Source organism: Rhinolophus sinicus, chromosome 18, assembly GCF_057876585.1.
Source record: "Rhinolophus sinicus isolate RSI-liver-muscle chromosome 18, RSI-T2T, whole genome shotgun sequence".
In the NCBI taxonomy this organism is placed as follows: domain Eukaryota; kingdom Metazoa; phylum Chordata; class Mammalia; order Chiroptera; family Rhinolophidae; genus Rhinolophus; species Rhinolophus sinicus.
In genome coordinates this window covers 50,467,410-50,755,767 of record NC_142518.1, presented here as the reverse complement: position 1 = coordinate 50,755,767, position 288,358 = coordinate 50,467,410, and the positions used below count along the sequence as shown (strand labels likewise).

Here is a 288,358-nt window from a genome sequence, read left to right as displayed (position 1 = left end):
AGCAAAAGTACGGGACAAGATGGCTTCACTAGAAATTCTAACAAACCTTCAAACAGGATCTAATACCTGTCCTGCTCAAACTCTTCCTAAAAAACTGAGGAAGAGACACTACTCCCTAACTCATTTTATGAGGCTAATATTACCCTGATACCAAAACTTGGTAAGGATAACACAAAAAAAGAAAACTACAGACCAATATCTCTGATGAACACAGATGCAAAAATCCTAAACACAATATTAGCAAATCGAATGCAACAATACAGTAAAAAGATTATTCAGCATGACCAAGTGGGGTTTATCCCAGGGGCACAAGGATGGTTCAACATATGCAAATCCATCAATGTGATACATCACATAAACAAAATAAAGGACAAAAATCATATGATTATATCAATTGATTGCAGAAAAATTGTTGCAGAAAATCACTTGACAAGATACAACATTCATTTATGATTAAAACACTAACTATAATAGGTATAAAAGGAAAATCTCTTAACATAATAAAGGCCATATATGACAAACCCTCAGCTCATCTCTTAATTAATGTTAAAAAACTGAAGCCCTTTGCTCTACGTTCAGGAACACGACAGGGATGTCCCCTTTCAATTCTGCTTTTTAAAATAGTGTTGGAAGTCCTCGCCAGAGCAATCAGGCAACAGAAAGAAATAAAAAGCATCCAAATTGGGAATGAAGAAGTTAAATTGTCACTCTTTGCAGATGACATGATGCTATACATAGAAAACCCTAAATACTCCACTAAAAAGCTATCAGAAACAATCAATGAATACAGAAAAGTTACCTGCTACAAAATCAACATACAAAAGTCCATTGCATTCCTATACATTAACAATGGAATCTAGAAAAAGAAATTTAAAAAAACACACAATTCCTTTTGCTATTGCAGCAAAAAAATAAAACACCTAGGAATAAACTTAACCAAGGATGTGAAAGACCTATATGCTGGAAAATATAAGGCATTTTTTAAAAAATTGAAGACACAAAGAAATGGAAACACATTCCATGCTCATGTATTGGAAGAATCAACATAGTTAAAATGGCTGTATTACCCAAAGCAATATACAGATTTAAAGCAATCCCCCTCAAAATCCCAGTGGCATTTTTTAAAGATAGAGAACAAAAAATCATCAGATTTGTTTGGAATGACAAAAGACCTCTACTAGCAAAGCAATCCTAAGAAAAAAGAACAGTGCTGGAGGTATCATACTCCCTAACTTTAGCTTGTACTAATGGGCAACAGTAATCAAACCAGCATGGTATTGGCAGAAAAACTGACACATAGACCAATGGAATAGATGTGAGAACCCAGAAATAAACCCACATAAATATGGACAGATGATTTTTGAGAAAGAAGCCAAAAACATACAATGGAGGAAAGACAGCCTCTTCAATAAATGTTGCTGGCAGAATTGGAAAGCCACATGCAAAGAATGAGACTGGACTGCTACCTGTCACCATGTACCAAAATTAACTCAAAATGTTTCAAAGACTTAAACATAAAAGCTGAAACAATAAATTGCATAGAAGAAAACATAGGTACCCAACTTATGGACCTTGGGTTCAAAGAGCATTTTATGAATTTGACCTCAAAGGCAAGGGAAGTAAAAGCTAAAATAAATGAATGGGATTATATCAAAGTTAAAAGCTTCTGCAAAACAAAAGAAACCATCAACAAAATAAAGAGGCAAACTACTGAGTGAGAGAAGATTTTTCAAACAGTGCCTCCGATAAGGGGCTAATATCCAACATGTACAAGGAACTCATACAACTCAACCTAAAAAAACCAAACAACCCAACTGAAAAATGGGCAGAAGACATGAAAAGACATTTCTCGAAAGAGGACATACAAATGGCAAATAGACATAAGAAAAAATGCTCAGCATCACTAATCATCAGAGAAATGCAAATCAAAACCACAGTGAGCTATCACCTCACTCCAGTTTGAATATCTGTCAAGCAAGACAAATAGTAACAAGTGTTGGAGAGGCTTTGGAGAAAAAGGAACCCTCATACACTGTTGGTGGGAATGCAGATTGGTGCAGCTCTTATGGAAGGCAGTGTGGAGGTTCCTCAAAAAAATTACGAATATAATTACCATATGACCCAGCAATCCTTCTCCTGGGTATCTACCCAAAAAATCTGAAAACACATATCCATAAAGACACGTGTGCTCCAATGTTCAAGACAATGGAAACAACCAAAATGTCCTCAATAGATGAATGGATAAAGAAGTTATGGTGTATATACACAATGGAATACTATTCGGTGGTAAGAAAAGATGAAACAGGACCATTTGTAACAACATGGATGGATCTTGAGATTATAATTCTAAGCGAAATAAGTCAGACAGAAAAAGTAGGGAACCATGTGATTTCACTGATATGTGGTATATAAACCAAAAACAACAAAATAACAAGAGAAACAACTGAAAGAACAAAAACTCATAGACACAGACAATAGTTTAGGGGTTACCAGAGGTTAAAGGGGGAGTGGGGAGTGGGGCTCTAGAAGAGGTAAATGGGGTCTAATATATGGTGATAGAAAGAAAACTGACTCTGGGTGGTGAACACACAATGTGATTTATATATGATATAATACAGAATTGTACACCTGAAATCTATGTAACTTTACTAACAATTGTCACCCCAATATACTTTAATTTAAAAAAGAAACTAATTTCTGGAGGAGGAACCAATAATTTAAAAGCGGCATTGTTGATAATCAATCCTGATTAATTCTCTTCTGTCTAATTCTTTAAACCCATAGATTGCAAGATGTTGTAAACCTACAGAGAGTTTCTGTGATGAATGCAGGTTATGTGCTTCCTTAGAAATTGTCTGGCAATCAGATCAGACTCAATAGTCAGCAGCATGCCTTACTTTTGTACCGCTTAGAGACTTCCATTGTTCCCCTAAAATAAGACTGAGTCTTATATTACAGTTTGCTCCAAAGGACACATTAGAGCTTATGTTCAGGGGATGTCTTCCTGAAAATTCATGTTAGGGCTTATTTTCCCATGAGGTCTTATTTTCGGGGAAACACAGTAGGTGCTAATATCAGTGACTACTTTGTGTAGCTGATATGGGCTAGATGAGAGGGTTTCTCACTACAGAGACTCTGGGGGTTTTTTTACCCTAGTATTCTGGCCCTATAGCTCCTGGTTATAACCATTTCTCAAATCAGTTTCTTCATCATAAGTAATAGATTGTTTTTTACCTGAATCATAGAAATCTCCTACCCCCTACTTTAGATAATTAACCTAAAACTTGTGATTTATACTTGTTGACTGTAATCATTAAAGCCTAGTGTTCTTTCCAACCCATTCTGGGCCCAGCTCCTGGACAATTAACATCCCTTGAATCACCGGTTAAGTGGTCACAGGCTCCATAGAGCGGACGGATTTTCCATCACGTAGCCACTTTACATCAATAGCTTTGAGCTCTCCCTTTAAGCCAATGCTTTTAAATTTATTAATTAAAATCTATTTTTCCTCATTCAGAGGCCTTGGGGATATAGATGATACCCCAGCAAGATTACCAGTCCCAACAAAAGAAGCCAACACAGTCTTTGTCATGCAGGGCCTCAGCTCCTGCTCCCCGCACAAGAACACAGGATATGGTGAGGCCAAAACGGAACACCAATAGAGCCATGGATAGGGGGTTCATACCACTATATTCTCTGACGGCTTGGTTGAAGACACAGGAAGCAGGAGCCACACGATCTGCGACCTGCAGTCCGCTTCTCTGCCTGCCTGCCTGCCTGCCTGCCTGCCTGCCAACCAACCAACCAACCAACTAACCAACCCTTTGCTAACTGCAATTGCGCTTGCTAGCTCAGCCATGGCAGTTATATCAGTGACCAATGGCTAACTGGTCGCAGCTGATGGCCAACTAGTTACAGCTGATGGCCATCTACTACCTGAGCCAGCACCTTTCCACCTGAGGCTGAGAGCCTGGAAACTGCTCTCTGGGACTCTGTCCCCACAGTCTTCCAAGCGGATCTCGAGACCCTTTCCTCTCATCTAAGATCAGATAGGGCTAGAGTTCCGTGAATTCCCAAGAGGTAGGGACAGCTCTACGCCCCTGCCCAACAGGAAGGAGAGACAGAAGAAAAGACCTGCTGTCCCTCAACTTCCCATAGAGATTTTATGGGGATCATGTCTCTCAAGGAAAAACAAGGTAGGCAGTTAGAGATAGGCATCCGGTGTCTGCATTCCTACATGTCCAACATAACCCACAAAATGCGACCACCCTAAAGACCTCCCCTCACCACCCAAAACTTCCCATTTTCACTACAATTATCTACCCCTATGAGGAAACAAATCCATACAAAATACCCAACTAGATTAAACCAGTCACTCACACCTGTGCAGTAAAGGCCACAACGGTCTTCATTTCACCTGGGTCTCATTATACCGTCATTGTAATAAGATGCATATGCCTGCAAGTTCATTAATATCATTATAATAGACTGAATTCTGGGAAGGTACATGCGCAGTCTGGAGAGATGAGGTAATATGTAGCCTCTTGTCAATCACAGGTGTCAATCAAGTGGACCCATGCCCTGAAAGAAACAGCCCATTCTAAAGAAAAAACGATGCAATCTCCAAGTCCTTGCCAGTGAGTGCCTTTGAGCCTTTTGAGTCCAATCTTTTGCCCGACCTGCTCCAAACTCTATGCAGTGTACTTTATCTCCTAATAATGATGCCCTGGCCCTTGGCCCTTTGCCCTTTGGGCCTTTGAGCCCTTTGAACCCTTGGCACTTTGGCCTTTTGTGACTTTGGAATCACACTTCTGCTCAGGCCCACTCCAATCCCTTTGGAGTATACTTTCTCTTCTAATAATGGCCCTTGAGCCACTGCTTTCTGCTCAGGCCCACTTCTATTTTTTTGAAGAGTACTTTTTCTTCTAATAAACTACTCCTTCACTACTTTACCTCAATATTTTGTTCAGAGGCCAAGAACCTGGACACCACTCTGAGGAGGGCCCATCCTCCGGCAGCCAGAGTAGCTAAGATTCCCAGTTTTGCTCGAAGGCCTGGATTTGACCCCCAGTCTGGGAATCTAACCTCGACACCGCTGGGTTTGACCCCCAGTGTAGAAACCAAGCCTGGACATCACTCCAAGGACTTGCTCTCCAGTAACATAGTCATGGCTGCAGAAAGAATCAGTCAGCTCAGGAGCTGATCAGAATTAGAACCAGATCCAGGATTGGAGGCAGCATTGTGAAGAAGCCTGTTTGCACCAGTACAATCAGACCAAATGTACATGTTGCTTAGTTGTTTAGCCACTTGAGAGGATAAGGCTCATGGTGTCACAGTATATGTAGTTTAGAACATACAGATGATAAATAAGTTTCATGCACTCAGGAATTTATAGTCTTAGTTAAATCCAAAGGAAATGGTGGCTTGCAACAATTCTGTCAACTATGCATACCAGATTGGTTCAGGAAACAGAAATAAACCAAGTAAGTATGTATCCACAATAAACCTATATATTTTTTTTTCTGGCCCCAAAACACTAAGAAAAGCTCCATTATTGAAAACTCAAAGCACCTTGTAGAGAAGACACCAGTAATGATGTGTAAATCATTTGTAGAGAAAAAGGAGGACATATGCCGGGGGTGCCTACGAACTCAGAGACAGAAATTAATCACATAGGATGGTCTGAACACAAAAATTCCTAAATAAAAGCGGGTCTTGGACAGTAGTCACATCCTTAGCCTGTAGCTTCCTTAACAAAGGTCCGTCTTTACCTTAAGTGAGTCTGTCTATTGTCTTTTTTGCATCTGAGATAACATACCCTTGGGAATGTCAGAGTAATCCCTTTTTCCAGACCCCTCAAGGCACAACCCCCCATACCAGAGCAGGAAACTACAGAATCCCTCATTGTTATTTTTGTCCCTTGATTATCATCTCTATGTGCTGTAAAATGCTATTAACTATCCTGTGCACAACAAAGTATCTGTCTCTACAATTTACTTTTTATCCAATCCCAGAGATTTCCCCGTTTTGCTTTCTCTCACCCCCTTAATCTAATACCAATGAATTTCATGTAACCCTCTTCCTTTGGTTCTAGTATGTAAAAAAAATTGCAAAACCTCCATTTTGTGGAGCATTTTCTCAGTCCCTTGAGATTTTGCTTCCCAGCAATTGTTGTCAGTTTGGCTCAAACTCTTATAAGCTTTCTCTTAGGCTGGATGTTTTTTCGTCAATACTTCCATAACTTCCATTCACTTGGAAAAGATGAAAAAGCCTTAAAAATGAGAAACTAAGTACACTTCACATCTACTTAAGGGAAAATGTACAAACATTTATAACTACTCAAACAATTGATTCAAGTATTTCACAAGCACTTGTTGAGATAATATTGACAGCTATGGTAGCTTCCACTGTTTGAGAAAACCTCTGGTTACTTAAATTACATAGTTATTTTAAAAAGTCAAATACAACAATAATAGACCTAAAAACTGAGATGTTTAAATGTCTGGTATTAATACAGGAGAGTTAGCATGTCCCTAGGTAGACAGGGAGGTCCCTGGTGGAACAAACAAAGACAGCCATATCTTAAAACTTCAGGTTTTGAACTCACTCCTTTGCTCCAGGACATAATGTAACAAGGCCTTGAGGTTAATCATAAAATTCATTTTGGCCTGACAAATGAAGCAGATCTGATAGATAAAGAGTGGTTTACTTTGCTAATTCCTTTAGGATGGGCAAGTAGAACAAACCTGGTAGACGAATTTCATTAGAAGGCGCCAGTTCCCTTCTTCAAACAAGTTCCCTTCTCCAAACAGCTCCCCTTCCCCAAGCAGGCAAGGGAAAGTATAAAAGTAAGAGCTTTTGCCTCAGTCAGGGGGCACCCCTCATTAGGGACCCCCTCCCGCTCAGGAGCTGCAACCTCTTCTCCTGCCTCTAATAAACTATCCTCTTTTTAAAACTTTTTGCCTTTCCCTGGTCCGTGTTTCCATTCTTCAGCTTCACGAGACACGATCCCGACCCGCACTCAGAAACTGCTAGTGGATCCAACATCACCTACATCAGTATGGAGAGGAAAGCACATCTGTAGTGGCTATATGAGTATAAACCAATTCATATAGCTATATCTATATCTATCTATCTATACCTATATCTATATCTATAGCTATATATCTATCTATATGTATATAGATAGATATATATATAGATAGATATATCTTTAAGGTGGATAGTTTGCATTTTATTAGTTGTTGGTTAGGTATGAGTGAAAAGCTTTTTTTTTTTTTCTTGGATGAAGACCAATCAGCCAACACTTAACAAATATATCTGAGACCTTGAGAAATTTCTATTTTGTTAAGGCCATATTAAGAAAACGCACATATATTCAATTTATTCCTTTGTATTTTAACAATGGCAGTTGCCCTGTGTATCACAGAGCACTTGGTGTTCTTTGAAAAGCAAAGATTTGCAAATGCATTAGGGAACTTCTCAATCTGCTGCAAGTTGTTCAGAAAGGCACACAAAACATCCTCTTTCAGTCTTTGCAAAAATAGTCTATTTTTGTGAGCGATAACCAATAGCAGTGGTTGCTATTCAAATAAAATGATGGCCACTTTATTTGAATTGTGTAAAATGCAAACAACCAACTGACCAAATAAACAAAAACCCATAGTAAAATAAGTAAATGATCTAAAATTCTCAGAAGGAAATTTAGTTCTTGTGGTGTTGTCGTTCACAGGTGTTCCAGAATGAACAATTCTGCCAAGATAAATTATCTGTTAGGGTACTTTCAAGACACTGGTGGAAAAATAGGACCAAATTTGCCTGCGCAAAGTAGACATGACCCAAAGTAAGAGGGAGAGAGGATGGCAGAAGAGGAAAAAGGGGGTTAAATATATGGTGATGTTACGGATACCAGGACCGGAAAGAACCCAAGCGGCACTCAGAGAGTTAGGAAGGTCAGCTTTATTACGCCGGCAGGCTCAGCAGGATCTTTCCCAAAGACTGAGCCCCTAGCAAGGTTTTGAGCAGGTTTTTATGGGTTGGGGACTTCCTTGAGTTGGGGAAGGGGTAGGTGTCATCTGGTGATTGGCTCAGGGTGTGGCTTGGAGGGGGTTATGTGGAAGTGGGCTGGGGCTTAGGCTGGGGACTTCTCTCTCCACTCGGGCCACCATTTTAGGTCAGTTCTACATGGCAGGGAACCATTTTAGGTCAGTTTCTCCATCAGTGATAGAAGGAGAACTGACTCTGGGTGATGAGCACAGAATGTGATATATAGATGACGTACTATAGAATTGTATACTTGAAACCTATGTGATTTTACTAACCATTGTCACCCCAATAAATTTAATTAAAAAATAGCATACAGGCCTAGTAAAAATTCAAGAATACTTTTTTTTAGGCAATAATACATCTTTATTAGAAGTATCTTATCCAGAAAGTTCAGAAGCAATAGAAAAAACATAATAAATACATTCTGGGGTCAGAATATAAATATTATTTTATAGTATCTACCTTATTAATAGATTAAAAAGGAACCAGTATGTTACAATTATGCAAGTAATTCACTGAAAGCAAAACTCTGCTTCAGGTTAAGTTTCCAATCTCCACAAAATCCTGAAAACGTCATTTTACTTTTCTTATTGGGCTACAGTAAAAACCTAGATATGTCATCTGCCCTTTCTGCTATAGCATATTCTCTTATACTGCTAATAAAAGAATCTTGAAAACAGACGTAGACCATCTCCACTTGTACAAGGCTCATATCTGAATTATATGCATTGTTCTTCTGTGTTCCCATGCATATGTCTTATTAGCATCTATTATATGGTATTGTAATTAGACTGTGTGCTCCTATCACATAGGTTTGTCATGAAAATTAAATAAAATAAAATGCATGGAATTCATGGCATAAAGTAGGCATTCAGTAACTGGTATCTCTGATTATACTGATGAAGTAAGCTTTGGCCTATATGGATATTTTGAGTGGTCTGAAAAAAAGGCCCCTTATTGTCCAAAATAACTCCCCCATGGCCTTTTTTACTGATGTCTGGAATGCCACCATTAGATTTTTAAAATGTTTCCTTTGTCTTTTCTCTTTCAACCTTCCTTCCTTCCTTCCATCCTTCTGTCTCATGTACTGTCAAAATAGTTATTGTAGCAAATATTGATTGTTGCTTACCTATCACATGCCTATTACATGTCTTCCATTTTCCTTACTAGCAGAAGCCTTATTTTGTTCATAGTGGTAATGTGCCAGCTAAAAAACAACTCTATTTCCCAATTTCCTTGTAGTTGTGTTATATAATGAGGAATAGCCAGAAGACATCACTCTGATCAATGAGATGTATGAGGAAGTCCCTGGAGTAGACATCCCTTTCTGTTTTGAAAGGTGAAATCTTGCTAAGAGAAAGTCCTTCACCATTTTGCCCTTTCGCACTCCCCCTTTTTCCTACCAGGATCTCAGTTGTAAGGCCCAGAGGTACAGTAGTTATCTCACAATTGAGACAGGTTAGCTAGCATGTCCCCAGGTAGACAGGGAGGTCCCTGGTGGAATAAACAAAGGCAGCCATATCCTAAAACTCCAGGTTTTGAAATCACTTCTTCGCTCCAGGACAAAATGTAACAAAACCTTGAGGTTAATCGTAAAATTGCTTTTGGCCTGACAAATGGAACAGATCTGATAGATAAGAGTGGGTTATTTTGCTAATTCCTTCTGGATGGACAAGCAGAACAAACCTGGTAGACGAATTTCATTAGAAGGCACCAGCTCCCCTTCCCTAAAGAGGCAAGGGAAGGTATAAAAGTAAGAGCTTTTGCCTCAGTCACTGGGCACCCCCATTGGAGACCCCCTCCCGTTCAGGAGCTCTGACCCTTTGCTTTCAATAAACTCTCCTCTTTTTAAAACTCTCCTGGGTCTGTATTTCCATTCTTTGGTCTCACGAGACACGATCCCGGTACACACTCACTCAAAAGTCCCCTACATCATTTGGGGATTCACAGAGATATATTCTACTTCTCAAACACAATCAAGGATGTAAAAAGTTTAAAGGGTTATGCTGTTTCAATCTCTTGGTAATTCACAGTTAATTAAAGATAAAGTTCAACAAATTCACAATATAGTTTCCAATATTAAACTAAAAACAAGATTCTTCAGCCTACATTTTTTTTCTTCCTAGCTTCCCAGTTTAACAGGACTTTTCTCATTTCTCTTTTATTCATTAGTATAGGTATTACCTCATGCTGTTGCCTACAATGTGTCTCAGTTTACAGACTACCCACTGGCCTACAAGACAACAACAGCCTCACCTGGATTCGTTCATCTACCGGGGACCCTTAGATAGACCTCTGGACAAGCCCTAGCTGCCGGTCTCTCTCTGTGCCCCTCCTCAGCCTGAAGTAGCCAGAGCAGTCGTTGCCTCTATTCCCTAACAGCAGTTACGGTTTCATCTTCAGAGGGGGGATTGAGACAGGCTAGTAAGCATGTCACTAGATAGACAGGGAGGTCCCTGGTCGAAAAAACAAAGACAGCCATATCCTAAAACTCCAGGTTTTGAAATCACTCCTTCCCTCCAGGACATAATGTAACAAGGCCTTGAGGTTAATCATAAAATTCCTTTTGGCCTGACAAATGGAGCAGATCTGATAGATAAGAGCGGGTTATTTTGCTAATTCCTTCAGGATGGGCAAGGAGAACAAAGCCTGGTAGACGAATTTCATTAGAAGGCACCACTTCCCTTCTTCAAACAGTTCCCTTCTTCAAACAGCTCCCCTTCCCCAAACAGGCAAGGGAAGGTATCAAAGTAAGACCTTTTGCCTCAGTCACTGGGCACCCTATTCGAGACCCCCCTCCCACTCAGGAGCTCTGACCCTTTGCTTTCAATAAACTATCTTCTTTTTTAAACTCTTTGCCTCTCCTGGGTCCGTGTTTCCATTCTTTGATCTCACGAGACACGATCCCAGCACTCACTCATTCCAAAGTCCCCTACGTTATTTGGGGACTCACAGAGACATATTCCTACTTCAAAATCATGAGGTAATATGCATGACAGCAAAAGTCTATATTGATATGAATGGCAAAGGAGGCAATTAGAAAGAGTCTAGGTCTTTAATGGCATCACTGAGCTGCAGTACCAACCCTAGACTGCTTACTCCCAAAATTAATTCATTAAGCCCTTATAGTAAAATGTCTTTGCTGCTATTTGCAGCAGAATGCATTCTCAAGTGATATATCAATTGTTTTTTTGTTTTTTTTTAGGTGGAATATGATAGTACCAGTCATTTCTACTCTTTCCAGTCATTTGCAATACGAAAGATCCACAGAGACCTTTATAATAGGGAGGGTGAAGGGAGAATCTTACAACACTGTTTGGTCAGAACAGCTCTGGAAGAATGCTAGGAGACAGTATGAGGGTACTGAAAATTTACTAAAGGAAGAAGATGTTTCATTTCAGATAGAAGGCATAGAAGACATGCATAGGCCACCTAGCAATTGGTTCAGGGGCCAAGGCGTTAAGAGTTTCAGAAGTACTGAACATTTTTGTTAGCACATTTTACTATGATTCCTGGTTGGGTTTAATAATAGTTCTCATAGTATACTCAATGTAATAAAACCAGTGGAAGTTACAATTTATATAGTAGCCAGAGGGTTAGTTGTTACAAACACCTTCCTGGGATTTTTCTTACTATTGATCCCCCATAATGGACCAACAACTGCTTTGTCATTTATTATAGTAAATACTAAAAAGCTTTCTTTCAGGATGTATAGATATCATAAAGTCAACCATTAAGCACTTAAGTAATGTGGCACCAGTTTCACCACCCAGATAATAATGAGTTTTATAATGCACAGCCATTAGCCACTTAACCTAGCATGAAGCACAAAACATACTTCGAAATGGGTTAGACTATTAGAAGTAAGAGCCATAATTCATTCTTAAAATAAAAAAGCCTTTCTGTTTAATTGGAGATGACAACACTGGAAAGAGATATCCTTTGATCAAAATGATGGTGTGAGGTGAACCTCTGTAAATCTCCCCTGGAATTTACAACGAATCGAACAACTAAAACTCCACAAAGGACTCCCTGCACAGCAGACAGGCAAGACGAAGAGGCCCACTACTGAATTCACCTAAAGGTGGGTGAATCGCGTGAGCGGGGGAGGAGGGAATGGAGAAGTGCGGAGATGGAGCCCCGCGGGCTCAGGACGCAGACCTAGCTCAGTGCTCCAAGCTCTCTGCATCTTGGAACTACTGCAGCTGCGGGAGAGGGAAGAACTCGGACTGCTAGGGCTCCATTTATGGCCCACAGGGCTGAGGGGACAGCATATAACAAGGCTGAACCCAGCGCTCACGGCAGAGACCTCAGAGAAAAGACTGAGGGAGGAAGAAGGCTGAAAACAGTGGCTTAAGCACTCGCTGATGAGCAGAGAACAGAAGCCTTAGGCACTGAGACTAGCCGCCCCCTCCCTATCCTCCCAGAGCTCGCCCCGCCCCCACCTGCCCGGTGCTAGAAGCAGAACAGCAGCAGTGTCAAATCAAAAGGCTGTGTCTCCATTGTTTTTTGCCTTTTTGTTGTTGTGTGGTGGTGTTCTATGATGTTTCCCTCTGTTTCTTCTTTTATTACAGTATATATTTGAGTTCTGGATTTTTTTTTTAGTGGTTACCCTTAAGTTTGTGTAAAAGAAAAGGAACCCTCATACAGTGTTGGTGGGAATGCAGACTGGTGCAGCCCTTATGCAAGGCAGTGTGGAGGTTCCTCAAAAAATTACGAACAGAATTACCATATGACCCAGCAATCCCTCTCCTGGGTATCTACCCAAAAAATCTGAAAACATTTATACATAAAGACACATGTGCTCCAATGTTCATTGCAGCTTTGTTTACAGTGGCCGAGACATGGAAACAACCAAAATGTCCTTTGATAGATGAATGGATAAAGAAGTTCTCGTATATGTACACAATGGAATACTATTTAGCAGTAAGAAAAGATGAAATAGGAACATTTGTGACAACAAGGATGGATCTTGAGAGTGTAATGCTGAGCGAAAATGTTTGAAAAACTGAAAAATCCTCTGTAAATTTAAGAATGTCATTATTATTTTAATTAACTGTCATTAGTGTAACATGATTTTCATTAGTGATGCATCAATAAAGTGAAAATGTATATACATATGCTGTGTAAAGTTTGATTTTCATATATTTGTTCATAGATATGGGAAAACAAGAACATAAAAATTCCATCAAGTCTTTAGATTTTGAGACATAGAATGCCATACTGGAGTCAGACACACCCAATGTCACTACTTATTAACTACATGACTTTGAACAACTGAGTTAACCTATGAGCCTCCATTCTCTCTGCTGTAAAATGTGAATAATATTTTGTGTGCGGATTGAATAATTAATATAATGAATATACAACAGAAAATACAAGGGCTGGTACTTAAAAGTATCGATGAAATATTTGAGGCATGTAGGTGTTTTGTGTGGACCTGTGCCCATCCCACCCAAAAAAACGATATGTTGAAGTCCTAACTCCCAGTGTCTTAGCATTTATTAGTATCTTATTTGAAAATAGGGTCATTGCAGATGTGATTAGTTAAGATGAGGTCATACTGGAGTAGAGTGGGCCCCTAACCCAATGTGACTGATATCCTCATAAGAAGACAACCATGTGAAGAAACAGAGACACATAGGGAGAATGCTATGTGATGACAAAGGCAGAGATTGGAGTTATGCAGCTGGAAGCCAAAATATAACAAAGATAGCCAGCAAACCACCAGAAGTTAAGAAGAGGCAAGAAATGATTCCCCTTCAGATTTCAGAGGGAGCATGACCTTAATGACACCTTGATTTTGGACTTCTAGCCACCAGACCTGTAAGACAATAAATTTCTGTTATTATAAGCCATCCACATTGTGGTACTTCATTATAGCAGCCATAGGAAACTAATACAGGGGTTTCTTTTTTAAATGAATCATTTATCAATGTAATTTCTGTCCAATCACACACTTAGAAAATAAATACAGTGCCAACTACATATCAGTAACTGTGTTAGGTGTTAGGGATATATTGATGAACAATAAGAGGGGTAGTCCTATTTCTATGAAGTTTATAATCTTGTTCAATGGACGTAATCAAATAATCAAAATAACAGATAATATATATTCAGTGTGTATAGGTTACAGATTTAGTCCAAAACACAAGTGTGCTGGAGTAAAGTTTCTTCCTTCAAGTTGAGGGCTCCTGGTCACATTGAATTGGCAACAGTGACCTTTTGTTCACAGGAACATGCACACACACATACACAATGGAATACTATCCAGCCATTAAAAAAAAAGAATGAAATCTGACAATTTACAACAGCATGGATAGACCTTGAGGGCATTATGCTAATTGAAATAAGTGAGACAAAGACAAATACCATATGATCTCACTCATAAATCTAAAAAAATTCTTTAAAAAAAGCTCATAGATACAGAGAGAAGCTTTGTTGTTGCCAGAGGCAGGGTGTGGTGAGTGAAATGGGTGAAGGAGTCAAAAGGTGCAAACTTACAGTTATAAAATAAATAAGTCATGGGGATGTATTATATAGCATAGTAAATATAATTAATAATAATTTAAAAAATAATGTAAGCCTGATTTCTCTGCCTCTTGGAAGTATTTACCTTATTAATAAGCAACTAATTGTATGGTGGTGTGGGAAGGATTAAGGTCAGATAGATTTGGCTTTGAATCACTACCACTTACTGAGTGGTCTTAATGAAAAGGCTTTTAAACATTCTGAGGATAAACTTGTTCACATTTAATGTAGGAGTGATAATATCTGCCTACCTCTGTGTTTTTATGAGCATCAAATAAGATAAGGTATATTAATGTGTGAAACATTACACTGGAATTTCAATGTAACATGAAAGTTTTGGTGCCTGTTGACTAACTTTTCAATTAAATAGATACTGAGAATTTTCAGGGACACAAGAGATTATATAGTCCAACACCTCTATTTAACTGATAGGCAACTGAGGCACAGAGCAATTATATGATTTGTCTAAGGTTGCACAACTGGTTTATGGCAAAAATTGGGATTTGAATGCTTCTGACTGGCAGTCATGACCCTATTCAGTTTGCTGCATGGACTTACTGCTTTTGTCAGCTGAATATTGCTGCACAGAGAGTGTCTGGAAATGCTACGGCTATTATTGGCATTTCATAAAAGACTGTTTCATGTCGGGGAGAGAGAGAGAGAGAGAGAGAGAGAGAGAGAGAGAGAGAGAGAGAGAGAGAGAGAGAGAGAGAGAGAATCATTGTAGAAGTAATACCGTAGTGTGATCAAGTATTTTAAGAGGTCAAGGAGAATAGTAAAACTTTCAGTCTTGCCAAGCACATGTTCCCTCACAAATATTTGCCTTAAGTAATTAAATAACACATTTATAACCCAAATTCTAGACCTAAATTTAGTTTACTCCCAAGAGAATTAGTGGGAGTTGAATACAGATATGAGGTTTTTCTGTTTCTTGAACCTAGTATTTCCTTTGAAAATGTATTTTTATGTAATTTTTTTATTAGTTTCAGGTGTACAAAACAATGTAATAGACATTTACACCCCACACAATGTGATAACCGCCCTCCTCCAATTTACTATCCTTCTGACATTGTATATAGCTGTCACAATTCCATTGACTGTATTACATATGCTGTATTCCACATCCCATGACTATATATATGAAGATTTTGTAGGGTGTCAGATGGGCTAAAAATATTTTTTTTAGGTTTAAGTTTTCTTGTGTCCTTTGTGGACAAAAAACAAAGTCACTGCCATCTGGATATTTTTTCACTTTATCTGATATATGACAATATTGAGATGAGTCTTTAATATTAGAAAAGAGGCATCAGAATTTCCAGAGAATGTTTAAAGATACTGGTTGATGAAGTTCAGAGAAAACTATTATGCTATGGGTCTTGTCTACTTTGACCTGAAATGAAGTAGCTAAATAATTGTCATCATCCGTTGGGTCTAAGTACAGCTAAAGTGACATTTTCCTACTATTTGCTTTCCTGCTCTTTGTAAAAAAAGTTTCTAATTCTAGGGAGTTTTAATGTGTTTTCCTCTCAACAGATTGTAAACATTATGATGTTAGAGGGAACTTGTTTAGATTGTCCTTGAACAATCCCCCTTCCATGTTCCCTTCTTCCAAACATACAAGCACACAATGTCAGTACATTGCTTAGTACATTGAAATTATTTGATACAAAATAATTGAGTTTATTTCCGCAAGATATGTAATACAGAATACTCTGTTCTGAGAATAACAATTTCTAGATGGGTGGGTCAACAATGGCAGAATCAGACTGTCCAAAATACTTTAATGGGTTGGGCTAAAGCTGCTATTTAAGCAATCCGATCAGTACATCTTAGAAGAGTTGCTCTGAACTAGAGGAGAGTGGGACAACTGGGACTTCGTGATTTAAGGTCAGTCTAGTAGGGAAAATGATTACAAAATGAAAGTGAAAAGGAGGGCAAATGTGGAATTAAGAAGGAGGTATGTCTTAGGGAGTATCAATTTATGAACTGATTTCATATGTATGACTTCAGGTGGAGTTTTCCAGTACCCAAGATAGTTTTTTTCCTCTTCTAGGTGTATCTCTATCTCTGAATCACTTTCTGACGCTAGTAAAGAAAGTGTTAGGTCTAGATAAACAGTATGTAATAATTGATTCAATTTGCCAAACACAAGTTAAGGGTCTTGTTTGACAATTCTGCTGTGTGTGGGGTGTGTGTGTGTGTGTGTGTGTGTGTGTGTGTGTGTGTGTGAGAGAGAGAGAGAGAGAGAGAGAGAGAGACAGAGAGACAGAGAGACAGAGAGACAGAGAGAGACAGAGAGAGACAGAGAGAGAGAGACAGAGAGACAGAGAGAGACAGAGAGACAGATAGAGAGACAGAGAGAGAGACAGAGAGAAACAGAGACTCTATTCCTTTTTACCCTCTAAACAAGTCCAGTCATTAAATATGCTGATAAACCCACCCTTACTTGAGCATGGGATAATCAGTCTTTGTGAGGGTGGATGTATGTAGGAAAGGGAACCAAGGTGGATGGCCTGTGTCTTTGAGTGAAATACCTAGTGCGAAAAGGTGAATACTTTTTCAATAACTTAGACTTAGATTTGGCAAGGAATAAATCCATAAAGTGCATTTGACAGTCTTTGTTAAACCTGTGTCTTTTTTTTTTCTTTTTTCTTTTTTTTATGTGCCAGAGAAACCCTCTCCCAACCAGAGATTATAGTTATAATTTGACACATATGCACCATGGGAGGAAGGGAATATCCACCCCCCACACACACTCCCTCTGTATTGCTGCTTCTTTTAGCATAAGAGAGGCACTGTCTCTTTCAACACATGAGTTGTACTAGAACAATTGTTTCAATTTTTGTTCTCCTGGTAAATTTAGTTAGGTTCACAACTAATTCTGCCCTTGTTCTTTGTTCTCATACGTTTATCCCTGGCCATCTAAATATGGAGACATTTTTAACACCCACATGGTTCTAGTTGTAATGTTACATGTACAAAACTATAAAATTCAGAATCTTCTCTCATTTCTTTTAAAGCTAAGGTCCTGATGTTCCAATGTAATTTTAATTGGGACAGTGGTGTATTAGGTTAAAAATAGAAATATGGATCCAGAGGACTTTAAATTTTATGTCTAGGTTTATCACTGGAAGACCAGTACATTTTGATCAGTATTAGCAAATATAGTACTACATGACAATGCATATGAGAGGCATCTGCCACATTAAAAGATGAAGTGGGGTTTTTGTTTGGTTGGTTGGTTTGGTTTTAAGGGCAGAAATAGTGATAATCAAAATGGTTGGCCAGTGGCAAAATTATGGACCGATCAGGAGACTCTATGGTGTAGCACCAAAGGGACTAAGATTGGGAATCAGAGTTTGGGCTCTAATACTATGACCCTGGCTTATTGGCTTATGCAAATCTAGCTGCTTAACTTCAAATTCCTTATTGATAAAAGAAGATAGTGGGACTACATAATCACCATAGTCCCCTTCTGTGCTAATGTTAAATAATTATCTAGATCCAGTGAAGATTTTCTCTCTTCAGGTTACTGCACACTGAACGTACAGGATAAGGCTCCCTAAGAGCTCTGTTCTTAGGGCCCCATAACTCAAAAACAGGTCAAGTGAATAAAAGCTCCTTTTTTTCATTTGATATTTAAAGAGAACAAATTGCTTGTTACTAAACAATTTGCAATATATAAACCAAATATTTAAAAGGGGCCAGTCCTTAAACATGGCAAATCAGGTCATCATATGTGTAAAAGAGCAAAATACCCTAATACAGAAATCACTGTCCTCTATTTAAAGAGCAAAAGACCATGTCTAGTAAGAAAGAATAAGAAAAGTTGGAGAATTAAGCTTTTTAAAAGCCTCAATTTTAAAAAAAAAATCTTCATTCACTATTCCTAAGCTTTCATTCAATACAAATTTTAAAGCCATCACTGCAGTTCAAAACATCATCAAATTATATCTGTATTAGTCCACTAGCCTTTCTAGCTATTTTTTATTCCAGTTTTTCTCCTTTTCTCTCCAGCCTGCATAACACTACCCAACAAATCTTTCCAAAGCATGATTTGCATAATCCCATCCACCCCTCTTCAAAGAAATCCACTGATTAATCTGAATCAAATCGAAACACCTCAGCTTGATAAACAAGACCTTTCATTGATATGTTACCCTATGCCCCTTAACCTCATCACATTCCTCCCTAGCATAACTCTCCTATGGTCAGATTTGCTTCATTAATCCCCTGATTACATTTTGATTACTACTATCTCTGTGTTTTACTTAACAGTCTGTGCTCTATTTTTCAGATTTTTTTCAGCTAATCCATTGGCATCACATCCTTCAAACCTATCTTTTGATTCTTTACCTTAAAACCCACCACACCCTGATCATTTCAGTGATTTCTGTTAATTCATATTCTAATTCATACATTTGGTTGAATTTTCTTAAATAATTTTATTAGTTTTTTTTTTCCTTAAGTATTGCACATTCACTGAAGAAACTGTACAAAATGCAGATACACAAAGAGAACAAAATGTAAGACCAGCCAATGCCCTGGAAAAGAAGTTCTCAAACTACAGTGCACAGAAGAATCTCCTGCATTGCTTGCTAAAACGAGTTTTAAAACAATAAGTTTAAACAATAAGTTTATGATGGGGCCTGAGAATCTGATTTCCAGTGCCTGAGTGTCTCGATGCAAGCAATCTCAAGACCACACTTTGAGAAACAAATCTAGAGTAGGTCAGATGTTCCTATTATACTTCTTCAAAGAACCTATCACTATTTTAAAGTTCATGAGAGCCAGAGCTACATCTGTCTTATTCACCATTGTGTCCTACAGGGCTTTGCAGGTACTAAGCACTTAATAAATATTTCTTGAAGGGATGAATGGCTTTTATATTTTGTCGTGTCCCGTGCGACGAGGGTTGTGGGGAGCGAGGAGGGTGGCTCAGGGTTAAGAAAAGACAGTAGCCATGAATAGAGTTAAGCGGGACCAAGGGACCGGGAGCCTCAAAGACTGGGCTGGGGTGCCTAATCGGGCCTACCCATTAGCTTTTATTAGTCAGGTGGGGAAGTTAAGGAGATAAAGCTTGTCAATCTCAAGATCTGTGAATTCCATACACCATAATAGGAAACTGATTCAAACCAATCACCTTTGCCTGCAGGCAGCTGCACCATAAGTCTCAGGACATCTGTACTTCCCTGAGGGACAAAACCTTTATGCATATGAATAGATGGAGAGCACATCATTGAATCTCTTCCCTTGTAGGTTTTGGGAAGGAATGCAGCCACAGAGGCAGAGGCTTTCCTTAGCCGGGGTAAGGTGGGGGGCTGTGCCCACCTCTATGAACCCCGTGGGTTCTCCTGTTGGTCCCCACTAGACTGCGCCTGGCTTGAGTTGTCCCGCCGTGGGGAATCTTACTTGTCATTGGCTGACCAGCCATCTTTTGGGAGCTAAACAGGGATACATAATGTGCAAACACAAAGGTGAAGCAAAGTTCCTGAAAGGATCCGTCTCACAAACTCTCCTTTCTTTGGGGGCAGGTACAAGGAGACAGATGGGTAGGCTGCTGCATGGCCACAATATTTAGTTTTGTTATTTTATGGTTTTTTTTCGAATTACAACAGTAACTCATGTTCGTGGATATCAATGAAACAATACAGTTCAAAGTGATGGGGAAACTGACCTTAAAATGTTCCCCTGCCATGTGGAACTGAGCTAAAATGGTGGCCCGAGAGGAGACAGAAGTCCCCAGCCTAAGCCCCAGCCCACTTCTGCATAACCCCCTCCAAGCCACACCTTGAGCCAATCACCAGATGACACCTACCCCGTCCCCGACTCAAGGAAGTCCCCAACCCATAAAAACCTGCTGAAAACCTTGCTAGGGGCTCAGTCTTTTGGGAAGGATCCCTCTGAGCCCGCTGGCATAATAAAGCTGTGTTCTCCCTGATCTCCACGTGCTGCTTGAGTTTCTCGGTCCTTGCCGTTTTTCTGCAACAAAAGATATATAAAAGCAAAGCCTATCCTCTGCTTTACACTCTCCACTTTCCTCTCATGTTTCTGAAGTACTTAGTGAAAGTCTGGTTTGTATCCTAGCCCATATTACACTTACTATATGAATTTGTTGTATTATGGAATAATGGAAGTAATTATATCACCATAAATTGGAACTATTAACATTCTCATATATTTATTGGAATCTTAGAGTGTTAGAGTTAGTAGAAAATTCAAAGAACCTAAGTTTAACCCCCCTCATTTTATAGATGGAAAACTTGAGTTCCAGTGAGGAAAAAGGGTAACTTTGATACTTATGTGGAAGAAGACTCATCAGGATTTAGATTAGATATGGCAGACAGGAGCAGTGAAAGTAAAGAATAAAAAACAATTTTAAGGCTGTCATTCTAGAAGAACAGGTGAATGATGGTGACAATGGTGATAAAAGCCAGAGTGGTGTCTGGGGGATGAACTGAATTTATTTTTTGACAGGATAAGCCTCACGTGTCATGAATTCATTTAAAAAAAGATTAAGAATTTAACTGAAGTTAGTATTGTAAAGTGGAGAATAAGGGACTGGTCTGGGATTATAAATCAAACATTTTAGTTCTAGCTCTACCACTAACCATGTGTGTGGTCTTGGAAAACGATAGTTTCTCTGAGCCTCAAGTTTCCTCATCCACAGCATATGAATAAATCCATTCTGCTAATTGTAAAATGTTGTAAGCAGCATAGGAAATGTATGTAAAGGTACCTATGACATAATAGGTGCTCATAATTGAATTAAGAGCTCGTTGAATCTGAATATATGTGAAAGTCCTTTGTAAATAGTAAAAAACTCTGTAAATATAAATGATGATGGTGACAATTATTATTACTATTGAATATCCATATCATGCTATGCTATTAGCCATATGAAATGACCTGAAGAGACATAATTATGGCCTTTTGAGATATTTACAGTCAGTTTCCAACCTAAGCACATAGACAATTGCCAAAAAATGTCTACATTTAACACCTAGGAAGACCTTGGCAATTCCTACCAATGAGCGTGTGTGTGTGTGTGTGTGTGTGTGTGTGTGTGTGTGTATTAAAGTTTCCATTAAAGCTTGACGAATTCCAAATCACTCTTTCTCACTTACTTGTACTTGAGATAACCTCGTTTTCTTGGCCCTAGTTCCTTTGCAAATGTAAGGCTATTTTGTGCTACTTCATGAACTACTGTTATAAACCGATTTTATATGTCTGATAAGGTTAGACAGATGTTCTTGTGTCATGTTTTAATAAAGAATATTCAGTGCTTTTTATATCTAAACAAATGGAAATTTAATAAAATCAATTCTTATTGTTCCATATGACAACTTCCTTCTTCCTTCTTTTTTTATACTCCCAACACCACCTTGAAAAAATTGAGGACAATTGGACATTTGCAGAGGCATGGTCTCAGTTTCTCTTTTCTTCCCTACCTCTTTCCCTTCCTCCCTACTAGCAAACATACACCCACAATTACACCCTTCTACCACCAGCAGTGCCACATCTCACAACAATAAATGGTTTGTGCTGTTGTATGCTTTTTTGTGTTCATTTCAGCCAGAATTTCCTGAGTACATCCTATGTGAAAGCCTCTATGCTAGGCTTTATAAGCAATATACACACACAAAAAAGAAATTGAACTAGCATTTGTGAGCATCCATTTTGTGCTAGACACCCTGCTAAGGATTTTCCTAACAACAACTCTGTGATATAAGTACAATTAACTTCATTTTACTGATGAGTATACTAACACTCCATGGAAGATAAGAAATCCATCCAAGGTTCCTGTACCAAAGATTATCAATTGTAATTGGACAGACAAAGGTTATAAACGTAAAACAGTTTAGCAAAGTGAAATAATGATATGAGGTAGTATGTAATTCTGGTTTTAGGAATTGAGTCATCAGAGCCCCTATGAGATATAGGAATTTGAAAATGCTTCAGGGAGGAATTAAGACCAGAGTTGGGTGTTGAAGAGCAAGTAGAATTTGGGTAGTCAAAATGGTAAGACACTGTACTACAAAAAAGAAAAAAAATAGTTGTGGCAGTTGACATTGTGTGCTTAACAAGAAAACCAACATGACTAGAGCAGAAGCATCTTCCTAAAAGGGGACACACTTTAGAGTGCTTTAAAATTCTGCTGGAAATGGGGACGCCAGTCAATGCAGGTTTTAATCAGTGACTTTTGAATACAGGTCTGTTCGCTTAGCCTTGTAATCAGGATTCTACAGCAATTGCAGCATCATTCCACAGTTCATGCTCATTTATTTCTGATCCTTACCTCCCTTCTTTCTACTTTGTGCACTAGTTCAAGAAAACAAAGAACATTACATTCACATTTATGTATCATGTTTCCTTTTAAAAGTACCTACACCAGGTCTCAGTGCATAATTGACAACTTAGAATGCATCACACTCTACCTTTGTCATGTGCTTTGGTAACTAGGGTACATCATATACTCTATGAGGAAAAATGCCATCTTTTAAACAATTATTGTTAATAACAGTTGAGCACTGTGCATTTGTTGTCTATAACTAAGAAATTAAATTTTCTAGTGTTTACAACAATAGAGTCCAGCAAGCTCATCGTGAAGGGTAATGTCTTGCGTTATTTCTTAGAGGGGAGGCAACATGGTGTAGTAGAAGGAGCACTGGTACAGAATTCAGAGATTTGAAATCTATACCCCGATTTGTTATTAAAAATGTATATAACCTTGGAGAAGACTCTTTTTTTGTTTTTTTACTCAGAAGACAAGTTCCATGATCCCCCACCCCAGCTTTAATACTTATAATTTACTGAAACTTAGTTCTGAAGAATACTGTCAGTTCGTTGTGGTATGTTTGTCTATTTAAGAAGAAAAGAACTTTATATGGAACACCCATTAGTGTAGATTTCAATAATTTCTAGTACGGCTGCTCCTAATTTTTATTCATCGATGCATATAAAATTTTACCAAATGAGTCAACTAATTTAATGATTTGCCATTCTATTTAAATAGACAGAAGTAGGAATAGGACCCAGTGGTTTTTTTTCAACATTTATTTATAAATGTATTGCCATTAAACAGCCGAACTGTTGTAATGAATCTTTTTTGTCTTTATTATTTTGTTACTAGTTTCAGGTGTACAAAACACTGTAATAGTTAGACATTTACACTTTCACAAAGTGATAACCCCCTCCTCCAATCTGTTACCCTGTTGACATCATATACAGCTGTGTCAATTCCATTGACTCTATTCTTTATGGTCTACTGCATATCCTGTGACTATATATATATTAAATTATAGTTGACATTCAATATGATTCAGTTTCAGCTTCAGGTGTATAGCACAATGGTCAGGCATCTACACCATCCATGAAGTGGTCTCCCTAATAAGACAAGCGCCCATCTGACACCTTACAACATCTTTACATTATAGATTGTATCCCAAAAAACTGTCTTTCATATCCCCAAGGCAAAATTGTGATTACCAATTTGCACTTTCTAATCCTCTCACCTTCTCCCTCATCCCCACCCTCTCCCATCTAGCAACCCTCAGTTTTTCCTCTATATCTTTGAGACTATTTCTGTTTAGTTTGTTCATTTATTCAGTTCTTTTGATTACACATATAAGTGAGGTCATATGGTATTTGTCTTCTCCGTCTGACTTATTTCACTTATCATAATGTTCTCTAGGTCCATCCATGTTGTTGCAAATGGTAAGATTTCTTTCTTCTTTATGGCTGCGTAATACTCCATTATATAAATGTACCACAGTTTCTTAATCTAGTCATCTACTAATGGACCTTTCGGTTGTTTCCATGTCTTAGCTATTGTGAGTAGTGCTGCAATGAACATAGGGGTGCATACATTTTTTCAAATAAGTATTTTGGATTTCTCTGGATAAATATCTAAGAGTGGGATTGCTGAGTCATAAGGTAGTCCCATTTCCAGTTTTTTGAGATACCTCCATACTGATTTCCAGAGTGGCTACACCAATCTGCAATCCTAACAACAGTGCATGAGGGTGCCCTTTTCTCCACATCCTTGCCAGCATTTGTTTGTTGATTTATTGATTGCTATTCAGATTAGATTGAGGTGGTATCTCATTGTGGATTTTGTTTGCATTTCTCTAATGATGAGTGAGGTTGAGCATTTTTTCATATGTCTGTTGGCCATCTGTATGTCCTCTTTAGAGAAATGTCTATCCATGTTCTCCGCTCATTTTTTAGTTAGGTTGTTGGTTTTGTCTTTTGGTGTTGAGTTGAATGAGTGTTTCATAAATTTTGGATATTAACCCCTTATCAGATGTATCATTGACAAATATTTTCCCCTTTCAGTAGGATGCCTTTTTGTTTCATTGATGGTTTCCTTTGCTGTGAAAAAACTTTTTAGTTTGATGTAATCCCATATGATTACTTTTTCTTTTACTTCCTTTGCCCAAGGGGATATATCAGTAAAATATTACTCAGGGTAATGTCTGCAGATTTACTTCCTATATTTTCTTCTAGAAGTTTTATGGTTTGGAATCTTACATTTAAGTCTTCAATCCATTTTGAATTTATTCTCATAATGGCATAAAGAGGTGGTCCAGCTTCATTTTTTTAAATGTGTCAGTTCAATTTTCCCAGGATGATTTATTGACTAGACTATCTTTACCCCAATGTAAATTCTTGCTTCCATTGTCATAGATTAAATGACCACATAGGAATGGATTTATTTCTAGGCTCTCTTCTATGTGTCTGTTTTTATACCAGTACCATGCTGTTTTGATTACTGATGCCTTGTATGATTTGATGTCAGGTAGTGTGACACATCCCAATTTGTTCTTATTTCTCAACATTGCCATAGATATTAGGGATCTTTTATGCTTCCATAGAAATTTTAGGATTATATGTTCTATTTCTGTGAAAAATATCCTTGGTAGTTTGATAGGGATTGTGTTGAATCTATATATTGCCTTAGGTAGTATGGACATTTTAAGTATATTAATTCTTCCTATCCATGAGCATGGTATGTATTTCCACTTATTTGCATCTTCTTTGACTTCTCTCTTTAGTGTCTTATAATTTTATAAGTACAGGTCTTTTACTTCTTTGGTTAAATTTATTCCTAAGTATTGTATTGTTTCTTAAGCAATTGTAAATAGAATTGTTCTCTTAATTTCTCCTTCTAATAGTTTATTATTGGTGTATGCAACTGCAACTGATTTATGAATATTAATTTTGTATCCTGCTACTTTACTAAATTCATTTATCAGTCCTAATAGTTTTTTGGTGGCGTCTTTGTGATTCTCTATATATACTATCATGTCATCTGCATATAATGACAAATTTACTTCCTCATTTCCAATTTAGATCCCTTCATTTATTTTTCTTGTCTGATTGCTATGCCTAGAACTTCCAGAACTGTGTTAAATAAAAGTGGAGAAAGTGGGTAACTTTGTTTTGTTCCTGATCTTAAGGGGGAAGATTTTAGATTGTCCGCAATGAGTATGATATTAGCGGAGTGTGTATCATATATGGAATTTATTATGTTACGATATCATCCCTCTATTACCACTTTGATAAGAGTTTTTATCATAAATGCTGCAAGATTTTTAAAAATGCTTTTTCTGCATCTATTCATATGACCATATGATTTTTATTTTTCATTCTGTTAATGTGGTGTATCATGTTAATTGATTTGTGGATACTGAACAAACCTTGCATACCAGGAATGAATCCCACTTGATCATGGTGTATGTTCTTTTTAACGCATTGCAGAATCTGGTTGGCTAATATTTTGTTGAGGATTTTTACATATATGTTCATTAGGGACACAGGACTGTAGGTTTCCTTTTCTGTAACAACTTTCTCTGGTTTTGGGATCAGAGTAACAGTGGCCTCATAAAATGAGCTTGGAAGGCTTCCTTCCTTCTGGATATTTTGGAATACTTTGAGGAGAGTAGGTATGAATTATTTTTTTAAATTTATTGGGGTGACAATTGTTAGTGAAATTACATAGATTTCAGGTGTACAATTCTGTATTACACCATTTATAAATCCCATTGTGTGTTCATCACCCAGAGTCAGTTCTCCCACCATCACCATGTATTTGATCCCTCTTACACTCATCCACACACACCCCAACCCCTTACCCTCTGGTAACCAATAAATTATTGTTTATGTCTATGAGATTTTGTTTCTCATGTGTTTGTCTTGTTCTTTTGCCGTTTTTTGGTTTATATACCACATATCACTAAAATCATATGGTGCTCTGCTTTTTCTGTCTGACTTATTTCGCTTAGCTTTATATTCTCAAGATCCATCCATGTTGTCACAAATGTTCCTATATCATCTTTTCTAACAGGGGAAAAGTATTACATTGTGTATATATATACCACAACTTCTTTGTCCATTCATCTATCGAAGGGCATTTTGGTTGTTTCCATGTCCTGGCCACTGTAAACAAAGCTGCAATGAACATTGGAGCACATGAGTCTTTATGTATAAATGTTTTCAGATTTTTTGGGTAGAAACCGAGGGGAGGGATTGCTGGGTCATATGGTAGTTCTTTCATAATTTTTTGAGGAACATCCACACTGCCTCCCATAATGCCTGCACCAGTCTGCATTCCCACCAAGAGTGAGTGAGGGTTCCTTTTTCTCCACAGCCTCTCCAACACTTGTTACTATTTGTCTTGTTGATGATAGCCATTCTGACTGGGGTGAGCTGATATCTCATTGTGGCTTTTATTTGCATTTCTCTGATGATTAGTGATGTTGAGCATTTTTTCATATGTCTGTTTGCAATTTGTATCTCCTATTTGTAGAAATGACTCTTCAGGTCATCTGCCCATTGTTCAATTGGGTTGTTTGTTTTTTCATTGTTGAGTTTCATGAGTTCCTAGAATATTTTGGATATTAGCCCCTTATCGGAGACACTGTTTGCAAAAATCTTCTCCCATTCAGTAGGGGGCCTCATTATTTTGTCGATGGTTTCTTTTGCTGTACACAAGCTTTTAAGTTTCATAGTCCCATTCGTTTATTTTAGCTTTTAGTTCCATTGCCTTTGGAGTCAAATTCATAAAATGTTCTTTGAACCCAAGGTCCATAAGTTTAGTACCTATGTTTTCTTCTATGCAATTTATTGTTTCAGGTCTTATGCTTAAGTCTTTGATCCATTTTGAATTAATTTTGGTACGTGGTGACAGATAGCAGTCCAGTTCCATTCTTTTGCACATAACTATCCAATTCTCCCAACACCATTTATTGAAGAGGCTGTTTTTTCTCCATTGTGTGTTTTTTACTTGTTTGTCAAAAATTATCCATCCATATTTATGTGGTTTAATTTCTGGGTTCTCAATTCGATTCCATTGGTCTATGTGTCTGTTTTTCTGCCAATACCATGCTGTTTTGATTATTGTAGCTCTGTAGTACAAGCTAAAGTCAGGGAGTGTGATACCTCCATTATTTTTTATTTTTCTTTTTTCTTAAAATTGCTTTGGCTATTCGGGGTCTTTAGTGGTTCTAAACAAATCTGATGGTTTTTTGTTCTATTTCTTTTAAAAATGCCATTGGCATTTTGATGGGGATTGCATTAAATCTGTATATTGCTTTGGGTAATATGGCCATTTTAACTATGTTCATTTTTCCAATCCATGAGCACGGAATGCCTTTCTATTTCTTTGTGTCTTCTTCAATTTATTTTAAAAATGTCTTACAGTTTTCGGCATATAGGTCTTTCACATCCTTGGTTAAGTTTATTCCTAGGTATTTTATTCTTTTGGCTGCAATTGCAAAAGGAATTGTTTGTTGTATTTCTTTTTCTGATATTTCATTGTTAGTATATTGGAATGCAATGGACTTTTGTACGCTGATTTTGTAGCCAGCAACATTACTGTATCCGTTGATTGTTTCTAATAGCTTTTGAATGGAGTCTTTAGGGTTTTCTATATATAGCATCATGTCATCTGCAAAGAGTGACAATTTAACTTCTTCTTTCCCAATTTGGATGCCTTTTATTTCTTTCTCTTGCCTGATTGCACTGGCAAGGACTTCCAACACTATGTTGAAAAGCAGAGGTGACAAGGGACAGCCCTGTCATGTTCCTGAACGTCGAGCAAAGGGCTTCAGTTTTTCACCATTAATTATGAGATGAGCTGAGGGTTTGTCATGTATGGCCTGTATTATGTTAAGGTATTTTCCTTCTAAACGTATTTTATTAAGTGTTTTAATCATAAATGGATGTTGTGTCTTGTCAAATGGTTTTTCTGCATCAATTGATATAATCATATGATTTTTGTCCTTTATTTTGTTTATGTGATGTATCACATTGATGGATTTGCGTATGTTGAACCATCCTTGTGCCCCGGGGATGAACCCCACTTGGTCGTGATGAATAATCTTTTTAATGCATTGTTGTATTCGATTTCCTAGAATTTTATTTAGGATTTTTGCATCGGTATTCATCAGAGATATTGGTCTGTAGTTTTCTTTTTTTGTGCTGTCCTTACCAGGTTTTGGTATCAGGGTAATGTTGGCCTCATAAAATGAGTCAGGGAGTACTGTCTCTTCTTCAATTTTTTGGAAGAGTTTGAGCAGGATTGGTATTAGATCCCCTTGGAAGGTTTGGAAGAATTCACTAGTGAAGTCATCTCGTCCCGGAATTTTGCTTTTGGGAAGGTTTTGAATGACTGATTCAATTTTCTTACTGGTGATTGGTCTGTTTAGATTTTCCAGTTCTTCATTGTTCAGCCTAGGAAGGCTACATGTTTGTAAAAACTGCTCCATTTCTTCTAGGTTATTGAATTTGGTGGCACGTAGTCCTTCATAGTATTCTTGGATGATCATTTGTATTTCTGTGGCATCCGTGATAACTTCCCCTTTTTCATGTCTGATTTTGTTTATTAGTGTCTTCTCTCTTTATCTTAGTGAGTCTAGTCAAGGATTTGTCAATTTTGTTAATCTTTTCCAAGAACCAGCTCTTTGTCACATTATTTTTTTCTATTGTCTTTTTGTTCTGTATTTCATTTAGTTCTGCTCTGATTTTTGTTATTTCCTTTTTTCTGCTGACCTGGGGTTTCATGTATTCTTCTTTTTCTGGTTCTTTAAGACGTAACATGAGGTTATTTATTTGGGATTTTTCTCGTTTTTGAGACAGGTGTGTAATGATATACATTTCCCACTTAAAACTGCTTTCACTGCATCCCAAAAATTTTGATAGGATGCATTTTCATTGTCATTTGTTTCTATGTATCTTTTGATCTCTCCTCTAATTTCTTCTTTGACCCGGTCGTTCTTTAAAAATATGTTGTTTAATCTCCATACATTTGTGTTTTTTTCCTGCTTTCTTTTTATAGTTGGCATCCAATTCAAAGTCTTCTTATCAGAGTATTTGTTTGTTATGATTTCAATCTTCTTAAATTTGCTAGAGCTGATTTTATGTCCCAATATATGGTCTATCCTTGAGAATGTTCCACGTATACTAGAAAACAATGTATAGTCTGATGTTTTAGGATGAAGTGCTCTATAAATGTCAATTATGTCCATTTCATCTAATGTGTCATTTAGGGCTACTATTTCGTTATTTATTTTCTGTTTGGATGACCTATCCATAGCTGTCAATGTTTAAATCCCCTGGTATAATTGTGTTTTGGTCAATTTCTCCCTTTGATTTTGTTAGTAGTTGCTTGGTATATTTCGGTGCTCCCTGATTGGGGGCATAAATATTGATGACTGTTATGTCTTCTTGTTGTATATTCCCCTTCACCATTATGAAAAGTCCATCTTTGTCTCATATTATCTTTTTCACCCTGAAGTCTGCTTCATCTGATATCATTATGGCTACACCTGATTTTCTCTGGGTACCACTTGCTTGCAGTGTCAATTTCCACCCTTTCACTTTAAGTCTGTGCTTGTCCTAGTAGCAGAGATGTGTCTCTTGGAGACAGCATATGGTTGCGTTTAGTTTTTTGATCCAATCTGCTACTCTGTGCCTTTTTATTGGTGAGTTCAGTCCATTTACAAATTGGGGTGATTATTGATATGTGAGGATTTCCTGTCATTCTACCTTTAGTTTTCTGGTAAGGCTGTGTCTCCATTGTTTCTTTGCCTTTTTGTTGTTGTCTATTATTTCTGTGTGGTGGTATTCTATGATGTTTCCCTCTGTTTCTTCTTTCATTACAGTATATGTTTCATTTCTGGATTTTTTTGAGTGGTTACCCTTAACTTTATGTAAAAAATAGTTTGATATTTATAGTATTCCATTTTCTTCAGCATGCCTACTTTCTCCATTCCCATATTCCGGTTCAGGCCTTTACTCTCCCCCTTTTTGAGTTTTGGTTGCCACAAATTTTCCCTGTTGATGGTGGTCGAATAGCCTCTTTCAGTATTTCTTGTAGTGCAGGTCATGTATTAGAAAATTCCCTCAGCTTCTGTATGTCTGGAAAGGTCTTTATTTGTCCTTCATATCTAAAGGATATCTTTGCTGGATATATTATTCTTGGCTCATAATTTCTTTGAATAGTTTGAATATTTGGTTACACTCCCTCCTGGCTTGTAGAGTTTCTGCTGAAAAATCTGATGATAATCTAATGGGCTTTCCTTTGTAAGTTACCGTCTTCTTTTCCCTGCCTGCCTTGAGGATTCTTTCTTTGTCGTTGGTTTTAGACAGCTTCAATACAATGTTCCTTTGAGAAGGCCTGTTGGGATTGAGGTAACTAGGTGTTCTATTTGCTTCTTGGATTCGAGAGTCCAGTTCTGTCTATAAGTTTGGGAAGTTCTCATTGACAATTTGTTTGAATATATTCTCTGTTCCCTTCTCTCTTTCTTCTCCTTCTGGTATGCCCATTATTCTTATATTGCTCTTTCTGATGGAGTTGGAAAGTTCTTGTAGAGTTCTTATATTTCTTTTAAGTCTCAAGTCTCTTTCTTCTTCCATCTGTGTATTTTCCAGGTTTCTATCTTTGATGCCCCTGATTCTTTCCTCCATATGGTTAACTCTACTACCTAAGCTGGTTTTTTCGTTCTTGATTTCTTCTACTGAGTTCTTAATCTCCAGAAATTCTATTTCGTTCTTTTGTAAAATTTCAATCTCTTTCGTAACATGCTCATGCTGTTCTTTAATTGTGTTTCTGAGTTCATTAGATGATCTTTCTGTGTTTTCTTGCATCTAGTTGAGTTTTTCCGAACTGCCATCTTGAATTCTCTGTCATTTAAGTCACATATTTCTGTATCTTTAAGTTCCTTTTCTGGAGACTTTTCACTTTCTTTCTGAGCTATCTTGTTGCCTTGGTTATTCATGGCAATTACTGATTTACTATTTCTCTTCCTAGACATCTACAGGAGTGGCTTCTGCAACAGGTTGATAGGAGGAAGTCTTTCTTTTGTTTTCCAGTACTTGTTGGTAGAATGTTTTATTTTTTTCTCCGACTACAGCCTGTTTTGCCTCTCCGACATGGTATTGCTATGTTTTCTCTGCAGTATTCCAGCTCCTCACACAATGGGGGCATTTCCTGGGAGACGGGCTACTCCTCTGTTAATATTTCGTCTAGGTCACAGGGCTCAGTGCAGATGCAAAAATCCTAAAAATTATATGAAATCGAATACAACAATCCATTAAAAAGATTATTCATCACAACCAAGTGGGATTCATCCCTGGGGCACAAGGATGGTTCAACGTATGCAAATCCATCAATGTAATACACAACGTAAACAAAATAAAGGACAAAATTCATATGATTATATCAATTGATGCAGGAGAAGCATTTGACAAGATACAACATCCATTTATGATTAAAACACTAATAAAATAGGTATAAAAGGAAAACACCTTAAGATAATAAAGGCCATATATGACAAGCCCTCTGCTAATCTCATAATTAATGGTGAAAATCTAAAGCCCTTTGCTCGACGTTCAGGAACATGACAGGGCTGTCCCCTATCACCTCTGCTTTTCAACATAGTGTTGGAAGTCCTTGCCAGAGCAATCAGGCAAGAGAAAGAAATAAAAGGCATCCAAATTGAGAATGAAGGAGTTAAATTATCACTCTTTGCAGATGACATGATACTATATATAGAAAACCTTAAATACTCCACCAAAAAGCTATTAGAAACAATCAACAAGTACAGTAAAATGGCTGACTACAAAATCAACATAGAAAAGTCCATTGCTTTCCTATATACTAACTATGAAATCTCAGAGAAAGGAATACAAAAAACAATTCCATTTGCCATTGCAGCCAAAAGAATAAAATACCTAGGAATAAACTCAACCAAGGATGTGAAGGCCCTATATACTGAAAACTATAAGATATTTTTGAAAGAAATTGAAGAAGACACAAAGAAATGGAAAGACATTCTGTGCTCATGGATTAGAAGAAGCAACATAGTTAAAATGGCCATATTACCCAAAGCAATATACAGATTTAATGCAATCCCCATCAAAATCCCAAGGGCATTTTTTTAAAGAAATAACAAAAAATCATCAGATTTGTTTGGAACCACAAAAGACCCCGAATATCAAAGCAATCGTAAGAAAATAGAACCATACTGGAGGTATCACACTTCCTGACTGTTGCTTTTAATACAGAGCTCCAGTAATCAAAACAGCATGGTATTGGCAGAAAAACAGACACATAGACCAATGGAATAGAATTGGGAACCCAGAATTAAAACCACATAAATATGGACAGACAATTTTTGACAAAGAAGCTTTAAACATACAATGGAGGAAAGACAACCTCTTTAGTAAATTGTGCTGGGAGAATTGGATAGCCACGTGTAAAAGAATGAAACTGGACTGCTGTCTGTCACCATGTACAAAAATTAATTCAAAACTGATCAAAGACTTAAACATAAGACCTGACACAATAAACTGTATAGAAGAAAACATAGGTATTAAACTTATGGACCTTGGGTTCAAAGATAATTTTATGAATTTGACTCCAAAGGCAATGGAAGTAAAAGCTAAAATGAACAAATGGGAGTATGTGAAACTTAAAAGCTTCTGCACAGCAAAAGAAACTATCGACAAAATAAAGAGGCAACCAAATGAATGGGAGAAGATTTTTGAAAGCAGTTCCTCTGATAAGGGGCTAATATCCAAAATATACAAGGAACTCATGAAACTCAACAACAAAAAAACAAACAACCCATTGAAAAATGGGCAGAGGACCTGCAGAGACATTTCTCCAAAGAGGACATACAAATGGCAAATAGACATATGCGAAAATGCTCAACATCACTAATCATCAGAGAAATGCAAATAAAAACCACAATGAGATATCACCTCACCCCAGTCAGAATGGCTATCATCAACAAGACAAATAGTAACAAGTGTTGGAGAGGCTGTGGAGAAAAAAGAACCCTCATTCACTGTTGGTGGGAATGCAGATTGGTGCAGCCACTATGGAAGGCAGTGTGGAGGTTCCTCAAAAAATTAAAAATAGAATTACCATATGACCCAGCATCCCTCTCCTGGGTATCTACCCAAAAAATCTGAAAACATTTATACATAAAGACTCGTGTGCTCCAATGTTCATTGCAGCTTTGTTTACGGTGGCCAACACATGGAAACAACCAAAATGTCCTTTGATAGATTAATGGATAAAGAAGTTGTGGTATATATACAAAATGGAATAGTATTCGGCAGTAAGAAAAGATGATATAGGAACATCTGTGACAATATGGATGGGTATTGAGAGTATGATGCTAAGCGAAGTAAGTGAGACAGAAAAAGCATAGAACTATATGATTTCACTGATATAAGGTATGTAAACCAAAAACAGCAAAAGAACAAGACAAACAAATGAGAAACAAAAACTCTTAGAGACAGACAATAGTTTAGTGGTTACTAGAGGGTTAGGGAGATGGGGGGTGGGAGATGAGGGTAAGGGGGATCAAATATCTGGTGATGGAAGGAGAACTGACTCTGGGTGGTGAACACACTGTGTAATTTATAGATGATGTAATACAGAATTGTACACCTGAAATCTATGTAATTTCACTAACAATTGTCACCCCAATAAATTTTAAAAAAATGGGCAGAGGACCTGAAAGTCGTTTCTCCAAAGAAGACATACACAAGACCAATAGGCATATGAAGAGATGCTTAGTGTCACTGATCATCAGAGAAATGCAAATTAAATCCACAGTGACATATCAGTTCACTCGTGTCAGAATGGCTATCATCAACAGATCTACAAATAACAAATTTTGGGAAAGATGTGGAGAAAAGGGAACACTCGTGCACTGTTGGTGGTATTGCAAGTTCTTGCAGCCACTGTTGAAAACAGTCTGGAAGTTCCTCAAAAAATTAAATAGAGCTACCTTATGAAACAGCAATTCCACTTCTGGATATTTATATGAACAAATCCAAAACACTAATTCAAAAAGATATATGCACCCCTATGTTCATTGCTGTATTATTTACAATAGCCAAGACATGGGAGCAACCTAAATGCCCATAAATCGATGATTGGATAAAGAAGTGGTACATACAGAGGGTGCCAAAAAATGTACATACATTTTAAGAAACGAAAAAACTGTGTTAAAATTGAAATACTCAATATATACCAATAACAAAAGATGAAGACACAAGTCATGTGTATATATTTTTTGGCACCCCCAGTATATACAATAGAATATTACTTGGCCAGGGAAAGGATGAAATCCTACCATTTGCAACAACATGAATGGACCTGGAAGGTATTGTGCTAAGTGAGAGAAATCAGACAAAGAAAGAAAAATACCATGTGATCTCACTTTTATGTGGAATCTAAAGAACAAAATAAAGAAATAAACAAAACAGAAACAGACTCATAGATGCAGTGAACAAGCTGATGGTTGCCAGATGGGAGGGTATGTTGGGGGTAAAAGAAAAAAAAAAAGGTTCCTTCCTACCTTGACATCATGAAGTTCTTCTTGAACTGTCTTTGAAAAGCTTTATAATTTTGCCTTTCATAGGTAGACTTTTTTTGTGTCATGATGTGAGACAGAGTTTGGCTTATCTTTTTTCCCACATGGATAACCCATACCCCAGCACTATTTATTGGAAAGTAATTCACTAATTTATAATGTTACCTCTCTCATATGCAACATCCATGTGTTCAGAACCATTCCAGGTCTGTTCTCTGTTCTACTGGTTTATGTGGCTACCCAAGCATCAATAACATGCTATCTTAATTATTATAGCTTTAAAATAAGTCTTCATAACTGCTCGAGTAATTCCTCCCACCTTCTTATTTAAGAGTGTCTTGGCTGTTCTTGGCCATTTTTACTTACATGTAAATTTTAAATTTCAGAATCAGCTATTCAATTTCTTTTAAAAATTGGATTTTTCACACTGTAATTACATTTTATTTATAGTTTAATATAGGGATAATTGACATCTTTAAAATACTGAGTCTTCCAATCTTTAAACATGATATATCTCTTAATCTTTTTAGACATTCCTTAATGTCTCTAAATATAGTATAAGAAGTTTCTCCAATGGAAGAATTTTACATATATTAAGCTATATTTATTCCTAGATATATGGATATAGATAGTTTAATTTTATTTTAAATGTTTCATGATGGTATGTAAAAGAACTATGGATTTTTATATGCAGGTACATGTTATGCTCATTTATTAATTCTAATAATTAATCTGTCAATTCTTGACTTTCTATATAGATAATTGCATTATTCATGAAAAAAAATGACATTTTGTTTTTTTCCTTCCAACTCCTACTCCTTTATTAGTAGAATAATATGTAGTCTTGCTTTACTGTGCTAAGGCTTCCAGTAAAATGTTGAATAAAAATGAAGATAGCAATCATACTTGTCTTGTGTCCCAATATCAAAAGAGAAGTTCTCAATGTTTTATCATGAAACATGAAGTCTTATATAGATTTTGTGTGTTTTGTATTTTGGGGGCTAGATACCCTCTACTAAGAATTTTGTTTATATTTGTTCATGAAGGGATGTTGAATTTTATCAAATTGTTTAATCTATTGAACTAATTTCATGAGTTTTCTGTTTGATTTGCTAAAGTGATGAATTATGTTATTTGATTTCCAAATGTTAAATATATTTTGCTTTCCAAGAAAAGGTTCAGTGGTCATGGTATATTATCCTTATTACACATTGCTATATTGTGTCTATTAATATATTTTTTAAGATCCTTATATCTATGTTCATGAGTAATATTGCCTTTAATTATGTTTTCACATACATTACTAGATGGATTTTGGTATTATGGATATATTAGTCTCATAAAATGAGTTGGGATGTGCTCCCTCTTTTACCTATTCTCTTGAAGAGTTTGTGAACAATGCAATTATTTCTTTTTATGATATTTGGTGGAAATCACCATGTAAGCCACATAAACCTGGAGTTTTCCTTGTAGAAAAATATTGACAACTTATTTAGTTTTGGCAATGGCTATAATACTTTTTAGGTTTTCTATTCTTTCTGAGTCAATTTTGAAAGACTGTATCTTTAGGGGAATTTTTCCATTTCTTTTACATTTTCAAATTTATTCTCATAAAATTATTTATTATAGCCTCAGTTTTGTAGTATCCATAAAATACTGCTAACATTTTTTTTTATTCCTGCCTTGGTTGTTATTGTTATCATCATCATCATCATCATCATCAACATCATCATCATCATCTTTCCTGCTCTGTTCTCCCTCTACATATTCTCTCTCTCCCTTTCCTTTTTCCTCTCTCCCTCCCATTACCTTCTCACTTATCATACACTCTTTCTGTCTTAATAAGTATTGCCAGGGAACATAGCTTATATGATTTTAATTATTTTTTTTCACTTTGTCGATTTGTTTGCACTGTTATCGAAGGAAACTGTTTTACCAAAGGCTTTGCAACTTACGGCATGAATCACTATCTTCCCAAGCTCCAATATCATTTTTCATACCATCCAATTCCCAGCCCCTTAACTGAAGCTACAAATTGTGAAATTTTAGTATGGTAGCAACTCACTTCCCACAATAATTATCATGCAAATTTGGATATGTGTATATTTCTACATAAAGGATTCATGGCTGTGTCATATTAGCAAAAGTATCCCCAATCCCTCTAGTGGTTGAGAACCACTTTAAATTTTTAAAAAGGCAGCTAAACCTTGACAAAGCAGTATATTTTCTTTCCCATATAAACAGGGTCCAAACTGCTTCCAGAAGTCAATCAAGGTAAATATGTAGGTTCCCTAGATTTCTGGTAAAATGCTACAAAAAAATTTCAATATGTAATTAGAGAGACAAGTATAAATTTCATTATGCCCTCAAGAGAGATGTTTATAAATGGACTTCTTACTGGATGTATACAAATTTTTTTTTTAACAATTTGCTATTGCACAACTACTAAATTAGAATAATTTAGGCTCTGGTCTCTTACTTTATCCTGGCATCAATAACTTGGCTAAATGGAAAAAATATTTGGAGCCATATCAAGAATAGAGCTGTTGACATGTCAGAAATAGGACTACTCTGCAAAAGCCATCACTCATATTCATAGCTCTAGTTTTCCTTGATCTACCCAGGACCCCTGTCCCAACCCCATCTCTATCTATCTCACTGTTTTGCATTTCCTCTTTAAGTCTGTGACTGCTGTACTAGATGATGCATATTTTGAGGACAAAAAATCATGTTTTAGTAAATTCTATGTGGTTGACGAATAATAGGAACTAAGTAAATGCTTGTGGAATAAAATTGACTCTATTATTCTCCCTTACACTTACAGCTCAATTGGATCTAAACTTTTATCATACGTAAGAATTCCCTGGAGAGTTTGATAAAACACTGGTTACTAGGCCCTATTCTGAGAGTTTCTGAATCTGTATCTGCAGGTAGAGTCCCAAAATTTGCATTTCTTACAAGTTCTAAGGTGATAATGATACTGTTGGTCCTGGAAAAACATGCTTAGTTTAAAGTAGAAACAAAAAGGATATTAGTAATGCATCACATCTCAAAAACCACAGAGGTGCTCAGAAATCAGTTACATTTTGGGAAATTTGCTAGGTGAACAAGTTACATTAATTCATTTTCTATAAAATGATGTACCTTAATAAATAAAATGTAAAGTAGAAATTTAGTATTCTGCAGAGGTTATTTATAGAATCATTAGAGCAGAGGAGGATATGCGAATGATTCTGAGGGGTTTTCCACCAAAGGTTTGTGCCAGAGTATATTTTCCCTCTTGATTTTATTCTGACCTGGCCCACAGTATGGTGAGGGAAGTTTATTCAAATGGCATTTCTTTAAGTAACAAAAATACTAAGAACAAGACTGTCATAAATAATTGAAATCTATCAAGAACCTATAAATTTAACAGATTCATTTAAAACTTATTTCCTTCATCCTTTGAAGCAAGAGCCTTTAAAAAAGACACTTATTTTTAATTTTCTCATCAATTTTGGTGCACAACTTTGGTTGGAAATGACAGTAACCTGAAAAAATGCCTGAAAGTTGGACAGCAAAAAAGTAAAAGAGAACAGCTTCAATAATCTACAAACAAAACATTGAGCCTCTGATTAATGAAAATCAGCTCTAACAGATAAATTAACCTAATTTTAAGGAACTTGGAAGTTAGTTTTTTCAAACCATATTGCCCAGAGCTGTGTTCTGGGCTTATATAGGCAGGTTTCACATGTATCAGTAAGTGGTTGCCTTGGTTAAAATGAACTGAAAAATGCTTACTAAAATTGCATGTTAATGGGAAAAGTTTAAACAAGAAAAAAAGAAAGTTAAAAGCACTTTATTTGGTTTCGCAACCCTATACTGACCCAAAATGCACTGAGAAAATGTTTTATTTGGATTCTACCTTCTGAAGAATAGGAGAGCAGCAAATTCTTTGCCTTTCATTGGTGGTGCCCTAACCTAGAGCTTTCCTCCCATTCAGCTCCACCAAACCAAATCCTAAAATTCCAAATCCACTTCTACCATTAAGGCATTTTCTTGACTAATTCCTGTGTGACATGATACAAAAATTAGTATTGTTCATGTTGGGATGAACTTTAGGAGTCACTCAATATAGATAACCTTCATTCCTGATTGATGGTCATTATGCTTGAACATTCCCAGTTTGAGGCCTTTTGACTTTATAAAACAGTCCTATCATTTCTTTCTTTCTTTCCTTCTTTTTTCAATTACATTTGACCTTCACTATTATTTTATGTTAGTTTCAGGTATACAGCACAGTAGTTAGACATTTATATACTTTATGAAGTGATCGCCCCAATAAGCCCAGTACCTACCTGGGACCATACATAGTTATTACAATATTATTGACTATATTCCTTATGTTGTACGTTACATCCCTGTGACTATTTTGTAATAACCAGTTGTACTTCTTACTCCCTTTGCTTTTTTCACCCAGGCTTCCACCTCACCCCCCCTTCCATCTGTCAACCATTAGTTTTTTAATCTGTATCTATGAGTCGATTTCTGTTATGTTTGTTCATTTATATTTTTCTTTAGAGTCCTCATATAAGTGAAATCGTATGGTATATTTCTTTTTCTGTCTGACTTATTTCACTGATAATGCCTTATGACCCAGCAATTTCACTTCTGGGTCTTTATCCAAAGTAATCCATAACACCAATTCAAAAAGATACATGCATCCCTATATTCATTGCAGCATTATTTACAATAGCCAAGATATGGAAGCAACTTAAGTGCCCATTATTAGACAATTGGATAAAGAAGATGGGGTACATATATACTCAGCATTAAAAAGAATGAAATCTTGCCATTTGCAACAACATGGGTTGACCTAGAGGGTATTAAGCTCATATTGAATTTATACATTTTTAAAATAAAAATTACCCACCTTAGGTATTTACTGCCAATCCTAAAAGGATTTAGGACTTTATTGTTAATGTAATGGGATGTACTTGGAGGGCTTTAAGTTGGAGAAGTGATATGATTCAACTCTATAAAAAGTATTTTGAATGCTATGCAGATAAATTATTCAAAAAGGACAATGGTAGACAATAGGAAACCATGTAAGATGCTTTTGCAGTTGTTCAAGCTAGACATGATAATGATTGACTAATGTAGTAGTGATGGAGGAAGTAAGGACTGTTCAGATTTGGGACATATTTTGAAGGTACAGTCTACAGCACTTCCTGATGGCTTCGATATAGAGTGTGAGGGGAAAAGAAGAATGAGCAACTGGGTGAATTTAATTACCTCTTTTTGTACTGTGGTTTCATAAATGCCTTGAACTACAAATTTGTCAGTTGGACTACAAATTTTTCAAGGGGAGAGACCCTGCCCTTCTTTTTCTCTCAAATCACTTCAGTTCAAGATATGCAGTAGGTACTTAACAAATATGTTAATCTGTCATAGGTAGGTCATCTCTGAATTCTTCACTTTCACCCTTTTCATTCCTTCTTTGAAATGTCTCAACTTCAATCATTTCTCTTCATCCCTGCTCTTAATACAACTGGATTAGCACAACTGTCTAGTCTTTCTCATTCTAGCCTATCTGCAATCTGATTGCAACTACAAATTGATGACTGACTAACCTTTTTAAAAGTTTGCTTTCTGACATTCATTTAACAAGTACTTACTGATTTGTCCACTTTGTGTCCAGAATTCTTCTAGCTGCCGGGGATATAATGGCAAAACAGACAAAAAAAATATGCCAGCCTTCATGGAGCTAACATTTGCAATAACTAAAAATATATAGTGTTTCAGACAGTAATAAGTGCTATGAAGAAAAATAAAATAAGGAAGTGGGTATAGGGAGGTATAAGGACTGTTGAAAAGATCATAACTGATTTTTTGGTCAAGATGGAGCAGTATGTAAATGCTGTGCTTACCTTCTCTCAGGACCACATCAAAACTACAACTAAACTACAAAACAACCATCAAGGAGAATCACCTGAAATCTTGCTGAACTGAAGCCCTACAATTAAAAACATGCAGAAGAAGCCACCTCAAGACTGATAAGAGGTGTGGAAATGCAAAACAGGCTGGTCCCACACCCATGTGTGACCATTAAAAACTGGGAGGGGTATCTTGGCTGTGGAGGTGCCCCCAGAGGAGCGAGGGGTCCCAACCACCACCACCCCACAAGTTCAGGATACCAGTGCAGGGGAGAGAAGTCCCCATAATTATTTCTGGCTGTGAAAACAAGCAGAGATTGAGACTGAGTGAGAAGGAGGGCGGCTGGAATCCCAGGCACTCCTATTAAAGGAATCACACACAGACTTATCACTGAGGGAATCACTGGCTCTGAGCTCCAGAACTGGGGCAGCAGTTGGAGAGGTGACAAGGACATATGGTGGGGAACCCGAGTTGTCTGGCTTCAGGATAAGGGCTGAAGGGGCAACTTTCTCCTGTATGGGGGAGGTGGCCAAGGCCATTGTTTCTTTGTTGAGCCATCCTCCTTCCCAGCATGCAGACACAGGCAGCCGCCATATCTGTGTCTCCATCAAGCTGGCTAACACCACTCATAAGTCAAACCCTGGTGATTTGAGACCCCACCCTGCCCAACTTTTGGGCATACCCAAGCTGCTTCCAGTGGCTTTTTCATAAAAACTGCCTGCCTTTTCTTATGCTGCAGAAGAAAATCACTGCTGAGAAGTAGAGGCAAAGAAAAACAAGAAAATGCAACAGCTAACACATTACTAGAAGAACTATCTAGGAAAACAATTAGATATTGAAACTCAGCTTTGAATGTGCATGTGAATTGTCTGGGAACCTTGCTAAATGATGAGAGATTGGTGAAGCGCAGCTTGTAAGAATGTCTCAGGATTTTCCGAGATGCCTGGGCTCCTCAACTCACCTAACCTAAATACAAATAAATGAAAATAAAATGAACATAAAAAGCCATGCATCATCTTGCTTGAGTGACAAGCATCATCTTGCTTGAGTGTGTCCTGTACCTCTGGCTGAGCAGCCCTAATCCCAGTACTAGTGGCAGCCTGCCTTGGTTCATGGTTTGGCCTATTAAGGCACCTCCAACCATGGCACAGGCTATGGCCATCTGTGGATTTCTTTGTGGCTCCTGCCAGGTGACCCTGGGTGGGACACTGGCTGCTGCTGAAATTGACCTGCAGCAGGTCCCATCACAGGTGGCCCTGGGAATGGCATCTCCAGTGGCCAGCTTCAAAACGAACTGGAGCATCACCCAGCTACCTCCAATGATTACACATCCAAGGGGCAGACTGGGCAGGCACCACAGCACTGCCGAGGCAGATCCTGCTCTGTAGGGTCAGCCCCTGTACCACAACTCCTCCACTGTAGTAATGGTTAGCCCTCACAACCTATGAGCCCGAGACACACCTGCAGCACCCCACTCTGGTGACCAGGGATACTGCACCACTGAGCTCCACAGCACACCTACTACATAAGACCACTCTACTAAGACCAGGAAACATAGCAGCTATTCCTAATACATAGAAATAAACACAGGAAGGCAGCCAAAATGGGGAGATAAAGAAACATGTCCCAAATAAAATAACAGAACAAAGCTCCAGAAAAAGAACTAAACAAAATGGAGATGAGCAATCTAAGAGATGAAGAGTTCCATACACTGGTTACAAAGATGCTCAATGATTTCAGGGACAATTTCAGCAAAGAGGTAGAAAACATAAAAATGGAGATAGAAACCATTAAAAGGAACTGGTCAGAAATGAAGAATATAATATCAAAAATGAAGACTATGAAGCAGAGGATCGAATCAGTGACTTAGAAGATCAGGTAGCAGAAAACACCCAATCAGAACAGCAAAAAAAGAAAGAAACCCAAAAAACTGAGGAGAGTTTAAGGGGCCTCTGGGACAACCTGAAGTGTACCAACGTTTGCATTATAAGGGTACCAGAAGGAGAAGAGAGAGAGCAAGGAATTGAAAACCTACTTGAAGAAATAATGATGAAAACTTCCCTAACATGGTGAAGGAAATAGACATACAAGCTCAGGAAATACAGAGAGTCCCAAACAAGAAGAACCCAAAGAGGCCAACACCAAGACACATCATAATTAAAATGTCAAAGGTTAAAGACAAAGAAAGAATCTTAAAAGCAGAAAGAGAAAAACCATTAATTACCTATTAGTGAGTTCTAATAAGACTATCGGTTTCTCAACAGTAACTTTGCAGGCCAGATGGGCTTGACATGAAATATTGATGAAAAGCAAGGAACTACAGCCAAGATTACTCTACTTGGCAAAGCTATCATTTAGAATTGAAGGATAAATAAAGAGCTTCCCAGACAAGAAAAAGCAAAAGGAGTTCATCACCACCAAACCAGTATTACAAGGAATGTTAAAGGGACTTCTTTAAGACAGAAAAAAAAAAAAAAAAATCAAAGACATGAATAATAGAATGGCAATAATTACATTCCTATCAACAATTACTTTCAATGTAGATGGAATAAATTCTCCAATCAAAAGATAGGAGGGCTGAATGGATAAGAAAACAAGACCCTTACATACGCTGCTTACGAGAGACTCACTTCAGATCAAAAGAAACATACAGACTGAAAACAAAGGGATGGAAAAAGATATTTCAAGGAAATGTAAATAAACAAACAAAAAAAGCTGGGGTATCAATACTTATACCAGACAAAATAGACTTTAAAACAAAGAGTATAACAAGAGACAAAGAAGGACTTAGTAATTCCACTTCTGGGTATGTATCCAAACAAACCCAAAAAGCTACTTCAAGGAGACATGTTCATCCATATGTACACTGCAGCATTATTAACATAAGGCACGATATGAAGGCAACCAGTGTCCATGAATGGATGAATGGATGAAGAAGAGGTGGTACATATGTACAATGGAATATTACTCAGCCACAAAAAAGAACAAAATCTCACCATTTGTAACAGCATGGATAACCTAGAGGGTATTGTCCTGAATGTAGAGAGTCAGAGAGCAAAAGACAAATGTCATATGATTTCACTTATAAGTGGAATATAAAGAGCAAAATAACAAACAAACAAAACAGAGGCAAACTCATAGATACAGAGAACATTTTGATGGTTGCCGGGTGGGAGGGGGTAGGTGAAAAGGAGAAGGGATCAAAAAGTACAAATTGGTTGTTACACAGTAGTCATGGTGATGTAGCGTATAGCATAAGGAATACAGTCAATAACATTGTCATAACCATGTATGGTGTCAAATGGGTACTAGATCTATCGAGGTGATAGATGGGAGGGAGATCAGGGGCAGGGTTGAAAAGGTGAAAGGATTAAGAAATACAAATTGTTAGTTACAAAATAATCATGGGGATGTAAACTATAGGGAATATAATCAATAATATAATGACTATGCATAATGCCAGTCGGGTACTAGTCGGGGAGATCACTTCCTAAATTATATAAATGTCTAACCATTATGTTGTACACCTGAAGCTAATATAAGATAATATTGAATGGCAATTCTAATTGGAAACTTAAAAAGGGGGGAAAGATAAAGAATAAGAGGTTCAAAGTTTCAGATATAAAACAAATAAGTCTTGGGGATGTAATATACAAGCACAGAAAATATAGTCAATAATATTGTGATAGCATGGTACAGTGTCAGTTGGTTGCATGGTGATCACTTCTTTAGCATAGGGAATATAATCTATAATGTGGTAATAACTGTACAGTGCAAGGTGGTTGCTGTTGAATAGCTATGATGTACACCTGAAACTAATATGATATTGTATGTTAGCTATATGTCAATAAAAATCTTTTTAAAAAGGTTATAACTTGAAATAGGGTTACAGTGTAACCTTTTTAAAAATTTAAAGTGGTTACTTTTAAAGAGTTACATAACCTCTTTAAAATTGGCTTTAAAATTTAACTTTTAAAAGTTTTTTAAATCTAACAATTTTAAAGCGGTTACATCTGAACAGAGATTTAGATCAAGTAAGGGAGATAGTCATTCAAAGACAGAGGGAGCAACAGTGCAAAGGCACAGATGTGGTCATAAGCTTAATTTGTTTGAGAAATGGAGAGAAGGCCAATGTGATTGGAAAGTGAGTGAGTGGCAGCAGCTGAGGCCAAAAACATGGCAAAAGACAGATCACTTAGGACCTTGGGGCTGTGGTAAGAAGTTTGTATTTTATAGTATGTGTGAATGGAAGCCATTGGATAGTCTGGAGTTGGGCATGTTGTGACTTTTTGCTTTAAAAAAATCACTCAAGCTGCTCTGCTCATCGACAGAAGAGGGTTAAGGAGCTCTGCCCTACAGCCTTTTAATAAAATCAAAGTGGCTTTTAATAAAATCAAAGTTCTCAGCATACTTTAAAGGCTTTTTTATTATCAACCTATCCTATCTCTCACTAGTCCTGAACATATGCCCTCTATTTCGTCAGGCTGATTTAATCATGGACCTCCTTACATCATACATAGCTATAGTTTTTAACTTTTGCTTATTCCTTCCCCTTTAAGACAGTGCTTTTCATCCTCTCTTATCTACCAATCAAGACCATATCAAGTTTCAATTACAACATAGACTGCTTCCCCAATTATCATCTCACCTATGTTTCCAGCCATTAAATGATGTAGCTTGTCTGTAGTTCATAACTTTGCACATGATCATGTATTTTATTGTTGTGAATATTTAATGTATGTTAATCTTACTTTCTGAATGATGTTAATTCTAAATTGCGGAGGACCAATAAATTCCACATCTCTCATGGCATCTGCAAATTTGGGGAATGTATCAAGTGAGTGTTAACTGATGTAACATATGGTTTGAATTTTTTTATGTAATGTTGTAATGGTAATCACTCAAGTAACTTCTGGCAGAACAGAGATTGAGGTTAGGTGAACAGAACCCATAACTTTAATTTCTTGCCTCAGTAGTCAGAGTCAAAAGGTCACATAAAACAGTACACTCTCTTTTACTGACAAATTCCAAACGCTCCACGAACACATTTTTGACTTTAGTAACACTGAATATATAATTGTCAATTGAACACTGGCCACAAAAGACTGTATTTCCGTATGTGATCATTTGATTTTGGCAACTTGCAACAATTCTGCTGAAAGTGAATCTCAAGTTAGAAAACCAGGCAGCACCTGCTCAAATGGCTGGCATATAACTACCAATAATTACTAGAGTCACAGGGATGCTGGGCGTTCACAGCTATTCAGGAAGGGAGAGGTAAAGAGAGGCCTGGCTTTGGACTCAGCACACATATGCGGGAAGAAGCAGCCCCACTGCAGGCAGCTATCTCCCCTCCTCCCTCCCTACTCTTGGGTTCTGGGCTGAGGCCAGGGACTGTCCGAAGCTGATCTCGGGCTCCCATTGGCCGCTGTCTTTTGTGACGTCACGATCATGATGAGAATTGATGATCGGACACGCTGATTTCATTGTCTGAGAAGGCAGTGGAGACCCAGGAAAAATCTCGCTGAATCTGCCTGCCCCAACAGTGGCCTAATCTGGGATCCTTCCCGTGACCGCACCACGCCCGAGGTAAGCAACCAGACTGGGTGGGTGTGAAGGCCGAAGGAGGGCAAGCGAAGCACCTAGCTAATGCTCTGCCCAGTGCAGGGCTCGTAGGTTCAGAGGCCTAAAGAGGCTGCCAACAAACTGATGCGGCTTTGGGGGAGTCAACTGCCTCTACCCTCCCAGTGAAGCCTGGTGGCAGCGTGAGGTTAGAAACGAGCTGAAGATAGCGACGCAGTGGGTATTGCCAGAGAGCTAAGGACCTTGCTCCGAGAGGGGGCGACGTTTGGGACGCGCTTCTGGTTTGGAGTAGGAGGAAGTGGTGCCTCTGCCTCCGAAGAAAGGAGTGTGTGTGTCCGGGGGGTGGTGAATTCCACCGCTTCTAGATTTCACTGGACAGTAGATTTCTCACAGCCCTACTCAAACGCACTGACTGTGCTGCGCCTGCGCATTAGCAACTTGGAGGGGGTAGTTCTTGGCGAGGAGAATAGGCGTGGAGTATGCGCAGGCGCTTTTTCCGTTTCGCTGGAGTGGGTGGGGCTGAGCCCTGTCTGGGCAGAATGTGGAAAGGGTTGGGGGTTGGCCCTGCGATGTTTCAAGTGCTAGTTGAACAGGGATCTGCCACTTACTTTAAATCTGGCCTACTGAGCATAAACAGACCCAATATGGGCCTGATGAATTTAGGAGGGCACATTCTTAATCTACAGATACCAGGTTTGGAATAATGCAAAGAATTCAGAGAGGCATTTGTGGAATAGAAATTACTGAGATAAGAAACAATTTGGAGGGGAAAAAACCACTAATTAGTCAAGTGAATCCAACTTTTAATCTTCAAGGAACTCTGATTTGGGGTGCCACTCAGTGATTGTGGGAGAGATGCAGAGTGAGGTCCATTGTGGAGACTCGGAGTAAGACATTTTCCTTTTTTGCCCTTTCTTTCTTTTTGGAAAGGTCTGTTATAAAGCCTTTGTCTCTGATTCCGGTTTCGTGCTAAGTTCTTTCTTCTTCCTCTGTCTCTGCTAGAACCACCAAAGGCAAATCCTGCCCAACACCCCTCCATTGGAAGGGGCTCTATTACTCACCAACCCTGAGAAACAATCTGCCTGCTTGTTCTTGGTGGAGAAATTGTACAATAGTGTTATTAATTCTGCTCTACTGTCTGATCATGAAGTCCTATTTCACAGCAGAATATGGATTTTTCTCCATTTCTCATAGGTAGTTAAGAGGTTAAGTCCTGGTGAATTTTCCTTTGAAAGCCCTCTCCTACCATTCTTCTCTTATCCTACAATCTAAACTCTCATCATCACCCATCCAGTAACTCCAGAAGCCTTCTAGCAAGCCTTCACTTGTGCCCCAAATCCTTCATTCACCCTGCCACACTAATGGCCTATGAACACTTCTTTCATCAAGTCATTTTTTTCAGCAAAATATTCTTGGCTCCCTATTTTCAATTGTCCCAAGCCCAATTCATTTCATTGTACCACATGTACCTTGTTTTACTTTATTCTTCACTACAGAACTCTCCTTAATGTCCCATGAACAGTCTACCTCCAGAAATTTGCTCCTTGCACCACTACCATTCCCTTCACCTAGGATGCTATTTCTTTGGCCTATTCAAATTTTACCCACTTTGGAAGCTTAACTCAAGTTACACCTGTCCATAAGTGCCTTCCAAGTCTAACCCAACCTTTATTAACTTCACCTTTTCTAGAACTCCTACATTTGTTCTTTTATCTGTTACTTTCTTATAGACTGCTTTATATTCCTCTTATGTACTTTGGTGTGTGTGTATGTGTTGGACTAGACTCAACTGGATTTTAAACCCTTTCTTAAAAGTTAGGCCCATGCCATCCAATTTTTTATTCTCTGCCCACAGCACTTGGATGACTATTTGCAATATCTGCAGCCATATATGATCTTTGATTCCCAATTTCTTGGGAAATGAAGTACTATTGTTATAGAGAGAACGGTATATATGTGAAAATGTATTCATCATTGGTCAAGGGACCTTCCAGTGACTGAATAAACCTGAATATGAGTCAAAGAAAAGGAAATAAAGACATCTCTATATAATGGGTGGCCTCCAAATACGTTCTGTCCCCATAAACAAGACCAAAGGAACATTATGAAAGAAGTTGTTCTGTCTGTAATTTTTTCACATATTTTCTCCATATCTTCTCTTAAAATCTATTAATTATATATATATTTTTTAATATATCTTGCAATTGCTGCTTTACATTGACTACCACTGATGGTTTTCATTTGTATGTCTCTTGAATCATAGCTAATCATTCTCATGATTGCCATAATTGCTATTGTATAGCACATCAGTAGTCACTTTCCTACCCCTTGGGCTTCAAACTGCATTGTTTCACAGATCTGTTTTATTTGGAAGAAAGTGTGATCATGGTTTAACATAGAGGTGTTTTATGGATTTCACTTGGCTGCTTCACTTTGAGGCACCATCCCAATATTACATCAAGGTATGTGGTTTAGAAACATGGATGGAGAGTAATCCAAAAGGGTATTAGAATATGTAAATTTGAAAATCATTGTCATATATTATTATAAGTGAACTATGATTGTTATTTACTATAACTGAAAAATCCTTTCTCTTTGATTTTTTTCTCTTATTACCTACATTATGTGAATCCCTCCAAAGTGTTTTAGTTTGTAGCCAGCTTGCATAATAATTAATGAGAATTACTTAGACATTTATATGTAGACGAATAGACAAAATTATTCAAAGGTAGGACACTCTAGATAGACTATAATGCTTAGCAATGTGCTGCTTATTTTAGAGAGCTTAAAGTAAAATATGAAAAAAAATAAGAGTGTGACATTTGTGCTTCTAAGGTTTATTTTACAATTGCTATCTTAATGAGAGGATGGCATTGGACTTTCTCATTTAATTTGTAAGTTTGAGCTGGAATGGATTTTCTAATGACAATCCAGTCACCTCATTTTACATATGAGAAAACTGAAGCCAGATAAGTGAAGTACCTTGCCAGCATTAATAAATGCTAATATATATTAAGCATTTAATGCCAAGAATTGTGCTGACAACTTTATATATGTTATCACATTTAAACCAACATCCCTATGAGATAGTTTCTAATATTCCCATTTTACAAATGAGAAAACAGAGGCTCAAAGTAGTTGAGTTTCTTGGGGCCACAACAAAATGGTCACAGGATGCAAATACAGGTGGGTCTATCTGAAATTTAATCACAAGCTCTACTTGACCAAGGTGATATGCAATTAATTTTTTGGCAGAGCTTTAGTGAGGATCTAAATCTCTGGAGTCCCAGTACAATGTGTGTGTGTGTGTGTGTGTGTGTGTGTGTGTGTGTGTGTGTGTGTGTTATATCATAATGTCTTCCAGGAACACCACACTATTTCTACAAAATCAGTGATTTCTAAGCTTGACCAAATGGTGTATACTTACATTTCTTTTTAAGTATTTTATTAACACTCTGTCAGTCTTGGCTGAAAAAGATGGCATGAAATTGTATATAAAATATATTTTTAAAACATTTATTTACTTATGCTTTTAAAATTGTATTATACTTCCAGAGGTAATTATATTTTTGTGTAGTGTTAATCCCCAATAGGATAAAAATATTTGAATTGTTGATTTTGGTTTTATAGTGGAGCTAGTTAACTAAACATGAAATTGGGTGTGTCTTAATATACTTCCACTGAGTACACTATATCTAGGCATACTGATTTGGAAGTAAATGGTACAAATATTAGAGAGATATATTCTGCATAAGAAGGAAGCTTGAAAGGTTAATATATACAGAAGCTGTTTTTGACATTATGAGACCTTTCCAAGCTGCATAACATCTTAAGACAATAAACTGAAACCTGTCTGTACAAGCAAATGGAGTCATCTTTATGCCAACTAGTAGCAAAATTGTCTGAATTAACCAGAGATCTAGGTACATGTCAAATGAATAAATGAGATTATATTGTGTCATTTATTTAAATTTTTTTATTAACTAAAATTTATTGGGGTGACAATTGTTAGTAAAATTACATAGGTTTCAGGTGTACAATTCTGTAATACATCATCTATATATCACATTATTTTGTCATTTAAATGCTATACTTCAAGTCTTAAAGAAATCTACAACAGCAGTTGTCCTACCTTCTTGGTCTCTTATTTCTTTAGAACTAGACTTATGTCAAATTTGGTGGATCCTTAGAATCTTTAAATGTGTTGTCAGAGTGGCAAAATTTTTGGAAAACATTTCCTCAGCCTCACTTTCCTTGGAGTTGGGAGCAATTTATTTTAAGGTTCTTAAAACAGTCATGCAAACATGTGACTTATATGCCAAAGGCAAACACTTTTCTCATGTAGATAAGCATTTGTGCATAGTGCTTTCCCGAGGTCATATGAGTGGTAAGTGACAGAGGCAGGATTTTAAAGCAGGTGTCATTATAGAGTACTTTTAACTACTAGGTTATAGGTTGGAGAGCTAGAGTGAGAGGCCCATCTTTATTTGTTGTTTTTAAAAAGTGTGTGTGTGTGTGTGTGTGTGTGTGTGTGTGTGTGTGTGCTTAATTTCCTTCTAACTTCTCTCTTGCTGAGTCTCTAATGCCTATGACATTTTCTTTTTCTCTTTGTGGAGATGAAAAAATTGTAATGGCTTCAGTGGCAGAACGCATGTAGACAGACCCATATATTAATCTTTTCTACTGTTTAGTACCAGGCAATGGTGAATGCGTTTCTTGATTGTGTTTTGTGAAAAAATAAATTGTGAGATAAGTTTTCTACTTCACTAATGTATTGTTTTAATATATTTCTTTGCATATTATGCTTTCTTACTTGTTTAGTTTGGCCTACCATTGTGTGTTTTGTGGATGAAATAGCTATGCCATTTAGGAAAGTAATTATCTGAGAACCCATTCTCCAAAGAGTTTTGCTCGTTCATAGACCAAGCATGTGTTGTGTTGAAATCTCCTCAGCAGAGTAACAATTTGAAGAGATCCAGGGCATTGTAAAATGTAGGTGAAGAAATACTTTTTACATTAGTGGGAAGTATTACATTAGGTATAGAATGCTCTGCCTTGACTCATCCCCAATATTTTAAGACAACGTGAAGTTATTTTCAAATATGTATGTAAATTAATAAATTCATCCATCAGGCATTTTATTTAGAACCTATAAGCTCACTTAAAAGATGCTAAAGGTCCTTTGAGGTTTTTGTTTTTTTTTTTTCTTTTTCCCAGCTAGTAGTACTTAATGTAGAGAGAAACATTTTTTTTTTTTAACTTACCATTGATTGTGATGTGAAACCAATTTACTTTTTTGGTAGAATTTGATGCATCTGTATCTATTAAATCCTTGCTACTCAAAGTGTGTTCCATGGAACAGCAGCATGATCATCACCTGGGAACTTCTTAGAAATTATAGAATCTCTGGTCCCACCCAAGATCTACTGAATCAGAATCTGCATTTGAATAAGATTCCCAGGGGATTCATATACACGTTAAAGTCTGAGATGAACTGATATAAAGTGAAATATAATTTCATGTACAACTTAGAATTCTAAGAGCTGGTAATCATAGAAAGAACCTGAAAATTTCCATTTTCACATGTATAAATAAATATGTAATCAAAGTATTACTTGGTTAATATATATCAGCTTTGCTCCATTCTGGAGTCAACATTATACCTACATGACAAGTAAAATTGTTAAGAGTCTGAGTGAATTCACTTATTTTGATGATAGTAATGGTCTTACATTGGAATGATATTTATCCTAATTACATGACTTGTCAACAGACTGTTACAAAAGAGTATATATGTATTTGGGTCACTGTCACAAATATATTCAAGAGGAGCTGTGTTAGTTTTCTATTTGTTGCTTAAACAAATTACCACAAACATGGTGGCTTAATACAACTCATATTATCTTACATTTCTGGTGGTTAGAGGTCTGAAATAGATCTCACTGGGTTAAAATCAAGGTGTCAACAGAACTTTCCTTTATGGAGGTTCTAAGAAGTAATCTGTTTCCTTACTTTTTCCAGTTTCTAGAGGCTACACATTCCTTGGCTTGTGGCCCCCTTCCATCTTCAAAGCTAGCAATGGCTGATCAAGTCTTTCTCACACCATATCGTTCTGACACTCTTCTGTCTCCATCTTCCACATTTAAGGATCCTTATGATAACATTGGGCCCACTCAAATAATCTAGGATAATCTCTTTATTTCAAGATCAGCTGATTAGCAAATTTAATTCCTCCTGAAACCTTAATTTTCTTTGCCATGGAAAGTAATATATTCACAGGTTCCAGGAATTAGGATATAGATATTCCTGAGTGGGGAGGGGAGCACAGAAATTGATGGCTTTTTTGGCTGGTAAGGAAAGTCAGCCTATAATCTTGTTATTGGAATAAGCAATTAGTCAGTATTATGGGTTGAATTGTGCACTCCCCAAAATAAATGGATTTATTGGGGTCCTAAGCCCCAATATCTGAAAAGATAAACTTATTTTGAAATAGAGTCACTGTAGATGTAATTAGTTAAATTAAGATGAGGTCATACTGGAGTAAAATAGGCTCCTAATCCAATATGGCTGGTGTCTTTATAAAAGGGGATACATTTGGATACAGACACAAATATAGGGAGAATATCATGTGACCATAAAGATAGCCATTTACAAACCAAGGGAAAAGGCCTAAAACAAATCTTTCCCTCACAGTCTCAGAAGGAATCAACCCTGCCAACACCTTGATTTCAGACTTCTAGGCTTCAGAACTACCGTGTTTCACCGAAAATAAGACCTAGCCGGACCATCAGCTCTAATGCGTCTTTTGGAGCAAAAATTAACATAAGACCCAGTTTCATTTTAATATAAGACCGGGTATAATATTATATAATATAATATATTTATATTATACTATAATAAAATTAATGTAAGGCCCAGTCTTATTTCGATGCAATATAAGACCAGGTCTTATATAACATAATATAATATATAATATAATATAATACCTGGTCTTATATTAATTTTTATTCTAAAAGACGCATTAGAGGTGATGGTCTGGAATTTTCGGGGAAACATGGTATGAGAAAATGAGTCTTTGTTTAAGCCACCCAGTTTTTGGTACTTTGTTACAGCAGCCCTAGCAAATGAGTATAGTCAGGATTGTCCTTTAGTTGATATCTAAGTATCATCAAAATCACTTATTTAGTAAGTTTGTGTTCTATAATATGCTTCATGTTGGACAAAGTGAATTAGACATTAAAGGGCTTATGATATATATTAGACATTTTTCATAAAACAAGTTATGAATTACATTACTTCACATCCATGGCCCTCAGTTTGTTCAACTGTGAAATGAGGGAATAATCTTCAAAATATCTAAGGGCATTTCTAGATTAAAAATTCTTTGATTCTATTTGTTAATTAATTTTAAGAACTTATTAAATCCTTACGTTAATAAAAGATATTAAGTGCACATAAAGCCTTCAAAATTGTGTTCAGCTTTTCTTCAGGAAGCGGTATCAATAATGACCATCCCTGCTGCTCATTGCCCACTTTCTAACCTTCAACTTTAAAGACAAGTAATAAAGACATTATTGAGAAACACCTTTGTTCTTTTGACTCCCTTGACCCCTTTAAAATGGTTGAAGACTTAGGTTCAGAACACAGTACATTAATGGTGCTATGCATGTAATGGTGCTTAATAAATAAATTAAAATGAGTAAATTGTCAAAATATCTGTGGTAATACCTCTATATATTGGCAGCTTTTGAAAGCAGTGACTTGGAGAGGAGAGGGTTATTCTAGAAAAAGTTTTTCTCTGATTACTCACTACTGCAAAATATATTGGAGCAATACATGTTCTCACAATTCATAGGTGAATCTGTAGTTTCTAAGTAGCCTTGAGAATCCTTTTGCAAATGGTTGTCAGTTTAAATATTAGAAATAAATATTAGAAATAAAATAACAGTTACTGAACATGGTCATGATCAAACCCTGGATAGTGTATTTCATGTGTTCAGATCTGGTTTGATTAACACCAAGGAATATAATTTTGATGAAATACCCAGGATCATGTTAGTTGAGTAACAATCTCTCCCTATGTGTCTCATATCTACGTAAGAAATATGACTAGGCAGGAGAAATGCAGTGATAACAAAAACATCAGGGGTCAAGGTTAATCCCACTTTTCAAACATATATATGTCTATGATTTGGCAATAATGTGTTTTCTATCTTAACATCACAATCTCAACATAGGGCAGTGTCTCTCAAACTGAGTTCTGCATACCCCCGGGAGTCCAAGGACACGTTTTCAGAGGTCTGCAAGTTTTATGACAATTTTTAAATTTGAGGTTTTTATTTCATTGATAATTTTGAAAAGAAAAACCCACAACATTCATGCATTCACTCACACACAGAGCCTTTCCACCAGGTATAAAGACAAAAATTCTCTCTTTTAAAAAAAATTTTTATTGTAGTTGGCTAAAAGACATTTGATGTAATTAATTGAGTACCCTAAGGTGGCGTTCCTCAAACAGAGACCCGAAGATATAGTTTTGGCTGTATAGGAAAGATTTTGTTTTTCTTTTTGTTTTCTTCTTTCAAAGAAGAAATAAAATAATCTTCTTTCTTCTTTTTTACCTGTGGCTATCAGATTTGTGTTGTGATCCACGAGGCTTTTAAGTTATTAAGCTGTTTCTTAGTCTGTTCAAAGTATTTGTGGGGTTCAATTTATGCTTCCATTATTTCATGAATTAACTAAACGCGTGTATGTTGCTTTAACACTATATATGTGTGTATTTATATATTGTTACATATATACCACTAGATATTGTGCTTTAAGGAAACTTCCTCTAAACCCCAAAGAACAGGATGTATATAGTTTCCCCCCCAAAGTTTTTGCAGACTTTTGCAGTAAAATCAGGAATGGACTATATAAATAAATAGTCCACCTCTTTGCTTCTAGGTAAAACTACCCTTAAATCTTAACATATACTATGTAAATCTGATTCAGAAAGCACTAAAAGAATATGTAGTCTAAGTGAAGAAATATGGTATTAACCTTCTTAAAACAAATTTTAATTACCAATCAAAATTCTCTCTGGGAGTGGCATGAGAGAAAAGATACAATAGGGTAGGATGGAGTTATGTGCATGATGAAAAAAGGTTAAGAGAGAAACAAAAAGGATAAATTCACAGTATAGTGAAATCCAAGAGACATATAGATTATTTTGAAATAATAAATAATTTACTAACAATCACTTTTCCAGTGTGTGACTATGGGAAATTTTATAAAGCTTCCCTGAATAGTAAATTAAAATGCAACCTACATTTTAAAGGTGTCAACCTAGAATGTGAATTGCAAGATGTTAGTGGCCAATGCTTGTGGCAATGGAAATATTTTCATAAACTAGTGAAAGGTAGACGTGATTTACTTGCACAATTTGCTTGGGGTTAGAAATGTAAAAGGAAACAATGTAGTCAACAAATATGTATGGATCAAGGTACTATTTAGCTCATCAGGAGATACTATTTATCACTGCTCATTAGTTGTCATATATTCTGTATGAGTGTATGCATATGGGATTGTATGAAAGAAGAGCTAAGGAAATCAATTATCCAGTTGAGGTCCTATTTATATTTCCGTTGTTCACCTTATTATCTGCTTGAAATTGACTTTTTTAAATTAAAGTTTATTGGGGTGACAATTGTTAGTAAAGTTACATAGGTTTCAGGTGTACAATTCTGTTTATCACATTGTGTGTTCACCACCCAGAAACAGTTCTCTTTCCATCACCATATATTTGATCCCCTTTCCCCTAATCTACCACCTCCCTCCCCCCTTACCCTCTGGTAACCACTAAACTATTGTCTGTATCTATGAGTTTTTGTTTCTTCATTTGTTTGTCTTAGTCCTTTGTTGTTTTCAGTTTTATATCCCACATATCAGTGAAATCATATGGTTCTCGACTTTTTCTATTTGATTTATTTCACTTAGCATAATAATCTCAAGATCCATCCATGTATTGCGAATGGCACTATTTCATCATTTATGACAGAATAATATTCCATTGTGTATGTATACCACATCTTCTTTATCTAATCATCTATCAAAGGACACTTTATCCGTAAAGATATATGTGCTCCAATGTTCATTGCAGTTTTATTTACAGTGGCCAAGACATAAAATTGATTATTTTTAAAAATTTGTTCAACAGAAGTCTTGATGTCTGAGTGTATGATAAGGTATTTGTAGTTTAAAGGTATTTTATTTTAACTTATTACCACTTTGTGATAAAAGCAAGTGTCGTTAAAAGCTAATAAATGATAATTTTGAAACAATCAAGTAAGTCTAGCATATTTACTTGATAATGCTTTTCATGAACAAACATTAATCCTCTTTGAATTTAGACATTAAACATATAGCTATAGACACATTGTCCTTGTGGATGTATGTCTTTTGATATGCTTATATGGAGAATATATACATAAAATTGTCTTGCAATTTGTACCCATGTCACTATGAATATATATTTAGATTTTATGTAGCTGTAAAATATTAATTACATAGAATTTTTTCATTGTTATTTATTTACTTATGATTCTTTAAGATTTTTATTAAAATACAGCCAACATACAATGTTATATTAGTTTCAGGGATACACCATAGTTATTAAATATTCATATACCTAAAGAAGTGATCACCATAATAAGTCCAGCAACCGTCTGTCACTGTACCATGCTATCACAATATTATTGATGATATTTGCCCTAAATGACTTATTTGTTTTGTACCTGGAAATTTGGACCTCTTATTCCCCTTCATCTTTCCCCCCTTTTTAGATTTTTCAATTACAGCTGACATTCAATATTATTTTATTTTAATTTCAGGTGTACAGCATAGTGGCTAGACATTTATATAATTTAAGAAGTGATCCCTCTTACTAGTCTAGTACTAATCTGGCACTATACATAGTTATTACCATAACATTTACTATATTCCTTATGCTTTACTTTACATCCCCATGACTATTTTTTTAACTACCCACTTATAGTTTTTAATCCCTTTACCTTTTTGACCCTGTCCCTCAACCTCTCCCATCTATCACCCCAACAAATCTAGTGCCCATCTGACACCATACATACTTATTACAATATTATTGACTATATCCCTTATGCTGTGCCCTACATCCTCATGATTACTATGTAACAACCAATTTGTACTTCTTAATCCCTTCCTCTTTTTTACCCACCACCCCCAAAACCTCCTCCTATCTGGCAACCATCAATATGTTTTCTGTATCTATGAATTTGTTTCTGTTTTGTTTGTTTATTTTGTTCTTTAGATTCCACATATAACCGAAATCACATTGCATCTTTCTTTCTCTGTCTTACACTCCACTCAACAAAGTACCCTCTAGGTTCATCCATGCTACTGCAGATAAGAAGAACACATTCCCCTCCATGGTTCAGCAATATTCTATTGTATACATGTACCACCTCCTCTTTATCCATTCTTCCACTGACAGACACACAGGATGCCTCCACATCTTGGCCATTGTAAACAATGCTGCAATGAACGTACGGATGCAGACGTCCCCTCAAAGTAGCATTAGGGTTTCTTCAGAAAAATAACCTGAAGTGGGATTACTGGGTCCGTTTTTGTCTCTTGTGATAGCCTTTGTTTTAAAGTCTATTCTGTCTCATATAAGTATTGCTACCCCAGATTTTTTTGTTTTGTTTTGTTTTTTGTTTCAATTTTCATGAAACATGTTTTTTCATCCCTTTACTTTCCATCTATGTGTGTGTGTTTCAGTCTGAAGTCAGTCTCTTGTAGGGAGCATATGTAAGGGTTTTGTTTTCTTCTCCATTCAGTCCTCCTATGTCTTTTCAGTGGAGCCTTTAATTCATTTACATTGAAAGTAATTGTTGATAGAGATTAGCTATTGCCGTTTTATTATTCATACTTTTTAGCTTTTTTTTTCCATCTTAAAAAAGTCCTTCTAACATTCCTATAAAACTGCTGTGGTGGTGAAGAACTCCTTTACCTTTTTCTTGCCTGGGAAGCTCTTTATCTTTCCTTTGATTCTAATGATAGCTTCCTTAGGTAGAGTAATCTTGGCTGTAGGTCTTTGCTTTTCATCACGTTGAATATTTTGTGCCATTCCCTTCTGACCTGTGAAGTTTCTATTGAGACATCAGCTAAAAATCTTATGAAAGCTCCCTTATAAGTTACTAGTTAACTTTCTCTTGCTGCTTTTAGGATTCTCTCTTTGTCTTTAACCTTTGCTGTTCTTATTATAATGTGTCTTGGTGTGGGCCTGTTTGTGTTCATCTTGTTTGGGACTCTGCACTTCCTGGACTTGTATGTCTATTTCCTTTGCCAGGTTAGGGAAGTTTTCAGTCATAATTTTTTCAAGTAGGTTTTCAATCCCATGCTTTCTCTCTTCTCCTTCTGCTACCCGTATGATGCAAATGTTGTTATGCTTGATGTTGTCCCAGAGGTCCCAAATTATCCTCATTTTGGGTGATTCATTTTTTCTTTTTGTTGTCTTGATGGGGTTTTTTCTGCTATGTTGTCTTCCAAATCGCTGATTTGATCATCTGCTTTATCTAGTCAATAGTCTGTATTCTTTATTTCAGTTATTGTATTCTTCACTTATTTTCTAACTTTTTTTTTTGGGGGGGGGGTGAATACTGGGGAACAGTGTGTTTCTCCAGGACCCATCAGCTCTAAGTTGTTGTCCTTCAATCTATTTGTAGAGGGCGCAGCTCAGCTCCAAGTCCAGTCACCATTTTCAATCTTAGTCGCAGGGTGCACAGCCCACCATCCCATGTGGGAATTGAACCAGCAACCTTGTCGTTGAGAGCTCGCGCTCTAAGCAACTGAGCTGTCCAGCCACCCCCCCCCAGTATTCTTCACTTCTGATGGGTTCCTTTTTATGGTTTCTATGTCCTATTTTATGCTTGCTATCTCTTTGTTGAAGTTCTCACTAAGTTCCTTGAGCATCCTTATAACCATTGTTTTGAACTCTATCTGGTAGATTGCTTGCCCCCATTTTGTTTAGTTCTGTTTCTGGAATTTTCTCCTGTTTTTCATTTGGGACATATTTCTTTGTTTCCTCATTATGGCTGCCTCTCTGCTTGTTTCTATGTATTAAGTAAATCTTCTATGTCTCCCAGTCTTGGCTGGGTGTCCTTATATAGTCGGTGCCCTGTGGGGCCCTGGCACAGTCTCCATAGTCATCTGCTCTGGGTGCACCAGGAGTGTCCATTGTAAGGTTGTATGTTCTCTTCTGTTATATTTGAGCCTTGATTGCTATTGGCATATCAGTGGTTGGGATTGGCCTTCAGGTTGATTGGCTGTGGGGTTTGGCCATGTCCACAGCTTTTGGGCTGCTGTGTGGGGGCTTATCCCACTGAGTAGGATTCACTCCAGTGGGCTCTGGTGCCTGTTGAGACCACCCTTTGTGTGTGTCACTGTGGGGCTAATTGGGTGGTGCTGTGCTGTGGTCTGAAGCCAATCTCCAATATGTTGGTTCTGGGGCTTCTTAAGAGGCGTTCCGGTGCAGGCCCAGGTCACCCACTCCCTGTGATTGGCCATGGATTTCCCAGTAGGAGTTATTAGGTTGGTGCAAAAGTAATTGCGGTTTAAAAGGTTAAAAATAATTTCAAAAACTGCACTAACTTTTGCACCAACCTAATACAAAGCAATCCTTGGATGTTCACTGCCTTTGCTAACCCTGGAGGTGTGTGGGAGAGGCCACACTGTGAACTGAGGATGGCTACTACCAGTACCAGGCCTGAGGTAGTTCCACAAAAAGCCAGGACACCATGAGGCCTGCTGCTTCCTCCAGCTCCCTTAAGTTTCAATCATTGATAAAGCCTAGTGTGGTACACAAGTTGGGTGAGGCAGGACCTCAGGGAGTCACTAGATTGGGAAGAACTGTGGCTGTGACCAACAGTTTCATCTAAACCCTGGTTTGGTGTCAGTGCTGAGCCTGGAGCTACACAGCAAAAAGTCTCAGAGCACAATGAGGCCAGCTGCCGCCTGCCTAGGGCCTGAGGACTCTGATAGTTTTCTAAGAAAGAATGCAATGATGGCAGGGCTGGCTGCTCTCAGAGAAAGTACCTCAGATGTTGGGCAAGATGAGTGGGGTGGCATCCCAGAGAGTCAGCATGGTGGAGCAGCAGAGCTCACCAGGCCAATCAGATTCAGATTTAGCTGTGTGAGGGTGGTCTCAACACAGCAAAGATGGCACCTGCCTTCCAGCTGCATGGGAGGAGGCTCCTTCACAGGAAGCATGGTGTGGGGCCAGAGTCCCAGAGAGCAGTTTCCAGGCTCTCGGCCTCGCATGGGGAGGTGCTGGCTCGGGCAGTGAATGACCATCAACTGTGATTGGTTGGCCATCAGCTGTAACCGGTTAGCCAATTGGCTACTGATGTAACTTCTGGACTGCGTTGATTGGTTGGTTCGTTGGTTGGTTGGCAGGCAGAGAAGTGAATGGCAGACTGCGGATCGTGTGTCTCGCCCAGCCTCCAGTGAGACTATAGTGGTATGACTCCCCTACCTATGGCTCCGTGGGTGTTCCTTTTTGTCCTAGCCACATCCTGCATTCTTATGTGGGGAGCAAGAGCTGAGACCCCACAGGCTGCCCCACACGACAAATGGCGAAGCAAGCAGGGTCTCTCGCATGACAAATGGCAACTGTCCTTCAGCTCTCACCCGAAGTCACCATACCTCAGTCTGCCCCTGGAAGCCTCTGACACCCCCGGAGTTACTGTCCCTTCACCGGAGCCCAGGGTGAGTACCTACGAGTAAGAGAGTCTGTGTGCAGGCCATTTAAGAGAACATCTGGGTTTCCTGCCACCTTCCATCCCACCCAAACAGTCGGAATCCACACTGTTTTTCAGTCAGATGTTGTGGGGGCTTCTCTTTCTGGTGCCAGTGCTCTGGGCTGGGAGGCCAGTGTGGGGCTGGGGTCTCTCGCTCCTCTGTTGGGAAACTTCATGGTCAAGATATGCCTCCTGGTTCTAAACCACCAGACAGAGGTTTGGGGCCTGTTTTGCATCTCTGCCCCTCCTACCAGTTTCAATGTGGCTTCTTCTTTATATCTTTAGTTATAAAACTTCTATTCAGCCAGACTTCAGATGATTCTCCAGATTGATTGTTCTATAATTCAGTTGTAATTTTAATGTGCTTACAGACGGAAGCAGGCACAGTGCTTATCTACTCCACTATCTTGGGTCTCTGCTCAATTACATAGAATTTTAAGTGGTTTTTTTTTTTTTTTTTTTTTAATGAGGTCAGTGTACAATTTCTTTGTGCCCTAAGGAAGTCATATGATAGGTTTTTGTTAAAATTTCCTGTTTCGTATTTCCATTGACGTGATAGAGGCTTATTATATCTCTAAAATGGAAGATAAGAGATGTGTGCAATGCATTTCAGTAATTATAGCTCAATAAATAACCAATGAATATCCTTTCATAGTATTGGAATAGACACTATGTCTGTTACTTGAACTTTATATTTAGAAGATGATGAAATTTTTTTTTGCAATATTTGCAAAATCTAGTAAGTTAATTACAAAAGAAGGTAAATAGAGAGAACTGTTTTTTGTAAAGATGATAATTAACTGTAAATGAGTGACTAAAGTGACAGCTTCTGAAAACAGATTTATAATAGCAATTATTTTACACATGTTAAAATTTCATTAAGTTTAAAGTGTTTGTTGCTTCACAAATTTGGCTGGGAGCTTCTCAGTTATAATCTGAATCCAGCCCCCTACATGGAAAGCAGGAAGAGTCCAAAAAAAGAGGCAGACCATTTAAGATTGGTAGGTTGTAGGTTTTTACAAATAAGGGAATTTACTTATGAGGCTCATCTTGGGTGGCTATAAGATGATTCGATTTCTGCACCTGCCTGCCATAATCTAAAAGTTTATATAGAGGCCTTAACTGGTTGATTCATGTACCAACTCCAGATAGCCTCAATACCGCATTTATATCTCAAGACTGTATCCTGGGAGCAGCTTCTGGGAGCTTGAAGACAAGAGAAATATACATTTCAAAGATAGAAGAGGGAATGAAGATCTTCCAATCACCAGTGTCCAGCTGGAGGGGTCAACTGTCAGTCATGTCTTCTGATGACCTCCCCCAATATTTTATATCCCATGGCCAACTCTTATAATCTCACATGCACCCCTCTTTTGCAGTGGGTCCTGAGTAGTCAGCAAGGGGTTTTATTAGCATGAAGGTGGCTCATTTGGTGGATATCTGGCTACATTGGAGGCAGGTGCCATACCAACAAAATGGGCACAGGCAAAAGAAAATACAAGTTAAGAAAATAATTTCCAAAATCAGTGACAACTTTTTCCATTAAGAGCTCCGTTATCTGAACCATTGATTTACTAAGTTACTGAAGTTGGGGGTCAGATCACTCCAGGCATTCACTTGTGTTTTTATATTATTTAATAAAGACACATTAACAGACTCATAAGGTATGAACACTAAACATTCAATAATGTCCAAGGCCATTCTATTTTGGAGGACAGATTTTTTTCATTAGAAACATTTCAGTGATCAGTAAGGATAGGCTTTGTTGGCTATTATTCTAGGCTTGATGAGTGAATTTAGTAAGGACTTCTATTTATGCTGTAATGTCCCCCAGGCGAATGGAAGGAACAAAGACAGCAGCCAAAAGATCATACCAGTGGGAAAATAATATACCCACTGTGCCTTGAGGGGAGAGGAAGGTTGGCAGCTTTAGGAAATTGACCTGTTGTACATACCATACATGATGGCCAGGAGAGGCAGCACTGTCAGGCATAAGGAGATGGGCTAGGGGTGGGATCTGCCAGATCACAACCCTCATTTTCTCCCCTCTTTCATTGGTGCATTTTCCATTCCAGGTATAGTGCATTTTAATAAGTCCAGCTTGCAGCAGGACAGTGCAATCCCAGTAGAGATTGAATAGTTCCCATTCGCCCATGGGTTTGAAGTAACTCACCCACTTTGGTGGGATGTCCCGTTGTAAATTCCAGTATACAATTCCTTTCCCAGGTGTGATGGGGCTTGGTATTCTCAGCAGCATAGCATGTTGATCTATGGTGAGAGTTAGGGCAATGGTTGTTTCTAGCAATTTCCTTACCTTTATGGCACTGGGTATCTCAGCAGTTGCCCCAGTACTGGTTGATCATTCAAATGTGTTAAAGTCTGGGACAGTGCTTTAGTCCACCTGGCCAAGGTGGTTTTACTTGTTAGTAAATTAATCTGCTGCTTTAATATCCCATTTTCCCTTTTTACCAACCCTGTTGCTTGCAGGTTATACGGGAAATGGAACCTCCATTCAGTGTCATGTTCTTTTGCTTGCTCTTGTATATATCATGACTTTTGGAATGCAACACCTGATCATTATCTATTTGGCAAGAAAATATATACATGGTATTCAGCTTCTCTAATCCCTTAAGGGTGGTAACCTGGTTTGCATGTCAACAGGGAAAGTTTGAGTTAGGCTAAATGCAGTGCTCACACAAACCAGGGCTTATTTAGAGCCGTCACTCACAGAGAGGGTGTCAATATAATCAATTTGTTAGCCCCTCACCAGTTGGGAACTCTGGTAGATGGTCCCAGACTCCTGTTTGGCAGTTGCCTTGGATATTGTTTAGAACATAGAGGACATGCTCTTATTGCATTAACCAAACCGTATTTTAAGGGCAACCCAGCGTCCTTGGCAGTATGCCACACCTCCAGGTACTACACTGGCTACTATTTCTTCGTACCCAGTGTCATGTATGTAATGAAGGGTCATTTGCTAAGGCTGATATTTGAATTAGGGCATCAGCTTCCTGATTGCCAGGGGATGTCATTGCCTTATGAGCTAGAACATGTAAAACAGTAAGTTCAACCTCAGACTCTTGCAGGCGGACTCAAATGTCTTTCCACATATCCTGTCCCCACAGGGCTTATTCATGATCATCCATTCCTGGGCTTCCCATTGTCCAAGCCATAGGGTTAATCTCTTTAGACTAGTCTGACAGTGCGAAGGGTTAACGACCAGGGCTCATGAGTGATCACTAACTAAACAGTTCTGATTTCAGCCCACTGGCTGCTGCAGTTCACTCCTTCCTGAGAGGCTTCACCTGGAGAAGTGTGGCATACACTGCTAGTAACTGCTGCTTTATGGGGCTATATTGGATTTTTGTCCCCTTCCAGAGCTAGAACCAAAATCCTAGGGACATTCTTCCCTTCCTTTGTCTCTGCCATGGTGTTTGGTCCATACCTTTTGGAATCATAGCCACATTTTGAAAAATGGTTGCCCTAATTGGGAGAAGCTTAGAGCTTTAATCCTCTTCACTAGTATTTTTGCCTTCTCAAATATGGCTTGTTGCTCTGATCCCCAGTCTGTATGTGCCCCTCCCTCATGACATTGTGGGGCTGTGCAGTCAGCCTTGGGGAAAAACCGGAAAGATTCATTAGTGTCCCTCCCACGTGAAGGCAAATTGATCCTAGTTGTCAGAAACCTACACTTGTCAGATTCTTTCCATCAATCTCCCAGAAGATGAAGCACCTTTGTAGGAACACTTGCAAAAGCATCAGCGTAAAGCAGTAACTGTCTGCAAAAGACAAAAGACTTAAAAATGGCCATGGTTAAAGACTGACGAGAGCTCACATACACAAAAGAAAGTGATTTAATTGACAAGTAAATTTGGTTATTTTTATAATATACATTTTATAACATTATAACATTATACTAGGACATATCAGTTTTTAAGGAATTTTGTATAGCTATACCTTGAAGAAAATTTCACATCATTTCATATTTGACATTGTTTCCCATGAAATTTAACATATACAAGAAGTTACATAGTAATTGTAAAAACTTAGCTCTTTTAATAGAGAAGGCTAAGTTTTCTTAAGTAATCAAAGACCTAATGAAGACAAAACACAGAGTGATTGTTTTCTAGGTAGTTTTCATTTAAGGGAAAGAAAAACCCGTGTTTACAATTTTTATTAAGCACAGGCCAATAATCTAAGAAAATTTTGTGTTTTTAACAGAGAAAGCCAAATGTTGGTTTTGTACCAGTGTACTTTTCATATTAAAATTCTCCTATTTTTCTAACTCAAATCAGTTTCAACCTTAGTCAGCTTGACTACACATAAAATTCCTTTTTAAGAGTTCTTTTATGAACAAGACAAACAAATGAAAAAACGAAAACTCATAGACACAGAAAATAGTTTAGTGGTTACCAGAGGGTAAGGGGGGAGGGGGATGGTAGATGAGGGTAGGGGATCAACTATATGGTGATGGAAGGAGAACTGACTCTGGGTGGTGAACACACAATGTGATATACAGATGATGTATTACAGAATTGTACACCTGAAATCTATTTAAATTTACTAACAATTGTCACCTCAATAAACTTCAATTAGAAAAAGAAGAGTTGTTTGACAAACCTACTGCAATTTTCTATATCTAATTAGGTTTTGTCCTGTTTCCTTTCTTATTTTGGAACAATCATTTTAGGTTGGTGCAAAAGTAATTGCGGTTTAAAAGGTTAAAAATAATTGCAAAAACCACAATTAATTTTGCACCACTTTCTCTTTTTTTCCTTCAATAGAAATACATCTCCATTTCTCATATCTTCTACCAAAAACACACATCCTACTTTACATATATAGTCATTTTCTTTTATCCTTATTGTTTCTAGTACTGCTGTAAAAAAAAAAATAGTTATTTTATTAATCAGCATTGGTTACAGCAGTCTGTATTTTTTTTTACAATCGACATTCAATATTATTTTATATTACTTTCAGGTGTACAGCGTACATGTTAGCCATTTATTAAGTTATCACCCCAATTAGTTTAGTACCCCCGGCACTATATATGGTTGTTGCGACATTATTGACTATATTCTCTATGCTGTACTTTTTACCCCAGGGACTATTTTGTAACTACCAATTTGCATTCTTAATCCCCTCACCGTTTTCACTCAGAGGAGCTCCCTAACTGTGCTCCTCTCTGCAACCATCAGTGTTTTCCCTGCATCTATGAGTATTTTTCTGTTTTGTTTATTTTGTTCTATAGATTCCACATATAGGTGAGATCATATGGTATTTGTCTTTCCCTGTCTGACTTATTTCACGTAGCATAATACCCTTTAGGTCCATCCATGTTGTTGGAAATGGTAAGGTTTCATTATTTTTTATGGCTGAGTAATATTTCCTTGTATATATGTACCACTTCTTCTTTACACAGTCATCTATTGATGGGCACTTGGGTTGCTTCCATATCTTGACTATTATAAATACAGCTGCAATGAACATAGAGTTACATATGTCTTTTCAAATGAGTATTTTGAATTTCTTCAGATAAATAGCCAAAAGAGGAATTGCTGGGTCATAAGGTATTTTTAACTTGTGAGGAACCTTCAAACCATTTTCCATAGTGGCTGCACCAATTTCCAATCCCACCAACAGTGTACATTAGTTCCTTTTTCTCTGTATCCTTGCCAATAGTTGTTGTTTGTTGAGTTCTTGATGATAGCCATTCGAACAGGTGTGAGGTGATATCTCATTGTGGTTTTCATTTGCATTTCTCTGATGGTTAGTGATGTTGAGCATCCCTTCATATGTCTATTGGCTATCTGTGTGTCCTCTTTGGAGAAATGTCTGTTCAGGTCTTCTGCCCATTTTTTAATCGGATTGTTAGTTTTTTTGGTGTTCACTTGTATGAGTTCTCTAAATTTTGGATATTAACACCTTATCAGAACACCTACTATTAACACCTACTACTCTGCCCTGAAGCCAGCAGAGTAGTAGATAACCACATGTCCTCTAATCTCAGATCTTCTTTCAACTTTCTAACTTGAGTTTCATCCTCTTATTGGGCAGCAGTGACCAGCTGAACTACCCACAGTGAGGCCAGCCCACTGTGGCAACCATCTGTTTCCCTTCTTTGCCACAGTGTGCAATATGTACTGCCTCAAACAAGCACATTAAAGCAGCTGGAATTTTCAGAGTGACCCCATACTCACATGGTGGTCCAAAAGCATCTGATATATGAGCCATCCCTCCCCACATATAGGCCCAATGTGGGATTTCTCCCCAGGATGCCTTTTTCCTAAAGACCATGTCTTCTGTCTCCTGGCTGGCTCACCAGTTGGTGCTTCCCAGACCTGGTCCAGAGCTTTTCAGGTGTGGTCTGAAAATGTCTTTTGTACGTAGAGGTCAGGGAGAGACAGAAGAAAGAGGCAGACTACTCCAGATTGGCAAGAAGCAGGCTTAATATGCTCGTACAAGGGAATTTACTTAGGAGGCTTGTCTTGGGGGTTGTAAAATGGCTAGATTTCTGTACCTGCCTGCCAGAATCTTAAAAGTTTATATAGAGGCCTTAACTAGGTTCAGTCATGTGTTCATTCCAGATAGTCTCAATATCTCATAACTATACCCTTGAAGTAGCCTCTAGGATCAAGGAAGGCAAGCAAAATGCACAGTCCAAGTACAGGAAGAGTGGTTGAGAAGCCTCCAAATGCCTGGGTCCTGCTTGTGGGTCAACTGGTGGCCATGTCCTCTGATGACTTCCCCCAACAGTATCAGTTCATTATTGTATATTTAGTCAACATTTTGCTAAATAAAACAGTTTAATAACTTGGTTTTTAACAGCAACATTCACCTAGTTTATTATGATATCCTTTTATTTTTAATATTAAATTTACATTAAAAATTATGAAGAGGCATCCATCTACATGGACACCATGCCCATTGGTGTTGTGCTTGATTTTGGTATTCTCCATAATTTTAATATCTCAAATTCGTATCACATAGAAGGGGCTCATAGGATCAGTCTTCCTTTTGCCATGATGATATAATAATGTATATTTTCTTCATTTGAGGTTTATTAAAATGATATAGGAATGGCTTGGCATACATTAAAGTAATTATTTTTAGTATGAAAGACCAGTTGGTTATAAAAGTTTTAACTAATAACAAAAATAGCTTTTACGTAGCACATTATAGTTTACCAAGTATTTTAATGAATATAATCAAGCTTGTGAAGAAGAGTAAGACAAGTTTTATAGCCCCATTTCCTAGATGAAGAAACTGAGTCCCAAGAGGTAATTTATTTCTGCTGAGGTCACAAAACTAGCAAGTAGTGAAGCTTAATAGGAATGGAAGTGTCCTGACTTTCAATGTAGTGCTCCAACTTCACCACTCCAAAAGGCCACATGAACTTCTGTTTACAGCCATGATGAAGTAACAGTAACAGGATTTACCCTGTTATCTTAAATATCTAAAAAAAATTATATATATATATATATATATATATATATATATATATATATATATAAAATTGTTTTTAGATATTGTGTGTGTGTATATATATATATATATATATATATATATATATATATATATCAATCAGACATTTAACAAAAAGCAGCACAGGATCATAAATCCTGAGAGAAGGGAAACAAATAAGATTAGTCCTGTGAGTGTTCCAACAGATGGCCTGGAGAAAGTATCCAGAGCACAACCAAGGGAAAGGGAACTCAAACAACGTGGAAGTATCTCTGAGTTGAGGAGATAGAGTTTAGAGTTCAAGGAAGAAAAGATGACTAAAATATGAAGGACAGAGTACTGGAGAGGAGAGAGCTCATAGAGAGTAGGAAACATCATATTGAAACAGTTCTGGAGGTTTGTACAGGGACCTCTCAATTATTTGGCTGAATACTGATTAGATCTAGTGTGTGATGAAACCATTGAGGACAAGGAAAGAACCACTAGAAGTGATCACGCAAACAGTACTCAGAATTCACACAACACCAGGAATAGTTCATATGTCTAATAACCAAACCAGAAAACCTCATATTTCATGGAACATCTAGGAAGGTCCTCAGAAGGGTATTGCCTCAGTAATGGGAAAAGTTAGCCCTAAACTAAAAGCAATTCTGCATTTGCTTAACAAAGACAACCTCAAAAAAGATCAAATGATTTCCAAGTAACTTTAAATATACCTCAGAATGAAGCCTTCAGGTATTTGAAGAATACAAAAATATCCAGTACCCAAAAACAAACTTACAATATCAGCAATTAAATGAAAAATTACCAAGCATGCAAAGAAATAGGAAAATACAGCCCATTGTGTGCTGAAAATGCAATTATAAGACAGAATGAATAATAATAGAATATAGAGTTAGTAGAGAATAATGTTAAGCGAGCTATTATAACTGTATTCTTTAAGTTCAAGAAGATCGAGGAAAGCACAAGCACAGTAAGGTAAGAAATGGAAGATTCATTAAAAGATCCAAATTGAAGAGGTCAAGGAGGTGGAAGAGTTAAACACTGTGCTTGCTCCTCTCATGACCACATCAAAATTATAAATAAACTACAGAACACTCATCTTTGAGAATTGTCTGAAGTCTAGCTGAACTAAGTCCTCAAATTAAGGACATACAGAAGAAACCAACTCGAGACTGGTAAGAGGGACCGAGACATGGACCAGGCTGATCCCATACCTGCGTGTGACTGTTAAAACTTGGGAAGGATACCTTGCCTACAGAGGTCTTTTCCAGAGGCGCAAGGGATTCGAGCCCCAAACCAGGCTCCCCAACCAAGGGTTCCAGTGACAGAGAAAGAAGTCCCCATAACTTCTGCCTGTGGAAACCAGCGGGGAGAGTGGTTGGGTGAGACAGAGAGTGGCTAGAGTCCCTGCAGTTCCTCTTAAAGGGCCCACACATGGACATACTCACTGAAGGACTCTCTCACTCTTAACTTCAGTGTTGGGGCAGCAGCTCAAAAGGTGCGAAGGACATGCAAGGAGTAACTGAGTTGTCTGGCTGTGGGATGAGGGTTGGAGGTTCCTCCCAGAGAGAAGTGCTGGCAGAATCCTTTGATTCTCTGTTGAGCCCTATCCACCACCACCCCGACCTTATGCAGACTCAGGTGGTCACCATATTTGAGTCTCCATCAACCTGGCTAACACTGTTTGTCCACCCCACCCTGGTGATTCCCTGAGACCTTGCCCCACCCAACTTTCAGGCACATTCTAGCCACTTCCAATGGCTTTTCCATATCAGCGTCCTGTCTTGGTTCATCCTATAGACATCCTAAAATTCTCTCAAAGGTTAATAAAACCCAAACAAGCAGCATCTGGCTTCCATGTGTCCCATACATCTCGCTGAGCATCCCCAAGCCCACCACTAGCAACAACTGGCCTTGGTTCATGGCTTGGACTCTAGAGGTACTTCCAAGCCCAGTGTGGGTGGCATCCTACTTCAGATTGTTTGTGGCTCATGCCAGGTGGCCCATGGCAAAGCACAAGCTGTGGCTGAACTTAGCCTGTAGCAGGGCCCCTCCAAGGAAGCCCTGGGGTTGGCAGGTTGGTGAACAGCTTCAGGCTAAGTGGGACATTACCTGGCTGCCTCCAAAGACAACACACCTAAAGGGAAAACTGGCAGGAACCGGAGCCCTGCTAAATTGAATCATGCTCTGTATAGTCAGCCCCTGCATATAGCTCTTCTGCTGCCTTGGTTCACAGCTTAACCACTACAAGGCATGTCTAAGTGCAGGTGGCAGCTATCTGCAGATTTCTTTTTGGTTCATTCCAGGAAGCCCCAGGGGTTGGCATGCCCAATGGCTGGCTTCAGACCAAGCCAGAGCACCACCAAGCCACCTCCACAGAAAACACACCCAAAGGGCAGACTAGGCACACACCAGAGCCTTGCTAAGTTGAATCCTGCTTCATATGGTCAGCCCCTGCACAACAGCTCCTCCACTTAATCATGGCCAGTCCTCACAACAAATAAGCCTGAGGTTCAATTCCTCCCAATGATGTGCAAACAGCAACCCAGGGTTAAGAGGGCACACAGAACCCACACAAGGGACACAACTGCAGCACCCAGCTCAGGTGATCAGGTAGACTGTGCCACTGGACCCCACAGCACAACTTCTACATAAGGCCACTCTACTGAAACCAGGAGACATAGCAGCCCTACGTAATACATAGAAACAAACACAGGGAGTCAGCGAAAATGGGGAGACAAAAGAAGTATGTCCCAAATGAAAGAACAGAACAAAGCTCCAGAAAAAGAACTAAAGAAAATGAAAATAAGCAATCTACCAGAGGCAGAGTTCAATATACTGGTTATAAGGATGCTCAATGATCTCAGGGAGAAAATCAACAAAGATATAAGAAACATAAACATGGAGATAGAAAACAGAAAAGATTCAGTCAGGAATAAAGAATACAATAACTGAAATGAAGAATACATTAGAGGGAATCAAGAGTACGTTAGATGAAACAGAATATCAAATGGGTGATTTGGAAGATAAGGTAGCAGAAAATACCCAATCAGGACAGCAAAAAGAAAAAAGAATCCAAAAAAATGAGGAGAGTTTAAGGGGCCTCTGGGACAATATCCAGTGTAATAACATTTGCATCACAGAGGTACCAGAGGAAGAAGAGAGAGCGCAAGGAATTGAAAACCTATTTGAAGAAATAATGATGAAAACTTCCCTAACCTGGTGAAAGAAATAGATATATAAGCCCAGGGAGTGCAGAGAGTCCAAACAAGATGAACCCAAACAGGCCCACACTAAGACACATCAAAATTAAAATGCCAAAGGTTAAATACAAAGAATCCTAAAAGCATCAAGAGAGTAGCTAGTTACCCACAAGAGAGCTCCCATAAGACTATTAGATGATTTCTCAACAGAAACTTTGCAGGCCAAAAGGGATTGGCAGAAAATACTCAATGTGATGAAAAGCAGTGACCTACAATGAAGATTACTCTACCCAGCAAGGCTATTATTTAGAATCAAAGAACAGATAAAGAGCTTCTTAGAGAAGACGAAGCTAAAGGAGTTCATCACCACCAAACCAGTATTATAAGGAATGTTTGAGGGACTTTTTTTTTTTATTCAAATTTATTGGGGTGACAATAGTTAATAAAATTAACAAACAAAAAAAAAAGAGGAAAAAGGGAATTCTTTATGATAGAAAAAAAGAGCAAAATATGAATAAGAAAATGGCAATAACTACCTGTCTATCAACAATTACTTTAAATGTAAATGGATTACATGCTCCAATCAAGAGATAGGGTGGCTGAATGGATAAGAAAATAATACCCTTACATATGCTGCCCACAAGAGGCTCACTTCAGATCGAAAGACATACAGAGACTGAAAGTAAAGAGATGGAAAAAGATATTTTATAAAAATGGAAATTAAAACAATCTGGAGTAGCAGTACTTATAACAAACAAAATTTAGTTTAAAACAAAATCTATAACAAGAGACAAAGAAGAACCCAGTAATTCCACTTCTGGGTATTTTTCTGAAGAAAACCGAAATGCTACTTTGAGGGGCCATGTGCGTTCATATGTTCATTGCAGCATTGTTTACAACGGCCAAGACATGGAGATAGTCTGGGTGTTCATCAACGCATGAGTGGATAAAGAGGTGGTGATACATATATACTTGGAATATTGCTTGGCCATGGAAGGGAATGAGATCTTGCCATCTGTGGTGGCATGGATGGACCTGGAGTGTGTTGTGCTGAGTGGAGTAGTATCAGACAGAGAAAGACAGATGCAATGTGATTTCACTTCTATGTGGAATCTAAAGAACAAAATAAACAAACAAGTGAAACAAACTTACAGATAGAGAACATTTTGGTAGCTGTCAGGTGAGAAGGGCATTGAGGAGGTGGATGAAAAAAGTGAGGGTATTAAGAAGTACAAATGGGTAGTTATAAAATAGTCATATGAATGCAAAGTAAAGCATAAGGAATATAGTCAATGATATGGTAATAGCTATGTATAGTGCTAGGTGGGTACTAGACTAATAAGGAGGGCTCACTTCTTAAATTATATAAATGTCTAACCACTATGCTGTACACCTAAAATTAATATAAAACGGTATTGAAAGTCAACTGTAATTGAAAAATTAAAAAGGGGAGAAGGTGAAGGGAAGTGATACATCTAAATCTCCAGGTATAAAACAAGTAAATAATGGGGTGTAATGTACAGCATAGGAAATATTGTAAGAGAACAAACATTAGAATGACAAGAGTCATCTCGTTGAAAACAATGCAGCCTAGAAGACAATGGAGCTGCATTGTTTTCAACGAGATGACTCTTGTCATTCTAATGTTTGTTCTCTTACAATATTTCCTATGCTGTACATTACACCCCATTATTTACTTGTTTTATACCTGGAGATTTAGATGTATTATTTCCCTTCACCTTCTCCCCTTACACACAATGGGATTTATAGATGATGTAATACAGAATTGTACACCTGAAATCTATGTAATTTTACTAACAATTGTCACCCCAATAAATTTAATAAAATAAAATTAAAAAAAAAAGAAGACAATGGAGCATCTTTAAAGTACTGAGAGAAAAAAAAGTAATCTAGAATTCTATATCAAAATATCAATGCAAAATAAAGGCTTTCCTACTCATATAATGGAAGAAAAACACATTGCCAGCAGATATACAGTACCGAAAATGTTCAAGGAAGTCCTTCAGGAAGAAGGATAATTATACCAAATTGAAATTTGGGCTTACACAATGAAATTAAGAGTACTGAGAATACTAAATATGTAGAGAAATATGAATGATCCTTTAATTTTAAAAAAATCGCTTTCACAGATAGCTGTTTAATTTTTAAAATAACAGTTTATTGAGCATTTTATAACATACAATTTCTGACAATTACGTTCGTGATCTCATCTTAGAAAAAGTGCCACATACCTCACTCCTGAATATCACTATTGTCACCTTTGAAGTACTCCCCTTGGGAAGCTATGCACCAACTGCCAGCGCCTAGTCCACCCTTCAAAACAATTTTGGAACTCTTTTTCTGGAAAGGCCATCAGAGCTATCGTCGTATTACCCTTGATGTCCTGAATGTCATCAAAATATCTTCCTTTCAATATTTCCTTTATCTTCAGGTAAAGAAAGAAGTCATTGGGGGCCAGATCAGGTGAGTAGGGAAGGTGTTCTAATACAGTTATTTGTTTACTGGCTAAAAACTCCCTTACAGTCAGTGCCGTGTGAGCTAGTGCATTGTCGTGATGCAGGAGACATGAATTGTTGGTGAAAACTTCACGTTATCTAACTTTTTCACACAGCATTTTCAGCTCTTCCAAATAGTAAACTTGGTTAACCGTTTGTCCAGTTGGTACAAATTCATAATGAATAATCCCTCTGATATCACAAAAGGGATATCACGAACATTGTTGCAACAAGTTCGTGAATTTAATTGTCAGATCTCATATGTAAAAGCAAAGTGTATGATGACAATAGCACAAAGGCCAGTAGAGGAGAAATACCGTGTTTACCCAAAAATAAGACTGGGTCTTATATTATTTTTGCTCCAAAAGACGCATTAGGGCTTATGTTCAGGGGATGTCATCCTGAAAAATCATGCTAGGGCTTATTTTCTGGTTAGGTCTTATTTTTGGGGAAACTTGGTAAAAGTATACTATTTGTAAGATTCTTCTATTACATATAGTGTAGTATATATAATGTCATGGTAAATTTTCTTGAGAGTAAGTTAAAGATGCATACCAGGGTCAGTAAAACAACCATTAAATAAAATGACAAATGAGTGATTAGCTAACCAGGAAGATAAAATAAAATTATAAAAAATATTTAATATCAAAACAGGCAAAAACAGAAAAAGGGAACAAAGAACATATGAGACAAGTAGAAAACAAATAACAAGGTTGTAGATTTAAACACAACTATATTAATAATGATATTAATTGCAAAATGGTCTATGCATACCAATTAAAAAGCATATATTGTCACATTAGACTTTAACTCGTCTATATAATATCTACAAGTAACTCACTTTAAATATAAAGAAATAGATAAATTAGACATCTATAAATGAAAAATATATCATGAAACACTAATAAAAAGGAAGCTGACCATATTAATATGAGATAAAGATTAAAGAGAAAAAATATTATTAGGGATAAAGAAGGTCATTCATATTGCTAAGGTGATCAAGCATTAAGAAAATATAAAAATCCTAAATATGTATGTACCTAATAACAGAGCTCGAAAACATATGAAGCAAAATGCAGTAGAACAAAAATGAGAAACAGACAAATATATAATTATATTCAGAGATATTAACATCTTCTCTCAGTAACTGCTAGAACAAGTAACAAGAAAATCAATAGCTGTTTAAGTCTTGAGCAATACCCTCAACCAATTCGACCTCTTAACTAGTACACTCCCCCCAAAAAGAGTAGGATGCACATTATTCCTATATACATATGGAAAAATTGATCAATGTGGACCATATTTTGGATGCACATTATACCTATATACACATGGAAAAATTGATCAACGTGGACCATATTTTGGGCCATAAAACAAACTATCAAACGTTTAAAAATCTAAATCACGTGAGGGATGTTTATTGATCATAAAAGGGGTTAAAGTAAAAATCAATAAAAGAAAGTTATGTGTTAAGTAGAACCTTAACAACACACTTGTATGTAACCAATGGGTCAAAGGAGAACCCACAAGGGAAATTAGAAAGCACTTTGTAATCAGTGCAAATGAATTTACAGCACATCAAAATATGTGAAATGCAATTAAATCAGTGCTTAGAGGTTAATTTAGAGCATTAAACATTTATAGTAGAAAAATAGAAAGCTTGAAAATCTATTACTTGAGTTTCTCCATAATGAACTATAACTAGAAGAGCAAATTAAAACCAAAACAAGTAGAAAAAGGAAATAAAAAGATCAGAAATAAATGAAATAAAAACGGAAAAAAAATAGTGAGATGCAATGAAACGAAAAGCTGGATCTTTGACAAAAGACTGTACAGCAAAAAAAAGGTGACACAAATTACCAATATTAAGAATGAGGGAGAGAGTATCACTATAGAATGTACAGACATTAAACAATACATTTATGGACTATTAACAACTTTACTCCTATAAACTAAACAACTTAAACTGAAGGGACATATTCCTTGAAAGACAGGAATTACTAAAGCTTGTTTGAGAAGAAATACAATAACTGAACACATTGTATTTATTAATGAAATTTAATTTGTAATTAAAAACCTGTCTTTAAAGAAATCTCCAAGCTCAAATTGCTGCTCTAGTGAATTCTACAAAGCATTTAAGAAAGAAATAATATCAAATACATGCAAAGTTTTTCAGGAAATAGAAGTGGAGGTAAATCTTTGCAACTCTTTGAGCACTTGCCGTATCCCAGACGTTGTAGAAGATAGAAAATTTTAAAAAAATGAAAATTTGCTCACTGTTCCCCACAAGCTCATGGTATAGAAAGATGAAATTAAGGAAATTCTTCTCCCTCTGCTATACCCTTATTCCTGTCTAATTGGGCAGAGCAAATAAAATTATTTAGCATTCTACAGGCAATTGAGTATAAAATCTTTCCTCTGTAAAAATCATCAGTGGGGAACTTGGCCTGATGGCTTCCCTTTGTCTATTACTGGAACACAAAAATTGATAGAATGACTAGAATGATCTAGAGGTGAAATACATAAATTAATTCAATTCAAAAACCCCCAAACTATACAATAACTCTGTCTTTCTCTCAACGCCAGCTCCACTTCTTCTGTGTTGTTAAGAATAATTTAATATTTCATTGAATGCTTTTGTTTACCTCACTCACTATTAAAAAAGAGGTGTCACTGTTCAGTTTATTAAACAATTAGTGCCATAAATTGTATTTCACTATCACCTTATACCCACACACTCAGAGGGGCTGATTTTCATCAAACTTCCTATTTTACTACTTATCAGTTTATAGTGTGTGAAATGAAATAGTTGTTTTAACATATGACAGACCTTCACTACAGCAAAGGAAACAGTAGTTAATTCCTCACTTATATAGAATTTCTCCAGCAAACTCAGGAAAATAAGTGTCACAATATCTACAAGGTAAGGCCCAAACAGTAGAGTCATGGGTGAGCCCCTCAGGGTTTTCCTAAAAATATCTTGTCTTACATCAGATTAGAAGGAACAAATTAATAAAAAACAACAAACCCCAGCAAATGAGAAGAATGGGAGGGAATCTCTTAAGGCAAGCCCACTGACATCATGGCAAGTGACAGTTGACAACATGGAGAGTAAGAGACAAACTGTAATAAGCATATGCAAGAATCTAATGTATTTTAACGTGAAGAGACAAACATCCATACACAATTATTAGAACAGCATAGATCATGTTTATAATGAGAGCCCATTATAAATTGTCTCATAAAAGATAGTTTAATTACTTTTCATACTCTGTTTAAAAAGTCAGGAGAGGGCGTATTGTATTTCAGACATTTTTCCATCAAAAATAGTTAAGACTTATGAAAAATAAAGTTTCATTGCTTGAATAAATATACATTACCCAAAACATCTTAGAAATGGGAATATAGAGGTAACTGGAGAACCTTCAGATATGTTTTCACCAAATTATGCAGAATAACTAAATCTTATACAATTACACATGGAACATGCATTGGCAAGTTCAACAAAATTAAAATGCCAAGAGAAAATACCTGAAAATATTGTTACTAATATCTTCATTTACCTCAAAAATTTCTAAGCTATAATTTATTCAAAAGCATAATTATTCATATTTTTATTTATAAAAGCTCATGAGAAAGGCAAAAAGGGTTCCAGCTTTTGTTTTGCTTTTTTAAAATTCTCAAACAATAATAACAGCCCCAAAATATTGGTGTTTTGTCAAGATTAAATAAATATAGGTTTAATCTGACATGGAGTAAAGTTCCTTAGAGATTAGTATGATCTAAATTTTTAAAATTACAATGCTAGACTCTCAGTTCTGTACAAGATGGAGTAAGCTCAATACAGTGTATTTCTCCTACCGATTACAGCTAACATCTCAAGACAAAAATTTAAAAGTAACTACCTGAGAACTCTGAAGAGTAAACAAAAGCAGGCAGAATTTGGAGGTGACCATACATGGGTGAGTTTCTGTATTTTTTCTTTTTCTCTTGAGGCTTTGACCCAAGGATGGATCTCAGTCATGGAACTGTGAAAACTAGAAAATGAAAATTTTGGAGCTGAGAAATTTAATATCTGAAATTTTAACAAGTCATCATATAGACTCATTATCAGAATTGTGATGACAGTGTAATGAGTCAGTGAACTTTAAGATAAACCAATCTAAGCAACACAGAGAAAAAAAAAAAGATGAAAACACAAAAACAGAGCCTCAGAACCTGTGGGATGATATCGAATGGTCAAGTATTTGTGTAATTGAAGTCCCAAAAAGACAGGAAAAAGATTGATGTAAAAAATACATATTTGAGGAAATAATGGCTGAAAATATTCCAAATTTAATGAAAGATTAAAATGTACAGATTCAAGAAGATCAAGGAGCTTGAAACAAGTTCATGGAAGTCATACCTAGACGCATAATCAAACTGCTGAAAACCAAAGGAAAAAAATGTGTTGAAAACAGCTAGAGAAAAACAATATTTATAGGGGAAAAAGAATTTTTAAATGACCACAAATTTCTTATGAGAAATAATCTTTAAAGTGCTAAAACAAAAGAATTATCAACTCAGAATTCTACAGCCAGTGAAAATATATGTCAGCAATGATTATGAAATAAAGACATTCCCAGATAAAAGAAAACTAAGAGAATTTTTCACCAGCAGAATTGCTCTAAAAATATAAAATAAAGTTCTTCAAGCTGAATGGAAATGATAACAGAAGAAAACTTGGAACTTTAGGAATGAAGAAAGAGCAAAAACAAAAATGTAGATATCTTTGTAATTATGAAATACTATTTTTCATCTTATGTTTCTTAAATATATATGAATGTTGAGAGTAAAAATGATTAACATTGTCTGGTGAGATTGTCAATGTATATAGATGTTCTACATATGCCAACTATAACACAAAGGGGAGAGGGTAAAGGGACCTATATGGTTGTAATTGAAGTAAAATAACAACTATATGGAAAGAAAAAAATTGAAGATATATAGCAATCCCTAAAGTAACCACTTCAAAACATGCAAACAAATGTAGTCCAAAGCCAATGAATTAAAACATTCCAAAAATATTCAAATAATCCAAAAGAAGTTGGAGAAAGAAGAACAGAAGAACAAAAAGTCAGAAGGACAAACAGAAAACAACTAATAAAATGAATGGTATGCCTAAATCCAACCATGCTACATAGTAATTACATTAAAAGTAAGTGGTCTATATTCCCTAGCTCTATTTTACATCCCTGTGACTATTTTGTAACCACCAATTTGTACTTCTTAATCCCTTCACCTTGCCAGGTGGGTACTAGATTTATGAGGGGGATCACTTTGTAAATTATATAAATGTCTAACCACTATGCTGTACACCTGAAACTAATAAAATATTGAATGTCAACTGTAATTGAAAAATAATAATTTTAAAAAGGTTAGTGGTCTAAACACAGTAATTGAAAGACATGCCAATCTAGTAACCCGATCAAAAAAAAAAAAAAAAAAGAAAAGAAAAGAAATGAAGTCTGGGAGAGATATTTATTTTTTAACGGGACAATTTGTCAATGACTCAAAGTAATGGGTTTCCAGTGGCAGACTTTCAGACATCATCGACAGGCTGTCAGGAAAATGCTTTGTGGACAGTGGGCTTCCCACTGCTCTTCAAATGACATCTAAATAGGCAGGGGTCCCCATTTTCTTTGCTTTGAATTGTACAGCACTGTCGTTCACACTTGGTTTTATTTAGGTTTCCATTTCAGTTTTCTATGCTTTTAGTTTTCCTTGACTATATTCTGCCCTTGCACGTGTTTTCTCTGTCTGATTCATTCCCTAAATTTCTACATCCTCCCCCTTCACACACACACACACACACACACACACACACACACACACATACACACACAGTCACCCTCCTGGTCTTTTGAGAATCAGTGCATGCAGCCGCTCCTCTGGAAGCCTTCTCTGATGTCCCTAAGCTGAATAATTGCTTCTCCTCGTAGGTGATGTAGTAGAAAGTGCACACGGTGTCTATCATGAAGTAGATCCCAAGAAAATGTTAGTTCCCGTTTCCCTTTCCTCCATGTATGTCTCTAAAGCAGTATTGATCACAGTATATTATGTTTCTTATTTAGTTGTCTAGCTTAATCACCCAATTCTGAACTTGTGTGTTCGTTCATTCAACAGATATTTATTGCATGTCTACGGTGTGCATAAATCATTGTTCATGCTAGGTGCTGGGAAATAAGGTACTTATGCTTATCTCAGAAAAAGCAGAGAACTATATGATTTCAATGATATGGATTTTTTAAACCCAACTATATGATGTATATAGAAATCCACTTTATATATAAAGATATAAGTTAAAAGTAAAATGTCAGAAACTTTATATTATGTCAGAGTATTCAAAACAAAGTTGATTGAAGAGGAAAAATGGCGATGTGAGGTGAGCCTCTGTAAAGCTCCCCTGGAATTTACAACGAATCGAAAAACTAAAACTCCACAAAGAACTCCCTGCACAGCAGACAGGCAAGACGAAGAGGCCAACTACCGAAGTCACCTACAGGTGGGCAAATCACGCGAGTGGGGGAGAAGGAAAGGGAGAAGTGCTGAGACGGATCCGCGCGGGCAGAGGACGCAGACCTAGATCAGTGCTCCGAGCTCCGCTGCTTCCCAAAACTACCGCAGCTGCGGGAGAGGGAAGAACTCAAATTGCTAGGGCTCCGTTTATGGCCCACAGGGCTGAGGGGGCAGCATACAACACGGCTGAACCCAACACTCACGGCAGAGACCTCGGAGAAAAGACTGAGGGAAGAAGGCTGAAAACGGTGGTTTAAGCCCTCACTGCCGAGCAGAGAATGGAAGTCTTAGGCACTAAGACCAGCCGCCCCCTCCCTCCCCTCCCAGAGCTCGCCCCTCCGCACCTGCCCCATGCTAGAAGCGGAACAGTGGCAGTGTCGGATCAAAGGAATAGAATATTTGCTGTTCTGAGAACTGTGGACCGCAGACACAGATTCGCAGCCCAACTAGTTCCGGCAAAGGGGAGGGAGCTGTGAAAGCAGGACCGGCTGTGGTGGTGGTCGCCGCCATTGCTCTGGGCCACCTCTCACAACTCACCCCGACCCTGGCCCCACCTATCTGGGTGGATCCCTGCAGGAGTAAACAGAACTGCTGAAACATACAGGCTCTGAACCTGGAGCTGGAAGAGCTTTGGAACATAAAAAGTTCTCCGCATACCCACACGGACACTGCGCCCTGTGACCTAGACGAACTATTAACAGAGGAGAAGCCCGTCTCCCAGGGAATCCCCCAATTGTGTGAGAAGCTGGAATAGTACAGAGAAAACATAGCACGACCATGTGGGAGAAGAAAAATAAGCTGGAGTTGGAGGAAAAAAAAAACATTCTACCAACAAGTGCTGGAAAACAAAAGAAAGACCGCTTCATATCAACCTGTTGCAGAAGCCACTCCTGTAGATATCTAGGAAGAGAAATAGTAAATCAGTAATTGCCATGAATAACCAAGGCAACAAGATAGCTCAGAAAGAAAGTGAAAAATCTCCAGAAAAAGCACTTAAAGTTACAGAAATATGTTACTTAAATGACAGAGAATTCAAGATTGCAGTTCTGAAAAAACTCAACGAGATGCAAGAAAACACAGATAGGCCGTTAAATGAACTCAGAAACACAATCAAAGAACAGCATGAGCATTTTACGAAAGAGATTGAAATTTTAAAAAAGAACCAAATAGAATTTCTGGAGATTAAGAACTCAATAGAAGAAATTAAGAATGAAATAACCAGCTTAGGTAGTAGAGTTGACCGGATGGAGGAAAGAATCAGTGACATCGAAGATAGAAACCTGGAAATGACACAGATGGAAGAAGAAAGAGACTTGAGACTTAAAAGAAATGAAAGAACTCTACAAGAACTTTCTGACTCCATCAGAAAGAGCAATATAAGAATAATGGGCATACCAGAAAGAGAAGAAAGAGAGAAGGGAACAGAGAATATATTCAAACAAATCGTTGATGAGAACTTCCCAAACTTGTGGACAGAACTGGACCCTCGAATCCAAGAAGCAAATAGAACACTTAATTACCTCAATTCCAACAGGCCTTCTCCAAAGCACATTGTATTGAAGCTGTCTAAAATCAACGACAAAGAAAGAATCCTCAAAGCAGCCAGGTAAAAGAAGACGGTAACTTACAAAGGAAAGCCTATTAGATTATCATCAGATTTTTCAGCAGAAACTCTACAAGCCAGGAGGGAGTGGAACCAAATATTCAAACTATTGAAAGAAATTATGAGCCAAGAATAATATATCCAGCAAAGATATCCTTTAGATATGAAGGACGAATAAAGATCTTTCCAGACATACAGAAGCTGAGGGAATTTTCTAATACATGACCTGCACTACAAGAAATACTGAAGGAGGCTATTCGACCACCATCAACAGGGACAATTTGTGGCAACCAAAACATAAAAAAGGGGAGAGTAAAGGCCTGAACCGGAATACAGGAATGGATAAAGTATGCGTGCTGAAGAAAACGGAATACTCTAAATATCAAACTTTCTTTTACATAAACTTAAGGGTAACCACTCAAAAAAAAATCCAGAACTGAAATATATACTGTAATAAAAGAAGAAACAGAGGGAAACATGATAGAATACCACCACACAGAAATAATAGACAACAACAAAAAGGCAAAGAAACAATGGAGACACAGCCTTACCAGAAAACTAAAGATAGAATGACAGGATATCCTCACATATCAATAATAACCCTAAATGTAAATGGACTGAACTCACCAATAAAAAGTCACAGAGTAGCAGATTGGATCAAAAAATTAAACCCAACCCTATGTTGTCTACAAGAGACACATCTCAGCTACAAGGACAAGCATAGACTCAAAGTGAAAGGATGGAAATTAACATTCCAAGCAAATGGTACCCAGAGAAAATCAGGCATAGCCATAATGATATCAGATGAAACAGACTTCAAGGTGAAAAAGATAACAAGAGACAAAGATGCACATTTCATAATGGTGAACAAGAAGACATAACAGTCATCAATATTTATGCCCCCAATCAGGTAGCACCGAAATATACCAAGCAACTACTAACAGAACTAAAGGGAGAAATTGACCAAAACACAATTATACTAGAGGACTTAAATACATCATTGACAGCTATGGATAGATCATCCAAACAGAAAATAAATAGCGAAATAGCATCCCTAAATGACACATTAGATGAAATGGACATAATTGACATTTATAGAGCACTTTATTCTAAAACATCAGACTATGCATTCTTTTCTAGTGTACATGGAACATTCTCAAGGATAGACCATATATTGGGAGATAAAATCAGTCTCAGCAAATTTAAGAAGATTGAAATCATACCAAACATATTCTCTGATCACAAGGCTTTGAAATTGGGTATCAACTGCAAAAAGAAAGCAGGAAAAAACACAAATACATGGAGATTAAACAACATACTTTTAAAGAATGACTGGGTCATAGAAGAAGTTAGAGAAAGATAAAAAGATACATGGAAACAAATGACAATGAAAATACATCCTACCAAAATTTCTGGGATGCAGCGAAAGCAGTTTTAAGAGGGAAATTTATCTCATTCCAGGCCTATCTCAAGAAACAAGAAAACTCCCAAATAAATAGCCTCATGTTACACCTTATAGAAATAGAGAAAGAAGAACAAGTGAAACCCAAAGTCAGCAGAAGAAAGGAAATAACGAAAATTAGAGTAGAACTAAATGAAATAGAGAACAAAAAGACAATAGAAAAAGTTAATGTGACAAAGAGCTGGTTCTTTGAAAAGATTAAGAAAATTGACAAACCCTTGTAGACTTACTAAGATAAAAAGAGAGAAGACACTAATTAACAAAATCAGAAACGAAAAAGGGGAAGTTATCACGGACACCACAGAAATACAAAGGATCATCCAAGAATACTATGAAGGACTATATGCCACTAAATTCAACAACCTAGAAGAAATGGACTAGTTCTTAGAAACATATAGCCTTCCAAGGCTGAACCATGAAGAACTGGAAAATCTAAACAGACGGATCACCAGTAACGAAATTGAATCATCATCCAAAACCTTCCCAAAAGCAAAAGTCCTGGACCAGATGGCTTCACTAGTGAATTCTATCAAACCTTCAAAGAGGCTCTAATACCAATCCTGCTCAAACTCTTCCAAAAAATTGAAGAAGAGACAGTACTCCCTAACTCATTTTATGAGGCCAACATTACCCTGCTACCAAAACCTGGTAGGGACAGCACAAAAAAAGAATACTACAGACCAATATCTCTGATGAATACCGATGCAAAAATTCTAAATAAAATTCTAGCAAATCGAATAAAACAATGCATTAAAAAGATTATTCATCACGACCAAGTGGTGTTCATCCCCGGGGCAAGCCCTTTGCCAATTTTTCAATTGGGAAATTCATTGTTTGTTTGTTTGTTTGTATGTTTTGTTTGTTTGTGATTGAGTTGTAAGAATTCCTATATATTTTGGAAATTAACCCCTTATCAGATATATGGTTCCAAATATTTTCTCCCTTCCCGTAGGTTACTTTTTAATTTTGTTAATGGTTTGCTTTGCTGTGCAAGAAGATTTTTAGTTTGATATAGTTCCACTTGTCTCTTTTTTTTCTTAATTTTATTGGAGAATATTGGGGTACAGTGTGTTTCTCCAGGGCCCATCAGCTCCAAGTCATTGTCCTTTAATCTAGTTGCAGAGAGTGCAGCTCAGTTCCAAGTCCGGTGGCCGTTTTCAATCTTCAGTTGCAGGGATTGTAGCCCACCATCCCATGCAGGAATTGTACCAGTAACCTTGTTGTTGAGTGCTCTCTCTCTAACCAATTGAGCCATTCAGCCGTCCCTCCGGAAGCTCAGCAGCAGCTTGTTGTCTTCAATCTAGTTGTGGAGGGCGCAGCTCACTGGCCCATATGGGAATCGAACCGGCAACCCTGTTGTTCAGAGCGCATGCTCTAATCAACTGAGCCATCCAGCCACCCGCCACTTGTCTATTTTCGCTTTTGTTGTGTATACTTTTGGAGACATATCCAAGAAGTCATTGCCAAGACCAATGTCTGAAAGCTCTTTCCCTATGCTTTCTTCTAGAAGTTTTAGTTTCAGATCTTATATTTATGTCTTTAATCTATTTTGAGTTGATTTTTTGTGTGTGTGTATGGTGTGCATACCTGTTGGAATGGCTATTATTAAAAAGCAAAAAAATAAGTATCGTCAAGGTTCTGGAGAAATTGGAACCCCTGTACATTGTTGGTAGGAATGTGAAATGTCCATCAGCTTTGGAAAACAGTATGGAGATACCTCAAAAAATTAAAAATAGAACTACTATATGGTACAGCATTACTACCATTTGGGGGTATATAGCCAAAAGTATTGAAATTTGGTTCTTAAAGAGATATTTGCACTCCCATGTTTATTGCAGCACTATTCACAATAGCCACAAAATGGAGACAAATCAAGTGTCCATCGACAGATGTATAAAGAAAATGTAGTATATACATACAATGAAATATTATTCAACCTTTAAAAATAAGGAAATTCTGCTATTTGCAACCACATGAATGAATCTGGAGAACATTATTCTAAGTGAAGTAGGCAATTCATAAGACAAATACTGCATGATTCGACTTATGTGAGGGATATAAAATAGTCAAACTCACACTGACAGGAAATGCAATAACTGTTGCCAGGGGATGGAGAGTGAGGGAAACAGTTATTTGTTTTTCAATGGGTATACAGTTTCAGTTATGCTAGATGAATAAGTTCTAGAAACCTGCTGTACAACATGGTACCTACAGTTAACAATACAGTATTTTTCACTTCAAAATTTGTTAATAGGGTAGATGTCATGTTAAATGTTCTTACAATAATACAAACAAACAAACAATGGGACATGGGAAACTTTCAGAAGTGTTGATTAATTTGATTATGGTAATAGTATCATTGGTTTTTGTATAAGACCAAACCCATCAAATTATAGACATTCAATATGTGCAGCTCCTTGTATATCAATTATACCTCCACAAGGCTGTTTTTAAAAATGCAGCCTATCAAAATTTGTAGAATGTAGGCAAGGCCATTTGAAATACATTTATAGCCTTAATTGCTTATATTTAGAAAATAAGAAAGGTCAAAGATCAACAATCAAAGTTTCCATCTTAAGAAACTAGAAAAAGAATGGAAAATTTAATTCAAATGAAGCACAATGAAGGGAATAGTAAAGATAAAAACAGAAATCAATCAAAATGATTACAGAAAAACAATTAACCAAAGTCAATAAAACCAAAAACTAGTTATTTCAGAAGATCAATAAAAGTGATAAGCCCCTTGCCAAACCAACCAAGAAAAATAAAAGGGAAAAAACAAATTGCCAGCATCAATAAGGAAAAGGTACAACACAACAGACCCTAAAGACATTAAAAGAATAATAAGTAAATAGTATGAGACTACACTTTAAATTCAGCTACTTAGATAAAATGGACCAATTCTTTAAAAGACACAAACCACCAAAACTCACTCAAGAAGAAACAGATAATCTGAATAATATCAAAATGTAATTTGTAGTTTAACACTTTCCAACAAAGAAAAATCCCATGCTCAGATGGCTTCATTGGTGATTTCTAACAAAGATTTAATGAAAAAAATAACAATTCTATGTAATCTCCTCCAGAATATATAAGCAGAAAATGGATCATAAATCTAAATGTCAAATGCAAAACATGTAAAACTGCTCAAATAAAACAAAGGAAAAATTTCTATGACCATGTGCTGGACAAATTTTCTTAGATATGGCATTAAAAGCACAATCCATAAAAAAGTGATAAATTGGACTTTATCAAAATTAAAAACATCTTTGTGAAATACACTGTTAATAAAATAAAAAGCCACAAACAAGGAGAAAATATATGCAAATCATATTTCTGATAAAGAACTTGTATCCAGAATATGTAACGAGTTCTAAAAGCTCAATAATTCATAAACAAACAATGCAATTTTAAAAATTGCAAAATATTTGAACATTTCTACAAATAAGATATATAGATGGCAAATAATCATATGAAAAGATGCTCAACATCACTAGTTACTAGGGAAGTACACATTAAATCCACAATAATAATATGTAATTACACGTTAGAATGGCAAGTTTTTGTAAAAAGAAATCTGGTAAATGCTTGTGAAGAAATGAAAGAACTAAAACTTTCATAGAATATTAGTGAAAAATAAATTTGTACTTTTGAAAACAAGCTACTTTTGAAAACAGTTGAGCAGTTTCTTACAAAGTTAAACATACATTTATCATATGAACCAGTAATTCCACTCCTAGGCATTTAGTCAAGAGGCTTAATGCTTTGTAAACAAACACAAAATTAATGGCTTACACAAACTTCAAATTTTTAATGTTGGAAAGAATGTGTTGTATTTGAATTGGTGATGATTTTATGGACTCATCCCATTTTAAAAATCAGGTTTCCAAGAATGAGTACTTATGAGTAAAATTTCCTGGCACTTTCCAAATGATTTAATGAGTTAAGATATTATTAGGGCATTATTAGAGCTGATTTTAATTATGACATCCAGTACATAAGAACAACGTTAGGAAATTATCTGAAATAGTCCCATGTGAAAATATAGCCTTAGCTATCTGGAACTTCTAGGGAGGCAGTCATTCCTCAAAGCTGTATTTTTCAAGTACTTCTGAAGCAATAAATCTAAGTATTTTACTCATTGCTCTGCTTGTTTGAGTGCAATATACTGAACACAATTTAATCTTTTCTCAATGGCTCAATGTCCTCATTAAAACACCAAATCTTAAAGCTGAGAGCAACCTTCAAAATTCCATACCTGAATACGATAACAAAAGGTCTAGCTATACTTAAAAATACAAATATGTAGAAACTGTAACATGCTTTACAATTTAAGAAAAATGACCTTCACATATCCTAAATTATTTGTAACAACTCAGACTGGAAGATAAAACAAGTGATATAATCCAGTATTTTACACACTAGGAAATGGTTGCTCATAGAAATTAAGTGATTTACCTAATAGTCCACAGTGGAACTAAGAGTAGGACACAGGCTGTCTTATTTCCATGGGCTGGCACGTGCTCAGTGGATGGCAATGCAAACACTGTTAATCTAAGAAATTTTGGGATGAAGTTAATGATTTGTTACTTCAGTATTTAATCCCCTAATTCATTTACCCTCCCTACCCCAACCCAATGGACTGCAATTTCCATGAAAGCAGTAGACTGTCATTTTATCTTTCACATATATAAGAACCCAACTTTTATTTTTTTCGGATGTTATTTTTTTTATTAAAGTTTATTGGGGTGACAATTCTTAATAAAGTTACATAGATTTTAGGTGTACAATTCTGTATTACATCATCTATAAAATCCCATTGTGTGTTCACCACCCAGAGTCAGTTCTCCTTCCATCACCATATATTTGATCCCCTTTACCCTCATCTACCACCCCCTTCCCCCCATCCCTCTGGTAACCACTAAACTATTGTCTGTGTCTATGAGTTTTTGTTTCTCATTTGTTTGTCTTGTTCTTTTGTTGTTTTTGGTTTATATATCACATATCAGTGAAATCATATGGTTCTCTGCTTTTTCTGTCTCACTTATTTTGCTTAGCATTATATTCTCAAGATCCATCCACGTTGTCACAAATGGTCCTATTTCATCTTTTCTTAATGCCGAATAGTATTCCATTGTGTATATATACCACAACTTCTTTATCCATTCATCTATCGAAGGACATTTTGGTTGTTTCCATGTCCTGGCCACCGTAAATAAAGCTACAATGAACATTGGAGCACACGTGTCTTTATGGATAAATGTTTTCAGATTTTTTGGGTAGATACCCAGGAGAGGGATTGCTGGGTCATACGGTAATTCTATTCGTAATTTTTTGAGGAACCTCCACACTGCCTTCCTTAGGGGCTGCACCAGTCTGCATTCCCACCAACAGTGTATGAGGAGAACCCAACTTTTAAAATGAAGGTTTTTACAATTCTTTTCTTGATTTTTGAGCAAATGATAAAAAAACTTTAGCTGTGCAGTCATTCAATATCTTGCCACTTAATAGACCAAGATAACTAGGGTGGGTGGAGATAATGACAAATTATCTTGCTTTATCTAGTTGTGGTAAAGAATCAACTTCCTATAATTTGAAAGAAAAATAGTAGATCTCTTGAGCAAAGTGGCCTTCCTGCTGTTGCTACTGAATTTATGGGAGACACTATAAAGGTCACAGCATTGTCTACCGTTAAAGTTGTTGACTCCAGAAATCTGTTTAGTGCTCTTCAGCTGTATTTGGCTGTTGGTATCAGTGGAGAAGGACCTGCTGTGCTTCTTAAGGTTCATATCATACTTGGGTAAGTGTAACAGTTGTAGCTAGCCATTAGGAAAACATTCCTATATTATTAGAGCAGGTATCATCACACTTGGGGATGACCATGTCTTGCACTCTAGGCTTTTTGTGGTAGTTACAGCCCTGCAGAGAAGGATCAGGGCCACTACTGATTATGCATTAGTGAATTAAAGTTAACCGCCTCCTCAGAACTCATTCCAAAGAATCTTCTAAATCCACACCAGATGACATTCATCTTCTGGCTCCTCTCCTGACTATAGCTCAACTGCTATGCAAACGGAACCCCAAATTGCTCTGAAATCTAGCAGCCATAATAGTAAATATTGCTTTGATGACTATTGTCCTCTGGCCTGAACATCCTTGAAAATTCAGTCATTTTGCAGATAAGAAGTTTATATTTCTACACTGGTGTACTTGAATGAGATCCCGCTCAGAAAGTTAGTGGAGTTATTTGTTTCTGAATGTTCCAGGGAGAACCTATATTCTCATCTTTCTGGTGCCCTCTACCACATCTGGTTTTCTTTAATTGGATCTCTTAACATTACATAGAAAGATGTTTGTGTGAGTAAGAAAGAAAGTCAGATGCACAAATTGCAATGGATGACTATATGACTGTCTTTAATTTCTTTATGAGACTTTTATCATTTAAAATAGTCAGAGCAAAGGAAATTGTTTTTTATTTCCACGTTTATTTTTATTGTACTTAGTTGTTTTCATACTCATACTAGAATGATTTCTATTTGGTTTGGTTTATAACGTTTTTGTTGTTGTTGCTGTTTTCCTAATTATGAAGATACTTGCCTTGGGAAGGGTTTTCTTTCTGTCAACTTTTAACAATAACAATTTCAGTCTGACAGCTTTTAACAAGAACCTGAAGTTGCTTAATCTAATTATAAGAGTTCTTATTCAAAATTGCACTGCTAGAATTTATCTTTTTTGTTTGTTTGTTAAGTTTGACCTGCCTTTTATTTATGAGATTCACAGAGTTGTTTTCCCTTAATAGTAAACATCTTGCCTATTGACCGAAAGGGTAAAGTATATTTTTAAAATTTCTCTTGTCTAATTATGATGGTGTCAATTTAACTAAAAGGTACATAGCTTTTACATGGTTTATTTTTAGTAAAATGATACTGAATTTTGATTTATATACTATAGTTATTAAAAATTATTTTGGTTAGTATTGCCTAAAGCAAAGAAATTTTCACAATCACTAAACCTTCTTGTTTATTTTTAAACTTTAGAGATTCTGTTTTAATATATAAAAATAACCCCTTATTCCAAAAAGAGGAAAAATAGAAGCGCCTTTTTGTTCCAGAGCACAGCTTCTCGCTGTAAGACATATGCCAGATGCCTTGCTTGACAAAGAACAGTGAGTGCCCTTGTTGATAATTGACCACGTATGGCTAACCACCATCTCTGGCTTTACTAGTCATTAATATTTATTTCAGTTACAACACTTTTTTCCCCATACACTGACACTACCTAGATAAGGGCTTTCCATTTTTTGTCTTTAAAGTTAGTACTTTCTCTGAGCAAATTCAATATGTTTGCATTATGTATAATTTTTAGCGAGAACCTGTCTCTCTTTAGCACAGAAATTATTGCCCATTATAGGGGATTAATTAACTTAAAAAAATCTTGCATCTTCGAAACCCTGAAATTATTTTTTTAAATGAAAGTTTGCAAATTCTACACATACCCAATTTTTATTCCAATTTTCAGAGTATCTTCTTTTATTTTTAGATGAATCTACGTTCTGTATTTACTGTAGAACAACAAAGGATTTTACAGCGTTATTATGAAAATGGAATGACAAATCAAAGTAAAAATTGCTTTCAGCTCATATTACAGTGTGCACAGGAGACTAAACTGGACTTCAGTGTAGTCAGGGTAAGTATGAGGTCTTACACTCTTGAATTCACAGATTTTTTTTTTTAATTACAAGTGATAATTGCTTAATATGAGAAAAACTCTCAGGGTATGAGGTCACTAACTATAAACAGCTTCATTTCCCTGGTATAAAAATACTAACTTTTTAGTAAATAGAGTTAATTATTTAGTATGTATTTGTTTCTATGAATATTTTGAAAACACTAAAACTTTTGCATTGTAAACATATCTTTAAAAATCCTAGTCCTTTGAACTAATGAGTACCTTTAAGATTCCTTTTTGATCTTATGCTTTCTCTAAACCCAGAATTAATAAAGACATAAACTTACAAAATGATGTCAGTAAAACAGGCATATACTGAGGGACTGTTGTGTATTTAGTATATTTTCTTGTTGTATTTGAATTTTTTCATCAGGCATTTATTACTTTATTTTTGTCCTTTTAGGAAAATCTAGCCTTTCTTATGAATACCTCTTCTGCTTTCTAAGTAAAATGCATGTGTTTTAATAGGTTAACAAGTAAGGGACAAGAAATCACAAGGGAGGAAATTTTCCTTTATCACAACCATAATCATTCAGCTGTGAAAAATCAGAGATGCTACAGATTTGTGAAAGGCAATGAGAAGGTGATAGAGAGGAGGAAAGAGATAAATCTAACAGAACTAGTCACAGATTTTATTAAGTGCATACGTCCTTTCATGTTTGTCTGAACATGCTACAGATCCTCCTAAGGTCATGAAACCTTAGGGATTCAAAGATTAGCAACTTTCTCATCCTTGTCATTCATTAGGCTAATTTGGGAAACAGAAAGGATGTCTGTTTTTATGTTTATTTTTTCTGTTGGAGGAACTTTCAAAGACCCTAAAGCTAAAAATCTCTTGATAAGCAGAATTCTTTGGAAAATTTATTTCTTGAAGACTAAATGATATATTAACCTTCAAATACAGAATTATGCCACCAATGGGCGGGGAAGAGCATTATCCAGGATATCTGTTTCTTATTGGCTGAGAAATTTTGTATTCAGATTTGTGTAAAAACTAGAAATGCTTCCTATTGATAGCTCTAAATTCCCTGTTTGAAATGCCTTTAGCAAACTTCAGAGAAAACTGTTTAGTTGCCTTAGAAAAAGTAATATATCAATGTGTAATATTTCAAGTTGATAAGATTTCATTTTGTAAGTGGAAACTTGCCCCCCCACACACACACCATCCCGCGGTAAATTCTTTCTTTTTTATTTTACCTTTAGTTTAAAGTGAATTGCTTTCTCAGGCAGCTGCTTTGTGGACTGTGAACTTTCATATTTCAAATTTGTTATTACAATCTTCCCCTAATAATTGCTTGATTATACTTGAATATCGAGAGTGTTAAAATACAAAGGTTTATATTTATGCTCCAAGTGGTGTGAAATCTAAACCAATGAGAAGGAAAGAAATAAATTCCTAGAATGTAAGCTTACTTGTAAGCTTATATTATAAGTAAATGATAAGAAATTGTGTAAAACAGATTCATTCTATTACAGAAGAGTGTAAATTGTAAAGAAATTCAGTCTTCCTAATTTAAATTCCAACACAGTTTTGGTAGCTTTTGCAGACAGAGGAGAAGACAGTTGTTTGATTCATCATTCCACAACCTTCCCTGCCCTCGATATTTTGCTTGGTCTATATGTTCTACTTGAAAAAGACCTTTCTTTATTATTTTTAATATAGTATTTGTTGTGTTTTTCCTCAAAAGAACTTAAATCCCACTTTACTAAAATGTTGATCCCAATGTAAACAGAACTTAAAGGGTTAAAACATCCATGCAAAAATATATATAGTGGGGTAACAGAACAGGAAAACGAAGAAGGAGGTATAGAAAAGGGAAAAGAGGTCTGGAGAAATGAATAAGAGAGAACTGAAGAAAATTTTATGGACGCTAAGGATTGATGACCCAAAAGTCTCCCCCCTTTTTTCTACATAGTATTACTTTGTTAGTCCAAACCCCAAGTTATATCAATTTTGTTTGACCCATTTTTTTCTCTCTCACCAATGAGGTGTTTGAAAAAGGACTCTATATCCTATAAGCACTGGTAAATTTTGGATCCTGTAACTGACTTTTAGGAAAATTTAATTCAGTTGTTTGGAACCCTCAGGCAATGAATTTTCTTTATTTTCAAGATTTTAAGTGGAAAATGTTTCTTAAGTATACACTTTCATACTTTACTTCAATAGAGAATATTGAAAATGATTAAACCCTTACTTTGTGATTCAGAGTTTCATTATAGAAATAAGTTATTGTACTGTGCTCATGTAATTATGCTCACAACATCGTAAGGTTTTGGGGGTAAATTTCTCCTTTACTAAAGAACACCAGACTATTTATTGATTTCTCACATTGATTCTCTTATGTATTTTTTCTTCTTTTTAGTGAGCAATATTTAGTAAACATTCTTAGTTTTGATGCTAACAAGGTATGTCCAAAAGCAGTCTCTATCACCAATGCTCCTCCTACTTTGTTACTTCTAATTTGTTATAGATTAAGATACCAGACTTGGTAAAACTATGTATAAAACAAAAGAAAGTGTGTTTTAAGGTAAGGGAATGTCCTTTTAGTAAAGTACCTGGAGCATGTGACATCTATGTTGGCTGCCTTCTTGACAAGTGAGGTTAGATAGCTGAGTTTCATACGGAGTCTGACAACTAAGTTCACAAACTTATCCTAGAAAAAGTGCTACATACCTCATTGCTGAATATCACTATGGTCACCTTCAAAGTATTCCCCTTGGGAAGCTATGCACCGACACCAGCGTCTAGTCCACCCTGCAAAGCAATTTTGGAACTCTTTTCCTGGAATGGCCATCAGAGCTGTCACTGTATTACCCTTAATGTCCTGAATGTCATCAAAATGTCTTCCTTTCAATAGTTCCTTTATCTTCGGGTAAAGAAAGAAGTCATTGGGAGCTAGATCAGGTGAGTAGGAAGGGTGTTCCAATACACTTATGTGTTTACTGGCTAAAAAGTCCTCCACAGACAGTGCCATCTGAGCTGGTATATTGTTGTGATGTAAGAGCCATGAATTGTTGGTGAAAAGTTCAGGTCATTTTCGTCTAACTTTTTCACGCAGCCTTTTCAGCACTTCCAAATAGTAAACTTGGTTAACTGTTTGTCCAGTTGGTGCAAATTCATAATGAATAATCCCTCTGATATCAAAAAAAGTTAGCAACATTGTTTTGACTCTTGATTTCGATTGATGGAACATTTTTAGTAGTGGAGAATTGGCTGACTTCCATTGTGCACTTTGATGCTTTGTTTCAGGGTCGTATTGGTACACCCATGTTTCATCACCAATGATAACACAGCCCAAAACATCATCTTGCCTCTCCAAAAGGTCTTGGCAAACTTTGACTCTACTTTGCTTTTGTTCATCAGTGAGCTTCTTCGGGACTACTTTTGCACACACCTTTCTCATGCCAAGATTTTCAGTTAAGATTTTTCTAACTGTTTCTCTAGTGATGTTCAGTTGGTCTGCTATGCTTCTCACAGTAAACCGATGATTTTGATCCACGATTTGATGAATTTTTGCAATGTTTTCATCAGTTCTTCTTGTTACTGGCTGCCCTGACCTCTCTTCATCAGTGATGTGTTCTCTCCCCTCAGAAAAACGTTTAATCCATTTGTACACTGCCGTTTTCTTCATGGCATTATCCCCATAAACTTGGACTAACATATCCCTGATTTCATTTCCACTCTTGCCAAGTTTAACAAGAAATTTAATGTTTTTTCATTGCTCTAATTCAAGCTCAAACATTCTCGCAATGGCACACAAAAACACACAACAACAATAATGAATGCCACTCAGCAAGACCCACCGCACATCAACATGAACACAGCTGTGAGACACTGATATACCAAGGTTATGAAACCTTACCGAGATGTTTGTACAGTGCTGCCAATGTAAGCACATGGTGGCAAGTTCTTGAACTTAATTGTCAGACCTCGTATGCACACAATATTCTACTGCATTTTACTTTTTGATAGGTACGTAATATAAGTACATAGTAAGCTATATAAGTAAATATTTACATTATAAGAATAAACCATAAATTTACAATGCACTAAGATCATTCTTAAACTTCCTGTGTTAAGGTAGGTATTGTCATATTGTGATAAGAATATAGTAAGTTGTTTATTTTTCTTAGAAATATTGCCCAGAGCTGCTCTCCAGATGTAGTAGTTCTTGAGTTCAAATTTTACTAATTCATTTTGCTTTCCTATTTAAAGTTTTTAAGTGTAATGCCTATGTATTTTTGTAATAATTATGAACAAATGCATCATGATTTCTATGCATGTTTTTCATACTTGAAAAGCCATAGCACAGTAACTTACTTTGAATATTTGTACAAGTCACCTTTTTAAACTACACCAAAATTATATTTGTCCCAAAACATTTCTTTTTAGACATTTCTCTTGAGTATATATACTTTAAAACCTTTCAGTTTTTTTCCCCTGCCTTCTTCTCCTGAGACATTTATATTCATTTGTCCCTCTTATAATTGTCACTTCTACTGTTTAATAAAACTAAATCAGGGCAACTTTAAAATTCTCACAGACTCATGTGAAGCAAATGGAGTCATCTCAGTTAATAGAACTTTTTTTATTAGAGAAATGCTAGTTATAAAAGTAAAATGCCCAACAGAGATGACCATTTTAGCAGTTTCTCAACCATAGTGGAAAGAGACTATGCTTTAAGCGCAAGTAAAATTGATTTTAAATCATTGTGTCAGATATCCACAAGCTACTTAATATTTCTAAACCTCAGTATTTTTCACTTATACAATTAGAAAATTAACACCTAGCAAAGGAGCTAATATATATAAAAACACATAATGGGGATTCAATACATGATAGTTTTTATTTATAGTATTATAGCAACATTAAAGTTGTTCATAATACAAATAAGCATTGAAAATTGTATAATTTCTGTGGTCTTCAAAACTATATCATACAAAAGTTAACCAAATATACTCAAAACATGTTTGTGCAAAGCCAGTTCATTTAGTGTTTTCATTTATTTATTTTTTTAAATTCTTAATAGATTAATGTACTTTGCTACTTTGTAATATGGGATGCATTTTGAAATAGCTATAAAGTTTACTAATCACATTATGGAATGTAATATTTCTTATTGCATATTTTAAGAAGAATCATGATTCAGCATAATAATACTAAGATTATTATAATAAATTACTTACATAAAAGTACGTATTTTGTAATCAAGTCCTAACTGCCAGCCACTGGCATTATTTTTATTAATAACATATTTTCTGTTTATGAAAGTAATACATATTCACTGTATAAAATTTGGTAAGTAGAAAAAAGTTTTACAAAGAAAAGTAGTATAAATAAATGACAAACTGGGAAAAATATTTGCAACTTATGACAGTATTGCTACATTTAGTAGAAAATTGCTCTTATAAATCAATTTAAAAGACAAATATCTCAATATAAAAATGAGTAAAGGAAATGGATAAGCAATTCTATCAAAGTAATATAGTAACCATAGAAATTCAAATCAAAACAGCAATTATATGTCTTTTTAACTCCTGGGCTAGTAAAGACTACAAAAAGATAATGCAATGTTGGCAAGGGTGTGGGGAAACCAGAACTGTTATACATTGAGGGTACTTTGAAAATATCAAAAAGCACAGCAACTTGCTTTTTAGAATAGCATTCTAACAGACCAATACCACAAAGATTCACGTACAATGATGTGTATTGCAGTATGTTTTATAATAGTCAATATTTCTGAAAATAATATAAATATCTAGCAATACTAAATTAACCAAATTATGATATATTCATAGAACAGAAGTTGTTAAACCTGAAGATTGCAAGTATATATTTGTTTAACAATACTATAATAGCATTTTCCAATGTCATTAACTATCCTACCTTTATTATGCTTCCAGTTTTTCACTATTACAAATAAACATATGATGAATATCATTGCATATAAACTTTTTATACATCTATGATTATTTTTAAGGATAAATTCACAGAAGTGGATTTATTAGGTCAATGGATATAAATATTTTAAAGATTCTTGCTACAGATTAATCAGATAGGTTTTGGGGAGGAAAGGAACAACAATACAATTCTATTATCAAAGTTCCTACATATTTATTAAGTGCAAGTTCCTGATCATCTATAACCTTATACTTTAGTTATTTTTAATTTATTGTGTCTTTTAATTTGTATAAGCCTTGGTTCTATGACAAATGAGAATACAATTTATCACTTAGAAATTGTTTTATCTTGTTTTTTAATACCTTTTCCATAATATATATATTTTTATTTTTTCAGACGTGGGTTGGCAATAAGAGAAGAAAAATGAGCAGTAAAAATTCTGAATCAGGAGCAGCAACAACAGGAAATGTTTCTGGTACTTCTTTGGCAGCTCCAGACATTACTGTCAGAAATGTGGTTAATATTGCTCGACCCTCAAGCCAACAGTCTTCTTGGACATCTGCCAACAACGATGTCGTTGTAACTGGTATATACTGTCCAGCCAGTTCATCAAGTAGGCAAGGGACAACCAAACATACAAATACACAAATTACAGAAGCACATAAAATCCCTATTCAGAAAACGGCCAGTAAAAATAATACTGAGTTTCAGTTGCACATTCCTGTTCAAAGACAAGTAGCACACTGTAAAAACGCCTCTCTGCTCTTAGGTGAAAAAACAATTATTTTGTCAAGACAGACAAGTGTGCTAAATGCTGAAAACTCAGTTTATAATCACACAAAGAAAAACTATAGGAGCTCTCCAATGCAAGCCTCTGAGACGACGGTACCTCAAAAGACATCTGTGTGCCACCGACCTTGCAAAATTGAACCAGTTGGAATTCAAAGGCCCTATAAGCCTGAACACACGGGTCTAACATCACATAACTTATGTGGGCAAAAGCCACCTATTAGAGATCCTTATTGTAGAACACAAAACTTGGAAATCCGTGAAGTATTTTCATTGGCAGTTAGTAGTGATTACCCCCAGAGAATTCTGGAAGAAAATGCCCCACAGAAGCCTAGTTCAGCAGAAGGAACTTGTTTTTCCATTGCAATGGAAACTGGAGATGCTGATGATGAGTATGCCAGAGAGGAAGAGTTAGCATTGATGGGAGCACAGATTCCAAGGTACTCAAGATTTTATGAAAGTTGCAGTTCCCTTCAAGCTGAGAACCAAAGTACAGCTTTGCCAGGACCAGGAAGAAATATGCCAAATTCACAAATGGTGAATATTAGAGATTTGTCAGACAATGTACTGTATCAAAACAGAGACTACCATGTGACACCACGGACCTCATTACATGCAGCATCTACTACAATGTACAGTAATACAAATCCATCACGGAGTAATTTTTCTTCACATTTTGCATCATCAAACCAGTTGAGGTTATCACAAAACCAAAACAATTACCAGGTAATGTGTAAGTTTATTTTATAAAGGTTTTTAAAAACCATTGTTTGGTATAAAAAGCTGTGTTGGTATCCATCTAGACTTGAGACCTGGGTCACTTAACTCGTATTTTGAAGTCATTTGAGATTTCTTTTGCTTCAAAATGTGATTTGGGGTCAACTCTGAAGAATCTTGTGCTTTTTTTGGTCATTTTTTTAAATGGTGAGTTTTTCTTCATGGAATATAATCATTTTTATAATATGGCAGCTTTCTGTCATTTTATAACATGCAATTTAAAATTATTTCGTTCAGGAAATAATAACCTTAGGGGAAGCAAAGCATTTCCCATCACTAATATAGGACTAAATTCGGTAGGTTCTTCCCCTGGAACATAGATTATTCCTGTAATGATTTTTACTTGCAGTGTGGGGAAATGTCACCAGATAAGTGGTGCTTTCCCTGGGTACATAGCCAGGCAAGTCAATCATTTCTCTAGGTGATTATGGCTGAGAAGTCAGAGTCTGCGGTAACTCAGCTAACTGCTTTTTCTAAAAGTAACTGCTTTACTTAAACATTAAGTGAACCACTAATCAGTCTTTTTAAAAAATGTGTATAAGGAAGAGACATATTCAGATTAAAAATTAAAGCAATTTTAGACCCGTGGAAAAAAAATAGGTGTCATTTTTTTATTGTTTCACATATTCAGTTACTTAGATATACTTCAAATGTTCTCAACAGTGGGAGATAAGTGTACGAGTACTTTGGAACATCTTTTATGGTCATAGATCTTCTCTGAAAAATCTGCTTCAGAGAATTTGAATAGCAGGGAGTGGATGTTTGTCACTTTTCCTTGCTACTAGATAGACTCTTTAATTTGTTTAACCACAGTACATAAGTATCATCTGGGTTTAAGATGCATCTAGTCTATTCTTAATCAATACAAGGAATAAACTTATCTTACCTCCACCTATCTTATATCTATTTTATAACTTCCTGCTTAAAAATGAAAAGCAGCAGGGTGGCCATTTAGCTCAATTGGTTAGAGCATGGTACTAATAACACCAAGGTTGCCGGTTCGATCCCTGTATGGGCCACTGTGAGCTGCGCCCTCCTTAAAAAAAAAAAAAAAAAGAAAGAAAGAAAGAAAAAAAGAAAACAATAACAGAGTACTGGGAGTATCCCTCTGGCACCTAGCCCTAACAGACGAGGACTCCATCTTCATTAGTAGTCATTTCTTATTGAAAATCTACTCATTTTTCTGTGTTTGCTCTTTTCTAAAGTGTGCTTAAAGTAATATAGAATCATACCATTTAGCTGTACACCTAAAACTAATGAAAAATAAAATTGAATGTCAACTGTAACTGAAAAAATAAATAAATAATTTTTAAAATAGATCCTCCTCGACACCCCCTTTCATTTCCTGTTCTTTTGTACTGTTTTACCCCTTCAGTGTTGTTCTTAATGATAGTAATAGCAATAACATTTACCATTTGTTGAAGGTTTTCCACATACTAGGCACCATCAGTCACTTTACATACCTGATCTCATTTAATATTCATGGTGATTAGACATATAAACATTTAATCCATAGTTCAATAACTTGTCCAGGATCACACAGCTAGTACATGACAGAACCGGGACTGCAACTCGGAAATATTTCATCTGTTATTTTTTCTGCTTTACTATATAGCCTAACAATGTCAACTGTATTTGAATATTGGGAGGCCTGAGAGTACAGAGTTTAATTTTTATTTTTTTATAAGCCAATCACACCCTTCAGGATAATTTAACCTATAGATATATCTATTTAGAGTCTCTATTATTTTCCTGACAGAACTTTTAAAGGGACAAAATTTGTTTTATATAAAATAAAATTTTAAATTAGAAATATAATGTAGCAACTTCTTCTTGAATAGTAGTCTTTTTAAAGAAAGGCAGTTTGACAACAATTTAGAGAATGGGTTTAGAGCCTGATAGAGCTGGGTTCAAATCTAGCCTCTGCCACTTTCTACTTGTGTGATCTCGGGCAAGTGACATAACCTCTCTGTGTAACAGTTTCCTCATTTATATAATGTGGTTAATGATACCTACTTTTCAGGAATACTGACATGAAATGGCACAATCTGTGCAAGGCTCCTTGTATATTCCCACACATAAACTTTTTTATACTTACAACTTCATAGTTGGAAAGTTAATGAAACCCTGCTAGTCCGGGTCTCCTTTATATTCTATTTCAGGTAAAATATTACAGAGCCCATAATTATCACAGGGTAGTTGAGGAAAACATAGCTGTAGTGCTGGCTGAGAAAAGACTGGAGATCAGCTCTCAACCTCACCATAATCTACATATTAAAAGTCCATATATAACTATTATACCAGACCTTCACCAACTTGACCTGAGTTAATGAGACAGTATGGTAGACACTGTTTGCAGAGAAATCTCGAGGCATCATTTTGACCCTCCCTTCTTTTAATTCATTGAGATTTAGGTAAACCAAGGCATCCTGGGGAAGTATAGTCCATGAGGATTAGTGTCTTCATCTATTTGGGCTGCTCTAACAAAAATGCTGGATATCTTAAACAACAAACATTTATTTCTCACAGTTCTAGAGGCTTGGAAGCCAAAGATCAAGGTGCTTGTAAATTCCATGTCTGGCAATAGCCCACGTGCTAATGCATAAACAGCTGTCCTCTCACTGTGTCCTCATGGAAAAAGGAGCTAGGGAGCTCAATGAGGTCCCTTTTGTAATGGCACTAATCCCATTTGTGAGGGCTCCATCCTTAGGACCTAGCCATCTCCTGAAAGTACCACCTCCAAATACCATCACATTGAGGATTAGGTTTCAACTTGTGAACTTGGCTGAGACACAAACATTGAGTCAATGTTAGTTAATCTCCAAGATTTGAATGAAGCTCTGTTACCATCGCCGTATTACTATTACATCAAGACAGAAAAATAGAACCTATGGCTATGTTGGCAGGTTTCTAGCTATGAAACTATAAGCAAACAAGCAATTCTATTTAGTTTCTGAGTCTGGGACTATGTAACAGAGATATCTACCTCTTCTTTCTTTTATATCTGTTGTCTTTAAGCTATTGCTGGAGGATAGTCTAGTTCCAAGCTATCTAGTTGAATGAGTACAAACTGAAGAAATCCTAGAGGATGTTAAGAAGTTGAAATCAGCTCTGTTTTGGAGCCACTTGGGAATACCATATTAAGGGTTAGGTGGTAGTAAGGAATCTGTCAGGAGGTGGCTATACCGGCATAGTATAGCACAGTTCTATTGCAAAAACTCTCCAGGCTAACCTCATTCCTTAGGGTGCAGATTGCAACCACATAGCTCTCAAAAATGCCATTCACTCTTCATATTGTCTCTATGTCAGTCCACCTATTTATCATGAGTGCTGTGATGATTGAAGATTAATCATTGATGATCATATATTTGAAGATATAGAAGCATTTTGGAAGACAAGTGCTATGAATACGGGATTTTTTTGTTGCAGTTATTGTGGTTTAATTAACTGCATTCCATCTTTCATTGATTTCATAAAGATTTAGGAATAAATAAAAGTGAAGCACTTTTGAGTTTCCTTTAGAAGGTACTTTACAAGTACACTGTATCCCTATAAACGAAAGTGCTTTGGTAATGCCCTCCAATTTTCTCAAATATTTGTGGGGTTCAGTGCTTTTTTAAAAATAAACACGAACACTTAATAGTTATATAAACGTTAATCATCACAACATTCTAAACCAATTATATATGTAATACATGTATACTATATATACACATATATATATATATATATATATATATATATATATATTATCTACTATATATATATAGTAGATAATATATTGGGGTGACATTGGATAGTAAAATTATATAGGTTTCAAGTTTACATTTCTATAATACATCATCTATATATTGCATTGTGTGTTCACCACCCAGAGTCAGTTCTCCTTCCATCACCATATACTTGACCCCCTTTACCCTTTTCTACCACCCCCCACCCCCTTACTCTCTGGTAACCACTAAACTGTTGTCTGTGCCTATGAGTTTAAGTTTGTCTTGTTCATTTGTTGCTTTCAGTTTTATATCCCACGTATGAGTGAAATCATATGGTTCTCAACTTTTTCAATATGACTTATTTTGCTTAGCATGATAATCTCAGGATCCACTCATGTTGTCCAAAAGGGCAGTATTTCATCTTTTCTTATGGCTGAGTAGTATTCCATTATTTATATGTACCACATCTTCCTTATCCAATTATCTTTTGAAGGACACTTTGGTTGTTTTTATGTCTTGGCCACCATGAATAATGCTGCAGTGAACACAGGGGTACACATATTATTACACATAAATGTTTTCAGTTTTTTTGGGGTAGATACCCAGAAGAGGGATTGCTGGGTCTTATATTATTCTATTTTGAATTTTTTGAGAAACCTCCATACTGTTTTCCACACTGGCTGCACCAATTTACATTCCTACCATCAGTGTATGAGGGTTCCCTTTTCTCCACAGCCTCTCCAACACTTGTTATTAGTATTTGTTTTGTTGATGATAGCCATTCTAACAGGTGTGAGGTAATATCTCATTCCAGTTTTGATTTCCATTTCCCTAATAGCTAATGAAGTTGAGCACCTTTTCGTATATCTGTTGGCCATTTGTGTCTTCTTGGGAGAAGTGTCTGTTCATGTCCACTCCCCATTTTCTAATTTCATTGTCTTTTTGTTGTTGTTCAGTTCTATGAGTTATTCATCAGAGGTGTTGTTTGCAAATAATTCTGCCATTCAGTTGGTTGCCTCTTTGTTTTGTTGATGGTTTCTTTTGCTGTGCAGAAGCTTTTTAATTTGATATAGTTCCACTCATTTATTTTTGCTTTTACTTCCCTTGCCTTTCAAGTCAAATTCATAAAAGCCTCTCTGAACCCAAGGTCCATCAATTTAGAACCTATGCTTTCTTCTATGCAGTTTATTGTTTCAGGTCTTACATTTAGGTCTGTGATCCATTTTGAGTTCATTTTTGTATATGGTGAGAAATAGCAACCTACTTTCATTATTTTACATATGGCTTTCTAATTTTCCCAGCACCATTTATTGAGAAGACTTTCTTTTCTTCACTATATGTTTTTGGCTACTTTGTCAAAAATCATCTGCCCATATAGATGTGGGTTTGTTTCTGGATTCTTAATTCTATTCTATTCGTCTGTGTGTCTCTTTTTCTGCCAATACCATGTTTTTTTATTATTGTCACTTTGTAGTATAAATTAAAGTCACTGAGTATACCTTCAGCCTTCTTCCTTTTTCTTAGGATTGCTTTGGCTATTTGAGGTCTTTTGTAATTCCATACAAATCTTATATTTCTTGTACTATTTCTTTTAAAAATGCCATTGGTATTTTGATGGGGATTCCCTTACATCTGTATATTGCTTTGGGTAATATGGCCATTTTAGTAATGTTGATTCTTCCAATCCATGAGCACAGAATATATTTCCATTTCTTTGTGTCTTCTTCAATTTCTTTTAAGAACATCTTGTAGTTTTCAGTGTATGTGTCCTTTACATTTTTTGTTAAGCTTATTCATAGGTATTTTATTCTTTTAACTACAATTGCACAAGGAATTATTTTTTTCACTTATTTTTCTGTAATTTCATTCTTAGTATATAGGAGCAAAATGAATTTTTGTACATTGATTTTTGTCCTGCAACTATACTGTATTTATTTATTGTTTCTAATAGTTGGGTTTTTTTGAGTCTTTAGGGTTTTCTATATAAAGAATCACGTCATCTGCCAAAAGAAACAACATGACTTCTTCATTCCCAATTTCCAATCAGGCAAAAGAAATTTTATTTCTTTCACTTGTCTAATTGCTGTAGCTAGGATTTCTAATACTATATTGAATAACAGTGGTGGCTGGGGGCTTCCCTGTCCTCTTCCTGATCTTAGAGGAAAGTTTTCAGTTTTTCAGCACTAAATATGATATTAGCGGAGGGTTTGCCTTATGTTCAGGTACTTTCCTTCTATACCCATTTTATTAAGTGTTTTAATCATAATTGGATGTTATACCTTGTCAAATACTTTTTCTGCATCTATTGAAATGATCATATGATTTTTGTCTTTAATTCTGTTTATGTGGTGTATCACGTTGATTCATTTGCATATGTTGAACCATCTTTGTGCCCCTGGAATGAACTCCATTTGTTTGTTATGTATAATATTTTTAATGTATTGTTGTATTTGATTTGCTAGTATTTTGTTTAGGATTTTGCATCTGAATTCATCAGAAATAGGCCTGGTAATGATAGAAATTTTCCTCTTAATACTGCTGGCACATTATCCAAATAACTTTTCTTTTAATTACAGTTTATTGGGGTGACAATCTTAGTAAACTTACATAGATTTCAGGTATACAATTCTGTGTTACATCATCTATAAATCACATTATGTGTTCACCACCCAGACTCAGTTCTCCTTAGATCACCATATATTTGATCCCCTTTACACTCATCTACCACCCACCTCTCCCCTGACACTTTGATAACCACTAAATGATTGTCTGTGTCTATGAGTTTTTGTTTCTCATTTGATTCTCTTCTTCTTTTGTTGTTTTCAGTTTTATATACCACATATCAGTGAAATCATATGGTACTCTGCTTTTTCAGTCTGACTTATTTCGCTTAGCATTATAATCTCAAGGTCCAGCCATGTTGTCACAAATGGTCCTATTTCATCTTTTCTTACCACCATATAGTATTCTATTGCGTATGCATACCACAACTTCTTTGTCCATTCATCTATAGAACGACATCTTGTTTGTTGCCATGTCTTGGCCACTGTAAATAAAGCTGCAATGAACATTGGAGCACACTTGTCTTTATGTATGGATGTTCTCAGGTTTCTTGAGTAGACACCCAGGAGAGGGATTCCTGGGTAACATGGTAATTCTATTCGTAATTTTTTGAGGAACCTCCACAATGCCTTCCATAGCAGCTGCACCAGTCTGTGTTCCCACCAGCAGTGTATGAGGGTTCCTTTTTCTCCACAGCTTCTCCAGCACTTTTTAATATTTTTCTTGTTGATGATAGCCATTCTGACTGGGGTGAGGTGATATCTCATTGAGGTTTTTATTTGCATTTCTCTAATGATTAGTGATGTTGAGCATTTTTTCATCTGTCTATTGGCCATTTGTATGTCCTCTTTGGAGAAATGTCTTTTCAGGTCCTCTGCCCATTTTTCAATTGGGTTGTTTGCTTTTTTGTTATAGGGTTGTATGAGTTCCTTATATATATAGGATATTAGCCCCTTATCGGAGGCACGGTTTGCAAAAATCTTCTCCCATTAAGTTGGTTGCCTCTTTGTTTTGTCGATGGTTTCTTTCGGTGGGCAGAAGCTTTTAAGTTTGATACAGTCCCATTCATTTATTTTAGCTTTTACTTCCCTTGCCTTTGAAGTTAAACTCATAAAAAAGTCTTTGAACCTAAGATCTATAAGTTAGTACCTATGTTTTCTTCTATGCAGTTTATGGTTTCAATCTTATGCTAAAGTCTTTGATCCATTTTGAATTGATTTTGGTACATGGTGACAGATAGCAGTCCAATTTTATTCTTTTGCACGTGGCTTTCCAATTCTGCCAGCACCGTGTATTGAAGAGGCTGTCTTTTCTCCATTGTATGGTTTTTGCTTCTTTCTCAAAAATTATCTGTCCATATTTCTGTGATTTTGTTTTTGAGATCTCAATTCTATTCCATTGGTCTGTGTATCTGTTTTACTACCAATACCATGCTGTTTTGATTATTGTTGCCCTATAGTACAAGCTAAAATCAGGGAGTGTGACACCTCAAGCGTTGTTCTTTTTTCTTAAGATTGCTTTGGCTTTTTGTGGTCTTTTGTGGTTCCTAACAAATCTGATGATTTTTTGTTCTATTTCTTTAAGAACTGCCATTGGGATGGGGATTGAATTAAATGTGTATATTGCTTTGGGTAATATGGCCATTTTAACTATGTTGATTTTTCCAATCCATGAGCACAGAATGTCTTTCCATTTCTTTGTGTCTTCTTCAGTAATTTTAAAAAATGTCTTATAGTTTTCAGCATATTGGTCTTTCACATACTTGGTTATGTTTATTCCTAGTGTTTTATTCTTTTTGCTGCAATTGCAAAAGGAATTGTTTCTTTTATTTCTTTTTCTGAGATTTCATTGTTAGTATATAGCAATGCAATGGACTTTTGTATGTTGATATTGTAGCCGGCAACTTTACTGTATTCGTTGATCTTTTCTAATAGCTTTTTGGTGGAGTCTTTAGGGATTTCTATATATAGCATCATGTCATCTGCAAAGAGTGACAATTTAACTTCTTCATTCCCTATCTGGACACCATTTATTTATTTCTCTTGCCTGATTGCTCTGTCGAGGACTTCCAACACTATGTTGAAAAGCAGAGGTGATAGGGGACAGCCCTGTCATGTTCCTGAACATAGAGCAAAGGGCTTCAGTTTTTCACCGTTAATTATGAGATTAGCTGAGGGTTTGTCATATATGGCCTTTATTGTGTTAAGGTATTTGCCTTCTATATCTGGTTTACTAAGTGTATTAATCATAAATGGATGTTGTGAAATCACATGGTTCTCTGCTTTTTCTGTCTGACTTATTTCGCTCAGCATTACACTCTCAAGATCCATCCATGTTGTCACAAAACTGTTGGTGGGAATGCAGACTGGTGCAGCCGTTATGGAAGGCAGTGTGGAGGTTCCTCAAAAAATTACGAATAGAATTACCATATGACCCAGCAATCCCTCTCCTGGGTATCTACCCAAAAAATCTGAAAACATTTAGAGATAAAGACACGTGTGCTCCAATGTTCATTGCAGCTTTGTTTACGGTGGCCAAGACATGGAAACAACCAAAATGTCCTTCGATAGATGAATGGATTTTTTTGAGTTTTTACCGTTAAGTTTATGGAAAAGAAAGTTTCACATACACAATAGTTCTTTTTCTTCACCATGCATTTTATGTCCATTCCCCTTTGCAAATTCAGACCTTCCCCTTTCTCCCCTTTTATGTTGTCACAGTTTATCTCTATGCTGTGAGTTGATTTCTGATTGTAGTAGTAAGTTGTCTTTTCTTCTCTTTTTCCTTTTTTATGTGTTTATCTCTTGTACCCTTATGTTATGTTTAAGTGTATAGTGGCCTATTCTGTGTAGGGGTTGCCATTTCTTGCTTCTGTTTGTGTGTTACTAATATTCCTCATAGTTCTGTATCCTTTTGTCTTTTTGTTTCTGGTGAAATAACCTCCTTCAGCATTTCCGTAATGCCGGCCTTGTGGTGGAAAATTCCACCAGCTTCTGCATATCTAGAAAGGTCTTTATTCCTGTTTCATATAAAGGAGAACTTTGCAGGATATTTTATTCATGGCTGGTAATTTTTCTCTTTAATAGTTTGAATATTTGATTCCACTCCCTCCTGGATTATACAGTTTCTGCTGAAAATTCTGATGATACTCTAATAGCCTTTCTTTGTAGGTTACCGTGTCCTCTTCCCTGGCTGTCTTGAGAATTCTTTCTTTGTCATTAATTTTTAACAGCTTCATATAATGTGTCTTGGAGCAGGCCTGTTATGATTCAGGTCATTAGGTCTTCTGCTTATTTCTTGAATTCAAGGATCCAGGTCATTCATAGGTTCGGGAAGTTCTTGTAGACTATTTGTTGGAATACATTCTCCATGCTCTTCTCCCTCTCTTCTCCTGGTATACCTATTATTTTTATATGGCTCTTTCTGATGGAGTCAGATAGTTCTTGCAGAGTTCTTTCATTTCTCTTAACTCTCCAGTCTATCTCTTCTTCCACCTGCGTCGTTTCTAGATTTCTATCCTCGATTTCACTAATTCTATCCTCGAACTTGTCAACTCTAGTTCCTAACCGCACTTTTTCTTTTTTTTTTTTTTTAATTTTATTTTATGAAATTTATTGGGGTGACAATTGTTAGTAAAATTACATAGATTTCAGGTGTACAATTCTGTATTACATCATCTATAAATCCCATTGTGTGTTCATCACCCAGAGTCAGTTCTCCTTCCATCACCATATATTCGATCCCCCTTACCCTCATCTCCCACCCCCCACCCCCCGCCCCCCTTACCCTCTGGCAACCACTAAACTCACTTTTTCAATCTTTATATCTTTCATTGGGTTCTTCAGCTCCAGAATTTCAATTTGGTTCTTTTTCTAAAAAAAATTAATTGGGGTGACAATTGTTAGTGAAATTACGTAGATTTCAGGTGGACAATTCTGTATTACATCTTCTATAAATACCACTGTGTGTTCACCACCCAGAGTCAGTTCTCTTTCCATCACCATATATTTGATCCCCCTTACACTCATCTCCCACACCCCTCCCATTACCCTCTGGTAACCACTAAACTATTGTCTGTGTCTATGAGTTTTTGTTTCTCACTTGTTTTGTCTTCTTCTTTTGATGTTTCTAGTTTATATACCACATTATCAGTGAAATCATATGGTTGTCTGCTTTTTCTGTCTGACTTATTTCGCTTAGCATTATACTCTCAAGATCCATCCATGTTGTCACAAATATTCTTTATCATCTTTTCTTACCGCCGAATAGTATTTCATACCACAAATTCTTTATCCATTCATCTATCGAAGGACATTTTGGTTGTTTCCATGTCTTGGCCACCGTAAACAAAGCTGCAATGAACATTGGAGTACACGTGTATTTATGTATAAATGTTTTCAGATTTTTGGGTAGATACCCAGGAGAGGAAATGCTGGGACATGTGGTAATTCTATGTGTAATTTTTTGAAGAACCTCTGCACTGCCTTCCATAAATGCAGAACCAGTCTGCATTCCCACCAACAAAGTATGAGGGTTCCTTTTTCTGCATAGCTTCCCCAACACCTGTTACTATCTGTCTTGTTGATGATAGCCATTCTGACTAGGGTGAGGTGATATCTCATTGTGGTTTTTATTTGCATTTCTCTGATGATTAGTGATGTTGAGCATTTTTTCATATGTCTATTTGTCATTTGTATGTCCTCTTTGGAGAAATGTCTCTTCAGGTCGTCTGCCCATTTTTTAATTGGGTTGTTTCTTTTTTTGTGGTTGAGTTTCATGAGTTCCTTGTATATTTTTGATATTAGCTCCATATTGGAGGAACTGTTTGCAAAAATCTTCTCCCATTCAGTTAGTTGCCCCTTTATTTTGTCAATGGTGTCTTTTGCTGTGCAGAAGCTTTTAAGTTTGATATAACCCCATTCGTTTATCTTGGCTTTTACTTCCCTTGCCTTTGGAGGCAACTTCCTAAAATGCTCTTTGAACCCAAGGTCCATAAGTTTAGTACCGATGTTTTCTTCTATGCAGATTATTGTGTCAGGTCTTCTGCTTCAGTCTTTGATCCATTTTGAATTAATTTTGGTACATCATGACAGATAGCAGTCCACTTTCATTCTTTTGCACATGGTTATCCAATTCTCTCAGCACCATTTATTAACGAGGCTGTCTTTCCTCCATTGTATATTTTTAGCTTCTTTGTCAAAAATTATCTGTCCATATTTAAGTGGTTTTATTTCTGGGTTCTCAATTCTATTCCATTGGTCTCTGTGTCTGTTTTTCTGCCAATACCATGCTGTTTTCATTATTGTAGCCCTGTAGTACAAGCTAAAGTCAGGGAGTGTGATACCTCCATTATTGTTCTTTTTTCTTAAGATTGCTTTGGGTATTAGGGGTCGATTATGGTTCCAAACAACTCTGATGATTATTTTTCTATTTTTTTTTAAATGCCATTGGCATTTTGATGGGTATTGCATTAAATCTGTATATTGCTTTGGGTAATATGGCCATTTTAACTATGTTGATTCTTCCAATCCATGAGCACAGAATGTCTTTCCATTTCTTTGTGTCTTCTTCAATTTCTTTAAAAAAATGTCTTAGAGTTTTCAGCATATGGGTCCTTCACATCCTTGGTTAAGTTTATTCCTAGGTATTTTATTCTTTTTGCTGCAATTGCAAAAGGAATTTTTTTATTTCGTTTCCTGAGATCTCACTGTTAGTATATAGGAATGCAATAGACTTTTCTACGTTGATTTTGTAGCCAGCAACATTACTGTAGTTGATGATTGTTTCCAATAGCTTTTTGGTGGAGTCTTTAGGGTTTTCTATATATAGCCTCATGTCATCTGCAAAGAGTGACAATTTAAATTCTTCATTGCCAATTTGGATGCCTTTTGTTTCTTTCTCTTGCCTGATTGCTCTGGCAAGGACTTCCAACACTATACTGAAAAGCAGAGGTGATAGGGGACAGCCCTGTCGTTTTCCTGAATGTAGAGCAAAGGGCTTCAGTTTTTCACCATTAATTATGAGATTAGCTGAGGGATTGTCATATATGACCTTTATTATATTAAGGTATTTTCCTTCTATACCTATTTTATTAAGTGTTTTAATCATAAATGGATGTTGTATCTTGTCAAATGCTTTTTCTGCATCAATTGATATAATCATATGATTTTTGTCCTTTATTTTGTGTATCTGATGTATCACATTGATGGATATGCGGATGTTGAACCATCCTTGTGCCCTGGTGGTGAACCCCACTTGGTCGTCAATAATAATCTTTTTAATGCATTGTTGTATTTGATTTGCTAGAATTTTGTTTAGGATTTTTGCATCTGTATTCATCAGAGATATTGGTCTGTAGTTTTCTTTTTGTGTTGTCCTTACCAGGTTTTGGTGTCAGGGTAATGTTGGCCTCATAAAATGGGTTAGGGACATCTGTCTCTTCTTCAACTTTTTGGAAGAGTTTGAGCAGGATTAGTATTAGATCCTCTTTGAAGGTTTGGTAGAATTCACTAGTGAGGCCATCTGGTCCTGGACTTTTGCTTTTCGGAAGGTTTTGGATAACTGATTCAATTTTGTTACTGGTGATTGGTCTGTTAAGATTTTCCTGTTCTTTATGGTTCAACCTTGGAAGGCTATATGTTTCTAAGAACTTGTCCATTTCTTCTAGGTTATTGAATTTGGTGGCATATAGTCCTTCATAGTATTCTTGGAGGATCCTTTGTATTTCTGTGGTGTCCGTGATAACTTCCCCGTTTTCATTTCTGATTTTGTTTATTAGTATCTTCTCTCTTTTTATCTTAGTGATCCCAGACATGGATTTGTCAATTTTGTTAATCTTTTCAAACAACCAGCTCTTTATCACATTATTTTTCTCTCTTTTCTTTTTGTTCTCTATTTCATTTAGTTCTACTCTGAGTTTTGTTATTTCCTTTCTTCTGCTGAGCTTAGGTTCCATTTGTTCTTCTTTTTCTAGTTCCTTATGGTGTAACATGAGGTTATTTATTTGGGATTTTTCTTGTTTCTTGAGATAGGCCTGTAGTGAGATAAATTTCCCGCTTAAAACTGCTTTTGCTGCATCCAAAAAATGTTGGTAGGATGTGTTTTCATTGTCATTTGTTTCTATGTGTCTTTTGATCTCTCCTCAAATTTCTTCTTTGACCTCGTCGTTCTTTAAAAGTATGTTGTTTACAGATAATAACTTAGTGATTACCACAGGGTAAGGGGGTTGGGGGTGGGAGATGATAGTAAGGGGGATCAAATATATGGTGATGGAAAGAGAACTGATTCTGGGTAGTGAACACACAATGGGATTTGTAGATGATGTAATACAGAATTGTACACCTGAAATCTATGTAATTTTACTAATAATTGTCACCCCAATAAATTTAAAAAATAAATTTAAAAAAAAAGAGACACCAAAAAAAAAAGTATCTTGTTTAATCTCCATGTATTTTTTTTTTCCTGCTTTCTTTTTGCAGTTGATATCCAATCTCAAAGCCTCCTGATGAGAGAATATGATTGGTATGATTTCAATCTTCTTAAATTTGCTGAGGCTGATTTCATCTCCCAATATATGGTCTATCCTTGAGAATGTTCCATGTACACTAGATAAGAATGTATCATCTGATGTTTTAGGATGAAGTGTTCTATATATGTAAATGATGTCCATTTCATCTAATGTGTCACTTACGGCTGCTATTTCGTTATTTATTTTCTGTGTGGATGATCTATCCATAGCTGTCAATGATGTAATTAAGTTCCCTAGTATAATTGTGTTTTGATCAATTTCTCCCTTCAGTTCGGTTAGTAGTTGCTTGGTATATTTTGGTGTTCCCTGCTTAGGGGCATAAATATTGATGACTGTTATGTCTTCTTGTTGTATAGACCCCTTTACCATTATGAAATGTCCATCTTTGTCTCTTGTTATCTTTTGCACCCTGAAGTCTGTTTCATCTGATATCATATGGCTATCTGATTTTCTCTGGGTACCATTTACTTGGAGTGTCAGTTTCCACCCTTTCACTTTGAGTCTATGCTTGTCCTTGTAGCTGAGATGTGTCTCTTCGAGACAGCATATGGTTGGATTTAGTGTTTTGATCTAATCTGCTACTCTGTGACTTTTAATTGGTGAGGTCAGTCCATTTACATTTAGGGTGATTATTGATATGTGAGGATTTCCTGTCATTCTATCTTTAGTTTTCTCGTAAGGCTGTGTCTCCATTGTTTCTTTGCAATTTTATTGTTGACTATTATTTCTGTGTGGTGGTATTCTATAATGTTTCCCTCTGTATCTTCTTGTATTACAGTATGTATTTCAGTTCTGGATTTTTTTTGAGTGGTTACCCTTAAGTTTATGTAAAAGAAAGTTTGATATTTAGAGTATTCCATTTTCTTCAGCACGCTTACTTTCTCCATTCCCATATTCCAGTTCAGACCTTTACTCTCCCCCTTTTTATGTTTTTGTTGCCACAAATTGTGCCTGTTGATGGTGGTCGCACAGCAGCCATTCGTATTTCTTCTAGTGTAGGCCGTGTATTAGAAAATTCCCTCAGCTTCTGTATGTCTGGAAAGGTCTTTATTCCTCCTTCATATCTAAAGCATATATTTGCTGGATATATTATTCTTGGCTCCTAATTTCTGTCTTTCAATAGTTTGAATATTTGGTTCCACTCCCTCCTGGCATGTAGAGATTCTGCTGAACAGTCTGATGATAATCTAATGGACTTTGTAGGTTACCATCTTCTTTTCCCTGGCTGCCTTGAGGATTCTTTCTTTGTTGTTGATTTTAGACAGCTTCAATGCAATGTGCCTTGGAGAAGGCCTGCTGGGATTGAGGTAATTAAGTGTTCTATTTGCTTCTTGGATTCGAGGTTCCAGTTCTGTCCACAAGTTTGGGAAGTTCTCGTCAACAATTTGTTTGAATATATTCTCTGTTCCCTTCTCTCTTCTCCTTCTGGTATGCCCATTATTCTTACATTCCTTTGTCTGACGAAGTCAGAAAGTTCATGTAGAGTTCTTTCATTTCTTTGAAGTCTCAAGTCTCTTTCTTCTTCCATCTGTGTAATTTCCAGGTTTCTATCTTTGATGTCACTGATTCTTTCCTCCATCTGGTCAACTCTACTACCTATGCTTGTTATTTCATTGTTTGCTTCTTGTATTGAGTTTTTAATCTCCGGAAATTCTATTTGGTTCTTTTTTAAAATTTCAATATCTTTCCTAAAATGTTCATGTTTTTCTTTGATTGTGTTTCTTAGTTCATTAAACTGCCTTTCTGTTTTTTCTTGCATCTCGTTGAGTTTTTTCAGAACTGCAATCTTGAATTCTCTGTCATTTAAGTCACATATTTCCATATCTTTAAGTTCCTTTTCTGGAGACTTCATTTTCTTTCCGAGCTGTCTTATTGCCTTGGTTACTCATGGCAATTACTGATTTATTATTTGTCTTCCTAGACATCTACAAGAGTGGCTTCTGCAACAGGTTGATATGAAGCAGTCTTTCTTTTGTTTTCCAGTACTTTTTGTTAGAATGTTTTATTTTTTCTCCAACTGCAGCCTTTTTTTTCTTTCTCACATGGTACTGCTATGTTTTCTCTGCACTATTCCAGCTTCTCACTCAATGGGGGTATTCCCTGGGAGAAGGATTTCTCCTCTGTTAATAGTTCCCCTGGTTCACAGGGTGCAATGTCCGTGTGGGTATGCAGAGAGCTTTTGAAGTTCCAAAGCTCTTTCTGCACCAGATTCAGAGCCCGTATGTTTCAGCAGTTCTGTTTCCTCCTGAAGGGATCCTCCCAGATAGGTGGAGCCAGGGGCAGGGTGAGTTGTGAGAGGTGGCCCAGAGCAATGGCAGCGACCACTACCACAGCCGGTCCTGCTTTCACGGCTCCCTCCGCTTTGCCGGAACTAGTTGGGCTGCGAATCTGTGTCTGCGGTTCACAGTTCTCAGGAGAGCAATTATTCTGTTCCTTTGATCTGACGCTGCTACTGTTCCACTTCTAGCACCAGGCAGGTGGGGGCAGGGCGAGCTCTGGGAGGGTCTGGAGGGGCAGCTAGTCTTAGTGCCTAAGTCTTCCGTTCTCTGCTCGGCAGTGAGGGCTTACACCACCGTTTTCAGCCTTCCCTCAGTCTTTTCTCCTAGGTCTCTGCCATGAATGTTGGGTTCAGCCGTGTTATATGCTGCCCCCTCAGCCCTGTGGGCCATGAGGGGAGCCCCAACCGTCCGAGTTCTTCCCTCTCTCACAGCTACGGTAGTTTCGGGATGAAGCCAGCTCGGAGCACTGAGCTAGGTCTGCATCGTGTGCCTAGCGTCTCCGTCTCCGCACTTCTTCCTCACCTGCTCCCCGCTCATGCGATTTGCGCACCTTTAGGTGAATGCAGTAGTGGTCCTCTTCGTCTTGCCTGTCTGCTGTGCAGGGAGTCCTTTGTGGAGTCATTTTTGTTCAATTAGTTTTAAATTCCAGGGGAGCTTTACAGAGGCTTACCTCACACCGCCATTTTGATGACGTCTCTGGTTCTTTTTTTTTAAATGTCAGTGTCTTCGGTGAAGTATTCATTTTGTTAATTGATTTCATTTCTGTGTTCATTAAACTGCCTATGTGAGTTTTCTTGCATCTCGTTGAGTTTTTCAGAACTGCGGTCTTGAATTCTCTGTTATTTATTTCACATATTTCCATGCCTTTATGTTTATTTTTCGAAATTTTTTCATTTTCTTTCTCAGCTGCCTCGGTACCCTTGTTATTCATGGTAATTGATGAATTATTCTTCTGCCTGGGCATGTACAGTAAGGAATTTTGCAGCAAGTTGATATGAAGTGGTCTTTCTTTTGTTTTCCAATAGGTAACACTGCAGCATTTTATTTTTATTTGTCCTCTTGTTGTGTAAGGACAGAGTCCCAGGGAGCCATTTCCAGGCTCTTGGCCTCATGTGGAATGGTGCAGGCTTGGTTATTAGATGGCCATGAGCTGTAATCAGATGGCCATCGGCTGTTGCTGGGTGGCCATCAGCTTAACCAGTTAACCATTAGCCACTAATATATTGGCCATGGCTACACTAACAGGTCGGTAGGTTAAGCAGAGAAGTGGACAGCAGATTGTGGATCATGTGGCTCCTGCTTCTTCTGTCTCCAACCCAGCCACCATCGAGAATATAGTGGTATGACGCCCCTAACTATGGCTCCTTTGGTGTTCCTTTTTTTACCTCACCATATTGTGCATTCTTATGCAGGGAGCGGTACCAGAGTCCCTGAATGACATGTGGCTTGTCATGCGGGAGACCTTGCTTGCTGTGCCATGTGTCATGCAGGGTGTTATGCGGGATCTCTGGTCCCACTCCCCACAGAAGAACGCAGGACATGGTGAGGCCAAAAAGGAACACCCACGGAGCCATAGATAGGGGAGTCATACCACTATAGTCTCGCTGGCGGCTGGATTGGAGACACAGGAAGCAGGAGCCACACTATCTGCAACCTGCCGTCCACTTGTCTGCAATCTGCAACCTACACTCCACCATGCTAACTGCAATCCGCTCTTGCTAGCTCAGCCACCATCTTCTTGCTAGCCCCGATTTGCTGCTAGCGTAGCCTCGCAACTTATATTAGTGGCCAATGGCTCACTGGTTACAGCTGACGGCCAACTAGCCACAGCTGATGGCCGTCCAGTCATAGTTGATGACCATTTACTACCTGAGCCACCACCTTTCCACGTGAGGCTGAGGCCCTGGAAACTGCACTCCTGGCTCTGTCCCCATATGGCTTCATGCGGTGAAAGATTTCCTGGGGAGGTGGGCATCTACTCTGTTACCAGGTTGCCTCAGTCTAAGGACACCACCCCCATCAAAGGATGTGGTGGGCAATTGGGTTCTGAACCCCTGAAATCCCAGTGCTGGACCTACAACCAGATGCAGAGCTATGAACTTCACCAGGCCTGGGTATCCCCACTGGGATCAGCCATAAAAGGTGGGGGCAGGGTGTACTGGGATAGGCAGCTAGTATGGTTGTTGCTTTCTTCCCCTCTTCATAATGGTGACTGCCAGACTACAGCTGCTCTGCCATTATATCTCCTCCCTTTTCACTGGGATTAGCTGCAACGTGTGTCTGCCGCTCAAGAACTGTCTCTTCCTTTCTCAGGGCTGTAGATATTCTGCTCTTTAATCTGACAAAGCTACAGTTTTTTCTAGGGACCACTGCTAACACTGAGAGGGTGGGGGGGGGGAAGCAAGGCACCGTGACTTTGTTTTCTGCCCTGAAGTGAGAGCTGTTAGACCGCAGTTGTTGCATTTCTGTATTCAGTCTTTGCCCTGACGTCTTAGCCCAATCCTTAGTTCAGGTGTATTATATGCTGACCACTCAGGTAGGATTGTAAGGGGCCAAAGAGAATGCACCTGCAGTCTCAATCCTCCCCTCTCCCGGCATCACAATGAGCTCCAGTCTGCCTCGGCATCCCCAGTCTCTGCACTTCTCCCCTGGCTCTTCCCGTTTGCCCTGATTTGCCCACCTTCAGATATTTTCATACATGGATCTTTCAGGTATGTTTGTGTGTTGCATAGGGAATTCTTTGTTGAATTATAGCTCTTCAACTTTTTGTAACTTCGAGGGAAGAGGTCAAGGGGGAACCCTCATGCTGACATGTTTCTGATGTCACTACAAATAATATTTTGACCTAAGGAAACTGAGGACTAGTAAGATTGACTTTGTTAAAGTAACTCTCAGGCAAATATTAAAATTCAAAAAAGTTAACAGTAGTCTTTGTTGAATGGCTGCAGTGAGCAGGGATCATTTTTAAACAACTTTATGGAGATATAATTCACATAGTATAGAATTCGTATATTAAAAGTGTATAATTAAGGGGAAAAAATGACAAAAAATACATTTAAAAATATATATTCACGGAGTTGTTCAAGCAGAACCACTGTCTAATTTTAGAACATTCCATCTACTCAAAAATGAACTACATACTCACTAGCACACCAAGTCCCCCATCCCAGCACTATACAACCACTAATCTTTTTTCTGTTTCTGTGGATTTACCTATTTTGGATATTATTGTAACTAGAATCATACAATATGTGGCCTTTTGTAACTGGCTTCTTTCAGTTAGCATGACGTTTTCATGATTTGTTCAGGTTGTGGTATGTATCAGCACTTCATTTTATTGCTCTATGTTACATTGTATGTGTATAGCATATATTATTTATCCATTCATTAATTGCGGGACATTTAAGTTGCTTCTACATTTGTCTGTAGTGAGTAATGTATAACATTCATATACAATTTTTTTGTAAGGACATATGTTTTCAGATTTTGGGTATATATCTAGGAGTGGACTTCTAGTTCATAGTTTAACTCTATGCTTAACCTTTTGAGGAACTGTCAAAAAAATTCTTTTAAATAGCTGTACCATGTTACACTCCTACCTCAGTGTATAAGGGATCCAATTTCTTCACATTCTAACCAACACTTGTAACTTTTGAACACCTTCATCCAATACACACACACACACACACACACACACACACACACACGTATACACACACAACCTCTGATAACCACAAGTCTGAGCTATTTCTATGAAGTTTGTTTTACTTTCCACATATAGGTGAGATCATACAGTATTTGTCTTTCTGTGTCTGACTTACTTCATTCAGAATAATGCCCTCAAGGTCCATCCACATTGTCACAAATGGCAGGATTTCCTTCTTTTTTACAGCTGAATATTTTTTTTGATTAAAGTTTATTGGGGTGACAATTGTTAGTAAAGTTACATAGATTTCAGGTGTGCAATTCTGTGATATATCACGTATATATCACATTGTGTATTCACCACCCAGAGTTACTTCTCTTTCCATCACCATATATTTGATCCCCTTTACCCTCATCTACCACGCCCCTCACCCTCTTGTAACCACTAAACTATTGTCTGTGTCTATGAGTTTTTGTTTCTTCATTTGTTTGTCTTGGGTTTTTTTGTTGTTTTCAGTTTTATGTACCACATATCAGTGAAATCATATGGTTCTCATCGCAGCTTTATTTACAGTGGCCAAAACATGGAAACAACCAAAGTGTCCTTCGATAGATGATTGGATAAAGAAGATCTGGTATATATACACAATGGAATACTATTCTGCCATAAGAAAATATGAAGTAGTACCATTTGCTACAACATGGATGGATCTTGAGATTATTATGCTAAGTGAATATTTTTCATGTATAAATCTCACAACTTCTTTTTCCATTTATCTGTTGATAGATACTTAGGTGGGATACTTAGTTTCCATGTCTTTGCTATTGTAAATAATGCTGCATGAACATGGAATGCAGATATCTCTGTGAGAAAGTGTATTGATTGACTGTGGAAATATGCCCAGAAGTGGAATTGCTCGATGATATGGTAGTTCTATTTTTAATACTTTGAGAAACCTCAACACTGTTTTCCATAGTGGCTGTACCAATTTACAATCCTACCGGCAATGCACAATTACTATTGCCTTTTATACACATTCTTGCCAGTGTTTTTTATCTCTATTCTCTTTTTGTAATTATTTTTTTCAGTTACAGATGACATTCAATATTATTTCATGTTGGTTTCATGTGTACAAGATAGTGGTTAGATATTTATATATTTTATGTATTCTAACAGGTGTGAGATGGTTTTGATTTGCATTTTTCTTTTTTTTTTCTTTTTTATTAAATTTATTGGGGTGACAATTGTTAGTAAAATTACATTTGATCAGTGATGTTGAGCCCCTTTTCATGTACCAATTAGCTATTTGAATATCTTCTTTGGAAAAAGGTCAGTTGAGGTCTTTTGCCCATTTATTAATTGATTTATTAGTTTTTTACTATTGAATTATATGAGTCCTTTATATCTTTTGGATATTAATCCTTTTTCAGATACAGGGCTTACAAATATTTTCCCATTCTGTAAACATTTTGTCGATTGTGTCTTTTGCTGTGCATTGCTTTTTAGTTTGATGTAGTCACACTTGTCTGTTTTTTAATTTTTTTGTTGATGTCACTTGTGCTTTAGCTGTTGGAAACAATAAATTGTTGCCAAAATCCATGTCAAGAAGGTTTTTCCTGTTTTCTTTTAAGAGTTTTACTTAAACCATTAATATATTTTGACTTAATTTTTGTGAGTGGTGTAAGATTAAGGTTCAGTTACTTTTTTTTTTTAATTAAAGCTTACTGTGGTGGCAATTGTTGGTAAAGTTACATAGATTTCAGGTGTGTAATTCTGTAATACGTCATCTACATGTCACATTGTGTGTTCACCACCCAGAGTCACTGCGCCTTCCATCAACATATATTTGATTATTTCACCCTCGTCTACCACTCCCCTCCCCACTTACCCTCTGGTAACCACTAAATTATTGTCTGTCTCTATGAGTTTCTGTTTCTTCATTTGTTTGTCTTCTTTCTTTGTTGTTTTCAGTTTTATATACCACATATCAGTTAAATTACATGGTTCTCAACTTTTTCTGTCTGGCTTATTTCGATTAGCCTAGTAATCTCAAGGTCCATCCATGTTGTCACAAATGGCATTATTTCATCTTTTCTAATGACAGAATAGAATTCCATTATGTCTATGTACCACTTCTTCTTTATTCAATGATCTATCGAAGGACACTTTGGTTGTTTCCATGTCTTGGCCACTGTAAATAAAGCTGCAATGAACATCGGAGCACATATATCCTTACGGATAAATGTTTTCAGATTTTGGGTTAGATACCCAGGAGAGGGATTTCTGGGTCATATGGTAATTCTATTCTTCATTTTTTCAGGAACCTCCACACTGCCTTCCATAGTGGCTGCACCAATCTGCATTCCCACTGACAATATATGAGGGTTCATTTTTCTCCACAGCCTCTCCATCACTTGTTATTATTTGTCTTGTTGATGATAGTCATTCTAATTGGTGTGAGGTGATATCTCGTGGTTTTTATTTGCATTTCTCTGATGATGAGAGATGTTGAGCATTTTTTCTTATGTCTATTGACCATTTGTATGTCCTCTTTGGAGAAATGTCTATTCAGGTCCTCTGCCCATTTTTTAATTGGATTGTTTGTTTTCCTGTTGTTGAGTTGTATGACTTCCTTATATATTTTGGATATTAGCTGCTTATTGGAGACTTGTTTGCAAATATCTTCTCCCATTCAGTTGGTTGCCTCTTTTTTTTGTTGATGGTTTATTTTGTTGTGCAGAAGCTTTTTAGCTTGATATAGTCCAATTCATTTATTTTAGCTTTTACTTCCCTTGCCTTTGAGGTCAAATTCATAAAATCCTCTTTCAACCCAAGATCCGTAAGTTTACTACCTATGCTTTCTTCTCTACAGTATATTGTTTCAGGTCTTATGTTTAGGTCTTTGATCCATTTTGAGTTAATATTGGTACATGACAGAGACCAGTCTAGTTTCATTCTTTTGCATGTTGCTTTCCAATTTTTCCAGCACCATGTATTGACAAAGCTATCTTTTCTCCACTGTATGTTTTTTGCTCCTTTGTCAAAAACTATCTGTCCATATTTATGTGAGTTTCTTTCTGGATTTTCAGTTGTCTTCCATTGGTCTGTGTGTCTGTTTTTCTGCCAATACCATACTGTTTTGAGTATTGTTGCTGTGCAGTGCAAACTAAAGTCAGGGTGTGATACCTCCGGCATTGTTCTTTTTTCTTAGGATTGCTTTGGCTGTTCAGGATCTTTTGTGATTGAACACAAATCTGACTCTTGTTTTGTTCTATTCCTTGAAAAAATGTCATTGGGATTTGGTATTTTGATGGGGATTTCACTAAATCTGTATATTGCTTTGGGTTATATGGCCATTTTAACTATGTTACATCTTCCAATCCATGAAAACAGAATGTCTTTCCATTTCTTTGTGTCTTCCTCAATTTCTATTAGAAATGTCTTATGGTTTTCAGTTTATAGGTCCTTCATATTCCTTGGTTAAGTTTATTCCTAGGTATTTTATTTTTTTTGTTGCAATTGCAAAATGGTTTTTTTTTTTCTTTTTAATTTATTTTTCTGAAATTACATTCTTAGTATATAGGAATACAGTGGATTTTTGGACATTGATTTTGTAGCTGGCAACTTTACTGTATTTGTTTATTGTTTCTAACAGCTTTCTGGTGTAGTCTATGTTTTTCTATAGAAAGAATCATGTCATCTGCAAAAACTGACAATTTAACGTCTTCATTCCCAATTCAGATGACCTTTTTTTTCTTTCACTTGCCTGATTGTTCTGGCTAGGACTTCCAATACTATGTTGAATAACAGGGGTGATAGGGGGCAACCCTGTCTTGTTCTTGAATGTAGATGAAATGGCTTCAGTTTTTCACCAATAATTATGATATTAGCTGAGGGTTTGTCATATATGGCCTTTATTATGTTAAGGTATTTTCCTTGTATACCTATTTTATTAAGTTTTTAATCATAAATCGATGTTATATCTTGCCAAATACATTTCTGCATCTATTAATACAATCATATGATTTTTATTTTTTTATGTGGTGTATACATTGATCAATTTGTCTATGTTGAACTATCCCTGTGCCCCTGGAATGAAACCCATTGATCATGAGGTATGCTCTTTTTAATGCATTGTTGTCTTCGATTTGCTAGAATTTTGTTCAGGATTTTTGCATCTTTATTCTTCAGAGATACCATGTTTCCCCCAAAATAAGACCAGGTCTTATATTCATTTTTGTTGCCTTAGAGCTCATTTTCAGGGGATGTCTTATTTTTTCATGTGCAACAATCTACATTTATTAAATTAAAGTCATGTCATCTTCTTCTGGAACATCGTCATAATGTACTAACTGCATCCATTGGCTGAGATCTTATCTGGGGCTTATTTTCAGGGTATCTCTTATTTTTGAGGCAACACAGTATTGGTCTGTAATTTCCTTTTTTGTGTTATTTTTACCAGGTTTTGGTAGCAGAGTAATGTTGGTCTCATAAAATGAGTTAGGAAGTATTTCGTGTTCTTCAACTTTTTGGAAGAGTTTGAGGTGACAGGTGTTAGAGTCTCTTTGAATGTTTGGTAGAATTCACTAGTGAAGCCATCTGGTCCTGGACTTTTGTTGTGGGAAGGTTTTGAATGACTGATTCAATTTCCTTATTGCTGATCAGTGTATTTATATTTTCCAGTTGTTTGGGATTCAGTCTAGGAAGCTGTATGTTTCTAAGTAGTTGTCCATTTCTTCTACGTTATTGAATTTAGTAGCATATAATCCTTCATAGCATTCTTGTATGATCCTTGTATGTGTTTCTGTGGTACCCATGGTAACTTCTCCTGTTTCATTTCTGATTTTATTTGTGTCTTTTCTCTTTTTATCTTACTGAGTCTAGCCAAGGGTCTGTCAATTTTATTAATCTTTTCAAAGAACCAGCTCTTTATTGCATTATTTTTTTCTATTGTCTTTTTGTTCTCTATTTCATTGAGTTCTGCTCTGATTTTTGTTATTTCCTTCCTTCTGCTGACTCTGTGTTTCATTTGTTCCTTTTTAGTTCTTTAAGGTGTAATGTGAGGTTGTTCATCTGGGATTTTTCTTGTTTGTTGAGCTAGGCCTTTAATGATATAAGTTTCCCTCTTATTACTGCTTTTGATGCATGTCAAATAATTTTGATAGCATGTATTTTCATTCTTATTTGCTTCTATGCATCTTTTGATCTCCTCTCTTATTTCTTCTTTGACCCAGTCATTCTTTAAAAGCATGTTGTTTAATCTCCACATATTTGTGTTTTTTCCTGCTGTTTTTTGTTTTTTGTGGGTTTTTTTGTTTGTTTGTTTTTGTAGTTGATAATCAATTTTAAAGCCTTGTGATCAGAGAGTATGTTTGGTATGATTTCAATCTTCTTAAATTTTCTGAGGCTAGTTTCATGTCCTGATATATGGTCTACTATTGAGAATGTTCCATGTACACTAGAAAAGAAGGTACAATCTGATGTTTTAGGATAAATTGCTCTATAAATGTCAATTGTGTCCATTTGGCCTAATGAGTCATTTAAGGCTGATGCTTCCTGACTTATTTTCTGTTTGGGTGATCTATCCATGTCTGTCAATGATGTATTTAGGTTCCCTACTATAATTCTATTTCACTGAATTTCTTCCTTTAGATCTGTTAGTAGTTACTTTGTGTATTTTGGTGCTCCCTGATTGGAAACATATATATTGATAAGTGTTATGTCTTCTTGTTTTATTGTCCCTTTTATCATTATGAAATGTCCATCTTTGTCTCTTATTACCTTTTTTGTCCTGAAGTCTGTTTCATTTGATATAAGTATGACTACACCTGCTTTTCTCAAGCTATCATTTGCTTGTAGTATCAATTCCCACCCTTTTACTTTGAGTCTATATTTATCCTTGTAGCTGAGTTGTATCTCTTGGAGATGACATGTGGTTGGGTTTTGTTTTTTGATCCAGTCCGCTACTCTGTGCCTTTTTATTGGTGAGTTCAGTCCATTCATATTTAGAGTGATTATTGATATATGAGTATTTTCTATCATTCTATCTTTTGTTTTCTGGTGGCTTGGTGTCTCTATTGTTTCTTTGCCTTTTTGTTGCTGTCTGTTATTTCAGTGCGGTGCTATTCTATAATTTTTCTTTCTGTTTCTTCTTTTTTTATGTTATACATCTCAGTTCTGGGGAGAGGGAGGTGGCTTGAGTGGTTACCATTACGTTTATGTCAAAAGAAAGTTTCATGTATACATTACTGTTTTTTTCTTGCACGCTGCTTATCTCCATTCCCCTTTACAGATTCCCCTTTACTCTTTACCCTTTTATGTTTTTGTTATCACAAGTTATCCCTACTTATTCTGTGAGTTGATTTCTGAGTTGCAGTAGCAAGTTCTCTTTTTCTTCTCTTCTTGCTTTTTTTTAAGGCGTTTTTCTTTCTTTTTTACCCTTTATGTTATATTTAAGTGCATAGTGCCCTATTTTGTGTAGGAGTTGCCATTTCCTGCATCTGTCTTTCTGTTCATACTACTGTTCATGGTTTTGTATTCTTTTGCCTGTTTGTTTCAGGTCAAATAGCCTCCTTCAGTATTTCTTGTAATGCAGGTCATTGTGTTAAAAAATTCCCTCAGCTTCTGTATGTCTGGAAAGGTTTTCTTTTGTTTGTTTTTTTCCCCATCATATCTAAACGGTGTCTTTGCTGGATATATTATTCTTGGCTCACAGTTTCTATCTTTTAATAATTTGAATATTTGATTCCACTCCCTCCTGGCTTACAGAGTTTCTGCTAAAAAATCTGATTGTAATCTGATGATAGTATAATGGGATTTCCTTTGTAGGTTACCATCTTCTTTTTCCTGACAACCTTTAGAATGTTTTCGGTGTGATTAATTTTTGATAGCTTCAGTACAATGTGCCTTGAAGAAGACCTGTTGGAATTGAGGTAATTAGGTGTTCTGTTTTCTTCTTGGATTCAAGAATCCAATTCTTTCCACAGATTTGAGAATTTCTCATTGACTCTTTTTTGAATATACTCTCTGTTCTATTCTCCCTCTTTTCTCCTTCTGGTATACACATTATTTTTATGTTGCTCTTTCTGATAGAGTCAGAAAGTCTTGTAGAGTTCTGTCATTTCTTTTAACTCTCAAGTCTCTCTCTTCTTCAATCTGTGTCATTTCCAGATTTCTGTCTTCAATATTACTGATTCTTTCCTCCATGTGGTCAGCTCTACTACCTAAGCTGGCTATTTCATTGTTTATTTCTTTTATTGATTTCTTCATCTCTAGAATTTCTATTTGCTTCTTTTTGAAAATTTCAATCTCTTTGGTAAAATATTCATTTTGTCCATCGATTTCATGTCTGAATCACTAAACTTCCTAGCTCACTTTTCTTGCATCTCGTTGAATATTTTTGGAACTGCAATCTTGAATTCTCTGTCATTTAAGTAACATATTTCCATGTCTTTAACTTCACTTTCTGGAGACATTTAATTTTCTTTCTGAGCTGCCTTGTTACCTTGGTTATTCATGACAGTTAATGAATTATTATTTCTCTTCCTGGGCATCTATAGGGGTAGGTTCTGCAGCAGGTTGATATGAAGTGGCCTTTCTTTTGTTTTCCAGTATGTGTTACTGGAATTATTTATTTTCTCTTTCACTGCAGCCTTTTATTTTCTCTCACTCTGTAGCATTTTATTTTCTCTTGCATTCTTCCAGCTTCTCACGTGATGTTGTGTTTCCTGGAAGGTTGGCTTCTCCTCCATGAGCAGGTTGCCTGGGTCTCAGGGCAACATCTCCATGTGCGGATGTGGAGGGTGATAGAGTTCTGAGCTTCTGAAATCCCACTGCTGCCCCTGCAGCCTGATGCAGAACCTGTGTGTCTCAGAAACTGTAGTTCCCTCTGCAGGGATCTGCCCAGAAAGGTGGGGGTAGGGTGGCCAGGAGAGGCAGCTGGTGCGTTTGTGGCTCTAAGCACTGGAGACTACCAGCCCACCGCTGTCTCTCCTCTATCCCTATTGCTGGGTTTGTCCGTCGCGCTATGCTTCTAGGGCTGTGGAGACTGTTGCTCCAGTTCTCAGGCCTGTAGGTATTCTCTTCTTTAATCTGACACTGCTACTGTTTCTCCTGGATTCTGCTTCTAGCGCTGGGACTGTGGGGGTGGGGCGAGCTCTGGGAGGATGTGGGGAAGTGGCCAAGCTCCATCTTTGTTTTGTTTCCTGCCTAGCAGTGAGGGCTTAAACCACCATTCTCACCCTTCTGTATTTGGTCTTTGTCCTGACATCTGTATCGCAAGTGCTGTGTTCAGCACTGATTCCTCAGGCAGGACTGTGGGCCGCAGGGTGTTTGCCTGCACCCTGAATTCCTCCCTCTCCTGGTAGTGCAGTGAGCGCCAGTGTACGTCCTGTGGTGCGCGGACCACGTCTCTGCACTTCCCCCTTCCTACCTCCCCTGCTTGCCAGATTTGGACACCTTCAGGTGATTAGATGTGTGGAATTTTCAGTCATGCTTGTGTGTTGTGCAGGGAATCCTTTGTTGAATTATATTGATCAATGTGTTGTAACTTCCAGGGGACATTTTGAGAAGCACTCCTCACACTGCCATTTCTGTGACGTCACAAATTTACTTTTTTTATAGTAACCCTTTTTGATTCCTTTCTCATTTCATTTTGTATATATTGTTTTTTAAGGTTTTTATTAAAAAAATATAGCTAACATAAAACATAAAACATTATATCAGTTTTACATGTACCCTATAGTTATTCAACATTTATATACCTAGAGAAGTGATCACCATGATATATTCAGCAACTATCTGATACTGTGCCATACTATCACGATATTTGACTATATTCCCCATGCTGTACATTATGTCCTCATGACTTATTTGTTTTATACCTAGAAATTCGGATCTCTTATTGCCCTTCACTTCTCCCCCTTTTTAATTTTTCAATTACAGTTGACATTAAATATTATTTTATATTAATTTTGGGTGTACAGCATAGTTGTTAAACATTTGTATAATTTGAGAAGTGATCCCCTTGACTGCTCCAGTACCCACCTGGCACAATACCTAATTATTACCATATTATTGAATATATCCTTATGCTTTACTTTACATCCCCATGACTGCTTTGTATTTACCAATTTGTACTTCTTAATCCCTTCACCTTTTTCACTCTGTCCCAAACCCCCCTCTCATCTATCACTCCAGTAATTCTAGTACCCTTTTACACCATACATACTTATTACATTATCAATTATATTCCGTATGCTATACCATATGTCCCCATGATTTCTTTTGAACAACCCAATTTGTACTTCATAATCCCTTGCATTTTTTCACCCACCCCTCATATTCACTCCCATCTGGCAACCATCAAAATGTTCTCTGTATCTGTGAGTTTGTTTCTGTTTTGTTTATTTTTTTTTTCAGATTCCACATAAAAGCGAAATCACATTGCATCTGTCTTTCTCTGTTTGACATACTCCACTCATCACACCACCTCCTCTTTATCCATTCTTCCATCAGTGGACACCCAGGTTGCCTCCACATCTTGGGCATTGTAAATAATGCTGCAATTAACATATGGAAGCACACATCCCTTCAAAGTAGTATTTTGGGTTTCTTCAGATAAATAACCAGAAATGAGATTAGTGGGTCCTTCTTTCTCTTTTGTTATAGCCTTTGTTTTAAAGTCTATTTTGTCTGGTATAAGTATTGGTACCCCAGCTTTTTGTTTGTTTTTTTCATTTCCATTTTCATGAAATATAATTTTCCATACCTTTGCTTCCTCTGTCTGTTTGTGTCTTTCAATCTGAAGTGAGTCTCTTGTAGGCAGCATACATGAGAGTCTTGTTTTCTTATCCATTCAGTCACCCTATGTCTTTTTATTGAAGCATTTAATCCATTTACATTGAATGTAATTGTTAACAGATATGTAGCTATTGACATTTTATTATTTATAATGTTTATCCTTTTTTTTCCATCTTAAAGATGTCCCTCTAACATTCTTTATAATGCTGGTTTGGTGGTGATGAACTCCTTTAGCTTTTTTTTGTCTGGGAAGCTCTTTATTTCCCCTTTGATTCTAAATAATAACCTTGCTGGGTAGAGTAATCTTGGTTGTAGGTCCTTGCTTTTCATCACTTTGAATATTTTGTGCCAATCCCTTCTAGCCTGCAAAGTTTCTGTTCCAAAATCAGCTGACAATCTTATGGGAGCTCTCTTAGTTACCTTTCCCTTGCAGCTTTTAGGATTCTCTCTTTGTCTCTAAATTTGCCATTTTAATTATAATGTGTCTTTGTGTGGGCCTGTTTGGGTTCATCTTATTTGGGACTCTGTGCTTCCTAGATTCCTTGTGTGTCTATATCCTTCACCAGATTAGGAAAGTTTTCAGTCATTATTTCTTCAAATAGGTTCTTAACCTCTTGCCTTCTCTCTTTTCTTTCTGGTACTCCTATGAAGTGAATGTTGTTATATGTGATGTTGTCCCAGAGGTTTTATAACCTATCCTTATTTTTTTAATTCTTCTTGCTGCTTCGATTGGTTGGTTTTTGCTATCTTGTTTTCCAAATCATTGATCTGATCCTCTGCTTCATCTAGTCTGCTGGTGATACTTTCTATGCATTCTACATTTCAGTTATTGTACTCTTCACTTCTGACTGGTTCTTTTTTATGGTTTCTATGTCCTATTTTATGCTTGCTATCTCTTTGTTGAAGTTCTCACTAAGTTTCTTGAGCGTCCTTATACCCATTGTTTTGAACTCTGTTTCTGGTTGCTTGCTTAGCTCCATTTTTTTCTTTCTGGAGATCCCTCCTATTTCATTTGGGACTCATTAATTTGTTTCCTCATTTTGTCTGTCTGTCTGTATTTGTTTCCATGTATTAGGTAGATCTGCTGTGTCTCTCCATCTTGGCCATGTGGTCTTATGTAGTAGGTGTCCTGTGGGGCCCTAGCACACTCTCCCTGGTGACCTGCACTAGGTTCTCCAAGAGTGCCCCTTGTGTGGGTTGTGCATGCCATCGTGTTGTAGTTGAGCATTAATTGCTGTTGGCACATCAGTTGGTAAGATTGATGCTCATGCTGATTGGATGTGTGGTTTGGCCATGTCTACAACATATAGGCTGCTGTGCAGTGGGCTTACCCCACTGAGTGGGATATGCCCTAATAGGCTCTGGTGCCTTTAGAGACTGCTCTTTGTGTATGCCACTTATGGGGCTAATTGGATGGTACTCTGATGAGGTCTAAAACCAACCTCCAAGTATGTTGGTCCTGAGTCCTCTTGGGAGGGGCTCCAGTGCAGGCCCATGTCACCAACTGCCTGTGACTGGCCAGGGACTATCTGGTAGGAACTACAAAGCGATCTGCAGTTTTTAACTGCCTGTGCTAACTCTGGAGGCCCATGCAACAGGCCACACTGCAAACTAAGGATGTCTGCCACCAGTACCTGGCCTGGGGTAGCTCCACAAAATGCCAGGATACCCCAAGATCTGCTGCCACTTGCCGATACCCTTAAGATTCAGCCACTGATAAAACCTCGTGTGGTACACAAGTTGAGTGAGGCAGGGTCTCAGGGAGTCACTAGAGTGGGAAGCATTGTGGTCACCACATTAATGTACATTCTGGTTTGGTGCCAGTGCTGAGCCTGGAGCTAGTCCACAAATGTCTCAGAGCATACCAAGGCCAGTTGCTGCCCAGCTGGGACCTGCAGACTTTGATAGTTTTCCAAGAAAGAGTGCAGTGAGGGGCACAGGGGTTCTGGCTGTTCTCTGGGATGTGTCTCCTATATTGGGGAAGTTGTGTGGGGAGGGTGTCCCAGTTGTGTGGGGAGGGTGTCAGCTGGAGGAGCAGCAGAGCTCACCAGACCAATAGAAATTTAGATTTGGCTGTGTGCATGGGCCAAAAACAGGAAAGATGGTGCCCACCTGACGGCTGCACTGGAAGAGAACTCCACATTGAGAGAAAGGCGACTGTCTTCCAGCCCACGCACCAAAGCCACACACCTCACTCTGCCCCCCCCCCATAAACCTCTAACATCCCCCAAGTCACCATCTCCCTACCAGAGTGCAGGGTGAGTGCCTGTGAGTGAGTCTATGTGGAGGCCCTTTAAGAGAATGTCTGGGTTGCCTGCAGCCTTCTGTCCCACCCAATGGTCCGAATCCCTACTGTTTTTCACAGTCAAATGTTGTGGGGTCTCCTCTTCCCAGGACCAGTACTCCAGAATAGAGATCCTGGTGTGTGGCTGGCGTCCCTTGCTTCTCCAGGTGGAACCTCCACAGCCAAGATATCCCTTCTCATTCTCAGCCCCTGCACGCAGGTTTGGGCCAGCCCATTTCATGTCCATCCCTCTTAACATTCTTGACATGGCATCTTCTTTATATCCTTAGTTATAAAACTTCTGTTCAGCTAGATTTCAGATGGTTCTTCAGGTTGATTGTTCTATAACTTAGTTGTTATTTTCATGTGTTCACAGGAGGAAACAGGCACAGTGTTTATCTACTCCACCACCTTCAACCATGTTCCTCGTTTCATATATATTCTATAGACTTTTTGTGGTTTCCATGGGGATTATCTGTAATGTCTTAAAGTTATACCAATCTATTCTAAATTGATACTAGTTTAACTCAATTATATACACAAACTTTACTCTGTTACAGTTCTGCTTGCCCACTTTACTTTATTGATGTCACAAATTACATCTTTATATATTGTGAACCTGTTCACATAAATTTATCATTAATTTTGTACCTTTGTCTTTAAATTCCTGTAGAAAATTGAGAAGTGGAGTTACAGGCCAAAAAGTACAATAATACTAGTTTTTATATTTGTCTATGTATTTACCTTCACTGGAAATTTAGAATTTCATATGGCTTTAATTTAATGTCTAGTGTCCTGTTTAAACTTGAAACCATTCTTGTAGGATAGATCTACTGGTAACAAACTCACTCAACTTATGTTTATCTGGAAATGTCTTAATTTCTCTCTTATTTTTGAAGGACAATTTTGCTGGATATATAAGTCTCAGTTGATAATTTTTCCAGCACTTTAAATATATCTTTCAATTCCTTTGTCACCTTCAAGCTTTCTACTAAGAATGCCTCTGATAATCTTATTGAGATTATTATTGAGATCCCCTGTATATAATGATTCACTTTTGCTGATTTCTAGATTTGATTCTTGTCTCTGTTTTTTGACAGTTTCATGATAATGCATCTCCATGTGGATCTGTTTGGGTTTATCCTACTTGGAGTTTGTTAAGCTTTTGTGTTTGTAAATCAATGACTTACCTCAAATTTTGAAGTTTCCAGATATTATTTTTTCAAATAATATTTCTGCCACTTTCTCTTTTTCTTCTGGGACTTCTATAATGTTATGTTTGCCTGCTTGTTGATAACTCTTTGGCACTGTTCACTTTCTTTTCTTTCTTTTTCCTTTCTGCTTCTCAAACATGATAATAACAAATAACCTCTCTTTATGTTCACTGATTCTTTTTTCTACCTCTTCTAGTCTTCTGTTGAACTTCTGTTGTAAAATTTTCAATTCAATTATTGATTTTTCAGCTCCAAAATTTGTTTTATTCTTTTTATATTTTCCCTTTGTTGATATTCTCATTCTGTTTATATATCCTCTCCTTGATTTCCTTTAGTTCTTTGTCCATGTTTTCCTTTAGCTTTTTGTGCATATTTAAGATACTTGTTTTAAAGTATTTGTACAACAACTTTTATGTCTGTGTTTCTTCAGGGACTTTATGTAAATTTATGTTTTTCCTTTGAATGGGCAATGTTTCCTTTTTATGTATATTTTGATATTTATAGATATTTTGATATTTTTAATTGGGTATTTGAAAAAAACAATACCTCTCCCAGTCTTTGCAGTCTGAGTCTGTGCAATTGAAGACCTTCACTAATTGGCTTGGTGTAAAGTCTTAATGTCTTTGAAGGCCTTTTCTGGGCATGATCTCACCTGGTCCTGTGTGCATGCTTTTTACTGATTCCCCTGTATGCATGACTACTTTTAAACGTCTTAATTTTTCAGAGTCTTACTACTGCTTCTGCTGGGGCCCTTGGTTCTTCTATTATATTCAATAATCGGTAATTTCTTTCACCAGGTGTATGTGGGTCTGTAGCCTTACCATTTTCTTGAGTCTTGCTACCCACTAGCCCTAGCCTGAGATCTGAGCCATGTCACTTTTTGGCTACCTGAGCTCTAGCTCCAAGTTAGGCGCTAAAATGACATATCTCTCAGGCAGCCCAAAACCAGGTTAGAAGTTGTAAATTATGTCTGCTCTGTTCCTTCTGGTTCCCATAAAGGGACTGGTGACCAGGCCAACGCTTTCCGTGAACCATGTTATGCTGCACTATGGAGGGAGTGTAACAAGGTCAAATAACAATGCCGTGAAATTTCCTACCTTTTTGAATGTGGCTTTTTCTTTATTGGGCTTTTTCTTAGTTGCTGCAGATCTTTGACTGATTTCTAGAGTTACTATACTGTTATTCTTGTCAGTCTCTAGTTGTTAATTTATTGACTTCCATGGAATGATGAGACTCTGAAGCTGCTTAATCCATCATCTTGCTGGCATCTCTCTGATGTTTTGTTTTGTGGGGTTTTTTTTGTTTGTTTTGATTTTTTGTTTATTTGTTTGTTTTCTTATTACAGAGTGAATGTATCAGTTCATGTAGTGTTAGTGCAACAAACAGCCAGGGTGTTTGATTTCTTTTAAATGCCTATCTTTTGTTTCAACAAGAAGCCATGTGCAAAGCAAAGACATGAAACTATGACGTGATTTATGTTAAGAACACCAGTCCAGCCCAGCAAGGATTTTATCTTGATAAGAGCAATAAATCTTTTGCTGTTGTTTAGGGAACTGATCTCTCTGAACATGCATGTAATAAAACGTTTCATTTCAGTTGTATAAGTATGCTTAGAAATTAAAGCTAACATTTGGAAATTTATTTTCAAGAGTTAGTAAAGAAATTTTATTTCTTCAATTGCCTGTATTTTTTACATGAGTAGAAGTAAGATAGTATTTTTAAATATTAGTATAATTTCAGGAGATCCATATTTGTAATTGTATACTCCCCAGGGCCTTTGGATCAGAAGATAATAATTTCACATATTAGTATATATTATTTTCCTTATATCTTTCATGTTTTTAATAGCCAGCATCTCTAGAATCAGTGTGGTGAAATCAGGTTCATTATATCTGAGTACTTTTTATAATTTCATTGAAACCTCTTGGAATTCCAGTTTTCCTGATCTTAATCTCTTGTGGTTTGTGCGTAATTTTAACTACTAAAATGATGTTGACAAAAATTCCAAATAGCATCTTTGTTATCAACAGCAAGAACTTTTTAGGCTACTAAACCTTGCTAAACATTAATTTCATATCACTTAGTAGAAGAAAAATTCATATGCTTTAAAAATAGTTGCTTGGCTAAAAGTTATAATATTGAAATTCCAATTTGTAAGGCTTATTTAATTTCTGAAAATTTTACCAGAATTTGTAAAGAGGAGAGGGGGAAATATTCTTCAATAAGCCACTACATCTTTTTTTCTTTGCTCCAGAACACATTGTTTCCAACCTGGAGCAACTTATCCCCCTCCTCCCAACTGCCTACTCATGTAATGGTCTCTTGTATATTTTTACTCTTGGTTTTTGTTAAATTTCAACAAGTGAAACTGGTGAGTAATGAAGGCCCAAGTTAATTAAATCAATCAATTATCCTATATTTATTGATTGTCTACCACATGTCCAGCATTATCCTCTGTGCTATATACTTCACAATTTAAAAACATCTAGGAAGCATTGCTTGTTAAAAGAGAAAGATTGATGGCCTTTAATGCTGATCTGATACTAAAACAACTGATGGAATGCTGAAACACTGATTTATGAATCTCTTACTGCTGAACTTTGCTGAACGATATGGTTATTGTCTGATTGTTTCAGTTAATCAAATTCCATTTAATGACATGCTAATTAATAACATGACATGCTAATTAATAACATACTTAATTTTCCTGGTTCACATAAATGCAACATACTTCACATAGGAGGTTTACTATAGACCCATAAAACGTTCTGAAAATTTTTAAATAGAGTATCCAACATATGTGTAGAATTGTCTTTATAACAGTAAGATTTTTTAAATCAAATAAATGCTTTTTGTGTATATTCCTTGTGTGATTATATAAAAAATAATTAGATCAAATTCTTTTATACATGATACTTTGCCCTTAGTAATTTCATAGTCTAGCAGAAATATTATATCAGACTCATGTTTAGGGTCAAAATTGTATAACATGAAATATAATTAAAACTCCTCTAAAATTTCTTAAGTCATCCATCAATGTGTCTATATATATGCCTTCCTGTGAATGTGTAACTGTGTAAAGTAATGTATATATGTGATGTGTAATTAATGTTCTGGTATATGGTTTCTAAGTATAATTTTCCATGAGAAAGTAAGTGTATAAGAGTTAGATTCACAAAACTTAAGTATCCATATGATGTGACTCCAGTTTACAACCAAACAAGTGTGTTACCTCATTTAGTATATACACTCTTAGCCAAGAGTGTATTAGGCACTGCCTTACATTTCCATTCAAGGTTGTGACTTGCCACCTCTCTATTAGTTTGAGCAGGGCAATCATTTGAAGAGGCAGTTTTATGACAGCCATAAAAAGACTGTTCCAGTAAATTTTACTTCTCTTCTAGAATGTCTAGTTCTCTTCTGTCTCATGCACAAGACCTTTCTTTAGGAATATGTTTTATATTTCTCTTCTCAATTTCTACCTCCCCGTTAGTTCCAAGCCTTGATTACCTCTTGACCAAACTATTATAAAACTTTCTATACTTCTTCTATTCACTATACACATTTGGTCAAATTAATCATTCTAGTGTATAAAAATACAATTCTGACCATACAACTCATTTGCTTAAAAATATTGAATGGCTCCCCATTTTCTACAGAATTAGATATAAATCCACCTTGGCATTCACGACCTCCATAAAGCGATCCCAACTCCCTTTCTAGTTCTAGTTGAACTGTTTATTCCCCAAAATACCCTATCTTTTTATTCCACTGTGCTCATGCCACTCTTTATTCCCTGGAATGCTCTCTTCTTATTTCTCTCTATCAAAATCCTGCTCATCTTTTAAGGTTCATCTGAAATATCAATCTTCAAGTTGATGTATTTTTGCCATACCTTGAACTCCTATAGCATTTCATTTATTGTACCTCCCTTATGACACTTATCATAGTTTTCTTTGTATTAAAGCTATTCATGTACCTGTCTTATCTTTTCTTCTCAGATTAGTTTTTGCCGTCTAAGAAATTATGTTTTACCCATCTTTTTATTTTTGTAGCACCTAAAACAGCACGTAGTACAGAAGATGCCAATAAATATTTGAACAAAATTTTAAAAAGTTAGTTACCTTCGAAAGTTACCTATACTTATTTATTTATTTATTTTTTACACCTATACTTATTTCAATAATGTTCAACTTGTTAAAAAGTTTTTGAAGTTCTTTACCATTGTTTTAAGGGCCTGTGGGATTATTTTAAATGCTTTCAGTGGTGAAAAATCTTTGCCATTTGAGGGAAAATAGAATTTACTCTGAACAACATTTAGTGAATAATATGGATGTTCAGTCTGGGCTATTATATTTTCAGTTAATAAAAAAGGAATATGAACTAATGAGATAGAATCTCTGGGTGAGTCATGAACTGACAACTCCAAAAGAAAAGTTCCCAAAATACTTTTAACAATAGCAATATCACTGTAGTAACTTTATAACTTCCTAAGTTTTCTACTTTGAGACATACAGTACTCATTTGGATGTGTAAGTGCTAATATATTTGTTAAATCAATCTTGTCTCTTTGTAGATTCATTTTGCATTTTCCAAACCAGAGTGTTGAAAAATGTGTTTGGAATTTAGATATCATTTAAATGAGAAGTATATTACCATGCTTATTTGAAACACTGTATTTTATTGTTTCTGGTGAGGGAGAAACTTTATCACTATTGCACCAAACAAAACTTTCCAAATTGGAGGGAAACATATTCAAAACAGCTATTATTCAAAAAAGCTTAGAAATTTAGCTACTATGCCTGGCTGTTCCTAAATTACACCAGAAACATAAGGAACTGAAGAATAGTTTCAAGTAAACAATAGAGTGCAGTTGAATATAGCATTTGTGTATCATGTAACTGATGCCTCAGAATTATAAAACAACAAAAAAATGAAACTTCACCTCTTTCCAAATCTCATGGAATTTAAAGTATTATGTGCTTATAGAAGTTTTCCATTTTCTTAGTTACATACAATAGACTTAAGCAGGAAACCACATTTTATATTCTTAAAGTATATATGTTTACAGAAATTAAATTAACCATGTTTATTATATGTATTGTTTTTATTATTTCATATGTAAGTTTTCAATAGTTACTATGTTTTTTTAATTCATTTAACATATTTTCTCTAACAACTTTATATAATCAGTTTTAAATTATCTTAATAGATGGGAGTATGTGCACAGATAATCCAAAATGGTTGGATAGCTCTCTTTTTTAAGAATATATTATGTGACTACTTTACCAGATTTGCCTCCTTCAATGAGACTAGCAATCGATTTACTTTACAAATAGTATATTATATACCAATTATTGGTGGGAGGACAAGAAAATATAGAAATTTTGTTATCACTCTCAGTTTACCATTTAAAAATAAATTATTCAAACATTCTCATGACCCTCAAGCATTGTAGTTAATTGGCATTTTACTGTAATAATATTTTAACTTGAGTAAAATTATCTTTTAAATTTTTCCTTAAAAGTATTAGTTGGAGTTCATATCATTTTTAGCCTATCCTTAGCTTACTGGTATATTCTGAACTCAAAGTAAAAAGATAAGTCTAGTGGCGAAGAACAGTAATAATTTACCTGAAGTTTGAATAATTGATGCTATAACTTTACTATTTACATTGACTACTTGGTCATCACTCCTTATTAGTATGAATAATAGTAATTCATAGACCATTACTGAATATAATTTATCAAATACAATAAATGCTTGACTGAATACCACATTCCCGGTACCACCACTTAGCAAGGCTGATTTGACTTCTCAGTATTTTAGGAGGTACATGTTTGAGGGGGAGGAAAAGACAAATAGAGAGCTTGGAATACTCCTGAATCCTTGTGTGTCACAGGAAAAAGTATGGTTAAGTCCAGGCTAACTTGAGCCACAACTCACAAGACGACATTGGTCTATGTAAACACTACCCAGAATCCAACTGGAGTAGCACATATCTGATTGTGTGTCAATGCTGATGTAATAAGGTGTTACTGACTGTTTGCCTTAGTAGTTTCTACTTAAAAAGAAATGTGCAGTAATGTAAGATGAATGAGTCTAGAGCACTAATATAGAGCATGAGACTATAGTTAATAATTTAATTATTGTAACTCACTTATTCCACAGAGCACTGCATTTTTATTATAAGAATTTTATTGTCCATAGATTTCCACATTATACTTCCAGGCCCCAACAGTACCCTAGGAATTTTCTTGAATTTACAGGGGGAATTTTGCACCACTTCTAAAATTTTCCCACCAAGGAAGGCCCTTTAAATCTGTTGCATTCAATAAGGCAACAGGATTATGTAAGTGGGGGATATGCTCTGAATGCAGACCTATCTTAAAATCTTATATGAATTATTTGCATTCCAATTAGTGTTAATGCATACCTTACTGAGATTCCATTTGTTGTTTCCACAGATTTCAGGAAACCTTACTGTGCCTTGGATTACAGGGTGTTCTAGAAAAAGAGCAGTAAGTAATCTTTCATTTAAAGCAGCAAATGGGTTTTCTCCTGTGTTGTTAGTAGGACTGCCACTGAGAAAACTGTCATGATATTTGTTAAGTTGGCAAAACTGAGCCTCAATAAGACACCTTTATCTCAAAGGACATATTTGAAATCATATTTTTTATATGTACTACAAAGGTAACCTTAAATAAAATGCAGTAATCAGCACACTGTATAAATTTTGAGCTGTTTTTTTGTAGTTTTAAAAAGAATTCAGAGGTAATTAATAAAATATTATACTTTTTCTACATCTAATTAGCCTAGATAATTTGATCATACAATTCAATCATGATTGATATAAATACCTCAATCAACATTAAATAATTTACATTATTAGTGTTTTATGGTATTTAGCAGTGATGAGTAACTAATTCTTGAACAATCTTATTTTGTTTTTATGCTATAACTGTTGGGATTTTTATAATGTTAATATAACAGAACCTAATTGAAATTGTGTTTTCTCAAGGAATCTCATTCAGTTGGTCTGTGTAGGACCCAATCTGCATTCTAACAAGTACCTCAGGAGATTTTGATGTAACTATTCATAGGAGGGGAAATTTTTAAAGGATTTTAATCATAAAATAGACATAAGTAGACTTTTAGAAAAATAACTCAAGTTACTATACATTAGATAGGTTTGGGGGTTAATAAAATTAAAGTTAGGACTGTAGTACTGGACAGGAATATATAGACCCCATTTCCCCTTCATTTCCCCACAAAGTAGAACTATAAACAATATAAGTAATATAGGAGGCAACCACAGGATAACTCTGAAAGATGGAAAGAAGACAACGGTTTAGGTATTCCAAGATTTGGAGAAACTGCAGGTTATTTTGTCCCCACATAACAGCAGATGACACAGGCCCATGCATGGACTTAATGGCTGGCAGACTCACTCACTCTGAACTCCAGTGCTGGGTGGGGCAGGAGCTCAAAAGGTGCTAGGGACATACAGGGAGGAAGTGAATTTTCTGGCTGCAGGGTGAGGGCTGGAAGAGCGCCTTTCTCCTGGATGGAAGAGATGGCGGATGCCATCTATTTCTTTGTTGAGCCCGCACCCTACCTGTGTGCAGACTCAGACAGACGCCATATCTTCATCTCCATCAAACTGGCAGCCACCTTTCATCAGCTCTGTCCTAGTGATTCCCTAAGACCCTGCCCCAAATTTCAGGCACACCCAGGCCGCTTCCAGTGGCTTTTCCATACAAACAACCTGTCTTAGCTCATACTACAGACTTTCCTAAAATCTCTCAAAGGTTCAAAAAACCCAAACAAGTAGCATCTGGCTTTGGTGTGTCCCGTACCTCTGCCTGAACAGCCCCAAGCCCAGCACTAGTGACAGCCAGCCTCAACTCACGGCTTATCCTCTCCAGGTAACTTCAAGCTCAGTGTGGCTAGCAGCCATCTGTGGATTGCCTTGTGGCTCACATGAGCTGGCTGTGGGCAGGGCACAGGCTGTGGCTAAACTTGGCCTGAGCAGGTCCCCTCCTAGGAGACCCCAGGGATGGCATGCCTGATGGCCAACTTTGGAACCAGCAGGAACACCACCAGGCCATTTCCAAGGATGACACATGCAAAGGGCAGACTGGGCAGAAACAAGCGCTCCACTGAAGCGAACCCTGCAATATAGGGTCAGCACTTGCACCATAACACTTCCACTCTGGTCATGGCAAGTCTTAACAACCAATCAGCTCAAGGGTCAGTCCCTCCCAAATGACAAACAGGGCTCGAGTACAATAGGAGGACACACACAACCTACCTACACGAGGAAGAAACAAGCAGCACACAGGTCAGGTGACCAAGGTGACTGTGCCACTGAGCCCCACAGCACACTTACTACCTAAGGCCCTCAACTAAGACCGGGAGGCATAGCAGCCCTGCCTAATACATAGAAACAAACACAGAGAAGCATCCAAAATGGGGAGACAAAGAAAAATCTTCCAAATTAAAAAAACAGAGCAAAGCTCCAGAAAAAGAACTAAACAAAAAGGAGAAAAGCAATATACAAGACACAGGGGTCCAAATGCTGGTTATAAAGATGCTCTAAAATCTCAGGGAGAACTTCAACAAAGAGACAGAAACATAAAAATAGTGAGAGAAAACGAAAAAATAACCAGTCAGAAAGAATACAATAACTTAAATGAATACATTAGAGGGAATCAACACTAGAGTATATGAAGCAGAACATAGAATCAGCAATTTAGAAAATATGGTAGCAGAAAACACCCAATTAGAATAGCAAATGAATCATCAGAGAAATGCAAATCAAAACCACAATGAGATATCACCTCACCCCAGTCAGAATGGCTATCATCAACAAGACAAACAGTAACAAATGTTGGAGAGGCTGTGGAGAAAAAGGAACCCTCATACACGGTTGGTGGGAATGCAGATTGGTGCAGCCGTTATGGAAGGCAGTGTGGAGGTTCCTCAAAAAATTACGAATACAATTGCCATATGACCCAGCAATCCCTCTCCTGGGTATCTACCCAAAAAATCTGAAAACATTTAGAGATAAAGACACGTGTGCTCCAATGTTCATTGCAGCTTTGTTTACGGTGGCCAAGACATGGAAACAACCAAAATGTCCTTCGATAGATGAATGGATGAAGAAGTTGTGGTATATATACACAATGGAATACTATTCGGCGGTAAGAAAAGATGATATAGGAACATTTGTGACAACATGGATGGATCTTGAGAGTGTAATGCTGAGCGAAATAAGTCAGACAGAAAAAGCAGAGAACCATGTGATTTCACTGATATGTGGTATATAAACCAAAAGCAACAAAAGAACAAGACAAACAAATGAGAAACAGAAACTCATAGACACAGACAATGGTTTGGTGGTTGCCAGAGGGTAAGGGGGGTGGGGAGTGGGGGGTGGGGGGTGGGAGATGAGGGTAAGGGGGATCGAATATATGGTGATGGAAGGAGAACTGACTCTGGGTGATGAACAAACAATGGGATTTATAGATGATGTAATACAGAATTGTACACCTGAAATCTATGTAATTTTACTAACAATTGTCACCCCAATAAATTTAATTAAAAAAAATAAAAAATAAATAAAAAAGAATAGCAAACGAAAAAAAGAATACAAAAAAATGAGGACAGATTAATGATGCTCTGAGACAACATTGTATAATGTTTGCATCAGAGGGGTACCAGGAGAACAGCAAGAGCAAGAAACTGAAAACCTATTTGGAAGGAAAACACCTTAACATAATACAGGCCATATATGACAAACACCCAGCTACGATCATAGTTAACAGTGAAAAAATGAAGCCCTTCGCTATACGTTCAGGAACAAAACATGGCTGTCCCCTATCGCCACTGCTTTATGACATAGTACTGGAAGTCATAGCCAGAGCAATCAGATAAGAGAAAGAAACCAAAGGAATCCAAATTGGGAATGAAGAAGTTACAATTTCACTTTTTGCAGATGACATGATCCTATATATAGAAAATCATAAAGAATCCAGAAAAAGCTATTAGAAACAATAAAGAAATACAGTAAAGTTGCCAGCTACAAAATCATCATACAAAAATCCATTGCATCCTATATACTAACAATCAAATCTCAGAAAAGAAAAAAAAAATCCTTTTGCAATTGCAACAAAAAGAATAAAATACCTAGGAATAAACTTAACCAAGGATGTGAAAGACCTATATGCTGAAAACTATAATACATTTTTAAAAGAAATTGAAGAAGACACAAGGAAATGGAAAGGCATTTGGTGCTCATGGATTGGAAGAATCAACATAGTTAAAATGACCATATTACCCAAATCAATATACAAATTTGATGCAATCCCCATCAAAATCTCAATGGCATTTTTAAAGAAATAGAACAAAAAAATCATCAGATTTGTATGGAACAACTGAAGACCCCGATAGCCAAAGCAATCCTAAGAAAAATAAACAATGCTAGAGGTATCACACTCACAGACTTCAGCTTGTATTACAGGGCAACCATAAACAAAACAGCATGATATTGGCAGAAAAACAGACACACAGCCCAATGGAATAGAATTGAGAACCCAGAAATAAACACACATAAATATGGAGAGATAATTTTTGACAAAGAAGCCAAAAACATACAATGGAGAAAATACAGACTTTTCAATAAATGGTGATGGGAGAACTGGAAAGTTGCCTGCAAAAGAATGAAACTAGACTGCTATCTGTCACCGTGTACCAAAATTAACTCAAAATGGATCAAACATAAGACCTGAAACAATAAACTGCATAGAACAAAACTTAGGTACTCAACTTATAAACCTTGGGTTAAAAGAGCATTTTATCAATTTGACCTGAAAAGCAAGGAAAGTAAAAGCTAAAATAAATGAATGGGACTATATCAAACTAATAAGCTTCTGCACAGCAAAAAAAAAAAAAAAAAAAAAAAAAAAAAAAAAAAACATCGACAAAACAAAGAGGCAACCAACCAAGTGGGAGAAGATTTGAAGATTTCTGCAAACAACACCTCAGATAAGGGGCTAATATCCAAAATATATAAGGAACTCCTACACCTCAACAACAAAAAAACAAACAATCCAATTTTAAAAAATGGGCAGAGGACCTGAATTCACATATCTGAATTCACCAAAGAGAACATACAGATAACCAACAGACATATGAAAAAATGCTCGACATCATTAAACATCATAGAAATGCAAATAAAAACCACAATGAGATATCACCTCACACCAGTTAAAATGACTATCAACAACAAGACAAATAGTAACAAGTGTTGGAGAGTCTATGGAGAAAAGGGAACCCTCATATACTGTTGGAGGGAATGCAGACTGTGCAGCCACTATGGAAGGCAGTATGGAGTTTCCTCAAAAAATTAAGAATAGATGAATATGACGTCATGAAAATGGAGGTGTGAGGTGAGCCTCTGGAAATCTCCCCTGGAATTCAAACAAATTGAAAAACTGTAACTCCACAAAGGACTCCCTGCACAGCAGACAGGCAAGACGAAGAGTCTCACTACTGAATTCACCTAAAGCTCAGCAGAAGAAAGGAAATAATAAAAATTAGAGCAGAACTAAATGAAATAGAGAAAAAACAGACAATAGAAAAAAGTAATGTGACAAAGAGCTGCTTCTTTGAAAAGATTAACAAAATAGACAAACCCATGGCTGGGCTCACTAAGGTCAAAAGAGAGAAGACACTAATAAACAAAATCAGAAATGAAAATGGGGAAGTTATCACGGATGCCACAGAGATACAAAGGATTCTCCAAGAATACTATGAAGGACTATATGCCACCAAATTCAATAACCTAGAAGAAATGGACAAGTTTTTAGAAACATGTAGCCTTCCTAGGCTGAACAATGAAGAACTGGAAAATCTAAACAGACCGATCACCGGTAACGAAATTGAATCAGTCATCCAAAACCTTCCCAAAAGCAAAACTCCGGGACCAGATGGCTTCAGTAGTGAATTCTACCAACCATTCAAAGAGTGTCTTCTACCAATACTGCTAAAACCTTCCAAAAAATTGAAGAAGACACAGTACTCCCTAACTCATTTTATGAGGCCAACATTACCCTGATACCAAAACCTGGTAAGGACAACACAAAAAAAGGAAACTACAGACCAATTCTCTGATGAATACAGATACAAAAATGCTAAACAAAATTCTAGCAAATGAAATGCAACAATGCGTTAAAAAGATTATTTATCATGACAAATTGGGGTTCATTTCTGGAGCACAAGGATGGTTCAACATGCACAAATCCATCAATGTGATACATCACATACACAAAATAAAGGACAAAAATCATATGATTATATCAATTGATGCAGAAAAACCATTTGACAAGATACAACATTCATTTATGATTAAAACACTTAATAAAATAGGTATAGAAGAAAAATACCTTAACATAATAAAGGCCATATATGACAAGCCCTCTGCTAATCTCATAATTAATGGTGAAAAACTGAAGCCCTTTGCTCTATGTTCAGGAATACGAAAGGGCTGTCCCCTATCACCTCTTCTTTTCAACATAGTGTTGGAAGTCCTTGCCAGAGCAATCAGGCCCGAGAAGAAACAAAAGGCATCCAAATTGGGAATGAAGAAGTTAAATTATCACTCTTTGCAGATGACATGATGCTATATATAGAAAACCCTAAAGACTCCACCAAAAAGCTATTAGAAATAATCAACGAATACAGTAAAGTTGCCGGCTACAAAATCAACGTACAAAAGTCCATTGTTTTCCTATATACTAACAATGAAATCTCAGAAAAAGAAATCCAAAAAACAATTCCTTTTGCAATTGCAGCACAAAGAATAAAATACCTAGGAATAAACGTATCTGAGGATGCGACAGACCTATATGCTGAAAAATACAAGACATTTTTTAAAGAAAATGAAGAAGACACCAAGAACTGGAAAGACATTCCGTGCTCATGGATTGGAAGAATCAACATAGTTAGAATGGCCATATTACCCAAAGCAATATACAGATTTAATGCAATTCCCATCAAAATCCCAATGGCATTTTTTAAAAAAATAAAACAAAAAATCACCAGAGTTGTTTGGAACCATAAAGACTGCGCATAGCCAAAGCAATCTTATGTAAAAAGAACAATGCTGGAGGTATCACACTCCCTGACTTTAGCTTGTACTACAGGGCTACAATAATCAAAACAGCATGGTATTGGCAGAAAAACAGACAGATGGACCAATGGAATAGAATTGAGAACCCAAAAATAAAACCACATAGATATTGACAGATAATTTTTGACAAAGAAGAAAAAAATATACAATGGAGAAAAGCCAGCCTCATCAATAAATGCTGCTGGCAGAATTGGATAGCCACATGCAAAAAAAATGAAATTGGACTGCTATCTGTCACTATGTACCAAAATTAATTAAAAATGGATCAAAGACTTAAGCATAAGACCTGAAACAATAAACTGCATTGAAGAAAACATAGGTACTAAACTTATATACCTTGGGTTCAAAGAGCATTTTATGAATTTGACTGCAAAGGCAAGGGATGTAAAAGCTGAAATAAATGAATGGGACTATGTGAAACTTAAAAGCTTCTGCCCAGCAAAAGAAACCATCAACAAAATAAAGAGGCAACTAACTAAGTGGGAGAAGATTTTTACAAAAAGTGCCTCCGATAAAGGTCTAATATCCAAAGTATACAGGAACTCATGTAACTCAACAACAAACAGCAAACAACCCAATTGAAAAATGGGCAGAGGACCTGGAGAGACATTTCTCCAAAGAGGACATACAAATGGCAAATAGACATATGAAAAAATGCTCAACATCACAAATCATCAGAGAAATGCAAATAAATACCACAATGAGATATTACCTCACCCCAGTCAGAATGGCTACCATCGACAAGACAAATATTAACAAGTGTTGGAGAGGCTGTGGAGAGAAAGGAACCCTCATACACTGTTGGTGGGAATGCAGACTGGTGCAGACGCTATGGAAGGCAGTGTGGAGATTCTTCAAAAAATTACGAATTGAATTACCATGTGACCCAGCAATCCCTCTAATGGGTATCTACCGAAAAAATCTGGAAACATTTATCCATAAAGACATATGTACTTCAATGTTCATTGTAGCTCTATTTACGGTGGCCAAGACATGGAAACAACCAAAATGGCCTTTGATAGTTGAATGGATTAAGAAATTGTGGTATATATACACAATGGAATACTATTTGGCGGTGAGAAAAGATGAAATAGGACCATTTGTGACAACAAGGATGGATCTTGAGAGTATAATACTAAGTGAAATACGTCAGACTGAAAAAGCAGAGAACCATATGACTTCACTGATATGTGGTATATAAACCAAAAACAACAAAAGAACAAGACTAACAAATGAGAAACAAAAACTGAGAGACACAGATAATAGTTTAGTGGTTACCAGAGGGTAAGGGGTTGGGGGGTGAGAGATGAGGGTAAGGGGGATCAACTATATGGTGATGGAAGGAGAACTACTCTGGTTGGTGAACACACAATGGGACTTATAGATGATGTAATACAGTATTGTTCACCTGAAATCTATGTAACTTTACTAACAATTGTCACCCCAATAAATTTTTTTAAAAAGTGTGAAATGAAAGTGGAGAATTTACGACAGATACCACAGAAATGCAAAGGATCATACAAGAATACTATGAAGGACGATATGCCACCAAATCAATAATGTAAAAGAAATAGACAGAACTTGACTCCAAAGGCAATGGAAGCAAAAGCTAAAATAAACGAATGGGACTATATGAAACTTAAAAGCTTCTGCACAGCAAAAGAAACCATTGACAAAATAAAGAGGCCACCAACTGAATGGGAGAAGATTTTTGCAAACAGTGCCTCCGATAAGGGGCTAGTATCCGGAATATACAAGGAACTCATGCAACTCAACAACAAAAAAACAAACAACCCAATTGAAAAATGGGCAGAGGACTTGAAGAGACATTTCTCCAAAGAGGACATACAAATGGCAAATAGACATATGAAAAAATGCTCAACATCGCTAATCATCAGAGAAATGCAAATCAAAACCACAATGAGATATCACCTCACCCCAGTCAGAATGGCTATCATCAACAAGACAAATAGTAACAAATGTTGGAGAGGCTGTGGAGAAAAAGGAACCCTCATACACTGTTGGTGGGAATGCAGACTGGTGCAGCCATTATGGAAGGCAGTGTGGAGGTACCTCAAAAAATTACGAATAGAATTGCCATATGACCCAGCAATCCCTCTCCTGGGTATCTACCCAAAAAATCTGAAAACATTTAGAGATAAAGACACGTGTGCTCCAATGTTCATTGCAGCTTTGTTTACGGTGGCCAAGACATGGAAACAACCAAAATGTCCTTCGATAGATGAATGGATAAAGAAGTTGTGGTATATATACACAATGGAATACTATTCGGCGGTAAGAAAAGATGATATAGGAACATTTGTGACAACATGGATGGATCTTGAGAGAGTAATGCTGAGCGAAATAAGTCAGACAGAAAAAGCAGAGAATCATGTGATTTCACTGATATGTGGTATATAAACCAAAAACAACAAAAGAACAAGACAAACAAATGAGAAACAGATACTCATAGACACAGATAATAGTTTAGTGGTTGCCAGAGGGTAAGGGGGGTGGGGGGTGGGGGGTGGGAGATGAGGGTAAGGGGGATCGAATATATGGTGATGGAAGGAGAACTGACTCTGGGTGATGAACACACAATGGGATTTATAGATGATGTAATACTGAATTGTACACCTGAAATCTATGTAATCTTACTAACTATTGTCACCCCAATAAATTTAGAAAAAAAACAAGTGAAGAGGGGAAAAAAAAAAAAAGAAATAGACAGATTCTTAGAAATATATGGCCTTCCAAGACTGAATCATGAAAAGCTGGGAAATCTAAATAGACCAATCAACACTAAGGAAATTGAAACAATTATCTAAAACCTCCCCAAAAGCAAAACTCCAGGGCTCGATGTCTTCACTGATGAAATACCAAATATACAAAGGTGATTAAAATTTGTCCTGTACAAACTCTTCCAAAAAACTGAAGAGGCAAGACTTCCTCATTTTATGAGGCCCACATTACCCTGATACCAAACTTGGTAAGGATAACAATAAAAGAAAACTGCAGACCAATATCTCTGATGAATACAAATGCATAAATCGTAATCAATATGCTAGCAAATCGAATACAACAATACATTAAAAAGATGATACATCAGGATTCTATGGGCACATAGATCGTTCGACATATGCAAATTGATCAATGTGTAACACCACATAATCAAAACAAAAGATAAAAATCATATGATTATGTCAATAAATGCAGAAGAAACATTTGACCAGATGCAACATCCATTTATGATTAAAACCCTTAACAAAATTGGTGTAGAAGGAAAGTACCTTAGCATAATAAAGGCCATATACAGCAAACCCTTAGCTACTGTCATACTTAATGATGAAAATATCAAAGCTTTTCCTCTAAAATCAGGGACAAGCAGGAATGCCCCCTGTCACTGCTGTTATTTAGCATAGCATTGAAAGTCCTAGCCAGAGGAATCAGGCAAGAGAAAAAATTAATAAAAGGCATCCAAATTGGGAATTAGGAAGTTAAATTATCACTTTTTGCAGATGACATGATTCGTTATACAGAAAACCCTAAAGATTTCACACACAAAATTGTTAGAAACAATAAACAAATACAGTCAATTGCTGGGCATGAAATCAATGCAGAAAAATGTATTGCGTTCCTAAATACTAGCAACGAAATTTCCGAAAAGTCATGAAAAAAATTCCTTTTGCAAATGAAATAGAAAGGATAAAATACCTAACAAGTTAACAAGGATGGGAAGGACCTATACACTGAAAACTAGAAGACATTCTTAAAAGAAATTGAAAGAGACCCGAAGAAATGGAAAGATATTCCATGTTCATGGATTGGAAGAATCAACATAGTTAAAATAGCCATATTATCCAGAACAATATACAGATTTAATGTAATCCCTATCAAAATCCCATTGGTATTTTTTTCAGAAATAGAACAAGAAATTATCATATTTGTATGAAATCACAAAAGTCTTCGAATAGTCAAAGCAATCCTAAGAAAAAAGAACAACACTGAAGGTATACAATCCCTGACTTAAATTTATACTACAAAGCAATAATAATCAAAACAACATGGTATTGGCAGAAAAACAGACACACAGTGCTATGAAAGAGAATTGAAAACCCAGAAATAAACACACGCACACACATACATAAGCAGATACTTTTTGACATACCAACCAAAATTATACAAAGAAGAAAAGAAAACATGTTCAATAAATGATGCTGTGAAAATTCGAAAGCCATGTGCCGAAAAATGAAATTGGACTGCTGCCTGTTACCATACAAAAAATTACCTCAAAATGGATCAAAGACCTTAACATAAGACCTGAAATAATAAGTTGCATTAAGAAAGCATAGATACTAAACTTATGGACCTTGGGTTCAGAGAGGATTTTGTGAATTTGACCAATAAAGGCAAAGGAAGTAAAAGCAAAAATGAATGGGATGCAGTGACGTCATAGGACTGGTGGCAGCTGGGTGCACTTTTTGAGTTCTCCTCCAGATCTTATCACAAACGGGACATCTATAACCCGTCAAAGGACTCTCTGCTCATCACACAGAACAGCTATGAGACTCGTGCAAGGATTACTTGAAGGTGGGCAAATTGGGTGAGCAGGGGAAGAGGGAAGGGAGCAGAGTGGAGACGCGACCCGCACCTTCGGCTGTGGAAATGCGGCCAGCATCCTCAGCTGCAGAGACGCAGGGGATCTCAGGATGGAACAGAGAACACAAAAGCCAGGAGGTGGGCTCTTTCCCTGCACCCCAAACCTGATCTCTCCCACCGAGGGAGCAGCATATCCAGCATTTGAGGCAATAACCTCAGCTGAGACCTCGAGTTTGGACCTAGGCCGGACAAAGGACACAAACTCCATACCTGGGCCCCTCCCCCCGCTCTTTCAATCCTACCCCTGCCCTTCCAGAGACTTAAACTGGCCCCTGAACTGAGGGGTAGTGTCAGATTACAGAGGAGCCTTAGCCTAGGCTCTGGGAAGACTGGCGTGCAGCTCTGACCCAGGGAAGAGGCTGCGAAGATGTGATTTTTGCTGGGCCAGGAGAGAAGAGACTCCTCCACCCCCAGCCACCACCTTTAGAAGGATCATATCTCAACATAATAAAGGCCATATATGATAAACCCACAGCTAACTTCATACTCAATGGGGAAAAACTAAAACCATTCCCCTTAAGATCAGGAACAAGGCAAGGTTGCCCACTTTGTCCACTTCTATTCAACATAGTGCTCGAAGTTCTAGCAACAGCAATCAGACAAGACAAAGAAATGAAAGGCATCCAAAGTGGTAGGGAGGAAGTAAAATTGTCATTATATGCAGATTATATGTAGAGAACCCCAAAGACTCCACCAAGAAACTATTGGATCTGATAGATTAATTTAGTAAAGTAGCAGTATACGAAATTAATATTCAGAAATCAGTTGCATTTGTATATACCAATAATAAAACATCACAAGGAGAAATTATAAAAAACAATCCCATTTATAATTGCTCCAGCGACTATAAAATACCTGGGAATAAGTTCAACCAAAGAAGTAAAAGACCTGTACTCAAAAAATTATAAGACATTGAAGAGAGAAATGAAAGAAGATACAAATAGATGGAAACACATACCATGCTCATGGATAGGAAGAATTAATATAGTTAAAATGTCCATACTGCCTAAGGCAATATACATATTCAACACAATTCCTATCAAACTACCAACGATGTTTCTCACAGAAATAGAACATATAATCCTAAAATTTATATGGGACCATAAAAGATCCCGGATAGCCTCAGCAATCTTGAGAAATAAGAACAAAGTGGGAGGTATAACAATATCTGACATCAAATTATACTACAAGGCTATAGTAATCAAAACAGCAAGGTACTGGCATAAAAACAGACCCATAGATCAATGGAACAAAATAGACAGTCCAGAAATAAATCCATGCCTGTATGGCCATTTAATCTACGACAAAGGAATCAAGAATGTATGGTGGGGTAAAGACAGTCTATTCAATAAATGGTGCAGGGAGACCTGGACAGACACATGCCAAAAAAATGAAGCTGGACCACCTCCTTACACCATATACAAAAATAAATTCAAAATGCCTTAAAGACTTAAATGTAAGACCTGAAACCATAAAATTCCTAGAAGAAAATATAGGAAGAAACTTCACAGACATTACCCAGAGTAAGATTTTTACTGATATATCCCCTCGCATGAGGGAAGAGAAAAAATAAACATGTGGGATTACATCAAACTAAAAAGCTTTTTCACAGCAAAGGAAGCCATCAATAAAACAAAAAGGGATCCTACTGAATGGGAAAAGATATTTGCCAATGATATATCTGATAAGGAGTTAATATCACAAATTTATAAAAAACTCACTCAACTCAACTCCAAAAAAACAAACAACCCAATTAAAAAATGGGCAGAGGACATGAAGAGACATTTTTCTAAACAGGACACACAGATGGCAAACAGACGTATGAAGAAATGTTCAACCTCACTAACCATCAGAGAAATGCAAATAAAAAACACAAGGAGATACCACCTCACCCCAGTCAAAATGGCTATCATCAATAAATCAACAAACAACAAGTGCTGGCGTGGATGTGGAGAAAAGGGAACGTTTGTGCACTGTTGGTGGGATTGCGGATTGGTGCAGCCACTATGGAAAACAATATGGAGGTATCTCAAAAATCTAAAAATGGAACTACCTTATGATCCAGCAATTCCACTCCTAGGTATCTATCCGGAGAAATCCAAAACTCAAATTCAAAAATCTTTATGCACTCCTATGTTTATTGCAGCATTATACACAATAGCCAAGACATGGATACAACGAAATGCCCTTCGGTAGATGACTGGATTAAGAAACTGTGGTACATTTATACAATGGAGTATTACACAGCCATAAAGAAGAAAGAAATCTTACCATTTGCAACAACATGGATGGACCTAGAGAACATTATGTTAAGTGAAATAAGTCAGACAGAGAAAGACAAATACCATATGATCTCACTTATATGTGGAATCTAAAGAAAAGAATAAGGGAATGAACTAATCAGAAACAGTTTTGGAGACATAGAGGAAAAACTGAGGGTTGCTAGTTGGGAGGGGGTTGGGGGTAAGGGGGAAGGTGAGGGAATTAGAAAACAGTCAGTAACCACAAGATGGCCACGGGGTTTTGAAAATTAATTTGGGGAATGTAATCAACAGTGTTGTAAAGATGTTGTAGGGTATCTGATAGACACTTGTCTCATTAGGGAGACCACCTCAGGGATGATGTAGATGCCTGATCACTGCACTGTACACCTGAGGCTGAACAATAATGAATGCCAACTATAATTTTATATATATGTGTGTGTATATATATATATATATATATATATATATATATATATATATATTTACAAGAAGCGGAGTACAGCATTAGGGATAGAGACAGTGGAAATGTAATGGCTGTGTGCGATGTCAGGGGGATAGTGGATGGGGAGAGGGGGGTTCACACAGTGAGGGATATAAATGATAAATGTCTAAGTATTACTTTGTCTTGTGCACCTGAAACTAATATAAATAAATAAATAAATAAATAAATAAATAAATAAATGGAACTATATCAAACTAAAAAGCTTCTGCACATCAAAAGAAACAATCAACAAAACAAAGAAGCAACCAACTAAATGGAAGAAGTTATTTGCAAACAACACCTCCGATGAGGGGCTGATACCTAAAATATGTAAAGAACTCGTATAACTCACCACCCAGAACAACAACAAAACCAGTCAAATTACAAAATGGCCAGAGGACATGAACAGGCACTTCTCCCAAGAATACATACGAACAGCCAACAGATATATGAAAAGATGCTTAATTTCACTAGGTATTAGGGAAATGCAAGTCAAAACCACAATAAGATACCACCTCACACCTGTTAGAATGGCTATCATCAATAAGACAAGTAATAACAATTTGGAGAGGCTTTGGGGAAAAAAAGGAAGCCTCATACACTGTTGGTGGGAATGTAAATTGTTGCAGCCACTGTGGAAAACAGCATAGAGATTCCTCAAAAAAATTCAGAATACAATTATCATAAGACCCAGCAATCCTTCTTGTGAGTATCTACCCCCAAAATCTGAAAACATTTATCCGTAAATATATATGTCACCCCACGTTCACTGCAGCATTATTCATGATGGCCAAGACATGTAAACAACAAAAGTGTCCTTCGATAGATGATTGAATAAAGAAGAAGTGATGCATATATACAATGGAATATTACTTGGTCATAAGATGAAATGCTGCCATTTGCAACAACTTGGATAGGTCTTGATATTATCTTGCTAAGCAAAATAAGTCAGACAGAAACTGTTGCGATGTATATAAGTTCACTCACATGTGGAATATAAAACTGAAAGCAACAAAGAAAACAAGACAAACAATCAAAGAAAAACTCATAGGCACAGATAACAGTTTAGTGGTTACCAGAAGGTAAGCGGGAGGAGGAAGAGGAGGAAAAGGGCTATCAAATATATGGTGATGGAAGGAGAACTGACTCTGGGTGGTGAACACACAATGCACTATATAGATGCTGTGTTATTGAATTTTACACTTGAAACTTGTATAATTTTACTAACCAGTGTCACCCCAATAAATGTAATTAAAATTAATAGAAAAAACAAAAATTGGAAAAATGAATCAGAACCAATAAGTGATTTAGCAAGATTACAGATACGAGATCAGTATACAAAAATCAACTGTATGTCTATATATTATCAACAAATAATCATAAATTGAAATCTAAAACTACCTTTTAAAATAGCATAAAATATGAAATACTGAGATATAAATCTGACAAAATGTATGCAATACCTGTACTTTGAAAACCATACACTAGCATATTTTTAGTGGATTTGGGCTGAGGGGCATTGACACTGATAATATAATCTTTGGAAATGGGTGTTCGAATTTTCAGACACAGCAGTTATATTTCATTACGTGGGTACAGTGTGCTTTCAGAGGAAGCTAATGTTTCCAACATGGTCATTTGTCACAGTGGCATTTTGTATTTGATTATATTATTATTTCATTAATACCTCTCTTCCTATCAAATCTAGAGTGTTCCATAAAAGCAAGGAAAATGTCTGGTTTTTGTCACCTTTGCAACCCTAAGATGAATCACAATTCTTGGCACAGTGTGGACCAGTGTAATACAATAAAACTATAATATGAACCATATATTATGCTTCTGTTTTCTTGTGCAATATTAAAAAGTGAAAAGCTGCATAAAAATTTAATTTTAATAATATACTGTAACTTATATATCCAAAATCTTGTCATTTGACTGTTATTAATATAAAAATTGAGATATTTTATGTATTCCTTTTTACCATACAAAATCTTTTAAATCAATATGTATTTTACACTTACAGCACATGTCAATTTGAATGTAAATTTTCATCATACAGACTGATCTATATATAAATTTTATAAAAGGTACAGTTGAAAAAGTAGATTTAAATACCCAGGTTTTCTAATAACTGATGTTTAGTTTGTAAAAGCTTTATTGAGGTATATTTAACATAAAGTAAATTGCACATATTTAAACAGTACAATTTGATGTTTTGATATGTATACACCCTCAAGAACCCATCTTGGGTGAACATACCCAACATCCCTAAAAGTTTCTGAAAGCCCATTTTCAATCATTTTTACCTGCCTTTTGCAGTTCTACCACACCATGCAACTACTGATGTGTTCCTGTCACTAATTTGCATTTTCAATAGTTTTATATAGATGGAAACATACAGTATATACTCTCTTTTTAATCTGGTTTTATTCACTCAGCCTGATTATTTTGAAATTCATTCATGTTGTGTGTATCAGTAATTCATTTTTTTTTTTTTTTGGTTGGGTAGTATTTCCCTATATGAATAAAAACAATTTGTTTATCCATTCACCTATTAATGAACATTTGTTTTGTTTCCAGTTTGGGGCTTTTACAGCTAAAGCTGCAATAAACATTCAGGTACAAGTGTTTGTATGGATATGGGCTATCACTCCTCTTGGGTAAATACTTATCAGTAGAATAGCTGGATCATAGGGTGACTGTATGCTTAACTTTTTAAGAAACTGCCAAATTGTTTTCCAGAATGAGTGTTCCATTTCACATTCTGACAGCACTGTATCATAGTTCTAGCTCCTTCACATCCTCACCAACACTTGATATGATCAGTTTTTTATTTTCTGTCTTAATGGGTGTGTAGTGGCCACATGGTAGTTTACATTTGCATTCATCTTGTGACTAATTGTTTTAAGCACATTTTTATATGCTTATTGGTTACCTTTGTATCTTCTTTAGTGAAGTGTTTTTCAAATATTTTGCCCATTTTTTATGGGCTGTGTTCCCTTATTATTGAGCTTTGAGACCTCTTTATGTATTCTGGACACAGGTCTTCTATCAGATGTACCATTTGTAATTATTTTCTCTTTATTTGTGGCTTGTCTTTTCATTTTCTTAACAGTATCTTTGTTATAAAAAAGACTGCAGTATATGTTTACATATAATAAAATGCACCCATTTCAAGTATACAACTCAATGATTTTTAGTAACTTCACTTAGTGTACAAACATCATCATATATCAGTTTTAGAACATTTTAATCTCAGTATATCTTTCATGTCTATTTCAAGTTATCCCACATTCATATCCCAAACAACAGGCAACCACTGACCTACTTTCTATCTCTATGAATTTGTATTTGTCTTTTCTGAACAATTCATATAAATAGAATCATACAATATGTTGTGGCTTCTGTCACATTGCATGTTTTTCAGATTTATCTATGATGCAGCATGTGTCACTAGTTAATTCCTTTTTATTACTGAAGTGTATTTATTGTATGTATATACTGTATTTTATCTATTCATTCACAAGTTGATAGGCATTTAGGTTGTTTCAAATTTGGGGCTATTATTAATGCTGCTGTGAATATTTGCATGCAGCCCTATGTGTGGACATGTTTTTGTTTCTCTTCAGCAAATACCTATGAGTTGAATTGCTTAGATGTATTTTAGTTTTATTTTTAGTATTTTAAGAAACTGCCAAACTGTTTTCCAAAGTGGTTGTACCAGTTCACATACCCATCATCAATGTATAATTGTTCCTTCATTTCCATATCTTTGCAAATATTTGCTATTGTAAGTCTTACTTAATGCAGCCATTCTAGAGAGTATGAGATAATATCTAATTTTGGTTTAAATATGCATTTCCTGAATGACCAGTGATTTTGAGCATTTGTTCATGTACTTATTAAACACTCATATATCTGCTTTGGTGAAATATCTGTTGATGTATTTTGTCCACTTTTTGATCAGGTTGTTGGTCTTATTATTGACTTGTAGAAGTATTTTGCATATTCTCAATACAAGCTTTTTATTGGAAAGTGATTTGCAAATATTTCCCTCCAGTTTGTTATGTGTCTTTTCATTTTCTTCATTATCTATTTTGAAGTGGCAACGTTTAGAATTTTGTTGAGATATACTTTATCAATTTTTTATTTCATCAACTGTGCTTTTGGTTATGTATCTAGAGAATCTTTGCCTAACCCGAGGTCTCAAACAATTTCTCCTCCATTTTCTTATAAAATTTTATTGGTTTAGCTTTTACATTTAAGTCTCTGATCTATGCTGAGTTAATTTTTATGTGCATATTCAATTGTCCCAGCACAACTTGTTGAGCAGACTATTTCCTCCATTCCAATGAATTTTCTTGACATCCTTGTATAAACTCAATTGAATATAAATGTAAGAATTTATTTCTGGATTCTCAATTCAGTTCCATTGTTCTGCATGTATATCCTTATTCCAAGACCACACTGTCTCGATTATTGCAACTTTACAGTAAATTTTGGGATGGGGAAATAGAATTTTTCCAACTTTGTTATTCTTTTTCAAAACTTTTTGACTATCCTAGTGTTCTTCATTTGTATATAAGTTTTAGGATCTACTTGACAATTTCAAAACAAATATCCATCAGAAATTGTGAGAGGAATTGCTTTGAATCAATAGATGAACTTGAGGAGTACTGAAATCTTAACAATTTTGAATCTTCTAATTCATTAACATGGAATAGCTCTCAATTTATTTAAATCTTTAATTTCCCTTAGGAAAGCTGTGTAATTTCCAGTGCACAAGCCTTAACACTTCTTTTGTTCAACTTATTCCTTAATATTTTATTCTTTTTGAATGAAGTTATATTCTCAATTTATTTTTGGATTGTTCATGTTAGTCTATAGGAACAAGTGGTTATGTTTTTGAATCTTGTACCCTGAACCCTTGCTGTACATCTTTATTAGTTCTAGTAGATTTTTTAAAGCTTCCTTAATGGTTTCTGTATACAAGATTACGTCATCTGTGAATAAAGTCAGTTTCACTTCATTCTTTCCAATCTGGATGCTTTTTCTTTTTCTTGCCTGATTGCAATGTTTAGAACATTCATTGCCATGTTGAATAGAAGAGGACAAAGTGGATATCCTTGCCTTGTTTCTAATCCTAGGGAGAATGTGTTAAGTCACTCAAATGAAGTATAATATTCATGGTATGTTTTCAATAGATTCCCTTTATTAGGTAAAGAAGTCCTATTCTATTCCACAAGAACAGTGTGTCTAGAGAGCAGATGATTTTAATTTGGTGAATTCTAATTCTTCTATGAATCATAATTGATGTCCTATCTAAGAATTCTTTGACTAATCCAAACTGACCAATATTTTCTCCTAAGTTTTATTTTAGGGTTTTTAAAAATAATTTTAGTTCTCTTCTTTATGTATATGATCCATTTGAGTTCAATTTTGTATATGGTGTAAGGTAAAAATAATTTTTTCATATGGATATCCATTCATTTTAGAACCATTTGGTGAAAAGACTATCCTTTTTACACTGATTTGCCTAAACAACTTTTTTTTTTAAATCAGTTATCCATATACATGAACATCTATTTCTGGACTCTATATTTAGTTCCATTGATCTATTTGCCTAACCTCAATATCACACTGCTTTGATTACACTAGCTTTATAATAAGTCTTGAGAGCATGTTGTGTTATGCCTCCAACTATGTTCTTTTTCAAAGTTGTTTTGGCTATTCTAGGTCCTTTGAATTATATGAATTTTAAAATGAATTTGTCACTTTCTACCAAAAGCCTACTGTGATTTTGGTTAAAATTATTTTGAATGTATAGATAAATATGGAGAGAATAACATCTAAACAATATTAAATATTTTCACCCTGAGAAAGTTACATCTCTCTATTAATTTAAGCCTTTTAAACTTTTCTCAGCAATATTTTGTACAAGCGTGTCTTGGAGATATTGCAGGTTGTGTTCCACACCACTGCAATACAGTGAATATTGCAATAAAGCAAGTCACATAATGTTTTTGGTTTTCCAATGCATATAAAAATTATGCTTACATTACACTGTAGCTTATGAAGTGTGCAATAGCATTATGTCATTAAAATATACATACCTTAATTTCAGGCTAGAAAAAATGCTGACCATCATCTGAGCGTTCAAGAAGATATGATCGTTTTGCAGGTGGAGGATCTTGCTTCAATGTTGATGGCTATTGACTGGTCAGGGTGGCGGTTGCTAAAGGTTGGGGTGGCTGTGGCAATTTCTTAAAATAAGACAACAGTGAAGTTTGCCACATCGATTGACTCTTCCTTTTACAAATGATTTCACTGTAACATGCAATGCTGTTTGGTACTGTTTTACACAACAGAATTTCTTTAAAAATTGGAGTCAACCCTCCCAAATCCTGCCATTGCTTTGTCAATTACATTTATGTAATATTCTAAATCCTTTGTTATCATTTCAACAATCTTCACAGCATCTTCACCAGGAATAGATTCCAACTCAAGAATTCCATTTCTTTGCTCATCCATATGAAGCAACTCTGCATCCATTGTAGTTGTATCATGAGACCGTAGCAATTCAGTCACATCTTGAAGCTACACTTCTAATTCTAGTTCTCTTGCTATTTCCACCACATCTGCAGTTACTTCCACCACTGAAGTCTCAAATTCCTCTAAGTCATCCATGAAGGCTGGAATCAACTTTTTCCAAGCTCTTGTTAATGTTGATATTGTGACCTCTTCCCATGAATCATGCACGCTCTTAATGGCAGCTAGAATTGTGAATCCTTTCCAGAATGTTTTCAATTGACTTTGCCCAGATCCATCAGAGGAATCACTATTTATGGCTGCCATAGCCTTATGGAATGTATTTCTTAAATAATAAGACTTGAAAGTCAAAATTATTCCTTGATCCCTGGGCTACAGAATGGATGTTGTGTTAGCAAGTACGAAAACATTAATCTCATTATACATCTCCATCAGAGCTCTTGGGTGAGTCGGAACATTGTCAGTGAGCAGTAATACTTTGAAAGGAATCTTTTTTTCTGAACAGTAGCTTTCAACAGCGGACTTAATATGTATGGGCTGTCATCAATGCTTTTTTGTGTCATTTATGAAGCTCAGGCAAGTCAATTTTACAAAATTCTTAAGGGCCCTAACATTTTCAGAATTTTGGGGGTTATATACCTAGATGTTGGATTCCTGGATCATATGGTAATTCTATTTTTAATCTTTTAAGGCACCATCATACTGTTCTCCATAGTGGCTGCACCATTTTACATTCCCACCAACAGGGCACAAGCATTCTAATTTCTCCACATGCTCACCAACATGTTATCTTCTTTTTTTTTAATAGTAGCCACACTAATAGTTGTGAGGTGATATTTCATTGTGGTTTTGATTTGTGTTTTCCTGATAATTAATGGTGTTGGTCATTTTTCATGTACAGTTTAGCCATTTTTATACAAGGTTGGACAATTAATTTCGCGAACTCATCCTACAAAAAGTGCTACATACCTCATTGCTGAATATCAGTATGATCACCTTCGCAGTAATCCCCTTGGGAAGCTATGCATCACACCATCAACTAGTCCACCCTGCAAAGCAATTTTTGAACTCTTTTTCTGGAATGGCCATCAGAGATGTCATATTACCCTTCATGTCCTAAATGTCATAAAAAGGTCTTTCTTTCAACATTTCCTTTGTCTTCAGGTAAAGAAGTCATTGTGGGCCAAATCCGGTGAGTAGGGAGGGTATTCCAATACAGTTATTTGTTTACTGGTTAAAAACTCCCTCACCGACAGTGCTGTGTGAGCTGGTGCATTGTCATGATGCAAGAGCCATGAATTGTTGGTGAAAAGTTCAGGTTTTCTAACTTTTTCACACAGCTTCTTCAGCACTTCCAAATAGAAAACTTGGTTAACTGTTTGTCCAGTTGGTGCAAATTCATAAGGAATAATCCCTCTGATATCAAAAAAAGGTTAGCAACATTGTTGCAACAAGTTCGTGAACTTAATTGTCACACTTTGTATATATTTTGGCAAATGTGTATTCAAGTCCTTTGTCCATTTTTTCTATTCGTAATTTTTTGAGGAACCTCCACACTGCCTTCCATAACGGCTGCACCAGTCTGTATTCCCACCAACAGTGTATGAGGGTTCCTTTTTCTCCACAGCCTCTCCAACACTTGTTACAAATTGTCTTCTTGATGATAGCCATTCTGACTGGGGTAAGGTGATATCTCATTGTGGTTTTTATTTGCATTGCTCTGATGATTAGTGACCTTGAGCATTTTTTCATATGTCTATTTGCCATTTGTATGTCCTCTTTGGAGAAATGTCTCTTCAGGTCCTCTGCCCATTTTTCAATTGGGTTGTTTGATTTTTGTTGTTGAGTTGTATGAATTACTTGTATATTCTGGATATCAGCCCCTTATCAGAGGCACTGTTTGCAAAAATCTTCTCCCATTCAGTGGTGGCCTCTTTATTTTGTCGATGGTTTCTTTTGCTGTGCAGAAGCTTTTAAGTTTCATATAGTCTCATTCGTTTATTTTAGCTTTTACTTCCATTACCTTTGGAGTCAAATTCATAAAATGCTCTTTGAACCCAAGGTCCATAAGTTTAGTACCTATATTTTCTTCTATGCAGTTTATTGTGTCAGGTCTTATGATTAAGTCTTTGATCCATTTTGAATTAATTTTGGTACATGGTGACAAATAGCAGTCCAGTTTCATTCTTTTGCACGTGGCTATCCAATTCTCCCAGCACCATTTATTGAAGAGGCTGTCTTTCCTCCACTGTATGTTTTTAGCTTCTTAGTCAAAAATTATCTGTCCATATTTACGTGGTTTTATTTCTGGGTTCTCAATTCTATTCCATTGGTCTATGTGTCTGTTTTTCTGCCAATACCATGCTCTTTTGATTATTGTTGCCCTGTAGTACAAGCCAAAGTCAGGAAGTGTGATACCTCCATTATTTTTCTTTTTTCTTAAGATTGCTTTGGCTATTTGGGGTCTTTTGTGGTTCCAAACAAATCTGATGATTTTTTGTTCTATTTCTTTAAAATATGCCATTGGGATTTTGATGGGGATTGCATTGAATCTGTATATTACTTTGGGTAATATGGCCATTTTAACTATGTTGATTCTTCCAATCCATGAGCACGGAATGTCTTTCCATTTCTTCGTGTCTTCTTCAATTTCTTTCAAAAATGTCTTATAGTTTTCAGCATATAGGTCTTTCACATCCTTGGATAAGTTTATTCCTAGGTATTTTATTCTTTTTGATGCAATTGCAAAAGGAATTGTTTTTTGTATTTATTTTTCTGAGATTTCATTGTTAGTATACAGGAATGCAATGGACTTTTGTACGTTGATTGTGTAGCCGGCAACTTTACTGTATCCGTTGATTGTTTCTAATAGCTTTGTGGTGGAGTCTTTAGGGTTTTCTATATATAGCATCATGTCATCTGCAAAGAGTGATAATTTAACTTCTTCATTCCCAATTTGGATGCCTTTTATTTCTTTCTCTTGCCTGATTGCTCTGGCAAGGACTTCCAACACTATGTTGAAGAGCAGAGCTGATAGGGGACAACCCTGTCATGTTCCTGAACGCAGAGCAAAGGGCTTCAGTTTTTCACCATTAATTATGAGATTAGCAGAGGGCTTGTCATATATGGCCTTTATTATGGTAAGGTATTTTCCTTCAATACCTATTTTATTAAGTGTTTTAATCATAAATGGATGTTGTATCTTGTCAAATGCTTTTTCTGCATCAATTGATATAATCATATGATTTTTGTCCTTTATTTTGTTTATGTGATGTATCACATTGATGGATTTGCGTATGTTGAACCATCCTTGTGCCCCGGGGATGAACCCCACTTGGTCGTGATGAATAATGTTTTTAATGCATTGTTGTATTCGATTTGCTAGAATTTAATTAGGATTTTTGCATCGGTATTCATCAGAGATATTGGTCTGTAGTTTTCTTTTTTTGTGCTGTCCTTACCAGGTTTTGGTATCAGGGCAATGTTGGCCTCACAAAATGAGTTAGGGAGTACTGTCTCTTCTTCAATTTTATGGAAGGGTTTGAGCAAGATTGGTATTAGACCCTCTTTGAAGGTTTGGTAGAATTCACTAGTGAAGTCATCTGGTCCCGGACTTTTGCTTTTGGGAAGGTTTCAGATGACTGATTCAATTTCGTTACTGGTGATTGGTCTGTTTAGATTTTCCAGTTCTTCATGGTTCAGCCTTGGAAGGCTATATGTTTCTAAGAACTTGTCCATTTCTTCTAGGTTATTTAATTTGGTGACATATAGTCCTTCATAGTATTCTTGGATGATCCTTTGTATTTCTGTGGTGTCCGTGATAACTTCCCCTGTTTCGTTTCTGGTTTTGTTAATTAGTGTCTTCTCTCTTTTTATCTTAGTGAGTCTTGCCAAGGGTTTGTCAATTTTGTTCATCTTTTCAAAGAACTGCTCTTTGTCATATTAATTTTTTCTATTGTCTTTTTGTTCTCTATTTCATTTATTTCTGCTCTAATTTTTGTTATTTCTTTTCTTCTGCTGACCTTGGGTTTCACTTGTTCTTCTTTTTCTAGTTCTTTAAGGTGTAACATGAGGCTATTTATTTGGGAGTTTTCTTGTTTCTTGAGATAGGCCTGTGTTGAGATAAATTTCCCTATTAAAACTGCTTTCGCTGCATCCCAAAAGTTTTGGTAGGATGTATTTTCATTGTCATTTGTTTCTATGTATCTTTTGATCTTTCCTGTAACTTCTTATTTGACCCAGTCATTCTTTAAAAGTATGTTGTTTAAGCTCCATGTATTTGTGTTTTTTCCTCCTTTGTTTTTGCAGTTGATATCCAATGTCAAAGCCTTGTGATCAGAGAATATGCTTGGTATGATTTCAATCTTCTTAAATTGCTGAGGCTGATTTTATGTCCCAATATATGGTCTATCCTTGAGAATGTTCTGTGTACACTAGAAAAGAATGTATAGTCTAATGTTCTAGGATGAAGTGCTCTGTAAATGTCAATTATGTCCATTTCATCTAACATGTCATTTAGGGCTGTTATTTCGTTGTTTATTTTCTGTTTGGATGATCTATCCATAGCTGTCAGTGATGTATTTATAACTGTGCTTTGGTCCATTTCTCCCTTTAGTTTTGTTAGTAGTTGCTTGGTATATTTCGGTGCTCCCTGATTGGGGGCATAAATATTGATGACTATTATGTCTTCTTCTTGTATAATTCCCTTTCCCATTATGAAATGTCCATCTTTGTCTCTTGCTACCTTTTTTATCTTGACGTCTGTTTCATCTGATATCAGTATGGCTACAACTAATTTACTCTGGATACCATTTCCTTCAGGTGTCAATTTCCATCCTTTTACTTTGAGTCTATGTTTGTCTTCGTAGCTGAGATGTGTCTCTTAGAGGCAGCATATGCTTGGGTTTAGTTTTTTGATCCAATCTGCTACTCTGTGCCTTTTTATTGGTGAGTTCGTTCCATTTATATTTAGGGTGATTATTGATATGTGAGGACTTCCTATCATTCTATCTTTAGTTTTCTGGTAACACTGTGTCTCCATTGTTTCTTTGACTTTTTGTTGTTTCTATTAATTCTGTGTCATGGTATTCTGTGATGTTTCCTTCTGTTTCTTTTTTTATTGCATTATGTATTTCAGTTCTGGATATTTTTTCAGTGGTCACCATTAAGTTTATGTAAAAGAAAGTTTGATATTTAGAGTATTTTATTTTCTTCAGCATTCTTACTTTTTCCATTCCCATATTCCGGTTCAGATCTTCATTTCCCCCCTTTTATGTTTTGGTTACCACAAATTATCCCTATTGATGCTGGTCAAATAGCCTCCTTCAGTGTTTCTTGTAGTGCAGGTCATGTGTTAGAAAATTCCCTCAGCTTTTGTTTATCTGGAAAGGTCTTTTTTCCTCCTTCATATCTAAAGAATATCTTTGTTGGACATATTATTCTTGGCTCAAAATTTCTCTCTTTCAATAGTTTGAATATTTGGTTCCACTCCCTCCTGGCTTGCAGAGTTTCTGCTGGAAAATCTGATTATTCTCTAATGGCTTTCTGTTGTAGGGTACCGTCTTCTTTTCCCTGGCTGCCTTGAGGATTCTTTCTTTGTAGTTGATTTTTAACAGCTTCAATACCATATGCCTTGGAGAAGGCCTCTTGAGGTTGAGGTAATCAGGTGTTGTATTTGCTTCTTGGATTCGAGGATCCAGTTCTTTCCACATGTTTGGGAAGTTCTCATCGACTATTTGTTTGAATATATTCTATGTTCCCTTCTCGCTTTCTTCTCCTTCTGGTATGCCCATTATTCTTATATTGCTCTTTCTGATGAAGTTAGACACTTTTGTAGAGAACTTTCATTTACTTTAAGTCTCAAGTCTCTTTCTTCTACCGTCTGTGTTATTTTCAGATTTCTATCTTCAATGTCACTGATCCTTTCCTCCATGTGGTGAACTCTGCTCCCTAAGCTGGCTATTTCATTCTTCATTTATTTTATTGAGTTCTTAATCTCCAGAAATTCTTTTGGGTTCTTTTTTTAAAATTTCAATCTCTTTGGTAAAATGTTCATTTTGTTCTTTGATTGTGTTTCTGAGTTCATTAAACTGCCTGTCTATGTTTTCTTGCATCTCATTGAGTTTTTTCAGAACTATAATCTTGGATTCCCTGTCATTTAAGTCATATATTTCCTTTCTTCTGCTGACCTTGGGTTTCATTTGTTCCTCTTTTTCTAGTTCATTAAGGTGTAATGTGAGGTTGTTTATCTGGGATTTTTCTTGTTTCTTGAGATAGGCCCGTAATTATATGAATTTCCCTCTTAAAACTACTTTTGCTCCTTTCCAAAACTTTTGGTAGCATGCATTTTCATTCTCATTTGTTTCTTTGTATGTTTTGATCTCTCCTTTTATTTCTTCTTTGAACCAGTCATTCGTTAAAAGTATGTTTTTTAATCTCCACATATTTTTGGTTTTTCCTCTTTTTGGTTTGAAGTTCATATGCAACTTCAAAGCCTTGTGATCAGACAATATCCTTGGTATGATTTCAATCTTCTTAAATTTGCTGAGGCTAGTTTTATGTCCCAATATATGGTCTGTCCTTGAGAATGTTTCATGTACACTAGAAAAGATTGTATAGTCTGATGTTCTAAGATGAAGGGCTCTATAAAAGTCAATTATGTCCATTTCATCTAATGTGTCATTGAAGGATCATATTTATTTATTTATTTTCTGTTTGGATGATCTATCCATGACTGTCAATGATGTATTTATGTCTTCTACTATAATTGCATTTTGGTCAATTTCTCCCTTTAGTTCTGTTAGCAGTTGCTTTGTATATTTTGGTGCTCCCTGATTGGAGGCAGAAATATTGATGGCTGTTATGTTTTCTTGTTGTGTAGTCCCCTTTCTCATTATGAAATGTCATTCTTTGTCTCTTGTTACCTTTTTTATCCTGAAGTCTGTTTCATCTGATATCAGTAAGGTTGCACCTCCTTTTTCTGGATGCCATTTGCTTGGAGTGTCAATATCATTCCTTTCACTTTGAGTCTATATTTGTCCTTGTTGCTGAGATGTTTCTCTTGGTGGCAGCTTATGGTTGGATATAATTTTTTGATCCAATCTGCCACCGTGTGACTACTTTTTGGTGAATTCTGTCCATTTACCTTTAGGGTGATGATTGATATATGAGTATTTCCTGTAATTCTATCTTTGTTTTTATGGTGGGACTGTCTCATTGTTTCATTGCCTTCTTGTAGCTGTCTATTATTTCAGTGTGGTGGTATTCTATGATTGTTCTCTCTGTTTCTTCTTTTATTATGTTATATATTTCATTCCTGGATTTTTTTGAGTGGTTACAATTAAGTTTATGTAAAGAAAGTTTCATATTTGGAGTATTCCATTTTCTTCAGTATGCTTACTTTCTCCATTCCCTTGTGCCAGTTCAAACATTTCCTGTCTCCCATTTTATGTTTTATTGGCACAAATTATCCCTATTTATGCTGTGAGTTGATTTCTGCACTGAGTAGCAAGTTGTCTTTTTCTTCTATTTTCTGAAGTGCTTTTTTTTCCTTAACCCATATGTTATGTTTAAGGGTATAGTGTCTTATTTGGTGTAGGGGTTGCCATTTCCTGTTTCTGTCTGTCTGTTCATAATACTACTCATAGTTTTTTATTCTTTTGCTTTTTTGTGTCAGGTCGAATAGCCTCCTTCAGTATTTCTTGTAGTACAGGTCTTGTGTTAAAAAATTCCCTCAGCTCCTGTATGTCTGGAAAAGTCTTTATTCCTCCTTCATATCTAAAGGATGGCTTTGCTGGATATATTATTCTTGGTTTATAATTTTTCTCTTTCAATAGTTGGAATATTTGATTTCACTCCTTCCTGTCTTGTAGAGTTTCTGCTGAAATATCTGAGATAATCTAATGGGCTTTCCTTTATAGTTTACCATCTTCTTTTCCCTGGCTCTCCTTAAGAATTCCTTCTTTGTCTTTAATTTTTACAGCTTCAATGCAATGTGCCTTGCAGAAACCCTGTTGGGATTGAGATATATGGTGTTCTATTTGCTTCATGAATTTGAAGATCCTCTTCTTTCCACATGTTTGGTAAATTCTCATCAACTATTTGTTTGAATATATTCTATGTTCCCTTCTCCCTTTCTTCTCATTCTGGTATGTCCATTATTCTATATTGCTCTTTCTGATGGACTCAGAAAGTTCTTGTAGAGTTCTTTCATTTAACTCTCAAGTCTCTCTGTTCTTTGATCTGTGTCATTTACATATATCTATGTTCGATGTCACTGATTCTTTCCTCCATCTAGTCATCTCTATTACTTATGCTGGCTATTCTTCATTTCTTTTACTGAGTTCGTAATCTTAAGAAATTCTATTTAGTTCTTTTTTAAAATTTCAATCTCTTTGGTATAATGTTCATTTTGTTCTTTGATTGTGTTTCTGAGTTCATTACACCTCTTGTTTCTGTTTTCTTGCATCTCGAGTCTTTTCAGAACTGCAATCTTGAATTCTCTGTCATTTAAGTCACATATTTTCATGTCTTTAAGTTCATTTTCTGGAATCTTTTCAGTTTCTTTCTGAGCTGCCTTATTACCTTGGTTATTTATGGCAATTACTGAATTACTGAATTATTATTTCTCTTCCTAGGCATCTACAGGAGTGGGTTCTGTCACATGTTGGTAGGAAGAGGTCTTTCTTTTGCTTTCCAGTAGTGTTGGTAAAATGCCTTATTTTCTCTCTGACTGCAGCCTTTTTTTCTCTCTCACACTGTAGTGTTATGTTTTCTCCGCACTGTTCCGGCTTCTCAGACAATTGAGGATTCTCTGGAAGGTGGGCTTCTCCTCTGTGAGCAGGTTGCCTGGGTCTGAAGGCACCACCTCCATGGGTGAATGTGGAGAGCTTCTGAAGTTCCAAAGCCCTTCCTGGACCAATTTCAGAGCCTGTGTGTTTCATCGGTTTTGTTTACCCCGTAGGGATCAGCCCACATAGGTGGGGGAGAGGGGTGGGGTGAGTTGTGAGAGGTGTCTGTGACCAATGGCGGCGACCACCAGCACAGCCAGTCCTGCACCCAAGGCTCCCTCCCCTTTGCCAGAACTAGTTGTTCCACATGTCCGTGGCTGTGGGCTGCAGTTCTCAGAACTGCAAATATTCTGTTCTTTTGATCTAACACTGCTACTGTTCTACTTCTAACACTGGGCAGGTGAGTGTGGGTCAAGCTCTGGGAGAGTAGGGAGAAGGCATCTCAGCTCCATGCCTATGCCTTCCATCCTCTGCTTGGCAGTGAGGGCTTCAACCACCATTTTTACCCTTCTTTCCTTAGTCTTTGTTTCAAGGTCTCTGCCTTGAGTGTTGGGTTCACCCATGTTATATGCTGATCCCTTAGGCCGCAATCTCTTTTTTTCAAAAAAATCGTTACTCTTAATTTTTGGTTAACCCTTTAAAAAGAGAGGCTATCTTCGTTAACCGAGAAATAACTGTTCTAACCAAATAATTCCTGATATAAAGAATTGATTATTGTAGTTAATTTCTTAGATCATAAAAAGTATCTGTATTATACAATCCTTTTTAAAACACACACCCTCATATTATTAAAACATATACAGGCTTACTTCACTTTACTATACTACACATTACTGTGCTTCACAGTTACTGTGTTTTTGCTACAAATTGAAGGTTTCTGCAGTCCTGCGTTGAGCAAATTTATAGGCGCCATTTCCCAACAGGATTTGTTCACTTTGTGTCTCAATGTCACAGTTTGATGATTCTTGCAATATTTCAAACTTTCTCATTATCATTATGTTTGTTATGATGATCTGCAATCAGTGATGTTACTATTGTAATTGTTTTGGGGCTCAATAAACCACACCCATATATCACGCCAAACGTAATCCATAAATGTTGTGTGGGTTTTGACTGCTCCACTAACCAGCCATTTCCCTATCTCTCTGCCTCTCCAGGCCTCCCTATTCCATGAGACACAACACTATTGAAATTAGGTCAACTAATAACCCTACAATGGCCTCTAAGTGTTCAAGTGAAAGAAAGAGTTGTATGACTCTCACTTTAAATCAAAAGCTAGAAACGATTAAGCTTATTGAGGAAAACATATCAAAATCCAAGATAGGCCAAAAGTTAGGCCTCTTGTGCCAAACAGTTAGCCAAGTTGTAAATGGAAAGCAAAAGTTCTTGAAGGAAATGAAAAGTGCTACTCCAGTCAACACACAAATGGTAAGAAAGCAAAACAGTCTTATTGCTAACATGGAGAAGGTTTTAGTGGTCTGGATAGAAGATCCAACCTGCTACAATATTCCCTTAAACCAAAGACTAATTCAGAGCAAGGCTCTAACTCTTTCAAGTATGTTAATACTGAGAGAGGTAAGGAAGTTGCAGAAGAAATATTTGAAGCTAGCAGAGGTTGGTTTATGAGGTTTAAGGAAAGAAGCCATCTCCATTATATAAAAGGACAAGATGAAGCAGCAAGTGCTAGTGTAGAAGCTGCAGCAAGTTATCCAGGAGATCTAGCTAAGATAATTAGTAAAAGTGTCTACACTAAACAACAGATTTTCAATATAGATGAAACAGCCTTGTTTTTTGAAGAAGATGCCACCTAGGAGTTTCATGCCTAAAGAGGATAATTCAATGCCTAGCTTCAAATCTTCAACAGACAGGCTGACTCTTGTTAAAGGCTAATGCAGCTGATGACTTTAAGTTAATGCCAATGCTCATTAATCATTCTGAACAGTTTAGGGCCCTTAAGAGTTATGCTATAACAATTCTGCCTATGCTTCATAAATGAAACAAAAGGCTGGATAACAGCATATCTGTTTAAAAGATAGCTAACTACTATACACAATAGCCAAGACATGGAAACAACCAAAATGCCCATCAGTAGATGACTGGATTAAGAAACAGTGGTACATTTATACAATGGAGTATTACGCAGCCATAAAGAAAAAAGAAATCTTACCATTTGCAACAACATGGATGGACCTAGAGAACATGATGTGAAGTGAAATAAGTCAGACAGAGAAAGACAAATACCATATGATCTCACTTATATGCAGAATCTAAAGAAAAGAATAAGTGAATGAACTAATCAGAAACAGTTTTGGAGACATAGAGGAAAAACTGAGGGTTGCTAGAGGGGCGGGGGGTGGGGATAAGGGGGAAGGTGAGGGGTTTAGAAAATAGTCAGTAACCACAAGATGGCCACGGGGTTTTGAAAATTAATATGGGGAACATAATAATGTAAAGATTTTGCAAGGTATCCGATGGACATGTGTCCCATTTGGGAGACCACCTCAGGGATGATGTAGATGCCTGATCTCTGAACGGTACACCTGAAGCTGAACAATAATGAATGCCAACTGTGATTTTATATATATGTGTGTGTGTGTGTGTGTGTGTGTGTGTGTGTGTGTGTGTGTATGGTTACAGGAAGTGGAGTACAGCATGAGGAATAGAGACAGTGGAAATGTAATGGCTCTGTGCGATGTCAGAGGGATAGTGGATGGGGGGTTCACACAGTGTGAGGGATATAAATGACAAACGTCTAAGTATTGCTTTGCCTTGTGCACCTGAAACTAATAAAATTATTTTTAAAAAAGATAGCTAACTGAATATTATAAGCCTACTCTTGAGAACTAATGCTCAGAAAAAATATTCCTTTCAAAATATCACTGCTCATTGTCAATACACCTGCTCACCCAACAGCTCCGATGGCGATGTGTAATGAGATTAATGTTTTCATGCCTGCTAACACAACATCCATTTTGTAAGCCATGGATCAAGGAGTAATTTTGACTTTCAAGTCTTATTATTTAAGAAATACATTCCATAAGGCTATGGCAGCCATAAATAGTGATTCCTCTGATGGATCTGGGCAAAGTCAATTGAAAACATTCTGGAAAGGATTCACAATTCTAGCTGCCATTAAGAGCGTGCATGATTCATGGGAAGAGGTCACAATATCAACATTAACAAGAGTTTGGAAAAAGTTGATTCCAGCCCTCATGGATGACTTAGAGGAATTTGAGAGACTTCAGTGGTGGAAGTAACTGCAGATGTGGTGGAAATAGCAAGAGAACTAGAATTAGAAGTGTAGCTTCAAGATGTGACTGAATTGCTACGGTCTCATGATACAACTACAATGGATGCAGAGTTGCTTCATATGGATGAGCAAAGAAAGGGAATTCTTAAGTTGGAATCTACTCCTGGTGAAGATGCTGTGAAGAATGTTGAAATGCCAGCAAAAGATGTTGAATGTTACATAAATGTAGTTGATAAAGCAATGGCAGGATTTGAGAGAGATGACTCCAATTTTTAAAGAAATTCTACTGTGGAAAATGGTATCAAACAACATTGCATGCTACAGTGAAATCATTTGTAAAAAGAAGAGTCAATCAATGTGGCAAACTTCACTGTAGTTTTATTTTAAGAATTTGAAAAAAAAAGAATTTGCCACAGCCACCCCAACCTTCAGCAACCACCATCCTGATCAGTCAATAGCCATCAACATTGAAGCAAGACCCTCATATCTTCTTGAAAGCTTAGATAATGGTTAGCATTTTTTAGCAATAAAGGATTTTTAAATCAAGGTATGTGCATTTTTAAAGACATAGTGCTATTACACACTTCATAGGGTATGGTATAGTGTAAACATAACTTTTATATTCACTGAGAAACCCAACAAAAATCATGTGACTCACTTTATAGCAATATTTATGTTTTTGTGGCAGTCTGGCACTGATCCTGCAATATCTCTGAGGTATACTGTATATAAGGCCAATAAGCATATAAAAATAATTAGTCTTACTTAAAGAAATGCAAGTCAAAATGATAAGATACGGTAGTCCCCCCCTTGTCCGGAGGCCAGGGATAAATTCCAAGATCCCCAGTGGATGCCTGAAACCATTGATAATACCAAAATTTCACCTTTTCACTTAACAGAAGCCCTTTATGGCTTCTTTTCGGTGTATCTGAATTGCCAGAATCACCACTACGCTTGTGCTTTGGGACCATTATTATGTAAAATAAGTGTTACTTGAAAATAAGCACTAAGATTCCATGACAGTCAATCTGTAACCAAGACAGCTATTAAGTGACTAATGGGTAGGTAGTGTATACAGCGTGGATAAGCTAGACAAAGGGATGATTCACATCCAGGGCAGGATGGAGCTGAATGACGCGAGATTTCATCACACTATTCAGAACGGCACACAATTTAATACTTATATAATGTTTATTTCTGGAATTTTCCATTTAATATTTCCAAACTGCAGTTGACCCCAGGTAACTGAAACTGAGGAAGGTGAAACAACAAATAAGAGGGACCTGCTATACCATTTTTCACTAAAGTAGCAAAAATTACAAAGTTCACAATACCTAGCATTGATACAGATATGGGAAAATAAGGAGCAGCATACATTTCAGCCCTTATCCAAGGGCAATTTGGATTATTTTTTAAAAACTTAAGTGCACCTATTCTTTGGCCCACCAGTTCCGTTTTGCAATATAAGATCTAAAATTAAGGCCCCTTATTATATGTGTTTTGGCATCTGGGGAAAACCTAGAGGGTCTTGAATTATAATCCAATCACAAGTTGGACCCTTCCCATCATGTTCCTGCAGATAAAGTACCATATTCAAACAACTTTCCTTATCATGGGGATCAGGAACAGTGCCTATTATTCCTTCAGCTCCCTGCTAGCCCACAGAATGATTCAAACAAGCGAAGTACATTCTCCTGTAGGAAACAAGGGTTTCATCAACCTCAAGAGTTACACCACAGCATCTGCTTGTTTATTCTATTTCTAAATGGAATCGCCATGTGGCCCTGTGTGGCATACAGTGTTTTCCTCCTCCAGGCTATGAATATAGAGACTAATACACTACTGTTGATTTCATCTGTTTAGTTATTTGGTCATCCCAATAACTTTAGGGTAGGAATCTCTTCCTCATCAATGGAAAGAAGTTTTGGTGATCAAAACACATGGCTAAGAATTTCTCATTACATGTAATTGCAAATATAAAGCAAGACATATGTACACGGATGTCCAATTCATCATTGCTTTTAATAGCAATAACCTGAAACCACCTAAATGTCCATCTTTAGATAACTCTAAATAAATTGGAGAGTGTCCATATGATGGAACACAATGTAGCACTTAAAAAGACTGAAGTGTATCTGTACATGATAATATAGAAAGATCTTCAAGATATACTATTAAGTGAAAAAATTTAAGTTCACAGTGTTATTGTTTTTTCTTGGTAAATGTATATGCATTTTCATTCTGGAAAGTTACTCAGGAAAGTACTGAAAATGGTTGCCTTGGGGTCAAGATTGGGAGTTTGTGAATAAGGAAAGGAGAGACTGTAGCTCATTTTGTATCTTTCTGATTGACTGTTTTTTCCCTAAAGTATCTTTTTACTTTCATTTTTACAATGAAAATAAAAGTAAAAAAATAAAAGTAAAAAAAGCATTATCTCTGCTATTAAAGAGCCCATTATCTAGTGGAAAGATGAATAAACTTTCACAAAACAAATTTAAAAATTAAACAGTGCTGGCTGTTGTGTCTGGGTAGGATAGAGTAGGGCACAGCATATGGAAAATAGAGGGAGTAAGCTGAAGGAAATGTTAGAAATTTTTAATAGTTCTCTTTTTAATTTTTAAAAATTGCTATGTGGGATATAAAACTGACAAAAACAAAGGAATAAGACAAACAAAGAAACACAAACTCATAGACCCAGACAATAGTTTAGTGGTTACCAGAGGGTAACGGGGGTGGGGGTGGTAGATGAGGGTAAATGGGGTCAAATATATGGTGATGGAAGGAGAACTGACTCTGGGTGGTGGACACACAATATGATATATAGACGATGTATTGCAGAATTGTACACCTGAAATCTATGTAACTTTATTGACCATTGTCACACCAATAAACTTTAATTAAAAAAAAATTTTTTTTTTTTAACCTACATACTGTTTTCCATAGTGGCTGCACCAATTTACAGTCCCACCAACAGTGCATGACCCAGCAATTCCACTTCTATTATCTGAAGAAATCCAAAACAGCAATTCGAAAAGATATATGCAACCCTATGTTCATTGCAGCACTATTTACAATAGCTAAGATATGGAAGCAAACTAAGTGTCCATTGATGGATGAATGGATAAAGAAGATGTATGTATATACATGGAATATTACTCAGCCATAAAAATAATGAAATCTTACCATTTGCAACAACATGGATGGACCTAGAGTATATTATGCTAAGTGAAAGAAATCAGAGAAAGACAAATACCATATGATTTCCCTTATACGTGGAATCTAAAAAACAAACAAATGAACAAACAAAAACAAACTCATAGATAAGAGAACAAACTGGTGGTCACCAGATGGGGGGGTGGGGATGGGTGAAAAAGTTGATAGGGATTAAGAAGTACAAGTTGGCAGTTACTAAAATAATCAGGGAGATGTAAAGTACGACATAGGGAATATAGTCAATAACAGTGTAATAACTATGTGTGATGTCAGATGGGTACTAGACTTATTGGAGTGCTCACTTCATAATGTCTAGTCACTATGTTGTACACCTGAAAGTAATATAATGTACGTCAATGGTAAGTGAAAAAATAAATTTGTTAAAAAAGGAAATTTTAATAGTTATTTCAAAGAAGTTGCTTCTGAGTACAAATACATAGTTCAGTTCTACATTTAACTAAGACACATACTCAAAACAAGAAACTCTACTCCCCAACACCAGAGTTTTATCACCTAGTTTTATTTTTAAAAGAGCAGCAAAGAACCGAATTACTGGAAATGTCCTTGAGACTGATGAACAGGTCAAAAGGCTTCTAGTGTGTTGCAATATAATCCAAGTGAAATTAACACAGTTATCTGGTCATTTGGGCCAAGATTCAGGTTTCACCTGGATTGCCAGGGTTATTAAAATGTTACTCTTCTCACAAAATCAACAAGATAATTACCTAATATGTCTCCCTCAATTGGCAGCAGTTAGGAGCCAGGGGTTACGCTGTGGAATGTCTTGTGAAGTGAAAGTGGCTTTAGAATCCAATAGGAAGACAACTGATTTAACTTCAAGTTTCCTTGGGGAAGAACTCAACTTCTCCTCTAAGTGTCCACTTTTTTCCCCTCAACTCTAAATGAATATTCAATTTTGATGCTAATTGATTGTTTTTTCTTTTTTATTAAAATTTATTGGGGTGACAATTGTTAGTAAAGTTACATAGGTTTCAAGTATACAATTCTATAATACATCATCTATATATCATTTTGTGTGTTAATTGATTGTTACTTTCTTTTCTTAGTTAAAATATGCTCTTAGAAGCTTTAAAAATAACTGCTCTTGCCCCATAAGCTTGTACTTAATAGGTGTTGTCGTAATAGGTCACTTTCAGCATTGCTAATTCTGAAACCCCAGCACATTTCTAACAAATCAAGTCAGGTTTTATTTAGTTCAGTTTAAGGGATGAATCAGCTTTGGATGTCCTCTAAATGAACTACAAATTAATTGGCTGACTATGTTCAGTGTTTTGTTCATTATTTCTTCCATTCTGACAGTAGTGTAAGGTAGCTTGCACTGAGGAATTTGGTGCAATGAGAAACTATGGAAATATTTATGCTGGCTGTTGTGGTGGACTATTTGAATCTACCTAGAACCTTCCTATCATTTATTTTGCTCTCAGTTTTGAGAATTTAGCTCCACAGCTATTGTACAATCAATACCGGATAGGCACCTAATGAGATTTTTATGTTTTAAATAACTTGAAGTTTATTCCACTTGATTAAAAAAAACCAACTTGGATGGCATGTTTTGATTTATTTATAGGGAGCATGTTCTTTAGTACTAGTACTTGAAATAAATGTTACTTATCAGAGTTTTTTAATAGTGGGAGAACAGATTTAGTGATAAGGAAATTGAATAATACACAAGAAAATTACTACAGTTCTTATGAAGAGATAAATGTTAATTATACAATCTAACTTTACTATCTGGTAGTAAACTAAGAATTCATATGTTGCTTTTCCTCCTGAAAGCTAAAATTCCTTTTCAAAAAGTTATAGCTTTAAAATAAATTTGCTCCTATTGTTTAGTATTATATCAGTTTTAGCTATGATAACTCTTTTATGTAAGTCATATTTTATATATTGAATACATTATTTTCCATTGTTACCAGAATCTAATTGAAGAGTGTTCCATTTTAAATTTCATTTAGAAAGGAAATGTTGAAAGTGGTGTATGTCTAGGAAGGATTTGAGGTCTAGCCTCTGTGTGGGACCATACCATATCTTCTTAGAAGGCTGTAAAAGGACCTTATACTCATGCCAGGATTTGCAATATTTGCCCTCAACTCACTCACTCTTACAGGCTTTCTCTCTCACACTCTCTTGCTCTCTTATTCTTATTTTCTCTCATCACAAACACACACATACACATATAGGGCTTTGTAGGGTATATATTTTTAATTAAACTTTATTTTTAGGTGTTTTATTTTCCTCACTACCTTGAGATAATTGGAGACATCATAGGGATAAAGCTACTAGAAAAAATCAGATGCATTTCTATTTCTAGCTCTGCCATGGGATCTCTGTGCCCTGTTGAATGAGTCATTTGACCCTTCTTTTCCTAACTCCTTATCAGCGAAATGGAGGTCATTATTTATTGTGTTTCTAATTTACTTCCTAAAGATGCCTCCAGGATTCATTGAATTAAAACAACATATAAAGCCCATAGTTTACTGGATTAAAAAATATCCTAAGATCCATCCATGTTGTCACAAATGTTCCTATATCATCTTTTCTTACCGACAAATAGTATTCCATTGTGTATATATACCACAACTTCTTCATCCATTCATCTATCAAAGGACATTTTGGTTGTTTCCATGTCTTGGCCACAGTAAACAAAGCTGCAATGAACATTGGAGCACACGTGTCTTTATCTCTAAATGTTTTCAGATTTTTTGGGTAGATACCCAGGAGAGGGATTGCTGGGTCATATGGCAATTCTATTCGTAATTTTTTGAGGAACCTCAACATGGATGGATCTTGAGAGTGTAATGCTGAGCGAAATAAGTCAGACAGAAAAAGCAGAGAACCATGTGATTTCACTGATATGTGGTATATAAACCAAAAGCAACAAAAGAACAAGACAAACAAATGAGAAACAGAAACTCATAGACACAGACAATGGTTTGGTGGTTGCCAGAGGGTAAGGGGGGTGGGGGGTGGGGGGTGGGAGATGAGGGTAAGGGGGATCGAATATATGGTGATGGAAGGAGAACTGACTCTGGGTGGTGAACACACAATGGGATTTATAGATGATGTAATACAGAATCGTACACCTGAAATCTATGTAATTTTACTAACAATTGTCACCCCAATAAATTTAATAAAATTAAAAAAAAAAAGCAAAAAAAAAAAGCCATGAACCCATAGGGAAAAAAAAATATCCTAAGAACGAAAAGTATAGGCTCATTATGAAATTTCCTGAAGCCATAAATATGATTGTTTTCTTAGGACTACATTATCTTTTTACATTACTCTTATTTACCCCACTAATTAATTATAACATTAGTAGGAGACCTATGTGTATAATAAATCTAGATTAAGTTATCAAAAGGCAGCACAGTGATGTGATCCTAACTCTGTTATTTTTTTTAAATGTATGCAGTGTGAATTTGGATATGTGGATCATAGAAAAACGGTTGAAAGAATTTGCATTATAATGTTAACAGTGTTATTTCCAGGATTGCAGGTGATTGAAAGTCTCTTATTTTAAAAATTTATCTGTATTTTCTAAAATGACAAGAATTATTTGTGTGATTGTAACCATTTAAAATCAGATTGCTTAATTGCCATCAGTTAAAATATTTTATTCATTTTATTCTAGTACACTTTCATGTTATAGAAATAAATATCATGAAAATGCCCATTTCAAAATGGAGGAACACAGAATAAAAAATGTGAAATTAACTTAGCTACTGTTATGAGTTGAAAGTAATGTAGGACATCTCATAGTGATGATCTCTATAATGTTTCTTTTAATTATTCTAATTTTTCAAATGTGTTTTACAGCTACAAGATCGCACTCAGTTCAGTGACCGAGACTTAGCCACCCTTAAAAAGTACTGGGACAATGGCATGACCAGCCTTGGCTCTGTCTGTAGAGAGAAAATTGAAGCAGTTGCAACTGAATTAAATGTTGACTGTGAAATCGTTCGGGTAAGATATTTTCAATAATTTTCATGGTGTGATTGATGAGTATCATAAATGAAAGCTTTAAAAAATGATGAAAAATGATATCAAAAATATAACCCACATAATTGGAACAAATATGTTTAAATCATATATCTTACAAGGAACTTGTATCCACAGTATGTAAAAACAAAAAAGAGAAACACTTATATGTCAATAATAAAAGGCAAATAATGAAAATTTTTAAATGGGACTGACATCAGAAACATGGTGGTGTGAGGGGTGCTCCTTGATATCACCTCTTGAAGTTACAACAAATTGAACAACTATAATTCAACAAAAGATTCCCTATAAAACACACAAACACGTCTAAGAGAACCGTGCATCAAAACATCTGAAGGTAGGTGAGTTGGGGTGAACAGGGGAGAAGAGACAGGGGGAAGTGCAAAGATACGGGCCACTGGACACAACATGGAGTTAACAGGAGAGGAGAGGATTGAGGCTGCAGGCATACTCTCTGCAGTCCCAGCAATTCTGCCTGAGAAAGAAGCATAAAATACAGCTGAACCCAGTGATCAGGGCAGAGAACTCAGGACAAAGTCCGAATACAGAAGTGCAACTGCTACAGTCTAACAGCCCTCACTGCCAGGCAGAAAACAAAGCCACGGAGCCTCGCCACCAACCCCAAAACCCTCCCAGAGCTCACCTCCTCTACAACTTCCCAGTGTTAATAGCAGGCCCCAGAAACAGTAGCAGTGTCAGATTGAAGAACAGAATATCTACTGTCCTGAGACCTGGGAAATCAGTTCCAAGGTGGCAGATGCACAGTGTGGCTAATTCCAGTGACAAGAGAGGAGCTATAGGGACAAGACAGCTGAGGTCTGGCAGTCACCATTACTTGGAAAAGAACAAAGACACAAACATACCAACTACCTCCCACACCTTTCACCCACCTTTCATGGCAGCTCTTAGTGGGGGCACCCAGGGCTGCTGAAGCACACAGGTCTACATCTGGCTGAAGGGGCAACACTGGGATTTCAGAGGCTCAGAACCCCATCACCAAAAGGTGCTCCCATGGGGGTTGTGCCCTGAGACCGAGGCAACCTGGTAACAAAGGAGACAGCCACCTCCCCTGGAAATGACCTACTTCGCGAGAAGCCAGAACAGCCCAAGAGAAAATAAAATACTCCGGCGCTACCTACAGGAAGGCAAAAGAAAGTCCTCTTCCTATCAACTGGCTGCAGAATTAACTCCAGTAGATGCCCAGGAAGAGAAATAATTCATTAATTGCAATGAATAACCAAGGTAACAAGGAAGCTCAGAAAGAAAATGAAAAATCTCCAGAAAATAAACTAAAGACATGGGAATATGTGACTTAAATGAAAGAGAATTCAAAATTACAGTTCTGAAAAAAAAATCTCAACGAGATGCAAGAAAACTCAGACAGGCAGTTGAATAAACTCAGAAATACAAATCAATGAACAAAATGAGTACTTTACCAAAGACATTGAAATTTGTAAGAGGAACCAAATAGAAGTTCTAGAGCTGAAGAACTCAATAAAATAGATGAAAAATGAAATAGTGAGCATGGTAAATAGAGCTGATCAGATGGAGGAAAGAATTAGTAATATTGGAGCGACTTCCGGAAAAATGGCGGAGTGAGGTGAGCCTCTGTAAAGCTCCCCTGGAATCTACAAAGAATCGAACAACAAAAACTCCACAAAGGACTCCCTGCACAGCAGACAGGCAAGACGAAGAGGCCCACTACCGACTGAAATCACCTACAGGTGGGAGATTCGCGCGAGTGGAGGGAGGAGGAAAGGGAGAAGCGCACGGAGACGGAGCCGCGTGGGCGCAGGACACAGACCTCGCTCAGTGCACCGAGCTCGCTGCTCCCCGGAACTACCGCAGCTGCGGGAGAGGGAAGAACTCGGACTGCTAGGGCTCCGCTTGTGGCCCACGGGGCTGAGGGGACAGCATATAACACGGCTGAACCCAACGCTCACGGCAGAGACCTCGGAGAAAAGACTGAGGGAAAAAGGCTGAAAACGGTAGTTTAAGCCGCACTGCCGAGCAGAGAACGGAGCCTTAGGCACTGAGACTAGCCGCCCCCTCCCTCCCCTCCCAGAGCTCGCCCCGCCCCCACCTGCCCGGTGCTAGAAGCAAAACAGTAGTAGTGTCAGATCAAAACAACAGAAAATTTGCTATTTTGAGAACTGTGTACCGCAGACACAAATTCACAGCCCAACTAGTTCCGGCAAAGGGGAGAGACCTGTGGAAGCAGGACCGGCTGTGGTGGTGGTCGCCGCCATTGCTCTGGGCCACCTCTCACAACTCACCCCGCCCCTGACCCCACCTAGCTGGGCGGATCCCTGCAGGAGTAAACAGAACTGCTGAAACCTACGGGCTCTGAATCAGGAGCTGGAAGAGCTTTGGAACATCAAAAGCTCTCCGCATACCCCCCGGGACACTGCGCCCTGTGACCTAGACGAACTATAAATAGAGGAGAAGCCCGTCTCCCAGGGAATCCCCCCATTGTGTGAGAAGTTGGAATAGTGCAGAGAAAATAGCACTACCGTGTGGGAGAAGAAAAATAAGTTGCACTTGGAGAAATAATAAAACATTCTACCAACAAGTACTGGCAAACAAAAGAAAGACCGCTTCCTATCAACCTGTTGCAGAAGTCACTCCTGTAGATGTCTAGGAAGAGAAATAGTAAACCAGTAATCGCCATGAATAACCAAGGCAACAAGATAGCTCAGAAAGAAAGTGAAAAATCTCCAGAGAAGGGACTTAAAGATACAGAAATATGTGACTTAAATGACAGAGAATTCAAGATTGCAGTTCTGAAAAAACTCAACGAGATACAAGAAAACACAGATAGGCAGTTAAATGAACTCAGAAACTCAATCAAAGAACAGTATGAGCATTTTACGAAAGAGATTGAAATCTTAAAAAAGAACCAAATAGAATTTCTGGAGATTAAGAACTCAATAGAAGAAATTAAGAATGAAATAACCAGCTTAGGTAGTAGAGTTGACCAGATGGAGAAAAGAATCAGTGACATCGAAGATAGAAACCTGGAAATGACACAGATAGAAGAAGAAAGAGACTTGAGACTTAAAAGAAATGAAAGAACTCTACAAGAACTTTCTGACTCCATCAGAAAGAGCAATATAAGAACAATGGGCATACCAGAAGGAGAAGAAAGAGAGAAGGGAACAGAGAATATATTCAAACAAATTGTCGATGAGAACTTCCCAAATTTGTGGACAGAACTGGACCCTCGAATCCAAGAAGCAAATAGAACACCTAGTTACCTCAATCCCAACAGGCCTTCTCCAAGGCACATTGTATTGAAGCTGTCTAAAATCAACGACAAAGAAAGAATCCTCAAGGCAGCCAGGGAAAAGAAGACGGTAACATACAAAGGAAAGCCCATTAGATTATCATCAGATTTTTCAGCAGAAACTCTACAAGCCAGGAGGGAGTGGAACCAAATATTCAAACTATTGAAAGAGAGAAATCATGAGCCAAGAATAATATATCCAGCAAAGATATCCTTTAGATATGAAGGAGGAATAAAGACCTTTCCAGACATACAGAAGCTGAGGGAATTTTCTAATACACGACCTGCACTACAAGAAATACTAAAGGAGGCTATTCGACCACCATCAACAGGGACAATTTGTGGCAAACAAAACTCAAAAAGGGGGAGAGTAAAGGCCTGAACCGGAATATGGGAATGGAGAAAGTAAGCGTGCTGAAGAAAATGGAATACTCTAAATATCAAACTTTCTTTTACATAAACTTAAGGGTAACCACTCAAAATAAATCCAGAATTGAAATATATACTGAAATAAAAGAAGAAACAGAGGGAAACATCATAGAATACCACCACACAGAAATAATAGACAACAACAAAAAGGCAAAGAAACAATGGAGACACAGCCTTACCAGAAAACTAAAGATAGAATGACAGGAAATCCTCACATATCAATAATCACCCTAAATGTAAATGGACTGAACTCACCAATAAAAAGGCACAGAGTAGCAGATTGGATCAAAAAACTAAACCCAACCACATGCTGTCTACAAGAGACACATCTCAGCTACAAGGACAAGCATAGACTCAAAGTGAAAGGGTGGAAATTGACACTCCAAGCAAATGGTACCCAGAGAAAATCAGGTGTAGCCATAATGATATCAGATGAAACAGACTTCAAGGTGAAAAAGATAACAAGAGATAAAGATGGACATTTCATAATGGTGAAGGGGACTGTACAACAAGAAGACATAACAGTCATCAATATTTATGCCCCCAATCAGGGAGCACCGAAATACAACAAGCAACTACTAACAGAACTATAGGGAGAAATTGACCAAAACACAATTATACTAGGGGACTTAAATACATCATTGACAGCTATGGATAGATCATCCAAACAGAAAATAAATAACGAAATAGTAGCCCTAAATGACACATTAGATGAAATGGACATAATTGACATTTATAGAGCACTTCATCCTAAAACATCAGACTATACATTCTTTTCTAGTGTACACGGAACATTCTCAAGGATAGACCATATATTGGGACATAAAATCAGTCTCAACAAATTTAAGAAGATTGAAATCATACCATGCATATTCTCTGATCACAAGGCTTTGAAATTGGATATCAACTGTAAAAAGAAAGCGGGAAAAAACACAAATACATGGAGATTAAACAACATACTTTTAAAGAAGGACTGGGTCAAAGAAGAAATTAGAGAAGAGATCAAAAGATACATAGAAACAAATGACAATGAAAATACATCCTAACAAAATTTTTGGGATGCAGCGAAAGCAGTTTTAAGAGGGAAATTTATCTCATTACAGGCCTATCTCAAGAAAAAAGAAAACTCTCAAATAAATAACCTCATGTTACACCTTAAAGAACTAGAAAAAGAAGAACAAGTAAAACCCAAGGTCAGCAGAAGAAAGGAAATAACAAAAATTAGAGCAGAACTAAATGAAATAGAGAACAAAAAGACAATAGAAAAAATTAATGTGACAAAGAGCTGGTTCTTTGAAAAGATTAACAAAATTGACAAACCCTTGGCTAGACTTACTAAGATAAAAAGAGAGAAGACACTGATTAACAAAATCAGAAACGTAAAAGGGGAAGTTATCACGGACACCACAGAAATACAAAGGATCATCCAAGAATACTATGAAGGACTATATGCCACCAAATTCAACAACCTAGAAGAAATGGACAAGTTCTTAGAAACATATAGCCTTCCAAGGCTGAACCATGAAGAACTGGAAAATCTAAACAGACCGAACACCAGTAACGAAATTGAATCAGTCATCCAAAACCTTCCCAAAAGCAAAAGTCCAGGACCAGATGGCTTCACTAGTGAATTCTACCAAACCTTAAAAGAGGATCTAATACCAATTCTGCACAAACTCTTCCAAAAAATTGAAGAAGAGACAGTACTCCCTAACTCATTTTATGAGGCCAACATTACCCTGATACCAAAACCTGGTAAGGACAGCACAAAAAAAAAGAAAACTACGGACCAATATCTCTAATGAATAGCAATGCAAAAATCCTAAATAAAATTCTAGCAAATCGAATACAACAATGCATTAAAAAGATTATTCATCACGACCAAGTGGGGTTCATCCCCGGGGCACAAGGATGGTTCAACATACGAAAATCCATCAATGTGATACATCACATAAACAAAATAAAGGACAAAAATCATATGATTATATCAATTGATGCAGAAAAAGCATTTGACAAGATACAACATCCATTTATGATTAAAACACTTAATAAAATGGGTATAGAAGGAAAATACCTTAACATAATAAAGGCCATATATGACAAGCCCTCTGCTAATCTCATAATTAATGGAGAAAAACTGAAGCCCTTTGCTCTACGTTCAGGAACACGACAGGGCTGTCCCCTATCACCTCTGCTTTTCAACATAGTGTTGGAAGTCCTTGCCAGAGCAATCAGGCAAGAGAAAGAAATAAAAGTCATCCAAATTGGGAATGAAGAAGTTAAATTATCACTCTTTGCAGATGACATGATGCTATATATAGAAAACCCTAAAGACTCCACCAAAAAGCTATTAGAAACAATCAACGAATACAGTAAAGTTGCCGGCTACAAAATCAACGCACAAAAGTCCATTGCCTTCCTATATACTAACAATGAAATCTCAGAAAAAGAAATACAAAAAACAATTCCTTTTGCAATTGCAGCAAAAAGAATAAAATACCTAGGAATAAACTTAACCAAGGATGTGAAAGACCTATATGCTGAAAACTATAAGACATTTTTGAAAGAAATTGAAGAAGACACAAAGAAATGGAAAGACATTCCGTGCTCATGGATTGGAAGAATCAACATAGTTAAAATGGCCATATTACCCAAAGCAATATACAGATTCAATGCAATCCCCATCAAAATCCCAATGGTATATTTTAAAGAAATAGAACAAAAAATCATCAGATTTGTTTGGAACCACAAAAGACCCCGAATAGCCAAAGCAATCTTAAGAAAAAAGAACTATAATGGAGGTATCACACTTCCTGACTTTGGCCTGTACTACAGGGCCACAATAATCAAAACAGCATGGTATTGGCAGAAAAACAGACACAGAGACCAATGGAATAGAATTGAGAACCCAGAAATAAAACCACATAAATATGGACAGATAATTTTTGACAAAGAAGCTAATAACATACAATGGAGGAAAGACAGCCTCTTCAATAAATGGTGCTGGGAGAATTGGATAGCCACGTGCAAAAGAATGAAACTGGACTGCTATTTGTCACCATGTACCAAAGTTAATTCAAAATGGATCAAAGACTTAAGCATAAGACCTGACACAATAAACTGCATAGAAGAAAACATAGGTACTAAACTTATGGACCTTGGGTTCAAAGAGCATTTTATGAACTTGACTCCAAAGGCAATGGAAGTAAAAGCTAAAATAAACGAATGGGACTATATGAAACTTAAAAGCTTCTGCACAGCGAAAGAAACCATTGACAAAATAAAGAGGCCACCAACTGAATGGGAGAAGATTTTTGCAAACAGTGCCTCCGATAAGGGGCTAGTATCCAGAATATACAAGGAACTCATGCAACTCAACAACAAAAAAACAAACAACCCAATTGAAAAATGGGCAGAGGACTTGAAGAGACATTTCTCCAAAGAGGACATACAAATGGCAAATAAACATATGAAAAAATGCTCAACATCACTAATCATCAGAGAAATGCAAATCAAAACCACAATGAGATAGCACCTCACCCCAGTCAGAATGGCTATCATCAACAAGACAAATAGAAACAAATGTTGGAGAGGCTGTGGAGAAAAAGGAACCCTCATACACTGTTGGTGGGAATGCAGACTGGTGCAGCCGTTATGGAAGGCAGTGTGGAGGTTCCTCAAAGAATTACGAATAGAATTGCCGTATGACCCAGCAATCCCTCTCCTGGGTATCTACCCCAAAAATCTGAAAACATTTAGAGATAAAGACACGTGTGCGCCAATGTTCATTGCAGCTTTGTTTACGGTGGCCAAGACATGGAAACAACCAAAATGTCCTTCGATAGATGAATGGATAAAGAAGTTGTGGTACATATACACAAAGGAATACTATTCGGCAGTGAGAAAAGATGATATAGGAACATTTGTGACAACATGGATGGATCTTGAGAGAGTAATGCTGAGCGAAACAAGTCAGACAGAAAAAGCAGAGAACCATGTGATTTCACTGATATGTGGTATATAAACCAAAAACAACAAAAGAACAAGACAAACAAATGAGAAACAGAAACTCATAGACACGGACAATAGTTTAGTGGTTGTCAGAGGGTAAGGGGGGTGGGGGTGGAGGTGAGGGTAAGGGGGATCGAATATATGGTGATGGAAGAAGTGACTCTGGGTGATGAACACACCATGGGATTTATAGATGATGTAATACAGAATTGTACACCTGAAATCTATGTAATTTTACTAACAATTGTCACCCCAATAAATTTAATTTAAAAAAAAAAAAGAATTAGTAATATTAAAGACAGAAATCTGAAAATGATGCAGATGGAAGAGAGAGACTTGAGAGTCAAAAGAAATGAAAGAATTCTATAAGATCTATCTGACTCCATCAGAAAGAGCCATATAAGAATAATAGGTATTCCGCTTAGCATAACAATCTCAAGATCCATCCATGTTATTGCAAATGGCAGTATTTTACCTTTTCTTATGGCAGAGTAGTATTCTAGTGTGTGTGTGTGTGTGTGTGTGTGTGTGTGTGTGTGTGTGTGTGTGTGTGTATCACATCTTCTTTATCCAATTCTCTATCAAAGAACACTTTGGTTGTTTCTATGTCTTACCCACAATAAACAATGCTGCAGTGAACATCAGAGTACATATATCTTTACTGAATAAGTGAGACAGAGTTGAGAACTATATGACTTCACTCATATATGGGATACAAAACTGAAAGCAAAAAAGGAACAAGACAAACAAACAATGAAACAAAAACTTATAGGTATAGACAGCCATTTAGTGGTTACCACAGAGTAAGGGGGGAGGGGGATGATAGATGAGGGTAAAGGGGATCAAATATATGGTGAAGGAAGGAGAACTAACTCTGGGTGGTGAGCACACAATGTAATATATAGATGATGTATTATAGAATTGTACACTTGAAACCTATGTAATTTTACTAACCATTGTCACCCAAAAAAAATAAAGAAAAGAAGAATGGGTATACTAAAAGGAGAAGACAGGAAGAAGGGCAGAGAGCCTATTCAAATAAATAGTGCACGAGAAATTCCAAAATATATGGAAAGAACTGGAACCTCAAATCCAAGAAGTGAACAGACCAAGAGCACCTAATTACCTCAATCCTAACAGACCATCTGCAAGGCACATTATATTGAAACTGTCAAAAATCAATGACAAAGAATTCTCAAGGCAGCCAGGGAAAAGAAGATGGTAAACCACAAAGAAGAACTCATTAGATATTCATCACATTTTTTCAGCAGCAACTCTACAAGCCAGGAGAGAGTGGAATCAAATATTCAAACTATTGAAAGAGAGAAATTACAAGCCAGGAATAATATATCCAGCAAAGCTATCCTTTAGATATGGAGTCGAAATAAAGACCTTTCCAGATATACAGAAGCTGAGGGAATTCCACCACAAAGGCTGCATTACAGGAAATACTGAACAAGGTTATTCTAACAGAAACAAAAAGACAAAAGTATACAAAACTATCAGTAATATTACAAACAGACAGCCGGAAGCAAGAAGTGGAAACCCCTACAAAGAATAAGGCCCTATTCACTCAAACATAACATAAAGGGTAAAGGATATTTAAAAAAAAAAAAAATTAGAAAAAGAAAAAGATAAGAAGACAATTTGCTACTGCAACTCAGAAATAAGCTCACAGCATAAATAAGGATAAAGTGTGACAATGAAAACATAAAAGGGGAGGGGATAAAGGTCTGAGTTTGCTAAGGCGAATGGAAATAAAATGCATGCTGAAGAAAAAAACGACTACTGTATATGAATATATAAAACTTCCTTCTCCATAAACTTAATGGTAACCACACACACAAAAATATTCTGAACTCAGACACATAACATAAAAAAAGAAGTACCATGGGGGTGGGGGATAATAGAATACCACTAAACTAAAATAACAAACAGAAACACAAAGGCAAAGAAAGAACAGAGACACACAGCTACCAGAAAGCAAAAGATAAAATGGCTACAAGAAATACGCATATATTAAAAATCACCCTAAATGTAAATGGATTGAACTTACCAATAAAATTACAGAGTAGCACATTAGATCAAAAATGAAACCCAAGCATATGGTGCCTCCAAGAGATGCATCTCAGCTGCAAGGACAAATATTGACTCAGAGTGGAAGGGTGGAAAACAATACTCCAAGAAATATCATCGAAAGAAAAGTGGGTTTAGCCATCTTTATATCTGACGAAAATGACTTTAGGATAAAAATAGTAACAAGAGACAAAGATAGACATTTCATAATAACAAAGAAGACAAATACAACAAAAAGATATAACACTTATCAATATATATGCTCCCAATCAGAGATCACCAAAATATATAAAGCAACTACTAACAGAACTAAAGGGAGAAACTGACAGAAACACAATTATAGTAAAGGACCTAAATACACCATTGACAGCTATGGATAGATCATCCAAACGGAAAATCAATAAGGAAATATCAGCCTTAAATGACACATTACACCAAATGGGCATAATTGACATTTACACAGTACTTCATCCTAGAAAAGCAGACTATACATTATTTTCTATTGAACATGGAACATTCTTAAGGATAGACCATATGTTGGGACACAAAATTAGCCTCAGCAAATTGAAGAAGATTGGTATCATGCAAAGCATGTTCTCTGACTACAAGGCTTTGAAATTGGAGAACTGCAAAAACAAAGCAGTAAAAACCACAAATATATGGAGGTTAGACAACATCTATTAAAGAATGGTTGGGTCAAAGAAAAAATAACAGGAGAAATCAACAGTACATAGAAACAAATGAGAATCAAAATACATCATATCAAAATTATTATGATGTGACTAGAGCTGTATTAGGAGGGAAATTTATATCATTACAGGCCTATCTCAAGAAACAAACAAAACAAATAATCAACCTAACATTACATCTTAAAAGACAAGGAAAAGAACAAATGAAATGCAAAGTCACCAAAAGGAAGGAAATAATAAAAATTAGAGCAGAATTAAATGAAATAGAGACCAAAAAGACAATAGAGAAAAACGAATGCAACAAGGACCTGGTTCTTTGAAAAGATTAATAAATTTGACAACCCTCTGTCTAAACTCACTAACAAGAAAAGAGGAAATACACTAATAAACAAAATCAGAAATGAATGAGAAGAAGTAACAACAGATGCCACAAAGGATCATACGAGAATACAATGGAATAAATGCCACCAAATTCAATAACCTAGAAGAAACTGACAACTTCTTAGAAATATATAATCTTCCTAGACTGAATCATGAAGGCCTGGAAAATCTAAATAACCAATCAGCAGTAAGGAAATTGAAACAATCATCCAAAACCTTCCCAAAAGCAAGTGTCCATGGCCAGATGGCTTCACTAATGAATTCTACCAAACATTCAAAGACGATTTAATACCGGTCCTCCTCAAATTCTTCCAAAAAAATGAAGAGGAGGCCATACTTCTTAACTCATTTTATGAGGCCAACATTACCCTGATACCAAAACCTGGTAATGATAGCACAAAACAAGAAAACTACAGACCAGTATCTCTGATGAATACAGATGCAAAAATCCTAAACAAAATTCTAGCAAATCAAATACAACAATACATTAAAAAGATGACACATGACGATCAAGTGGGGTTCATTCCAGGGCCACAAGGATGGTTCAACATACAGAAATCGATCAATGTGATATACCACATAAACAAAAGAAAAGATAAAAATCAAATGATCATATCAATACATGCAGACAAAACATTTGACATGATGCAACACCCATTTATGATTAAAACACTTAGTAAAATGAATATAGAAGAAAGTACCTCAACATAATAAAGTCCCTATATGACAAACATTCAGCTAATATCACACTTAATGGTTAAAAATTGAAAGCTTTTCCTCTAAGATTAGGAACAACACAGGGATTCCCCCCGTTCACCACTGTTATTCAACATATTGTTGGAGGTTCTACCCAGGGCGATCACGTAAGAGAAAGAAATAAAAGGTATTCAAGTTGGGAATGAAGAAGTTAAACTGCCACTTTTAACAGATGACATGATTCCTTATATAAAAAATTATAAAAGACCACCAAAGAGCTAGTAGAAACAATAAACAAAGTTTTCATTATATAAAATTAATGCACAAAAATTCATTGTGTTCCTATATACTAACAATAAAATTTCAGGAAAAAAATGAAGAAAAAATTCCTTTTGCAATTGCAACTAAAAGAATAAAATGCCTAGGAATAAAATTAGCAGAGGATGTGAAGGACCTATACACTGAAAACTCTAAGATGCTATTAAAAAAAATTCAAGAAGACACAAAGAAATTGAAAGACATTCCATGTTCATGGATTGGAAGAATTGACATTGTTAAAATGGCCATATGACCCAAAGCAATATACAGATTTAATGCAATTCCCATCAAAATCCCATTGACATATTTTACAGAAAAAGAACAAAAAATCATCAGATTTGTATGGAACCACAAAAGACCCCCATATAGCCAAAGCAATCCTAAGAAAAAAGAATAATGCTGGTGGTATCCGACTCTCTGACTTCAGCTTGCACTACAGGGCAAAAATAATCAAAACAGTATGGCACTGGCAAAAAAAATAGACACACAGACCAATAGAATAGAATTGAAAACCCAGAAATAAACCCACAAAAATATACACAGATAATTTTCGACAAAGGAGCCAAAAACATACAGTACAGAAAAGAAAGACTTCAGTAAATGATGCTGGGAGAATTGGAAAGCCACATGCAAAAGAGTGAAACTAGACTGCTACCTGTCATCGTGTACGAGAATTAACTCAAAATGGATCAAAGGCCTAAACAAGAGACCTGAAACAATAAACTGCATAGAAGAAAACACACATACTAAACTTATGGAACTTGGGTTCAAAGAGGATTTTATAAATTTGACCTCAAAGGCAAAGGAAGTAAAAACTAAATTAAATGAATGGGACTATATCAAATTAAAAAGCTTCTTCACAGCAAAAGAAACCATTGACAGAAGAAAGAGGCAACCAACTGAATGGGAGAAGATATTTGCAAACAATGGCTCTGATAAGGGGCTAATATCCAAAATATATAAGGAACTCATACAACTCAACAACAACAACAAAGCACAGTCCAATTAAGAAATGGACAGAGGACCTGAATAGACATTTCTCCAAAGAGGACACACACGTGGCCAATAGATATATGAAAAGATGCTCAACATCATTATTCATCAGAGAAATGCAAATAAAAAGTACAATGAGCTATCACCTCACACCAGTTAAAATGGCTATAATCAACAAGACAAATAATAAGTGTTGGAGAGGCTATGAAGAAAAAGGAAACCTCATACACTGTTGGTGGGAATGCAGATTGGTGCAGCCACTCTGGAAGGCAGTGTGGAGGTTCCTCAAAAAATTACAAATAGAATTACCCTATGACCCAGCAATCCCTCTCTTGGGTATATACCCCAAAAATCTGAAAACATTTATCCGTAAAGATATACGTGCTCTGATGTTCATTGCAGCTTTATTTATGGTGGCCAAGATATTGGAACAACAAAAGTGTCCGTTGACAGATGATTGGCTAAAGAAGTTGCAGTATATCTACACAATGGAATATTACTCTACCATGAGAAAGATGAAATATTGCCATTTGCAACCAAATGCATGAATCTTGAGACTATTGTGCTAACAAGCGAAATAAGCCAGACAGAAAAATTTGAGAACCATATGATTGCACTGATGTGTGGGATATAAAACTGAAAGCAACAAAGGAACAAGAAAAACAAACAAAAAAAGCTCTTAGACACAGATAATAGTTTAGTGGTTGCCAGAGGGTAAAAGGGGAGGGGAGTGGTAGATGAGGGTAAACCAGGTCAAATATATGGTGATAGAAGGGGAACTGACTCTGGGTGATGAACACACAATGTGATAAATAGATGGCATATTACAGAATTGTACACTTGAAACCCTTGTAATTTTACTAACCATTGTCACCCCAATAAATTTTAATTAAGAAAAAGAATGGCTATCATTACTAAGACAATTAATAGCAAGTGTTGGAGAGTGTGTGGAGAAAATGGAACCACTGTAGATGGACCTGTAAATTGGTACAGCCACTATGGAAAACAGTATGGAGTTTCCTCAAAAATTTAAGAATAGAATTACCATAAGACCCAGCAATCTTTCTTCTGGATATCTACCCAAAAAATCTGAAAATATTTATCTGTAAAGATATATGTATCCTTATGTTCATTGCAGCATTATTCATGGTGGCCAAGACATAGAAACTACCAAAATATCCTTCGATAGATGATTGGATAAAGAAGATGTGGTACATATATACAATGTACCACAATATTACTTGGTCATAAGAAAAGATGAAATACTGCCACGTGCAACAACATGGATGGATGTTGAGATTATGCTAAACTAAATAAGTCAGAGCGAAAAATTCGAGAACTATATGATTTCACTCATATGTGGGATATAAAACTGAAAGCAGCACATGAACAAGACAAACAAATAAAAACTCATAGACACAGACAACAGTTTAGTGGTTACCTGAGGGTAAGGGTGGAGGAGGGATGGTAAAGAGGGAAAAGGGTCTCAAATATATGGTGATGGAAGGAAAACTGACTGGTTGGTGAACAAACAATGCAACATATAGATGATGTATTATAGAAATGTAACTTGAAACCTGTATAATTTTACTAACCAATATCACCACAATAAATATAATTTAAAAATTTTAATGGGCAAAGTATTGAATAAACATTTATCCAAAGAAGATATACAAATGGCCAAGAAGCAGACAAAAAAAGATGTTCAGCATTACTTGTCATATGGAAATCAAAACCAGGATGAGATATAACTTACCACGTACTATGATGGCTAGAATCCAAAAGATAAATAAAAAGTGTTGGCTAGGATTTGGAGTTATATACTTCTCGTAAAAATGTGAAGTGTTTTAGCTACTTTACAAAACAGTCCTCAACTTTTTAACATAGAGCTATATCATATGTCCCTGCAATTTAACTTTTAGGTATATACCCAAAGGAAATAAAATGTATGTCCACTCAAAAACTTATATTGGATATTCATAATAGAATTATTCATAATACCCAAAAAGTAGAAAAAAAAATATGTCCATCAAGTGAATGGGTAAACAAAATGTGACATATACATATGACGGAATATTATAGAGACATGCAATTGAGTGAAATCCTGAAACATACTACAAAATAGATGAATCTTGAAAACATTATGCTAAGTGAAAGAACACAAGACACCACATATTCTATAATCCCATTTGTATAAAATATCCAGCATAGGTACATCTATAGAAACAGAAAGTAGATTAGTGTTTTCCAGGGGCTGGGTGTAAGGAGGAATGGGGAGTGACTGCTAATGGATATACGGGTTTGTTGTTTTTTTTGGCATGATAAAAATGTTCTGGAATTAGTGGCGATCATTGCACAACTTTGTGAATATATTAAAAACATTTTCATTGTACACATTAAATTAGGTAATTTATAGTATTTTAAATATATCCCAATAACAGTTTAAAATAATTGCCTGAGATGATCTGAAATACATTATCACATATTATGTAATGAATGATAGATTGAAAAATTATACTTATCAGTCATGGGAACAGTAGTTTCTATTCCTTTTCAAAGATATCAATATAAGATTTAAACAATGGGAGTGGTGTACTGGTAAGTATTTAACAATCAGATCTTTGAGGAAAAACATTTGTTGATTTCTGTGGTGAAAAGATTCTCACCATGGCTAATTCCATGACTCATTCAATGCAGAGTTCAGAAAAGATGCAAACAGGGTGATGTCATAGAAATGGCAGCAGTGAGGTGGGTTTCTGGAGTTCTCCCCTGGAAGTTACCACAAATTGAACATTTATGACTCATCAAAGGATTCTCTGCTCATCACACAAACAGCTAAGAGACTCTCACAAGGATTACCTGAAGGTGGGCAAACTGTGCGGGCAAGTGGGGGAAGAGGGAAGGGAGAGGTGTAGAGACCAGCCTGCATCCATGGCTGCAGAGATGCAGGGGCCCCAGGACACAGACCAGAGATCGCAATAACCACAGTCCCACAGTCCTGCTGAGAGATCAGTATAGACAACTGCAGTGTCCAAAGTTCGAGACCGAAAACTCAGCTGAGAACTGTGGCTGGGCTCTCGGTCAGACAGAAAGCAAACTCCATACCTGGGCCCCATCCCCAGTCTCCCACAGCTATCCCATACCTGCCCTTCCAGTGTCTTAAGCTGGTCCTGGAAAAGAGGAGTACTGTCAGATTACAGAGGAGCTTCAGCCCTCAAGAACTGGAAAAAGCTGATTTGTAGCTGTGACCTAGGGAAGAGGCTGGGCAGGGAGACGAAGACACCTGCATAGCCAGCCCTGACCTTTTCTGGATGGCTCACGTCAGGACAATTACAGCTGCTGAGACACACACAGGGGTTAGCAGCAGGTGGCAGAGGCAGCTCTGGGCTTTCAGCAGCCCAAAAATCTCATGCCGTCCACACACCCTAATGGAAGATGTGCCCTAAGGCCCAGGAGACCTGCATGCAGGGAAGAAGCCCACCTCCCGGTGGCTGGCTATAGTGCTCTCAGCGCGCATTTGTGCAGGCAAGAGCGGAAACTGCACTGACTTTGTAAAAACTACCAACCACACCCCATAGCCCAACTCATCTAGAACTGCATTGCCAGGGTTACTCTGGGTACCAGGTGGCCGGCTCTGCCTGCACAAGAAGGAGAGGAGTTTTTGTACACCGGAAGACAACCTGGAGATAGCTTAGTGGGCTTAAGCCAAGACAGGCACTGTTTTTTTTTTTTTTTTGGGGGGGAGGGTTGTTTTCTTACACTAAATATGTATATACTAAATATATATACACTAAAAATGATAATAATATTAAAATTATAATAATACTATATACATACACATTGTCCCCTTTCTCTCTCTGTTCTTTTCTTTTTTCCATTCCTTGTTCTACTTTTCCTCCTTCTTTCCATTTTTCTGCATTGATTTTTTTTGGGGGGAGGTGTTGCTATTTTTTGTTTTGTTTCTTTCGTTTTTAAGCATTTTTGATATTTTTGTTTGTGTTGAGTATTGGTTGTAGGTTGTTTTCACATGTGAGTGTATTTTGGGGGTTTTGTTGTTGCTGTTATTGTGCTTATTGATTTGTTTTGTTTTGAAATCAACTGCAACAGAGCCCAGCCCAAGAGTCACAAGAAGCAACATACCCAGAGGCCAACTCCAGACTAAACCAGAGCATTACTGGGTTTGACCTACACGTGACAAACCCAAAGGGAATTCTCCACAGGCACAAGAGCCCATAGGGGCCAAGCCTCATCTGAGAAGTCAACTCTCACACAGCAGCTCATACACTATGGGCATAAACAATTCTCACAGTTAGTCAGCCAGGGAGTCAATCCCACCTACTGACAAACCAAAATCAATTAAAGCTCAATATCAACAGGAGAAGTCATACAACACAAGGGACACCTTTGGAACTCATGCACAGGAGAATAGGGAGATGGTACAATTCAAATATAAAGGACACATAATACATAAGTCCACCCTGCAAAGACTGAGAAATCTACAGGATCTACCTAATACACCAGAGCAAACACAGAGAGTCAGCCAGAATGAGGAAACAAAGAAACATGTCCAAAAGAAAAGAACAGAAGAAACCTCCAGAATTGGAACTAAATGAAATAGAGGTAACCAAACTATCAGAGACAGAGTTTAGAACACAGATGATAAGAATATTTAAGGCACTTAGTGAGAACACAAAGAAGGGTAGAGAAATCATAAAAAAAAAAAAACAAAAAAAAACACCAGTTAAAACTGAAGAATACAGTAACTGAAATAAAGAACACACTCAAAGGAATTAACAGCAGGTTAGATGAAGCGGAGGATTGAATCAGTGGTTTACAAGATAAGATAGCCGAGATCACCCAAGTGGAACAACAAACAGAAAAAAGAATAAAAAACAATAGAGATCCGGATCAAACTGGTGGCGTGAGGTGAGCCTCTGTAAAGCTCCCCTGGAATTAACAACTAATCGAAAAACAATAACTCCACAAAGGACTCCCTGCACAGCAGACAGGCAAGACGAAGAGGCCCACTACTGAATTCACCTAAAGGAGGGCGAATCACCCGAGCGGGGGAGGAGGGAAGGGAGAAGTGCGGAGACGGAGCCACTCTGGCGCAGGACGCAGACCTAGCTCAGTGCTCCGAGCTCGCTGCATCCTGGGAACTACCGCAGCTGCGGGAGAGGGAAGAACTTGGACTGCTAGGGCTCCGCTTATGGCCCATAAGGCTGAGGGGGCAGCATATACCACGGCTGAACCGAATGCTCACAGCAGAGACCTCAGAGAAAAGACTGAGGAAAGAAGGCTGAAAACGGTGGTTTAAGCCCTCACTGCCGAGCACATAATGGAAGTCTTAAGCACTGAGACTAGTTGCCCCCTCCCTACCCACCCAGAGCTCACCCCGCCCCCACCTACCCCGTGCTAGAAGTGGAACAGTAGCAGTGTCAGATCAAAAGAACAGAATATTTGCTATTCTGAGAACTGTGGACCGCAGACAAAGATTCACAGCCCAACTGGTTCCAGCAAAGGGGAGGGAGCTGTGGAAGAAGGACCGGCTGTGGGGGTGGTCGCCGCCATTGCTCTGGGCCACCTCTCACAACTCACCGCGCCCCTGGCCTCAACTATCTGGATGGATCCCTGCAGGAGTAAACACAACTGCTGACACATACGGGCTCTGAATCTGGTGCAGGAAGAGCTTTGGAACTTCAAAAGCTCTCTGCATACCCACCGGGACACTGTGCCCTATGACCCAGGTGAACTATTAACAGAGGAGAAGCCTGTCTCCCAGGGAATGCCCCCATTGTGTGAGAAGCTGGAATAGTGCAGATATTCAAACAAATTGTCAATGAGAACTTCCCAAACTTGTGGACAAAACTGGAACCTCGAATCCAAGAAGCAAATAGAACACCTAATTACCTCAACCACAACAGACCTTCTCCAAGGCACATTGCATTGAAGCTGTCAAAAATCAGCAACAAAGAAAGAATCCTCAAGGCAGACATGGAAAAGAAGACAGGAAACCACAAAGGAAAGCCCAAGATTATCATCAGATTTTTCAGCAGAAACTCTACAAGCCAGGAGGGAGTAGAACCAAATATTCAAACTATTGAAAGAGAGAAATTAGGAGCCAAGAATAATATATCCAGCAAAGATATCCTTTAAATATGAAGGAGGAATAAAGACCTTTCCAGACATACAGAAGCTGAGGGAATTTTCTAATACATGACCTGCACTACAAGAAACACTAAAGGAAGCTATTCGACCACCATCAACAGGGAAAATTTGTGGCAAACAAAACATAAAAAGGGGGAGAGTAAAGGCCTGAACCGGAATATGGGAATAAACAAATTAAGCGTGCTGAAGAAAATGGAATACTCTAAATATGAAACTTTCTTTTACATGAACTTAAGGGTAACCACTCAAAAAAAATCCAGAACTGAAATATACACTGTAATAAGAGAAGAAAAAAAGGGAAACATCATAGAATACCACCACATAGAAATAATAGACAACAACAAAAAGGAAAAGAAACAATGGAGACACAGCCTTACCAGAAAACTAAAGATAGAATGAAAGGAAATCCTCACATATCAATGATCACCCCAAATGTAAATGGACTGAACTCACCAATAAAAAGTCACAGAGTAGTAGATTGGATCAAAAACCTAAACCCAACCATATGCTGTCTCCAAGAGACACATCTCAGCTACAAGGACAAGCATAGACTCAAAGTGAAAGGGTGGAAATTGACACACCAAGCAAATGGTACCCAGAGAAAATCAGGTGTAGCCATAATGATATCACATGAAACAGACTTCAAGGTGAAAAAGATAACAAGAGACAAAGATGGACATTTCATAACGGTGAAGGGGACTGTACAACAAGAAGACATAACAGTCATCAATATTTATGCCCCCAATCAGGGAGCACCGAAATATACCAAGCAACTACTAACAGAACTAAAGGGAGAAATTGACCAAAACACAATTATACTAGGGGACTTAAATGCATCATTGACAGCTATGGATAGATCATCCAAACAGAAAACAAATAAAGAAATAGCAGCCCTAAATGACACATTAGATGAAATGGACATAATTGACATTCATAGAGCACTTCATCCTAAAACATCAGACTACATATTCTTTTCTAGTGTACATGGAACATTCTCAAGGATAGAACATATACAGGGACATAAAATCAGCCTCATCAAATTTAAGAAGATTGAAATCATACCAAGCATATTCTCTGATCACAAGGCTTTGAAATTGGATATCAACTGCAAAAAGAAAGCAGGAAAAAACACAAATACATGGAGATTAAACAACATACTTTTAAGGAACTACTGGGTCAAAGAAGAAATTAGAGGAGAGATCAAAAGATACATAGAAACAAATGACAATGAAAACACATCCTACCAAAATTTTAGGGATGCAGCGAAAGCAGTTTTAAGAGAGAAATTTATATCATTACAGGCCTACCTCAAGAAACAAGAAAAATCCCAAGTAAATAACCTCATGTTACACCTTAAAGAACTACAAAAAGAAGAACAAGTGAAACCCAAGGTCAGCAGAAGAAAGGAAATAAGAAAAATCAGACCAGAACTAAATGAAATAGAGAACTAAAAGACAATAGAAAAAATTAATGTGACAAAGAGCTGGTTCTTTGAAAAGATTAACAAAATGGACAAACCCTTGTCTAGACTCACTAAGATAAAAAGAGAGAAGACACTAATTAACAAAATCAGAATTGAAAAAGGGGAAGTGATCACAGACACCAGAGAAATACAAAGGATCATCCAAGAATACTATGAAGGACTATATGCCACCAAATTCAACAACCTAGAAGAAATGGACAAGTTCTTAGAAACATATAGCCTTCCAAGGCTGAACCATGAAGAACTGGAAAATCTAAACAGACCGATCACCAGTAACGAAATTGAATCAGTCATCCAAAACCTTCTCAAAAGCAAAAGTCCAGGACCAGATGGCTTCACCAGCGAATTCTACCAAACCATCAAAAAACATCTACTACCAATCCTGCTCAAACTCTTCCAAAATATTGAAGAAGAGACAGTACTCCCTAACTCATTTTATGAGGCCAACATCACCCTGATACCGAAACCTGGTAAGGACAATACAAAAAAAGAAAACTACAGACCAATATCTCTGATGAATACAGATGCAAAAATCCTAAACTAAATTCTATCAAATCGAATGCAACAATGCATTACAAAATTATTCATCACGACCAAGTGGGGTTCACCCCAGGGCTAGAGGGATGGTTCAACATACACAAATCCATCAATTTGATACATCACATAAACAAAATAAAGGACAAAAATCATATGATTATATCATGTGATGCAAAAAAACATTTGACAAGATACAACATCCATTTTTGATTAAAACACTTAAAAAAATAGGTATAGAAAGAAAATACCTTAGCATAATAAAGGCCATATATGACAAACCCTCAGCTCATCTCATAATTAATGATGAAAAACTGAAGCCTTTTGCTTTACATTTAGGAACACAACAGGGCTGTCCCCTATCACCTCTGCTTTTCAACATAGTGTTGGAAGTCGTCGCCAGAGCAATCAGTTAAGAGAAAGAAACAAAAGGCATCCAAATTGGGAATGAAGAAGTTAAATTGTCACTCTTTGCAGATGACATGCTGCTGCATATAGAAAACTCTAAAGACTCCACCAAAAAGCTATTAGAAACAATCAATGAATACAGCAATGTGGCCGGCTGCAAAGTCAACGTACAAAAGTCCATTGCATTCCTATATACTAACAATGAAATCTCAGAAAAAGAAATTTAAAAAATCAATTCTTTTTGCAATTGCAGCAAAAAGAATAAAATACCTAGGAATAAACTTAACCAAGGATGTGAAAGACTTATATGCTGAAAACTATAAGACATTTTTAAAAGAAATTGAAGAAGACACAAGGAAATGGAAACACATTCCGTGTCCATGGATTGGAAGAATCAACATAGTTAAAATGGCCATATTATCCAAAGCAATATACAGACTTAATGCAATCCCCATCAAAATCCCAATGGCATTTTTAAACAAAAGAACAAAAAATCATCAGATTTGTTTGAAACCACAAAAGGCCCCGAGTAGCCAAAGCAATCTTAAGAAAAACGAACAATGCTGGAGGTATCACACTCCCTGACTTTAGCTTGAACTACAGGGCTACAATAATCAAAACAGCATGGTACTGGCAGAAAAACAGACACATAGTCCAATGGAATAGAATTCAGAACTCAGAAATAAACCCACATAAATATGGACAAATAATTTTTGACAAAGATGCAGAAAACATTCAATGGAGAAATGGTGCTGGCAGAATTGAAAAGCCACGTGCAAAAGAATGAAACTGGACTGCTATCTGTCACCATGTACCAAAATTAATTCATAATGGATCAAAGACTTAAGCATAAGGCCTGAAACAATAAACTGCATAGAAGGAAACATAGGCACTAAACTTATGGACCTTGAGTTCAAAGAGCATTTTATGAATTTGACTCCAAAGGTAAGGGAAGTATAAGCCAAAATAAATGAATAGGACTATATCAAACTTAAAAGCTTCTGCACAGCAAAAGAAACCATCGACAAAATAAAGAGTCAACCAACAGAATGGGAGAAGATTTTTGCAAACAGTGCCTCTGACAAGGGGCTAATATCCAAAATATACATGAACTCATGAAACTCAACAACAAAAAAACAAACAACCCAATTACGAAATTGGCAGAAGACCTGAAGAGACATTTCTCCAAAAAGGACATACAAATGTGAAATAGACATATGAAAAAATGCTCAACGTCACTAATCATCAGAGAAATCCAAATAAAAACTACACTGAGATATCACCTCAGCTCAGTTAGAATTTCCATCATCAACAAGACAAATAGTAACAAGTGTTAGAGAGGATGTGGAGAAAAAGGAACCCTCATACATTCAGGGAATGCATTTAGGGAACCCTGCATTCCCTGCATTGGTGGGAATGCAGACTGTTGCAACCGTTATGAAAGCCAGTGTGGAGATTCCTCAAAAAATATGAATAAAATTACTATATGACCCAGCAATACCTTTCCTGGGTATCTACCCAAAAAATCTGAAAACATTTATCCATAAAGACATGTGTGCTCCAATGTTCATTGCAGCTTTATTTACGGTCGCCAAGACATGGAAACAACCAAAATGTCCTTCGATAGATGAATGGATAAAAAAGTTGTGGTATATATACACAATGGAATACTATTCGGCGGTAAGAAAAGATGAAATAGGAACATTTGTGACAACATGTCTGGACCTTGAGATTATAATGCTAAGCGAAATAAGTCAGACAGAAAAAGCAGAGAACCTTATGATTTCACTGATATGTGGTATGTAAACCAAAAAGAAAATAGAAGAAGACAAACAAATGAGAAATAAAACCTCATAGACACAGACAATAGTTCGTGGTTACCAGAGGTGAGAGGGGTTTGGTAGATGATGATAAAGGGGATCAAATATATTGTGATGGAAGGAGAACTGACTCTGGTTGGTGAACACACAATGGGATTTATAGATGATGTAATAGAGAATTGTACACCTGAAATCTATGTAACTTTACTAAAACTTGTCACCCCAATAAACTTTAATTAAAAAAGGGAAAAAAATTATGTACAGCTTTTTTTAAGTCCTGTTAATTACACCTGATCAACAGGATATGATGGGCATTTATAGATCATGCAACCAATCAACAGTAGCGTACATATTATTTTCAAGTGCCCATGAAAATCACATCAAGATAAAACACATTCTGGCCCATTAAACAAACCTCAATAAATTAAAAAAAAAAAAATGAAATCATACAGCATATGTCCCTGACCACAATTGAAACAAAGTAGAAGTCAGTAACAGAAAGATAACAGGAATATCTACAAATGCTTGGAAGTTATTCAACATGTCTCTAAATAATCCACAAGTCAAAGAGGAAATCTGAAAGGAAATTTTAAAAATACACTGGACTTTTAGTTTCTACTCAGGCATGTAAGAAGCTTGGCATTGTCACTTTTTTCTAACAACAAGCAGAAAGCTGAACAAAATGAAGAATCAATAATTTTTTTTAGATTCTCCAGATAAATGAGGTCATAGAGTAAACCACTACCCCCAAAAGTGGAAAAATAGGCAGGCGAATATAGAAAATCACAATTTACTTGGGCAGAAACTCAGTAGGAATATGGAGTGAGGTAGGAAAACGTAAACTGTAGTTCACAAATTGCTGGATGCTTGTTGTGGACAAGTCTGAGAGTTAAAAACTCCAAGATGCCTAGTAATAGGGTGTCTGTCACACTTTTGTGAGTTTTACCCTCAGACATGGAATATCATTCAACAGTAGAAAGAAATGTGCGTCAAGCCATGAAAAGATATGGAAGAACCTTGAGTGCATATTGCTAAATGAAAGAAGACAATGTGAGAAGGCTACATACTGTATGATTCCAAGTATGTGACATTCTGGAAAAGGCAAAAAACTAGAGGAAACAGTAAAAAGATCGGTGGTTTATAGGGACTTGTGGGGAGGGAGAGAAAGATGAACAGGTGGAGCACAGGGGATTTTTAGGGCAGTGAAACTACTATTCTGTATGATAGTGTAATAGTGGGTACATGTTATTATACATTTGCCAAAACCTATAGAATGTACAACACAAAGAGTGAACCATAATGTAAACTCTGGACTTTCTTAATACTCTATCAGTACAACTCATCAACTGTAACAAATGCATCACATTAATTTTAGAAAAATGTTAAAAACAGAGGAAATTAGGGTGGCCAGTTGGCTCAGTTGGTTGGAGCACAGTGCTCATAGCACCAACATCGCCGGTTCAATTCCCACATGGGCCAGTGAGCTGTGCCTTCCACAACTAGATTGAAGACAACGACTTGACTTGGAGCTGATGGGTCCTAGAAAAACACACTGTTCCCCAATATTCCCCAATAAAAATTTTAAAAAATAAAAGATTCCATTTCAAAAAAAAAAAAAGAAAAACAGAGGAAATTGGCTGAGAGGGGAGGGTGTATGACAACTACGTGTTTTCCCGCAATTTTTTTCTATAAACCTAAAACTGTTCCAAAATAAACTATCAGATTTTTTTTAAATTAATGTATTCAGAGAACAGACTGGTGGTTGTCAGATGCAGGGGGTGGCAGGTGGGAGAAATGGTGAATGGGGTCAAAATGTAAAAAAAGAAAGAAATTTAAAAGTTAATGAAAAATAAGTGGGTTCATTGAAAAGATCAGTGAAATTAACAAACATCTATCAAGACTGGCAAAGAATCAAAGAGAGAAGACACAAATTACTAATATCAGGAATGAGCCAGGGGATATCATTATAGACTGTACTTACAAACATGAAAAGGATAAGAAAATACTACAAACAACTCTACATGCACAAACTTGACCATTTAGATAAAATAGATCAATTCGTCGAAAAATGCACATTACCACAATTTATCCAATATGAAATAGATTATTTGAATTCCTCATTAAAACCTCTCCCCAAAATAAATCTACAAGCATTCAAAACCTACAGCTAACATCATACTTAATAGTGAAAAATAGAATGCTTTTCCCCTGAGATCAGGAACAAAACAAGATGTTTACTCTGGCCACCTTTTTTCAATATAGTACTAGAAGTTCCAGCCAGTACAGTAATGCAAGGAAAGAAAATAAAAGATATATATGATGGGCTGTGTAGAAAATCCTAAGGAATCTGTAAAAACACTCCTATAACTAATAAGTGAATTCAACAACGAATCTGGATACTAGATCAACATACAAAAATTAATTGTGTGCTATATAGTACAAATGGACACATGGAAACTGAAATTAAACGTATAATACTATTTGCAATCACTCAAAAAATCAAATACTTAAGTGTAAATCTTGACAATACATAGTACAGGACTCGTATGCAGGAAACTACAAAACAATGATGAAAGAAATTGCAGAAGTTCTAAATAATGGAAAGACATTCTGTGTTCATGGATGGAAGACTCAACATAGCAAAAATATAAATTCCCCCCAAATTGATACACAGGTTTAGCATAATTCCTATGAAAGTCCCAGCATGACTTCTTGGTGATGTAGACAAGATAATTCTAAAATTCATATGGAAAGGAAATATGCTAGTATAGCTAAAACAATTTTGGAAAAAAATACAATAAATTAGAAAAATCTATCTACCCAATTTCAAGACTTATTTTATAGCTAGAGTAATCATGACACTGTGGTGCTGACAGGGCCATAGACATATAGATCAGTGGAACAGAATAGGGAACCTAGAAATAGCCCTGCAGAAATATGGCAAGCTTAGCTGATTTTTGACAAAGGTGCAAAAACAATTCAATGAAGGAAGATATTTTTAAGAAATGGTATAGGAACAATTAGATATTTATAGAAAGACATAAATGAACCTTGACCTAAATCTCACACCTTATATAAAAAATGAACTCAAACTAGATAATAGACTTAAATGTAAAAAAAAATAAAGTAAAACTTTGGAATAAGGGAAAATCTTTGGGACTTAGGGCTTGGTGAAGAATTCTTTAAAATGACACTAAAAACACAGTCCATTTAAAAAAAAAAAGCCGTAACTTGGTCTTCATCAAAATTTAAAAAATTTGTGCTGCAAAAGACCAGGACAATGAAAATGCAAGCTACAGAATGGGAAGGAAACGTTTGCAAACCACATAGTTGATAAATAACTCATACCTAGAATGTATAAAGAACTCCCAAAACTCAACATTAAAAAGTTACTCAATTAGAAAATAGGCAAAAGACAGGAAGAAACTTTTCACTAAAAGGACATACAGATGGTAAATAAGCACATGAAAAGATTTTGAACATCACTAACCATTAGGGAAATCAAATTAAGAACTCGATCTATCACTACATGCCCCAATGAGAACAGCTAAAACTTAAAAAACAGTGCTGACAATTCCAAATGCTGGCAAGAATGCCAAGAAACTGGATCTCTCATACATTGCTGGTAGGAATATAAAATGCTACAAGTCATGTGGAAACAATTTGGCAGTTTTTTATAAAGCTAAACATAATTACCATTATGACCCAGCAATTGCATTCCTGGGTATTTATCCTAGACAAATGAAAAATTATCTGCACAAGACCCTGTCCATGACTGTTCAAGCTTTATATATAGTAGCTAAAATTTGGAAACAACCCAAGTGTCCTTCAACGAGTGAATGGTTAAACAAACACTGCCAATATAACGGGGGGCGGGGAATGGTACATTTTATAGTATCAGGCACTACTATAATACTTAACAGTAATAATTTTTTAAAAAGAATGGACTATTGATACATGCAACTTGAACAAATCTCCAGGACATTATGCTGAGTGTAAAACAGCCAATTTCAAAAAGTCACATGCTGGCTGGCCAGATGGCTCAGTTGGTTAGAGCGCGCACTCTGAACAACAGGGTTGCCAGTTCGATTCCCATATGGGCCAGTGAGCTGCATTCTCCACACCTAGATTGAAGCTGCAGCTGAGCTTCCAGAGGAGTGGCCTGATGGCTCAGTTGGTTAGAGCCCGAGCTCTCAACAAGATCGCTGGTTCAATTCCTGGGGATGGTGGGCTGCGCCCTCTGCAACTAAAGATTGAAAAACGGCAACTGGACTTGGAGCTGAGCTGTGTTCTCCACAACTAGATTGAAGGACAATGACTTGGAGCTGATGCACCCTGAAGAAACACACTATTCCCAAATAAAAATTTATTTAAAAAAAAAGTCACATGCTATATGACTCCATTTATATAACATTCTCAAAATTACACAATTATAGAGGTGGAAAACAGATTAGTGGTTGCCAGGTGTTGGGAATGGTGGGAAGGAGGGCAAGAAGATGGTGTGATAAAGGAACATGGAAGTGTATATACATTTTGTACAATATCATTTTCCTGTTTTTATTATTGTGCTATAATTATGTAAAAGGTAAATTGGAGGAAATTGAGTGAAGGAAACCTATCTTTGCAAATTCCTGTGACTCTAAACTTATTTTAATGGAAAAGTTTTTAAAAAATGGTTATAAATCAAATAAAATGAAATTTTAGAATGTTTGAAATACCCAGGTAACCATTATGGAGCCAAACAAAGTTAATAGAAGACACATTTTTGCCTAGGAAGAGCAAGATTGGAAATGGGATATGAATTTTAATTAGAGCTGTATGCCTGGTCCCTTTAGGAAAAGAACCAATTTGTGTAACTTTTGAAAGATTTAGTGGATTATTTTCTTCAAAAAACAAACAAAAACAAAAAAAAAATTTTCTACAGTGGATTGCATGTTGTTTGAAAGTCTGAATATTTAGATACATATCATCTTTCTGCTAACAAGATATGTAAAAATGAAGACATAATTATTTTATTTTTGTGTATTGAGTAATAACAAAATTTCATTATTCTAGGTACCTATTTATTCTTTTTAATCATATTTTACACAGCATCCATTCATTATTTTAGTGGCCAGAACTGCTAAAGTTTCTATGTTTACAAAACTTCCTCTTGTATTTCTCTTATAAAGACTTGGATTGGGAATCGAAGAAGGAAATATCGTTTAATGGGGATTGAAGTTCCACCTCCAAGGGGAGGCCCTGCTGATTTTTCTGAGCAGCCAGAGTCTGCATCTTTGTCTGCACTCACACCAGAAGAGGAAGCTGGTCCTGAAGCAGGAGAGGATAATGACAGAAATGATGAAGTATCCATCTGTTTGTCTGAAGGAAGCTCTCAAGGTATTTTATATGCTGCACCTCCTAATAATAGCTTGTATAAACTTGATGCATTATTACTTGCTTTGCAGCTTACTGGACTTCAAATCTAAAGTCCTCAAAACATTTGGTTAAACATTTTAAAAGAAATAGATTTATTTTTATTCTATTTTTCAATAATAAATATATATTTAAAGTGTACATGTGATATTTTGATGTACATATACATAGTAAAATGATTACTACAGTCAAGCTAATTGACATATCCTTTCCTCACATAGTTACCTTTTTTTGTGTGTGGTAAGAACACCTGAAATCTACTCACTTAGCGAATTTCCAGGATTCAGTATATTATTGTTAACTATAATCATCATGCCCAGTGCATTAAATCACTACACTTATTCATCCTATGTAATTGCAACTTTGTACCCTTTGACAAATATCTCCCCATTTTCCCCACCTTCCCACCCTGTTAACTACCATCCTACTTTATTCTGTTTCTGTGTTTTTGACCTTTTAAAATTCCACATATGAGATCATGCAGTTCTTTTCTTTCTGTGACTGGCTTATTTCAATTAGCATAATGTCCCCCAAGTTCATCCATGTTGTCACAAATATCAAGATCTCCTTTTTAAGGCTGAAATATATATATATCACAATTTCTTTATCCATTCATCTGTCAACAGACACTTAAGTTGTTTCCATATCTTGGCTATTGTGAATAATGCTTCAATGAACATGGGAGCGCAGATACCTTTTTGAGGTACTGGCTTAATTTTCTTTGGGTATATACACAGAAGACGGATTGCTGAATCATATGGTATTTCTATTTTTAATGTTTTGAGGAACCGCCATACTGTTTTTCATAATGGCTGTACCAATTTACATTCCACCAACTGTATATAAGGTTTCCCTTTTCTCCATATCCTCATCAACACTTATTGTCTTATTTTTTTTATTTTTAATGACTCCAACTAAATAGTCTCCCACATTAAGTCATCACAACAAAGAACATTCATCTACTACAATAATGATCTCCTACTTTTAGAAATGTTGCTTATTACAGCAATCCATACATTATAATTAAGTACATGATTATTTTTGTTTTATTGGAATTCTAGTCAATTGAGGTTGGAGCATGATAAGTGCATTGCAATGAAAGATAGTATGGTGGAATGTGACAAACACCACACTAGTAGTCAGGTAACCTGGTTGCAAGTCCTAGATTTTCCACTAGCTGATAATGTGACTTCAGGCAAAGTATTTAATTCATTTGTCTTTAGTTTCCTCATCTTCAAAATAAAGGAATTGTTTTGCATCATCTTTATAATATTTCTCAGTGTGTCCCTAAATGAGAATTCAAATAATAACAAGTAATTATACCATTTGTCCATGAGAAGTATTTTTCATTTGACTTCAAGCAGAGAAACAGTTCTCTTCTGACACCTTTTTAAGTGAACACTTCTATTCAGGTTTAATTTATAATACATATCAGAAAATTCATCCATTGTAAATGTAGAATTTGATAATTTTAGTAAATTTAATAGAGTTGCGCAACTATCACCATAACGAAAATTCAATTTTAGAATATTTTCATGACTTTAAAAAATTTTCTTGAACCCATGTGCAGTCAATCCCCACTCCCACCTCCAAATCCAGATAACCACTGATCTGATTTCTAACTATATAAATTTGTCTTTGCTGGGAACTTGACATAAATGGAATCATGCAATATATTGTCTTTTATATCTGTGATAGATATCTTATTGATCAGGATATTAACATTATATTTTCCATTTTGTTTTTAGCCTTTTAAATTTACTTATGGAGTTTTCTGATGTCAGAACATTTTTTTCTGTAATTTTATGTTGTCAAATATGCCAATCCTATAATTTATTTTGCTTTAAGATGTGTGAGGAAAATATCTAATGTTATTTTTCCAAATCATTAACCAATCTCCCCTCACTATTCGTTAAACAATCTAGCATTTTTCCAGTGAGTTTAGTTATATATATATATATATATATATATATATATATATATTCTCCAAAAAAATGTGTACAAGTGGACACTTTGGTCAACATCACTCAAGCCGTAGTTTGCTGTAATCAGAAGTGTCTGGATGCTGATGAAAACCACTTTCAGCACCTCTTGTAATTGCAGAAGTCAAATGTGACTTGTATTCATTTTTGTTATACGTATATATTGAGTATTACAATTTTATTACAGGTTTTCTTTCTTAAAATTTGTATACTTTTTTGGCACCCTCTGCACATATATATGAGTATACACAAATATATATTTATATGTATAAACATATAGTATCCATATATATGTATACATATACACACATATGCATTCACAGCAGTGGACACTGCTACGGGGTTGATGTTTGCTTGGCCGTGTCCGGCTGCGGATCAGTGGTATACAGTGGTAGCTCTTATATGGCTGTGTGCCCTCTATGGGCGCCCCCAAGTCATTGAAAGTGACAGGGGTACCCATTTTACGGGGCAAAAAGTGCCAAGATGGATGTGCAATGGTTGTTTCATACACTATATAACCCACAAGCAGATGGCAAGATTGAACGCTACAACGGCCTTTTGAAGCAAGGTCTCTGGGTGTCAAAACACCCTCCCATGATGCGCAACTGGGCCTCGCGTCTGTGGGACATCTTGAGAATCCTGAATGATAGACCACGGAAGGGAGAGCCTGCATCAGTAGAAGCTCTGCTACATAGAACGGCCACTCCCATTCAGTTACAGGTTACCACAAGTGAGACTCTGTTAAAGCCAGGCTACAACAGAAATGGAAACATTTTGCTGCCAGCACCCACATGCTTGAAAGCAGGGGAACGGCAGCAATGGACTTGGCCCTGGTAGGTCAAAAGCCCCCACTGTTGGTGGTTGGGCCTGATAGCCCCATGGGGGGCTGGTTTGACCCATGATTTGCAAGTGACGCTAGGGGTGGTCACCGAATGGCCACCACAAGTAACTGTTGTATATGGAGGTCCTGATGCCAGGATGATTTTGTGGGGAACCTATGTGCTCTCACTATGGCCTATTATGGGGTCCCCTGTTCTGTTACATGTTGAAACTATGCAAGGGGCCCCAAGCACTGCCATAAAGGTCTGGTACCACAAACCGGGAAAGGTGCCAGTGGCAGCAACCCTCCTTTCCCAGGACAAAAAGCTAGCATGTATCCTCCCAGATGGGAGGGATTTGCCACTGTTGGTTCCTATGACTACTATTTCTTTCTGCCCATAGGTGCCTATAGGCTAATATGACATGGTGCGCTTCACAGAAGACGCTTGTCACATAGATTGTGAGGTGAGACCCTGGAAGGGTGGAGTGTGGGGACAGAGTCCCAGAGAGCAGTTTCCAGGCTCTCAGCCTCACATGGAAAGGTGCTGGCTCGGTTATTAGATGGCCATCAGCTGTAACGTACAACCATGTGGTGGAACTGGTAGATGTTTGCTTCCTGTGTCTTGCCCAGCCACCAGCCAGACTGGTGCAGGAAGACCCCTTGTTGGGGTATAGGCGGATGTTTGCTTCCTGTGTCTCGACAGGCCACCATCAAGAATATGTAAGCACCTTGGCTGTGAGCCACTATTGTTCCAGCACGGTACCATGAGAAACCCTGGCTGTGCCCAAAAAGTAGGTGGACATCAAGGGACACCCCCTGGGACACTACTTGAACTGGACTGAAACTTTTTCTCATGAGCTGGGTTCCTGACACAGGAAGCAAACATCAGCCAGTTCCACTACATGGTGGTACATTCCCAAGCAAACAGTCAAGTGGTCCATCAAATCAGGGATGGAGGGCAATTCCCCATAGTACACAGTCATTCGCCAGGGCTGTGCATTGGCCTCATAATGTGTGCTCTCTCCTCAGGGCGAGGGCTCCAAGTCCTCCCCAACCTGGAGGTGAGGGATGACCTTGACCTCACCCGCATCTTCCACTGAGGACTCAGCAAGCGTTTCCTCCTGGGACTACAAGTCCCGCATCTAGGCTGCCCCAGCAAGCACTTCCCAGCCCACACAGCCACAACGACCTTCGTTTTTTCTGGCCTGTGCTAGTTGGAGAGCCATCCACATCTTCCCACCCCTCCACAGGGGTCCAACTCCTGAGAACTGTGGCCACCAGGCACTACACACTGTGTGGAGGCCACATGTCCTCCTGCCCAGAGTCAGACATCATTCTTACCTGGCCAGAATCTTGCTTGCCACACCAGGTGTTCAAGTGGGTGATGGCCCCAGTATAAGATGTCCACAACTCTAGGAGCATACAGCAGCAGCAGACCACCAAAAGTCAGGCGACACCTGCTATGGCCAATAGGGTGGTGTGCCATCCGGAGGCTTGAGAAGACCACCAATTCACAAAAGGTTCACGTTTCTCCCAGGCAGATAGCATTTCCTGCTCCTGGCAGCACTCCTCATGGGCTTCCTAAGACTGAGTGTTCATATGCACAAATTGCTCCACCACCTTTCGGAGAACTTTGGCCAGCATCATACCCTGCTCGCTGTGCCATATGTCATGCAGGGTCTCTGCTCCCACTCCCCGCACCAGAACGCAGGATACTGTGAGGCCCAAAAGGAACAACAGAGACATAGATAGGGGAGTCGTACCACCAATGGCGGCTGGGTCAGAGACACAGGAAGCAGGAGCCACAGTCTGCTGTCTGGTTCTCTGCCAACCAACCAACCCCCTAGCGTAGCCATGGCAGTTATATTAGTGGCTAATGGCTAACTGGTTACAGCTGATGGCCAACTAGTCACAGCTGATGGCCATCTACTACCCGAGCCAGCACCTTTCCACATGAGGTCGAGAGCCTGGAAACTGCTCTCCTGGCTCTGTCCCCACATAGAGATACAGAGATAGAATAATCAGAGTAGCTGCCCATACTATTTCAAAAACCTAACAACTTAAAATTCAAGGTCTCTTATAATATGGCTGTCAAAGAAAGAAAAAATGTCTTTAAATCAGGACTTACATTTTATAGGTTAAAATCAATTAAAAATCACATTAAAAGTTTCTAGAAAAAATTCTACAAGCGAAAACAAGGATTATTTTATAAAACACAGTAAATGGCCAGTTTAGCCAAAGTCACCCAACAGTGCTGTTGACCTTTCAGCAGTTTCAATTCCATTTTGCTTTTGAGAACGTAGGTACTTCCATGATACAGAACTTCTGATGTACCTCTAACTTCCACCTTCTACCTCCCACCTTTGTTTCTCCCATTTCCTTTTCCTTTTTCTGTGTGGAACTGAAGAGAGCGGAGGTGTGTTTGGTATTGATTTTAAAAAGAAAGGAAAGAAGGAAGGAAGGAAGGAAGGAAGGAAGGAAGGAAGGAAGGAAGGAAGGAAGGAAGGAAGGGAGGAAAGAAAAAGAAAAGAAAAGAAAGGAAAGGAAAGGAAAGGAAAGGAAAGGAAAGGAAAAGAAAAGGAAAAGAAAAGAAAAGAAAAGAAAAGAAAAGAAAAGAAAAGAAAAGAAAAGAAAAGAAAAGAAAAGAAAAGAAAAGAAAAGAAAAGAAAAGAATGAAAAGCTACCTGGATTTACCCCTCACCCAAATGCAAACTCTAGCAAAGTACCAGATGACTCCGCTCCTTAATTTCAAGTTCTATGTTTATCAAAATATATTTATGGTGAACAATTTTAAAGATTTTTACTACTCTGGGAAGCAAATTGTTTAAATAAAGGAACTATTAACACCTATAATGTTAAATTTTATAACAAAGCGTCTTTTCAGCTGTAGCTATTATGTGGGTGTGTGCATGAAAGATAAGTCTATATACAGCTACTTAGTGTCAGCCTATGGCCACCACAGAGCCCCCTCTAGAGTTCTCATTGATTATAATTCCACTTATTTGTTTATTTTCCAGTTATCAGAGCTGTTTTTCTTGAGAAATAACCAGACACATTGACAGTGTTTAGCTTTCAAACTTTCACTAATGCGGAAGCTATGTGGAAGCAAAAGAAAACATGCCTTATTTAGCTGTATCACTTCACACTGTGTTATTTTAGAAATCCTCAAAACAGTTTTTATTTACATCTTATAAAATAATTAACTTTGCATAGGTATTTTGCCAGTAAAGCAGAACTGTGTTTATGAGCAAGTGAGAATAGATATATAAGGCATGCCTATAAAGAATGATACCAGTAATGATCTTGTTAATTAGCAATATAACCCCTATTCTGAGGGCCCAGTACTAATACCAGCTCTGAAATTAAACCTGATGACAATTTCCTCTCCCTTCATTTTATTTAGTTGCTGATTACACAGAACTTGAAATGCCTGTGATTTAAAATGTCTAAATAACAAATAGATAATAATTTTCTCTGTTTAGAAACCATTCTTTTATTTTAAAAAGTTAAATTGAATTTATAGTGCACTTTGCATTAAAACTCTGGTAATGTTTCCTTAGATGTCTTTTCTTTTAATTAAAGTTTATTGGGGTGACAATTGTTAGTAAAGTTACATAGGTTTCAGGTGTGCAATTCTATAATACATCATCTATATATCACATTGTGTGTTCACCACCCAGATGTCTTAATTTCTAATTCTCTGTGTACTCATATGTGAGTTCTTGGATCAGACGTGTTTTCCACCTAGTCATCCGCATGTTCACACAGGGCAAACCTATATGTCTTTCTATGGTAAGGAAGGACTAGGAAAAATCTAAAGAGGGTTGATAAATATTTTTGTTCTGCTTTCTGTGGTGAAAAAAATACCAAGGAGCTGAAAGCTTCCACTAGTATTTATGCAAATAATCTCCATGATGTGGCTGTGCAGAAAGAACAGAGAGAAACATTGCTGCCCTGTTCTAAACTGGGATGATTTTGTAGGTACCCTATGCTGTGAATTTGCCACTTCCCTTAATTCAGCACAGAGAGCTTCTTAGTAGACTATCTCCTCTGAATTTTCTTTATTTTATTTCTCATTTTTAGTATATTGAATTTTGATCATAAAATAAATACATGTTCATTATAGAAATATTGGAAATACAATGAACAATTTGGAAATAATCCTACCCCTCAGCGATAACCATTCTTAAAATGGGGGTGGAGGAATATTTTTGCTAGTGTTTTCTGTTTGCATACAGGGGTGTGTGTGTGTGTGTGTGTGTGTGTGTGTGTGTGCGCACGTGCGCTCACACAGGTGCATGCATTCACATACATATGTCTTTTTACAAAAAGACATTGGAAATATACTATATTTATAGCCATATATCCTGTATTTGAAATTTATTTTATCACTTTTCCCTTATCACAATGAAAAATGCATGTTCATTGTACAAACTATTTAAACATAAATAAGCAAATGGAAGAAAATAAGAATTATCAAAATAACTAAAATTAGACAAAAAGAAGAAAACTAAAAAGTGCCTGTAATTCCATCCAGAAATAATAATGGTAATGCTTTGATATAAATAGTGTCAGTCTTTTTTTTTCTTTATGAATACATACGTGTTTTTCTTTTAGAAAATTAAGATCACAGTGTACATACATAATAGGTTTGGTCACCTTCATTTTTTACACATTCAAGTATATCATGAATATTTTCTTTTTTATTAGTCATTTTCCTACTTCATTTTTAGCAGCTTCATATAATTTATTATAGGGATAGGTCCTAAATGATTTCTCCAATCCTCCATTGTTAAGCATATAGGTTGCTTCCATTTTCTTAAATTATAAACAGCGTAGTGGTGACCATCCTTGTATTGTACCTATCCACACTTATTCCTTAGAACACATTTTTAGAAGTAGAATTGCTCATCAAAGCATATATGAAGTCAATTTGCCATTTGTGTCTTTTTACAAAAGAGAAATTATTTAAGTGATTGTGAAGAAAGCATTCTCAATAAAATTTTGAAGACTGAAAAAGGATATCATGGCCTTTTTTTTCTATAGAAGAGTCCAATGAAGTGGTTCCAAATGAAGCAAGCACTCATAAGGAGGAGGACCACCATGCAGTATCCACAGATAATGTGGTATGTACATTTTGAAATTATTTCCTCATTACATAATGGATTTCAAGGGTATTTTTCCAGTTAGTGACAATATTAGTCATGTTAGAATAAAGTCTTGCTCCACTTCACAAACTAAAACAGAGCTGTTACCAATGAAATTATATATATTTGAGGGTTTAATAAATGAAATTTAAAGCACTATCATTTGAACTTCAGATATTTTTATTTATGAGCTTTGCAAATATAAAAACCTTACTACACACATGACATTTTATACATAACAAGTTATTTTTCTTCAATATATTTAACAAAGAGCAGATTTCTTTTCATTTTACAGATGAAAAAAATTAAAACAGTTTAGCTTGAAGTCATGAAAGAAGCCTTTGTTAGTTCTGGAATTGTATCCAAGGATACCTTACTCCAAGGCCTGCGTAGAGACCATACCTATCTAATATACTGTGTTTGGAATCTTTTCTTCTTTCTAGTTATATTGGACTCTGTTAGTTACCTTAAACATTACATTAATGGAGGAAATGCAATATTAAGCGGTTGTATAACAGTCAGAGAGAGACTATGTGTGGATTAAACTGAGTTTTATAAAAGTATAAACATTATTGGTACATAGAGATGTCCTCTAAGCAGCTGTTTTAGCAGCATCTGTTTATATTCTGACTCTATCAAGTAATACAAAATCAAGATGCTATTAAATTCAGACATAAAGGCAAATGTCATTGTGCTTTTGTTTTTGCTTTTGAATAACTGTTTTGTGGTTGACTACAACCTTTAAAAATGATCCTTATAATGAATTTTTCTATTACAAAAATGGATATAACTTCAAGATTTACCTTGGTTTTCATTACAAACATTATTTATCTGACACTATAATCCTGCCACATCTCCTTAATAAAAGTTGAGAACATAAAATACAGTTTTGTTCTTTTTTGTTAAACATCAGCAATATATAACACTGTTTTCCACATGTAGAATATAGTTTAGGATTGCATTTTATTGATTTTAGTCCTGATTTAAGTTGATGTTTGACTCTCTAACACTAAATTCAATGAATGCATAGGAAAACAACCTTTTGTTTTATTTTATTAGTTTCAGGTGTACAGAACAATGTAATAGTTAAACATTTCACCCCTCAAAAAAATGATAATCCCCCTTCCCCAATCTATTGCCCCTCTGACATCGTAGATATCTATTACAATTACATTGACTATTCCCTATGCTGTACTCCATATCCCGTGACCATTTTATTTATATATATATATAAAATTATAGTTGACATACAATATTATTCATCTTCAGGTGTAACGTGCAGTGGTCAGGCATCCATACCGTCCACTCAGTGGTCTCCCTAATAAGACATCTGCCCATCTGACACCATACAAAATCTTGACAACATTATTGATTGTATTCCCAAAACTGTTTTTCATATCCTGTGACAATATTGTACTTACCAATTTGTGCTGTTTAATCCCCTCACCTTCTCCCTCACCCCCACACCCTTACCATCTAGCAACCATCATTTTTTTCCTCTATATCTCTAAGACTATTTCAGATTACTTTGCTCATTTATTCAGTTCTTTAGATTCCACATATAAGTGAGATCATATGGTATTTGTCTTCCTCTGACTGACTTATCTCACTTAGCATAATTTTCTCTAGGTCCATCCATATTGTGGCAAATGGTACAATTTCATTTTTCTTTATAGCTGAGTAATACTCCATTGTATAAATGTACCACAGTTTCTTGATCCAGTCATCTACCAATGGGCATTTTGTTTTTTTCCAAGTCTTGGCTATTGTGGATAGCACTGCAATAAACATAAGGGTGTATATATTTTTTCGAATTAGCATTTTAGATTTCTCCAGATTGATACCTAAGAGTGGAATTGCAAGGTCATAAGGTAGTTCCATTCCCAGTTTTTTCAGAAACCTCAATACTGATTTCCATAGTGGCTACACCGATCTGCAATCCCACCAACAGTGCACAAGGGTTCCCTTTTCTCCACAACCTAGCCAGCACTTGTTGGTTGTTGATTTATTGATGATAGCCATTCTGACCGGAGTGAGGTGGTATCTCACTGTGGTTTTTATTTGCATTTCTCTAATGATTAGTGTGGTTGAGCATTTTTTCATATGTCTGTTGGCCATCTGTATATCCTTTTTAGAGAAATGTCTCTTCATGCCCTCTGCCCGTTTTTCAATTGGGTTGTTTGTTTTTTTGGTGTTGAGTTGAATGAGTTTTTTATAAATTTTGGATATTAACCCCTTAACAGATGAATTATTAACAAATATGTTCTCCCATTCAGTAGGCTGCCTTTTAGTTTTATTAATGGTTTCCTTTGCTGTGAGAAAACTTTTTAGTTTGATGTAATTCCATATATTTATTTTTTCTTTTACTTTCCTTGCCAAGTGGATATATCAATAAAAATGTTACTCATGGTAATGTCTGCAAATTTACTCCCTGTATTTTCTTCTAGGAGTTTATAGTTTTAGGTCTTACATTTAAGTTTTTAATCCATTTTGAATTTGTTCTCATATATGGTATAAGGAGGTTGTCCAATTCCATTTTTTTGCATGTGTCAGTCCAATTTTCCCAGCACCATTTATTCAATTGACTTTCTTTACCCCAATGTAAATTCTTCCTTCCATTGTCATAGATTAAATGACCATATAGGCATGGATTTATTTCTGGGCTTTCTATTCTGTTCCATTGATATATGTGTCTGTTTTTGTGCCAGTACTATGCTGTTTTGATTACTATAGCCATGTAGTATGAGTTGATATTGGGTAGCATGATACCTCCCACTTTGTTCTTATTTCTCAAAATTGCAATGGGTATTCGGGGTCTTTTATGGTTCCATATAAATTTTAGGATTATATGTTCTATTTCTGTGAAAAATGTCCTTGGTAGCTTGATAAGAATTGCATTGAATCTGTATATTGCCTTAGGTAGTCTGGACATTTTAACTATATTAATTCTTCCTATCCATGAACATGGTATGTATTTCCATTTATTTGCATCATCTTTGATTTCTCTCTTCAGTGTCTTAAAATTTTCTGAGTACAGGTCTTTTACTTCTTTGGTTAAATTTATTCCTAAGTATTTTATTGTTTTTGAAGCAATTGTAAATGAGATTTTTTTTCTTGATTTCTCCTTCTGATAGTTTATTATTGGTGTATACAAATGCAACTGATTTCTGAATATTAATTTTGTATCCTGCTACTTTACTAAATTCATTTATCAGTTCTAATAGTTTTTTGGTGGAGTCTTTAGGGTTCTCTATATATAGTATCATGTCATCTTCACTTAATGACAATTTTACTTCCTCCTTTCCAATTTGGATGCCTTTTATTTCTTTTTCTTCTCTGATTGCTGTGGCTAGAACTTCCAGCACTATGTTGAATAGAAGTGGAGAAAGTGGGCAACCTTGTCTTCTTCCTGATCTTAAGGGGAAAGGTTTTAGCTTTTCCCCACTGAGTATGTTGTTAGCTGTGGTTTTATCATATATGGCCTTTATTATGTTGAGATATCATCCCTCTATTCCCACTTTGCTAAGAGTTTTTTATCATAAATGGCTGCTGGATTTTGTCAAATGTTTTTTCTGCATTTATTCATATGACCATATGATTTTTATTTTCATCTTATTATTGTGGTGTATCACATTAATTGATTTGCGGATATTGAATCAAACTTGCATACCAGGAATGAATCCCACTTGCTTGTGGTGTATGATCTTTTTAATGTATTGCTGAATCCAGTTTACTAGTATTTTGTTGAGATTTTTTGTGTCTATGTTCATTGGGATATCAGCCTGTAGTTTTCTTTTTATGTAATGTCTTCGATTTTGGGATCAGGGTGATAGTGGCCTCATAAAATACTTGGGAGCCTCCCCTCCTTCTGGATTTTTTTGGAACAATTTGAGGAGAATATGTGTTAATTCTTTTTTGAACGTTTTGTGAAATTCACCTGTGAAGCCATCTGGTCCAGGACTTTTGTTTGCCGGGAGCTTATTGGTTACTGATTCAATTTTGTTGATAATAATCGGTCCGTTCAGAGTTTCTGTTTCTTCTTGAGTCAGTCTTCAAATATTGTATACTTCTAGAAATTTATACATTTCTTCCAGGTTGTCTAATTTGTTGGCATATAGCTGCTCATAGTAATTTCTTAAAATTTTCTGTATTTCTGTAGTATCTGTTGTCACTTCTCCTCTTTCATTTCTGATTTTATTAATTTGGGTCCTCTCTCTCTTTTTCTTGGTGAGTCTGGCTAAGGGTTTGTCGATTTTGTTTATCTTTTCAAAAAAAACCAGCTCCTCGTTTCTTTGATCGTTTGTATTGTTTCTGTTGGTCGCTATTTCGTTCATTTCTGCTCTGATCTTTATTATTTCCTTCCTTGTACTCCCTTTTGGCTTATTTTGCTGTTCTTTTTCCAGTTCCCTTAGGTGTAAAGATAAACAGTTGATTTGAAATTTTGTTTGTTTGTTTGGGTAGGCCTGCATTGCTATTAATTTCCCTCTGAAGACTGCTTTTGCTGCATCCCATAGATTTGGTGTTGTGTTTTCATTTTCATTTGTCTCAAGGTATCTTTTGATTTCTTCCTTGATCTCATTGTTGACCCACTCATTATTTAGTAACATGTTATTCAGCCTTCATGTATTTGTATGTGTTCTGGGTTTCTTCTTATAATCGATTTCTAGTTTCACAGCACTGTGGTGAGAGAAGACGCTTGATATGATTTCAATCTTCTTAAATTTATTGAGACTTGTTTTGTGGCCTAGCATGTGGTCTATCTTGGAAAATGTTCCATATGCCCTTGAGAAGAATGTATATTCTGCTGCTTTGGGGTGAAATGTTCTAAAAAATATTGATTAAATCCAACCGGTCTAAAGTATCATTTAAGGCCATTGTTTCCGTGTTGATTTTCTATCTGGCGGATCTGTCCATTGGTGACAATGGGGTGTTGAAGTCCCTTACTATGGTAGTGCTACTGTTGCTCTCTGACTTTATGTCTTTCATAATCTGTTTTATATTTTTAGGAGCTCCTATGTTGGGTGCATAGATGTTAACTAGAGTTATGTCCTCTTGTTGGATTGATCTCTTCATTATTATGTAGTGCTCTTCTTTTTCTTTTATTGTAGTCTTCATTTTAAAGTGTATTTTGTCTGAAATAAGTATTGCTACTGCAGTTTTTCTCGTTTCCATTTGCATGAAATATTTTATTCCATCCCTTTACTTTCAGTCTGTGTTTGTCTTCTGATTTGAGGTGAGTCTCTTGTAAGCAGCATATGCATAAGTCCTGTTTTCTTATCCACTCATCCACTCTTTTGATTGGAGCACTTAATCCATTCACATTTAAAGTGATTATTGATAGGTACATATTTATTGCCACTTTGTTATTCACATTTCTGGTCTTCTGTTGTTAGTTTGTTTTCCCCTTTCTTCTTCTTAAAAAAGCCCTTTTAACATTTCATGCAATGCTGGCTTCCTGGTAATGAATTGCTTTATCTTATTCTTTCCTGGGAAGCTCTTTATCTCTCCTTCAGTTTTAAATGATAGCCTTGCTGGGTAGAGCAATCTTGGTTGTAGGTGTTTGTTTTTCATCACTTTGAATATTTCCTGCCACTCCTTTCTGGCATGCAGAGTTTCTGTAGAAAAGTCAGTTGAAAGTCTTATAGGAATTCCCTTGTAGGTAACCTGCTGTCTTTCTTGTGCTTTTAGGATTCTCTCTTTGTCTTTTACCTTTGCCATTTTAACTATGATGTGTCTTGGTGTGGGCCTGTTTGCGTTCATTTTATTTGGAACTCTGTGCTTCCTGGGCTTGTATGTCGATTTCCTTCACCAGGTTAAAGAAGTTTTCAGTCACTATTTCTTCAAATATCTCCTTGATCCCTTTCTCCCTCTCTCCTCCTTCTAGTAGTCCTATAGTGTGAATGTTGTTGTGCTTGATGTTGTCCCATAGGTCTCTTAAACAATTTTCATTGTTTTTTATTCTTTTGTTGTTGTTGTTATTCCGATTGGGTGATTTCCGCTAACTTGTCTTCTAAATTGCTGATTCGGTCCTCTGCTTCATTTAATCTGCTCATAATTTCTTCAAGTGTATTCTTTATTTCAGTTATTGTATTCTTTAATTCTGACTTTATTTTTTATGATTTTTGTGTCCTTCTTTATGTATGTTCTCTCTTTGTCAAGCTTCTCACTAAGTTCCTTAAACATTCTTATCATCAGTGTTCTAAACTCTGTCTCTGATAGGTTGGTTGCCTCTGTTTTATTTAGTTCCATTTCTGGAGGTTTCTTCTGATCTTTTATTTGGGACCTGTTTCTTTGCTTCCTCATTCTGGCTGTCACTCTGTGATTGCTTTGATGTATTAGGTAAATCACCTATGTCTCTCAGTCTTTGCTAGGTGGTCTTATGTAGTATGTGTCCTTTATACTCGAATTGCAGTCTCCCAATTCTCCTGTCCAGTATGTTCTAGAGGTGTCGCTGTTGAAGTTTACCTTTAATTGTTTTTGGCTTGTCAGAGGGTTAGATTGACCCTTAGCTGATTAACTGGGAGAATTAGCTCCACTCACAGTGTATGAGCTGCTGTGTGGAGGTTGACCCCTTAGTGAGGCTCAGCCCCTGAAGGCTTTTGTGCCTGTAGAGAATTTCCTTTGAGAGCGCTGCTTGTATCTTCAAGCAGGTAGTGCTCTGGTTTGGTCGGACACTGGCCTCTGGGTGTGTTTCTGGTATCTCATGGGCGGGGCTCCCACTCAGGCCATTTCAGCCCTGTCTGTTACCATCCCATGGCTACCTTGTAGGTGTCTTCAAGCTGTATACAGTTGGCTGCTGCCTGTGCTGGGCCTGGAGACATGTGGTGGTGGCCTCTCTGTGATCTGAGGCTGGCTGCTACCAATATTGGTTCTGAGGCAGTTTAGCAAAAAGGCCCAGGGCCCCCTAGACCTGTTGTCACCTGTTAGTTGCACATACAGCCCAAGTGTTAAAAGAGGCTTCTTAGAAGCATGAGTCTGGCTGGTTGAACCAGTGTTGAGTGTTCCCCTCGGTGATGCACACTAGCTGGACAGGATGGAGTGCAAGTGTGTCATGAAATGAGACCAGTGGTTTTTACAACATTAATGCAGATTCAGATCTTATGCCACTACTTGGCCTGTGACCCCCTTGTATAGTGCCCTAAGGACACTGCAGCTAACCTCCACCTCAAGCTCACAAACTTCAGAGAGCTGTTCCCAGGTGGCTGTGGTGCAAGTTTGGGGTCACTGAACACTACCAAGATGTCCCCAGGGTTCTGTGGACCGTCTGCTGTTGTAAAATACCCTTTCCATAGTTTGTGGGTGTGGGGCCAATCACCCAGGCACCCAGAGTGCCCCTGGCAATGCAGCTGTAGGTGGGTGAGGTGGTGTTACAGGTGGCTAAAGGCGGTGACCATTGTAGTCAATGGTTTCTACAAATTCAGTGTAGCCTCATCTCCTGGACCAGTGCTGGGCCCATGCCCACTTTACAAAACAGAAACAAAACAAGGCAAACAAGCAACACCAAAAAACAAATACACTGCCACAAAAACATGACAAACAATGAAAAAAACAAGAGAAACAAAAATATATAAAAGAAACAAAAACAGCAGAACAAGTCAGAAAAACAGTAACCAAAGCAGTAATAGGACAAACAAACCAGAGAAACAACAGCAAAACAAACAAACAAACAAAAAGAATAAAGACCAAAAAGATGAATAAGGAAAAAAAAGGACAAAACAGAAAAAGGGGAGAAAACGATAATGATTTAAAAAGGGGGGAAAGAAAAATGAGAAGGAGAAAAACAAAAAGGTTTTCCTCTGCTTTAATCTGCAGGTCACTTGCTCAGTAACAGAGAATGTCCGGTCTACTCAGCACCAGCTGTGTGGAGGGCAAGGGCCCAGCACGGTGTGGGCTGGCCTCCCTCTCAGGCTCCCTGGTTTCCCCCTCTCAGTCTCACAGGCTCTTGTGAGCTGCCTGCAATTGACTGGTGTAGGCTCCGGGACTGTGTTCACCACCAAAAATCCCCACAGGTTGCTGTGGGCTGTCCACTGCTACAAAAACCCTTTGTAGCCTGAGGAGGTAGGGGCCAGGCACCAGAGGCCCAGGGTGCCCCCAGCAAAGCAGCTGTAGGTGGGTGGGGCAGGTCCCAAGGGAACCATGGGGTGTGGTCAGTGACCCCCACAAAGTCAGAGGAGTGTGTGTGTGGGCTTCTGCTCCAGCAACCAGCCCACACAAACGCAATTCAAATACCTTGGCCAGATTCACGCCACCGCGCAGCTCCCCGCCCAACACTCTCAGGAAAACTCTCAGTCTCTGCCTATCTCAACCAGCAGCTTGTGGAGGAGAGCGCCCGACAGTCAGGCCTCTCCCTGGAGATGCTGCACAAGCAGAAAACAAGCTTTTATTTTGAGGCAAAATCATGTTTTCATTATATAGCTAGTAGTAATCATTTTCCACAAATATTAATTATACTAATTTTCTTAAATCCCACAAAGTAATAATCCGCTCTTGATTTGAGTTGCAATATACAAATTATATATGATTATTTACAAGTTGGAACCTCTTTCCACCTAAAGATATGTTCATTTTTAGCCTGAATTTCTCTGCACTACATCTCCCCTACAGTAAACATTTGAAGATAATGAATGAAATCATGGCATAGGATGACTCACAGTCAGGCACTTAATTTTTAAAGAACAATTGATTTTCAGAGACAAAACTCTAAACTTTCAAGGATGGATCTCTTCTGTCCATAAATTTTGAGTGCCCCCAGTTACTCATGAATAACAAATCACAAAGACACAGGTATAAGACCTATTTATATGCACAAATCTAAATAGTGCCCTTTGGTGCCTTCCTCCCTACATTACTTAGCTCCTTTTCCCCAGAACCAATCCAAATATACAGAGAATCTAAAACAAAAACATCAAAAAAAGTATCAAATCTGAGGTCTGGTGAAAGCCAACATGATTAAGCCCTAAGTTTATAGTGATTATAATAGAAAACAAAACATTAGCTTCATCTCCAGGCAGCAGCAGAAAGCAATTTCATTACAGCTGTTCTCCTGACTCAGAAGCCTATAGGTCACAAACACCGTTATGGTATTGTATCCTCATAGGCAATATATCAAATATGATCATTCCAAGTTTGTTTGTGACTTTTAATGACCATACATATTGCTGGGTAGGAGGCTTCAAATTCTACCTAAGACATATTGCTATTAGTGTGCTTGTTCTGAAAAGACTGCCTAGTGACTAACTCTAGCTTAGCTTTTCTCTTTTTTAAGTTTTCTTTGGGTTGGCAGAGTTTAAATGTTTAAAATTGTTTTCGGAGGTGGCCAGTTAGCTCAGTTGTTTAGAGCGTGGTTCCCTTAACAACAACGATGCCGGTTCAATCCTCACATGGGCCACTGTGAGCTGTGCCCTCCAAAACGAGATTGAAACAATTACTTGACTTGGAGCTGATGGATACTGGAAAAACACACTTAAATAAATAAAAGGGTTTTCCTTTTAAGTGTTTTTTATTTTCTTAACTGTTTTTCATGTGCAACAGAAAAATTTAGAGCTTAATTTGTCTTTTCGTTTTGCTTTAAAAAAAAAAAAAAACCTTTAAAAAATGCAATTGCGATTTTGATGGGGATTGCATTAAATTTGTATATTGCTTTGGGTAATATGGCCATTTTAACTATGTTGATTCTTCCAATACATGAGCACGGAATGTCTTTCCATTTCTTTGTGTCTTCAATTTCTTTCAAAACGTCTTATACTATTCAGCATATAGGTCCTTCACATCCCTGGTTAAGTTTATTCCTAGGTATTTTATTCTTTTTGCTGTGATTGCAAAAGGAATTGTTTTTCGTATTTCTTTTTCTGAGATTTCATTGTTAGTATATAGGAATGCAATGGACTTTTCTACGTTGATTTTGTAGCCAGCAACTTTACTGTATTCGTTGATTGTTTCTAATAGCTTTTTTGGTGGAGTCTTTAGGACTTTCTATGTATACCATCATGTCATCAACAAAGAGTGATAATTTAACTTCTTCATTCCCAATTTGGATGCCTTTTATTTCTTTATCTTTCCTGATTGCTCTAGCAAGAACTTCCAACACTATGTTGAAAAGCAGAGGTGATAGGGGACAGCCCTGTTGTGTTCCTGAACGTAGAGCAAAGGGCTTCAATTTTTCACCATTAATTATGAGATTAGCTGAGGGATTGTCATATATGTCCTTTATTATGTTAAGGTATTTTCCTTCTATACCTATTTTATTAAGTGTTTTAATCATAAATGGATGTTGTATCTTGTCAAATGCTTTTTCTTCATCAATTGATATAATCATATGATTTTTGTCCTTTATTTTGTGTATGTGAAGTATCACATTGATGGATTTGTGGATGTTGAACCATCCTTGTGCCCCGGGGATGAACCCCACTTGGTCATGATGAATAATCTTTTTAATGCATTGTTGCATTCGATATGCTAGAATTTTGTTTAGGATTTTTGCATCTGTATTCATCAGAGATATTGATCTGTAGTTTTCTTTTTTTGTGTTGTCCTTACCAGGTTTTGGTATCAGGGTAATGGTGGCCTCATAAAATGAGTTAAGGAGTACTGTCTCTTCTTCAATTTTTTGGAAGAGTTTGAGCAGGATTAGTATTAGATCCTCTTTGAAGGTTTGGTAGAATTCACTAGTGAAGCCATCTGGTCCCGGACGTTTGCTTTTGGGAAGGTTTTGGATGACTGATTCAATTTCGTTACTGGTGATCGGTCTGTTTAGATTTTCCAGTTCTTCATGGCTCAGCCTAGGAAGGCTATATGTTTCTAAGAACTTGGCCATTTCTTCTAGGTTATTGAATTTGGTGGCATATACTCCTTCATAGTATTCTTGGATGGTGCTTTGTATTTCTGTGGTGTCCGTGATAACTTCCCCTGTATCGTTTCTGATTTTATTAATTAGTGTCTTCTCTCTTTTTATCTTAGTGAGTCTAGACAAGGGTTTGTCCATTTTGTTAATCTTTTTAAAGAACCAGCTCTTTGTCACATTATTTTTTTCTATTGTCTTTTTGTTCTCTATTTCATTTAGTTCTGCTCTGATTTTTCTTATTTCCTTCCTTCTGCTGACCTTGGGTTTCATTTGTTCTTCTTTTTCTAGTTCTTTAAGGTGTAACATGAGGTTATTTATTTGGGATTTTTCTTGTTTCTTGAGATAGGCCTGTAATGAGATAATTGTCCCTCTTAAAACTGCTTTCGCTGCATCCCAAAAATTTTGGTAGGATGTGTTTTCATTGTCATTTGTTTCTATGTATCTCTTGATCTGTCCTCTAATTTCTTCTTTGACCCAGTCGTTCTGTAAAAGTATGTTGTTTAATCTCCATGTATTTGTGTTTTTTCCTGCTTTCTTTTTGCAGTTGATATCCAGTTTCAAAGCCTTGTGATCAGAGAATATGCTTGGTATGATTTCAATCTTCTTAAATTTGCTGAGGCTGATTTTATGTCCCAATATATGGTCTATCCTTGAGAATGTTCCATGTACACTAGAAAACAATGTATAGTCTAATGTTTTAGGATGAAGTGCTCTGTAAATGTCAATTATGTCCATTTAATCTAACATGTCATTTAGGGCTGCTATTTCATTATTTATTTTCTGTTTGGATGATCTATCCATAGCTGTCAATGATGTATTTAAGTCCTCTAGTATAATTATGTTTTGGTCAATTTCTCTCGTTAGTTCTGTTGGTAGTTGCTTGGTATCTTTCAGTGCTCCGTGATTAGGGCCATAAATATTGATGACTGTTATGTCTTTTTGTTGTATAGTCCCCTTTACCATTATGAAATGTCCATCTTTGTCTCTTGTTATCTTTTGTACCCTGAAGTCTGTTTCATCTGATATCATTATGGCTACACCTGATTTTCTCTGGGTACCATTTGCTTGGCGTGTCAATTTCCACCCTTTCACTTTGAGTCTATGATTGTCCTTGTAGCTGAGATGTGTCTCTTAGAGACAGCATAAGGTTGGCTTTAGTTTTATGATCCAATCTGCTACTCTGTGACTTTTTATTGGTGAGTTCAGTCCATTTACATTTAGGGTGATTATTGATATGTGAGGATTTCCTATCATTCTATATTTAGTTTTCTGGTAAGGCTTTGTCTCCATTATTTCTTTGCTTTTTGTTGTTGTCTATTATTTCTGTGTGGTGGTATTCTATGATGTTTCCCTCTGTTTCTCCTTTTATTACAGTATGCATTTCAGTTTTGGATTTTTTTTTTGAGTGGTTACCCTTAAGTTTATGTAAAAGAAAGTTTGATATTTAGAGTATTCCATTTTCTTCAGCCCACTTACTTTCTCCATTCCCATATTCCAGTTCAGGCCTTTACTCTCCCCCTTTTTATGTTTTGGTTGCCACAAATCATCCCTGTTGATGGTGGTGGAATAGCCTCCTTTAGTATTTCTTGTAGTGCAGGTCGTGTATTAGAAAATTCCCTCAGCTTCTGTATGTCTGGAAAGGTCTTTATTCCTCCTTCGTATCTAAAGGATACCTTTGCTGGATATATTATTCTTGGCTCCTAATTTCTCTCTTTCAATAGTTTGAATATTTGGTTCCACTCCCTCCTGGCTTGTAGAGTTTCTGCTGAAAAAATCTGATGATAATCTAATGGGCTTTCCTTTTTAGGTTACCGTCTTCTTTTCCGTGTCTGCCTTGAGGATTCTTTCTTTGTCGTTGGTTTTAGACAGCTTCAATACAATGTGCCTTGGAGAAGGCCTGTTGGGATTGAGGTACTTAGGTGTTCTATTTGCTTCTTGGATTCAAAGATCTAGTTCTGTCCACAAGTTTGGGAAATCTCATCAACAATTTGTTTGAATATATTCTCTGTTCCCTTCTCTCTTTCTTCTCTTTCTGGTATGCCCATTATTCTTATATTGCTCTTTCTGATGGAGTCAGAAAGTTCTTGTAGAGTTCTTTCATTTCTTTAAGTCTCAAGTCTCTTTCTTCTTTCATCTGTGTAATTTCCAGGTTTCTATCTTCGATGTCACTGATTCTTTCCTCCATCTGGTCAACTCTACTACCTAAGCTGGTTATTTCATTCTTAATTTTTTCTATTGAGTTCTTAATCTCCAGAAATTCTATTTGGTTCTTTTGTAAAATTTCAATCTCTTTCGTAAAATGTTCATGCTGTTCTTTGATTGTGTTTCTGAGTTTATTAAACTGCCTTTCTGTGTTTTCTTGCATCTTGTTGAGTTTTTTCATAACTGCAATCTTGAATTCTCTGTCATTTAAGTCACATATTTCCATAGTTTTAAGTTCCTTTTCTGCAGACTTTTCACTTTGTTTCTGAGCTGTCTTGTTGCCTTGGTTATTCATGGCAATTACTGATTTATTGTTTCTCTTCTTAGACATCTACAGGAGTGGCTTCTGCAACAGGTTGATAGGAAGAGGTCTTTCTTTTGTTTTCCAGTATTTGTTGGTAGAATGTTTTATTTTCTTTCCGACTGCAGCCTTTTTTTCTCTGTCTCACATGGTAGGGCTATGTTTTCTCTGCATTATTCCAGCTTCTCACACAATGGGGGGATTCCCTTGGAGATGGGCTTCTCCTCTGTTAATAGTTTCCTCTGTTAATAGTTTGCCTGGGTCACAGGACGCATTGTCCGTGTGGGTATGCGGAGAGCTTTTGAAGTTCCAAAGCTCTTCCTGCACCAGATTCAGAGCCTATATGTTTCAGCAGTTCTGTTTACTCCTGCAGGGATCCGCCCAGATAAGTGGGGCCTGGGTCGGGGTGAGCTGTGAGAGGTGGCCCAGAGCAATGGCAGCTACCACCACCACAGCCGGTCCTGCTTCCACAGCTCCCTCCCCTTTGCTGGAACTAGTTGGGCTGTGAATCTCTGTCTGCGGTCCACAGTTCTCAGAACTGCAAATATTCTGTTCTTTTGATCTGACACTGCTACTTTTCCACTTCTAGCACCTGGCAGGTGGGGGTGGGGTGAGCTTTTGGAGGGTAGGGAGGGGGCGGCTAGTCTTAGTGCCTAAGGCTTCCGTTCTCTGCTTGGCAGTGAGGGCTTAAACCACCGTTTTCAGCCTTCTTCGCTCAGTCTTTTATCCGAGGTCTCTGTTGTCAGCATTGGGTTCAGCCGTGTTATATGCTGTCCCTTTAGCCCTGTGGGCCATAAGCGGAGCCCTAGCAGTCCGAGTTCTTCCCTCTCCCGCAGCTGCAATAGTTCTGGGATGCAGTGAGCTCGAAGCACTGAGCTAGGTCTGAATCCTGCGCCCATGTGGCTCTGTCTCTGCACTTCTCCCTTCCCTACTCCCCCACTCGTGCTATTCACCCACCTTTAGGTGAATCCAGTAGTTGGCCTCTTCATCTTGCCTGTCTGCTGTGCAGGGAGTCCTTTGTGGAGTTATTGTTGTTCGATTAGTTGTAAATTCCAGAGGAGCTTTACAGAGGCTCACCTGACACCACCATTTTGATCAACCTCAATGTGCTATTTTGATCATACATATCTGCTTTCAATTGTTTATTTAATGGAGTGCAGTAAATTAGAGAATTTTTTTTTTCTTTTTTTTTTTTCTTTTATTAAATTTATTGGGGTGACAATTGTTAGTAAAATTACATAGATTTCAGGTGTACAATTCTGTATTACATCATCTATAAATCCCATTGTGTGTTCATCACCCAGAGTCAGTTCTCCTTCCATCACCATATATTCGATCCCCCTTACCCTCATCTCCCACCCCCCACCCCCCGCCCCCGTTACCCTCTGGCAACCACTAAACTGTTGTCTGTGTCTATGAGTTTCTGTTTCTCATTTGTTTGTCTTGTTCTTTTGTTGTTTTTGGTTTATATACCACATATCAGTGAAATCACATGGTTCTCTGCTTTTTCTGTCTGACTTGTTTCGCTCAGCATTACTCTCTCAAGATCCATCCATGTTGTCATAAATGTTCCTATATCATCTTTTCTTACTGCCGAATAGTATTCCATTGTGTATATATACCACAACTTCTTTATCCATTCATCTATCGAAGGACATTTTGGTTGTTTAAAAATGCATTTTACTTTGGAATACATGTAATATGTGACATTTTGCATTAGAAGTTGCAAAGACATATGTGGAGACTTAAAAAAGAAAGCCCTTCAACCAATTAGGTATTGTTACCATTACATACATACCCTTACAGGAAGGCCTGTCACTGGAGTGCCTTATTTAAGCAGAATTTGTATGCCTATTTTTTCAGAGATATTGTGAAAGTTTTTTTCTTCTATTTTAAATAGTATTACAGTAATTTTCTACTTTCTAAGTATTCATCAACTAAACGTAGAGGGATATGGCTCAGACACACACTGGGTGTGACACTGAGGAACCAGTCAGTTATCAGAGCTTATTCTGATAACCTAGACCAGATAATCCCATCACTGAAACCAGACGTTGAATGTATGTGCTCTCTATATTGTTGAGTATAGTGATGATGATCAGGTATGTATTTACAAAAACTTCCCTACCTGTGTTACAGAAAATAGAAATTATTGATGATGAAGAAAGTGACATGATAAGTAATTCTGAAGTAGAACAAGTGAATTCTCTCTTGGATTATAAGGTAAAAGTAATTTCAAATTGTGAATTCTAAAACTCACAGACACAGATAACAGTTTATTCATTACCAGAGGGTAAGGGGCTTGAAGGATTGGTAGAAGAGGGAAAAGGGAGTCAAATATGTGGTAATAGAAGAACTGACTCTGGGTGGTGAGCACACAATGTAATATATAGATGATGCATTATATAATTGTACACTTGAAACTTATATAATTTTACTAATCAATGTTAACCCAATAAATTTAATTTTAAAAATGTGAATTCATTAAGAAAAGCTATTAAATAAGGAGGACTTTTACAGTACTTGTGTACTGGTTTATTTCACTGCCATTTGGTAAGTAAAACATCCTGGGGCTCCACATCGACTCCCTCTGCAACTTGGATATCAGTCAGGGTGATGGGAATTTTAATTAATTCTGGCTTGTTCAGTGGTTATGGTTATAAGCATAGAGGTTGCTGAGTGGGAGTAGCTATTGATGGTGCACAAGAATGTGGGGCAGTGAATATCGGTGGTTAATGTGAAATTTATGGCAATGCTTTTTAGTATATGTGCTGCCAAAGCGAGCACAGGCAATGCTTTTTTTAAAGCTAACATTCTTTCTTTTTTCTTTTCTTTTGGCAATGTTCATTTTTAAATGGTGGTAAAGGGGAAATTTTTTCCAGATTTTTTATTTGCTAATTTTATCTTGTATTGCAACTTCTAAAGATCATTTTTTTGTCTTTTCTGAATCTTTTTATTTAAGTATAGTTGGTACACAATATTATATTGGTCATATTAGTTTCAAGTGTACAATATGATTCAACATTTTTATACCTTATAATGTGATCACACCACTAATTCTAGTAATCATTTTTCACTGTGCAAACTGATCACATTATTATTGATTCTACTCCTCTTCCCCTTTTCACCCATCCCCCACCCTCTCCATTCTGTTAACCGTACCTTTGGTCTCTGTTTTTTAGTCTGTTTTTGTTTTATTTTTGTTTGTTCATTGTTTTGTTTTGTTCTAAATTCCACTTGTAAGTGAAACCATACATTATATTGAAGACCATTTTTTAAACATAATTGTATACCTGTTTTAGAAGTTTGAAAACAATCCCTAAAGCAAATACCAAATGAATATGAATAGAGATGACCTTTTCTTTGTTGTTTTTTTCAACTACATATTTTATTTTTACCTATTTATTTATTTTTAATTAAAGTTTATTGGGGTGACAATTGTTAGTAAAGTTACATAGGTTTCAAGTGTACAATTCTGTAATACATCATCCTTTTTATAATGGCCCTTGTTATTAAACTGAAAAGCTTACCTTGACAGCATGCCATGCATAATTTTGTATTTATTAAATCTTGACATAAGTTATCAGTCTATATGTTCATATGTTTTCTACATAGATGTGTAATTGCTTTCCCTTTGTTAATCAGTATCCTATCTTAGAAGATAACTTTGGGGTCTTCTGAGGTTTGGGCCACACAATCATTCTTCCCATACACAAAAATTCTTTTCTTGGAATATCATAAGAGTTCAAAACAGAGACTAGTACTTAGATATTAAGAGAAACTAATATTTAATCAGAAAAGACAACACTGTCATTTCCTCAAATTTTTTTTGTTTTACTATAATTGAAAGTTATGCAACAGATTCTGTTTTCCAAATGATCATAACATGTCAGACTTTAAAATATTGAATGTTGTAAACACAGAAGGAAATTATCTTTTGAAATTTATTTCTGAGTGTCAAAGAGCACAATATAATCCTGTATTTAAACTGTATTTCCAACTAATAAAATTATAAAGTTGTTGGTTCTGAAGTACAAGAGATCATTCTAATCTCTCCTACATGATCATATAATATTTCTAAATGCCTAGTTCAGGATTAAAGTGGCTCTGCAAGCCACCATTTGGCACAGGCTATGGAAACTATAGATGAGAAGACTGGATTACACAGCCATGAAGTGTGCTCCACTTAGCACTCAAACAGTTCAAATAGATCTGGGCCCAGAACTCTGAGAATTCTTTCTAGAACATTTCTGCTCTGGTGTTCTAGCCCACTAGAGAAGGTTTGAAGTGGAAGACCAGGGCAGAGCAGAAAGTCCAGTCCAGAAATGTTAAGTAACATTTTCATTGAAACCTAACCGACAATTAATGATCCAGTGTTTTCCATTGCTGTGGGAACAAGAGGTCCTTCACTGCCCTATTAGGCATACCTTTTATAGCACATCAGCATCCTGCATAAACTTTTTTAACTCAAAAATTAGCACCTATATATAAAATATATGCTTTATAAGCATTATTAAAAATATTTCAGTTCACCTCATCTGTGACTTTTGTTACCTTAATTCTAAAGCAAGTGTAAGTGAAACCTCATATAGCAGTTCACATTGCTGATTTCAGGATGTTGATTTAAAACAGCCTTATCAGTTTGGAAATTTAATATTTCTTCAGAGACATTATTGTACTCTATTTGCATACACGTTAGTATTCCTTGTTTTGGGATCAAAATCATTTTGTTGGTTTCTTAAGCATATTCATCATAAGCTTCTTGAAAGCAGAGACCTTACTTATCTGTGTGTTATCTGTGCTTAGCACATTGGTGTCAAGAAACTAGTTCCGAGTGAGTGAATAAATTAAAGTATTCTTGGAAATACTTTTAACATTATTGTGTAAGTACTTGTTTATATGAAATCAGTTAAGACAAGAAGCTGGATCATTATAACTTTTTTCCCACACTAAATTAAACAGTATCCCATTATTCTTGGGATTCATTGTAAAAAAAAAAACCAAAAGAATGTTTCTGATGTGCATTTGATAATTCTTGCTATGCAACCAGCAATGTTCAGTTTTGACATAGTGAAGTTTCTGATTGAAATATATTCCTAGAAATCCATATTGCTAGGAGTTCTACCTAACCCAAAATGCTTATGAGACAAGTTAGTGATCTCAGTCCCTGAGGCATGAGTGACTATATCATAAAATAACACCTCAGGCTTGACAGCCATTAATAGTCTGCTTAGGGATCAAAGCTCTTGTTCCATAAAGCCTTGAATGTTCCCTACAATCAACTTGGAGGAGATTTGACAAACCTTACTGGGAATGTAAGGAAGATTTTAACAAGAAAAATGAGCTAGATCTTGTCTTCTGAAATTCAGTGACTGATGTTAGCTTACTAGGCTCCTCTTACAAATACTCCATTTACTTAGGGAAATCTCTAAAGCACACATAAAGTACTGCCTATAATCTAGGAAGTGTTTAATAGATTTGCAAAAAGCAAATCTAAGAAAAAAATGTCTGCAATATTAAATTATCTTAAAGCTGTTTACGTTTTTCAAACATTCCATAAATACTGTGGAGGAGGAATATTTGCATGAGAAATTAGAGATCTGCATACCAAAAGATGCCTCTTGACTTTTGCAAATGTGAATTAATGTTTTTAAAATATTTTTAATGGACTGTGAGTGCAGCTCATAAGGACTATGCATTCAAAAGAGACATTAAGACAGTGATGATAGATATCTCCACTATTCAAGAAGATTTCCTGGTCAGCACTTTACTATTGTTCTGACAATGAATGAATACTAAAAAAAACAACCTTAGAATTAGTCAAATGTATTATGGCAAGAGCATGTTGAATTTTATTATAATGCTTACTGGTAACTTAGATTACTGTAGAGTGCCTTTGGATAGGAATTTAGCTTGAATCGTCATTTGGAGATGATTCACTTGATATTAAACGAGCTGAAAATGAAGCAGTTTTATTAGGTTAAAAAAGTTCTAAACTGAGCTGATAAAATAGTTGATGCAGTAAATGTGTCCATACATTGAATGTGATTAATACAACTGTATCCTTTCAACTGAAATAACAAATATGCCCGTAGAATTAACTAATTTTAATGTCTTTTATAAATCTTTTTGAACAAATGTTAAAGTTCCTGCTGTGCTTTTTGAGACCAATTCTCCAGCTGCACGGAATACTCAAAACATATTTTCATGTTTATTTGGCAAAGGGGCTAGGTAAAAATTATTTTTTTTATTTTTAATCAGGTTTTTTTTTATATATAATGTCCGCACAATAAAATTTACCTCCTTATATAGTTAGATGAATTTTGAGAAGGGGACACACTTGTGTAAGCGCAACTACAATCTGTTGATCTATTGATGATCACTTGTGTTGTTTCTAGTTTTTGGCTATTATCAATAAAGTTGCTATGAATATTCATGCATGTCTTTTTGTGGACATGTGTTTTCATTTCCCTTGGGTAAATACCTGAGTAGGATTGTTGAGTCAGATGGCAAAAAATAGTATGTTTAATTTTATAAGAAACTGCTGAAACATTTCTCGAAGGGGAAGTACCATTTTACACTCCCCACAGCAATGTATGAGACATCTAATCAGTCCAGATTCCCACTAGTGATGTAGATGATTTCTGAGTGTGGGCCGGGATCATGTCTCGTGAAGCCGAAGAATGGAAACATGGACCAGAGAGAGGCAAAAAGTTTTAAAAAGAGGATAGTTTATTAGAGGCAGGAGAAGAGGTTGCAGCTCCAGAGCGGGACGGGGTCCCTAATGGGAGGGTGCCCCATGACTGAGGTAAAAGCTCTTACTTTTGAACCTTCCCTTGCCTGTTTGGGGAAGGGGAGCTGTTTGGAGAAGGGAACTTGTTTGAAGAAGGTAACTGATGCCTTCTAATGAAATTCGTCTACCAGGTTGTTCTGCTTGCACATCTTAAAGGAATTAGCAACCCACTCTTTATCTATCAGATCTGCTCATTTGTCAGGCCAAAAATGAATTTTATGATTAACCTCAAGGCCTTGTTACATTATGTCCTGGAGTGAAGGAGTGATTTCAAAACCTGTAGTTTTAGGATATGACTGTCTTTGTTTATTCCACCAGGGACCTCCCTGTCTACTTAGGGACATGCTAACAATTGTCCTGTATCACTAGCCCTTGTTATTTGCTATTGTCAGTCTCTTTAACTTTAGCCACTGTAGTATGTTTGTAGTAGCATCTTATTTTGGTTTTAATTTGCATTTCCTTAATGACAGATGTATTAAGCATTTTAATGTGTTTATTGTATCTTCTTTGATAAAGTATGCGTTCAAATATTTTACCTCTGTTTTATTCTGTTTCTGGTCTCATTGCATTGTAAGAGTTCTTTATGTGTTCTGAATGCAAGTCCTCATCAGATATGTGAGTTGCTCATATTTTCTCCCAATATGTGGCTTGTATTTTTATTTTCTTAACGGTATCTTCCGAAGACCAAACATTTTTTTGGTGTTCTTTTTTAACCTTGATGAAGTCTTTCTTTTAAGTTGCATTCTTTTTGTGTTCTCTTGAAGAATCTTTGCCTAACCCAAGGACACCAAGATTTTCTGCTCTGCTTTCCTCTAGAAGCTTTATAGTTTTAGGTTTTACATTTAGGTGGATGATCCATTTCTCGTTAAATTTTGTACATGATGTGAGGTAAGGTTTTATGTGGGTTTTTTTAAAATATAGGTTGTATATATCCATCCTTTTGCCAATAACACATTTTCTTGATTTCTTGATTACTGTAGCTTTAGTAGTTAATCTATTCAGAGCACTTTTATGGCCATTATCTTGTTTGAGACTTATAACCCTCAAAGCTAGACTTATCAAAGATTACTAGTATTATATCCACTTTACTGATGAGTAAACAGAGTTGCAGAGAAGTTAATTGGACTGCCCAAGTTTACACAATTCTCAGTAGTCTTGACACTAAAATCCTCTCAAATCCTAGTCTACTGTTTTGGTTTCTTTCTTTCTTTCTTTCTTTCTTTCTTTCTTTCTTTCTTTCTTTCTTTCTTTCTTTCTTTCTTTCTTTCTTTCTTTCTTTTTTTACCTACACAACTATGGTAGCAAAAATAGTGAAAACTGGGTCTAAAATTTGTGGTATACAGTGGTATATTTGGAGATATTTTCTGAATAACAGACTCCTACATAAAGGCAAGGGGGTGCTCAGCAAACTAAGTCTTAGTAATTATTACTTAGTCTTACTAATAATTTCAGTCTCTCCTTGGTACATAATAATAATCTTTTTAGTTCTCAGTATTGAGCTTTATGAATGGTACATTCAGAATTATTGCATCTGCAATTGCTCTTTACTTGGGGTTAATTGGGCTCTCTCTATTCTTAATCCTAATCCAAATGCTAATTAGGTTTAATATAGGAGGAGTTTTTCCAAGAAGGGAAATGTTTCTTGATTTTTCTCTTACTGGAATTTATTTGTTTGGATTTTGACCTTGCAAATTGTTTTCTGTTGGTGATTTGCTTAAAAGGCAGGCTTTGAGTAGCAGGATAATTTCCTTCTGTGCTTTACATTTCTTTCTGCTAAAATTTTATCTTCTTTATTGTCCCCTAATTTGATTGCTTTTTTAGAATTTTATTGTGTATCAGCCATGTACATTCCTAGGTTTGAAGAAGGTAATTATATTGTTTGATGTTTTCTTCAGAATGAAGAAGTCAGATTCATTGAAAACGAGCTGGAAATTCAAAAGCAAAAATACTTTAAACTTCAGGCATTTGTTAGAAGCTTGATACTAGCTATGAAAACTGACAATAAGGAACAACAGCAGGTAGGTGCCAGAAGAGAATAGTAAACTGTAATGTATCATCTTGAAAAACAGCATGTCACACTTGGATTTTTCATATATATGTATATATGTCTGTGTGTGTGTGTGTGTGTGTATATATATATATATATATATATATATATATATATATATATATATTTGTTTTTGTTTTGTTTTATTTTCATACTTAATTCCTGCTTGTCATCAAGGAAGGATTTGTTACTTATGACCTTTTTCAGCACAGTTTTCTTGAGAATACATATTCAGATTTTGTGTGCAACTTTAGTGGAAAATCAAAATAACTGATTAGCATACTTTAATTCCAAATTCACCTTAAATAGGGATTTTTAAAAAATTAATTATAAAGAAATTCTCAAAATGTTTATAGAGAGCTACCTTAACTAGTGAGGCACATATTTGGGGACCTTTTGTGAATGAAAGAGGTAAGGCATTTATTTGCCTCTCTTTCAGATTTCAATTACCTTCTAGCCCCTACTAGAGTTTGCAAATGTTCAAATGCCTTCTATTTTATGATATGTAGCTCACCACTAAAAATGTGGAATTACTTTGTGAAATTCTTTGTGACCACAGTTCATCATCTACTTTTCTTAATTTAACTAAAGTATTTGATTCATCTACCCCAAAGATGAAATGTAGTATCTTTTGTTTGTCACTGTGGATTTTTGTTTATGAATTCCTCCCAAATTATATTTTCTGTTTCATTTTTATATGAAATTTGTGTGATAATGTGTTAAGCTTGTTAAAAATAATTATAGAATCATAATAAATGTTCCATTCAATACTAAATGATATCAGATTTGCTTCTGAGTTGTATATGGCTATGTTGATTCCTTGTCAGAAAAGTTGAATATGCATAGTATGTCACACAGGTAACCATTGATTAGGAAACAGGCTCAGAGATTTTTATTCAGCAAGGAATCTCAAAAGCACAAAAATCCGTCCCTTATGTCCAAGCAAGCCTGCACATACCACCCCAGCCATCTCCAGGGGAAAAGATTAGATTCTTAGCATCTCAAAATTCTCCTTTTTTAAAAAGAAAAAGTGAAAAAGTCTTTATATGTTTAACTGAAGTACTGAACCACAAAATTTAAACTAAAATAATTTACTCATGAGGCTCAAACAAGCATGTATATTATGTGTCCAGTTTCATGAATTTTTCTCCCCCGTGCCACACACACACACACACACATTCCAAGACAGTAGTCTTCAGTTACCTTTGTCAGCTTTATTTAAGCTTATTGCTTTATTATGTGAGTTGTGCATATTCCATGGCATGTTGAAAATATGTTTGTTTTTTAGGAACCTAAACTAAAGATTTTACAGAATAAGGTAGTGGTCTTGAACATGGTCCCAAGGGTACTGTAAATTTTAAATAACTGAAAAAAAAAAAGTTAGGTCCAACCATAGGAATAACTCACAGTGTGGTCCTGGTCCCAAAAGTCACAGCATGGTTTTGAATTCAGAGTTATATGGCCAGCTAAGTAACAGTTGTCTATGTCTCTTGACATCTAGGAATAACACACAGATTGCATTTTATTTTCTAATTCTAACCTTACCCCTGGCTTCATTCCTTCCCTAAGACCACTAACAAATAAGTAACTACTGTACATTTTACTTTTCTCCTTCTCTTATACTTTTCTTCTGATAAAGACTAATCACCTAAGATATGGACAAAATGTTAGCTGAGAAAAAGAGAAAGTTATACAAAAATTGTAGTGAAAGTCATAGCCTATATAATTAGCACCCAAATAGAAACTACTGATTTTCGTAGTTGATATTGGATATAATGGATCTCAAAACATGGTCTCAAAATACAGAAGACACAAAAATTATTCAGGTGATGTCTTAAATTACTGATTTAACACTATGAAATACTTAGAGGTTTATTTCTAGGAATTAATTTTTATTCTACTTAATAAAAGAGAATTAGTGTGTCATTGGCTTCTCATTTTAAAAATATATCATGTTTTTCCATTAATCGTAATTTGGGTAAATTGAGTGAGATGAATGGTCCATGGAATATTTTGCCCAAATGAAGCAGTCCAAACTTTAAAAATATATGGTACTGTCTGACTGAAATATTATATTACCCAAAGGTTTTTATTTTTAATCAATAGCCATTTTAAGATAAAAATAATGTTGCTAGCTCTGTACTAAGTCATTACTTATGATCTTTCTTCCCCTGATAATTCACTATGTGATCCTAGCCAGGTCAATTGCCTTTCTTGAACTTCAATTTCTCCATTTTGCAAGGAAGGTAAGAATGATTAACATTATGGAACTTGGCATTCACACCTTAGGGCCTAGAATAAGTGTTATAGAGACTAATGATATATTTGGGAAATGCTTTAATCTCTTGGGAAGAGTGGTATTATATCAGATTCTGAAGACAGATTGATGCAGAACTTGTAGTAAAGAAAGTTAATGGTGTTAGTATCTAAGAAAAAGGCAGTTCTAGCAATTGGCATACTCCAAAGATTTGTTCAGTGTGCCATTGTTGCAGTCCAGTAAGATACTGAAAATAAATTGTTTAAGTAGACCTTGTGCTTAGTGCCCTATACTTTAATATACTCAGATATTAAAGTTTTCCTATTTTATACTATATTCATTTTTCCAGTCAACTACATGAAATGCAAGGACAAAGAAATAAATAATAGTGCTTCTTTGATATCAAAGTCTCCTCACTAGAATTTAGAATGTCATTTAGTCTGTTCATCCACTTGAATTTTCAATACTCTAAGCACATGTTCAGTGAATGTTCACTGGAACATTTTGCCCTCTCTAATATAGTTTCTTCATAGTTACAAAGTGAACTAAAGCTAGTGATGTATTTCTCATAAACTAGGATCAGCAAATGTCAGCAAAGGCTTTGTTTCACCTGAACTGGTTTAGTGGTAAACAACTCTTCTGGAAGAAAATGTCGTTGTGTCCTATTATTGCAACCTAGCACCTTAAAAAGCATGTAGTACATCTATGTAACTGTTTTGTAAACACTCTCAGTTTCAGCAAGAAATTCATGAACTATTTAATAGTATAAAATAAATAACAACTCTTCTTTTCAGAAGGAGTTAGTCTTTCCTTATGTAGCCTGACAAAAAGGAGAAAGTTTCTAATCTTGCCTCTCTGCTATAAGAAAAAAAAAGTACAGGATTTATAGCTGCCACTTCTTTTAATAAAGAGAATAGGAGAGTACTGTCTTATTTCAACAGTGTATTTCATATGTTCTCCAGCATGCCATGTCTTTCTGTCCCTTAATTAGGTAATGGCAAGCATGCATCTCTTTCTGTTCCCTTGGTCCTTGTTTACCACTGCACCCAAAGCCCACACTACAAGTAATGATGTCTAAAAATTGCCCAGATATGCTACATGATTTTTAGTATTGGTAGCAGCAAATCAGTCATTTAATTCTCAATTTCTTATGGTCAAGTGGGCATCAGCACTGTCAACCATATAAAACTTGATTAATCATTTATTTCTTTAGTATGGATGCATGTTCTGCAACTCCAGGTAAAACAATTACATGTGGCAAAGCTTAGTTCATGGCTCTTGCTTATCTTAATTACTCCAGTAGAGAAATGAGCAGCCCTCTAGGTACATCATTACACAGTTAGAGTCACTGGTTCAGCTGTGCCCTGGTGGGTGCTTAGCCATCTGTAGATATATGGGCATAGCCTGAGAAAAGAAGAAAAATCTCTTGGTCTTTTCAAGTTTAGTCTAAAGTAAAATAGCTGAACTTCTTTCTTAACTGCTAAGTTCTTCTTCCCACTGAAATACAAAATAATCTTTTGTGAAATGTGTTGTTCTCTAAAGACAGCATAACTAGGCAGGAATATTTTAATAAGGAATATAATTTTAAAGCTCTTTAGCAGTGATCAGTGAACACTCAAAACTAGTATGGAAATCATTTATCTCAAACACTTCAAAGCACTTGGTGCAGAATAGTTGTTCATTTCTCTACTGATTTTGCTTTTGTCTGGTGTTCTACTCTACATAATCCACACTCTCAAAATCTAGTATTTTGTTACTTCCTTAATAGGGTATAAATAATTTTGCTTTAGGTAAGATATTGTATAAAGTCCTGAAAGGAAAAAAATGTGCTCCTTTCTCTAAATCTGTCAGAATAAATCAACACGAGAGGACCACAACTATTAACATAAAATTGGAGAAAAAAAAAATATATCCACATACTAATTCAAAAAAATTGATTTTTCTGACTCAGGCACTGCTGTCAGATTTACCTCCTGAACTAGAAGAGATGGATTTCAATCATGCCTCGCCGGAGCCTGATGATACCTCATTCAGTGTGTCTTCTTTATCAGAGAAAAATGCCTCAGACAGTTTGTGATGGGGGGGGCGGTATATGATACAGCTTTTTGGCTGCCTAACAGGTGTGCATTTCAAGATAACTGCATTCTGTTGCCCCAAAATGCTTCAGTTGGAAAAACATATCATTGAAACCACATATTCTGTGAAGGATGGACAAGATATAATGGCTACAGTGCAAAAAATACATGTGAAATTTAAAAGCATTGTTTGAGAGTATTTTCCAAACTGGTAAACTGATGGAACTCTGGGAAAATAATTGTATTTAATTTTGAGCAGTTTAGCTATGAAATGCATAATGTCGAATTTCTGAAAAATTTTTGTTTGGTTTTATAGAAGAATCTTAGTTTTAATAATAGTTTTCACCAAACACACAAAAATAAATGTATAACAACATTACTGAAGCTTAATTATTGTTTTTGTAGCCATTACATCTTCTTTCTTTCTCTCTCCTTCTCCTAACATACACTTTTACTCAGGAAAGTGGACTGAAAATTGAAAACAAAACTAAAAGTGATTTAAATTAGCCTGGATGAGTCTTGGGATTTATTTTTCAACCCCTATAAAAATTTGACTTATGCTAATGATTGAAAATTGAAGTGATTACTAGTATATAATTGTAAATTGTTGGTGTTCTTCCATTATCTAATCCAAATGGTTTTTTTTTTGGGGGGGAAACACTATGGAAAAATAATTCACTAACATGAAGTCAAATAAGTTATTAAGTGTACAGAAACAAAATACTGTAAAAGATTAGTCTCAATGGAAATTCTTCATTGCTGCAAATGACAAATATTGATAAGATTCACCTTCTACTAGTAAATTTGTGTAACTGAGTTAGATGAAATGTTGCACAAATATTTCAAGTTTATCACCATCTTCATAATATTTTTTTTCAGTTCTTACATTTCATGAAACAGGAAGTCAAGGTAAGCCATTAAGATTTTTCTAAATCTAGTCACTCAGCTTTGCCACAAAATTTACCTCATTTCCATGTGAGGCTTGTACAGAGCCATCAGCCAAGGATAATATCCAAAAAAGAGTTATTCTACTTCAGTTATAAATCACTCTCCTCTGGATTTCCTGGAAACTATTCTGTGAGTACTCTCCTAAAATGTGCATGCTACCCAGTTATTCTATTAGAAGGTACCAAATGACAACACACTGTAGACAGTTCTTTGCAGACCTTCCCTTCCAGGGTACCAGATGGCATTACCAAGATCTATAGAAGGAAAAATGTCAGTTGCTCCCTGAGCAGACAGTGTCATATATTTGTGAGTTGGCAGTGTGGAATTATGTCGCATGGTTAAATTACTATCTATATATAAAAGATTAATGAAGTAGCTTAGATGGCTCTTTTGGCCATCAAGTTTCTGTCAGATATTTAAGTAACTTGTAAGTTAAACCAATTTTTATCTTGGCATTCACAAATACCAACTTAGAAATGCAGAAAGGCACTCGTGAATGTCTTTGACTTTGAAATTTCCCTCCCCCCATGCACAAATAGGTAAGGTTCATTGATAATCCTTCATTTTGTCAGCTATTTGTTTCATTTAATATTGCTGCCATCCTACTTCTATGGTTCTTTTATTAACAGAAATATTTCAGTTGTTAGATATGCTCCCCTTTAGCTGACAGCCTATGGTTCATTGCAAACAATGTTTAGTACTCCTTGTTGACAAGCCAAATTCCATTCAGAGAGTAGACTGCTGAGTAACAGAACCTCAGATATTAAGATTAAATTTATTAGTCACACCAGTTCATCCATGAGATAAAGAGTCCCTACTATATACAGCAAATATAGGTAGCATGAACAAATTCATAAGGTAGCATGAACAAATTCCAGGCCTTCAAGTCTCTCCTGAGATCTCCATCCTAGTCATTGAGTTTATCTTTAAACTCCAATTTCTTCTGCTTCAGTTTAAACCCCTTTTTAGTTGGTTCTTGTTACAAAGTAAGGATAGACGATTCTCTCCTACATCTTTCAACTCGATGTATTTAATTGTCACACCTGAGCTAAATTAAATTATATTCATTGACCTCCTGCTATATGGACATTGGATTTTGATTCTTCAGCAAGCCATAAACTTCAAGACAAATTATATTTTTTCTGTTTTTCAGGGATATTAATAAAAATCATTTAATTAAAAAGTTTAATAGACTTAAGGATTCTGCTAGGTGTGATTCCTAGAAGGTATCCTAGTGTACAATTTTGAAAGAAAGCACAGATGATTTCCTTGTCCCTGTTTAAAGTTCTGTTAAAATACAAAGTGCATAAATCGTAACAGTACACTTAAGAATTTTTGTCTTGGCATTTGTGTTTCAGCAGCAGAATTATTTATTTTACTGCCATGGGACTTAAAACATTTCTAAAATGAAATGTGCTTGTTCTATAGCAGGAACCAAAGCAAATAGCTGTATCCAGAATGAAAAGTCATAATTGGCAGAATGAAAAAGATTTCAAGGTTAAGTATTTTATAAATCTATTATGAAAAAATATACATATTTTCACACATATAGATTAGAATTGATTTTGAGACATTTTAAAGCAGGAAAAATATCAGTTTATGAATCCTTTTGTGAACATCTTCATGAGTGGGGAGAAAAACCACTAGTGTTTTTTTCTATAGGGCTTTGACACAATATTAAAGCAGACCACGCTATCTGAACTATGTCTCACAAAGACAGATGCCAATGTGAAAAACCTTTTTTTTCTCTTGACTATGCTTCAATATCTGCTTTCAGCTTAGGATAGCCAACCAGTTTCTAAGCAGAAAATGTGTATCTAAGAGCATTTACCTTCCCAAATAAGTATTAAAATACAAAACAAATAAGGAACTGAAGGTACCTTCCTAATTTCAGCCAAGCTAAAATTATTCACAAGAAAATGAGAACTGCAGTTATCCTGGAGAATAGGAAAATTAACACACACAAGGAAAACTTGAAAGAAAATTGGCCTATTCATGGAACCTGGGGATGTTTTGTTGTAAGGTCAGTTATAGCAGCAGGACTTTGTACTACCATTGCAATCATATGATAGAAATGTTTGTTATCGTTGGAGAAGAAAAGGCTACAGCCCAGTCGCATCCTGTGCTCTGTATACTACCAAGACTTCAAAAGGTGTCCTAGAGGCCATTTCTCCAAAGACAACAACATCTATTTTATGGCACTTTCATAGTCAGCAATCTGTACATTTGTAGGCGAATACATAAGTTGTGTATTTAAAGGAATTCTAGAGTCTAAGATTGACTTTATTGCCCTTTCTGGGGGGAGGGGGCATTTAACCCCTTTCCAAGGAATAGTTTCCTCATCTTAGCCTGATAGCTTATGATCATTTTTAAGAGACATTCTGAACATTTTTACTGCTATCCTTCCTCCACATTGTAGTGATGGTATACCAGGAATAATGTCTATTAATATATATATATATATATATATATATATATATATATATATATATATATATATATATATTAGATTTTCATTCAGATCCTAAAAATGCCAAATTCTGACAGATTAGCCTTTTAAGGGAGTTATATATAAGAACCGTAGTACCTAAATGATGAGTAAACGCACTTATCTTTGAAGTTGGTGTTATCCTTGGCAGACAGCACTGTATCATGCTCTTCACCAAGCTACACTCTGGTGATGATATAATATAACTTGTGAGCCTACAGTCAACATACCATTGCCCAAAACAAACCTTTATTAATAGCAGATTTGCTAAGGGAAAAAAGAGAATAAAGTGATATTTTCATGGAAATATAATTATGATTGTTCCATTAAAGTGTATACTGAGTATATATTGTTCCACATTGAGATTTTATTTTGCATTAACTTGTTAAGTAACTAATTTTAGCAATTTTGCATTCTACTTTACTGGTACTACCTCTGAAACATACTATCACCTTAAAACCATATCAGACTGTAATGTGAACTTTTGTAGGGCTTTTATTTAAACTTTTATAGAGGCAATAAATTATTTCCAACTAATAGAATCTATTTCTTTATTTAATGTTTATTTTTCTAAATATTTGTTTTATAAGCACTGTTCCCACTTTTAAAGATGGTTTTCCTCACAAAAATAAGGTTCTGATAAAAAGACAAAAAATGTAGAGAATAGTAAGGTATTGAGGGTCAGAAAAGGGAGAACATAGAGTGCTCAAGTGGAAATTTGGTTGATTTCCAAGCTGACATGTATATCATCCTTAATTAACTTTACTTAACAAAGAATTATCTAAAACCAATGGGATAGAGTGACTATTCTGTATTAGACAACAGATTTGTCCATGGTAGTATATTTAAATGGTAAAACCAGCAAATAAATCACCACAGTACAAACAAAGAATGCTATTTTTACAACAGATTTTTTTTTTTAATGCAGTGTAGCATCTATCTTTTGGCTGTCTTTGACACCAGTTGAGCATGCTTTTAATTTGGGTGAAGTATGCCAATGACTTTTTTTGTCAAAGTCATACCAATTCAAACTCTTCATATTACCTAACTAATTGCAGAAGGCAAGGGGTGAGTTTCAAATAGCACATCAGCAGTTTTCCTTCCCAAGTGATAAATTTTCGAGAATGTAGCATGGGGAGAATCACATACAAACATGCACTTCAAATGACTCAAGTCTTTCTCAGATCTGTAAAAACATTAACTTAAAAGGGTGAAATCCTTTGGTTTTATAAAAATGAATGGGAATCATTACAAATCTATTTAAAGGACAAATCGATGTATGAGTATGTCCATAAGACTGAATGATGTTTTCATACCATTTGAGGCTATTGTTTTTACATCTCTTGTTTATGTCTTATTATAAAAGTAACAGATGTTCCCTGTGGACATTTTAGAAAATGTAGATGATATAAAGAGAAAAAAACCACGTGTAATCCCATCACCCAATAATAATCATTGTTAATATTTTAGTATATTTCATTCCAGTAATTTCTTCTGCATATTACATATATTGAGCAAAACTGGAATTACACTGAATATGAAGCTGTGTCCTGCTTTTTCCCTTAATAATGTTTTGAAAGTGTCTTCTCATTTAAGCATTTATCACCAAGGTATTTGAAAGTGTCTTCTCATTTAAGCATTTATCACCAAGATATTTTACTCTCAATTACACTTAAACCTAAGGGAGATTTTTTTTTTTAATTTTCAAGAAGAAAGGAAATCTTCTAATGATGAAAATATATTTGTTCTAGAGGATTAACAAGTAGCTGCTTTATATAAAAACTATATTTCTTACCCAAGATTAAAACAAATGATGCTACTTATTTACCTTCCCAATAATAAAATTGCTATACTTTGACTACAAGTTACAAGATAGTTCTCCTTAATACTTTTACCCAAGTAATGTTTTTATCACCTATACCAGTAAACTATTCTGAATTTTAAAAATAAAACAAAAATAGTTTTTAGATATGAAAGGTCTCATATTGGGTACACCAACATTCCCTTGTAGTAATAATATTTTTGAAATAAGTCAGAACACAGTTTCGATTTTTCTCTAAAGAGTAAGACTTTCTTTTTATTATAGTGTTCTGTTTTAGGCTGTTGGAAGTTTGGGAAATTTTGCCAATTCTAGATTTTGCTGTGAAATAACAATCAGTATTTATATTTCCATTTTATGATGTAATATAATGTATGCCAAGGCTAATATAAATCCTTTGTGATCTAGGCCATAGGAATCTCTAATCTTTCCCAGTACTTAGGTCACTCCCTAGTTAAAAATTAGATCTTTAGGGAGGCTTATTAATTTTTTTCAAGCTGTTAGGAGACCATTCAATGCATTGTTTCAATACTGTTGGAACTGGTATCAATAATGCTTGTTATCTTTAATTGGATAGAGCACAGTTCTGAGACTCAGGTCATAGGTTTGATCTCCATTCAGATCAGTCAGTTTAAACAAGAGGGGCAAAAAAACCTCTGCCACAGGACCACCATGGACCTGTATTTCTAATCTTGTCTTGCAGTCTGTCACTAATCACAGAAGACTGGGGGGAAGATGTGGGTGGATGCAGTCAACCTTATTATATGTTGCTTAAATGGTATAAAATAATGGGTTCTGGGGAGGTTCTTTCCATTGCCACCCACTCTCCAATCCTCTGTTAGAAGAGTATTGGTCGTAATTTATTGGGGATAATTTGCCATAAAATGCAATCATCCTGACAAAGGTGGGGGTGGTCTATGAAGTATTCATACCATAGTGCCATTTGCTTAATCAGCTGCATTCTTTACAACATTGGGTGAAAAGCAGGACACTGAGAGAGACATAGCTGAGGATGAGAGTATTGAAAACTGGAGAAGGATAAATATGGAACCTCTAAAAGTCTTCAGGAGGCATCACAATGGAGGGCACTAACTGACTGGTGGACAGGAGAGAGGGAATTCTAGACTCTAAAATCTAGAAGGTTAAATGGATGTATAGTATTATAATGCAAGGGTTAGTGTAGAATATTATAGGAGTTAAGTCTTGGAATCAAATCTCAGTTTTAACACTTACAAGCTGTATGATCTTGGACAAGATACTTGAACTCTTTGTTTAAGTTTCTTTGAAAACTGTGAACAATGACAGTACCCATCTCAAAGGATTGTTGTCAGAAATATAATAATCTGTCATAAAGTGCTTAGCCTAACACACCGTAAGTGCACAGTAAGTGTTAGCCAATGTTATTGTTATTATTATTATTATTACTTACAGAAAAGGAGATTGAAGGGATTCAAAGATAATTTCCACCTACCAATTATGCCCTGGGCAAAAATGGCTCAATGAAAATATCTAAGAGAATCAAAACAATTTCACCTACATTTAGTATCTTACTGGCAGTATTGTCACATTCACAGCACAATTTTATTGGCAGTGCCCTCAGTGAATGTTTTACTGCCTTAGAGAGTCCTTTCACTCTAGCAAAGAGCTGCCATGAGACCTGGGGTGAATCAGACTCATTTTCTTGTGTTGAAAAAAAACATACCGATGTTGTATAACATATTTCATCCACTTTTATTGACCTGTTATCTGTATGTCTACAGTTTTATAATATTGTTATGAACCAAACTCATTGTTTAAAAAGATATTTCTTTAAACATTTATTTGACTGTTTATCAACCATTGGTCTCAAGCTAAATAGGTGTGTGCATACAGGTAAAGTTGTGACACCGATCTTGGAAATTATCTGAAGAAATATTATATTAGTTGCTTTTTTTGGGCTTGTATTTAGTTTCCAATCAAGTTTCCAATCAAGGAACTAATTATTGATACAAGCAACAACTTGGAGGAACCTCAAAGACATTATACTAAGTGAAGGAAGGAAGGAAGGAAGGAAGGAAGGAAGGAAGGAAGGAAGGAAGGAAGGAAGGAAGGAAGGAAGGAAGGAAGGAAGGAAAGAAAGAGAATCAAAAAAGCTATATACTGCATCATTCCATTTATATGAAATTCTGGGAATGGCAAAGCTATACAAACAGAAATCAGATCAGTGGTTGCCAGGGTTTGGGGTTGGGGCATGGGATAGACTACAAGCTAGCATAAGGAAACTTTTTAGGGCAATAGGAAAAGAAAGTGAATTCTAGGTAATAATTATTTGTTCAAGAATACATAAACTAACCTATATTGTTCAAGCATGAGTCATTTATCATTTGAAAATGCATCATGGCTTTTCTGACTTCATGTTTTAAATTTACATGCAGCTTTCCTTCCAATCTATTTATGGGCACAAGTGTGCTTTCTAAGAGTTATTCTTCCTAATCAGACACCATTTGAAAGTACCTAATTCACGCCTATATCAAGGATTGCAAAAACATTATCTTCATTGGCACACTGACTCTGAGGAAAGGGCTGTTTACCTTAGCTAAGATTGTTTACTACATGCAAGGTGACATTTCTAAATCTAATAATATAGTATATAAACCAAAAACAACAAAAGAACAAGACAAACAAGTGACAAACAAAAACTCATACACACAGACAATACTTTAGTGGTTATCAGAGGGTAAAGGGGGACAGGGGTGGTAGATGAGGGTAAAAGGATCAAATATATGGTGATGGAAGTGTTGGGACGGTTTTTTCCTGCGGGCACAGCCGCTAGGAGCTTTCCGTTCCCCTCCTCCTCCAATACCTTATTGGAGCAGTTTCCTGGGAGCACAGCAGTTAGAGGCTTTCCCGTCAAAACAGTATTGAGTGATCACAGCTGTTAGGGACGGACCTCCCTGGCACCCCGGCCAGATTTAACCAATCTCTAGTGCTGCAATAGCAATGGCGTGAATCCCCCCAAACCTAGAGGCCTAACCCTATAAAACAAAGTGCCCAACCCCAGTAAGTGCTCAGTCTTTGGGAACAATCCTGCTGAGCCCTCCAGCATAATAAAGCTGTGTTCTCCCTGATCTCTGCGTGCCGCTTGAGTCTCTCGGTCCTCGCCGCTTTTCCGCAACATTTGGTTCCCTGACTGGGAAACCCAACCACGCTGGCCTCTTGCGCCACCGGTGTGGGGCCAGAGGCGGGCCGCGGAGCGACGGGAAGCCTGAGAAGGGTGTAGGAACGCCCCACCGATTTTGGCAGACCCCGAACCGGACATTCCCCGGGTAGCTTTGGCCCACACCTCCCCAGCTGGACCCGCTGAGAGGAACCGGGGACAACCAGCCGGATCCCCCCATCGGACCAGGTAAGGCCTGGGGCCATTGTCCGAGTCAGTCCTGTCCCATGCGACAGAAGGGGAGCCTAATTACCTCCCAGTAGGTTCTTATACCCTACCCAGGCAGGGACATCCATGGGAGGGTGTCAACCTGGTGTGTGAGTGACTGACTGTGTGCCTGATTGTTTGATTCCGCTGCTTTAGCTATGGAAACCTGAGAAAGCTTCACCCTGATTCTCATGGAGCGTCATTTGGCATAACAGTGATTCACTCCCTGAAGTGGCCTGGTCTGGAAATTATTTGGTATACACCTTAGCCAAGACGCTCCTAAGTTCCTGCGAGGGACGCGAGCAGGGCAGCACCTGAGTGAATCCCCCTCCCCACCATCTGCGACATCGTACACTATGGGAGGGAAGCAGAGTAAGCCCACAGTCTTAGACTGCATGTTAAAGAATTTTAAGAAGGGTTATGGAGGAGATTATGGAGTCCGCATGACCCCAGGAAAGTTAAGAACCCTCTGTGAATTGGAATGGCTCACTTTTAACGTTGGCTGGCTGTCAGAGGGAACCCTAGACCTGGCCATCGTCCAACGCGTTTATATTGTGGTGACCAGCAATCCTGGTCACTCGGATCAATTTCCATACATTGACTCCTGGTTGGAAATTGCCAGGACCCTTCCACCTTGGGTACGGTTCTGCTCTAGTAAAAAAGGACAGGGCAGGATTCTTGTAACCCAGGCTCTAAAAGGAACTCCCAACGCCCCTCTGACAAAGACTGTACACCAAGGGGACCATGAGGAGGAGCTGCAAATCCTGCCACCACCATACGTCCCACCAGTCCTGCCAACTACTCCGGATGCAATTCCAGACACCCCGCTGCCCTCCGTTTTCCTGCCGGCTGCTCAACCCGAGGGTCAGCCCTCTGAGCCCACACCCCCGCTGGCTGCTCAACCCGAGGGTCAGTCCTCTGAGCCCACACCCCAAGATTTCACCAGCAGCCTTCGGCCACAAAACGTCCCAGCCCTCCAGATGCCTCTCCGCAAAACCCGAGGGCCCAACCTTATCGGCCGGATGGGACTCCCCTTCCTGGCCGACCTATAATCTACTCCCAGCCTTTTACCACCACTGACCTCCTGAACTGGAAACATCACACCCCAACCTACTCAGAAAAGCCCCAAGCTATGATTGACCTCATGGAATCCATCTTCCAAACACACCGGCCTACCTGGGAAGACTATCAACAACTTCTTCGCACCCTCTTTAACACTGAAGCGAGGCTGAGAATCCTACAAGAAACTCGGAAGTGGCTCGAAGAGATGGCTCCAGGAGGCGTCATGGACACGGAGAGATGGGCTAACGAGGCTGCTGCTGACAACCGGCCTGATTGGGACTTCAACACGGAAGAAGGTAGAAGTGCTACCAAGAGGTATCAAGAGGCCATTCTGTGGGGCCGCCGACAAGGGGCCAAGAAACCGCCTAATATGTCAAAGGCAGCTGACGTAACTCAAGACAGTGAAGAAACGCCCGGAGACTTCTACGAAAGACTATGCGAAGCCTTCCGCATATACACCCCGTTTGACCCAGAGGCACCAGAAAATCAGCGAATGGTAAATGCGGCTTTTGTTGCGCAGTCGGCCCCCGACATCCGCCGAAAACTCCAAAAACTTGAAGGCTTCAATGGGATGAACATCACCCAACTGTTAGAAGTGGCTAACAAAGTGTTCTGCAACCGCGACAACGTAGCCAAGTGAGAAGCTGATAAGAGGATAAGACAGAAACTCTATTGGCGGCGGCACTCCATCAGAACACCAACCAAAGAAAGACTGTGGGGCAGACGAGAAAACCAACGCAGCCTCGCGGGATGCTCAAAAAGAATCAATGTGCCTACTGCAGGGATATGGGGCACTGGAAAAATGAATGCCCCAATCGGCGACAGCCTCAACCCAGAAGCCATCTGCGGCCTTCCCTTCCTAGTGAGAAGGAACCTGAGTTCATCGACCTGGCCGGCATAGACTCCGGTTGACGGGGACCGGGCTCTCCACTTCTAGGCCCCCGCGAGCCCACGATTGATTTAGACATAAGGGGCCAAAAGATTACCTTTATGGTAGACACAGGAGCAGAACACTCAGTGGTTACTTCCCCAGTGTCTCCCCTTATTAATCGGACTGTAACCATCATGGGGGCCACTGGAGACCAGGCAGTGAGTCAGCCCTTCTACCAGTCTCGAACCTGCAAAGTAGGAGGCCACGTCGTCTCCCATGAGTTCTTATATGTACCAGAGTGCCCGATCCCACTGCTCAGGAGAGACCTACTCACTAAGTTAGGGGCACAAATTTCCTTCAAGCAATCTGGCCAAACAGCTATGAACTTGAGCCCCGCCAAACCACAATTCATCCTGTCTCTCAAAACACTAGGGAGGAAGAATGGAGACTATTTGAATCAGAGGCCGCTGAAACAAACCATGAGTACTACCGAACTAAGGTACCAGGGGTATGGGCAGAAAGCAATCCTCCCGGACTTGCCAATAAATGGGACACTGTCATAATTGAACTAAAGGCTGGAGCCCAGCCACAATGGCTTCAACAATACCTGATTTCCAGGGAAGCTCAAATAGGCATTCAGACACATCTTGAACGGCTGAAAGATGCAGACATCCTCGTAGAGAGTCAGTCCCCCTGGAACACACCACTACTCTCCGTCAAGAAGCCAAATGGAAAATATCGCCCAGTTCAGGACCTCCGTGCAGTGAATCAAGTAACTCAGTCCCTGCATCCAGTAGTTCCCAATCCCTACACCCTTCTCAGCCAAGTTCCACTGGAGGCCGTCTGGTTCACGTGCCTGGATCCTAAGGACACCTTCTTCTGCATTCAAGTAGCCCTTATAAGCCAACCCATCTTTGCCTTTAAGTGGACTGACCCTAAATCAGGGCGTCAAATGCAGCTCACCTGGATGAGGCTTCCACAAGGGTTTAAAAACTCCCCCACGGTGTTCAGTGAGGCCCTGGCTTCTGACCTTGCAAGTTACCTGCAAGAACAAGTCAATTGCATTCTCTTATAGTATGTAAATAATCTCCTCATTGCCTGCCCGACAAGAAAGACCTGCCACCAAGCCACAATTGCCCTCTTACAACACCTGGCCACCCAAGGGTACCGGGTGTCATGGAAAAGACTCAGCTCTGCAGACAGGAAGTCAAATATTTGGGCTTCATAATCACCCAAGGAAAATGGGCCCTCAGCACAAAGCAAAAAGTGGTTATTACCAACCTCCCACAGCCCACCACTAGGCAAACCCTACGTGAATTTTTGGGGGCAGCTGGATTCTGTTGGATCTGGATCCCCGGGTTCTCGGCCATAGCCGGACCACTTTATGAGTCACTCACAGGACAGGACAAGCAACCCCTGAAATGGGGAGAGACACAGGAAAAGGCCTTCACAGAACTGAGAGACTTGCTCAGGAGAGTCCCAGCTTTAGGTCTACCCAACACGGAAAAACCTTTCTGCTTATTTGCCCATGAAAAAGACAAAACTGCATTAGGACTCCTAACCCAGACAGTTGGACCCTGGATGAGGCCTATTGCTTACCTGTCCAAAAGACTGGACCTGGTCGCTTCCAGGTGGCCCCCATGCCTGCGGGCCTTAGCCGCTACAGTGCTCCTCATCCGGGAAGCTGACAAGCTCACCCTTGGACAACAACTCACAGTCAAGTTTCCCCATTCTTTTGTTGCTTTTGGTTTATATACCACATATCAGTGAAATCACATGGTTGGTTCTCTGCTTTTTCTGTCTGACTTATTTCGCTCAGTATTACACTCTCAAGATCTATCCATGTTGTCACAAATGTTCCTATATCATCTTTTCTTACCGCCGAATAGTATTCCATTGTGTATATATACCACAACTTCTTCATCCATTCATCTATCGAAGGACATTTTGGTTGTTTCCATGTCTTGGCCACCGTAAACAAAGCTGCAATGAACATTGGAGCACACAGGAGATGAGGATAAGAGGGATCAAATATATGGTGATGGAAGGAGAACTGACTCTGGGTGATAAACACACAATGGGATTTATAGATGATGATGTAATACAGAATTGTACACCTGAAATCTATGTAATTTTACTAACAATTGTCACCCCAATAAATTTAATAAAATTAAAAAAAAAAAAAGTTTCCCTATTCTGTAATTACACTCATGAACTGTCAGGGTCCATCATGGCTCTCCAACGCCAGGCTCACCCAATACCAGGGGCTCCTTCTGGAAAATCCTCGCATAAGCCTCCAGACTGTTCAAGCATTAAACCCAGCAACCTTCTTCCCCACAGCCGAAGGCGAGCCTGGGTGGTGAACACACAATGTGACATATAGATGATGTATTACAGAATTGTACACCTGAAATCTATGTGACTTTACTAACAATTGTCACTCCAATAAACTTTAATTTAAAAAAAGGAAAACAGGGCCGGCCCAGTGGCTTAGACGGTTGGAGCTCCGTGCTCCTAACGCTGAAGGCTGCCGGTTCAATTCCCACATGGGCCAATGGGCTCTCAACCACAAGGTTGCTGGTTGGACTCCTCGAATTCCACAAGGAATGGTGGGCTCCGCCCCCTGCAACTAAGATTGAACACCGCATCTTGAGCTGAGCTGCCGCTGAGCTCCCGGATGGCTCAGTTGGTTGGAGCGTGGGCTCTCCACCAAAAGGTTGCTGGTTTTACTCCCACAAGGAATGGTGGGCTCTGCCCTGCAACTAAGATTGAACATGGCACCTTGAGCTGAGCCGCCACTGAGCTCCCAGATGGCTCAGTTTGTTGGAGCGCGTCCTCTCAACCACAAGGTTGCCGGTTCGACTCCCGCAAGGGATGGTGGGCTGTGCCCCCTGCAACTAACAGCAACAATTGGACCTGAAGATGAACTGCGCCCTCCACAACTACGATTGAAAGGACAACAACTTGACTTGGGAAAAATCCTGGAAGTACACACTGTTCCCCAATAAAGTCCTGTTCCCCTCCCCCAATATAATCTTTAAAAAAAAAAAAGAAAGAAAGAAAAGCAAATTTATTGGGGATGATTGGTTAGTAAAATTACATGGGTTTCAAGATGTTTCTATAATATCTATGTATTGCATTGTGTGTTCACCACCCAGAGTCAGTTCTCCTTCCATCACCATATATTTGACCCCTTTTTACATCTTCAATCACTCCCCTCCCTCCTTACCTGCTGGTAACCACTATACTGTTGTCTGTTTCTATGAGTTTTTGTTTCTTTGTCTTGTTCCTTTGTTGTCTTCAGTTTTATATCCCACATATGAGTAAAGTCATATGGTTCTTGACTTTTTCTGTCTGATTTATTTTGCTTAGCATAATAATCTCAAGATCTATCCATGTTTTCATGAATGGCAGTATTTCATCTTTTCCTGTGGCTGAGTAATATTCCATTGTATATATGTACCACATCTTATTTATTCAATTATCTATCAAAAGACACTTTGGTTGTTTCCATGTCTTGGCCACCGTGAATAATGCTACAATGAACATAGGTGTACATATATCTCATGGATAAATGTTTTTGGATTTTTTGGGTCGACACCCAGAAGAGGGATTGCTGGGTCATATGGTAATTCTATTCTTAATTTTTGGAGGGACCTTCATAGTGTTTTCCATAGCGGCTGTACCAATTTACATTCCCACCAACAGTGTATAAGGGTTCCTTTTTCTCCACAGCCTCTCCAACACTTGTTATTAGTATTTGTCTTGTTGATGATAGGCATTCTAAATAGTGTGAGGTGATATCTCATTGAGGTTTTTATTTGCATTTCCCTAATGGCTAATGAAGGTGAGCACTTTTTTCATATATCTGTTGGCCATTTGTAGTTCTTATTGGGAAAAGTTTCTGTTCATGTCCTCTGCCCATTTTTTAAATTGGATTGTTTGTTTGTTTTGTTGTTGAATTGTACAAATTCTTTATATTTTTTGAATATTAGCCCCTTATTGGAGGTATTGTTTGCAAATATCTTCTCCCATTCAGTTGGTTGACTCTCTGTTTTGTTGATGGTTTGTTTTGCCATGCAGAAGCTTTTTACTTTGATACTGTCCCATTCATTTATTTTTGCTTTAACTTTCCTTGACTTTGTGGTCAAATTCATAAAATTCTCACTGAACCCAAGTTTCACAAATTTAGTACATGTTTGTGTGTTACACAGGGAATCCTTTGTTGAATTATAGCGGTTGAATTTGTTGTAAATTCGAGGGGAGATATCAAGGAGCACCCCTCATGCTACCATGTTTCTGATGTCACTGTCTGCATCAGCATACATTTTAACTGGTCAAAACTGTAACAACAGTAAAAAAAGTTAAGACAAAAAGCAAGAGACCTCAGGCTCACTCAGATAAAATACATTAAACCATTTAGGTACAAATGCTTGCTGGAAACCAAAAAGGGAAAAAAAAGACCTGAGGTCCAGGAACTTAGAAAACCCTAGAACCAAAACACTATTGAGGTAAAAATGTAATAATAAAGCTACTTATCCGATAAAAATGTTTCTCCTCATCCTAACTAGAAACTCATAATATTCTAGGCTTTTATTCCCTCTTCCTTCCTTTTTCTTTTGATTTTTTTTCTAGTACAAACATTTTTATTTGAAAGGCTGAAATTCTTGTGAGTAAAAGTTCCTGGATCCTAAAACCTATTCTCAGCCTCTCCTTTCTCCAGTAAGATATGATGTAATGTGATGGAGAAGAAGGAGCACTTGCTGTATGATTTTGTTCAAACTGTAAGTTCTTTAAGCTCACTTTCTTCATCTAGGAAATGGAAATAATACCTGTTCGGAATTCCTCTTACAGTATTTGTGGTTTTAAAAGTTCTTTACAACTTACAAAACACAACAGAAATGTAGAAGATTAACATCCACTATTAGAGTACTTGTACTTATTGATTGCCCATATGTCTCTGGGGGACATATGGAAAGGAGTATTTTCCCTGGCTTTCAGGAGCTTGGTGTACATTGAAAACTTAGGTTTAAACAGATGAAATATAATACAGAAGACAGCACACAATTGAGTGTTAAATGTCATGGGGTTGCTAAGAGGTTGCTGGGAGAGTTGCTTGGAGGAGACCTAAATAAGAGGTAGGTGTCAAAAGAAATTTGTGTAAAAGGGTAAGTTCAAGTTGATTGGATCCAGCCAAGTATTCATCCATGAAGGCCACCAAGAGATGATATGGGGGAAAATATATGATTTGTCTTCACAGGTTTAAAGATATCTCCCAAATATATTCCTAGCTTTCCTTAATGCATTGTCTATCGGATATATACCACCTGAGAACCTATTTAATTCCTACTTGAGCATGTTTATAGTTTCTGTTTGCATTCACATAATTAATACTTATTGAATTTATATTATGTCCAAGCATTGTGTTGGGTGCTAGCTAGGCCCTGTGGCCTCTTGGAACAAGTTAAATTAATTTAATCTCCTCTTCATAGATTCATTCAAAGTTAGGGCTGAAGAGTTTCTCTGGATCAATTTTTCATTGTGTAGAGAAGGAAAGCGGTTCTCACAGAGATGGCATCAATTATTGAACATCTCACAAATGATAAAGAGTGAAGCCAGGACTAGATACTAAGTATTCTCCCACCCAGGCTGGTGTGTTTTCCATCACACTAGACTATGGAATGGTACCTTATTTTACTGATTCTAAAACTACCTTTTTGAACCAATGGTTCTCAAACTTGAAAATGCATAAGGAATACTGGGGAGGAGGTTGTTTAAAATACAAGTTCTTGGGCCTGATACCCTGAGATTCTGAAAACCTGAGATTTGGGTTTTTGCCTTTTTGCTTTTTTTTAACCCTGTTAAATACCCAAGTGATTGTGATGTAAGTGGTCCTCAGACTACACTATGAAAATTTTACATTAAACTTTCAAATAATGACTATACATAGTTTCATTCCTCTGTTGTTTTATTATTTCACTGATTCCATCAGCCTGTGCTTTGGCTGATATAAAAAGGTTACACTTTAATTTCTTTTCTTAAATTGAAGACTTCCATACTCTTGAACACTTAGTTTCTTCATCATAGAGTAAGAAGTGAATACCCCTTACCCTTACAACAATGTCAGTAGCCTCAGACTGAGTTTGTTGCTTATGAATTAGTACCTGTCTGGGGTTTTCAGAAAATTAGAAAAGATTCTGTGTTGGAGCAAAGCACCTGGTGACTAGCACAGATCTTAGAACTCTGTCTTCATCACAGTAGATATTGGCCTCTAAGGAAAATGTAGGCCTCTAAGACCACATTAAAATTCTATCTAATGTAATACATACACACAACAACAATCTATGAACAGGAGTGGTGCTAACTGATGGATCAGATGCTAACACAATAAGTGTTAATGGGTGGGATAACTATGTATAAAAATATCATTAATGTCTATATCTATATCTATATCTATCTATCTATCTATCTATCTATCTATCTATCTATCTATCTATCATCTACCTATCATCTATCTATCATCTATCTCTATCTCTATCTCCCTCTGTCTCTCCAGCTTTTTTACCTCCTTTTTCCATGAACCTAGGAGCATCAAAAGGCATGGTTTATTGCTGACTGCTCTCCCCATCTCAAGCACATCTTTTCAGTTTGCTGTACTACATTTGCAGCCAATTTGTGGTTCATCTGACTGATTTGGGCTAAGAGAAAAACATCGTTAAGTTTCCAGCCTAAGCCTGTTCTCCAACCAGTTTTACACTAATCACAGCACTAGGTTTTTAAAGCCCTGTTAATGACACAGTTACACTTTACTCTCTGATTTACCATTGTTATTTGTGTTATTTTTCCTTTAGTGACCTAATGTGGGGAATAGGATTATTGATGTTGTGGAGTTTAGATATTCTTGAGTCTCTATAGCACTCCAAATCCTGACAGTAACAGAGAAATATTTTAGGACTGAATATTGTTGGACCAATTTTATCATGAGAAAAGTGACTTGCCCAAAGTCAGAGAGTTAGATGAGAACTCAGAAATAGAACCCAGGAATCTTTTGTTCGCTATCCTATTCTTTTCATCAAAAAATTACATGCTAAGCAGCCATTTGGTATTACCTATTTCCACAGCTGGTAGTCCTTGTACAAGTGTGTTTTCTTTCCTGTTTTTCTGCCCTGCCCAGAAACAAAATTGAATCACACATCCTATCTTATGGCTGGAGGTTTTTAGTCTTTCACCAGTATCTAATGTAAAAAATGTGATGACCATAAATCTAATTTTAAGAATGAATACATCACTCAAAAATCTTTGTTGATGGTAATATATTATTCTAAAAATACTAAAACTACGGACAAAATCCACTGGGTCAATTTTGGGATACAGCCTCAGATTTAAAAGACACCTTAAACAGTTTAGATCAACTCTTAAGCCAACAAAGAAATCCCTTCAAATATCACTGGCATATAATCTTCCAGCTTCTAGTTAAACACTTCTAGTGACAAGGAGATCACTCCTGAAGAAGGCAATCTATTCTATTGTGACATCCTTTAAATATTCTAAAGAACTAAATTCTGACTTCCTGTAACTTCTATGATCCAAAATTTGCCCTTTTAAATGATGACAGAACAATTTTTCCTTTTGTATGTGAAACCCCTGTAAGTACTTGAAAGAATAAACATGGCCTTTCATTCCATCCACACCTGAAATTTCCATTCCTAACAAGCATTTTTCCATATCAGACAGCTCCAGTTCTTTCCAACAATTCCATATTGACCTTCATAACCAGACCTTAAACCATCCTGGTCTCTCTCGTCTAGAATAGTACCTGCAATTGTTGCACCTAGAAGGAAATCCTATTCCAGATGCAGTATAGCCAGTCAGCAGTAAAGTAGAGCTACTAATGGTGTTGCTCTGGACTTTGATACAATTAAAGCCTGAGCTGCACATTAGAAAACCTAAAACATTCAAGCCATTATATAAACGCCCTCATGTTTTTTCATTTTGTTCAAATTGACATCCCATTGAAATTTAAAGATCTACGCAGCTAATAGCCTATTTAGGAATGACCAAATATAGACATTTACTCCCCTTACAAATCTCTAAATTACTTGGCAAACAAATCTTCTGTTTCTTAAATTCATAAAAACAAATCTTTATTTAAAACACAGAATAAAGCCTTCTGCTCTTAGGAGCCTTTAAATATGTCTTCCTCTATGTCTATACTATGAAGCAATCTTTCATTGATTCCAAATACACTTGAACTTCCTGCATAGTTGCAGAAAGGGTAATATAAAATAAACCTTTTTATACAGTTTTAAAGTGCCTTTAAAAAGATGGAGGTTTTAAGAATATGACTATATAGGTATGTATTATAGAATTGTAAATATGAAACCTATGTAGTTTTGTTGACCAATGTCACCCCAATACATTTTTAAAAAAGAATATGACTACGAATATGTCTACCAAAATGGAATAGTAAAGATTAAATTTTCAATGCTTCTATGAGTTTCTGTTTCTCATTTGTTTGTCTTGTTCTTTTGTTGTTTTTGTTTTATATACCACATATCAGTGAAATCACATGGTTCTCTGCTTTTTCTGTCTGACATTTCGCTCAGCATTACACTCTCAAGATCCATCCATGTTGTCACAAATGTTCCTATATCATCTTTTCTTACCGCCAAATAGTATTCCATTGTGTATATATACCACAACTTCTTTATCCATTCATCTATCAAAGGACATTTTGGTTCTTTCCATGTCTTGGCCACCGTAAATAAAGCTGCAACAAACATTGGAGCACACGTGTCTTTATGTATAAATGTTTTCAGACTTTTGGGGTACATACCCAGGAGAGGGATTGCTAGGTCATATGGTAATTCTATTCATAATTTTTTTAGGAACCTCCACACTGCTTTCCATAACGGCTGCACCAGTCTGCATTCCCACCAACAGTGTATGGGGGGGTTCCTTTTTCTCCACAGCCTCTCCAACGCTTGTTACTATTTGTCCTGTTGAAGATAGCCATTCTGACTGGGGTGAGGTGATATCTCATTGTGGTTTTTATTTGCATTGCTCTGATGATTAGTGATGTTGAGCATTTTTTTCTATTTGCCATTTGTATGTCCTCTTTGGAGAAATGTCTCTTCAGGTCCTCTGCCCATTTTTCAATTGGGTTTTTTTGTTGTTGTTGAGTTGCATGAGTTCCTTGTTTGTTTTGTATATTAACCCCTTATCGGAGGCACTGTATGCAAAAATCTTCTCCCATTCAGTTGGTTGCCTCTTTGTTTTGTCGATGGTTTCTTTTGCTGTGCAGAAGCTTTTAAGTTTGATATAGTCCCATTCATTTATTTTAGCTTTTACTTCCCTTGCCTTTGGAGTCAAATTCATAAAATGCTCTTTGAACCCAAGGTCCAAAAGTTTAGTACCTATTTAGTACCTATTTTCTTCTATGCAGTTTATTGTTTCAGGTCTTATGCTTAAGTCTTTGATCCATTTTGAATTAATTTTGGTACATGGTGACAGCAGTCTAGTTTCATTCTTTTTGCATGTGGCTTTCCAATTCTGCCAGTACCATTTATTGAAGAAGCTGTCTTTTCTCCATTGTATGTTTTTGGCTTTTTTGTCAAAAATTATCTGTCCATATATATGTGGTTTTATTTTTGAGTTATCAATTCTATTCCATTGGTCTATGTGTCTGTTTTTCTGCCAATACCATGCTGTTTTGATTATTGTTGCCCTGTAGCACAAGTTAAAGTCAGGGAGTGTGATACCTCAAGCATTCTTCTTTTTCTTAAGATTCCTTTGGTTATTCGGGGTCTTTTGTGGTTCCAAACAAATCTGATTATTTTTTGTTCTATTTCTTTAAAACATGCCATTGGGATTTTGATGGGCATTGCATTAAATCTGTGTATTGCTTTGGGTAATATGGCCATATTAACTGTGTTGATTCTTCCATTCCATGAGCACAGAATGTCTTTCCATTTCTTTGTGTCTTCTTCAATTTCTTTTAAAATTGTCTTGTACTTTTCAGCATATAGGTCTTTCACGTCCTTGGTTAAGTTTATTCCTAGTTATTTTATTCTTTCTGCTGCAATTGCAGAAGGAACTGTTTTTTTGTATTTCTTTTTCTGAGATTTCACTGTTAGTATATAGGAATGCAATGGACTTTTGTACGTTGATTTTGTAGCCAGCAACTTTACTGTATTTGTTTATTGTTTCTAATAACTTTTTGGTGGAGTCTTTAGGGTTTTCTATATATAGCATCATGTCATCTGCAAACAGTGACAATTTAACTTCTTCATTCCCAATTTGGATGCCTTGTTTTCCTATCTCTTGCCTGATTGCTCTGGCTAGGACTTCCAATACTATGTTGAAAAGTAGAGGTGATAGGGGACAGCCTTTTCGTGTTCCTGAACATAGAACAAAGGGCTTCTGTTTTTCACAATTAATTATGATATTGGCTGAGCATTTGTCATATGTGGCCTTTATTATGTTAAGGTATTTTCCTTCTATACCTATTTTATTAAGTGTTTTAATCATAAAAGGATGTTGTATCTTCTCAAAAGCTTTTTTTGCATCAATTGATATAATCATATGATTTTTGTCCTTTGCTTTGTTTATGTGGTATATCACATTGATCGATTTGCGTATGTTGAACCGTCCCTTGTGCCCTGGGGATGAACCCCACTTGGTCGTGATGTACAATCTTTTTAAATCCATTGTTGCTTTCAATTTACTAGAATTTTGTTTAGGATATTTGCGTCTGTATTCATCAAAGATATTGGTCTGTAGTTTTCTTTTTTTGTATTATCCTTACCAGGTTTTGGTATCAGGTAATAATCAGGTTTTGGTCTTATAAAATGAGTTAAAGAGTAATGTCTCTTCTTAAATTTTTTGAAGAGCTTAAGTAGGACAGGTATTACAACCTCTTTGAATGTTTGGTAGAATTCACTAGTGAAGACATCTGGTCCCAAACTTTTGCTTTTGGGGAAGGTTTTGGATGACTGATTTAATTTCCTTACTGTTGATCTGTCTATTAAGATTTTCCAATTTTTCGTGATTGAGCTGAGGAAGGGTATATGTGTCTAATAACATGTCAATATCTTCTAGGTCATTGAAGATGGTGGCATATAATCCTTCATAGCATCCTTCGATGATCGTTTGTATTTCTGTGGCATCCATGGTAACTTTCCCTCTTTCATTTCGGATTTTCTTTATTTGTGCCTTTTCTCTTTTTATCTTAGTGAGTGTACCTAAGGATTGTCACTTTTTTAAAATTAGAGTTTATTGGGGTGACAAGTTTTAGTAAAGTTACATAGATTTCAGGTGTACAGTTCTGTAATACATTATCTATATCTCACATTGTGTGTTCACCACCAGGAGTCAGTTAACTTTCCATCACCATATATTAGACCCCATTTACCGTCTACTAGAGACCGCTTTCCCATTACCCTCTGGTAACCCCTAAACTATTATCCATGCCTATGAGTTTTTGTTCCTTCACCTATTTGTCTTGTTCTTTTGTTGTTTTCAGTTTCATATACCACATATCAGTGAAATCATATGGTTCCGACATTTACTATCTGACTATTTCACTTAACATTATAATCTCAATATCCACCCATGTTGTCACAAATGGTACTATTTCATCTTTTCTTACAACCAAATAATATTCCATTTTGTATATACACCACGACGTTTTTTGTTTTTTTTAACACCACAACTTCTTTATCCATTCATCTATCGATGGACATTTTGGTTGTTTCCATGTCTTGGCCACCGTAAATAAAGCTGCAGTGAACATTGGAGCACACATATATTTATGGATAAATGTTTTCAGATTATTTGGGTAGATACCCAGCAAAGGAACTGCTGGGTCATATGGTAATTCAATTCTTAATTTTTTGAGGAAACTCCACACTGCCTTCCATAGTGGCTGCACTAATCTGCAATCCCCCCAAGAGTATATGAGGGTTCCTTTTTCTCCACAGTCTCTCTGACACTTGTTACTATTTGTCTTGTTGATGATAGCCATTCTATCTGGGGTGAGGTGATATCCCATTGGGGTTTTCATTTGCATTTCTCTGATGATTAGTGATGTTGAGCATTATTTCACATGTCTGTTTGCCATTTGTATCTCCTCTGGAGAAATGTCTCTTCAAGTCCTCTGCCCATTTTTTCAATTGGGTTGTTTGTTTTTTTGTTGTTGTATTGTATGAGTTCCTTGAGTATGTTGGATATTAGCCCCTTATCAGAGGTGTTGTTTGCAAAAATCTTTGCCATTCAGTTGGTTGCTCTTTAATTTGTCCATGGTTTCTTTTGCTATGCAGAGCCTTTCAAGTTTAATATAGTCCCATTCATTTATTTTGGCTTTTACTCCCCTTACCTTTGGAGTCAAATTCATAAAATGCTCTTTGAACCCAAATTCCATCAGTTTAGTACCTATGTTTTCTTCTATGCAGTTTATTGTTTCAGGTCTTCTGCTTAGATCTTTGATCCATTTTGAATTAATTTTGGTACATGGTGACAGATAGCAGTCCAGTTTCACTCTTTTGCACGTGGCTTTTCAATTCTGCCAGCACCATTTATTGAAGAGGCTGTCTTTTCTCCATTGTATGTTTTTTTTGCTTCTTTGTCAAAAATTATCTGTCCATATTTATGTGGGTTTATTTCTAGGTTCTCAATTCTATTCCATTGGTCTATGTATCTGTTTATCTGCCAATACCATGCTGTTTTAATTGTTGTTGCCCTGTAGTACAAGTTAAAGTCAGGGAGTGTGATACCTCCAGCATTGTTCTTTTATGTAGGATTGCTTTGGCTATTCAGGGTCTTTTGTGGTTTCATACAAATCTGATGCTTTTTTGTTCTATTTGATAAAAAAATGCTTTGGGATTTTTCTGGGGATTGCATTAAATCTGTATATTGCTTTGGGTAATATGGTCATTTTAACTATGCTGATTCTTCCAATCCATGAACACGCAATATCTTTCCATTTCTTTGTGTCTTCTTCAATTTCTTTTAAAAATATCTTATACTTTTCAGTGTATAGGTTTTTCACATGCTTGGTTAAGTTTATTCCTAGGTATTTTATTCTTTTTGTTGCTATTGCAAAATGAATTGTTTTTTTATTTCTTTTTCTGAGATTTCATTGTTAGTATATAGGAATGCAATGGACTCTTGTGTGTTGATTTGGTAGCCAGCAACTTTAGTGTATTGTTTCTAATAATTTTCATGGAGTCTTTAGGGTTTTCTATGGATAGCATCATGTCATCAGCAAAGAGTGACAATTTAACTTCTTCATTCCCAATTTGAATGCCATTTGTTTATTTATCTTGCCTGATTGCTTGGCAAGGTCTTCCAACACTATGTTGAAAAGCAGAGGAGATAGGGGCCAGCCCTGTTGTGTTCCTGAACATAGAGCAAAGGGCTTCAGTTTTTTACTGTTAATTATGATATTAGTTGCAGATTTGTCACATATGGCCTTTATTATGTTATTTTCCTTCTGTACCTATTTTATTAAGTGTTTTAATCATAAATGGATTTTGTATCATCTCAAACGCATTTTCTGCATCAATGGATATAATCATATGATTTTTGTCCTTTATTTTGTTTATGTGATGTATCACACTGATGGATTTACATATGTTGAACTATCCTTGTACTCCTGGGATGAACCCCACTTGGTCATGCTGAATCATCTTTTTAATGCATTGTTGTATTCAATTTGCTAGAATTTTGTTTAGGATTTTTGCATTTGTATTCATCAGAGATATTGGTCTATAGTTTTCTTTTTGTGTTATCCTTACGAGGTTTTTGTATCATGGTAATGTTGACCTCATAAAATGAGTTAGGGAGTATTGTCCCTTCCTCATTTTTTGGAAGAGTTTGTGTAGGAGAGGTATTAGATCCTCTTTGAAGGTTTGGCAGAATTCACTAGTGAAGCCATCTGGTCCTGGACTTTCCCTTTTGGGAAGGTTTCAGATGATTGATTCAATTTACTTACTGGTGATCGGTCTATTTGGATTTTCCAGTTCTTCGTGATTTAGTCTTGGAAGGCTATATGTTTCTAAGAACTTGTCTGTTTCTTCTAAGTTATTGAAATGGTGGCATTTAGTCCTTCACAGTATTCTTGGTTGGTCCTTTTTGTTTCTGTGGCATCTGTGATAACTTCCCCTCATTCATTTATGATTTTGCTTATTAGTGTCTTTTCTTTTTTTGTCTTAGTCAGTCTAGCCAAGTGTTTGTCAATTTTTTAAATCCTTTCAAAGAACCAGCTCTTTGTTGCATTAATTGTTCCTATTGTCTCTTGGCTCTCTATTTCATTTAGTTCTGCTCTGATTTTTATAATTTCCTTCCTTCTGCTGACTTTGGGTTTCATTTTTTCTTCTTTTTGTAGTTCGTTAAGGTGTAGCGTGAGGTCATTTATCAGGGATTTTTCTTGTTTGTTGAAAGAGGCCTGTAATGATATAAATTTCCTTCTTAAAACTACTTTTGCTGCATCCCCAAAATTTTGGTGGGATGCATTTTCATTCTCATTTGTTTCTATGTATTTTTGATCTCATCTTATTTCTTTGTTGACCCAGTCATTCTTTAAAAGGATGTTGTTTAATCTCCACATATTTTTGTTTTTTCCTGCCTTTTTTTTCACATTTGATACCCAATTTCAAAGCCTTGTGATCAAAGAATACACTTGGTATGATTTCAATCTTCTTAAATTTGCTGAGGCTAGCTTTATGTCCCAATATATGGTCTATCTTTGAGAATATTCCATATACACTGGAAAAGAATGCATAGTCTAATGTTCTAGGATGAAGTGCTCTATAAATGTCAACTATGTCCATTTCACCTAATGTTTATGTTGGGCTGATATATCTTTATTTTCTTTTGGTTGATCTATCCATAGCTGTCAATGATGTATTTAGGTCCCCTACTACAGCTGGGTTTTGGTCAATTTCTCCCTTCAGTTCTGTTAGTAGTTGCCTTGTATATTTTGGTGCTCCCTGATTGGGGGCATAAATATTGATGACTGTTAGGTCTTCTTGTTGTATAGTCCTCTTTATCATTATGAAATATCTGTCTTTGTCTCTTGTTGCTTTTTTTATCCTGAAGTCTGTTTCATCTGATGTCAGTATAGCTATTCCTGCTTTTCTCTGAATGCCATTTGCTTGGAGTGTCAATTTCCACCCTTTCACTTTGAGTCTATATTTGGCCTTGTAGCTTAGATTTGTCTCTTGGAGGCAGCATAAGTTTGGGTTTTTTTTTTTTTCTCTAATCTGCTATTCTATGCCTTTTTATTGGTAAGTTCAGTCCATATGTATTTGTCCTTGTAGCTTAGATTTGTCTCTTGGAGGCAGCATAAATTTGGGTGTTTTTTTTTATCTAATCTGCTATTCTATGCCTTTTTATTGGTAAGTTCAATCCATTTACATTTAGGGTGATTATTGATATATGAGGATTTCCTACCATTCTATCTCTGGTTTTCTGATAGGATGGTGTCACAATTGTTTTTTTGCCTTTTCGTTGCTGTCTGTTATTTCATTGTTTTGGTAGTCCATGAATTCTCCCTCTTTTCTTGTTTTTCTATCTTATATCTTTCAGTTCTGGATTTTTTTTTTGAGTGGTTACCATTAAGTTTATATAAAAGAAAGTTTCATAGTTAGAGTATTCCCTTTTCTTCAGCATGCTTCCTTTCTCCATTCCCTTTTGCCTATTCAGACTTTTACTCTCTCTTCTTTTATGTTTGTTGTCACAAATTATCCCTATTTATGCTGTGAATTGATTTCTGCACTGCAGTAGCAAGTTGTCTTTTTCCTCTCCTTTTTTTAAGTGTTTTTTTTTCTTCTTTACCCTGTATGTTATGTTTAAGTGTGTAGTGACTTATTTGGTGTAGATGTTGCCATTTCCTGCTTCTATCCCCTTTCATAATACTACTCATGGTTTTGTATTCTTTTGCTTTTTTGTTTCAGGTGAAATAGGCTCCTTTATTATTTCTTGTAGTGCAAGTCCTGTGTTAGAAAATTTCCTCAGCTTCTGTATACCTGGAAAAGTCTTTACTCTTCTTTAATATTTAAAGGATATCTTTCCTGTATGTATTATTCTTGTCTCCTAATTTCTCTCTTTCAATAGTTTGAATATTTGATTCCATTCCCTTCTGGCCTGTAGTGTTTCTGCTGAAAAATCTGATGATAATCTAATAGGCTTTCCTTTATAGGTTACCATCTTCTTTTCCCTGGCTTCTTTGAGGATTCTTTCTTGTCGTTAATTTTTGACAACTTCAATACAATATGCCTTGGAGAAAGCCTGTTTGGGTTGAAGTAGTTGTTCTGTTTGCTTTTTTGATTCAAGGATCCAGTTCTTGCTGCAAGTTTGGGTAGTTCCCATCAACTATTTGTTTGAACATATTCTCTGTTCCCTTCTCCCTTTCTTCTCCTTCTATTATGCCCATTATTCTTATGTTGTTCTTTCTGATGGAGTCAGAACATTCTTGCAGAGTTCTTTCATTTTTTTTAACTCTCAAATCTCTCTCTTCTTCCATCTGAGTAATTTCCAGATTTCTATCTTCGATGTCACTGATTCTTTTCTCCATCTGGTCAACTCTATTACCTAAGCTTCCTATTTCATTTTTCATTTATTTTATTGAGTTCTTCATTTCCAGAAATTCTAATTGGTTCTTTTTTAAAATTTCAATCTCTTTGGTATAATGTTCATTCTGTTCTTTGATTGTGTTTCTGAGTTCATTAAACTGCCTGTCGGTGTTTTGTTGCATCTCGTTGAGTTTTTTAAGGACTGTAATCTTGAATTCTCTGTCATTTAAGTCACATATTTCCACGTCTTTATGTTCTTTTTCTTGAGACTTTTCATTTTCTTTCTGAGCTGCCTTGCTACCTTGGTTATTCATGGCAATTAATGAATTATTAGTTATCTTCCTGGGCATCTACAGGAGTGGGTTCTACAACAGGATGGTAGAAAGACATCTTTCTTTTGCTTTTCAGTAGATGTTGGTAAAATGTTTTATTTTCTCTCTGACTGCAGCTTTTTATTTTCTCTCATGCTGTAGTGTTATCTTTTCTCTGCACTGTTCCAGCTTCTCATGCAGTGGGTAGGTACCCTGAAAGGTGGGCTTTTCCTCTGTGAGCAGGCCGCCTGCCTCTCAGGGCACCGCTGTTGGGGAATGTGGAGAGCTACTGACATTCCAAAGCTCTTCCTGCCTCAGTTTCAGGGCCTGTGTGTTTCAGCGGCTCTGTTTACCCCTGCAGGGATCCACCCAGATAGGTGGGAGCAGGGGCAGCATGGGTTGTGAGAGGTGGTTGTGAGCCATGGTGGTGACCAGCAGTGCAGCCTGTCGTGCACCCAAGACTCCCTCTCCACCAGAATTAGTTGGGCTGTGAGTCTGTGGCTGTGCAGCCACAGTTCTCAGAACTGCAAATGTTCTGTTCTTTTTATCTGACTGCTACTGTTCTGCTTCTAACACTGTGCAGGTTGAAGTGGGGCGAGCTCTGGGAGGGTGGGGAAGGAAGTCTCCTTGCCTATGCCTTCTGTCCTCCGCTTGGCAGTGAGGACTTCAACCATCATTTTCACCCTTATTCCACAGCCTTTGCTCTGAGGTCTCTTCTGTGAGTGTGGGGTTCAGCAATGTTATATGCTAATCCCTCAGGTGGGACTGTGGGCCATAAGGGCAGCACTAGCAATCTGAATTCTTCCCTCCAGCCTGCACAGCTTGCGTTTTTGCACTTACTCTTTCCTTCCTTCCCCCACTCACCCAATTTGCCCACCTTTAGATGATTTCAATTGCGCATCTCTTAGTTTTGCCTGTCTGCTGTCCTGGGAGTCCTTTGTAGAATTATAGCTATATAGTTTGTTGTAAATTTCAGAGGAGATTTTAAGAGGCTCACCTCATGCTGCCATTTCTATGACACAATCTGTCTTCTTATTTTTGCTGCCTCCCGGTGTTTGAGTCTATGTGTTAGGTAAATCCACTACATCTCCCAGTCTTAGCAGAGTGGCCTTATGTTATAGGTATCCTGTGGGTCCCAGTGGCTCAAACTCTTTGTTCACTTGAGCCAGGTGCTCCAGGGGTGTCCCTTGTGTAAGTTGTGTGTGCTTTCCTGTTGTAGTTGACCTTTAATTGCTGTTGATACACCAGTGGGTGGGATTTACTATCAAGCTGATTGGCTGTGAGGACTGGTCAGGACTACAGAGGAGAAGCTGTTATGTGATGTGGGGGCTGACCCCAGAGAGTTGCATGTGTTTATGAGGGGCTCTGGTGCCTGCCAAGTCCACCCTTTGGGTGTGCCAATTGTGGAACTAATTGGGTGGTTCTCTGGTGTGGTCCAAAACCAGCTACCAGGTGTGTTGTTTCTGGGATCTCTTCAGAGAAGCTCTGGTGCAGACCAAAGTCGGCCGCTGCCTGTGTCTGGCCCAGAGGCACCTGGTAAAAGCTACAGTGATCTGTGGTTGGTAGCTGCCTGTACTGGGCTTGGAAGCACCTGGGAGTGGTTTTGCTGTGAACGGTGAGTGCTTGCCTCTAGTGCTAGGCCACTCAGCAAGAGATACGTGGCATGCTGAGGTAGCTGCTGTTTGTTTGGGGTTTATAGATCTTTCAGAGATTTTACTAGAGTCCACAGCATGGGCTCCAGTCAGCAGCTTGTGTGAATTAGCCTCTGAAAGAGCCTCAGGCTGGGTGCATGAATTCGGTGGGGTGGTGTCTCAGAGAATCACCAGGATGAGGTGAAAGAGGTGTTAACCTGGTTATTGGAGACTCAAACTTGGCTCCTTCCTGCACCTGCCAGCTATATGGGGGGAGGACTCAACAAAGGAACAATGGCGCTTATATACACTTTAGTCCAGGGGAGCACTGCACTTCTAGTCCTTGCCCTTAAGCCAGACAATTAAGTTCCTCCTTGTATGTCCCTGGTACTTTTTGAGCTGCTGCCACAGCATTGGAACTCAGGGCAAGTGAATCGATCAGTGAGTAATTCCATGGGCAAGCCTTTTAAGAGGATGTCTGGGACTCCAGCAGCCTTCCATCTCACCTAGACAGAATCCCCACTGATTTTTATAGCCAGATGTTGTGGGGACTCTTCTTCCTGGCACTGGTGCTGCAGGCTGACCATTCCAGTGTGAGACTGGGACCCCTTGCTCCTCAGGTGGTACCTCCATAGCCAAGATATCCTTTCTATTTATTAAACGCCACATGTGCATGTGGGAACAGCCTCTTTTGCATCACCACCCCTCCTACCAGTCTTGATGTGGCTTTTTCTCTATATCCTTAGCTATAGGAGATCTGATTAGCTAAAATAGTTCCTTGGTGTGATTGTTCTATAATTTAGTTGTAATTTTAATGTGGTCATGGTAGAAACCAAGCCCAGCATTTTCCTACTCCACCATCTTGACTGGAAGTCTTTCTGATTTGGAGGAAAGTCAAAACACCTTGTCATCTGTTTGATTTTATTGCACTCAAAAGCCCACCTTCTTCCTAAAATCGCTTCCCTGGGTTATATTTCTTTCTTTCAGTGAAGAATTAGAGATAATTTCCTTTTGGACAATGTCATACTGCCTCTGGAGATAATTTGCCTCCCCAGGGCTGAGAAGTCCAACTCTATGACTCTGAACCTATTATAGAATGGTGGAAAATAATGAATAACATATTGACTTTGGTGCTGTTTAATTTGTTTGAAGTGACTTTCAATTTCTTTCTTTCATTTTATTTGTTTCAGGTGCACAAAACAATGTAATAGTTAGACATTTATCATTTATATCCCTCACACTGGGTCAGCCCCTCTCCCCCCATCCACTATCCCTCTGATGGCCACTATCCCTCTGAATGCACACAGCCTTTACATTTCCACGGCCACTATTCCTAATGCTGTACTCAGCTTCTTGTAACTATATATATGATATAAACATATATGTGTGTGTGTGTGTGTGTGTGTGTGTGTGTATATATATATATACACACACACACATATATATACACATATATACACATATATATGTATATACACATATACACGTACATAAACTTGTAGTTGACATTCATTATTGTTCACCTTCAGCTTCAGGTGTACAGTGCAGTGATCAGGCAGTGGAAATTTTAAATGAGGTGGTCTCCCTAATGAGACAAGCGTCCATCAGATACCCTACAAAAGCTTTACCACATTATTGGTTACATTCCCCAAATTGAATTTTGTAACCCCGTGGCAATCTTGTGGCTACTGACTGTTTTCTAATCCCCTCACCTTCACCCTTATCCCCACCCCCCCTCCCAACTAGGAACCCTCAGTTTTTCCTCTGCGTCTCTGAGACTGTTTCTGATCAGTTCATTCATTTATTCTTTTCTTTAGATTCCACATATAAGTGAGATCATATGGTATTTGTCTTTCTCTGTCTGACTTATTTCACTTAACATAATGATATCTAGGTCCATCCATGTTGTTGCAAATGGTAAGATTTCTTTCTTCTTTGTGGCTGCGTAATACTCCATTGTATAAATGTACCACAGTTTCTTAATCCAGTCATTTACTGATGGGCATTTCAGTTGTTTCCATGTCTTGGCTATTGTGTATAGTGCTGCAATAAACATACAGGTGCATAAACTTTTTTGAATTAGAGTTTTGGATTTCTCCAGATAGAAAACTAGGAGTGGAATTGCTGGATCATAAGGTAGTTCCATTTTCACATTTTTGAGATACCTCCATACTGTTTTCCATAGTGGCTGCACCAATCTGCAATCCCACCAACAGTGCACAAGGGTTCCCTTTTCTCCACATCCACGCCAACACTTGTTGTTTGTTGATTTATTGATGATAGCCATTTTGACTGGGGTGAGGTGGTATCACATTGTTGTTTTTATTTGCATTTCTCTCATGGTTAGTGAGGTTGAGCATTTTTTCAAATGTCTGTTTGCCATCTGTATGTCCTTTTTAGAAAAATATATCTTCATGTCCTCTGCCCATTTTTTAATTGGGTTGTTTGTATTTTGGAGTTGAGTTGAGTGAGTTTTTTATAAATTTGGGATATTAACCCCTTATTGGATATATCATTGGCAAATATCTTTTCCCATTCAGTAGGATCCCTTTTTGTTTTATTGATGGTTTCCTTTACTGTGAAAAAACTTTTTAGTTTGATGTAATCCTACATGTTTATTTTTTCTCTTACTTCCCTTGCATGAGGGGATATATCAGTAAAAATCTTACTCCGGGTAATGTCTGTAAAGTTTCTTCCAATATTTTCTTCTAGGAATTTTATGGTTTCTTATCTTACATTTAAGTCTTTAAGCCATTTTGAATTTATTTTGTATATGGTGTAAGGAGGTGTCCAGCCTCATTTATTTGCATGTGTCTGTCGAGGTTTCCGAGCACCATTTATGGAATAGACTGTCTTTACCCCACCTTAAATTCTTGCTTCCATTGTCCTGGATTAAATGACCATATAGGCATGGATTTATTTCTGGGCTCTCTATCCTGTTCCATTGATCTATGTGTCTGTTATTATGGCAGTACCATGCTGTTTTGATTACTGTAGCCTGGTAGTGTAATTTGATATCAGGTATCGTTATATCTCCCACTTTGTTCTTATTTCTCAAGATTGCCGAGGCCATCCAGGGTCTTTTATGGTTCCATACAAATTTTAGGATTATATGTTCTATTTCTGTGAAAAACATCACTGTTAGTTTGATAGGAATTGCGTTGAATATGTATTTGCCTTAGGCAGTATAAACATTTTAACTATATTTATTCTTCCTATCCATGAACATGGTATGTGTTTCCATCTATTTGTATCTTCTTTCATTTCTCTCTTCAGTGTCTTATAATTTTCTGAGTACAGATCTTTTACTTCTTTGGTTAAATTTATTCTCAGGTATTTTATAGTCTTTGAAGCAATTGTAAAAGGGATTGCTTTCTTAATTTCTCCTTCTCATGTTTTATTATTGGTATATACAAATGCAACTGATTTCTGAATATTAATTTTGTATCCTGCTACTTTGCTAAATTCATCTATCAGCTCTAATAGTTTCTTGGTGGAGTCTTTAGGGTTCTCTATATATAGTATCATGTCATCTGCATATAATGACAATTTTACTTCCTCCTTACCGATTTGGATTGCTTTTATTTCTTTTTCATGTCTCATTGCTGTGGCTAGAACTTATAGCACTATGTTGAATAGAGGTGGAGAAAGTGGGCAACCTTGCCTTGTTCCTGATCTTAAGGGGAATGGTTTTAGATTTTCCCCATTGAGTATGAAGTTAGCTGTGGGTTTATCATATATGGCCTTTATTATGTTGAGACTTGATCCCTCTATTCCCACATTCTTAAGAGTTTTTATCATAATTGGCTGCTGGATTTTGTCAAATGCTTTTTCTGCATCTATTCATGAGATCATATGATTTTTATTTTTCATTTTGTTAATGTGGTGTATCACATTAATTGATTTGTGGATGTTGAACCACCCTTGCATACCAGGAATGAATCCTACTTGATCATGGTGTGTGATCTTTTTACGTGTTGCTGAATTCTGCTCGCTAATGTTTTGTCGAAGAATTTTGCATCTATGTTCATTACAGTTATCGGCCTGTAGTTTTCTTTCTTTGTAGTGCCTTTGTCTGATTTTGGGATCAGGGTGATACTGGCCTCATAAAAAGTGTTTGGGAGACTTCCCTTCTTCTGGATTTTTTGGAAGAGCTTGAGGAGAGTGGGGGATAATTCTTTTTTGAATGTTTTGTACAATTCACCTGTAAAACCATCTGGTCCAGGATTTTTGTTTTTGGGATATTGTTGATTACTGATTCAATTTCCCTGGTGGTAATCAGTCTATTCAGGTTTTCCATTTTTTCTTGAGTTAGCCTTCAAAGGTTGTATGCTTCTAGAAAATTGTCCATTACTTCCAGATTGTCAAATTTGTTGGCTCATATAATTTCTTAAAATTTTTTGTATTTCTGTGGTGTCTGCTGTCACATCTCCTCTTTCATTTCTGATTTTATTAATTTGAGTCTTCTCTCTCTTTTTTTCTGATGAGTCTGGCTAAGTGTTTGTTGACTTTGTTTATCTTCTCTAAAAACCAGCTCTTGTATTCATTGATCTTTTGTATTGGTTTTTTTGGTCTCTATTTCATTTAATTCCTCTCTGATCTTTGTTATCTCCTTCCTTGTACTCCCTTTGGGCTTATTTTGCTGTTCTTTTCCCAGATCCTTTAAGTGTGAAGATAAACTGTTGATTAGTGATTTCTCTTGTTTCTTTAGGTAGGCCTGCATTGCTAGGAATTCTCCTCTCAGGACTGCTTTTGGGGCATCCCGTAGATTTTCGGTTGTCTTGTTTTCATTTTCATTTGTCTCGATTTATCTTTTGATTTCTTCCTTGATCTCATTGTTGACCCATTCATTATTTAGTAACATGTTATTCAGCCTCCATGAATTGGTGTGTCTTCCAGTTTTTTTCCTGTAGTTAATTTCTAATTTCATAGCACTATGGTCAGAGAAGACAATTGGTATGATTTCAATTTTCTAAAATTTATCAAGACTTGTTTTGTGGCCTAACATGTGGTCTGTCTTGGAAAATGTTCCATGTGCGCTTGAGAAGAACATGTATTCTGCAGCTGTAGGGTGAAATGCTCTGAAAATATCGATTAAATCCAAGTGGTCCAATGTGTCATTTAAGGCTGTTGTTTCCATATTTATTTTCTGTCTGGAAGACCTGTCCCTTGTTGTCAGAGGTGTGTTGAAGTCCCCTACTGTGATAGTGTTACTGTTGATCTCTGTCTTTATGTCAGCCAATATGTGTTTTATATATTTAGGTGCTCCTATGTTGGGTGCTTAGATGTTTACTAGGGTTATGTCCTCTTGTCAGATTGATCCCTTTATTATATAGTGCCCATCGTTGTCTTGTAATATATTCTTCATTTTAAAGTCTATTTTGTCAGATATAAGTATTGCAACTCCAGCTTCTTTCTCATTTCTATTTACATGAAGTATCTTACTCCAACCCTTCACTTTCAGCCTGTGTGTCTCTTGATCTGAGGTAAGTCTCTTGTATACAGCATATACAAGGGTCTTCCTTTCTTATCCACTCAGCCACTCTATTTCTTTTGATTGGAGCATTTAATCCATTTACATTTAAAGTGATTATTGATAGGTACATAGTTATTGCCATTTTTAAAATTTGTAGTTGGATTGTTTTCATCTTTCTTCTGTTTACAGAATCCCTTTTAATATTTCCTGCAATGCTGGCTAGTGGTAATAAATTCCTTTAGCTTATTCTTTTCTGGGAAACTCTTTATCTCTCTGTCAATTTTAAATGATAGGCTTGCTGGATAAAGCAATCTAGGTTGTAAGCCTTTGTTTTCCATCACTTTGTGTATCTCCTGCCACTCCGTTTTGGCCTGCGATGTTTCTGTGGAAAAGTCATTTGATAGTCTTATGGGAGTTCCCTTGTATGTAACCCGCTGTCTTTCTCTTGCTGCTTTTAGGATTCTCTCTTTGTCTTTAACCTTTGCCATTTTAACTATAATGTGTCTTGGTGTGGACCTGTTTGGGTTTATCCTGGTTGGAACTCTCTGCACTTCTCAGGCTTCTATGTTGGTTTCCTTTACCAGGTTAGAGAAGTTTTGAACTTTATTACTTCAAATATTTTATTGATCCCTTGCTTCCTCTCTTCACCTTCTGGTATTCCTATGATATGCATGTTGTTACACTTGATGTTATCCCAGAGGTCTCTTAAACCATCTTCATTGTTTTTTATTCTTTTTTCTTTTTTCTTTTTTTTTTTTTTTTTTTTTTTTTTTTTTTTTTTTTTTTTTTTTTTGGTCTGTTTGGGTGATCTCTGCTAACTTGTCTTGTAAATCACTGATTCGATCCTCCGCTTCATCTAACCTGCTGATAATTCCTTCAAGTGTGTTCTTTATTTCAGTTACTGTATTCTTTAGTTCTAACTGGTTGTTCATTATGATTTCTCTATCCTTCTTTATGTCATCACTAAGCTCCTTAAACATTCTTATCATCAGTGTTCTGAACTCTGTCTCTGATAATTTGGTTACCTCTATTTCATTTGGTTCCAATTCTGGAGGTTTCTTCTGTTCTTTTATTTTGGACATGTTTCTTTCTTTCCCCATTCTGGCTGACTGTCTGTGTTTGCTTTGATGTATTAGATAGAACCCCTAGGGTTCTTTGTTTCTGCTGGGTTATCTTATGTGATATGTGTCCTTTATATTTGACTTGAACCTCTTCTTTCTTCTCCACTGCATGTGCTCCAAAGGTGACTCTTGTGTCATGTATATTGTGCTGTTAAAGTTGATGTTTGGTTGCTTTTAGCTTGTGAGTAGGTGGGATTGACTCCTAGGCTGACTAGTTTTGAGACTTGGCTCTGCCCATAGCAGGATGTTCTGCTTCATGAGTGTTGACCACTTAAATGGGGCTTGGCCTGTTTGGGCTCTTGTCCCTATAGAGAATTCCCTCTGGTTGTGTCACTTGAAGGTCAAACCCGGTAGTACTCTGGTTTGGTCTGGAGTTGGCCTCTGGGTGTGTTGAATCTTGTGCATCTTGAGCTGGGCCCTGGTGTAGGGCAATTTCAGAACAAAGCAAATCAACAAGCACAACAACAACAACAAAGAAAAAAACAAATACATTCACATGTAAAAACAACCGATAACCCACACACAACACAGGCAAAAACATTAAAGATATAAAAACAAAACAAAAGCAGCACCAGTCTTGGCTTAAGCCCACAAAGTAATTACCAGGTTGTCCTCTGCTGTACAAAGAGTCTTCTGCATTGTGTGCAGGCAGAGCCGGTCACCTGGTGCCCAGAGTGACCCTGGGACTGTAGTTTTAGATGAGTGGGGCTATGGGGTCTGGATAGTAGTTTTTACAAAGTCAGTGCAGTATCTTCTCTTGCCTGTACATATGTGCACTGAGAATAACACAACCAGCCCTGTGTCCAGGTCTCCTGAGTCTTCAGACACTTCTTCCTTGTGTGTGTGTGTATGTGTGTGTGTGTGTGTGTGTGTCTGTGTGTGTGTGGCGGGCGGGAGATTTCTGAGCTGCTGAAAACCCAGAGCTGCGACTGTTGCTACTGCTGATCCCTGGGAGTGTCTCCACAGTTGTAATCGCCCTGCCCTAGGCAGGCCAGATAGGGTGGGGGCTGGGGATGGATGGGTCTTCTCTCTCCCAGACCAACAGTGTCACACTCTTCCCACAGGCCAGAAAAGGTAAGGGCTCAGGTTGGGGGAGTCTTCTCTCTCCCATCCCAGCAGTATCATACTCTTCCCAGCCTCTTACCTGGGTCAAAGCTGCCCGCTGGGTCTTTCCAGATCCTGAGCACTACGGCTCCTCTGTAATCTGACACTACTCCTCAGTTCCAGGGCCAGCTTAAGTCTCTGGAAGGGCAAGGGTAGGATTGGGAAAGTGGGGGAGGGGCCCAGGTATGGAGTTTACGTATCTTGTCCGACCTAAGGCCCAGTTGGAGGTCTCAGCTGAGGTTACTGCCTCAAATGCTGGATATGGTGCTCTCTCAGCAGGAGAGATCAGCTGTGGGACATGGGGAAAGAGCCCACCTCCTGTCTTTTTTGGTCTCTGTTCCATCCTGGGATCCCCTGCGTCTCCGCAGCCGCGGATGCAGGCCACATCTCCACTCCGCTCCTTTCCCTTTTCCCCTGCTTGCCCAATTTGGCCACCTTCAAGTAATCTTCATAAGATTCTCTTAGCTGTTCTGTGTGATGAGCAGAGAGTCCTTTGACGGGTTATAGATGTTCAATTTGTGGTAAGTTCTGGAGGAGAACTCAAGAAGTCCGCCTTGCTGCCACCATTCCTATGATGTCACTCTGTGGCTTTCAATTTCTGATTTACCATTTCAAAAACTGTTTTGTAGGCAATATATAAAACATAAAATCCAATTCTTATAATAACACCTGAATTATGACAACTTTTCCTGGCTCAAAATGGCTAGAACCATCTACAAAACAGTTTCATGAGATAAAAATTAAAAGTCGCATACCTCATGATTGTTCTCATTATATAATTCTCAGATGGTGCCCATCCATAAACGCAGCTAATTAGCAGCATCCAGAGTGGGGTGGATTTGAACAAGCTAATAATAAATGCTATAATGGAAGTGATTTTAGCTGTCCTAAGGGAGATAGCAGGGAGGTATGTGTATGGGGTCGATGGGAAGAATTTAAGAAAAACTCAAATTAGTAACTCTTCTCACTAAATCCAGCCACATATTAGAAACTCTGCTTGATATGTTTATACTGTACATTACTAACTCATTAGGGCTATACCCATAGAATATAGAATAGAAAATTGACTGTAGCATTATCCAGATGACTCTCTACTATACTAGGCCAGCCATACCCATAGGGTGAAATAGATGGCTGACTCCCTCCCATGATGTGAAGAGCAATCAAAAGCATCTAATCTCCAAAGTGTTACCCCTTCTTTAGCTTACCACTCCTTTTGTTAAAGAATTAAAGGCCCTTGTTAGAACATAATTGTTATCTGAAATGGGGGAACTTATTACACAATCATCAGTCTCAACCATCTCATTTTGTTCTTCCTTTAGCAGGGTCCTCAAAATTAAACATATGACAAGGTTGTCCTGACTTTCCCCTAAATCAGAAATAAACGTAAGAGTGTATAAAAGGCACAGAGGATATGCAAATTTTGATGATGGGAGAAGAAAGAACAGGCAGTAGTTGTAATTAGGAAGAGAAATTTGAAAATAAGAGTATTTTCCCCAAGCATTTCTGCTAATGGGGAAGAACTGAAATAGTCGGCATGGAAAATTTGGACATGATCTGCCAAAAAAAAGAAAGGTATCATAAGACTTTAATGTTTACCTCCTTCACCATATGTCTCCAACTTACCTATATACTAATTTGGTGGATACATGCACATCAGCCTAGAAGTCAGGACTTTCTGATTCTCTGGCTGTGATTTTGATCATAACAGCAGCTGTTCCTAAATGAGAGAGTTACAGAGCTAGCTGCTTTTTTTCCTCCTTTAATAACTGATTAACAATGAAAACCTCATTGTTTCTTCTGCTGAGCAGCCACAAAATCTGCTTCCATCCCCACCTTCTTTTTGTGCTTTATTTGTCTTGTTCTTTTGTTGTTTTTGGTTTCTCTTTGTGCTTTGTGCTTTTCTAATTGTTATTCATGGCCAGCCCTGTTAATTAGGTTTAAATTTAAATAGATTTAACCTTGGCTTTGGGCATGACGGGTTGATTCCACTAAAACCTGAATCTTGAGATTTACCTGCAAGTTGCTTAGAATTCCAAAAAGGTCTCTAAGCCTCCTGTTGACCCTGCAGGCCTAGAGACCCTGCAGGCCTAGTGAGGTGAGAAGATGTCTAAATCCCCGTTGACTCTCTCTCACAATTGTCCATACTATGTGCATAAATCTTGCTTACATCCATGCAAGTAAGAAAGTGATATATTGAGGATAATAGGGAGGCTTTTACAGCAAGGAACAAATTGTCAGAGATGGGCCTTCAGAGAAGACATGGTCTTTTGTATGGGTAAGGAGTAGAAAGTATTAATTCACAGCCTCTGACCTAATTCTCTCACTCTCACTCTCTGGTGCCCCAGCCTGGCTTCATGCCTTCCAGGGACATTATTATTTCAGCAAATGCATTTTTAGAATTCATAAGTCATCTCTTCAAAAAGGAATGCACATGATTCTGAGGGAAGGGTATGTGGGATGGTTATGAAGGCTTTATCTGAAGAGATACAAATGGCAGGATAATTTGGCTTTCTGTTGATTGTTTTGTTTCAGACTAAGGAATGATTAATCAACCAAGTACAGCCAGAAGAAATGAACACATAAGTGGGCTTACATGAGAATAAAATTTCAGCCCAATCAAAGTCAGGTAATAGTTGGCTACTTGCTTGCTATCAGAGAGTTCCTTGAAACTGTGTCTCTCTGCCCATTTTCAATATAAAGCTTTAAAATTAAGGTAGGAGGGGCACAGTAAAATGAGGACAGAATTGCAGTATGACTAGATTCTGGGGATGATAGGAATCTTGAGAAGCCAGTGTGAAGATTCCTGTATCTGCATGGTATATGTCTGGCTGACATCACAATGCTTATTTAAAATTTTCACATCATTAGAATAGATAGAGTAAAAAATGGGGAGATAGGCACCCTAGGTTGGTCCTAGTCCTACTGCTGCGACTAACTGTTTGAGGCCTTAGAAGGACCTCCTGGTTTTTCCTAGCACCAAGATGTGGTGGTTGGATAAGAAAATCTCTATGGCACCTTCCAAAGCTGCTGTTTTATGTGTATGAGCCTGCAATTTTCATGAGCAACCATTTAAGTCTTTAATCCATTTTTAATTTATTTTTGTATATGATGTAAGATAGTGGTCCAGTTTTATTTTTTTGGAATGTATTTGTCCAGTTTTTATAACACCATTTATTGAAGACTTTTCCCCATTGTATATTCTTGCCTCCTCTGTTGTCAATTTAATTTATTATACAAGCATAGGTTTATTTTTGGGCTCTCTATTCTGTTCCATTGATCTATGTGTGTTTTTGTGCCGGTACCGTACTGTTCTGATTACTATAACATTATAGTATAGTTTGAAATCAGGGAAAGTGAGGTCTCTGACTTCAATTTCATTTACTTCTGCTCTGGTCTTTAATATTTCCTTTCTTTTACTAACTTTGGGCTTTATTTATTCTTCTTTTTCTGTTTCCTTAAGGTGTAGTTAGATTATTTGAGATTTTTCTTATTATTTGAGGTAGGCCTGTATTACTATAAACTTCCCCCTTAGAAAGGTTTTGCTGTGTCCCATAGATTTTGTAACATTGTTTTCATTTTCATTTGTCTCAAGGTAATTTTTTTATTTCCTGTTTGATTTCTTTACTTACCCATTGGTTGTTCAGTAACATGTTGTTCAGCCTCCACGTGTGTTTTTTCCAATTTTGTGGTCAGAAAATATTTTTGATATGGTTTCACTCTTCTTAAATTTATTGAGACTTGTTTTGTGACCTAACATGTGATGCATCCTAGAAAATATTCATGTGCACTTGTAAAGAATGTGTATTCTACTGTTTTTGTATGGAATGTTCTGTATATATGTTAAGTCCATCTAGTCTAATATGTCATGTAAGGCCAATGTTTGCTTGTTGATTCTGTCTGGATGATCTATCCATTGATGTAAGTGGGGTATTTAAGTCCCCTACTATTATTGTATTACTGCCAATCTCCATTTATGTCAGTTAATATTTGTTGTCTGTATTTAGTTGCTGCTATGTTGGGTGCATAGATGTTTACAAGTGCTACATCCTCTTATTGGATTGATTCCCTTTATTATTATGTCATACATTTGTCTCTTGTTAGAGCCTTTGGTTTTTGTTTGTTTGTTTGTTTTGTTTCTTTAGATTTTGCATTTTATTTACCAAAATACAAATAATCCAGAGTCTTTATTTTAAAGTCTATTTTGTCCAAGTATTGCTACCCCAGTGTTCTTTTCATTTCTGTTTGCATGAAATATCTTTTTCCATCCCTTCACTTTCAGTCTGTGTGTCTTCAGATCTGAAGTGAGTCTCTTGTAGGCAGCATATGTGTGGGTCCTGTTTTTGTTTGTTTGTTTGTTTGTTTGTTTTAATCCATTCAGCCACCCTATGTCTTTTGAATGGAGCACTCAGTCCATTTACATTTAAAGTAATTATTGATATGTATGTACTTATTGCTATTTTTGGTTTCATACTGGCTTTATAAGTGGTTGGTCTGCTACGTTTACTATATGTTTGCCTTTAGTAATGATATTTTTTTTTTCTTTCGTGTATTATCTTATTTGCAGTTATCTTATTTGCAGTTTTTTTTTTTTTATTTTGCTTAAAGAATTCAGTTTAACATTTCATGCAACGTCAGTTTAGTGGTACTGAATTCTTAGTTTTTGCTTGTCTGGGAAACTACCCTTCAATTCTGAATTATAACCTTGCCAGGAAGAGTATTCTTGGTTGTAAGTTTTTGCCTTTCATCATGTTGCATATATTGTGCCACTCCCTTGTGGCCTGCAAAGTTTCTGCTGAGATATCAGCTGATAGTCTTACGGGGGGTGGGGGGGAGGTCCCTTTTATATAACTAGTTGTTTTATTTTGCTGCTTTTAAGATTCTCTTTGGGTGGCCAGTTAGTTCAGTTGGTTAGAGCATGGTGCTAATAACATTAAAGTTGCCAGTTCGATCCCCACATGAGCCACTCTGAGCTGCGCCCTCTTTAAAAAAAAAAAAAAGATTCTATCTTTAACTTTTGACATTTTAATTATAATGTGTCTTGGTGTGGGTCTCTGGGTTCATCTTGTTTGGGACTCTCTGTGCTTCCTGGACTTAGATGTCTGTTTCCTTCACCAGGTTAGGGAAGTTTTCAGTCACAATTTCTTCAAACAGGTTTTATGTCCCTTTCTCTGTCTCTTTTCCTTCCAGAACCCCTATGATGCAAATGTTAGTACACTTGATGTTGTCCCAGAGGTGTCTTATGCTATCCTCATTCTGTTTAATTCTTTTTCCATTTTGCTCTCCCAATTCGGTGATGTTCACTATCCTGTCTTCCTGATTGCTGATCCATTCTTCTGCATCATCTGATCTGCTGTTGAGTCCTTCTAGTGTATTTTTCTTTTCAGTTGTTATATTCCTCAGTTCTGATTAGTTGAAGTTCTCATTGAGTTGATCCTCTTTTCTGCAGTGTTTGATAAGCCTCAACTGTTGCAGACACACTGCTTTGTGCTAGTGCTGACTGAGGCTGCCCACCAGGTGTGGTGAGGCAGGGCTGCTTTGGGGGGACACTGGTGCTGGCTGAGGCCTCCCACAGAATGTAGCAGGGCAGGAGCCACTTTGGAGGAGTGCCAACTGGGGTAGGTCCTCAGGGAAATGTCACCATGAGGTGAACAGTGTTAGGAAGGTTAATGAAGAGTGTTAGAAATGGTGCCTGCCAGTGTCAGATGAGATAGGTGGAAGGAGAGTAAAGAAAGGAAAAAGAATGGCACCCACCAGCACTTCTGTCCCTGGAGAAAGTTCTAACAGATCCCTGTCCCTCTAGCACACATCCTAAAATTAGTCAAAGTATCATTTTCACATATAATCCAGGCACTTTTCAATTCAAACTGCTTCCTATATGCTGAGACTCAGTAACAGTGCAGCCTTGGTTTCCTGCAGCTTTTTGGCTCTCCCAGACTTAAGTCCTGCTGGTTTTCAAAACCAGATATTATGGGGCTCCTGTTCCTTGAGCAAGTCCCTTGTGCAAGCCCCAGGCTAGGGCTCAGACCCTTCACTCATCAGGAGAGGGCCTTTGAGGTAATGATATCCCTCCTGCTTGTGGGTCACCACATGGGTAGTGGGGGGTAGGGTAGGTCCTGACTAGATTGAGTGTCTGTCCCCTCCTACCCATCTCAATGTGGTTTTCTTCATATCCTTAATTGTAGAAAATCTGTTCTGTTAGACTTCAGGTTGTTCTCAAAGAAAGCTGTTCTATATGTATTTGTAGTTTTGGTGTCAATGAGAGGAGGTGAGCTCAGGATCTTCCTACTCCACCACCTTGAACCCAAATCCAGGAGCCTTGCTCTTGAATGCCAATTTAGCTTGTCTGTAAAATATTTTTTCTTGAGCTTGGTCTTTTTGACCCAATGTTTAAAGAGAAATTTTTTATTAAAATTTATTGGGGTGACAACTGTTAGTAAAATTACATAGATTTCAGGTGTACAATTCTGTATTACATCATCTATAAATCCCATTGTGTGTTCACCACCCAGAGTCAGTTCTCCTTCCATCACCATATATTTGACCCCATTTACCCTTATCTACCACCTGCTTCCTCCCTTACCCTCTGGTAACCACTAAACTATTGCCTGTGTTTATGAGTTTTTCTTTATTTGTTTGTCTTATTCCTTTGTTGCTTTCAGTTTTATATCCCACATATCAGTAAGATCACATGGTTCTCAACTTTTTCTGTGTGACTTATTTTACTTAGCATAATAATCTCAAGATCCATTCGTTTTGTTGCAAATGGCACTGATTTTATTCTGTTCTGTTTTATTACCTAAGAATAGCCAGGTGACATTCCAATTTTGAATTAGAGCTATCCAAAGAACAGGAGGCTCATTTTCTCTAAATAGCATCAAATTATGGGATCACCATGTACCATAGCACATACCCAGTGAATATTCAGAAGTGTTTTTTGTTACTGAACTAGGTAGCTCTGAAGCCCTGACAGAATGAAAACCCAAACTTCTGTTTACAATAAGTAATTTTTCTTTGGAGAATATGTTCAGGAACTATTCTGTTCATCATTGTAGATATTGAGAACTAAATCAAGTTCTTAGCATGTAAAAATTGTCTACATGCACTACTCACAGAACTACAAAGTAAAAAATGTTGACATTGCTTCAATGTGATATTGGAACACTGGTGTGTATTACTATGCTAAATTCAGCCTTGAATGAAGGCGACTAAATGCATTCATCTCAATATAGATCCTGATTAAATACTGATAACTAGGACAGAAGAGAAAACAGAGCTTGGGCCAGGGTCATGACCCTTGCTGATAGTAGACAGAGAGCTTAGAAATAAGAAGAATGGTGAAATAGAGAGATTTTTGCATGAGTCAGTTATCTCCCGGTGACTCCAAAGGGCAGAAAACAACCCACAGTTGCCTTCAAAGTGGTAAAGTGAAGAAAATAATCCATTAAATGAAAAACGAAAGAAAAATATAACTTCTTCCCTGTATATTCTGGCTTACCTCAGAGCTACCAGCTGGAGATTCACACTTCAGGTAAGCTTATGTACTCTAAGTCAGACATGGTAAAAAGTGTGTCTATTTGGAATCCAGTGCACAGGGTCCTAACTACTTATGAGCTAGAAAATGCTTGTGATATGGTAGACCGAGAACTGGATCCAGGTTTTGTAGGGCCTGAAATGTATATGGTATGGCATGCCCTGTTTAAGAAAAATAATAGAAACAATTTTTGCAAATTTTACACCAGCACGTAACCATTGAAAATATGTCTAGGCTGGTTCTCAGAGCCTTGGAAGTAACCTATGCAAGTAAGAGGCCCTGAAGCTTCAACTTAGTCAGCTTCACAGTAAATCTGCCTTTGGGTGGATCTATAACATGGACTACAAGAACAACCTGATATGAGGCTTTAATAATAACTTTTCTAGCCTGATGCAAGTCTATAGGCTTGATTGTTATAGTTGTAACCAGATCTAGAGATGCTGAGAAGAGGCTATATTGTTTCTGTTGGGATTTCAGGACCACTGGGTAACTTTTATAAAAGCTGACTACCCTGTGGAAGCTGCTGCTCCAAAATAATGATTTGGAAGATTTTCTATGGCAAGAGTAGTGGAGGAGAAAAAGGTGCATAAGTCAATGACAGGGATATATTATATTTAAAAGTGCTCTAACAACTATAATTATTTGTGGTTTGTGAGTTTATGGTATCAGCAACATGAAGATTTAACAAGGAAGGATTGTATCTCACAATATTTTTTGCCATGAACGGGTAGGATTTATTTCTGTATTGCAAGGATAGATTATTAGGTATTATCAAAATAATTAATTACACTCAGAGTTAAATATAAAAATTATTAATATCTTAATAGATGAAAAGTCATAAAGGCAAAATTCAACATCTATTCCTGCTTGCAAAAAATACTTTTAGTAAAACATCAAAAAGTATTTTTTAACAAGAAAATATATGTGAACCTAATTACTCCCATTATATTTAATGATGATATGTTTGAGGCACTCCTAGTTTAAGAAAATGTTTTTAAGCTACTAGCTTATACAATAAGTAAAAACACATTGATTGCAAATGACGTGATTGTCAATCTGGAAAATCCAAGAGGTTAAACCGAAAAAACATAGAGCTGGTAAGGGTTCAGAATGGTGGGCTATTATAAAGTAAATACATAAAAATCAGTATCTTCTCTATACTAAAAAAATTAATCCAAGAGTCCATTCACAGTTGGAACTGAAAATTTAAGATAACTGTGCTTCTCACAATTTTTGAAGCTTAACTCTGCCTGAATCATCTCTCTGCCTTCATATTCCTCAGTGTTGGTGTTCTTCTGAAACATTTGTCATTGCAAATCTGTTATAGCTTTTAGGAAAAATGCTAAAAGTTAGGATATAAACTCCATTTGTTTTAACTGATTGTTAGCATTTTGCAATTATTCATAGCTCTTATAAAATAACAGAAGACAAGAGCATTTTATTTTACTTCATTTCAAGGTTGCAAAGAACTTTGGGAAAAAGAAATGACTAGACTTTCAATTACTTTCTGTGAGAGAATGGGTATTTCTCGTATAATCAGATTCTGTCTGGTCGGCAGATTCAGGCTGATAAATTTGTGATACTAGATATTTTAATATATTTAA

General features: G+C 36.8%; 1 protein-coding gene across 4 annotated transcripts; it reads left to right on the top strand.

The window, feature by feature from the left end:
• Window positions 1-46,841: 46,841 nt before the first annotated feature.
• Window positions 46,842-245,837, top strand: HDX (highly divergent homeobox). Of its 4 annotated transcripts, none has more exons than XM_019717595.3 (10): window positions 46,842-46,979; window positions 92,138-92,284; window positions 98,625-99,743; window positions 139,289-139,342; window positions 179,059-179,205; window positions 207,705-207,912; window positions 215,797-215,876; window positions 231,380-231,463; window positions 237,929-238,051; window positions 242,289-245,837. In XM_019717595.3, the coding sequence occupies exons 2-10, from the start codon at window positions 92,138-92,140 to the stop codon at window positions 242,412-242,414; spliced, it is 2,088 nt and encodes a 695-aa protein (XP_019573154.2). In that variant the 5' UTR covers window positions 46,842-46,979; the 3' UTR covers window positions 242,415-245,837. The 4 variants fall into 4 exon arrangements, with proteins under 4 accessions (XP_019573154.2, XP_074179849.1, XP_074179848.1 ...); XM_088794837.1 differs by lacking the exon at window positions 46,842-46,979 and adding an exon at window positions 78,662-78,937; XM_074323748.2 differs by lacking the exon at window positions 92,138-92,284.
• The last annotated feature ends 42,521 nt before the right edge of the window (window positions 245,838-288,358 follow it).

What these genes read in the sequence shown, in the direction of transcription:
- HDX (XM_019717595.3), top strand. Translation starts at nt 92,138, where the DNA reads ATGAATCTACGTTCTGTATTTACTGTAGAACAACAAAGGATTTTACAG. An exon ending in AAAACCAAAACAATTACCAG is followed by an intron (nt 99,744 to 139,288) that starts GTAATGTGTAAG and finishes TTGTTTCCACAG; the next exon opens with ATTTCAGGAAACCTTACTGT. An exon ending in GTCTGAAGGAAGCTCTCAAG is followed by an intron (nt 207,913 to 215,796) that starts GTATTTTATATG and finishes TTTTTTCTATAG; the next exon opens with AAGAGTCCAATGAAGTGGTT.